Below are 288,358 nucleotides of genomic sequence, written 5' to 3'. Positions count from 1 at the left end.
GAGTTAGCTGGTTCAAGTCTCCATGTTATGTGCTGAAATTGGCTAGGAGTGGGTCATCATGTCTGAAATAAAAGGTCTCCATCTTAAGCTCTGAAATAACACAAAGTATATTATGAGTCACTCTTTTGGTCGCAGTTTGCTGGTACAACACCTGGATTCCCCTAGGTTTCTTCTTTCTTCTAATATCCATTAAGTATTAACTGTTGGAGACATTTAACCTGTTTGGGTTTCTGAAAGACGAATGCAGTGAGCTGCAGGATTTCTGTTTGCTCAGGACTCTAGGATTCTACGATCTGTGAACAGTGGGCATAAGATGACCATTCAGGATAAATGTGAGGTTTTAGACCATTTAAATTCAGAGGTGTAGTGTCCTGGCCAACTTTCTGCTGCCTGGGTTGACATCTGGCATGTTATTTTCCATTTGGCACCTGTTTGGGTGTGCGATCAAATATTCTAGACAGAATAATTTCTCAGAGCAGCAGAAAGGCAGCCTTTGGGTTTTCAGTGCCTTGAAAGGCAACACACACAGGTGCAGGAAGCAAATAAATAATTTAATGTTGTCTTGACCTGTTCTTCAGGAGTACCAGATCATCATGATGTGGCCTCCTAAGGTATCCTTTTGAGGGCAAAGGAGTCAGAAGAAAGTGATCTGCTAGCAACTGCCTGTGCAAAGAAGAGATTCAACGAAAGAAGAGACTCCTCTCATGAAGACCCATGAGCTTCAGGGTCAGAATAAGGATAGGAATTTGGTGCTGCTGACATTTCTACACATATTTTTCTGTGCATTTGCCTTGAAATCTTGGGAACTTCCCTGCTCACAGATAAAACCTCATATACTACATGAAATTCCTTTGTTTTTCTGTGACTTTTTGGTCAGATTCAAGGTGTTTTGAGATACCCAAACTACTGCTTGCTGAAGTCAACTCAATAATTAAAAACGACATCAAGTGATCCCAATTATTTGGCACTATACAGACAAAACAACCTACTGCGTGAATTATAGGCCACTTTGACTACTGCCCGGATGAAATGGGACCAAAGTGAACACTTGCCTTCTTCCAAACTTAGGTAAAAATGGAGAGAGACAGCGGTAACAAACAGGAAAGCATTTCGACCATCCATACACGTGCCTCTGTTTCAACAGTGTTTGCCATATACTACAGGTAGCTACAACTGATGTTTCTCACTGTAAACGTATTTTTCAGATTGCAAAAATATCTTGCTTTTTGGTTGCTTTTATTTGATGGATTCAATGCCATGTACCATAGGCAAAGCCCTGTGCTAGAAGATGAAGAGGTATAGATGATTATAAGGCAGAATCCCAGCTCCCAAAGAACAGATGAGGGAGAAAACAAAATATTTACAGAATATTTGTATGTGTGAAGGACCTTGTTACGGTACTACTGGTTACAGAGGAAGTCCATGGGAATCCAGTGGGGGCAGGAGCTGGAACTGAGAAGGCTGGGCCATTCATGAACAGAGACAGAGCAGGGAGGGAGGTGAGAGGAGCAGGCACTCTCCCTAAGCACACCCCATCAGTTTTGAAGGTATGCTTACACGACCCTTCTGAAAATCATGATAAAAAGATGTTAACCAGACCGGGCATGGTGGCTCACACCTATAATCCCAGTACTTTGGGAGGCCAAGGTCGGTGGATCATTTGAGGCCAGGAGTTCAAGACCACCATGGCCAACATGGCAAAACCCCATCTCTACTTGATTCAAAAATTAGCCGGGAGTGGTGTTGTGTGCCTGTAATCCCAGCTACTCAGGAGGTTGAGGCACAAGAATTGCTTACCTGGGAGGTGGAGGTTACAGCGAGCTGAGATTGTGCCACTGCACTCCAGCCTGGGTGACAGAGCGAGACTCTGTCTTAATCTCAAAAAAAAAAAAAGATGTTAACTGGAAATAAGAAAACAGGAGCATGAAATACAAAAAACAAAAAACAAAAAGGCAAAGAGAGAAAACAGGAGCATGAGACAAGTGGAGAAAGATCTTCAAGAGTGATGCATTTTTATGTTAATTATCCCATCCCAACTGAAGCACAGGATCCACCCCCTTCCCTGTCCTCACCTCACCACAGGCTGGTTCTTCCTAAACATTTCACCTGACCGAGCCTTTCAGGGGAGGGAGGATGGTGCTGAAATATTGAAAGAGATAAGCAAAGGCCACGCAGGGCAATGCCAGCACTGCAGGGAGTACTGAGTAGCTCCTTTTGTCGGAATTTCTGGAGTGCACAGGAAAATAGCAGAAGAGAAGGCTGGAAAGGTAAATAAAGATCTGACTTTAGAAAGCTGGAAATTTCAGCTTACAGGCTTTGGACTCTTCTCAGTAGTCTATGGAAAGTTTTGATCAGGGAATCAAAAGCACAATCAAAATAGTGTTTTAAGAATAGGAACGCCTTGAGTACATTTAAGCATGTATTTACAGATTAGCTACTTGGCAGAAAGCCTTGGGTCAGCAGGAAAGAGACAAATATTCAAAGCTCAAGGGTCAGCAATTAGCACTAAGACCCTTATCGACTGCCTACTCAGCTGGCACAGGTCACTTACTCTTTTGAACAATTACCATCTCATACGCAATGAGGGCTAGGGCCAGATAACTAGATTACAGACTCTCTGGGATGGAGTCCGCAGATAATGAATGGCAAATGCTCACCACACGTTTCCTGTTAGAAATGATGACAAGACTAGACATTTTTTTTTCTGTTTCTTTTTTTTTTTTTTGAGATGGAGTTTCACTCTTGTTGCCCAGGCTGGAATGCAATGGTGCGATCTTGGCTCACCGAAACCTCCGCCTTCCGGGTTCAAGTGATTCTTCTTCCTCAGCCTCCTGAGTAGCAGGGAGTATAGGCATGCACCATCACGCCCGGGTAATTTTGTATTTTTAGTAGAGATGGGGTTTCTCCATATTGATCAGGCTGGTCTCAAACTCCGAACCTCGGGTGATCCACCTGTCTTGGCCTCCCAAAGTGCTAGGATTACAGGCGTGAGCCCCCGTGCCAGGCTTTTTACTTTTTTTGAGTCAGAGTCCTGCTCTGTCACCCAAGCTGGAGTGCAATGGCATGATCTTGGCTCACTTCAATCTCTGCCTCCCGTGTTCAAGCAATTCTCATACCTCAGCCACCCAAGTAACTGGGATTACAGGTGCATGCCACCATACCTCACTAATTTTTTGTATTTTTGGTAGAGACAGGATTTCATCATGTTGTCCAGGCTGGTCTCGAACTCCTGACCTAAAGTGATCCTCCTGCTGCCTCCCAAAGTGCTAGGATTGCAGCGTGAGCCACTGTGCCTGGCCTGAGACTAGAAACTATAAAGGAAACTAAGAGAAACAAATCCAGATTTGTGAATCCTTGGTTTGTACTCAATTTTCAGGGAGTATCTATAGAGCAGGGAGTAGAATTTGAGCATAATTTGCAAATGTTTGTGCAGAATTTGTATTTGAGACAGGAGCAGTATGTGGGGAAAGTTATCATGTCTTTGTTTTAACACCTATTATAGCATGAACATATTTTAAAACCCATAAAAATATATTTTAAAGTCATAAATAACAGCAACAAATAAAGTCTTTTGATAGGTTTGTTTTCTTCATTTGCCAGAGTAATTACAATAATTCCCAAATGACCAATGTGAACAATGAAACCTCTTGTCAGTGGGGCCAAAGTCTGCATCCATTAACAGGAACATTCCTGGCAAAATCTGATCTTTCCTCTAAGTGCTCAAATAGCCTAGGCGTACCAGATACTGTTCTTCCTATCTCTAATATATACAAATAGAGACCTGACAACTATTTCAGAACCTAAAAAAGCCAGCCAAAAGTTAGTCATTAACTAAGCAAGATAAATCTTAATCAACTGAATAAATGCAAAGTATGTAACATTTTAAGTAAAACAAACAGGGTAGAGTTAACCAATTAACCCTTGTAGGAGGAAAAAAATCATTATTTCCTCCTGTGGGTGAGGCAGCAACTGTTTCTTTAAATCTGAGAGAAGAACATTCATTTATATATTTCAGGATTAGATTCCATTCTCAGACTGACATCCATTTCTTAAATGTGTCTTACATTTTCCCTGTTGAGAAGGTGGGTGGATCGGAACTGACTCAGGCTGGACAAATCATAGGTAGAACAGGTCAGTACATGGATAATAATAAATTAATATAGATAATAAACTATAGTGAGAGATGTCTAGTATGCTAAATTTATTCTATATTATCCATGTCTATTTTGTGTTAATTATTGTTTTTCCAAAGGGACCACCAGAAAAATCTGTTGTTTAAGCAAATCTAAGTGTATTAGACCTACAGCAGTCAGGAGAATACTACACTGATAGACTCTTAGAATCAGCTCAAAACAGAGAAATTAGGAAAGGGTGTTAGAGGCTGTTACGGCCCAGATTCTGTGATTTTAAGGCATGTCTTGCAAGGCAAGAAGTGAGATGAGATTGGACAAAATTAAGCTATAATAGGCTTGAAGGGGTGAACACAAGGAGGTGAGGGTCTTTTGTTTTGTTTTGTTTTGAAATAGAGTCTCGCTTTGTCACCTAGGCTAGAGTACAGTGGTGCCATCAGAGCTCACTACAGCCTCGAACTCCTGGGCTCATGCTATCTTTCTGTCTCTGTCCCCTGAGTAGCTAGGATTACAGGCATGGCACCACATCCAGGTAATTTTTTAGTTTTTATTTTTATAGAAATGGAGTCTCACTGTGTTGTCCAGGTTGGTCTTGAACTCCTGGCCTCAAGTAGTCCTCTTATCCTGGCCTCTCAAAGCACTGAGACTACAGATGTCACTGTGCCCCACTGAGATGAGGGTCTTGAAGTGAGCCTTTATGAGCAAGCTGTTAGTTTTGATAAGAAGCTACTTTAATTGGCTCACAGTGTTATCTTCCAAGAGCAAGAATTTAATGGAGAAGGTAGTGAAGTATTGCTCCCAGCACTGTCTAACGCAGGAGCAGGTCTCACGATCAGACTCCATTCCTTCACCTTCTCTTCTAACACTGAATGTCTTTGCAAATTCACATCCCTGAAGTCAGGAGGAGAGGGGGCATGGCTCCTCAGGGGGCATTTGCTGCATTGGTGGGCGTGGGGGTTCTGTAAGCATCTGCCAGCTTAGTGGGAGTGCTAGACCATCCTAGGAAGAAGTGGGCCACCTCCACAAGCTCAAGGGGCCAGGCAGGGTGTAGAGTTCAGATCTTCAGGGGTGATCTGGTAGCCAGGACCTACATAGCCCTATACCATATTTAGGATCCTAGGTTTTCCCCACAAGGACACTGACCTTTGCGTAACAGACCTGCCTTGGCTGAGCACTTAAAACTCTCTGGAGCTCCATGACTCTAATAATCAGGTCCTCAGCCTGTCTCTCAGCTGTGTGTCTCTTCCTCCTCTGCGGGAGATGGAAGCCTCTTCATCAGCTGTCACAGGGCCCTGCATGAGCAGGCATTTGTCTCTCTTTCTTCTGCGTACATCAAAACAGCTTAGTGAGATCCAGCCCACTCTGCGTTTTTCTGTAGGCATTTTCCCACCTGTATTCTTAAAATGCCTGCATCGTGGCACAAGCCACATTATCCCCTCCCAGAACATTTGCCAGGCCACTACTGGTCAAGTCTGGAGCCTTAGGTCAGGGACTCGAAATGACCCAGCTCCCAGCCAGAATGGCAACCTCTCCACCTGCTAGAGTGAGTAGGCCAATTCCACATCTCAGCTTCCTGCCTGCTTTCTCAACCCATTCCTGTCCCCACTGCATTATTCTGGGTCCTTCCAGAAGCAGATGCACAACAGGATTGATTGTGCTGGAAATTCATTAGGGGAAAGACCTGTAAGAGGCAGTGAGGAGGCAGCTGAGGAAACAGGAAGAGCCATCAGGCTGCAAGGCAAGCCTGGCCATGAGTGAAGGAGGAGGAAGGAAGGAGGAAGTTTAGACGGAAGCCCCAGGCTGCACTGCAGTGCTCAGGAGCTCAACAAGGCTGTCGCCCAATCCTTGAGCCAAAGTTGTCCATAAGACTGCCAGGGAAGTCTGCCTTAATGTCCTGCAGCCCTCCATCAGGGAAGCAGGGTCTTGGTGCAAATGCAGCAATGCATCTCAGAGCGCAGCAGCTGGGCTATTGGCTCAGTCACACTCCCTGCAGTTGCAGATCTGAGGAACACCTTCCCATAGCTGCCACACACACATACATACACACACAATACACCACACAACACACCACACATGGATGCACAGATACACACACCAAACCCACACACAGCACACACACACACCACATACACACACCCTTCACAGAGATAGACACACAAATACCAGACACATATTCCACACCATACCACACACACCACACACACAAACATTGCACACACGCCCACAGAACAGAACACACACACAGACATTGCACACCCACCCACCACACACACACAGACACACACACCACATTATGCCATACACACACACACACACACACACATATATCACACCACACATGCAGACATGGACACCAGACATATGCCCCCCGCAGATAGACACACACAGACACTGCATACATATACCCCCCCCACACACAGATTCACAATGGATAGATGAATATATAAGAAAGATTTTTTAAAAATTCTTACTATTATTTAAATATCATTTTTACCCAAGTAAAAAGCATCAAACTTAAACTTTTATGACGATAAACTCTACAATTGCCAAATTGTATTTAAATATAAGTAAATCTACTTTCCGATTTACGTTGGAAATAAAAGGTGCAGGTTAATTTAAAATATTAAGATTTCCTTAGCTTCATGTTCAAAACTTTCCATGACCTTGTCCCAAACCACCTTGTTGGTTTTCTCATGACATTGACCAGCGAAGCCTACCCTGGCTGCACCACCTTACTTGTGGTTATTGGCAATGTTATTCACTTCTGTGACTCTTGCCCTTTGCTTTGCTATTTCTTCTGTGTGGAGTTCCTTTTTCCCTCATTCTCCACAAATCAACATCCCACTCATTATTCAAAATCTGCTTCTGCGATTCTTGAGTTGGGATGAGTTGCTTCTCACTATAACTATTGCTTCTTATAGAACTTCTGTCCCTGAAGGGGCAGAAAGGAAGCATTCACCAGGCACCTGGAATTGTGTTGGCCACTATCTTAGTCTGTTCCTGCAGCTATAACAAAATACCTGAGGCTGGGTCATTCATAAAGAACAGAAACTTATATCTCACAGTTCTGGAGGCTGGAAGTCCAAGGTCAAGGCACCGGCTGATTCAGTGTCTGCTGAGGGCCATTCTCTGCTCCTGGGTGGTAAACCTACCACCACGTTGGGGATTAGATTCCAACACCTGAATATTGGAGGGTCATAGACATTCAAACTACAGCAGCACATTCACGTATCCCATGGAATCCCTGCATCAACCCAGCAAAGCAAGTGCTATTATTCTTATGTTTACTTATTGTATCCATTTTTTAATGCCGCATAACAAATCACTGTAAACTCAGTGGCTTAAAACAACCCACATTTATTATCTGTTTCTGTGGGGCAGGTGTCTGGGCAAAGACTAGTTGGGTCCTCAGCAAAACTGCAATCAGGGTCCTGACCAGGGTTGAGTTCTCATCTGGAGACTCCCATGGGTAGGGATCTGCTTCCAAACTCACCCAGGTGTGGAAAGAATGTATTTCCTTGTGGATGTAGACCTCATGGTAGCTGGCTTCTTCAAACCTTTCAAGGAGACCAAATGTTGTATAACTGCATAATCCTGGGAGTCACACCCCATCACGTTGGTCATATTCTGTTGGTTAGGAGCAAGTCACAAGGGTCATGGGGCCATCTTAAAGTCTATGCCATACATATATGCATATGAGCAGAAACTTCAGACACATGCTCATTTCTTTCAGTATTAGATGTCGTGATGGGATGGAGATGCCGTGATGCAGAGGAACCTTTGACTGTGGTGTTTCTTACTTGCACGTCCTCTCCCAAGGCCCGAGGAGGGGCCCATGGGTGAACCTAAGTTTTGTAGGCCCTGAAGCTTGTGCATATATGCAAAATAACAAATACAAAAGTTGCTAGTGCCCCTCGCAGAGCCTGCAGGTGACAGGCTCTGCAGCTTAGGTTTTTTGGCAAATCTATCACCTGTGGATGTGGCATCGCCATTATTAGAATTTCCCTGGGGTTATCATTGAGTCTATTATAGGATCTGGAAAATAGAAATCATTCAAAATATTGTACATCCCTAAGTCATCAGAGGCACTCTCTCAGTGCCTCTTGTCCCGAAATTTGCTTCCCCTCCTCCCCTCTCCTTTGCCACACTGGCTCTTGGTGCCACCTGGTTCGAAGTGGTGCCACAGCCTCTGTTTCTCCCACTCCCTCAGCCCTTACCTTTCTGTTTTCCTCTCAAACCAGCTAGGCGTTCACAGAACCAACTCCCCAGCTCACATTTTCTTTGTGTTGTACCCATCTGGCAAAAATCCAAGTATCATACATATGTATATCTGTGTGTCCATGTGTATGGGGGTCTGTGTTTCTGTGTGTGTGGGTCTATGTCTGTGTTTCTGTGTATATGTGTGTCTGTGTGTCTGTGTATGTCTGTATGTCTGCATCTGTGGTTTGTCTCTGTGTCTGTGTGTGTGTGTGTGTGTGTGTGTGTGTGTGTGTGTTGTGTATAGCTTCTGCTCCAGGAGGGCTACACACCAGCGCTCAGGTCCTGCCATGTTCACGGGGTGTGATGCTCACCCCTTGCTGTGTCTGTGGCCCCCTCGCCCTCTCACTCTCCAGAGGAGCCATCGCACCGATCCTCTCCTCTCTCTCAGCTGCCCACTCCTCCTCCTCCCTCTCAGCCGATGACTGAGCATCCCACTTCACAGAGAAAATATAAGCTACCAGATGGCTGTGGCTGTCTTTCCCCTACCGTGTCTGTGAGCCTGCTTCCACCCTCCACATCCTCGTCTTGCTTTGGGGAGAATCGGCTAACTCCACACCAGGCTCACTCTCCACCTGTGCTCTGGGCCTCCCTGCCCCCACCCCTGCTGCCTTCTCAGAAACCTCACTGTATGGATTAGCCCTTTCCCCCTTTTAATGATCTATTTTATCTTTTTATCCAACTCCTGCCCCAAAGGACTTTCTCATAGGTTTTTAGATATCTAGAAACCAAACCAACCCGAGTCAAAGGAGAGGAAGGGAAAATGACTCTGAGTTGTCCCTTCACACCCCTCACCCCTGCAGCTCCTCCCTGTCTCTTTCCATCTCTGCACAGCCAAGTTTCTGGAAACACTTGATGATATGTGCTGTCTTCATTTTCTTATTTTACATTCAGTCTTCAAGGCCTCCACTTCCGTGAATGCATTGGTTCAGCTTTGTTGAGGTGTCCTGCCATCACTAAATTCCAGAAAGGCGCATTGTCTCTTTCAGCATTGTCTGACACTGCCAGCCTAACCACTCCCTCCTTGAAACACGGGCCTTCCTTTCCTTCTGAGGAAGATACTGTGGGCTGACTCATTCAGCATTCATTCTGTTTCTGCTTTGCATACCTCCTTGGCAGCGGGGAGAAAGCTAAAAATGACATTTTCCATATTCCCTCTCTACCGTTTCCAGTTGAAGTTTCAATTCCACCCATCAGACGCCTCTCTGGGACTGCCACTCGAAACTGAGATGCCGTGCAGGGAGGCAGGGCTGGAGGCATTGCTTTTTGCTGGTGTGCATTGCAGTGGGGCAGGAAGGTTCTCCAGCCAATAGCAGGGACATAGCTGCCAGATTGATGACTCCCTGATGATGGCAGAGGCAGCAGCTCCTCTGACAGTTTTCCTGGAAGCTCAGCCTAGCCTCTGTGTCCTTGCTTTTCCTAACAATTCTATGAATTGCTAGTGACCTTTAATACGTGTCTTTTATTTAAATTAGCTAGAGTGTATTCTGTTGTCTGAGACAGCATTGATCAAAGCAATGACTGTAACACAGCACTACCCTCCTCTTCTTGAGCCTCATGGCTCCTTCTCCTGTTGGTGGCTTTCTGTCAGACCATGTAATGAAGCAGTCCCCATGGCCCTGTCCTCACCTCCTTCCTTGTCTTCTTCTTGCCTTTTCTCCTTCACTTGGCATTCCTATCCATGTCCATGCTGCAGTTAGCACCCAGATAAAATGATGCAGGGATGCTATGTCCAGCCAAACCACTTTTCTGTAAGATACTAAATTTGTGGCAATTCGTTAGGGCAGCAGTAGAAAACTAATACATTGGTATAAACTAAGTTTCTAAGAAACTAACATATTGGTATAAACTAAGTTTCTAAGAAATCAATGTATTAGTTTTCTATTGCTGCCCTAACGAATTGCCACAAATTTTGTAGCTTAAAACAATATCCATTATTATCTCACAGTTCAAAGGGTGGGTGCAGTGGGGCTTATCTGGGTCCTCTGCCTAGAGTCTCACAAAGCTGAAATCAAGCTGTCAGCAGGGGAGCATTCCATTTGAGGCTCTGCGGGTGAATCTCTATCAAAGCTCATTCAGGTTGTTGGTAGAATTTGGTTCCTTGTGGCTGCAGGACTGAGGTCCCTATTTCCTTGCTGGTTGTCAGCCAGGGATTCTGCACCTCCTTAAGGCCACCTGCGTTCCTTATCACCTTGCCCTTTCCTTCTTCAAACCAATGGTGTATTAAATCTTTCTCATGCTGTGAATCTCTCTGGTTTCTCCTTCTGCCTTTTTTACTGATTGCAGTTGGAGAAAGTTCTCTGCTTTTTTGTGTTTTTGCTTTTTTTTTTTTTGCATTTTAGGTTTTGGGGTACATGTGAAGAACATGCAAGATTGTTGCATAAGTACATACATGGCAGTGTGATTTGCTGCCTTCCTCCCCATCACCTATATCTGGCATTTCTCCCCATGCTCTCTCTCCCCAACTCCCCACCCCCTGCTGTCCCTCCCCTATTTCGCCTTGACAGACCCCAGTGTGTGATGCTCCCCTCCCTGTGTCCATGTGTTCTCACTGTTCAACACCCACGTATGAGTGAGAACATGTGGTGTTTGATTTTCTGTTCTTGTGTCAGTTTGCTGAGAATGATGGTTTCCAGGTTCAGCCATGTCCCTACAAAGAACGTGAACTCATCATTTTTGATGGCTGCATAATATTCCATGGTGTATATGTGCCACATTTTCTTTGACCAGTCTATCATTGATGGGCATCTGGGTTGGTTCCAGGTCTTTGCTATTGTAAACTGTGCTGCAATGAACATTCATGTGCATGTGTCCTTATAGTAGAACGATTTATAATTCTTTGGATATATACCCAGTAGTGGGATTGCTGGGTCAAATGGAATTTCTATTTCTAGGTCCTTGAGGAATTGCCACACTGTCTTCCACAATGGTTGAACTAATTTACACTCCCACCAACAGTGTAAAAGTGTTCCTATTTCTCCACATCCTCTCCAGTATCTGTTGTCTCCAGATTTTTTAATGATCGCCATTCTAATGGGCGTGAGATGGTATCTCAATGTAGTTTTGATTTGCATTTCTCTAATGACCAGTGATGATGAGCATTTTTTCATATGTTTGTTGGCCTCATGCATGTCTTCTTTTGTAAAGTGTCTGTTCATATCCTTCACCCACTTTTGAATGGGCTCGTTTGTTTTTTTCTTGTAAATCTGTTTTAGTTCGTTGTAAATTCTGGATATCAGCCCTTTGTCAGATGGATAGATTGCAAAAATTTTTTCCCATTCTGTTGGTTGCCAATTCACTCTAATGACCATTTCTTTTGCTGTGCAGAAGCTGTGGAGTTTGATTAGGTCCCATTTGTCTATTTTGGCTTTTGTTGCCAATGCTTTTGGTGTTTTGGTTATGAAGTCCTTGCCTATGCCTATGTCCTGAATGGTTTTGCCTAGATGTTCTTCTAGGGTTTTTATGGTGTTAGGTCTTATGTTTAAGTCTTTAATCCATCTGGAGTTCATTTTAGTGTAAGGTGTCAGGAAGGGGTCCAGTTTCTGCTTTCTGCACATGGCTAGCCAGTTTTCCCAACACCATTTATTAAACAGGGTCTCCTTTCCCCATTGCTTGTTTTTGTCAGCTTTGTCAAAGATCAGATGGTTGTAGATGTGTTGTGCTACCTCCGGGGCCTCTGTTCTGTTCCATTGGTCTATATCTCTGTTTTGGTACCAGTACCATGCTGTTTTGATTACTGTAGCCTTATAGTATAGTTTGAAGTCAGGTAGTGTGATGCCTCCCACTTTTTTCTTTTTGCTTAGAATTGACTTGGCTATGCGGGCTCTCTTTTGGTTCCATATGCGTTTAAGGTGTTTTTTTCCAGTTCTGTGAAGAAGGTCATTGGTAGCTTGATAGAGATAGCATTGAATCTGTAAATTACTTTGGGCAGTATGGCCATTTTCACGATATTGATTCTTCCTAACCATGAACATGGAATGTTTCTCTATCTGTTCGTGTCCTCTCTTATTTCGTTGAGCAGTGGTTTGTAGTTCTCCTTCAAGAGGTCCTTTACATTCCTTGTTAGTTGTATTCCTAGGTATTTCATTCTCTTTGTAGCAATTGTGAATGGCAGTTCATTCTTGATGTGGCTCTCTTTAAGTCTGTTATTGGTGTATAGGAATGCTTGTGATTTTTGCACATTGATTTTGTATCCTGAGACTTTGCTGAAGTTGCTTATCAGTTTCAGGAGATTTAGAGCTAAGATGATGGGGTCTTCTAAATACACAATCATGTCATCTGCAAGTAGAGACAATTTGACTTCCTCCTTTCCTATTTGAAAATCCTTTATTTCTTTTTCTTGCCTGATTGCTCTGGCCAAAACTTCCAATACTATACGAAATAGGAGTGGTGAGAGAAGGCATCCTTGTCTAGTGCCAGTTGTCAAAGGGAATGCCAGTGTTTGCCCATTCAGTATGATATTGGCTGTGGGATTGTTGTAAATGGCTTTTATTATTTTGAGATACATTCCATCAATACCTAGTTTATTGAGAGTTTTTAGCATAAAGGGCTGTTGAATTTTGTTGAAGGCCTTCTCTGCATCTATTAAGATAATCATGTGGTTTTTGTCTTTGGTTCTGTTTATGTGGTGGATTACGTTTATAGACCTGCATATGTTGAACTAGCCTTGCATCCCGAGGATGAATCCTACTCGATCATGGTGGATAATCTTTTTGATGTGCTGTTGCACTCAGTTTGCCGGTATTTTATTGAAGATTTTTGCATCTATGTTCATCATGGATATTGGCCTGAAGTTTTCTTTTCTTGCTGAGTCTCTGCTGGGTTTTAGTATCAGGATGATGTTGGTCTCAAAAAATGATTTGGGAAGGATTCCCTCTTTTTGGATTGCTTGGAATAGTTTCAGAAGGAATGGTACCAGCTTCTCTTTGTATGTCTGGTAGAATTCGGCTGTGAACTCATCCAGACCTAGGCTTTTTTTGGGTAGTAGGCTCTCAATTGCTGCCTCAACTTCAGACCTTGTTATTGGTCTGTTCAGGGTTTCGACCTCTTCCTGGTTTAGGCTTGAGAGGATGCAAGTGTCCCAGATTTTATCCATTTCTTCCAGGTTTCCTAGTTTATGTGTATAGAGTTGTTTGTAATAATGTCTGATGATGGTTTGTATTTCTGTGGAATCTGTGGTGATATCCCCTTTATCGTTTTTTATTGCATCTATTTGATTCTCCTCTCATTTCTTTTTTTATTAATCTGGCTAGTGGTCTGTCTATTTTGTTGATCTTTTCGAAAAACCAGCTCCTGGATTTATTGATTATTTTTGAAGGGTTTTCTGTGTCTCTATCGCCTTCAGTTCTGCTCTGGTCTTAGTTATGTCTTGTCTTCTGCTAGCTTTTGAGGTTTTTTTTGGTCTTGCTCCTCTAGCTCTTTCAATTTTGATGATAGGGTGTTGATTTTACATCTCTCCTTGCTTCTCATGTGGGCATTTATTGCTATGTATTTTCCTCTAGAGACTGGTTTAAACGTGTCCCAGAGATTCTGGTATGTTTTGTCTTCATTCTTGTTGGTTTTGAAGAATGTCTTTATTTCTGCCTTGATTTCATTGTTTATCCAGTCAACATTCAAGAGCAAGTTGTTTAGTTTCCATGAAGGTGTGTGGTTCTGAGTTACTTTCTCAATTCTGAGTTCTAATTTGATTGCACTGTGGTCTGAGAGACTGTTTGTTATGATTTCTGTTCTTTTGCATTTGCTGAGGAGTGATTTACTTCCAATTATGTGGTCAATTTTAGAGTAGGTGCGATGTGGTGCTGAGAAGAATGTATATTCTGTGGATTTGGGGTGGAGAGTTCTGTATATGTCTATTAGGTTTGCTTGGTCCAGGTCTGAGTTCAAGTCCTGGATATCCTTGTTAATTTTCTGTCTCGTTGATCTGTCTAATATTAACAATGGGATGTTAAAGTCTCCCACTATTATTGTGTGGGAGTCTAAGTCTCTTTGTAAGTCATTAAGAACTTGCTTTATGTATCTGGGTGCTCCTGTATTGGGTGCGTATATCTTTAGGATCATTAGCTCTTCTTGTTGCATTGATCCTTTTACCGTTATGTAATGTCCTTCTTTGTCTCTTTTGATCTTTGTTGCTTTAAAGTCTATTTTATCAGAGATGAGAATTGCAACTCCTGCTTTTTTTGTTTTTTTGCTCTCCATTTGCTTGGTAAATCTTCCTCCATCCCTTTATTTTGAGCCTTTGTGTATCCTTGCATGTGAGATGGGATTCCTGGATACAGCATACCAATGGGTTTTGGCTTTTTATCCAATTTGCCAGTCTGTTTCTTTTGATTGGGGCATTTAGCCCATTTACATTTAGGGCTAATATTGTTATGTATAAATTTGATCCTGCCATTTTGATGCTAGCTGGCTGTTTTGCCTGTTAGGTGATGCAGTTTCTTCATTGTGTTGATGCTCTTTACCATTTGGTATGTTTTTAGGGTGGCTGGTACTGGTTGTTCCTTTCTATGTTTAGTACCTCTTTCAGGAGCTCTTGTAAAGCAGGTCTGGTGGTGATGAAATCTCTGAGTACTTGCTTGTTCACAAAGGATTTTATTTTTCCTTCACTTATGAAGCTTAGTTTGGCTGGATATGAAATTCTGGATTGAAAATTCTTTTTTTTAAGGATGTTGAATATTGGCCCCCACTCTCTTCTGGCTTGTAGGGTTTCTGCTGAGAGATCTGCTTTGAGTCTAATGGGCTTCCCTTTGTGGGTAACCCGACCTTTCTCTCTGGCTGCCCTTAGCATTTTCTCCTTCATTTCAACCCTGGTGAATCTGACGATTATGTGCCTTGGGGTTGCTCTTCTTGAGGAATATATTTGTGGTGTTCTCTGTATTTCCTGGACTTGAATATTGGCCTGCCTTACTAGATTGGGGAAGTTTTCCTGGACAATATCCTAAAGAGTGTTTTCCTGCTTGGATGCATTCTCTCTGTTACATTCATGTACACCTATCAAACGTAGATTAGGTCTTTTCACATAGTCCCATATTTCTTGGAGACTTTGTTCATTCCTTTTCACTCTTTTTTCTCTAATCTTGTCTTCTCATTTTATTTCATTGAGTTGATCTTTGACCTCTGATATCCTTTCTTCTGTTTGGTCAATTCGGCCATTGAAACTTGTGTATGCTTTGCAAAGTTCTTGTGTTGTGTTTTTCAGCTCCATCAATTCACTTATATTCCTCTCTAAGTTGTTTATTCTAGTTAGCATTTCATCAAATCTTTTTTCAAGTTCTTAGTTTCTTTGCATTGGGTTAGAATATTTTCTTTTAGCTCACAGAAGTTTCTTACTACCCACCTTCTGAAGCCTGATTCTGTCAATTCATCACACTCATTCTCCATCCAGCCTTGTTCTCTTGCTGGTGAGGAGTTGTGATCCCTTGTAGGAGGAGAGGCGTTCTGGTTTCAGGTGTTTTCAACCTTTTTGTGCTGGTTTCTTCCCATCTTCGTGGATTTATCCACCTCTCATCTTTGCAGTTGTTGACTGTATATTGGGTCTCTGAGTGGACGTCCAGATTGTTGATGATGAAGTTATTTCTTTCTGTTTCTTAGTTTTCCTTCAGTCAGTCAGGCCCCTCTGCTGTAGGACTGCTGAAGTCCACTCCAGGCCCTGCCTGCCTGGGGATCACCTGCAGCGACTGCAGAACAGTAAGGGTTGCTGCTAGTTTCGTCTTTTGCTATCTTTGTCCCAGAAGGTACCTGCCAGATGTCAGTCTGAGCTCTCCTTTATGAAGTGACTCTCGATATACAGGGGTCAGGGAGCTGCTTGAGGAGACAGTCTGTCCTTTATAGGAGCTCCAGTGCTGAGTTGTGAGCTCCACTGTTCATTCAGAGCTGCTGGGCAGGTATATTTAAGTCTGCTGCAGCAGAACTCATAAACCTCCCCTTTTTTTCCCCAGGTGCTCTGTCCCAGGGAGTTACGGCTTTATTTATGAGTTTCTGTTGTGCTGCTGCCTTTTTTCAGGGCTGCCCTGCCCAGTGAGGAGGCAGCCTAGACACTGTCCGCCTGCAGAGGCCTTGCTGAGCTGCTGTGGGCTCCGCTCAGCTGCCGTGTGAACTTCCCTGCAGTAATGTTTATACGGGTGTAGTTAAAACTGCCTCGGCAATGGCGGCCCACCTCTATAATGGTGGACCTTCTCTCTAATGATGGGCTGCCTCGGCAATGGCGGACTGCCTCAGCAATGGCAAACTACCTCCGTAGTGGTGGACTGTCTCAGTAATGGTGGATGCCCCTCCCCCACAGAGCTGGACCATCCCAGGTTCAGCTGTGCTTGCTGTAAAACTCTCAGTCCACCTGGAACCAACCCAAATGCCCATTGATGATAGACTGGACAGGAAAAATGTGGCACATATACACCATGGAATATTATGCAGCCATCAAAAACAATGAGTTCATGTCCTTTGTAGGGACATGGATGAACCTGGAAACCATCATTCTCAGCAAACTGACACAAGAACACAAAATCAAACATTGCATGTTCTTACTCATAGACGGGTATTGAACAATGGGAACACATGGACACAGGGAGGGGAGCACTATACACTGGGGTCTGTTGGGGGGGAGTGGGGGGGACAGTGGGGGGGTGCGGAGTTGGGGAGGGATAGTATGGGGAGAAATGCCAGATATAGGTGAAGGGAGGAAGGCAGCAAATCACACTGCCATGTATGCACCTATGCAACAACCTTGCATGTTTTTCACATGTACCCCAAAACCTAAAATGCAATAAAAAAAAAAAAAGAAAAGAAAAAAGAAACTCTCAGTCCAGAGCATTTCCAATCGCTATTTTTTGTGGGGGTGGGACCAGCTGAGCCTGATCACCTAGCTCCCTACCTCATAGCCCCCCGCCTTTTAGGCGCTGGGATCTGTTTGATTTCCTGTGCAGCAACCCACTGCGCAGGCTGAAACAGCCGCGCTGAGATTCGTGGCACTTTTTTGCCTGGGAATCTCCTGGCCTGGCTCCCTGTGTCAGTCCCCTTTTTAATCAGATGAATGGGTGACTCTGTCTCCCAGGAACTCCATTCGCCAGGTAAAACAGTGCCCGGACCTGCGTATTTTGTACGGAGAACCACCACGCTGGGGTGCTGGCAAAACAGCTGCGCCGGCCAAAACCAGCTGTGCTGGCGACCCATGGGGCTCCTCTGCCTGGGAATCTCCTGGTCTGTGGGCAATAAAAATCCATCTGGAAATGCGACATCCACTCACCCTCCGTGTTTCTAATTGGCCATCCCCCCCTTTTTTTTTTGAGACAGAGTCTCACTCTGTCACCCAGGCTAGAGTGCAGTAGTGTAATCTCAGCTCACTGCAAACTTTGCCTCCTGGATTCAAGGGATTCTTGTGCCTCAGACTGCTGAGTAGCTGGGATTACAGGTGCTGCCACCATGGTCAGCTAATTTTTGTATTTTTAGTAGAGATGGGGTTTCATCATGTTGGCCAGGCTAATCTCGAACTCCTGGCCTCAAGTGGTCCTCCCACCTTGGCCTCCCAAAGTGCTGATATTACAGCTGTGAGTCATCATGTCCTGCCTGTTTTTACTTTCTTAATTCCTTTTTTTTTCAATTTTTTTATTGAGATAAAAATTCACATAAAATACATCATTTTAAAGCGTACAATCCCATGGTCTTTTATTATAGTCACAATGATGTGCAACCATCACCATTGTCCAATTTCAAATCATTTCCATCACTGCAAGAGGAAACCATGGAAACTGTAAGCAGTCACTTCTTTTCCCCCTGCCAGTTCCCTGGTAACCACTAATCTGTTTTCCTTCTCTTTGAATTTGCCTATTTTGGACATTTCACATGAATGGAATCATTAGCTATGTGACCTCCAGTGTCTGGCCTCTTTCACGTAGCATAACGTTTTGAAGGTTCATCCCTGTTGCAGCATGAATCAGCACTCCATTCCTTTTTGTAACTGAATAATATTCTGTTGTATGGATGTACCACAGTTCGTTGTTTCATTCATCAGTTAATGGTTGTTTGGGTTGTTTGTTTTTGGCTGCTGTGAATAATGTGGCTATGAGCATTCATGTGCAGATTTTTGTGTGAACATACACTTTCAATTCTTTTGAGTATATATGTCGGAATCAAATTGCTGGGTGCTATGGTAACTTCATGTTCAACTTTTTGAGGAACTGCCAAACTGTTTTTAACAGTAGTTGCATCATTGTATATTCTTCCCAGCAACGTATGAGAGTTCCATTTCTCCACATTCTTGCCAACATTTGTTATTTTCCTTTAAAAAAACTTACAGTCATCCTAGTGGCATTTCACTGTGGTAGTGAAGTGGTATCTCATTGTGGTTTGAATGTGCATTTCTCTAGTGAGTAACAACGTGTTTTCATGTGCTTGCTGACCATTTGTATAGCTTCTTTGGAGAAACGTCTATTCAAGCCTTTCACCCTACTTTTAATTGGGCTTTTGTCTTTCTATTGCTAAGTTGCAAGAGTTCTTCATATATTCAGGATACATAGTTTCCAGTAAGGGCTGTTCAATAATTCAATAACGAGCTATTATTGTAACCATAATAGGTTTGTTGCCTGATGCACACAGCAAGTGAATATGCCAAGACACCAGTTTGCAGCAGAGGAAAAGGTTTAATTATAGAACCATCTACTAAGGAAATGGGAAGGAACCTTAAATACATCTCCATGAAGCATTTGGGACTAGGGTTTTTAAGGGTTTGGAGTGGGCCAAAGTGTGGAGATTGTTGACTGGTTGAAGAGTGCATTGTGAAGTCATGGGGTAGGGAGATGAAGATGCTGTGCTCTCATGCTGACCCATTCCTCATTGGTGTCTTCAAACTGGTTGGTGTCAGCTGTTTCACTGGAATTTGGGATCCAAGAAACATCTTAAGTAATCCTTAAACAAAGACTCTATGATTCTAGTGTCAGCGATCCTGTCTACAGGAGTAATGGGGATGCAAGTCAACTCTTAGGCAGTCTTAGGACCCTAATGTTAGCAGTCCTGTCTATGGGAGCAGTGGGGATGCCAGTGGTCAGTACCTAGTGATGAGTGACTTTCAGCAGCAAGGAAGTGGGCCAGGGTGCAGCCTGATTAATGCTTAGTTACAACTGTGTTTCTGTCTAGAACTTAGTGTGCAATTCTTGTGAACCTGCGAGGGCAGTGTCATTATTTTGCAGTTGCTGCTAGTGTCTGGATAGAGACGAAATTCCTTAAGGGTTCCTATGAGACCCTATGTGGCCTGGTCCCTTCCTCTCCCTCAGACTTCACCTGTTATTGTCCCCCATGCTCTATGTGCCCCCTCTGGGCTCCCCTTGTTCCATACCCTTGTGCACTCCTGGATTTTCCTTCTTTTTCCTCTTTTTCACCTGGTAAACTCTCAACACGCTTCAAATCTTAGTGTAAGTGCCGCTTCCTCAGGGAAATCCTCCCTGGCTTCCCTGACTAGGCCAACTGCTTTAGGCACTCATGCACAGTGTGCAGTGCCTCATCACAGCTGCAATTTTACATTCATTGGTGTAATTATTTAATGTACCAGTGTATCCCTCACTAGGCTGGAAACTCACCAAATACCTTTAGCCTCTAGCACAGTGACTGGAATTTAACTAGATTCACAGTAAATACTTGATGGTCAAATGTAAATTCTTGTGGAATCCAAAAGCATTAGGACAGTGGATCAGTCATAGTCTACCCCTGTCTCATGTGGAAATGAATGAAGACCACCCAAATGAGAATGAGCAAAGGCTGTTTAGTTAGAGCTTGCAAGGGAGTCAGCCACCATCATTTGCATTTTGGCAGAGACTCAAAGGCAGGCAAAGAGGTGGAAAAGCTTTCTAGCAGAAAAAGGAAAGCTTGACCAGGCACAGTGGCTCCCACCTGTAATCCCAACACTTTGGGTGGCTGAGGCAGGTGGATCACTTGAGGCCAGGAGTTTGAGACCAGCATAGCCAACATGGCAAAACCCTGTCCTACTGAAAGTACAAAAATTAGCTAACTGTGGTGGCGTGTGCCTGTAATCCCAGCTACTTGGGAGGCTGAGACACAAGAACTGCTTGAACCAGGGAGGCAGAGGTTGTAGTGAGCAGAGATTGGACCATTGAACTCCAGCCTGGGCGATGTGAAAAAAGGCGGCTTCAGATTGGAAGCTGTCACCATAGGGAAGCCGTAAGTGGTTAAGTAGGAGTGGGTCATCCCATGTGATGGGTTAGGGGTGCATATTTCACTTTCTCTGATTGGTGCTAAGTTGGAAGCAGGGACAAAAAGCAGGGAAGCTGCCAGTTAATTATTAAGTCTTGAACACTTGGGGCCAGTTGTTACAGGGGTGATTGCCCAGTTTGGGTTGTTTGCTAGAGAGAGTGATCTGACTTCCTCAAAGGCTGACTCGTAAAGGTTGGCTTCCTGGGTTGGTCACTGCAGATTGTGGGTCAGAGTTCTATTTTTATATATAGTCTGGTTGTTGTCCATTTTTCTATTCAGTGTCTCACTCATATATACAGGAAAGAGGATACAGCAAGGATGTTAACAGACTTGTCCCAGTTCACACGGCTTGCTAAGTATGAGTCTGAGACCTCTGTCTAGTGATGTACACCTTACCCTGCCACCTACTCCCACTCACCTGAAGGCAATCTGTGCCTAGGATGCAAATGACCAAGTTGTGTCCTGTAATCTCTGAATCAAGGATTGAGAGTCTTTTACAGTACCCTCAAAATCGGCCGGGCACAGTGGCTCATGCCTGTAATCCCACACTTTGAGAGGCCGAGGCAGGCAGATTACTTGAGGCCATGAGTTTGACACCAGACTGACCAATGTGGTAAAACCCCGTCTCTAATAAAAATACAAAAATGAGCTGGGCATGGTGGCATGCGCCTGTAATCCTAGCTACTTGGGAGGCTGAGACAGGAGAATTGCTTGAACCTGGGAGGCAGAGGTTGCAGTGAGCTGAGATCACACCATTGCACTCCAGCCTGGCAACAAGAGCAAGACTCTATCTCAAAAAAAAAAAAAAAAAAAAAATTGCAGATAAACTATAAAATAAGAACCTTGGAGGCTGATAATATGGTTCTACTGTTAGGAAAAACTCCACATGTTCCCTTGACAAGTGAGTTAGCTTTTCCTTTCCCTGGTGTGGTGAGAGAGCACAGACCATGCATTTCAGTGCACTGCTTCCCTTTCTTTAAGCATGTGGGACTCAAACTAGCTGATGCACAGGGGCTCTGGGGCACATAGGCCCCTTTGGAAGGTAATTGTACCAGACATGGGAATAGAAAACTATAATTTTTAGATCTAGGAAGGATCATTTTTAGCTTCAGGGAATTTCTCAAGGAAGCTCTTGTCTGGAATGTAGGCTGACCAAAACATGAGTGTATTGGAAATCTGAGTCCCCGTGATTATCGTCAGAGTACGAGTATCTCCTCGGTAGCCCCTGTGGCGTAGGTTCCCCTAATGTGAACCACATCACTGACTCATCCTCGGGCTGTGTTATGGAGATCAGCAAGGAGCAGCGAAGGTGTCGAGGAAAGAGGCCCTGCAGGACCCTCAAGGGTGTACCCAGGACACAGCCAGGCCTCTGTTAACAGCGTGGCAACGTCAACCTGGTCTGGCTTACGCTAGGGCCCAATGGAGATAAAACACCTCCAGAACTATTAATATTCTTATTTTAAAATAAATATTCTTTTAAATTTTATGTTAAATTATAATTTAAATATAAATATATAAATACACACATATAACATACAAATATAAAATTTTGAAATAAGTATTTTAAATAAAAATACTATCAGGAAGTCTAAATATATTTAAATAAATTACGCTATTGAAAGGAAGTTTTCCAGCATAAAGAAAGAAGTTAGCAATATTGTAGGAGCATTGATGTGTAGTTTTAGCTGGAGTAACAAAGAGAACAAAAGATAAAAGAAACCAAATGCTGCTTTGCATGATAATGGGCCAGACGCTTAGACACATGGGGGTAGACACTGTTTTTCTTAAATCATCTTTTATGGAAAAATTTCAAAAGTGCACATTCTTCAGAATATTTTAGAGCAAATCCCAGAAGTCATGTATTTTCACCTGTAAATATTTCACTGCGTATCTTTTTAACACGTGAATACTTTTAAAACGTAACAAAAATACCATCGTCACACTAAAAATTCAACAATAATGTCTTAATACCATCTAAACCTCAGGCAATGTTTATACGCTACAGATTGTCTCAAAACTGTTTTATCAGGGTTGGTTGGTTTGAATCATGCACCAAACAAGATGCACGTGTTGCATTTAGTTAATGTGTCAGTAGGCCCTTTTGAGTCGAGGAAAACATTTTCTTATATTAGGTTGATACCGAGGACGAAGCTCAAACGCCTTTGAGAGTCAGGCAGTAACTATAAATGAGTGAAGTGAGTTTTAAAAAAATAGTCTAATTACAGGCATGCTTTGCATATTAAACATCTAGGAATACACTTCACTTCTAAACTCCCCATCTCATGTCTTGGTCTATTCTTGATTCTTGTGATTTTTGTTGTTGTTTTGTTTTGTTTTGAGACGAAGTCTTGCTCTGTTGCCCAGGCAGGAGTGCAGTGGTGTGATCTCAGCTCACTGCAACCTCAGCCCTCTGGGTTCAAGCAATTCTCCTGTCTGAGCCTCCAGAGTAGCTGGGACTGCAGGTGCCTACCACCATGCCCGGCTAATTTTTATATTTTTAGTAGAGGTGGCATTTCACCATGTTGGCCTGGCTGTTCTTGAACTCCTGACCTCAAGTGATCTGCCTGCCTCAACTTCCCAAAGAGCTAGGATTACAGGCATGAGCCACCATACCTGGCCTATTTTTGGTTTTGATGAAGATGTGGATGCAAGAATATCTCATCTTCCTGATAATGCTGCTGATAGTTAAGAAGGAGGAAGATGAGAATTGATCACTTACCTTCGCCTTGTGTCAAGGAGAGGACAGGGCGGGTGGACCATCCCTGCTGTGGTGGAGCACAGGCGTCCTCTTTGAAATATCTGTGACCACATTCATGTCTACTACCACAGCCTTCAGAAACGCTGGCCCCACATACCCAGGTCTTCTCAGTCTTCCAGAGAAGCTGAAAATCCAGATATTGAGAACTCCTAAGTATAAACTCTGACAACTGATTAAAATGAAAAGCAATATGGAAATGCCCACTTGCCAACTTTCAGCAATGTCTCTGATCAGTGGTTCCCCGTGCCTGCTCTAGCAAAGTGGATTTTTCCAGCAGAAAACCCTGTAGGGGAGAAAAAGTAGTATCTTTTCCTAACGCGTTGCAAGGCTCATGGCTGAGACTCTTATAATGAAAGACAGAGTAACAAGAGAAAAGCATAACAAATGTTTTAATATAATTTTTACATGACACGAGAGGCTTCAGAAATGAAGACCCAAAGGCCCAGGGAAAACTATTACTATGAACAATTGTGCAGAAGTCTGATTGTAGGACAAGAGGGCAGGGTCTGATGGTAACAAACTGGAGGAAGACCAGCAAAACCTGTTTGTTCTGACTCTTCCTGGCCTCAGAGTACAGAGGAGGATCCCTCTGGAATAAGGGTCTCACAACCTGCTTTCATGGGGAGGTAGGGATGAGAATTCCTTTATGACCTGATTCAGGGAGAAAGAAGGGAGGAAGAGTGGCCTTCCTGCTTCTGTGGAAATTCTGTGGCAACAGGTTAGCTGCTTAAAATTATGATTACATCCCAAGAAGGAAAAAAAATGTTTCTCTTTGAAGACTAAGCTCTGACTTTTTTCTTCTCTTTCCCAAATTTTTATCTAAGGAGCCTGGAGAGTCACTCTATAAACCATGAAGTGTCATTGGAGGGTTTTTTTTTCCCACCCCATATCATGTGGCCTGTTTTCCAACATGAATCTGGCATTAACATCAAACAACAGATAAAGAAGGAAACCAAAGTCTTTTAATCCCCAATGTATTTTCTTTGCCATATCTTAAAGTAGGACCACAAAGTTGACTCTTGCATGGAAAATCTACATTCCCAAAAGAAGCCTTTTTCTTTCCCAGGACTTTTTCCTGATCCAGGAGATAATCAGCTCTGATAAGAAACATTTACAAGCTAGGGTTGCTACTTGGAGACTTCCTCTGTGTAATGGGAACCTTGATCTTCCTAACCTCTTACCTTCATCCAAACATTCCTTGTGTTTTTTTTTTTTTTGAGATGGAGACTTGCTCTGTCACCCAGGCTGGAGTGCAGCAGTATAATCTCAACTCACTGCAACTTCTGCCTCTTGGGTTCAAACTATTCTCCTGCCTCAGCCTCCCGAGTAGCTGGGATTGCAGGCACATGCCACCACATCTGGCTATTTTTTTTGTAGAAAAGGGGTTTCACCATGTTACCCAGGCTGGTCTTGAACTCATGACCTCAAGTGATCCACCTGCTTCGGCCTCCCAAAGTGTTGGGATTACAGGTATGAGCCACTGCACCTGGTTCAGATATTCCTTTCCATTGATTCTAGGTCTTCAGACAATAACTTAACTTTTCAACCAATTGCCAATAGTAAATCTTTGAATCTACCTATGACCTGGAAGCCCCTGCTTCAAGTTGTCCAGCCTTTTCGGACCAAACCAATGTATATCTCACATGTGTTGATTAATGTCGTATGTCTCCTGTAGCCAGGACATTTTGGGCATATGTTTTCAGGATCTTCTGAGGGCTGTGTCACGGGCCATTGGCAACTCATATTTGGCTCAGAATAAATCTCTTCGAAATATTTTACAGAGTTTGGCTCTTTTTGTCAACATCTTTATACACTCACAGCACAGTTCCCCAAAGAAGGTCCACACCCTTGTTTCTTGAGGAGGCTAGTGTGGGGGCCAAGGGAAAAATACTCCTTCACCCTCTATGTTAGTTCGTTCTTACACTGCTGAGATTGGGTAATTTATAAATTATAAGGGGTTCATTAGCTCATGGTTCTGCAGGCTGTATAGGAAGCATAGCGGCTTCTGCTTCTGGGGATGCCTCAGGATACTTACAATCCTGGCAGAAGGCCAAGAGGAAGCAGGTGTCTTATGTGATCAGAGCAGGATGAAGAGAGATTAGGGAGATGACACACACTTTTAAACAACCAGAACTATGATAACTCAATCTCTCAATATCATGAGAATAGCACTAAGCGGATGGTGCTATGCTAACACATTCATGAGAACTCCAACCCCAGGATCCAATCACCTCCCCCCAGGCCCCACTTCTAACATTGGGGATTACAATTCAACATGAGATTTGGTGGGGAAACAGATCCAAACTGTATCACTTTCCGAAGATTCACTGAAAAATCAACCAACAAAAGGCAGATTAATAGGAGAAAAGGCTCAAGAGTCTTACAAAGATCTCAAAGCAATGGCCAAATGGTTAATGCTTTCATAGCATTGTTCACCTAAATGGAAGAAGCTGAGGCAACAATTAATATAAGTAGAGAGTTTATTGGAGTCAGGCTTGAGGATTGCAACCTGGAAGCATAGATTCAAGTTTTCCTGAATGTACTCTCTGATAAGCAGCAGTTACAAGTGGATTTATTTATTTATTTATTTATTTTTGAGACAGAGTCTCTGTTGCCCAGACTGGAGTGCAGTGGCGTGCTCTCAGCTCACTGCAACTTCCGTTGAAAAAACACGCGCTTTGAATGAAGAGACCTTCCAAACAGGCTTTGTGTGAGCAACATGGCTGTTTATTTACCTGGGTGCAGGTGGGCTAAGGCCAAAGCAAAGGGCAGTGGGACAGGAGTTGGTTTTATAGGTTTGGGTAGTTTTTTGGGGGGCGCGGGTGTTGCAGAGTAAGTTCAGTTACCGTGGTGGGGGTTAGGGGCAAGGAGTATATATGACCACAAGTTCAGTTACAATGGCAGGGTTGGGTGAGAGGTATTTACATTATCATAAGAACAGTTAAGATGGCAGGGTTGGGTGAGGGGCTTGTCCGAGGAAGCTCTGCTGGGTGATCAGGGACAATGGCAAATGCAGGCAGTGGGTGGGAGACATCAGCTGGGGCAGGCAGGACTTCAGACTTTCGGGCTCCAGGTTTGCATATGAGACCTGACATTCAGGCTCCAGGCTTGCATATGGGGACCTGACAACCTCCGTCTCCCAAATTCAAATGATTCTCCTGCCTCAGCCTTCTGAATAGCTGGGATTACAGACACGTGCCAGCACACCCGCTAATTTTTGTATTTTTTAGTAGAGATGAAGTTTTACCATGTTGGCCAGGCTGGTCTGGAACTTGTGACCTCAGGTGATCTGCCTGCCTCGGCCAAGTGCTGGGATTACAGACATGAGCCACCATGCCAAGTCACAAGTGGATTTTTACAGGCAAAAAAAGGAGAACAGGGAGTGGGCAGATGCAAAGTTGTTGTCAGGACTTCTCATTGATTTACAGAAGTAATATTGATTAGTGATTAACTGTACATGGTTAAGCTATAGGGTGTGGGTTTTAGTGTCTGGTGCGACGTTATTAGGTTAATTTATAGCTACTTGTGGCAGTAGCAAGCAGTTTCAAGAGATGATTACATAGCACAAGCAGGGAGTAGGGTGTGATTGAGGTCTCATTTTAATGTCTCTCTGGGTCTGATAATTAAAAGGACTTACATTCCTCAGATAAGTTCTTTTCTTTTCTCATCATCTTGAGGTTACAGAAAAAACAGGGGCTTGGATCGTGGCAAAACAGGTTATGGTAGTAAAACAGGTTTATGACAGGGAGAGAAGAGGAGGCCTGGCTAGTAAAGGGGGTCTTGTTTCGTATATAAACGTCACAGGTAGCAGACCCCAGAGAGAATAGATGGTAAATATTTCTCTCAGGTTTTCAAAGATGTCACACTCTCAGTTAATCTGTCCCGGATTTGGATGAGAAAGAAAAAGAAAAACCCCCTCCTTCTGAAGTTTAGGCACAATAACTGACCAGTGTTAATGTTCAAATAGAAACCATAGAACTGACCAAACAGACTCTGTGGCGATAAGATACCAAATCCTAAACAAGACTAAGGCCATGCAAGGCCTGGCTGCATAAATGCAGATTTTCTCTACAGATGCAAACCTCACCCACGAAAAACAGCTTTTCAGCTATACTTGTATTTCTAGCCCTTCTGACTAGCCACATTGAAATATGTCAAGAAAATATATTTTGGGGTGACATAGTTTGGTTTCCTTCACTAGGTGATTGTCCCAAAGCCACACCCCGCTCCAGCCTGCCTCCATGTCCCCATGCTCCCAGGCTGGACCTGCAGACCACACCTCTCTCCAGGAGAACACTTCATCCTCCTTCCCCTGTCTTACTCTCTGAAGTCCTCGCCCTTTGTGAAATGAAATAGTTCAAACTTAGAGCTGTTGGAACTTTAGATTCTTCTGAGCCTTGAGAGGAATGTGGCTATGTGACCTGAGTCACGTGGCATGCAGCTACAATGTCTGTCTTTTCCTTTCCTGTAAATAACAAGACCCCCTGAGATCACTGCTTTCCTCATGGAGTAATAAAGTAATCTTCCTTAGAATGTAGTATAAACTAAAAATAAAATCTTAAGTCCGCCACCAACTGAACAGCACCCTCTTGACAAAGGAGACCCCAGAAAAACCTTAAAAACAGAATTCCTAACCACAATGGGAAGGGAGGTTGGACACTTTTTCTTATACTCCCTCCTTCTGGAGTTTAGGCACAGTAACTGACCAATATTAATGTTAAAATAGAGACCATGCAACTGACAGAACAGACTCTTTGTGGCAATAAGTTGCCAAATCATAAACAAGACTAAGGCCATACAAGGCAAGAGTTAAGTCGTATCTGCAAGCCATGAATCTTGCTACACAGCATTCTTATCTTAAAACATTACTTTCTGTAGACTTCAAGTTTTAGACAGAGCCTTACCTCTTTAACCAATTACAAAATAAAGAATCTCTGAATCAGGCTGGGTGTGGTGCCTCACGCCTGTAATCTCAGCACTTTGGGAGGCCGAGGCAGGCGGATCACCTGAGGTCAGGAGTTCACTACCAGCCTGGCCAACATGGTGAAACCCTGTCTTTTAGGGAAAAAAAAAAAATTATTAAAAAAAAAAAAAAATCTCTGAATCTACGTATAACCTGGAAGCCTCCAGTTCAAGATATCCCACCTTTTCAGGCCATACCAATGTGTACCTTCCATTTCCTGATGTATGTGTTTGCCTGTGATTCCTGCCTCCCTAAAGTGTACAAAACAAAACTGTAATCCAAATTCCTTGGGCGCACTTTCTCAGGACCTCATGAAATTGTGTTTCCCTAGGTCTCAGTCATTCATATAGGCTCAGAATGAAACTCTTTAAAATATTTTACAGAGTTTGATTTTTCTGTTAACAGTAGCAATCTGTCATCAAATTGCTGTAACATTGAGATACCAGTTAAGAAGAAATTACTTAGATAGTGAGGGTACTGGAGTCCTCAGTAAGTTTCCTTTTTAATAAAAAGCAGGCTCCAAATCATTTTCTAACAAAGAGTAGCCTGTAAAATCGAGCTGCAGACATAGATAAGCAAGCTGGAAGCTGGCATGGGTGAATGCTGGCAGAAAAAGCTACCGGGGATTAGGCATGCTCAAAATGGTGGCTCCATCTTCCCCTCTCCCTTTATCAGCCACTTGTATAGTAAGGAGCAGACAAGATGGTGCTGGTCAACTGGAAAGTCTATTTGCATAATAAGATTAAGGTGGAGTGGCCAGCCTTCCCCATGCACTATGTATACATCACAACTAATCGAACCAATCTGTGGGCCCTACATAAATCAGACACCGCCTCCTCAAGCCTGCCTATAAAATCTGGCAAACTCTGCCACCAGCCAGTCTTTTTCCTCTTCGGAAGCACCTCTCTCACTAGAGAGAGAGCTGTTTTCCTTTCTCTTTCTTTTGCCTATTAAACCTCTGCTCCTAAACTCCTATGTGTGTTCGTGTCCTAAATTTTCATGGCACCAGATGACAAACCTGGGGTATTTACCCCAGACAATGCAGCCGCTTCAACATGTGCACTGCTCTCCTATGGAAAACATTTTAATCCTGCTAAAACTTCTCTATCTGTACCTACAAATTCTGATGCTTTGGGTGTTTTACAGATTTCAAAGGCTTATTTCTCAGTTCAAGAGACTGGTGAGATCTATAACCACACCAATTTGTGGTGCTTGTGTCTTTGGTTTCCTTACTTTGTAATAAAGAAATTTCTCTTCTCAACCTTTGCTACTCGAAGTATGTCTATCAACTGGTAGTATTGGCTGGCCTAACCTGGGAGCCTGTTACAAACACCTAGACTCAAACTTCATCCCAGACCTGCAAAATAGAATTTGCAAACAAGATTCCAGGTGATCATATGCACACTGAAGCTTCAGAAAGTCTGCTCTAAACAACCAGATGAGGCTGGACACAGTGGCTCATGCCTATATTCATAGCACTTGGGGAGGGTGAGGCAAGCAGATCACCCAAGGTCAGGAGTTTGAGACCACCCTGGCTAACATGGTGAAATCCTGATGCCACAATAAAACACAAAAATTAGCTGGGTGTGGTGGCAGCTGCCTGTAATCCCAGCTACTTGGGAGGCTGAGGCAGGAGAATTGCTTTAACCAGGGATATGGAGGCTGCAATGAGCCAAGATTGTGTCACTGCACTCCAGCCTGGGTGACAAAATGAGACTCTATCTAAGAAAATATGAATAAAAATAATACCCTGATGTTGAAACTTTTCTTTGAGTTAGTCCTTCATCCTCAAATGACTTTAAACTGACCTCGATGGAGCAAACATTTAATTCGGACAAAGCATAAGTGTTTCACCCTGATATAGTTCACAGAACACCCTTCTGTATTCTGATTCCATGGGAGCTATTTTACAGTTCTGTAAATCACTGTAAATCACCCACCCACTCCACAGTGTAGGTTGCTGGAGGTTCAATTAACTTCTCTTCCTCACTGTGGGAAAACCAGTTTGCCTCAATTTGCATATCAGTTTTAATACAACTGATCCATAAATTTGCTCTTTGGAGTCTCTTCTAAAACAGCTGTAGTATTTGTCTGCTTCCCTCATGAGTAAAATAAAATCTTTATCATGGGTTTATTTTTATATCTGAATGAGAGTCATGATTTTGTCTTTTTTGAAAAATTACCATTTAACAGTGATGACTATCCTTCTTCTATTAGGTTACAGTGTGATACCACTACCTCAACACCACTGATGTTTTGAGCCAGATAATTCTTTGTGGTGAGGGATAATCCTTTGCATTGTCGGATTTTAGCAGCCTCCCTGGCCTCTACCTGCTAGATACTCCTAGCACTGTCTCCCACCAAATGTCTTCAGACATTGTTAAATATCCCCTGAGGGGCAAAATTACCCACCCATTTCCCAGGTTAGAACCACCGTTATAGTTAATAAACAAGACAACACGTGTTACCACTATTGAACTAACAGAGAAAATGCAGTTACAGAAATAGTGCATTATTCTTTTGATATTGAAGGAAATAAAAATATTTTACCCTAAAATGCATTTATTTGACATATTTTGAGCTGGCTGCCAGAGAGCCAGCACACAGAAGTAGCCCTACAAAGCTATCTTTTGTGGGGAAAATTTGTATCTACAGACAATCTGCATAGAGGAAGACAGGCCCTTCCTTGTCAGAACCCAGGAAAGATGAACTAAGAATCTGTCACTTTTAAAGGTCTGAAAGAAACATTTACCATCTGTTCTTTCTGAGGGTTGCTACCTATGAGGTTTCATTTACATAATAAGACTCTCTTTGCTAGCCAGCTCTTATTCCCCTCCCATCCCACAACCAGATGCATCACCATAGCTTTATTTTGACCATGCTCTGAGCTCACATTCTTTCTGCAATCCCAAGATGATATAGAAGCTTCTGCACCCCATTGGGGGGTTGGGTAATCACTCCGTGATGCTCCCCATATACACGCTGATAAATTTTGTATGCCTTTTCTCCAATTAATCTGACTTTTGTGAGTTGATTTTTCAGTGAACGTTCAGAAGAAATTTTCCTTCTGGCCCTACAGTCTTTTCCTAAAAATAGAGGAATGAGCAAATCTGCCAGGAATATCATGTTTCAGACATTATGAAAGGTCATGAGCAGGAGGAAAAACAAATAATACTGAAATCCAAAACACAAGCCAAGTGATGCCACCTTTTGGCAGAAGCCCTTGGCATAAGGGCAGTTTGGGAGATTTCAGCATCCTGAGGTCCTGAGGAACTGGCTGGGGGAGGCCATTGGCTGCCCCATGAAGGTAAATGTTTGCTTTGGGCTTAAATGGAATTAAAGAGACTGAATACCTGAGGTTGGTGCTGTGGATGATATACCTGAGCTTCTCTGTGGATGATATACCTCAGCCATTTCTACCCCAGGAGACCCCCTGACACCCCAGACAATAGGTTGATTTAACATGCATTCATTCATCCATTCACTCATTTGCTCACTCATTCATTAACTGACCCTTGACCAGGGGCCAGGAGCTGTGTGTCTGAGTGAGGGGAAAAAGTGACATCACCTATGGAAACATTATGACAGTGACAGAAGTCTAGCATGTCTGACTCCATCTTGCTGCTAGCCTCACAGGCTATCCTTGCTCATTCATCGGGGTAGGCCAGATAACCATGGGAGAAATTTAGTTTATAGTTTAACTTTTAAGCAGGGTTGATAATAGCCCCTCCCTAAAACTAACTCCCTCCTTGTTCAAGAACTGAAACCATCTTTGTCAAACCATTGAAAGGACATAAGATTAGGATTAGGGAGGGGCCTGAATCTGCTAAAATGTAGACATAGTTTCTTCGTCCCTCCCCACCTCCCTTCCTCTCTCCCCCACCCTTTCTTTCTTTCTTTTTTTTTTTTTTTCAGTCTGCCTCTGTCATCCAGGCTGGAGTGCAGTGGCACTATCTCTGCTCACTGGGTTCAAGTTACTCTCATGCCTCAGCCATCTGAGTAGCTTGGATTACAGGAATGTGCCACCATGCCTGGCTTATGTATTTGAGACAGGATCTCACTCTGTGGCCCAGGCTGGAGTGCAGTGGCATGATCTCAGCTCACTGAAACCTCTACCTCCCAGGTTCAGGTGATCTTCCCACCTCAGCCTCCCAGGTATCTGGGACTAGAGGCATGGGCCACCATGCTTGGTTAATTTTTCTATTTTCAGTAGAGATGGGGTTTTGCCATGTTGTCCAGGCTGGTCTTGAATTCCTGGGCTCAAGCAATCTGCCCATCTTGGCCTCCAAAGTGCTTGGGACTAGAGGGATGAGCCACCACACCTGGTTTGTAGGTATAGTTTCTATAATCCTAATCCCTTACTGCTCAAGAGTCATGTGGTCAGGATCACAAGATTTGTGACTTCCCCAATTGCTCCTATAGATAACATCACTACTGTAGAACCTAAGATTGGTCTTTTGAGATGTTTTTCAGACTGACCTCACTGAGACCCATGACTCTTAACTGGTCCTGTGGCCTCATGCAGAAGTGGACTCAGCACATGAGGGCTGTTTTCCACACCCTTATGAATGCATCCCCAACCAATCAGCAGCACACATTCCCTAGTCCCCTGCCCAACAACTATCCTTGAAGAACTCTACACTTTGAGCCTTCAGGGAGACTCATTTCAGTGATAACCCCAGTTCTTTCATGTAGCCAGCCTCATGTTAATTAAATGATTTCTTTACTGCAATACCACAGTCTCAGTGAATTGGTTTTGTCTGTGTAGCAGGCAGGAAGAACCATCAGGAGATTGCAAAAGGGGTAGAGAGGCAGAGATATGTTCCCTCTAGGGAGGATTCAGTCTACTGATAGTAGAATAGAGAAGTGGTCATTTATTGAGTGCTCTGTGCTCATTGTACATGTCCCTTTAATAATGCTCAGAGTAATTCTAAGAGGTAGGAATGATTGCTGGCTTTCCACATGAGGAAACTCAGGAGTGCTAAGTAACTTGTCCAGAGTCACACAGCTTAGGAAAGAGTAGGGTCTGGAAAGCAACCTGTGCTTGGTCAACTCTGTAGACCACACTGCTCCCCCACCCCACCCTCTGCTAAGTGCAGTAATAGACACACAATCATTCCACCAGAGCACAGAGCATACAGGCTGAGAGGAGAGCTTCTCAAAGGAGATGACATTTGAGCTGGGCCTTGAAGCGTGAGTACTCAATTCATCAAACATTTATGGGGCATCTTCATAGACTCAAGGACCCTGCACTGTGAATTTAAAACTAGACTTTAGGCCAGGCATGGTGGTTCATGCCTGTAATCCTAGCACTTTGGGAGGCAGATCACCTGAGGTCCGGAGTTTGAGGCCAACCCGGCCAACATGGTGAAACCCCGTTCTCTACTAAAAATACAAAAATTAGCCAGGTGTGGTGGCGCCTTCCTGTAATCCCAGCTACTCAGTAGGCTGAGGCAGGAGAGTTGCTTGAACCTGGGAGGTGGAGGTTGCAGTGAGCCAAGATTGTCCCACTGTACTCTAGCCTGTGTGACAAGAGTGAGACTCTGTCTCAAAAAAGAAAAGAAACAAAATATAAAACATAAAACTAGGCTTTAGTTCTTTCAGATTTTTTCCATTTAAGAGTCTATTTCCTATCCTCTTCCATTTTTTTTTTATGTATAAGTTGTATAACTCAAAGTTGTTGTTGGTGGGATGGGATGCTATTGTGAATATATTGCAATAAACACTCATGCACAAGTCTATGTTTAAGTCCCTGCTTTCAGTTCTTTGGGTGTATATCCAAGAGTAGAATTTCTAGGTTATATAGTAATTCTGTGTTTATCTTTTTTTTAGTAACTACCAAACTGCTTTCCACAGCAGCTGCATTGTTTTATATCCCCACCAGTGATGCAGTGATTTGTTCCAATTTCTTTACATCCTGTCCAATATTTATTTTCTATTTTTACAAATAATAGCCAATCTTATGGGTATGAGCTGACATCTCACTGTAGTTTTGATTTGCATTTCCCTAATGACTAGTGATGTTGAACATCTTTTCATGTACTTACTGATGTCTATCCAAGTCCTTTGCCTATTTTTTAATCGGGTCGCTTATTTTTTGTTGTTGAGTTGCAGGAGTTCTTTGTATTTTCTGGATATTAATCCCTTATCAGGCAGATGATTTGCAAATATTTTCCCTCATTCTGTGGGGTTTATTTTTTATTCTTTTGATAGTATCCTTCGATACACAAAAGTTGTAAATTTTGATGTAGTCCAATATATTTTGTATTTATTTATTTACTTTTTTGAGAAGGAGTTTTGCTCTTGTCGCCCAGGCTAGAGTGCAGTAGTGCAATCTCGGCTTGCTGCAACCTCCACCTCCCAGGTTCAAGTGATTCTCCTGCCTCAGCCTCACAAGTAGCTGAGATTATAGATGCCTGTCACCATGCCTGGCTAAATTTTTTTGTATTTTTACTAGAGACAGGGTTTCACCATGTTGGCCAAGCTGGTCTTGAACTCCTGACCTCAAGTGATCTGCCAGCCTTGGCCTCCCAAAGTGCTGGGATTACAGGTGTGAGACACCACCCCCAGCCTAATTATTTTTTATGGACTGTGCTTTTGGTGTCATGCCCATGAAATCATACCAAATTTAATGTCATGAGGTTTTTCGCCAGTGTTTTTTTCTGAATTTCATAGTTTTAGCTTTTACATTTAGGCCTTTAATCCAATTTTAGTTAATTTTTGTTTATGTTGTAAGTTCCAAGTTCATTCTTTTGAGTATGAATATTGTAGAGGAGGAAGAAAATCTTTTCCTCTACCCACCTTAGATTCTCCAGCTGGGGTCCTGCAAATTAGACAGGCCAAATGACAGATTAACAGAGGACCAAACAGAATTTCATTAACACGTGCATTGCACTTGTACACATGGAAGCACCCAGAGGTAAATCACCCAAAAGAGAAGTTAGGTCGTGTGTTCATCTATCTTCTTAGTCTAAACTAAGGACAAGCAGCTGGGGCTTCTGAGTGGGAGAGGCAAGTTATGGAAAGATGACCAGTGAAATTATTGTTGTTTAGTAAGGTATGTTATACAGATTTAAGTTGGTGCCATCTCCATTGAAAAGAGTAAAAGTCCTTTGCTTCCTAGTACAGGTAAGGAGGCCATCTCTGCAAGTGGATTAAAAAAATAAAAGGAAAATGTGCACACTGTTTTTAGGGCTTTTCCTGTGTCTGTGTGTTCTCACTGGCCTTAGCTTGAGACAATCGATATGAAAAAGGCATATTTGTGATGGTGTAGTGCCATACTAAAACCTAGTGCCCTTTAGTGTCTAGCTTTCCCAGCACCATTTGTTGAAAATACTGTCCTTTGCCCATTTAATGATCTTGGCACTCTTGTCAAAAATCAATTGACCATATATGCATGAGTTTATTTCTGGGGTATCTATTCTATTCCATTGGTCTATGTGTCAGTTTTTATACCAGTACCATGCTGTTTTGATTATTGTAGAGTTTTAGTAAGTTTTGAAACTAAGAAGTGTGACTTCTCTAACTTTGTTCTGCTTTTTCAAGATTGTTTTGGCTATTTGGAGTCTCTGAGATTCCATATGAATTTGGGGACGGGTGCCAGTGCTAGTTTTAATAGTAGAATTCCTAAGGTACTTTCTAGCATTCAGAAGTTCAGCTCTCATTTGATGCTTTGAATTCTCTCTACTAAATGATTGAAAGGGCTCAGAAAATGCAACCCCAAACTTCTCTGAACTGAAGAAAATGAGGTGGGTCTCAGAAGCAAGATGGTTACACTGACCTTCCCCAACCTTTCTGTGTGAGAGCTGGACATAAAGGAATTCTCTGAGTTACTTTCCCTGGAAGGAGATCATAAGAACCTCACGTGCAGGTGGGCTGCCATAGGGCAGCCAGGTATAGACCTGGAGGAAAGGACAGAGAGGCCAAGGAGTACCTGAACAGACAGGCCTTGCTGAGTTCCCTCCAGTTTAGTACTATTAGGTCATACCCACTTTTTGTACAATCACATTTCTGTATGACCGCCCAGTCTTCATCAAATCCAAGCATAAAAATACACTTTTACTTGGGTCTTTGGATCTTCCTTTCTGAAGGCTCTGATGTCATATAAGACTCTGTTAAATAAATTTGTTACTTTTTTCTCTTATTAGTCTATATTTTGCTATAACAGTGTTAGCTATGATCCTTGTGATGGGTGAGGAATAGATATTACTTTTTCTCCTTCTCTACATTTTCTTACTAGAAGTAGACTTCATTGCTTTGATTTCTCATCCTTTTGATTAACAAAGAAATTTTATATACACCAAAGATTATAGTATAATCTCCTGATAAAGAGTCATTGTTTTCTTTGTATCTCCAGAGCCTAGAAGGGTTTTGTAGATTTTTTAAAAATCCTATTTTGAAAATATTTTTCTAATTTTTAAATAGAAACCCATATTATAGTAATTAATAGGCTTTAAAAATGATTCCTCTTTGGTTCTGACTCAGTGATACAGTAATTCTCTGCCAGATGTAGGCTGGCCAGAGACCACACCAACAGGAAGGCTGCCTTGAGGTTGTTCCCTCAGATCCCAGCAACAGAGAAGTTTGTGCTTCTTGTGAATAGCTGGTTTGCTTTAGCTTCTGGAAGAAATAACTATCTTGTAGTATGGCATTTTTTCCCCTGTAGCAAGTGTGCAGAACTATATGGCATGCATTTACTTGTGTTGTTTTCAACATAGCTTTTTTTTTTTCCTTTTGAGACAGAGTTTCACTGTTGCCCAGGCTGGAGTGCTGTAGCATGATCTTTGCTCACTACAGCCTCAAATTCATGAGATCAAGTGATCTTCCAACCTTAGCCTCCCCAGTAACTAGGACTACAGGCTTACACCACCATACCCAGCTAAGTTTTTTGTTTGTTTGTTTTAGAGACAAGGTCTTGCTATGTTGCCCAGGCTTGTCTTGAGTTTCTGGCCTCAAATGATGCTCCCACCTTGGCCTCCCAAAGTGTTAGAATTACAGGTGTGAACCACCATTCCCAGCCCTCATTGTAGTTTTATTCTTTTCTTACATATTGTTTTTCTGACATCAACTCCCTCAAATATTTATTTATTGTTAAATATTACATATATATATATATATATATATATGTTTTGGTAAGCTGCCTCAAACCTTTATGGGACATAGGTTGGGGCTCAGAAAATGATACCCTAAAATATGGTGCTTTGTTGTGGTAAACCAAGGTCTTTCTCTGAGCTTCCCCTGCCCACCTGTCTCCTGATCTTTCTTTACCAAAGCACTAGGAAGGGTTTCCTCTAAAGTTCCCTTCAAAGAACTTCTGATTAAGGGAAGTTCCTCCAGAAGAAAGGCAACTATCTTAAAACTCCCTCTCTAGAAATCACATCAAATATCTAGAAACAATTAACAACCACCAGAGAGAAGACTAAAAGTCATAACCACACCCAGACTTTTCATCTATTCTCCTGAGGGCAGTTTTGAGAGATTACCTGGAGACCAGCTGCATAATAAAACAACCTTTGTTCCCATTGCAGTTTTGACCCATACCTTCCTGTAATTTGCCACCACATCCCCCAGACCTCAAAAAAACTTTGTCACAGGCCCATTGTCCATTATTTGGGCTCATTTATTTCCCCTAAAAATCATTCACTACCCCTCCAAGTTGCCTGCACCCCCATTTCTCTCTCTCCTATGAAGAGGTTCCACTTAAGCCTCAGTCACCTCAGCCTTCTTTGAGTCTCATATTTTTTATGATTCTGTGCTTATTCACATTAATAAATTTGTATGCTTTTTCTCCTGTTAATCTGTCTGTTGTCAGTTCATTTTAGCAGCAAATCTTCAGAGGGTGGAAAGGAAGTTTTTCTTTCGCCATTACAACAGTTTATATGAATAGATTTTAAAACGTAGATTTAGGTGTCATCACTGTTGAAACTTGGTCTCACTTGTGCCCTTTAGAACCACACCAAACCTCTTCAATCCTGTGTTGATTTGAAAGCTGGCTGCATGTTAACCCTAAACTTTTCCTGGGTGATTCTTGGTGAGTAAAATAAAAAAAATTTTTTTTGAGATGTAGTCTCAGTCTGTCACCCAGGCTGGAGTACAGTGGCACAATCTTGGCTCACTGCAACCTTACCTCCTGGATTCAAGTGATTCTCCTGCCTCAGTCTCCCAAGTAGCTGGGATTACAGACATGCACCACCATGCCTGCTAATTTTTGCATTTTTAGTAGAGATGGGGTTTCACCTACAATTTTTAATGTATAAACAGGAAGACTGAGTATGGTGACTCCTGCCTGTAATCCTAGCATTTTGGGAGACCAAGGCGGGAGGATGGCTTGAAACCAGAGTTTGAGACAAGCCTAGGCAACATAGCTAGACCTTATCTCAACAAAAAAATTAATTAGCTGGGTGTGGTGACTCATACCTGTAGTCCTAGCTACTAGGGAGGCTAATGGGGGAAGATTGATCGAGACCAGGAGTTCGAGACTGCAGTGAGCTATGATTGTGGCACTGCACTCTAGTCTGAGAAACAGAATGAGACCTTAACTCTTAAAAAATAAAAAAATAAATAGGGAAAGTTGAACTAAAAATAACCTCATGTGGTTCTACTTGTCAGATCTGTTAAGTATTTCTACTCATAAAGGCATAACTATCCTTTTTCTCACTGATACATAATTTAAACTAAATATATTTAAACTAAATATATTTAAACTAAATTAGTCAATGCTACTAGGCCTGCCTTGTAGTGTTTGTTTGAAGAAAATCTAGAGGCATCTGACTCTTACAATGAAAGGCAAAAACAAAGCATTCTTAAGCCAGTCAGTGTTTTAAAAAAGAATGAAACAACCAAACACAACTGTGGTCTTTGGCTAACTTTCTAGAGAGAAGAAAACAAGCCATCTGCCAGTAACAGGAGGCTCTGGGGATGGCTGATCACAGGTCGAATGAAACATTCACAGTAATTAGTGGCAGCACTGAAAAAGAAACTTCAGCGGTGCTTTTCCTGTAGTTATGGTGACAGCCCCCCAACAGCCCACCTCCCCACAAAGGCCCTGGCTTGGTACGTTCTGCAGCCTTCCATCTGGTGCCCTCCTGTTGAATGCAGGGAAACTAAACTGACTGTTCATTTGTCCCCTTGGTGTTGTGTGTGTGTGTTGGGCCGTGGGGAGGAGAAGGGCGTGGACTGGAAGATTCCACAGGGCTGGGTCAAGGCTGTCTCCTGTGCTCAGCCAGAATGACAGGAGAACAGCTGATAGCCCAGGCTGCCAGACAGGTGCTGTCAAGGGGCCGAAAACTCGCTAATGTCAGGAGACAGTACTGGAGTGATGATGAATGAGGCCTGGCCTGTGGCAAACAGGTTCTTAACTTGCCAAAGCGGGGATGTGCTCTCCAGGACCTCAATTTACCTGAATGACCCACACATTTGCCCCCTCTTGTTAAGCAATTTCTGTGGGTCCTTTAGAAGTCAAAATTCTTGTTGCAGTGCTAAAAATCTAAGAATTTGGCCACAAAATCTGGTTTGCTCCTGCTCAAAGATTGAAGAAATACAAATTGGTCTGCTTATTTTCCTTAGTCTTGTTCATTTTGGAGCTCAATGTTTAAAACATTGATTTGAGCATCAGTATCACAGGCTGTTGTCAATGCCCTCTCTCTAGAGTCCTCAGGGGTTGCAAATCGAGGAAACAATTTAGGATGTACCTTCTCCATTAAGGCACCAGGAAGAATGAAGGTGGCAGACAGAAGGGCTTTGGGAAAAAACGTAAGCTGTGCTTAGGAAAAGGGTTTGGTTAGCCATGGCATAAGTCTAAGTTTTTTGATGTTTTATTCCCTTAATAAATCTTCCTTCTATTTTGCTGCCCTGTGGTCTGAAGTATTTGTGCAATACAGAGTTGATATAATTTGTCTGCTGCCCAGTGAGGCGATCTCATATTTCTGGGTGGAGGCTGCTGATAGTAAACACAGGCTTTCTTTTGTTTTTTTCTAGAGAAAAGATCTCACCCTTTACCTAGGTTGGAATGCAGTGGTGCAATTATGGCTTACTGTAGCCTCAAACTAAAGGGCCTAAGTGATCCTCCTACCTCAGCCTCCTACATAGCTGAGATTACAGGTATGCACCATCACACCTGGCTAATGCTTTATTTTATTTTATTTTTGTAGGGATGGGGTCTGGCTATGTTGCCCAGGCTGGTCTCAAACTCCTGGCCTCAAGCAATATTCCCACCTTGGCCTCCAAAACTGCTGGGATTATAGGCATGAGCCACTGCACCTAGCCTCAGGAATACAGGCTTTCCAGCCACACCAGTCCTTATTTATATAAACCAAAGTCTCAGGGTCTGCAAAGTAGATGGTGGGCATTTTTCTTTTTCAGAGACTACCTGGGGGTTGATAATCTGCATATAGGCTGAATACAGTCCTGTGAAATACAATCATTTGGGGTAACAATTTACTGAATCATAGACTGTTAGAGCCGGGAGCTTTCAGGGGTTATCTAGTCACATTTGTCAGAAAAGCAAATGTGTCAGTGAACCGCTGCCTACAGTCAGATCAGGGCTTGGGGTCCTAGCAACTCCCTCCATCCCAAAGTCCTCTATAGCCTAATTTAATTGGAGATGTTTGCACGTGTATAGTGTGTGTGTGGCAGGATGGAGGGTGGGTGTGTCAGGGGGACTAAAAAGAGAATCGATGTGGCAACTCCTGGTCTAGTTGAAAAGATGAAACACAGGAATATGTCCCAGCTGGAGAGTATTCTAAGGCTGATGAGAAGCACATGTGGTGTCATGTGGTCCTCTCCTCAGTGGGTCCCGTGAATGGTGCTAGAGGAGAAAAATAGTGATGACCACAGGTTCTTAGTCAGAACAGACTCCAGTTACAAAAGACAGATTAACAAGATAAAACGCCAATAGTTTATTGACATGTTTGTTTCACATACATGTGGAGTCACTCAGAAATTTAGTAGTTCTCAAAGAGATGGCTTTGGTTACCAGCTTATATAGCATCCTCAACAAAGAACAGCACATTTGTTTAAAAGTGAAAGCAAGTTTATTGGATAAGTAAAGAAACAAACGAATGGCTCCTCAATAGATAGAGCAGCAGTATGAACTGCCTGACTGAATATACTTAGATTATTTTCTATTATATGCTAAACAAGGGGTGGGCAATTCATGGGTTTTCCAGGAAAGGAGTGGAGAGTTCCCAGAACTGAGGGTTCCTCCCCCTTTTTGGCTACATAGAGCAATTTCTGGACATTGCCATGGCATCTGTAAACTGTCATGGTGCTGATAGGAGTATCTTTCAGCATGCTAATACATTATAGTTGGTGTATAATGAGCAGTGAGGACGACCAGAGGTCACTTTTGTCACCATCTCGGTTTTGGTGCAATTTGGCTAGCTTCTTTACTGCATCCTGTTTTATCAGCAGGATCTGTATGACCTGTATCTTGTAATATCAGTCCTGCCTACTTCCTATTTCAACCTGTGACTAAGAATGCTTAACCTCCTGGGAATGCAGTGCAGTGGGTCTTAGCTTTATTTTAACCAGCCCTTACTCAAGATGGAGTCACTCTGGTTTGAACACCCCTAACATATTTCCCCCTCCCTTTTACAAGGTGACCCTCAATCCTAAGGGTTGCAGAGGGATGAAGGTCCATCTTCTGTAACTTCTTCAGGCTGAATGGGGCAATGATATTCCTGCCTAAGTATTGTGGTCTCATATCCAGGGTAGAGAGGAGCTCAGTCAGAAAGTGTTGATATGCTGAGGGCCATTCATAACTCTGAGTTCTGACAAAAGGTGATATCTGGAAGATCAATGTGTTCCATTTAAGAAAACATTGAGTAAGCTTATCTTGCATTTCTACACAAAGAGTACAACAGCAATATAGTCCACAACAGTAAAGCAAAATAAGATTATCCCAAGTGACTAAATAAGAAGGCTTTCCATCAACTGGGTAGTTTTTGGAACCAAGCTGATATGAGGTTGCTAGCTGATCCCAATATACGGCCAGAATTAGAATACTGATCCAGATTTTTGTGTTACCCATTCCTCTTATTTCTTTTGAGCAACAGCTGGAGATCACTGGTTGGTTCACAGAAACAAACAAGGTCAGCCTAAATTTCAGGAAAAAATAAAAAACAATGGACAAGACCAGAATCTAACAACAGGTGCATCATAGTTTTTTGAAACAACTTTTCTGTTTCCAACCCCAGCTTTTATTAAAAATAAATCATGGTAGACTGATTTGTTTGCAAGATTAGTTTTAACTTGACTACACTTGGCCTACTTATTTGCATAAAGTGCATGAAGAATAATTATTCACCACGGAGGCTCTTTTTAAATTAGCTTTGATGAAACTTTGTTCCATAAGGAATCTCAGATTAGACCTCTTAAAGCCTTGAGCCCAGTCATGAGTTTGTGCTTGCAAATAACTGCATAAGGGGTGAATTCCTCTTCTCTTGAGATCCCAAGATCACTTGCAGCTCCTAGGACTGTCAGAAAGTGACATTCTTTGTTCTTTATTTACTGCAGGTCAGGAAGCTTGTACAGAGACTGTGTAGACAAGGAATGAGGCTAGCTTTCCCTAGGGGCTTTTATTGGCTCTATAAGTCAACTTTGATTCCTTAATGCAGTGTGTTTATATTTAAAAGAATACCACTCCAGTCAAAGTCCTCATAAAATAACCAGCTTCTCCAATTGTGTCCTGTTACAAAGAAAACAGATTCTTATTGCACTTATGAAAATAACTATATTGCCATAAGAATACTCACAAATAGTTTTCAAATTTTGAATAAATCAGGTAGAAAAAGATATGCTTCAAATTTTACTCACAAGAGTATACTCCACTCAATTGCCAAAAGCTGTAAAATCCCCCCCCAAAAAGTTTTCTTGACTCTGAAAAACAAAACAGAAAGAATCCGCAATATTTCAAGCAGAAAGACATGAAAAAAGTATTTAAATCTTTTACTAGTTCAGTCTATGCAATTAATTCCTGTTCTGCTTGACATTCATGAACACAGTAGTTTTCCAAGAGAGTCTTGGAAGTTATTTCCTCTCTGTTTTAATGGCACACTTTCCAAAGTCATCAGAGATCTACATTCAAAGGCATCTGTCAGAGTCTTATAGCTGATAATAAACCACCTTTTAAAGAGGATCAAAACAAAACAAAAATTGTCTGTGGATGAAAGACTTAGGATAGCCATACTCAAAGACACAAGTGACAAGGAAATTTGTGTGGCACACAAATAATTAACACAAATAATAATTAAATTGTTAAATATTGTGTGGCACACAAATAATTAACACAAATAATAATTAAATTGTTAAATATTGCGTGGCACACAATAATTAACAAAACTAATATAATTATTTCTGACAATATACACTAAGTCATATCAGAATTATCAGAGTTTCCCATAACTTTGGAACACATACCAGTAACACATCTATACAAATACAGCCCAAAGAAAGCTAAACACCATTTCATACCCAACAATGGTTTCTATATGATTTTAATATACCAAATAAACCAAAATATGTCATCTTTGGACTTTAGGGCTCTTAATATCTAAAAGATCAAATAGGTCGGAAAAAGACATAATTTATAATTTGATTTGGGGAAGTTTGTCAAAAAACAAAGAAAGGTTCAAAACACTTGATCTTGTAAAACAGAATCCCTGGTCATCATAAGTCATTTATTTTGCCAAAATGATAACTCGAAGATTTTAAAAAGGCAAAAGCATTTACTCATTGATAGAAGGAAGACTGAGCTTTCCAAACAATCTGTCTCTTTTCTTTCCACTCTTTTTTCCTGTAGTTTATTCAAAGGGGAAACAAAAATCTTTCATTATTTTTCTCATATTACAAAAAATCCTACTCAACAGAGAAAGCCAAAATTCACCTTTGCTTTAATGTACTATTGATGTCAAACCTAGTTCTTAGTAAAACCTTGTAGAAAAATACAATTTTTTTTTGAAAAAATTACTTTAAAATTTTATTTCAAAAGTTTCTGGGAACAGGTGGTGTTTGGTTGCATGGAAAAATTTTTTAGTGGTGATTTCTGAGATTCTGGTAAACTTGTCACCTGAGAAGTGTGTGTGGTACCCAATGTGTGTAGTCTTTTATTCCCTCCCCCACTCCTACCCTTCCCCCGAGTCCCCAAAGTCTTTTATATGATTCTTATGCCTTTGTGTCCTCATAGCTTAGCTCTCACTTATAAGTAAGAACATATGATGTTTGGTTTTCTATTCCTGAGTTCACTTAGAATAATGGTCTCCAACTCCATCCAGATTACTGAAAATGCCATTATTTCATTTCTTTTTATGGCTGAGGTAGTATTCCATATATATATAAATGTAAATGTAATATATATACACCATATATATAAAAAGTGGTATATGGCTGAGTAGTATTTATATATGTGTGTGTGTGTGTGTGTGTGTGTGTGTGTATATATATATTTTTATATATATATATATATATATATATCTCACATTTTCATTATCCATTTGTTGGTTTATAGACATTTAGGCTGGTTCTTATTTTTTCTATTGTGATTTGTGCTGCTATAACCATGTGTGTGCAAGGGTCTTTTTCATATAATACTTCTTTTATTCTGGGTAGGTACCCAGTTGTGGGGTTGCTGGATCAAATGGTAGTTTTACTTTTAGTTTTTTTTAAGGAATCTCCATACTGTTTTCCATAGTGGTTGTACTAGACTGCATTCCCTCCAGCAGATTTCCTTTTTCATCACATCCAAGCCAACATGTTATTTTTTTATTTTTAAATTATGACCATTCTTGCCAGAGTAAGGTGGTATCTCATTGTAGTTTTGATTTGCATTTCCCTGATAATTAGTGATATTGAGCATTTTTTCTTTTTTCTTTTTTTTTAGACCGAGTCTCATTTTTTTTCCCAGGCTGGAGTGCAGCGGTGCAATATGCACTCACTGCAACCTCTATCTCGTGTTCAAGCAATTCTCCTGCCTCACCCTCTGAATAGCTGGGAATACAGGTGCGCACCACCATGCCCAGGTAATTTTTGTATTATTAGTAGATGTGGGGTTTCACCATGTTGGTCAGTCTGGTCTTGAACTCCTGACCTCAGGTGATCCTTCTGCCTCAGCCCCCAAAGTGCTGGGATTACAACTGTGAGCTACCATGCCTGGCCTCCTATTTTTTCATATGTTTGGTGGCCATTTGTGTATCTTCTTTTGAGAATTGTCTATTCATGTTCTTTGCTCACTTTTTGATGGATTATTTGTTCTTTCTTGTTGATTTGTTTGAGTTCCTTGTAGATTCTGAATATTAGTCCTTTGTCAGATGCATAGTTTGTGAATATTTTCTCCCACTCTATGGGTTATCCATTTACCAATTATTTCTTTTGCCGTAAAGAAGCTTTTTAGTTTAATTAGGTCCCATCTATTTATCTTTGCTTTTGTTGCATTTGCTTTTGAGTTCTTTGTCATGAGCTCTTTGCCTAAGCCAATGTCTAGAAGAGTTTTTCTCATGTTATCTTCTATAATTTTTATGGTTTCAGGTCTTAGATTTAAGTCTTTGGTATGTCTTGCATTGATTTTTGTGTAAAGTGAGAGATGAGAATCCAGCTTCATTCTTCTACATGTGGCTTGCCAATTACTCCAGCACCTTTTGTTGAATAGGGTTCCTTTCCCCACTTTATGTTTTTGTTTGCTTTGTTAAAGATCAGTTGGCTGTAAATATTTGGCTTTATTTCTGGATTCTCTATTCTGTTCCATAGGTCTATGTCCCTATTTTTATACCAGTACCATGCTGTTTTAGTTACTATAGCCTTGTAGTATAAGTCAGGTAATGTGATGCCTCCAGATTTGTTCTTTTTGCTTAGTCTTACTGTGGCTATGTGGGCTCCTTTTTGGTTCTATATGAATTTTAGGTTTGTTTTTTCTAGTTCTGATGATGGTATTTTTATGGCACTTACATTGAATTTGTAGATTACTTTTGTCAGTATGGTCATTTCCACAGTATTGATTCTACCTGTCCCACGAGCATGGGATGTGTTTCCATTTGTTTGTGTCATTTGTGACCTCTTCCAGCAGTGTTTTGTAGTTTTCCTTGTAAACATCTTTCACTTCCTTGATTATGTATATTTCTAAGTATTTTTTTTGCACCTGTAAAAGGGGTTGAGTTCTTGATTTGACTCTCAGCTTGGTCGTTTTAGTGCATAACAGTGTTACTGATTTGTGTACATGTATTTTGTATCATGAGACTTTGCTAAATTCATTTATCAGTTTATATGAGTCTTTAGGGTTTTCTAGGTATACAATCATATCGTCAACAAACAGTGACAGTTTGACTTCCTCTTTACTGTTTTGGATGCCCTTTATTTCTTTCTCTTGTTGGATTTCTCTGCTAGGACTTTCAGTACAATGTTGAATAGCAGGTGTGAAAGTGGGCACCTTTGTCTTGTTCCGGTTCTCACAGGGAATGCTTTCAACTTTTCCCTGTTCAGTATCATATTTGTTGTTGTTTGTCATAGATAGCTTTTATTAACTTGAAGTATATCCCTTCTATGTTAATTTTACTGAAGGTTTTAATCATAAAGGGATACTAGATTTTTGTCAAATGCTTTTTCTCCATCTATTCAGATGATCGTATGATTTTTGTTTTTAATTCTGTTTATGTGATGTATCACATTTGTTGACTTGTATGTGTTAAACCACCCCTGCATGTCTGGTGTGAAACCTACTTGACCATGGTGTATTATCTTTTTGATACAGAGTTTCATTTGGTTAGCTAGTATTTTGTTGAGGATTTTTGCATCTATGTTCACCAAGAGTATTGGCCCGTAGTTTTCTTTTTTAGTTATGTCCTTTCCTGGTTTTGGAATTAGAGTGATACTGAGTTAGGGAGGATTCCCTCTATCTCTATCTTTTGGAATAATTTCAGTAAGATTGGTACCAATCCTTTGAATGCCTGATAGAATTCAGCTGTGAATTCATCTTGTCCTGGACTTTTTTGTTGTTGTTCGCAATTTTTAAATTACTGTTTCAGTCTTGTTATTGGTCTGTTCAGAGTTTCTGTTTCTTTGAGGGTTGTCTATTTCCAGGAATTTATTCATCTCCTCTAGATTTTCTAGTTTGTATATATAAAGGTGTTCACAGCTTTGAATGATCTTTTGTATGTCTGTGGTATTAGTTGTGATATCTCCCATTTTGTTTCTAATTGAGTTTATTTGGATCTTCTCTTTTCTTTTCTTGGTTAATCTCACTAATGGTCTATCAATTTTCTTTATCTTTTCAAAGAACCTGCTTTTGTTTCATTTATCTTTTTGTTTTGTTTGTTTGTTGCAATTTCATTTAGTTTTGCTCTGACCTTTGCTGTTTCTTTTCTTCTGTTGGGTTTGGGTTTGGTTTGTTCTTGTTTCTCCAGTTCCTTGAGGTGTGACATTATCTATCTGTGCTCTTTAAGACTTTTTGATGCAGGCATTTAATGCTATGAACTTTCCTCTTAGCACCACTTCTGCTGTATCCCAGAGGTTTTGATAAGTTGTGTCACTATTATTGTTCACTTCAAAGAATTTTAATATTTCCATCTTGATTTTATTGCTGACCCAAAGATTATTCAGAAGCAGATTATTAAATTTCCATGCATTTGTACAGTTTTGAGGGTTTCTTTGGAGTTAATTCAAGTTTTATTCCACTGGGGTCTGAGAGGGTACTTGATATAATTTCAATTTTCTTAAATTTATTGAGACTTGTTTTGTGGCTTATCATATGGTCTATCTTGGAGAATGCTCTATGTGCTGATGAAAATAATGTATATTCTGTACTTGTTGGGTAGAATCCTCTGTAAATACCTGTTATGCCCATTTGCTCTAGGGTATAGTTTATTTGTTCTCTGTTGGCTTTATGTCTTGACGACCTGTCTAGTGCTGTCAATGAAGTATTGATGTCCCCCACTATTATTGTATTGTCATCTATCTCATTTCTTAGGTCTAGTAATAATTGTTTTATAAATTTGGGAGCTTCAGTGTTAGGTGCATATATATTTAGGACTGTGATATTTTCCTGTGGGACCAATCCTTTTTTTTTTTTTTTTTTTTTTTTTTTTTTTTTTTTTTTTTGAGACAGGGTCTTGCTCTGTTGCCCAGGATGGAGTGCAGTGGTGTGATCTTGGCTAACTGCGACCTCTGCCACCTGGGTTCAAGCAATTCTGCCTCAGCCTACTGAGTAGCTGGGATTACAGGCATGGGCCACCACACCAGGCTAATTTTTGTATTTTTAGTAGAGACAGGGTTTCACCACTTGGTCAGGCTGGTCTCGAACTCCTGACCTCATGATCCACCCTTCTTGGCCTCCCAGAGTGCTGGGATTATAGGCGTGAGCCACTGCACCTGGCCTGACCAATCCTTTTATTATTATATAATGTCCCTCTTTGTCTTTTTAAACTATTATTGCCTTAAAGTCTGTTTTGTCTGATATAAGAATGGCTATTCCTGCTCAATTTTGGCTTTCATTTGCATGAAATCCCTTTTCCACCCCTTTACCTTAAGTTTATGTGTCTCCATATGCATTAGGTGAGTCCCTTAAAGATAGCGAATACTTGGTTGATAGATTTCTATCTGTTCTGCCATGCTGTATCTTTTAAGTGGAGCATTTAGGTCATTTACATTTAATGTTAGTACTGAGATATGAGGTACTGTTTTATTCATCATGCTAGCTGTTGTCTGAATACCTTAGTTTTTTTCCATTGTGGTATTGTTTTATAGGCCCTGAGAGATTTATGCTTTAAGGAGGTTCTATTTTGAGATTTCATTTGGAACTCCTTTTAGCATTTCTTGTAGTGCTGGCTTGGTAGTGGCAAATTCTCTTAGCATTTGTTTGTCTGAAAAATGTTTTGTCTCTCCTTCCATTATGAAGTTTAGTTTTACTGTATACAAAATACTTGGCTGGCAATTGTTTTGTTTGAGGAGGCTTAAGATAGGACCCCAGTCCCATCTAGCTTGTAGGGTTTCTGCTGAGAAATCTGCTGTTAATCTGAATAAGTTTTCCTTTATAGTTTACCTGGCACTTTTGCCTCACAGCTCTTAAGATTGTTTTCTTTGTCTCGACTTTAGATAACCTGATGACTATGTGCCTAGGTGATGATCTTTTTGTGATGAATTTCCCAGTTGTTCTTTGAGCTTCTTGTATTTGAATGTCTGTTTCTCTGGTGAGACCAGGGAAGTTTTCCAGGATTATTTCCTCAAATAAATTTTCCAAACTTTTATATTTCTCTTCTTCCTCAGGATTACCAATTATTCTTAAGTTTGGCTTCTTAAAATAATCTCAAATTTCTTGGAGGATTTGTTTAATTAAAAAAAAAATTTTTTTGGGCTTTGTCTAATCGGGGTTAATTCAAAAGCCTTGTCTTCAAACTCTGCAGTTCTTTCTTTTACTTGTTCCAGTCTATTGTTGACTCTTCCCAGTGCATTTGTATTTCTCTAAGTGTGTCTTTCATTTCCAGAAGTTGTGATTGTTTTTTCTTTACAATATCTATTTCTCTGAAGAATTTTTAATCCATTATACTGTATATTTTAAAATTTCTTTAAGTTGGTTTTCACCTTTTCTGGTCTCTCCTTCAGTAGCTTAATAATCAACCTTCCGAATTCTTTATCTGGCAATTCAGAGACTTCTTGGTTTGGATCCTTTGCCAGGAGCTAGTGTGGTCTTTTGGGGATGTTATAGAACCTTGTTTTATCACATTACCAGAATGTCTTTTCTTCTCATTTGGCTAGACTATTTCAGTGGAAAAATCTGGAACCCAAGGGCTGCTGTTCAGATTCTTTTGTCCCACAGTGTATTCCCTTGATGTGGTGCACTCCACCTTCCCCTAGGGATGGGACTTCCTGAGAGCCAGACTGCAATGATTGTTATTCATCTAGCTACCAGGCTCTGGGCTGCTGCTGAGGAAAGTCTGCAGAGTCCTGTTACGTGATCCATCTTCAGATCTCCCCACCATGGATACCAGCATCTGCTCTGGTGGAGGTGGCAGGGAAATGAAGTAGACTCTGTGAGAGTCCTTTTGTAGATATGTTTGGTGTGCTGGCTTTCTTGAATGTATGCTAGCAGTAAAGTTGTTATGTGGACAGACTCAGGACCCCTGGTTAGCCAGGATATTGCAGGCAGAGTATTAGCTGTTGTTTTCTCTTTCCTTGGAGCAGGTTTATTCTGTCATGAGTTGCTGTAATGACCTGAGTTGGTTGGCCTCCAGGTTAGGAGGTGCTGCTTTCAAGGGAACACCAGCTGCAGTAATAGTAGGGGATATGTGCTTGCCCTGAGTTGACCACAGGAAGTACTCTGGTTTCCCAGGTGATTGGGTGGGACCATAAATCTCCCAAGAGTTTGTCTTTTATGACTGGGCTATGGGGGCAGGTAGAGAAATATCATCAGGTGGGTCAGGGTTAGTGGGGGTCTGAGCTCAGACTCTCCTTGGGCAGGGCTTGCTGTGGCCACTGTGGGAAATAGCGTGGTGGTTCTCTGGCCGATGGGATTATGTTTCCAGGGGGATTATGGCTGTTTCTCTCTACGGAGAACAGGGGAAATCCGGTAGCAATAGGCCTCACCCAGCTCCTACACAGCTGGTGAGGTCAGTCTTGCTCCAGTCATGCCCCACTAACAGCACCAAGTTTATCTTCAGGCAGCCTGCATGCAGGACTCAGACCTTGCCCCAGGCTATAAGCTTTCCTGCGGAGAAAGCAAGCACTGCTTTCAGGCCTCTTTCTTCCCTGTCTGCTCCTACTGTCAGCTGTGGTTCCTGCACTCCTTTCGCAGCAGTTCCCATTCACCTCCTGGGTTCTGCTCAAGACAGTTTGACCCTGTCGAAATTATTACAAAGGTCAGTTGGAAGCTTCTTTCATCCTGCGACCCCTTTCAAATTCTGCTGGCTGCTTTCCCTGAGAGCCTCTGTGAGACATAGTTAGGGATGGCTTCATTGGACTAGAGCTGGAGAATGGGAGGGCCTACAAGGCTCTTTAAATTTTAATCAGTTTGACCATAAGGCAAGATTCCCGTAAACGTTTTATAACCCTTTACAATATTCTGTGAAAGAGCAGAGCAGTGTTTTAAGATAACCCTGTTGTGCTTTTATTTCAATATTCAATTTATGTAAAAACTAAATAATACCGTTTAACTTTGACTGACATAAGAACAGTAAACTTTTAGAGAAGTGACAGGATGAGGAAAAGGACTTTGATTTTCTGGAAGTAGGAGCTTGAGGAGCTTGGGGAAGAAGACAAATAAATGGCAGCCAAAGGTTGGTTAGTAAAGCATTCTTCGTGTATCATCTCCAGGCCCGTAAGAGTCCAAAGTTTTCTTCAGTGGTTAAACTTTGTTTTCTGTAGTAGAAGAGGTGGGTGGCCAGGATACCTTTTATCTTTGCAAATCTATGTCTTGATTTTAGGCAAATAGAGGGAGAGCAGAAAGCTTTCCTGTATCTGCTTCTTCCTAACTGCCTTCAGCTCAGCAACCCTTTATACTTTGCGGCAGCATGTTCTGGTCTTCCCAGTGTGGGGTCAGACTGTCTAGGTCTAAGTCTCCATGGCACCTCTCGCTAGCTCTGTGTCCCTGGGAAAATTACTTGAACTCTCTGTGGATTTTATTTTCTCACTTGTAAATTGAGATTCATAATCCTGTATCGTCTTTGGAGAGTAGTTTTGGGAGATTCGATGAGGTGGCACGGAAAGTCTGGGCACACTGCTTGGCATGGAGTAAATAAGCAGTAGATTAGTTATTCCCATTAATGAAGCAAATTCCCTATCTCTCCTTCCTGCTTGGCTTTTACTCATCATTTCTTAGACCTGAAGCTTCCCCTGCAGGCTCTTGATGGAGAGATGGCATGCCCCTCCCTGCCAAGCAGCTGTTCAGGTTCCAGTGGCAGATGGCCAGCGTCCTCTTGTCATTAGCATCTGACAGCCTTTGTGAACAGCAGTAACCTAGGCCTGCCTTGACCAGTATGGCCCAAAGCATCAAACCCAGGACTCTGTGGCAGCTCCTGTATGATGGACGGGTTCTCCTTGGGAGGGAGAGGACTCCCGGTGGGAGGGAGAGGACTCCCGGTGGCAGGGCCAAGTTGAGCTTCTGAGAGTCTTGCTCTCTATGCTGCTAGCCTTCCTTCTGGAGGCCTCTCAGCCTTGAGCCTGTCTTATCTTTACCTTTCAGAAGAAAGTGATTCGACAAACATATTTGAACACCTACCACATGCCCAGCCCTATGCTCACTGCCAAAGACACAAAACCAAAACAAGAGTCTGTCTTTGAGTTGCTCACAGTCTAGTGAATTCGATGCCTAGATATCAAGACAGGGAAGACAGTCAGTGATGAAAATTTAGTGGAAATATCATAGAAGGAATGGGTCCTCCTGCCACATTTTCAGGGCTGACTCTACTTCCAGCATCGTTCTTAGGACATCTTATGTCACTGAGTCCTTACCACATGGCTTTGGTGTAGGTACTGGTATCCAAAGCCGTGACCTGGGGGTATTAATGGCCTGATCAAGGTCACCCAGCCTAAGCAATTGTAGTGGGAGTTGAAATTTACACAGTACACTTAGATGTGCAAAACCAACACACCTCTATTATCTGTCAGCTCATCTGGATCTGGGTGAGATTCTTGCTGATAGGACAAATTTAAATGTGTCCTTTAAATGTGTCTCTACTTCTTTCAGCCCTTTGCAGTTTAAAAGAGTCAATTTGAAGTGCAACTCCCTACCTAGCCTATTTTCTTCATCTTTCTCCTTTTTCCTAAGATGCATTTGAATCTAAGGAAGAACTTACACTCCCTCCTGACATGTTCTTCTCTGTTGGCTCCAACTGACCCTGGTATTGCAATGATGACCTGTGGTCTCTGCTGTTATGTGGGTGGCCTCACCTTTTTTTTTTTTTTTGAGACAGGGCCTGCTCTGTCACCCAGGTTGGTATGCGCAATCATTGCTGACTGCAATCATTGCTGACCCAGTGGCACAATCATTGCTGACTGCAGCCTTGAATTTCTAGACTCAAGTAATTCTCCTACCTCATCCTCCTAAGAAACCGGGACGATAGGTGTATGCCACATTTGGCTAACTTCTTAATATTTTTTGACAAGGTCTCGATGTGCTGTTCAGGCTGTTCTTGAACTCCTGGACTCAAGCAATCTTCCTGCCTTGGCCTACCAAAGTGCTGGGATTGCAGGTGTGAGTCATCACACCTGGTCCCCACCTGATTCTTTCGGTAGCTGTGCAGGTCCTGGGCACTGATCTATTTGAAGCTGATCTATAACAATTTGGGGTCTTCTTTCTCAGCACAGAGTCTGAGACTTTTACAACTCACCCGTCTGACTCTACCCCACCTCAGCTCTGGGGAGCTCCAGGTCTTCCCAGCTTCAGCCCTGACCTCCATCTGACCCTAGTGATGGGGACTCCTTGCTCCTGGTCAGCTCACCCTTATGCATGAGACCCATGGTGGGCTCCCCAGCTCTCTGTGAGGCTCCCTCAAAAGTCAATAGGACTATCTGGACCCCAAGCTGTCTAGTTCAAGTCAACCTGTAAGGAGAGTTTAAAAAATCCTTTTTCTCTTCAAAAGTCTGAATTGTTTGACTGTTGTCTCATGACAGGCTCAAGAAAGTCAGCCTTGACTTTCTGGTTGAAAGCAGATTAAGGACTTTTCTGTTCTAGGCAGTGTCTGCTCATTCTTTTTACTTGAGTGAAATCCCTAACAGCTGAGCTTCTTCAATGGTATAAAGCAAAGTGGTGAGTGATAAGGGAGAGAAACATCAGGAGACACATCAAAGACACGGCTACCCCATGGCACACAGCAGAAGCTGCTGTGCCGTCTGTGTGCAAGTGCTGTTCTCCATGCCATAGCTCACTCAGTGTGCATGGCTGTTCTGGAAACACAGAGGAGAAATGGGGTAGAGAGCAGGGAGACACCAGGAAAAGGGAACTTCTAATTCTGACTTTTTCTTTTCTTGAGACAGACTCTTGCTCTGTCACCCAAGCTGGAGTGCAGTAGTGATGTCATAACTCACTGTAACCTCAAATTCCTGGCACAAGCAATACTCCTACCTCAGCCTCTCCAGTAGTTGAGACTAAAGGTGTGTGCCACTGTGCCTAGTTAATAAAAAAAAAATTTTTTTTTGGTAGAGATGGGGGTCTCACTAGGCTGCCTGAACTGATCTTAAATTTCTGGCCTCAAGCAATCCTCCCACTTTAGCCTCCCAAAGTGCTGGGATTACAGGTTTGAGCCACCACACCTGGCCCTAGCTTGGTTTTAAAGGTAAGGAGTTAATTAATTATAAGTGGGATAGTGTTGGTAGTAGAAAAGACAGCATGAAAAATGGAAATATGACAGGACAGGACAATTTGTGGAATGGCATCTGTTAGTTCATTTATTCAAGTGTTTTTTCAGCAGACCATCATTGGCAGGCCTGGGGATGGATTAGCCCAGTTATCTTGGCTTTAAACCTAATGAGTTTCCCCCTTTCCCTCCAGGGGGCCACTGAACAACTCTGTGAATGGTGGTACAGTCATTGTTATGAGGACCATAGGAATGGAGAGGGCACGGGGGAAATGATTAGTTCCATTTGGGCAAGCTGAATTTATGATGCTAGTGGACAACAAGACAGACATGCCTAGTACATTTCTGATGAAATTGATCTGGATCTGTGTCTCAGTTGTCTATTTCTGGATAAGAAACCATCTCACAACTCAGTGGTCTAAAGCAAACAATGTTTTATCATCTTTTACGATTCTGACTGAGTTCAGCTGGGTGGTTCTTCTGTTCCATGTGAGGCCAAGGGTTTGCTTGGGCTGAAGAGATCCAAGATGATTTACCCACATGCAGCCTTGAAGGGAATGGCTAGAGCTCAGCTGGGTCTCTCTCTCTCTCTCTCTCTCTCTCTCTCTCTCTCTCTCTCTCTCATGCGCTCTCTCCCTCTGGTCTCAGGACTTCTCTCTTTCTGCGTGGTAACTCTCCATGTGACTTCTCACATGGTAGTTAAAAGCTCCTAAAGGCATGTGATCCAAGAAATGAGAAGCAGATGCTGCCAGACCTCTTAAGGCTGGGCATGTAATTGGCATGGTACGATTTCTACCACATTCTCTTGGTTGATGTGAATCACAGGCCAGCTGACAGTCAGTGTGGGAGAGGACTCTCCAAGACATGAATATCAGAAAGTGTGATTCCCTGGAGGTCATCTTTGTAGGGTAGCTATATGTAGCTAAACTTGAAAATAGTACTCCTCATTCTTTGAATCCACTACCAACTATTTTAGAGCTTGTGTCTGGGATAAGCCTATTTATTAGTAAAGTTGCTTTGATTAGTTTAAGTGTGCCCTGAACAGGCTCCTCATCTCTGTCTAGTCCATAGGCAACTCAGTGAATTCCTGATGTTATATAATCACAAACAGATTTTTAACTTGGAACCAAAGTCAGGGAGTATTTCAGTCTGTCCTTGCACTGCTATAAAGAAATACCTGAAACTGGGTAATTTATCAAGAAAAGAGATTTAGTTGGCTCATGGTTCTGCAGTCTGCACAGGAAGCATGGCTAGAGAGGCCTCAGGAAACTTACAATTATGGCAGAAGGCAAAGGTAAAGTAGGCACGTTTTACATGGCTAGAGGAGGAAGAGAGACAAGGGGGAGGGGCTACACAATTTTAAACAACCAGATCTTGTGAGAACTTACTCTCTATTACAAGAGTAGCAAGGGGGAAATGGGTCTTCATGATCCAATCACCTTCCACCAGGCCCCTCCTCCAACACTGGGGATTACATTTCAACATGAGATTTGGGTGGGGAGACAAATCCAAACTGTGGGTAACCCCCAACATGGCCACCAAGGAAGGAGAGCTGTGCAAACCCCAGGCACAATTAGTGCCTGAAGAATATCTTTATATAGTTTATAGTGTTATTACTCAGCTATTTCCTTTAAATAATCTTTCTATATATTCATATAATAACTTACTGCTTACATATACCTAGCTTATATAATCATCTAGCATACTTAGTTCCATTTAATCTTTCTATATAATCATATAGGTATTGTAGTTGAGCTATACTGACATATTTAGTGCTGATTTATATAATCCTGTTATATAACCATATAGTAGTTTGTAGTAGGGGGAATGACTAGAGCAGTCACAAAGCAGAAGCAGTATGTGGGAAAAACAGCCAAACCAGGAGAAGAACCAACGACCCAGGCAGTGGCATCCCTGCCTGAAAGGGCATATGCTGTATGGCAGGCTTGGAGCGAGAGCCTCTCCTCCTGAAAAAGGAGTTGTAGTAATGTGCATCCAGTTCCTGTGAAAAGTAGGCCTTAGGCCTGAGATCCTACAAATAACAGAAAGAGAAGAACTCCTCTGGTGTGACTGGATCACGGCAGCTGTACACCCTGTCAGCCTTTTCTTGCTTCTGTACTAGCTCAAATCATCCTCCCATAAAACACCTTAGAGAAGAGCACAAGTCTATCAGCTCCCACTGCATTGGTTTACAGTATCTTTCTATAAGAATCCTTTGAAGTCTCCTGCTGGAGATTTCATGACATCTGCTGCACACAGCCCAACTCCTCGATGACCTAACGGGGGTGGACTCCTTTTTTGTACATGACCCTCTACTACTGTGCACGGCCCACCTCTCTGCCCAAGTGACATAATGGGGTGGCCCTGTCTCTTGCTACTCGCGTGATTGTGTATGCCCTATCTTTAAGCCTACAGATGACCTCACTCACGACCCTTCCTCTTGCCTTGTACCTAATAAATACAGATGCTTCTGAATGTTCAGGACCTCACCTGTCTCCACTCATACGTGGCATGGCCCCCTGAGTCCAGCTGCTCTTTTTCAGTTCTTCAGTGTCCTGTCTCTTTACTTCTCGGATCCTGCACCTCAGCACAGCATAAGGGACACCCCACGACCCTGTGGGTCCCATTAGCCCTACACAAACCATATCAGGGAGTGAATATTCTCAATCTGCAAATGTATTCATTATGCTGTGATGAGGAGGGTTGACCAGGGCCATGTCAGGTCCTCAGAACCTTGGAGGGTGGTTGTCCCATTCAGCTCTACATGGCTGATGACTGAATAGTTAATTTTGAAGGGAAAAGAACTCTTTCATGCTCAGTTACTATCTGTCATTGGAATTCTCTCACATACTTCAGTATACTTCAGTTTTGTGCTTCATAGGTTTTTAGGGTCATCTTCAGATATGTATTGAAATATTCAATAGCATAGGCAGAAAGCAGCACAGGCTTCATATTATTAAAGACGTATTATTAATATCATGCTTCTTTGAGAGTTTGTAAAAATAAGAATTTTTCTGCATATTTCCCATGGTAAAGATAAAATGAGATGAGATAAAAATGCTTGGCACACTGCAATTATTACTCAAAAAATGTATAAATAACCATGTACTGTGTAGGAGTTCTTGTCTTCTCTTGCATGTTTTTTTAACTTCAGATTTGGTCCCTGAATCACATTTTCTCGGTACTTGGGAGGACCCATCAGCCAATTTAAGAATTCTCCAATTTCTGTAAATTGGCAATATCTCTACATATAACAAATACCATACAAACAGTCTTTGAATTGCATGAGCACTCAGAATTGATGCTGGCCATTTTTCCACTATACTGTCCCACAATTTTTTCATCTATAACACATGAATCAAATTTTATCTTCAAATAATAGCTGGAATAAATGAGCAAGTGTAAAAGCACTTTGAAAATATATAGCACAAAACAACTGCACCACTAATTATTATTACTATTCCTCAAAATATGTAGTATTTCTTTCACCTTTCTAAGAGGTGTTGGGAAATTTATTCTTAACGCTGAGATTATTAAGGCACAGCTATTAGTCCCCCATCTTGTAGCAATAAAGGATGTATTATTTCAGTTATAGCTGACTTACACAAATGTTCAATTACTTTTATCTTAGCCCTAGTGAACATATATTATTATGCTACATTCTTTACCATTTGTAAAATAGTTGTCAGCAACAAATGCATTATCCTACACATTGAAATTAGTGATGGAAAAATGCTGTTGTGACAGAAAATTGGATTGTGGAAATAGAGAAAGGTCCAGGTGCTTATTTTTATTTTTCAGACAGAGTCTCACTCTTGTTGTCCAGGCTGGCGTGCAATGGCATGATCTCGGCTCACCGCAACCTCCGCCTCCTGGGTCAAGTGATTTTCCTGCCTCAGCCTTCCGAGTAGCTGGGATTACAGGCATCTGCCACCACATCCAGCTAATTTTTTGTATTTTTAGTAGAGATGGGGCTTCTCCATGTTGGTCAGGCTGGTCTCAAACTCCAGACCTCAGGTAATCCACTTGCCTCGGCCTTCCAAAGTGCTGGGATTACAGGCATGAGCCACCGAGCCTGGCCCAGGTGCTTATTTTTAAAATAGGAAGCATTCATCTTATGATAGTATTGGCTTCCAGTAGCTTTATTTCCATTACATAAGTGCCAGGCAGGCAATTATTATCCTGGAAGAGTGTGAGGACTTGTTATTTCATCAGCAGATAAACAGCATTCCCACTAGATGCCATAAATGGTCTGAAGTCCTGGACTCCAATCCAATTCTTCATTTAAACAATTTTTAATTTGTATATTTTTAAATATAAACAATGACCCAAAATTCAGACACTTCAAAAAGGCATATAATAAAATGTCCCCCTTCCCTCCTCTCCTCTAGCCATACAGGGCCCTGCTTTGAAGGCAAATTATGTTAATGGTTGCTTGTGTATATCCTAGATATTTTACGCATATATAGACATAGATCTGTGTATCTGTCTTCCTTATTGCCTCCTTCTATGGACTGAATTCGTATTCCCCAAATTCTTATGCTGAAGCCGTAATCCCCAGTATGTCCCGTATTTGGAGATAGGGCCTTTAAAGAGATAATTAAGGTATGGTGAGGTCATCTGAGTGGGCCATAAGCCAATATGACTAGTGTCCTCATAAGAGGAGGAGATGAAGACACAAACACACAGAGGAAAAACCATGTGAAGATACAAGGAGAAGATGGCCATCTACAAGCCAAGATGAGAGGCTCCAGGAAAAACCAAACTTGCTGACAGCTTGCTCTTGGATTTCTAGCGTTCAGAATTCAGAGGATATTTCTGTTCTTCAAGTCACCCAGTCTGTGATACTTGTTATAGGAGCCCTAGCGGACTAAAAGCTCTCACTATGTTGCCCACGCTAGTCTTGAACTTCTGGGCTCAAGTGATCCTCCTGCCTTGGCCTCCCAAAGTACAGATATTCTTTATTTATTAGAAAAATTAGTCATTTTCAGAGATATGAGTTGCAAACATTTCCCCCAGTTTGTATTGATCTTTTTACATTATTTCTGAGGAGGCTGTGTAGAAAATTTTGAGTTTAATATTATCAACCTTATCAGTCCTTTTAAAAAGACTACTATTTTTAATTTTTTAATTTTTTTTTTTTTTACAAACTGGTAGCATACAATGCCCACTTTTTTTCACTTACTATATTTTTCAAGAAGTACATAAAAGCTTCCCTCTTCATTTATTGTTGCAGATATAAAAATTCTTTTAATTGTGTGGTTGTAGCATAACTATTTGACCATTCTCCTATTTATGGACATTTAGAATATTTCCAATATTTTACTATTAGAAACAATACTGTCATAATTAATTTGTATATAAATAATTATACATGAGCAAATATATCCATAGGATCAATTTCTAAAAAGTAACACCACTGAGTATAAGGGCCTCTGCAGTAATATTTTGAGTTTTAAAAATTTTTCAGACGAAATCTCACTGTGTGGCCCAGGCTGGAGTCCAATGGCATGATCTTGGCTCACTGCAACCTCCACCTTCTTGGTTCAAGAGATTCTCCTGCCTCAGCCCCCAAGTAGCTGGGATTACAGGTGCCTGCCACCACGCCCGGCTAATTTTTTTGTAGTTTTAGTAGAGACTGAAGTTCACTTCAGACATCAGCTGCAAGTCCAGGGTTCCCCAGGCCACCTTCACTTCTGACCAACTGGTTACAAGTTTGGGGTTCCCACAATCCTCTGAAGTTTGATAAATCACTAGAATGACTAATAGAACTCAGGAAAGAGCTCTATTTTAAATAGAGCTCTTTTTTAAATTTTAAAAATTACGATTTTTATTATACAAATCAGAACCAAACAAAAAAAGAGACAGATAGGGAGAGGTCTGGGAGGGTCCTAGATGGGAAGCTTCTGGTGTCTTCTCTCTGCAGAGTTGGGATGCACCATCCTTCATGAATATCAGTGTGTACAATATGCAGAGTACTGTCAATCAGAATACCCACTTGAGCCTCAAGTTCAGAGTTTTTGTTTGTTTTCAATATGTGTGCATGATTGATTGACACATTAGTCATTTTCTGAATTCAGTCTCCAGTCGCCCCTCTCCCCTCCCTGGAGGTCGGGCAGATATCACTTGGGTCAAACTCCAACGCTCTAATCATATGATTGGTCTTTCTGTCATGGCCAGCCCCTGTCTTGAGTCATCTTTTAAAAACTGTCTAGGAGCCTGCTATGAGTCACCTTGTTTGAATAAACCATCAGTGCATATAATGAATAACAAAGATATTCCTATTTTCCAGAAAATTCCAAGAAGTTAGAGATTACCTCCCAGGAACCAGGAAGCAGGGACAAATCCCAGTAAATTCTTTATTACACAAGATACAGATTCTGGATTTGGTATTATACATAAAAAGCTCTTCCTTTCCTAACATTATTACAAAAACAAATTACCTCATGATTTCTTCTAGTCCCTGAATGATTCCATTTTTTTTCCAACATAAAAGTTTGATTACAGATTCAAATATTTTTTTCTTTCTTTTCCTTTTTTTTTTGAGACAGGGTCTTGCTCTGTTGCACAGGTTGGAATGCAGTGGTGTTGTCATGGTTCACTGTAGCATTGACCTCCAGGGTTCAAGCAATCCTCCCATCTCTGCCTCCTGAGTAGCTGGAACTACAGGCATGGGCCACCAAGCCTGGCTAATTTTTAAATATTTTTTTGTAGAGATGGGGTCTCCCTATGTTGCCCAGGCTGCAAATTGACTGTCCCCTAATCATTTGTTGAATAAACTATTTTTCTTCTACTGATTGAAATGCTAACTTTATCCTATACTAAATTTCTGTATGTATATGGATCTATTTCTCAACTGTATAATGTGCTCAGTTGCTCTGTTTTTAAATGTTTCTACCACAATAATTATTATAATTTTATAATTTATTATTTCAAATTAATATTGATAGTAAATTTCTTCTAAAAACCTTTTTTTGGAACTAGATTTTAAATCAAACACCAATTAGAGACAAGACACAAATGTAGCTGTCAGATCAATAGCACCCTATTGATCTGGTTTGTCAGCTGGTTAGCAGCTTAGCATAAGAATTGTTCCAATGAATTGACTTATTTTATTGGCAGAATTGAAAAAAATTTACAAAACTGTGCCCCATTTATCTGGGTTTTATAAGCAGTTATTCAGAATTAAATGGAAATTTTTCACAGCATTGGAAATAGCCTGGCCAACTCCTCGAATTCCACAGGAGCAGTTTACGTGTTTGGTCTTCTCAAGGGTCAGCTGTTGGATGAGTTGGGCATGTGTTTTCCTCAATGACCAACTCCTGTACATCTTGACCTGGAGCCAAGCTACTCACTTTCTCCCAGCAGCATTAACTGGGCCTCACTCTGCTCTTGACCAAGATGAGTTCAAGTCAACCAGATCCAGTGTAGACAGAATCTGGTTCTTTGGTCATCAACCCTGGGAGGAATTATCGTCTTCATACTGGTCTTTTCCTTCAGACTGGGCAAAGAACATTTGTGTAATAGACCACATATTTGTAGCTCTCACTGGTAGAAATGTAGCTTTATAAGCTTATCTGAAAACAGAGCATGAATGTCAGATCCTGGCTCAGCTGCACTGCCTAACTTGGGGAGATTTAAAAGTTACTCATCAAGCTTCATGTGTCAAAATGCCTGCTTTATCCTATATTTCCATCTTATGTATGTATGTATGTATTTATTTCTTGAGACAGAGTTTTACTCTTGTTGTCTAGGCTGGAGTGCAATGATGCGATCTTGGCTCACTGCAACCTCCACCTCATGGGTTCAAGCAATTCTCCTGCCTCAGCCTCCTGAGTAGCTGGGATTACAGGCATGCACCACCATGCCCGGCTAATTTTGTATTTTTAGTAGAGATAGGGTTTAGCCATGTTGGTCAGGCTGGTCTCGAACTCCTAACCTTGGATGATTCACCCACCTCAGCCTCCCAGAGTGCTGGGATTACAGGTGTGAGCCACTGCCTGCTGCCAATCTTACTTAATTTTTATAATGGCTTTAGGAAGCCAAGGTGGAAGAATCACTTGAAGCCAAGACTTTGAGACCAGCCTGGGCAAAATAGTAAGACCTTGTCTCTACAAAAAGAAAAATGAAAAAATTAGTCAGATGTGGTAGCCTGTAGTCCCAGGCTACTCAGGAGGCTGAAGCAGGAGGATAGCTTGAGCTTAGGAGTTCAAGGCTGTGGTGAGCTATGATTGTGCCACGAACTCCAGCCTGGGTGACAGAGCAAGACCTTGTCTCTAAAAAAATTTTTTAAATTTATATTCATTAAGATATAAAGGCCATGAGAGTTACTCTTCAACAGAAAACCATGTTAGTCTCATTTATGTATCCATATATTTATTTTTATTAGACATTCATTCACTGCCAAGCACTTAGTATAAGTCAGGCATCGTGTGTTGGAGACAGAGGGGTAGTAAGACAGATGGGACTTCGGGTTTCCCAAAGCTTGGATCAATTTGGGTAAATTAACGGGCACTAGGAATTTAAAAAAATAACCTCTATTGTATTTTATGGTAAGAACTGAGTTGGCAGGACTCCAGATGTAAGTGAATCAATGAGAAACCATGAATATTTAATGTTTTTATTTCTAACTGTGTTCCAGAAAGGATTTGAGGGGGCTTAAGATTGTTATTGACATGAAAAAAAAAAACACCCAGTAAAGTAGTATATACACAACTAAAAATATCAACTAAGTGCCATTATACATTAAATTAATAATAATGGATACTATGCATTTGAATATCCACTTTCCTGTGGCAGGATGGTTTGTAAAATATGAAGTCTTTTTGCTAGCTCACACATTGATAAGCCAAGTTCTTGGCTTGTATATTCAAAAGGAAAGGCCCAGTTGTGATATAGAAACAAGTGGAAAGGAGAACAGGTGGAGTGGATATTGTAGCACTCATTGGTGTCCCCTCTTCTGGGCAGAGGTACCCATCTCCTGGCAACTGAGAACAGCAGATGTCTCTCAACTGGGTGCTTCATCAGAAACTGCCCTCAGCTACAGGGAACGGATTAGGCATCACCCGCTTCCTCCAGGAAGTGGCTTGTGGCCAATGACTGGGCAATATAGGGATATAAAAGCCCAGCCTTCTTATCTCAGTTTGGGCCAACTCTGAAGGGCCATCCAGCTCCCCTTAGGAAAGGCTGGAGCTGCAGTTTGCAATACACTAGGGGGCAAATTCTCTCTCAGCCCCCAGTTCTGCCTTTCTCACTTCTGGAGGTTAGTTGGGAGGGAGAGAGAGAGAGAGACAGCAGGACTCAAGGCTGAATGAGGAGACCCACCATCAGAAGGTATGGCATGGACAGTTGAAGATGCAGCTGTGTCTCATGGAGATTGTTGTAGGCAGACTTCTGAGATCCCATCACCCCGCCCTGGTTCCAAGTACCTGGTATACGTGCACCTAGAATCTGCTATGATAGCATTTTGCAGATATCATTAAATTACCACATCAGTTGGTGTAAAGATAAGGAGATGATCTGCGGGGAGGGAGAACTAACCCAGTCACATGATCCCTTTAAAAGCAGTTTTCTCCCTCTGGTTACAGATAAGGAAGTCAAATTTGAAGCCCATGGAAGATTTGATGCAGCCTTGCTGGCTTGAAGATGGAGAGGGGTCATATGCAAGGACGTGGGTGACTTCCCGGTTAACGGCCAGCAAGGAAACCAGGACTGCAGTTTCACAACCAAAAAGAATCAAATTCTGCCAATGACAAGAATGAGCCTGGAAGCGGATTTTTCCCCAGAGCCTTCAGAGGACTTTGCCCATGAGCAGCGAAGCCAGCCATGCTGTGCAGAACTTCTGACATACAGAACTCTGTGCTAACAAATGAGTATTGTTTTAGGCTGCTAAGTTTGTGGCAGTTTGTTACACAGCAATCAAAAATTAATGTAGAGGGGCAAAATGAAATAGGAGTTCAGATAAGCTCCTCCCCACCACCACAAGCTGAATTTAAGTGGATTGCATCAGCTCCAGGGAGAAATCGAGGAAGGTGTGTTCTGAATGTGATTAAAATGGAAAACTCACTGGGTTTGATTAAATTTATCTGAGGCTAGATTGAGTTTCCAAACAAGAGACAGGATGGGGTGGGGTTGGGGGGGCTTAAGTTAAAAATTGGTAAAATGAAGTTACATTTTTATGATTTTGAATCTATGTCCTGTGAAATTTATACCCACTGTTATTGGTTGCTAAAAGTGGTTAAGAATGTCCTTGCCCTACAATTTCCATGGCACAACACATATTTATTTTGCTTTGTTGCAGACAGTTCACGTGCATTTTCCCTCATGCCTAGATCTTCATTGGAACATGGATTAAAAGACTCAAAGGGAAACATCTACCAATTGCAACACATGAAACTTATATAGAACCTGATCCAAAAAAACTGTCAGGGAAACAAATTATGAGGTAATGGAAAAATTTGAACCTGGTTGAATATTTTATAATGTTAAAGAATTACACACACACACACACACACACACACACACACACAAACACAGATATGGATATATACATACACAATGAAAGGCTCGTAGGTGAAATAATGTAATGTCTGTGATTTGCTTCCAAATAATCTGAGATGGGGATGGGAGATTAGTGAGTTTATAGATGAATTGAACGTGAGTTGATGATTGTTGAATCTGGGGTGGTGGGTTCCTGCAGGTACATTATATTTGTTCATTATGACAAAAAATGTAATCTTTTTTTATTTGGTATATTTGAAACTTTTCACTAACAAAAAAAGAAGCCGATTTTGGTTTCTTTCTGATTTTGATGCCTGAAGCCACAGCCAGGCCATACCCTGCTAGGCACTAGAGCCCCTCGGCAGGCCCCTCCTCACCAAACAGGTGCTATTCAAGGCACAAAAGGCCCTGCCCTCAGCTCCCTTCATTCCTGTCAAGGTTTCTTTACAAAATTCCCACTGCTTTTCTTTTATATCATCTCTTTTCTATTTCTAAACTCTATTTTATGCTTTTTCTAATTATTCCCAAGAAAGAAGAAATTTGAAATTCACATATGTTGAGACTAAAGATTGCATTGCTGAAAGGGCATACAGAAATAGCCCAAGGAGTAGAATTCTTTTCAAGGAAAGTAGCTGGGAAAGGACTTCTGCCTTATGTTTCTTTAAAGTAAGGTTGTTTAGCATAGGTCTGAGGAAAGCATAGTGGGCTACATTTTGTTTTCCTGTTAATTGCATTTAAACTGAAAAACAAAAGTAAATAAGTATTTTCTAAAATGAAAAGGAAGCTTCTTGAAAGTATACATTTAATTGGTTAGACCCTATTGGACCAGGGCAAAAGAAAATCTTTATAATGAAGTTTATTTCCAGTTGATTAACTGTAAAATAGCTAAGGCTTAACCAGAAGCCTAAAAGTCCTACATAACTGAAATATCTGTGTAAGATAGAGCCATTAGCTAGGAAGAACTTCTTAGTACAGCAAAAAGAGCAAGAACTGTCCCTTATTATAGCATCAAAAAGAATGGAATACTTGGGTATATATTTAACAAAAGAAGTACAAAACTTAAATGCTCTGAAGACTACAAAACACTGTTAAGTTAAAGAAGACCTAAATAAATGGAAAGACATCTCACGTTCAAGAATAAGAACATCTAATATTATTAAGATGGCAACACTCCCCAAAATGATTTATAGAGTCATTCAGTGCAATCTCCATCAAAATTCCAGTTGGGTTCCTTGCAGACAGTGATAAAATCATCCTAAAATTTATATGGAAATGGAAGAGACTCAGAATAGCCAAAATAGTCTTGATAAAGAAGAACAAAGTTGGAATACTCAATTTCCTGATACCAAAACTTAACATAAAGCTATAGTAATCAAGATAGTGTGTTGCTAGCATAAGGAATGATACATAGACCAATGGAGTATAACTGAGAGTCCAGAAATAAACCTTCAAATTTTCAGTCAATTGATTTTCAACAAGGGTGCCTAAATAACTCAATGGGAAAAAGAATAGTCTTTTCAATAAATGGTTCTGGGACAGCTGAATATCCACATGTAAAAGAATTAAATGGATGCCCTACCTCACACCATATACAAAAATTAACTCAAGATGGATCAAAGCCTAATTGTAAAAGCTAAAACTATAGCACTTAACAAGTTTATATTCAAATAGACTTTTTTTGTGTATTCAAATATACAACACATAGAATGGGAAAAAATATTTAGAGACACTATGTCTGATAAAGGATTGATATCCAAACATACAAATTGTTGAATATATAAAGTGTTAAATAAAAAATAGATGTAGAGAGAGGAGATCCAAGATGGCCGATTAGGAGCAGCTCAGGATTGCAGCTCCCAGCGAAAGTGCGGAGGGTGAGTGGACGCCACATTTCCAGATGGATTTTTATTGCCACAGACCAGGAGATTCCCAGGCAGAGGAACCCCAAGGGTTGCCAGCATGGCTGGTTTAGCCAGTGCAGTTATTTTGGCCAGTGTGGCTGTTTGGCTGGCATGACTGTTTTCACGAGCACAGCTGTTTTGCTGGCGCCCCGGCGCGACAGTTCTCCATACAAAATATACAAGTCCAGGTGCTGTTTTAGCTGGTGTTTGGAGATCCTGGGAGACAGAGTCACCCATTCATCTGATTAAAAAGGGGACTGAAACAGGGAGCCAGGCCAGGAGATTCCCAGGCAAAAAAGTGCCATGAATCTCAGTGCAGCTGTTTTAGCCGGCGCAGTGGGTCGCCGCATGGGAAACCACACAGATCCCAGTGCCTTTTCAACAGGTGACTGGAACACCTGGGAGACAGGGTCCACCATTCAACCAAAAAAAAGAAAAAGGGGCTCCAAGGCAGGGAGCCAGGTGATCAGGCTCGGCTGGTTCCACCCCTACAAAAAAACAGGAATCGGAAATGCTCTGGATTGAGAGTTTCACAGCAAGCACAGCTGAACCCGGGACAGTCCAGCTCTGTAGGGGAGGGGCGTCCACCATTACCGAGGCAGTCCACCACTATGGAAGTAGTTTGCCATTGCTGAGACAGCCCACCATGGCCGAGGCAGCCCACCATTGCCGAGGCAGCCCACCATTGCGGAGGCAGCCTGCCATTACAGAGAGAGTCCGCCATTACAGAGGTGGGCCACCATTGCTGAGGCAGTTCTAACTATACCCATATAAACACAACTGCAGGGAAGTTCACATGGCAGCTGGGTAGAGCCCACAGCAGCTCAGCAAAGCCTCTGCAGGCAGACAGTGATTAGGCTGCCTCCTCGCTGGGCAGGGCAGCCCTGAAAAAAGGCAGCAGCACAACAGAAACTCATAAATAAACTCCTAACTCTCTGGGACACAGTAGCTGGAAAAAAAAAAAGGGATTTATGAGTTCTGCTGCAGCAGACTTAAACATACCTGCTCAGCAGCTCTGAATGAACAACAGGGCTCACGGCTCATCACTTGAGCTCCTATAATGGACAGACTGTCTCCTCAAGCAGCTCCATGACCCCCGTATATCCAAAGAGTCACCTCATAAAGGAGAGCTCAGACTGACATCTGGCAGGTATCCTTCTGGGACAAAGATAGCAGAAGAAGAAACTGGCAGCAACCCTTACTGTTCTGCAGCCACTGCAGGTGATCCCCAGGCAAGCAGGGCCTGGAGTGGACCTCAGCAGTCCTACAGCAGAGGGGCCAGACTGTTAGAAGGAAATCTAAGAAACAGAAAGAAATAATTTCAGCATCAACAAACTAGACATCCACTCAGAGACCCATTCTGAAAGTCAACAACTACAAAGATGACAGGTGGATAAATCCACAAAGATGGGAAGAAACCAGTGCAAAAAGGATGAAAACACCCGAAACCAGAACGCCTCTCCTCCTACAACGGATCACAACTGCTCACCAGCAAGGGAACAAGGCTGGATGGAGAATGAGTGTGATGAATTGACAGAATCAGGCTTTAGAAGGTGGGTAATAAGAAATTTCTGTAAGCTAAAAGAACATGTTCTAACACAATAAAAAGAAACTAAGAACATTGAAAAAAGATTTGATGAAATGCTAACGAGAATAAACAACTTAGAGAGAAATATAAGTGAATTGATGGAGCTGAAAAACACAACACGAGAACTTCACGAAGCATACACGTTTCAATGGCCAAATTGACCAAGCAGAAGAAAAGATATCAGAGGTCGAAGATCAACTTGATGAAATAAAATGAGAAGGAAAGATTAGAGAAAAAAGGGTAAAAAAGAATGAACAAAGTCTCCAAGAAATATGGGACTACGTGAAAAGACCTGATCTACATTTGATAGGTGTACCTGAATGTGACGGAGAGAATGAATCCAAGCTGGAAAATACTCTTCAGGGTATTATCCAGGAAAACTTCCCCAACCTAGCAAGGCAGGGCAATATTCAAGTCCAGGAAGTACAGAGAACACCACAAAGATATTCCTCAAGAAGAGCAACCCCAAGGCACATAATCATCAGATTCATCAGTGTTGAAATGAAGGAGAAAATGCTAAGGGCAGCCAAAGAGAAACGTCAGGTTACCCACAAAAGGAAGCCAATCAGACTCACAGCAGATTTCTCAGCAGAAACCCTACAGGCCAGAAGAGAGTGGGGGCCAATATTCAACATCCTTAAAAAAAGAACGTTCGACCCAGAATTTCATATCCAGCCAAACTAAGCTTCATAAGAGAAGGAAAAATAAAATCTTTGTGAACAAGCAAGTACTCAGAGATTTCATCAGCACCAGGCCTGCTTTACAAGAGCTCCTGAAAAAAGGCACTAAACATAGAAAGGAACAACCAGTACCAGCCATTCCAAAAACATACCAAATGGTAAAGAGCATCAACACAATGAAGAAACTGCCTCACCTAATGGACAAAACAGCCAACTAGCATGAAAATGGTAGGATCAAATTCAAACATAAAAATATTAACCCTAAATGTAAATGAGCTAAATGCCCCAATCAAAAGACACAGACTAGCAAATTGGATAAAAAGCCAAAACCCATTGGTGTGCTGTATCCAGGAAACCCATCTCACATGCAATGATACACAAAGGCTCAAAATAAAGGGATAGAGGAAGATTTACCAAGCAAATGGAGAGCAAAGAAAAGCAGGAGTTGCAATTCTTGTCTCTGATAAAATAGACTTCAAACCAACAAAGATCAAAAGAGGCAAAGAAGGGCATTACATAATGGTAAAAGGATTGATGCAACAAGAAGAGCTAATGATCCTAAATATATACACACCCAATACAGGAGCACTCAGATACATAAGGCAAGTTCTTAATGACTTACAAAACAGACTTAGACTCCCACACAATAATAGTGGGAGACTTTAACACCCCATTGTCAATATTAGACAGATCAATGAGACAAAAAATTAACAAGGATATCCAGGACTTGAACTCAGACCTGGACCAAGCAAACCTAATAGACATATACAGAACTCTCCACTCCAAATCCACAGAATATACATTCCTCTCAGCACCATGCCACACCTACTCTAAAATTGACATATAATTGGAAGTAAATCACTCCTCAACAAATGCAAAAGAACGGAAATCATAACAAACCGTCTCTCAGACCACAGTGCAATCAAGATAGAACTCAGAACTCAGAAATTAACTCAGAACCACACAGTTCATGGAAACTGAACAACTGGCTCTTGAATGTTGATTGGATAAACAACGAAATCAAGGCAGAAATAAAGATGTTCTTCAAAACCAACAAGAACGAAGACACAACATACCAGAATCTCTGGGACACATGTAAAGCAGTCTCTAAAGGAAAATATAGAGCAATAAAGGCCCACATGAGAAGCAAGGAGAGATCTAAAATTGGCACCCTATCATCAAAACTGAAAGAGCTAGAGGAGTAAGATTAAAAAAAAAAAAAAAAACTCAAAACCTAGCAGAAGACAAGAAATAACTAAGATCAGAGCAGAACTGAAGGAGATAGAGACACAAAAAACGCTTCAAAAAATCAATAAATCCAGGAGCTAGTTTTCCGAAAAGATCAACAAAATAGACAGACCACTAACCAGAGTATTAAAAAAGAAAAGATAATAATCAAATGGATGCAATAAAAAACGATAAAGGGGATATCACCACAGATTCCACAGAAATACAAACCATCATCAGACATTATTACAAACAATTCTATGCACAGAAACTGGTAAACCTGGAAGAAATGGATAAATTCCTGGACACTTGTATCCTCCCAAGCCTAAACCAGGAAGAAGTCGAAACCCTGAATAGACTAATAACGAGGTCTGAAGTTGAGGCAGCAATTAAGAGCCTACCACCCAAAAAAAGCCCAGGTCCAGTTGGGTTCACAGCCAAATTCTACCAGACATACAAAGAGGAGCTGGTACCATTCCTTCTGAAACTATTCCAAATAATCCAAAAAGAGGGAATCCTTCCCAAATCGTTTTATGAGACCAACATCATCCTGATACCAAAAACCTGGCAGAGACTCAGCAAGAAAAGAAAACTTCAGGCCAATATCCATGATGAACTTAGATGCAAAAATCTTCAATAAAATACTGGCAAACTGATTGCAACAGCACATCAAAAAGCTTATCCACCATGATCAAGTAGGATTCATCCCGGGGATGAAAGGCTGGTTCAACATATACAAGTCTATAAATGTAATTCACCACATGAAGAGAACCAAAGACAAAAACCACATGATTATCTCAACTGATGCAGAGAAGGCCTTTGACAAAGTTCAACAGCCCTTTATGCTAAAAACCCTCAATAAACTAGGTATTGACGGAACGTATCTCAAAATACTAAAAGCTATTTATGACAAACCAAAAGCCAATATCATACTGAATGGGCAAAAACTGGAAGCATTCCCTTTGTAATCTGGCACTAGACAAGGATGCCCTGTCTCACCACTCCTACTCAATATAGTTTTGGAAGTTCTAGCTGGAGCAATCAGGCAAGAAAAAGAAATAAAGCATATTCAAATAGGAAAGGAGGAAGTCAAAATGTCTCTATTTGCAGACGACATGATTGTATATCTACAAGACCCCATTGTCTCAGCCCAAAATCTCCTGAAACTGATAAGCAACTTCAGCAAAGTCTCAGGATACAAAATCAATGTGCAAAAATCACAAGCATTCTTATACACCAATAACAGACTTAAAGAGAGCCAAATCAAGAACTGCCATTTACAATTGCTACAAAGAAAATAAAATAACTGGGAATACAACTAACAAGGAACGTAAAGGACCTCTTCAAGGAGAACTACAAACCACTACTCAACAAAATAAGAGAGGACACAAACAGATGGAGAAACATTCCATGTTCATGGTTAGGAAGAATCAATATCGTGAAAATGGTCTTACTGCCCAAAGAAATTGACAGATTCAATGCTATCCCCATCAAGCTACCAATGACCTTCTTCACAGAACTGGAAAAAACCACCTTAAACTTCATATGGAACCGAAAGAGAGCCCGCATAGCCAAGTCAATTCTAAGCAAAAAGAACAAAGCGGGAGGCATCACACTACCGGATATCAAACTATACTACAAGGCTACAGTAATCAAAACAGCATGGTACTGGTACCAAAACAGAGATACAGACCAATGGAACAGAACAGAGGTCTTGAAGGCAACACAACACATCTACAACCATCCAATCTTTGACAAACCTGACAAAAACAAGCAATGGGGAAAGGAGTCCCTGTTTAATAAATGGTGTTGGGAAAACTGGCTAGCCATATGCAGAAAGCAGAAACTCGACCCCTTCTTGTCACCTTACACTAAAATTAACTCCAGATGGATTAAAGACTTAAACATAAGACCTAACACCATAAAAACCATAGACGAAAATCTAGGCAAAACCATTCAGGACATAGGTGTAGGCAAGGACTTCATGACCAAAACACCAAAAGCATTGGCAACAAAAGCCAAAATAGACAAATGGGACCTAATCAAACTCCACAGCTTCTGCACAGCAAAAGAAACGTCATTAGAGTGAATAGGCAACCAACAGAATGGGAAAAAATTTTTGCAGTCTTCCCATCTGACAAAGGGCTGACATCCAGAATCTACAAAGAACTAAAACAGATTTACAAGAAAAGAACAAACAAGCCCATTCAAAAATGGGTGAACGATATGAATAGACACTTTACAAAAGAAGACATACATGAGGCCAACAAACATATGAAAAACTGCTCATCATCACTGGTCATTAGAGAAATGCAAATCAAAACTACATTGAGATACCATCTCACGCCATTTAGAATGGCGATCATTAAAAAATCTGGAGACAACAGATGCTGGAGAGGATGTGGAGAAATAGGAACATTTTTACACTGTGGGTGGGAGTGTAAATAGTTCAATCATTGTGGAAGACAGTGTGGCGATTCCTCAAGGACCTAGAAATAGAAATTCCATTTGACCCAGCAATCCCGTTACTGGGTATATCTCGAAAGGATTATAAATCGTTCTACTATAAGGACACAAATGTTCATTGCAGCACTGTTTACAATAGCAAAGACCTGGAACCAACCCAAATGCCCATCGATGATAGACTGGACAGGGAAAATGTGGCACATATACACCATGGAGTATTATGCAGCCATCAAAAACGATGAGTTCGTGTCCTTTGTAGGGACATGGCTGAACCTGGAAACCATCATTCTCAGCAAGCTGACACAAGAACAGAAAATCAAACACCGCATGTTCTCACTCATAGGTGAGTGTTGAACAATGAAAACACATGGACACAAGGAGGGGAGCATCACACACCGGGGTCTGTTGGGGGGAAATAGGGAAGGGACAGCAGGGTGGGGGAGTTGGGGAGAGATAGCATGGGGAGAAATGCCAGATATAGGTGATGGGGAGGAAGGCAGCAAATCACACTGCCATGTATATACTTATGCAACAATCTTGCATGTTCTTCACATGTACCCCAAAACCTAAAATGCAATAAAAACAAAAAGAAGTATATTGTAAAACTTCACATATTCATAAAATTTCTAAATGCCTTTATGTTAATGCTTTCTAGTTTGAATTAGTTATGATTCAAGAACATGCTTAGTATGAGTTATATTGTCTTAAAGTGATTAAAGTGATCATTTTAAAGTGAAAACAGAAATAGACGTAACTCTTCATGATCTTGGATTAGGCAATAGTTTCTTAGATATGGCACCTAAAGCACAAGTAGCCAAAGAAAATATAGACAGATTGGACTTTATAACAATTTAAAACTTTTGTGGTTCAAAGTAGACCATCAAGAAAGTTTAAAAAAGGGGCTGGGCACAGTGGTTCATGCCTGTAGTTCCCCCCTACTCAGGAGGCTGAGGGAGGAGGATTACTTGAGCCCAGGAGTTTGAGGCTGCAGTGAGCTATGGTTGTGCCACTTCACTCCAGCCTGGGCAACAGAGCAAGGCCCTGTCTCAAAAAAAAAAAAAACAAAAAAAGAAAAAGACAATCCATAGAATAGGAGAAAATATTTGCAAATACTTGTCTGATAAAGGATAGATATCTAGAATATGCAAATAACTGTTAATACTCAATAATAAAAAGACGGCCAGGCGTAGTGGCTCAAGCCTGTAATCCCAGCACTTTGGGAGGCTGAGGCAGGTAGATCACGAGGTCGAGAGATCGAGACCATCCTGGTCAACATGGTGAAACCCCGTCTCTTCTAAAAATACAAAAAATTAGCTGGGCATAGTGGCACGTGCCTGTAATCCCAGCTACTCCGGAGGCTGAGGCAGGAGAATTGCCTGAACCCAGGAGGTGGAGGTTGCGGTGAGCCGAGATCGCACCATTGCACTCCAGCCTGGGTAACAAGAGCGAAACTCCGTCTCAAAAATAATAATAATAATAATAATAATAAAAAGGCATGCAACCCAATTAAAAAATGGGCAATGTGTCTGAATAGACATTCTTCAAAGAAAATATGCAAATAATCAATAGCAAATAAAAATATGTTCAACATCATTAGCCATCAGAGAAATGCAAATCAAAAGCACAATGAGATACCATATCACACACACGAGGACAGCTATAAGCACAAAGACATATAATAGAAAGTGTTGGCTAGGATAAAGAGAACTGGAATCTTCATATATCGTTAGTCGGAATGTAAAATGGTGTAGCTGCTATGGAAAACAGATTGGCAGTTTCTCAAATGGTTAAATATAGAATTACCATATGGTCTAGCTATTCTACTCCTAGGAAAATACCCAAGAGAAATGAAGACATATGTCTACATAAAAACTTGTAGATGAATGTTCACAGCAGCATTATTCATAGCCTGGGGGCTAGATGACTACTTCTAAGATGGCTCACTTGCAGGGCTGGCATATTGGTGCTGGCTGTCGGCCGGGAGCCCAGCTGGGGCTGTGGGCCTGAGGACCTGGGTCTCCTCTCCATGGACCTCTCCATGAACTGTTGAGCTTCCTCACAGCAGGATGACTGGGCTCTGAGAAGGAGGAGCATCCCAGGAGACAGCAAGTGGAAGCTGCTGGTTTCTTAAGATTTGGGTCCAGAAACTGGTATAACTTCTCTTGCACTTTACTGGGTAAAGCAGTCACAGAGCCGAGATTCAAGGATAGGGGACAATGGACCCTAGCTCTCGATGGAAGGAGTGTTAAAATTTTCATGACATGTTTTATAACTGTCACACCACATGGTGATTTTCAGAGCTGGGACTGAATCTAGGTATGTCTGACTTTAGAGTTCAGAATCTTAAGAGTTCCGCTTTGCCTTTCAAGCGGTGGTTTGTGGGGGTGGAGGGGGAGTGGGAGACCCTGGGATGGAATAGTGGACAAGTTATTCCAAATAGAATTAGTTGGTATTGAAAGGGGTGTTTGTTACAGCTATGCTACCCTGCTCATAAACCGGATCATTTTGAAAAAAGTGCTTGCAGTATTTATAGCAAATTTCAATGATGTCACTCTAATGCTGAGTTTCTGGAGGTGGGAAGGCTGCTTACATCAGAGATAAGGCTATTAAAGAACAAACAGGAGATGAGCTTGTTTCCCTTTTAGCAACAGATCTGTGACTAGGAGTCACCATTAGCAGAAAGAGCTCCATCTTTGCTTTGGTTTAGGCAGAGAAGAGCATTCTCTTTATTGTGGACGTGCCTTAACTCAACACCAAGTTACTCAGCAGGGCTTTAATCCTTGAGCTACAGTCGAGCCACTCAAAGCCCCATTATTCCACCTGACAGAAGGACATGTGTCAGCATGATTCAAACGTGGTAGCATGTCAAAACGGGGAGTCAGGGCTTCTTTCAGTGGTTGGTGTTAAGATGCAAACAGAATCCGGCCTCTTTTTGTATTCTATTCAGTCAGTTTTCCCAAAAGTTGCTGCCCATAGGATGGGGAAATTCTGGCCATCGCCCAGATTTGGTTTAGAGATCTTGGATTTTGATACCCTAGAGATGAAGATGTACATAAGCCACAGCTGCTAAAAGATGGGTCTAAGCAAATACAATGTGGCAAATAGGATCTTGTTGCCTGGATAATAAGAGATGTTCTCGACTAAACCTGTACAGAGGGACTGGAGCCTCACTGTGACCAAGTGAGTAGGTCCAGGGATGCATTATCTTCCAGTGGTACCCATTAATAAAGGAGAACACAGCCATCTTTGCTAACCATAAAGCTTATTTTCTAGAATAAGACATCCTTACTGGGATTTTCAAGAGCCATGATCCTGGAACCACACTGAGATGACCCCCTCTCAATGTAGCATGGCACAGGCTGTATCTATCCAAATGCTTCCTCCAGGTCCTCATCCTTGGACTGGTCCAGCTTAAAGTGCTCTGTGAAGGTAATTCGCAGAGTGGCTGCAGTCTTTGGGAGAAGGATAACTATCTAAAGACCGTTTTACAGGAATAGCCAAGAAAACTATTTTACGGGATGACTGGCAAGGGGCCGTGTCCCTAGGACTAGGAAGGATGAGGAATCTGGCATAGGAAAGAACTGAGTTCAGTCCCGTGGCAGGTTTTTCCTACTACCGTGACCTGTTCTGAGTGACCAGAGAACTACCAAGGTATATTCCCAGAATCTTTGCCTGGCAGAGCTGATGGTGCAGTTTGCTGTAGACTCGCACAGGCTGGAACTCTTCCACCTCTAATGGGCCAGACTCCATTAGCACCATTGATCTCTGGCCAGGATGCAGACTGAACCCCTCCCCAGCTGATTTATTAGAAAGGTACTGAGACAACAGCATCGACTGACTGGCTCCTGGGCGTGGTCCAGACTGCGGCTGGAATCCTTTCAACACCAGCCTTTCATCAGGAGCAGAGACCTCAGAATTGAAGAAGAAAAAAGCAGAAATGTCAAGGCTGACAGTTTGTTATCGGTTGGTGGTCTGAGGCAGCATAGATAGAAAAAGCAGCCTGGAGGTTTAGGAGGACAAAGCTGGTAAAACGAGGACCATCAGAAGAGCAAAGGTTTAGGTGAGCAGTTCATCTGGAAAAGTCAGCGTCAGGAGTAAAAGCTTAAAGGCATTTGGTGGCCTCTACTCCTTGCAGATGGGGACTTGCCTGTCATTTTCAGATCCAGCCTTGCAGAGTTCCTGCATCAGCCCTCACTGAGCAGACAGCATTTCAGTGGTAATCTCAGTTCCTGACCCAGGGGATTTAGAATTAAGTCAGTGATTTGGGACACAGAGTCCTGGCCACAGTGGGCGGGCTCCCTCTTCTCTATCAGGTATGATTCTCCTTTGCTGTAGTCCTGGCTCCTGCCCTGATGGCCGGAGCCCCCAAAGAGGCCTTGTACATGACTTTGTGTGTTCCTTCTAATCTTCTGTCTGATTATGCTACCCAAGGCCTCTGAATCCTACCCTATGGGGGCTTGTAACCTGCTGCCTCCCATCAGCCTCCCATCTCCAGGCATTCATAGATCCCTGGGGGCCCTGTGGTGGTAAGACGTGTGTGCTGATTGTTGCCCCTCTGCCTGGCTGGCAGCTGGATTGCAGCCTATGAGACCCTGAGCTGAGGACTCAGCCCCCTGTGACCAGGCCTCTCTACCCCAGATCACTGACTTAATTCTAAATCCCCAAGTCAGAGGCTGAGATTGTTGCTGAAATACTGTCTGCTCAGCAAGGACTGACGTGGAAACTCTGCAGGGCTGGATCTGAGGGTGATGGGCAAGCCCCACCTTCCAGAGAATCCCAACTCATGGACACTGTGAGATAATAAACATAGGTTGTTGTAAGCTGGTAAATATTTAATAATTTGTTACCCAGCAATAGAAAAAGAACCACCATGTTGGAGCTTTCTGCTGCCTCCTCTGGCCAGGCTGTCTTGTTTGTGTGTGGCCTGGTCCCCCAAGTGTCGCATTCTATCCTTCCAGGGCAGAATGCCCTCCTGGCAGCTGCTCTAGAGTCTGGCTGGTAGGACTTGCACACCTCAGTGGGTGAGCTCTGCTTCAGATGGAGGACCTTGCTTCCTAGGCTGCGTCCCCCTCTGTTTGGGCTGAGATGAGTCCCAGAGCATGATAATGCCCTCAGAGGAATGTGGCAATTCATACCCTAGTGGTTTCAGGAACACAGTAGGAGGTCATGCTTGGATCTCAGCCTCCTGCTGGTATTGTTATCTCTTGCCACCCAAGTTCTAAACGGATTGAGAAAAGACAAAGGAGTTTGCAGACAGAGACCAACTTAACACATTTCCTACTGATGAGGATGGTGTGTGAAGAGGAGGATTAGATCTACAGGCACAGGCATGAGGCGGGGTGGTGGGGATGGGCTTCCTGCAAATGGGCTGCTCCCAAGCAGATGGAGACAGCAAGGGGCTGGGTGCATAAGGGTCTCCTTCATGACAGAGGCCACTCCACCTCTGCTGAGCAGAAGTGAGGAAGACCAGAGGCCAGAATGGCCTGTTTGTTAAACTTGTTCCGCGTGGAAGAAAATACCAGGAGCAAAGAGGCATCTCCCCTGACATCCACTATGGGTAAAGGAGAGAAGCCTCAGAGACGCAAACTCCTCCCTAGCTAACCCTGCAAAGTGGGCACAGACCATCCCACCTGCAGCGCAGCTCACAGGCTGGGCATCTTCAAGTCCAGTGAGAGTGGAGGCAGAGCCAAAACGAAGCAGTGAAACACACCAGTGCATACACTTACTGAGCACATAGTTCTTAAAGTAATTGAGCTGTTGGTCAGAGATTTCCTGGGGAGGGGAAGGTCTATTAGTTACACAGTACCATTTCTTTAAGAAAAATATTGTGGTAACACATATGTTATTTTATATGCCATAAAATTTCTATTTAGCCATTTTTAAATGTACAGTTAGGTGACAATAAATACATTCACATTCTTGTGCAAACATCACCACTATTCATCAGCACATGTGGTAAAAATTGCACATTGTTAATATTAGCCTCAGAACCCTTAAATCACCCCAAAATTACACTGAGTGATGCCTCTCAGTAAGTCAATCACCACTAGTCTCCCCACCTGCGTTGCAACTGCTTTTACCCCCTTGAGTTGAGCATCGGATACAGTGATTGACTTGCGTTTAGAAGCCATTTTATATGAAAAATTTGAACATGTACAAAAAAATCACCTTCAGGATGGCAAGATGCTCACCAGGTGGGCTGCCCCAGATGCTGACACTGTCCTCAGGGACAGCAGAGCCTTAGCAACACTCCCTGCTTGTGCCAAGGCACAGGCCCACTGAGTGCAGGAGGCGGGTGGCAGATGCTGTGACATGGTGTTTTCTCACTCTCTGCAGATCAGAAAGGGTTTAATTTGCATATTCACTCTTAAAGGGTATATAATATGGCTCCACTCTCAGCCACAGGCAGCCGGTGGCAGCTGGTATTCCTGCTGGTTCCAGAGTCTCTCCTGGTCCACCTCTGCCTTGCTCCTCTTTGGCCATTGACTGGGAGCACCTCGGCTTTCTGACCTCAGTGTGGCTTTTGGCCTTGACTCCACTCCTGGATTAACAGCTCCCAGTGATTTGGCTTCTGGGTTGTTGGAGCTCCTTAGCCCTTACGTTGTGGTTTTTTGTGGCTTTTGGGTTAACTTTTCAGCTTGGACTGCTGGACTTTGGAGTTCAAGTTCAAAATGAAGTGCCTTGTCCTCACCGCAGAGTCTGCCAGGCCACCTCTTAGCTGGGGCCCTCTTTATTGAGGGCCAGGTCAGACACTGGAAAGCTCTCATTCCTCTGGAATCTGCTTACTCGTTTGTCCTGGATATTGCTTTGAATTTTAGGTCTGCAGCTGGGCTGCTCTTTCTCTGGAATATCCTGGTTCCCCCAAAGTAAGGAGGGAAGTTTTCCATATCACTTCTGAAACATCTTCTGGGATCTAGGCTGCTGTGTGTACTCCGATGGGGTGTTGGAGCAGTGCACGAGGTTCATTTGCTGAACATCTCTGTGTGCCGTCACTATGTTCCATGCTTTCCCTGCCTGATGGAGGACGGCTCATCATCACAACCCCAGGAGGGTGGAGTTAACATCTCCCCACTGTGGTCAATGGAAGCATATCCAGACAGCTCAAGCAGCTTGCCCAGGGGCTCACAGCTGGCGATCAAATCTTGTTCTGCCTCATTCTAAAATTCATACCTTAACACTCCACCACAGAGTGCCCAGCAAAATCCTATAAGTGGGTAAATCTTATCTTAGTTGCTTTCAGAATCTTTCATCCCTCTATACTCCATCCACGAAGCCACAGTTCAATATGGTACCACATGTTGTCCTGGGCTCTTGGGCAGAACCCTAAATAACAGTTTATTCCTTAATTTCCCCCTCGTTCTCAAATAATTTGCCCTGAGGCCATCTCAGCAGACTTGGCACTGGGCTGGGTAATTTACAGGGCAAAATGACAGCAATGTTAGTAGGAGTCAGTTATTTCATACTGTTCCCTTTTGTTAAAATGTTTGCACTTTAACAAAACTCTAGCTCAGAGGACCAGTGGTAGGAATTTGAAATGTGTCGTAACCCTGGAATGGCAAATATTTTTGGATAGGTGTTGCGGCCTGAACTGTGTTCCCCCAAAATTTACACGTTGAGGTCCTAATTCTCAGTACCTCAAAATGTGACTGTATTTGTATTTAAAGAGGTAATTAAGTTAAAACAATTAGAGCACCAATCCAATATGACTGGTGTTCTATAAAAGAATATTAGGACACAAACTGGCACAGAAGGAAGGTGACGTGAAGACATGGGGGAAAAGTGGCCATCGCCAAGCTGTCTCTGAAAACAGCTGTCTCCAACAATGGCCATCTCCATGCTTAGAGAGGCATCAGAAGAAACCAACCCTGCCGACACCTTGATCTTGGACTTCCCAGATTCCAGGACTGAGAAAAAATAAGTTTCTGTTGTTTAAACCAAGTCTGCAGTCCTTTGTTATGACAGCCCTAGCAAACTAATATAATAGGCCTTGTCAATATACCGCAAATCTCAAGTCATGCAGCAGAGGCCAATGCATATGGGTGGGAACCGCAAGCTCGAGCCGCCGCCCTTTGGCAGGGAGGGGAAAAGCATCAGCTCCTTCCTGGCTTCCTGTCACTAAGTGCTATAAGGAGCCCAGAGGAGCTTTGTGGTCAGCACAGCTAAGCACTTTGATGGGATATATGAGATCAGAGACATTGTAATCACCTTCCAGGAGCCAGACAGAAAGGCAGGGTGATGGAGGGGTGGGAACAGCTTGGAGCCAGGCATATGTAAATCCAGGATCTGCCATTTGTGCTACGCAACCACAGGCAGGTGAGCACCCTCTCTGGGCTGTGGCTTCCTGAGACAGGAATAACAATGCCGACCCCACAGGGCTGCAAGAGTTAAGTGGGTGTTCCACATTATTAGGAACACATGTCCTTTAGGAGCAGTCAGGAAACGACATCCCAAAAATGCAAAATGGGCTGGGTGTGTTGACTCATGCCTGTAGTCCTAGCACTTTGGAAGGCTGAGGCAGGAGGATCACTTGAAGCCAGGAGTTCAAAACTAGCCCCAGCAACACAGCAAGACCCTGTCTCTACAGAAAAAATTTTAAAATTAGCCAGGCATGATGATGTGTACATGTAATCTTAGCGACTTGGGAGGCTGAGGTGAGAGGATCTCTTGAGCCCAGGAGTTTAAGGCTCCAGTGAGCCATGATTATGCCACTGTACTCCGGCCTGGGCAACAGAGACTCTGTCTAAAAAAAAGAAAAAACAAGTGCAAAATGGCAGAGTGACCCTATGGCTGTCTTTCCTTATTCTTCCCAGATTAAAATAATTCACTGTAGGTGGCACCTGGCTTCTTCCATCACATCTCAGCTGTATGTCCCAATGTCAGGAGATGCAGGCCTGGCTCTCCTTTTCTGGAGCAGCAATTTAGGACTCCTCTAGTCTGGGCCTCATGCTGACCCTATCAATCACACATAGGTCCGGAGAGGTGACTCTGACCTAGACAACAGCACAGTTAATAAAAGAGATGAGAATAAGCCCTTTGTGGCTACTGTGATGGGGAGGAAGCCATGCTTGTTATTTTTAGCCCAACATGCACTAAGACCCAGACCAAGCACGAGTCTGTTAGCCAGGAATGGCCTACTGCCCTTGTCACCTCTGCTGGGCCATGTGGCCTGGCAGGTGGGAGCAAGCTGACTTCAGGTGAGGTCCAGTGAGAATTCCCAGGTCGCAGCCTGCAAGAGACTCCAGGACCAGCAGCCTCACTCTCCACTGGGGCTCCAGTTGCATTTGCCTCTTGGCAAAAAATTGACATGAGCCATAGCAGGACATGGACTTGGAGACCACTGGATGGGTGACTGGCTGAGCCTCAAAGGGTGACCCACTCTCATCCTCAAAGAAGAACAGCTGATTGACAAAATAAACAAACAAAAATGAAACAATGGAGGGAGAGCACATCTTTCCCAACAGATAGAGCCAACCTGAGGGATCACAGAACCTTGAAGCTCAGCAGCAGCGTCTTAGGGAGCTGGTGGGGAAGACAGTCAGGAGACAGCTCTTTGCTGGCAGTAGTGGGGAGACACATGGGCACTGTGGAGGAGGCAGAAATGCTGGCAGAAGAAGGAGCAACAGGGCTTCGAGGAGTTTCAGTAATTTGGTGAACAATTAGACATCAGGCAGGAAGCAAGCACAGAAAGTCCAAAATGCCCTTGAATTCAGGAAAGTCCCCAGGCCAGTCTGATTGCATTAAACCAGGGCTTCCATCACTGCCATCAGTGAATTATTTAAGCAGCTATTTCCAATGTGTGGCAGCATGGACATTATGTTGAGTGGAAGAAGCCAGATAAAATAGTATGTTTTCTATAATTCCACTTATGTAAAATTCAAGGAGAGACAAAATCAGTTTATGCTGGTAGAAATCTGAACAGCTAGTTTCTAGCTAGGGAGGGGAGCTGTTGCAAGGGGTTGGCTGGAACGGGAAAAAGAGTGTTCTTGGGGTGATGGAAATGTTTTCTATCATGATTGGGTGGTGGTTACTTGGGTACAAAACTCCATTAATAGTACAGTTGAAATCTATGCATTTTATTGATTTAAATTGTAGTCCAATAAAATTAACTGATATACACACACACAAACACACACTTACTTCCAAGCACCTGCTATGTATAATGCATTGTGATAAATGTCTGTTAGTTACAAGCAAATCCAAATAGAATCTGCCCAAAGAAAGTTTACAAAGAATAATAGCAGAGACAAGCTAAAAGACATGGTCCCCAAGTTGTAATTCAAGATAAATAGTGATAGCATCCCCAAGACAAATAGGTATAAAGTGACATCAGTAGTCAGAGGAAGGAAGGTGACCTCTGGCTGGACTCATTAGGCTTCACAGAGGAGGCAGCACTCCATCTTGCCCTTGAAAGTGGTGGGCAAGAACATTCTAGGTAGAAGAAAGAGCAAAATAAAGGCAGAGTGACAGTATAGCTGGGACGCAGCAATAGTTCAACCTGCTTGAGATGCAGATCATGAGAAGATGGCAATGACAAAAAAGGTTACAAAGCAAGTAGGATCAGTTTGTACAGGACCTTGAATGTCAGGCAAAAGAGTGGAAATAGCCTGGCCAACATGGCAAAACCTCGTCTCTACTAAAAAATACAAAAATTAGCCAGGTGTGGTGGCACATGCCTGTAATCCCAGCTACTCCAGAGGCTGAGGCATGACAATCGCTTGAACCCAGGAGTCAGAGGCTGCAGTGAGCCCAGACTGTGCCACCATACTCTAGCCTGGGCAACAGAACGAGACCCTATCTGAAAAAAAAGAGTGGATATGAGCAGAGGTATGATATTGTGCTGTAATGTACAGGTTAGACTTGGGTGGGGAGAGTCTGGAGGGTGGGCCTAGTCTTCACAGCCATATAGTGCTTTACCTTCCAAAGAGTGAGTGATCCATAGACCAGGAGCACTGGCATTACCTGGGAGCTTGTTAGAAAGGCAGAGTATCTAACAAATAAGACCTAGTGCATCAGAATCTGCATTTTAACAAGATATATTTATAATTGTTAGGCAAATCTAAGTTTTAAAAGCACTTAGAAGTTAAAAGCACTGGTCTGGCAGTGGGATAATGGATTTGTCTTCTGTACCAGCAGGGGGATCTGAGTCACTCCTTCACTACCCCAAATCCTGAGCCCAACAGGGAATATAGGTAGATAATGGATCCTCATGTTGCTATTTGACATAACTAGAAGGACAGTTCACTCCTGGAGGCCCACTGAAGAGCATGTGAGATCTCAGGGTGAGGAAGGGGTAAACAAGCTAAAGCAGAAATGCTGTCACTCCTCCATTTCATGTTGGCATCTCATCATGAAGGCCTCTGTGGATTAGTGATGCTCATCATCATTAGCGATAATGTGGATCAATGTTCTTGGGCTATGGTGAGTGGAAACCAAGATTATTTCATCTGAATAATTTATCATCCCCTAGCATTAGAGATGGAAGATGTGGCCAGGTACTATTGAGTTCTTTCATAGTTTATAGATCCTTTCGATCCTTTCTCGGCTGCCATTTTAGTTAGGTCTCCATATGCTTTGCCAGACTTGGTCAAGATAATTCCAGTTAAAACAAAACAAAACAAAAAAGCTACTTTTGTCTGAACCATTTGTGAATTCTCCTGTTTTGAGTCTCCACTTAGCCAACATTTTGACTTGTCAATGATGATGAAGCAAGAGACAAGGAAATCATGGGCCCATCCCACTCAAAGGCTGACTCCCTTCTAGCTGCTTCCTCGTGGTTCTGCTTCACTGATGATCTTACATCACCTTCCAGAGGGTGACAGAGGACTGGCAGAAAGGATGTAAAAGTGGGCCATTCCAAATATACTAACAACTTAGTGAAGACATAGGGATCTATAACTTCTTTCCTATTCAAACTCACCGGGAATGTTCTGGAGATAAGTCATAGTTCTCCTTTAACTACAAATCAGGCATCAGGTCTCAGGGAATGCCTGACAGCTCCAAAATAAGTCGTGAATCTAAATAGCAACAACTGAAAATGCTGAGTTCAGACTCCCAGACTATTCTGGTAAGTATTAGCAGGAATGCTTTAATTGCTAGCACCTGGGAAAAACGGGAACTGAAGTTCTGCCTTCATGCCCAGTCAAGAGACCTCATCTGGGCATGAAGATCAGTTCTGCTTTCTCTTGTTCCTCCTTGTACCAGCGGAATGACTTGTGAGTTATTTGATCTATTTGAGTCTTAGTTCCTCATTTGCATAATGTGTGCAAAAACAACACTACATCATAGGGATTTTATGAGAATCACTGAGTGTTCTGAAGCAGTTCAGCCACATTAACACCAGAACCTACTAATGAATTCCAGTTCTGTAAAAGAATCTAAGTAGCCCAAAGGCCCTCAATTAAATAGCATAAGGAATCCCATTTCTCTTGTACAAAAGAAGCAAATAGGCTTCAATCTCACTGAAAGAATAGTTTGGGAGCATCTTTTTTTAAAAATTGTACTTGGAGTTCTGGGGTACATGTGCAGAACATGCAGGTTTGTTACATAGGTATACATGTGCCATGGTCGTTGGCTGCATCCATCACCCCATCATCTACATTAGGTATTTCTCCTAATTCTATCCCTCCCCTAGCCCCCGACCCCCTGACAGTCCCTGGCTTGTGATGTTCACCTCCCTGTGTCCATGTGTTCTCATTGTTCAACTCCCACTTATGAGTGAGAACACGTGGTGTTTGGTTTTCTGTTCTTGCGTTAGTTTGCTGAGAATGATGGTTTCCAGTTTCATCCATGTCCCTGCAAAAAACATGAACTCATCCTCTTTTATGGCTGCATAGTATTCATGGTGTATATGTGCCACATTTTCTTTATCCAATCTATCATTGACGGGAATTTGAGTTGGTTCCAAGTCTTTGCTATTGTGAACAGTGCTGCAGTAAACATACATGTGCATGTGTCTTTATAACAGAATGATTTATAATTTTTTGTGTATATACCCAGTCATGGGTTTGCTGGGTCAAATGGTATTTCTAGTTCTAGATCCTTGAGGAATCACCATCTTCCACAATGGTTAAACTAATTTACACTTCCACCAACAGTGTAAAAGCGTTCCTATTTCTCCATATCCCTCCAGCATCTGTTGTCTCCCTTTTTTTTTTTTTTTTTTTTTTTTTTGAGATGGAGTCTTGCTCTGTCACCAGGCTGGAGTGCAGTGGCACAATCTCAGCTCACTGCAACCTCCGCCTCCTGGGTTCAAGCAATTCTCCTGCCTCACCCTCCTGAGTAACTGAGACCACAGGCGCATGCCACCACGCCCGGCTAATTTTTGTATTTTTAGTAAAGACGGGGTTTCACCATGTTGGCGAGGATGGTCTCGATCTCTTGACCTCATGATCTGCCCACCTCAGCCTCCCAAAGTACTGGGATTACAGGCATGAGCCACCACGGCAGGCCATCTCCTAACTTTTAAACGATCGCCATTCTAACTGGTGTGAGATGGTATCTCAATGTGGTTTTAATTTGCATTTCTGTAATGACCAGCTATGATGAGCTTTTTTTCATATGTTTGTTGGCTGCATAAATGTTTCCTTTTGAGAAGTGTCTGTTCATATCCTTTGCCCATTTTTTGATGGAGTGGGGTTTTTTTTCTTGTAAATTTGTTTAAGTTCTTTGTAGATTCTGGATATTAGCCCTTTGCCAGATGGTTAGACTGCAAAAATTTTCTCCCATTCTTTAGGTTGCCTGTTCACTCTGATGATAGTTTCTTTTGCTGTGCAGAAGCTCTTTAGTTCAATTAGATCCCATTTGTCTATTTTGGCTTTTGTTGCCTTTGCTTTTGGTATTTTAATCATGAAGTCTTTGCCCATGCCTATGTCCTGAGTGGTATTGCCTAGGTTTTCTTCTAGGGTTTTTATGGTTCTAGGTCTTACAGTTAAATCTTTAATCCATCTTGAGTTAATCTTTGCATAAGGTGCAAGGAAGGGATCCCATTTCAGCTCTCTGCATATAGCTAGTCAATTTTTCCAACACCATTTATTAAATAGGGAATCCTTCCTCTATTGCTTGTTTTTGTCAGGTTTGTCAAAGATCAGATGGTTGTAGGTGTGTGACATTATTTCTGAGGCCTCTGTTCTGTTCCATTGCTCTATATATTTGTTTTGGTACCAGTACCATGCTGTTTTGATTACTGTAGCCTTGTAGTATAGTTTGAAGTCAGGTAGTGTGATGCCTCCAGCTTTGTTGTTTTGTGTTTTGTGTTTTGTTTTTCATTTGTTTGTTTGCTTGTTTAGAATTGTCTTGGCTATGTGGGCTCTTTTTTGGTTCTATATGAAATTGAAGGGTTTTTTTCCAATTCTGTGAAGAAAGTTAAAGGTAGCTTGATGGGGATAGCACTGAATCTATAAACTATGTTGGGCCTTTTGGCCATTTTCACAATATTGATTCTTCCTATCTACGAGCATGGAATGTTTTTCCATTTGTTTGTGTCCTCTCTTATTTCTTTAGCAGCAATTTGTAGTTCTCCTAGAAGATGTCCTTCACATCCCTTGTAAGTTGTATTCCTAGGTATTTAATTCTCTTTGTAGCAATTGTGAATGGGAGTTCACTCATGATTTGACTCTCTGTTTGTCTGTTATTGGTGTATAGAAATGCTTGTGATTTTTGCACATTGATTTTGCATCCTGAGACTTTGCTGAACATGTTTATCAGCTTAAGGAGATTTTGGGCTGAGACGATGGAGTTTTCTAAATATACAATCATGTCATCTACAAATAGAGACATTTTGACTTCCTCTTTACTTATTTGAAAACCCTTTATTTCTTTCTCTTGCCTTAGTCCAGAACTTCCAATACTATGTTGAATAGGAGTGGGGAGAGAGGGCATCCTTGTCTTGTGCTGGTTTTCAAAGGAAATGCTTCCAGCTTTTGCCCATTGAGTATGATATTGCCTGTGAGTTTGTCATAAATAGCTCTTATTATTTTGAGATATGTTCCATCAATACCTAGTCTATTGAGAGTTTTTAGCATGAAAGGTTGTTGAATTTTGTTGAAGGCCTTCTCTGCATCTATTGAGATAATCATGTGGTTTTTGTCTTTGGTTCTATTTATGTGATGAATTATGTTTATTGATTTGTGTGTGTTGAACCAGCCTCGCAGTTCAGGGTTGAAGCCAACTTGATTGTGATGGGTAAGCTTCTTGATGTCTAATTGGATCTGGTTTGCCAGTATTTTATTGAGGATTTTGCATCAATGTTCATCAGGAATATTGGCCTGGAATTTTCTTTTTCAGTTGTGTCTCTGCCAGAGTTTTGGTATCAGGATGATATTGGCCTCATAAAATGAATTAGGGAGCATTCCCTCTTTTTCTATTGTTTGGAATAGTTTCAGAAGGAATGGTACCAGCTCCGCTTTATACTTCTGATAGAATTCGGCTGTGAAACTGTCTGGTCCTGGACTTTTTTTAGTTGATAGGCTATTAATTGCTGCCTCAATTTCAGACCTTGTTATTGGTCTACTCAGGGATTCGACTTCTTACTGGTTTAGTATTGAGAGGGTGTAAGTGTCCAGGAATTTATCCATTTCTTCTAGATTTTCAGGTTTATTTGCATAGAAGTGTTTATAGTATTGTCTGATGGTAGTTTGCATTTCTATGGGATCAATGGTCATATCACCTTTATCATTTTTTATTGCATCTATTTGATTCTTCTCTTTTTTCTTCTTTATTAGTCTGGCTAATGATCTATCTACTTTGTTGATCTTTTCAAAACACCAGCTCCTGGATTCATTGATTTTTTTGAAGGGTTTTTTGTGTCTCTATCTCCTTCATTTCTGCTCTTAGTTATTTCTTGTCTTCCGCTAGCTTTTGAATTTGTTTGTTCTTGCTTCTCTAGTTCCTTTCATTGTGATGTTAGGGTGTCGATTTTAGATCTTTCCTGCTTTCTCTGTTGAACATTTAGTGCTATACATTTCCCTATAACACACTGCTTTAAATGTGTCCCAGAGATTTTGGTATGTTCTGTCTTTGTTCTCATTGGTTTCAAAGAACATCTTCACTTCTGCTTTCATTTCTTTATTTACCCAATAGTCATTCAGGAGCAGGTTGTTTAGTTTCCATGGAGTTGTGCTGTTTTGAGTGAGTTTCTTAATCCTGAGTTCTAATTTGATTGCACTGTGGTCTGAGAGACTATTTGCCATAATTTCTGTTATTTTGCATTGGCTGAGGAGTATTTTACTTCCAATTATGTGGTCAATTTTAGAATAAGTGATGTGGTGCTGAGAAGAATGTATATTCTGTTGATTTGGAGTGGAGAGTTCTGTAGATGTCTGTTAGGTCCACTTGGTCCAGAGCTGACTTCAAGTCCTGGATATCCTTGTTAATTTTCTGTTTCATTGATCTGTCTAATATTGACAGTGAAGTGTTAAAATCTCCCACTATTATTGTGTGGAAGTGTAAATGTCTTTGTAGGTCTCTAAGAACTTGTTTTATGAATCCAGATGCTCCTGCATTGGGTGTATAAATATTTAGGATAGTTAGCTCTTCTTGTTGCATTAATCCCTTTGCCATTATGTAATGCCCTTCTGAGCCTATGGATGTCTTTGCATGTGAGATGTGTCTCCTGCATAGAGCACACTGATGGGTCTTGACTCTATCCAATTTGCCAGTCTATGTCTTTTAATTGGGACATTTTGCCCATTTACATTTAACGTTAATATTGTTATGTGTGAATTTGATCTTGCCATTATGGTGCTAGCTGGTTATTTTGCCCATTGATTGATGCAGTTTATTCCTTGTGTTGATGCACTCAAAATAATTTTCTATTTCTGGTTTCTTTAATATTGGTCTTTACAATTTGGTGTGTTTTTGCAGTGACTGGTACTGGTTGTTCCTTTCCATGTTTAGTGCTTCCTTCAGGAGCTCTTGTAGGGCAGACCTAGTGATGACAAAATCTCTCAGCATTTACTTGTCTGCAAATGATTTTATTTCTCCTTTTCTCATGAGCTTAGTTTGGCTGGATGTGAAATTCTGGGTTGAAAATTCTTCTCTTTAAGAATGTTGAGGTGGGAAGGTGGGTCTTTAAAAAAAAAAAAAAAGAATGTTGAATATTGGCCCCCACTCTCTTCTGGCTTGCAGGTTTTCTGCTGGGAGATCTGCTATTAGTTGATGGGCTTCCCTTTGTGGGTAACCTGGCCTTTCTCTCTAGTTGCCCTTCGCATTTTTTTCCTTCATTCCAAGTTTGATGATTATGTCTTGGGGTTGCGCTTCCCAAGGTGTATCTTTGTGATGTTCTCTGTATTTCCTGAATTTGAATGTTGGCCTGCCTTGCTAGGTTGGGGAAATTGTCCTGGATAATATCCTGGAGAGTGGTTTCATTCTCCCCTTCACTTTCAGGTACACCGATCAAACGTAGATTTGGTCTTTTCACGTAATCCCATATTTCTTGGAGGCTTTGTTCATTTCTTTTCACTCTTTTTTCTCTAATCTCGTCTTCTTGTTTTATGTCATTGAGTTGATCTTCAATCTCTGATTTTCTTTCTTCCAATTGATCAATTCAGCTATTGAAAGTTATGTATGCTTCACGAAAATCTTGTGCTGTATTTTTCAGTTCCATCAGGTCATTTATGTTCTTCTCTAAACTGGTTATTCTAGTTAGCATTTCATCTAACCTTTTTTCAAGGTGCTTAGCTTCCTTACATTGGGTTAGAACATGGGAACCATCTTTTTTAAAGAAACCAGAAATAGAAAATTATTTTGAGTGCATCTTTATGGGAGGCATTCTTTTCCATTACCTGGCATACCATATAGAACTGTCTTCAGAGCACTTAAGAAAACAAATCTAGAGGTGGCACAGGCAGACTTGTCTTCTCTGGAATGCTCAGAACCTGGACTATGCCTGCCGTGACCCCTGACCTCTCATAAAGCAACTCTCTCCCACAGATTAGGCATCTTTCAAGAAGAGGTTTTTGTGGTTTTCATTTGTGCTATTGCTGTCAGGTTAGAATCTTTGCTTTTTCTCCAGCAAAGAGAGAGAAAAGTGATTATAATACTCTTTTACTATCCTATATTTGGTAAGTTGCTAGCCTGAACAACCCCTAAAGATCTTCCAAAAGTCAAGATTCTGAGACTGTTCAGAACCGTTACAGACTTCTTGGCATACATTAGAATGTGCGAAGAATACCTCCAGTGTCAGCAACAAAAAAAACAAACAAAAAATCCACACAAAAACAACAACAAAAAACCTTTCCAGGCATAAGTCATTCAAAAGAAGTTGCATTCTTTTGGAGGGTTTCAAAAGTATAGTTTCAGAGAAATGAGATTGATCTAGAAAGATAATTTTCCCTCTCACGTAGTCACATTCCTGCTTGAGAATGTATAACGCTCCATCTGATTTCCTATTTCTGTATGTATTTATTCATTTACCAGTAAATATCTGTGGCATGCCAGGTGCTGTGCCTGTGGGATGATAGCAGGAACATGAGAGGGATATGGTCCCTGCCCCATAGAATGTATACTGCAGAGCCTCAATTCTGACGGCCCTCTCTTAAACTCTGGAGTTCATTCTTTGCCCAATCTGAAGAAATTTAAAATACAGTCCCATACGATTATAATGGAGCTGAAAAATTCCTATAGCTTAGCGACATTGTAGCTGTTGTAAAGTCATATTGAGTGTAGCTGAAGTGTACAGTGTTTGTGAAGTCTACAGTAGTATACAGTAATGTCCTAGGCCTTCACATTCACTCCTCACTCACTCACTGACTCACGCAGAGCAACTTCCAGTCCTGCAAACTTCATTCATGGCAAATGCTTTATACAGGAGTATCATTTTTTTAAAACTTTTTATCAAATCCTACTGTACCTTTTCTATGTTTAGAAATGTTTAGATACATAAAATATTTACCATTGTGTTTCAATTGCCTACAATAATCAATACAGTAACTTGCTGTACAGGTTTGTATCCTAGGAGCAGTAGTCTATAGCATATAATCTAGGTGTGTAGTAGGCTACGCCATCTAGGTTTGTGTAAATGAACTCTATGATGTTCACATCATGATGAAATTGCCTAAGAATGCAGTTCTTGGAATGTGTCCCCATTGTTAAGCAGCACATGACTGGACTCTAATATCCCAATGACTCCTCAAATCAGCCCTGTTCTAATCTTAAAAACTGTTTGTTCAAGTAAGTAGCTCCAGCCTTCCCTCTGAAGTGTAGCAAAGGAGGAACAGCATGATGGATAAGCTGCCTGGGATCTGATAAGCCAGGGCTCTAATTTGGCTCACCTACTTTCTGGCTGTGGGATGGGGCTTAGGATGAATTACCTAAGTTCTCTTAGCTTTAATGTCTTATCTGTAAATGGGTATGTTGGAAGGCTTAAGCAAGCTGAGTTGAGAAGGGCCCTGTGCAGGGCCGAGTACAGTGAGTATCCAATAAATAAATGATGGCCATTATTACTATGATTCCCCTGTGTTTGTTTAACTGCTCCTGTCCTATAACCCAGGTACTTGAGTCTCTGTCTTAGTACTTTGGCTTATCTGAGACTAGTATCTTGCCTACTCATTTAACAACATTTTTCTCATCACTTTATAGTATGAAATTTTCAGGCATAAAGCAAAGTTGAAGGAATTTTAAGGTGAACATCCATATACCAACCACCTAGACTTTACTATTAACATTTTACTATCTTTGTCTTATCACATATATGTCTATTTATCCATCCCTCTATTCATCCATCAATCTATTTAAATTTTTTGTGCCTTTGTTTCTTTTGAGGTAAATTTTGCAATCAATGCAATGCTCAAATATTTAAGGTTATGATTTGTTAAGTTTTGGTAATTGCCTAAATCTGTATAACCCAAACCCCTACCAAGGCATAGAATGGTACTGTAATCCCAGAAAGTCCCTTATGCCAGCTAATTCCCACCATTCCTTCCTCCCTAGAAGCACCATCAATCTGATTTTTTTCTATTATTTTTTGCTTTTGTTTTTGATGGATAGCTCTCTCTTTTTTTGTATATTCATTTTGCTTATTCTAGATTTCAAATAAACATAATTATACTGTATGTATAATAGTACTCTTTTTTATCTAGTTTCTTTCACTTAGCATGATTTTAAGAGTCACTGATGTTGTTTTGTGTATTAGTAATTTGTTCCTTGTTATTACTGAGCAGTATCACATTATATAACTATACTGCAGTTTGTATATCTGCTTTCCTATTGATAGATACCTGGGAGTTTCCAGTTTTGGATATTATAAATCTAAGCTTTCTTTGTTGACATATATTTCATCTCAGTTGGAGAAATGCCTAGCATAGATCAGCTGGGCCATAGGGTAGATGTATGTTTAGTCTTACAAGAAATTGCTAGATACCACTATACCTCCACCAACAATATGAGTTCCAGTCACTCCACTTCCTCACCAACATTTGTTGTTGTCAGTGTTTATAATTTCAGACGTGCTCGTGGTTATGCAGCAGTATGTCTTTTGGTTTTAATTATTTGCCTCTCCCTGATGACTAATGGCATTGAACAATTTTTTACGTTCTTATTGGCCATATGTATACCTTCCTTGTGAAGTATCTGATCGTATTCCTTAACCACTTTTTTTTCTTTTCCTTTCTTTCTTTCTTTCTTTTTTTTTTTTTTTTTTTTTTGTAAATCCCCAATAATGGCTATAAGCATTTAGTTGTCTTTTAATTATTGAATTATAGTAGTTTTTTATTCATCCTAGATACTAGGTTTTAGTGACGTGAATGTTTTATCCAAGTCAGCAGCTTGCCCATTTGTTTTCTTAAGTCACTTGATGAGCAAAAAATTTTCATTTTTATGAAATCTATCAATTTTTTTCTTTCATTGTTGTTATTTGCTGTTTCCTAAGAAATGTCTTCCTGCTTTTGAGTTTCAGAGATATACTTTCCCTTAAAAGCTTTATTATATTTATGTTAACTGCTGTGTTCAGGTTTATGTGCCTATCACGTAACATTTTCTGTTAGATGGGAGGTAGATGCTGAGGTCTATTTTTTAGCATGTGAAAATCTAGTTGTGTCTTACCATTTATTGAAAAGGCATTCTTTTCTTTCTTGTACTGCTTTGGCACCTTTGTAGAAAATCAAATGAACATCTGCTTTTGGCCACGATGATGTAACCAGTACCAGATTGACCACTGCGACTTAAAACACTAAAAACCTTAAGGAAAATCTATGAACCGATGGCTTCCACACTGGGTAATAGGCAGCATGAGAAAGTCATCCCCGTGACAGGAGAGGCAAGTGAGGTGACCCGAGAAGGCCCCAACTGACTGTCTGGAGAGTCTCTGAGCTACAGCGCTGGGAGGGGGACCCATGCAGAGCCTGGTTGTGTCACAGCTGAGGAGTCTGCATGGAGGCCTCAGAGGCAGTGGCTGGACGCAGGGAGAGCGGTCCAGGGCCTGGAAATGATCCGAAAGTGATCGCTCACAGCCGCTGGGGTGGGGCGGAGTCCTTCTGGGCAGGTTCCCGGTGCTTAGTGTGGGGCCCACGCTGTCCTGGGCTTTCTCAGTGTCCCTGCCCCACCTTGGCCTTCATGGGTTGACTCTGCATCCGCGTTCCTTGTTACTTTTTGTTAGGCTTGTGGTGGGGGACGGGGCTCCTCAGCTCTTCCCGTCCTGCCTCCCTTTCTCCTCAGGAGCCCCAAGGAGGCGCTGAAAAGAGCTCGCTTGTAAGTACAGATGCCCGGTCCTTGTGTTTGGGGCTAACATTGTCGTGCTTAGGCCACACTTAAGAAATTTGTTACCATTTTAGCTGTTTCCTTCCAACCTGCTTTTACGGGCAGCCATGTCCTCCTCCATCTCTGACAAAGGTGTAACAACCGTGTGTCCCCGCTGCGGCCGGAGGCGCTGGTAGCTCTTTGGAATCATGTTCACTTCATTGTCTCGTAGCCTCAGCTCCTCAGATGGGTTCAAGAAGAGTTACGATGTTTTAGAATGTCAGGTTTTTTCTTGTGAGGATGGAAGCCACGTCCTCCTAAGCGAAGCGGAACTCGGCCTCATTCATTTTAACAAACCTTTGCTGAGTGCCTTGCTTGTCAGGCTCTGTGCACGCAGACAAGATGAAACATGACCTTCGCTGTCTGCTCACAGAGAATCTACTGAATCAGACGAGGAGCAGTCACCACAGGATGTGGTCATTGCCTTCGTTTATGACAATTGGGCACCCGAGGCTGTCTGGGGCAGCAAAGAGGTTTTATCTGGAAAGTGAAGCTCGTGTGGATGTCTTGCAGAAGAATAGAGGTTTCTCGGTGGGCAAAGGAGGTAAGGACATCCTAGGCAGAGAAAACATCACACCTATAGTCACAGTGGGATGAAAGAGCAAAGGTGTCCTCATGAGGGCCTGGCCCTGAACCCCAGGTTTGCTGCGGGAGCTCCCTGACAGTCACCAGCCATTTAGATTTTATACCAGACAACTCCCCATCACAAACACAAGTCTATGCAAGTGTGCCTTTCAGGGAAACTGTTGTCCTTGTCATAGCTTTATTATGCCCTCCCATGATACAGGATCCCCGAGTCTTTCTCATCCATCCTCCCAGACCATGTGCTCCTCAAGGGTGGTGATGGTTTTACACATCTCTGCATTCCCAGCACCCAGCCCAGTGTCTGGCTTGGTAGGAGCTCAGGAAGTGTTGGATGAACTGAATGCCCCAAACAGGGTGTTTGGACCACTCTCTGGCTGCTGCTCCTCAGATCTGAATGCACTCCCTAAAAGTGGGGTATCTAGGAATTCAACATACAGATTGCATGGTCATTTTGTTCGTTTTAAATTGAAGCAGGTGGCGGAGGAGTAGGGACCATCTTATTCCAGGCTCTCATTACCTCTTGGAATTTGCAAGTCTGGTCTTTTCTAAATGTTAACTTTTAGTGAGCTGAATTATTCATTCATTCTTCTACCCCAGTGACATTTTGATTGCTGCATTCACTATTTAAATTTTGAATGATCTCAGATTCTATTTGAGCCTGTCTCAGACACACTAATAACTGCCACAGGAGAATAGAGAATCTCTTGCTCTGCAACAATGGTTTCAACTGTAATTTTACAAAGCAAGGAACTTCCGCTTAAACCAAGGAAACAACGGAGGAATCTGTTTTCAAATGTGACATTCTTTCCCATGGGAAGTGCTTTCAAATGTGTTTTGGTTCTGCGTTTTGCTTTTGCCTGCCTTCCTGTCTCTCACCAGGAGAACAATGTAATATTTTACTAGAACATAGCTCTGTCTTGGGTACATGAGATAAAATGATGACTTGAAATTAAAAAACAGTAAAATGTTCTATTAAGTAATTATTTGTGGGAAAGTTAAGATTATCAGACGAAAATATAAAGAATAGTTTATTTACACATAGTTTAGTACTTATTCAGATGTTTAAAATAAGTAAAACATGCACTTGTAGTTATGTTTATACTTTTGGTTGCAGAGCTGAGGGAGAAATGAAATCTGGAGCATTCAGGCAGGAAGACTCAGGAACAGCTCAGAGAAGTCAGTGAAGCTGGTTCTTGACCGATGCGGGAGAGCTGACAGGGGAGAGCTGTCCAGCAGAAGAAACCGCAAGTGCTATGGGGTGCAGGAGTAGCTAGTTTCTCAAATTTAATCTACCCAATTGTAACTAAATACCTATTTTCTTTATATCTCCTTTTTATATACTCTTAACTTTTCCCTTTGGTTATTTTATTTTATTTTTTTTTGAGACCGAGTTTCGCTCTTGTTGCCCAGGCTGGAGTGCAGTGGTGCACTGTTGGCTCACTGCAACCTCCACTTCCTGGGTTCAAGCTATTCTCCTGCCTCAGCCTCCCAAGTAGCTGGGATTACAAGCATGCGCCACCCTGCCTGGCTCATTTTGTATTTTTAATAGAGACGGGGTTTCTCCATGTTGGTCAGGCTGGTCTCGAACTCCTGACCTCAACTAATCCACCTGCCTTGGCCTCCCAAAGTGCTGGGATTATAGGTGTGAGCCACCACACCTGGCTTCCCTTTGTTTTTAAATGAAACCACCCCACCACCTCAACCATGAACTGTTTCCAGATTATGGGTCCGTGTTATTATTTCCTTCCCTGTTTAAACTCTCAGCCTCATTTCTGTTTGACTCCCATTCCTTTTGTGATTTGGCTTCACATTCTTTCTCATAACCCTCCTAAAAACATCTTTCCCCTCTTGCTGCCATCAGGCTCCCTCGGTCCTCTCCCTGTCTGCTGGGGTGCGGTGAGCATGCAGTTGGAAGGCTCCTTCTGAAGATGGAAGGTGGCAGGGTCTGAAAATGGAGCAGACAGCAAATAAATGCACAAACCTCTGTTTATATTTTTATCAGTAATACACATTTAACAAGTTTTTGTTGAATACCTACTATTGAGACAGACATAGGAACAAAAAATTAATATCTTGTCCAATTATGTGGGCTGATAAGTTATACTAAAACATATTAAGGATTAGACATAAAGTGTTCTGGAACCTCAGAGGACTTCCCTTTCAGGAGGTCATGGAAAGCTTCACAACAGTGATTATTAGGGCAGATCTAAGTTTAGAGGGGTCTGAAGCTTTTGAAGGTTGTCAGAGTCAAAATGGAGTCACCCTGACAAATGGGGACAGTAAAGGTCACAAAGGGAGAGTTCTCAGGCATGTGTGCCTCATAACAAGAACAGTCACAAAAGACTGCAAAAACTATAGCCTTGCACAAAAGCCACAATAATACTTCTGCAGATAAAAGCTCCTTGGAGCCAGCTTTTGGAGGAAGGAAGAGAGAAGGCAGGCAAGATGTGGCCTGTGGCTCAGCATCCCTGCTGCTGGTGAGGGCAGCAGTCAGACACATAGGATCCTCAGTCCCTCCAAGCTGCTTAGATGGTTGCCTTTTAAGTGCACAGTTCATATGGAAGCCAAGAGGCTGGCTCTTCATCTTCACAGGAGGGAGAAATAAGTTGTGCTGTCCCTTACTCCCCAAATCAGTGATTCTTTTGAGTATTTAATAATGAGAACAGGAAGAGAATTCCTTCTCTCTGGCTGTTTTGGAAACAGATGCTGCACTCTAACTCTTAAGTCCATTCTCAGTCTCCTATAGTAACACAGCACACATATAACTTCCTTATTTTTTCTTGTTTTATATATCTTTTTCCCTAGACTATTTTCAATCTTCAAAGAACAGGTAGCACATTTCAAATATGCTGCCTTTTAAACCGGGCAGTTTATCAAAATACTGCAGCACAACAGAAAGAATATTTGTCATTTTCCTAATGCCTGCGTCAGAGAGCTTTTGAGGGATAGAACATATTTGGTTATCTTCTGGGGTCAGGTGAGGGTTGTGACTCTTTTGTGCAACTTCTTTATTCATATTTGCTCGGTGTCTCCAGGACTGTGGGAAATAAAAGGTGAAATAGCAGAGAAGGTTCCTGATTCTTTAAGTTGAAATAATTATAGAATAAAGTTAAGTCAGTGGTTCATGTGGCTGCAAGGTCTACCATATAGCTACAATGTCATCAGTGGCCTCCGAATCTTCCTCTTCACCCTAACTCTTCAGTTAACCTATGTGGCTTCATCTTCTGTGTTGACAATGATTCATCCCATAAATAAGCCTCACTGTCCCTTGAATTTTAATATCTCAATGACCTTCACTTCAACTGCCTTTCAACCACTTATTCTTGGGGTCATATTCTTCATTATGTCTTCACCTGGAAGGGCTCCATCTCTGAGATCTTAAACTTGAGTGTTTTACACAGGCCATTTGCAGAGACTGCTAGAAAGCCTTCATTTGTCATTGAAGGGCACAAAGTTGTTCAGAATAAAGCCTATATTTTCCAGCCTCCCTATTAGGTGGGTGTGGTGATCTGACTAAATTCTAGCTCAATGGGATGTGAGCAGAAGGGGTGTATGCAACATCTGAGAACTGTCTCCATAGGAAAGGGGCAGCAATCTATTCTTTACTTCTTCCTTCTTGTGAGGTAGAATAAGGATGTGATGACTGGGGCTTGAGCAGCCATTTTGGATCATGAGTTGGAAGCTATCATGTTGAGGGTGACAGAGCTACAATGTAGAAGGAGCCTGGGTTCTCTTATGATCATAGCATGCCGTAACAGCCCTGTGTTGCCTACGTTTCTATGAGAGAGAAATAAGCCTCAATCTTGTTTAAGGCACACTTCTTTTGAGTTTTCTGTCCTGATAGCCATGCTCAATCCTAATGTCTACAGTCACAATCTCCTGTTGAACTGACTTTTCTCCATTTTGTTTGTATTTCAATCTCCTTGAGACATCAGTCCTGCTTCTTCCAGATTCTATGTTGGTATAATTTTTTTCTTTATCCATACTTTCTTTCCACCCTCTATAGCCCATGCAATATACATCATGAAGTGATTTAGAGTTACGTGGTGACCTCTCATTCCATGGGGTACACAGAAGTTGTTTCTGTCTTTCTGTCTATGCAATGGAGGATCCTTTTGCAGATCATATTTCGAAGGGAAGCCCAGTTTCTCTCATCATGGCAGTTACAGCCCAGGACACCAATTTTGCCAAGACCTCTGACTCTGCAGATGGAGGAGAGACACCAAGTGGAGCACTCAGGTTTAAGAGATCAGGCTGCAGCTTTGGAGACAGCACCTCATAGAGCTCACTAAAGGGACTTATGCCCATTCAGAGAGGCCAGTGCACTAAGAGGGTTCTCTTGGTGGTTGTGTCAGCAGAAGGCTCGGATGAATCAGACCTGGCAGCCCAGGCAGGAAGGCACTGCAGAGCAGGAGATGAGCCTACATACTTCCCCTGGCCACAGTAGTTAGCAGGCATCACCACCTCCTTAATGAGAAGGAAGCTGCAAGCCACAATCAGAGTTCATGATTCACTCATTGACTCTAACGTGGATGCTACATTGCAATACTTCTTCAATCATTTGTCACTCCCATAAAGTTCTGAAGTAAAGAAACTAGCTAGATATTTTTCATATAGAAAACATGAATGAGATGAGCCCTATCTGAGTCAAGAGTCTCATCCCTAAGTAGACGAAACTCTCAAGTAACATTTATGGAGTTCCCTTTTGTTTGAGTTTGCTACCCCACGGTAGAATTAGGCCCACCCCCTCCCTCACCATATTACCCTGTGTTACAGTAAAGTGGATTTATGCCTTTTTCCTCCACTGGACTCTGAGGAGTCCCTTGAACCACTTTTCTACATTTTCATTTCTGTATCTCTGGCTCTGAGACAGAGATGTGGTGGAAAGTTAATCTTTGTTGATTGACTGAGTGAAAGAATCCTGACTACAGTGTGGATCTGTAATCAGACTTTAAACTGCACATATAGTTACATAATAATAGAGTACACTGGGAACTGCACACACACAAGGTGGATGCATGGTGTGATGCAAGCTTCCTGTGGGTAATTTGGCAGCAGTGCACGATCAGAAGTTGGAAGAAAGGTAGGATTGTTGTTGGATTTGGGTTCCATGTGGAATCATATCATGACTGATAGGATGGCACGAAAGGCCTGCATGAGCTGTACTCCTGACTCACTCTCTTGCACTTCATATGGGTAAGAAATAGCAAATGGTATGAAATAGCATTATTGCTTGTCCCAGGAGATCTTGGTGTACAGTCCATGAGCAGGAGCTGCCTTAGAGGGAGGAGGAGGAAGGTTTCCTCTACCTGCTTCTTGGAGGGTGGCCACCTGGCCCAGAGCTGTGACTCCCTCAGAGTTGGGGCTGGTCTGCTTGGGAAGGAAGTGTGGCTTTGGGGGTGGCAGGATCCCTGGGGGGCATCTTAGGTAGGTATAACTGTAGCACCCAGGTGGATGCTTACCAAGCAGCTCTTCCCTGTGGGAGCCATGAGTCTATTAAGAGACAGGGCTTTCCAGAAAATATCTTCTTCATAAGCCATGCTGCTGTTATTTTATTACTCATACAAGCTTCCTCACTATAGCCTTCTTTCTTTCTCTGCAGAAACATCTCTTATTCTGAGCTGGGAGGATGCACTGGGAATCTCTTAATAACCAGTGCCCTGGAATGAAAGAAAGAATCACGTGAATGGAGGATGGATAGATGGACGGATGTGAGGTTGGGGGTGGACAGAAAGATGACCGAACAAACAAGAAGAAATAGTGATAATAAGAGTGAAACTGGGAATTGAGGCAGAGACATTGAACATCTCTTTATCATCTGGCTTGGCTGGCAGGATGGGCACTAGAGTTACCAGAGTCCAACAGTAGTTTCAAATACAGTTGGGATTTTATGCACACCCGACTCCAAGCCCTGCTCATTTATTATCCACTCATTGTAAACTCTTCATAATAGCTTTACCTGCACAGTTAATGGACGAATGGATATTGGAGGGTAGTGATAAGGACATGAGTGAAATATGCGCATATTGTATTTCCTGGAAGATTTTGAGAAATGGGCTCATTCACACAGATCACCTATGTTTAACAAAATGTCACCTTACAGATGCACACTGCGTGGTAAACACCAGAATGTTAAGGTTCTTGGCCCTGGGCCACTATAGACACTGGCCATGCCTCTGTCCTTACGTCACCCACAGCATCTGGTACAAGGGCTTAGACTTAAACTAGCTTTGTTTGCAACCGTACATGTGCCAGCTTTTCAAATGGCATCACAAAAAAATTCCTGTTAAGAGTCAGTGCTTTAACAAACGCATGGGCAGTTTTTCTGTGTGTGACAGGTCTGGTGACAAAGCTGTTAGCTCCATGAAGCTAGGAAATTGATCTCCTCTGGTTCCTGCAGTATGTCCAGACCCTTGCAGAGCACCAAGCACAAGGCAGAGCTCAAATATTTGCCAAAAGTTTGCAGAAAAGGGGCCACTGTGCAGGGGCTGGGATAGGATTTGTCTCTCCAGGACTAAGGGAGATGTCTGTTTATAAGGTCTCTGGGTATGAACCCTTGACATACCACCCATGGTGCTTAATCATTCTTACTTGAAGATGATGACAGGGTTTGAATGTCTCATCTCCTCTGTGATGTCACTGCTGAGCTACCAGTAGAGTGGCCACAACTTTTCCCAAGCCTCTCGGTTCCCTCCCTGTCTTGTCTAACATGCTCTTCTGAATGTATTTGCTCAGATATGCATCTCCTTCTCTTGAGTGCAGGAACTAGGTTTTCTTTGACTTTGAGCCCAGAGTGTAGAAGAGTGGCCAGTAGGGGTGGATACTCAGGAAATATTTGCTGAGTAAATACGCAGACATGAAATCTCTCTACCACCTTTCACCGATGGCCCCCAGTGGGTATGCATAGGGAAGAATAGTGGTAATGATGTATTTCTGGAGATATTCAGAAGTGCTGCTGGAAGATTTCCGTATGGAGTCAGGGCAGAGAGGCTGAGCCTCGTGGAAGGAGCATGAGCTGGCTTGGCTGCAAGCGTGGGTTTTACATCTGATGGTCCAGGATCTGAACTGCTGGTTCCACTCTTACTCCCTATAAATGACCTCACCTCTCTGAGTCTTCATTTTCCCATCTATAAGATGCTTGGGATTGTTATATTAAATGAGATAATACTGGTACATGGTCAAGTGCTTACTAAATGATTGTTATCATGTTTATTCTTGATTAAAAGACTTGGATATACTTGGTCCAGCCAATAATTCTGGGGACTAGGTAGAGGTGGTTTTCTGGAGATAGAGGGGAGAGGTGAGGTTTCTAACACCTCCTTTTCCTGCCACCCCTTTCCCTTGAGTCTGGAATAGCTCAAGACCTGTTTTGATATCTTCTAGAAGCCCCTCAAAGGGAATCTGAGGGGAACGGGGCCCTGTGAGAGCCTCCCAAAAAGAGCAGTCAGTAGCTTCAGGGGCACCTTAGTGACAGGGAGAAGGCCTGAGTGAGGGAGAGTTGTAGACAGGGTTGAGAAGGTGACTGAGTGGGAAAAGGTGCTTCATTCAGGTCCCCAAGTCCTGAACAGTCAAGGAATGATGTATCTAAAAGCACTCTGTGAAACCATCAATTAGCATATGCGCTGCATTATTAACATTACAATGTGCTTATTATCATGCATGTGTTTATGCTAGTCAATGAGTCAGGTTATATGGCTTAGGCTATGTTCCTTACATTATATAATTTTTTACTTTTCTGTTTTAATTTTTCTTTCTTTCTTTAATTATTTTTTAGAGACAGGGTCTCTCTGTCACCCAGGCTGGAGTGCAGTGGCGTGATCATAGCTCACTGCAGCCTCAAACTCCTTGGCTCAAATGATCCTCCTGCCTCAGCCTCCTGGGACTACAGGCGCACGACACCACACCTGGCTAATTTTTAAAATGTTCTTTGTAGAGACAGGTTCTTGCTATGTTGCGAGGCTGATCTCCAGATCGGGCTCAAGCAATCTTCCTGCCTCAGCCTCCTGAAGTGCTGGGATTTTAGGTGTGAACCATTATGCCCAACCTATTTTTTATTTTTTAAATTGACAAGTAAAAATTACATATTATGTTGTATAGCATGATGAGTTTTTTGTTTTGTTTTGTTTTGTTTTGTTTTGTTTTTTTGAGACAGGATCTGGCTCTGCCACCCAGGCTGGAGTGCAATGGTGCCGCCTCAGTTCACTGTAACCTCTGCCTCCCAGGCTCAAGGGATCCTCCCACCTCAGCCTCCCAAGTAACTGGGACTACAGGTGTACACCACCATGGCTAGCTAATTTTTTTTTTTTTTTGGAGACAGGGGTTTCATCATGTTGCCCAGGTTGGTCTTGAACTCCTACGCTCAGGTGATCTGCTCGTGTCAGCCTCCCAAAGTGCTAGGTTTACAAGTGTGAGCCTCTGCATCTGGCTGTGATATTTTGATAGATGCGTATATTGTGGAATGACTAAAGCTGATTAACATATTCTTTACCTCACACACATATCTTTTTTGGTGTGGTGAGAACATTTAAAATCTATTCTCTTAGCAATTTTCAATTGTACTTTCATTGTTCTTAACCACAGTCACCATGTTGTATAGTAGATCTCCTGAACATATTCCTCCTAATTCCTCCTGAAGTTATACTTTGATCAGCATCTCCCCAACCTACCACCACCTCTGCAGCCCCTGGTAACCACTATTCTACTCTCTGCTTCTATGAGTTGTTTTTTGGATTTCACACACAAGTGAGATCATGTAGTATTTGTCTTTATGTGCCTGGCTTATTTCACTTAAAATAACGCACCAGGTTCAACCATGTCTCAAATGACAGGATGTCGTTTTTTTACATATTCCTTAAATCTTTACCTACTCCTCCGAAATTAGAAGTGAGAGATTGGATCCAATGAGACTTTATTGAGGGTCTCCTAAACTTATGCAGAACACTGTGTGGTCACAAGGAAGAGACCGCTCCTGTTTCCACGGGACCATAATTTGTTAATTCATGGTCCCAGCAAGGCCGGTAAGTCTCTCAGCTTTCCTCTCACTGCATGTGGCAGAGTGGAATTAGCCTATGGAAGCCGGAAGCAGAAACCAGCCCTTCCTGAGAAGTGCACAGCAGCCTCTGGGCTGCACCACCTGCCCGGACACATCAAAGGTGCACTTCTGCCCCAGGAAAGGAGATCTTGTCATCTTAAATGCAGAGGCAGAGGTAGGGGTTCTGCCCTCTGACGCACATGCCCCACTCACTGCATTTTATCTGCCACCTGGAGCACTGATTTAAAGCTCATTTTATGCTTTGTTGAAATGCCAGAGTAATGTGTGAACTGCTTGTGGCTACTGATGCTCATAAGAGTGACGTCTGCACGGCATTGCTAGGCAACAAGGCGGGCTCCTGCACCTCACTGGGCCACTCACGTCACTGCCCTGCCTATAGTCCCCCGGGCACTGATGCTGTGCTTAGGTGTTATCCGCAGCCCTCGCCTTAACTGCGATGGATGCACTTTGCTGCCTGTCTGATCTCACAGACAGCAAGTTAATCATTGGATTGAACCTTGAAACTATCGATTTTGAGGCTGCTTTATGGGGCATTTGTGCCTTGAGTAGTGTCCCAAATTTCATTTATAAACATGGGCTTGGTTCTGGTTCCTCCTCTAAGTGAGGCAGGGTAAATTTAGACAAGATCTGTCATGGCTCTGAGAATTCAATTCAATTTAGATTTGACTTTTAGGGACACAGTGTTCTCAGGGGGATGATGCTTCTGCTTTGTTATTTGGAGCATTTGCAGCCAGTGTGGTCTAGGAGTGACCTTGTTCACATTCAAGGTGGAGCCAGCAAGGCAAGAAGTGACTGGTAGGTCCCTTCTGTGGTCAGGAGTATGGTGGCTTTTCACATGCAGAAATCCTTTCTGCATTCTTGGGGGCATCAAATTTGCCAGCACAGGCAGTTAGTCCTGCAACCCTGTAGCCCCTCGCCTCTGCAGGGGACATTTTGCCTTAGCACGGTTGTGGCTGTTCTAGAGTTCCTATGTAGGAGCCGCTTAGGGGTTCCATTTTAATTGAATGGGGACTGGGAAATTTCTGGAAATGATGTGTCACTTTACATAGCAGGGAAAAGTCAATTGTTCGTGTCCAGGTATAGGAGTAAGAGGATGATGGAGATGTGAGAAGATGGGCTGAACGCTTGTCTTCTTTTCCCCAAGGTTTCATCCCTCATATGGGGCGGGGTCTTGGTGGGGGTACCTGGGATGGTGCACTGATGACATCTTAGTGATGAACACACATTTTAAGTAAATAAAGTAAATCTGTGGTCCTAAGGTTGTTGGGTACCCCATCTAGTACTGTGGTTAAACAGTTTTTTTCACACATTCGGTCAAAGTATTATACTTCAGAGTGTAGAAGTGCTTTAGGCAAATTCCCTGTCTTCTCCATAAGCCATTCAGCAAATATAATAATGTGTCAGTAGTGTCTGAGTTCATCCTTCTGTGTCAAGAGTTATGCGAGGATTTAACAGGCTATGATCCCTTTAGAAATGGTACCACATTAATAAAAGAAACAGTCATCAGTAGTTATTGCTTTTCTAGACTACATTGAGGAAAGGATTCTGGTCAAATAGGTCATTTGAGGCTATTTTGCAACCTTGAAAAGAGATGAAATGAAGTCAGTGAAATTCAAAATGCGATTTATTCTGTTGAGCTCCAGGGCAGAAGCAGGTGAGCTGAGATGGGTCCAGGTCCACCATGGCAGCCTACATGTGTTCCTTAGTGAGGCCAGTTTAACAATGTGGTGCCTGGTTCTGTTTGCTTTCCCAGAGGGGTGGTTAATGGAGTAGCTTCTGCGGCAGCTGCAAGTACCTGCTCAGTATAGTGATGGTGTGAACGCCTGCTTTGCCAGTTATTACTGTGTAATCTTGAGACGCAAACTACCTTTCTGATCCTCAGTTCCTGTAGCTATAAAAGTAGGGCAGTTACCTTGATTGGTGGGATGACTGGAAGAATTCCATGAGACAATAGTAACTGGCACTTGTTGAGTAGTTCTCGTGTGACAGGCCCTGCACTGACTCACAGCCTCATTAGTCCCTCACAGCCACCCTGGAAAGGTGCTGTCATTCTCCCACTTGACAACATGAGAAAACTGAGCTCCAGAGAGGGCAAGGAACATGCCCAAGATCACACAGTATGGTAGGTAGAATACACACCCATGTCTGTCTGACCAGACCTCAAACTCTTAAAACTGTTTTCCACCATGGCTCCCAAATGTTGCTGCAAAGTGGAATTACCTGGGGAACTTAAAAAAGTTCTGATGCCCAGATCTCACCCCAGACCAGTTACATCAAGAGGTCTGGGTGGGACCAGGCACTGATTTTTTTTTTTTTTTTTTTAACACAAGGTGTTGCTCTGTCACCTAGGCTGGTAGTGTGATCATTGCTCACTGCTGGGCTCAAGTGATCCTCCTGCCTCAGCCTCTGCAGCTGCTGGGACTACATCTATGCCTCACCACACCTGGCTAATTGTTTTATTTTTTGTAGAGGTGGGGATCTCACTATATTGTCCAGGCTGGTCTCAAACTCCTGGCCTCAAGAGATCCTCCCAAAGTGTTGGGATTATAGCCATAAAACACGGTGCCTGGCCAGGCATCAGGGGTTTTTGAAGCTCCCCTGGTGATTCCAGTGTGCATTATAGGTTTGGGAACCACTAGCTTAAGAAATTCTCCTCTACTGTTGACTCTTGATCCTGGTTGCTCATTAGAGTCACCAGGGGAAACATTTAAAATATTACCAAAAGCCACATCCAAGAGATTCTGATTTGTTTGGTCTGAGGTGGAGCCTTAAGTCACTCTGGGCGATTCTAAGATGCAACCAGGTAGAGACTGCTGTTCCACATTATAAGGAAAGCACCCAGCTCTAGTAACAGCTAGAGAATGTGGACAGTTAATGAAAGTATGTATAAAATGAAGGTTTGGTAAGGATATTCTTAAGGTCCCTTCCAACTTGCATCTGTAATTCCCTAGGAAAATTACTATTCACCTTTGTCTCAGTGTGCTGGTTCAAGGGAGGAATGCAACCTGAGCTTCTCCAACAAGTATTTGGAGGAAAAAGGAATAAGGGGAGGAGCAGCATCCTGGAAATATTTAGCCTGGTCTCTTGTGCTTCATACATGTAGTTAGTTCATGAGTGAGCGCAATTGTACTTTCATCTGCCCTGTTAGCCAAAATAACTGAAAGTTTCCTTTATACGAAGTCAGAGAATTGAATAAGGGGAAAAAAACTTTGCAGAGCTTTAAATTTTTTTTCAAGTTTCTTTTTTTTTTTTAATTATGCTTTAAGTTATGGGATACATGTGCAGGACATACAGGTTTGTTAACATAGGTATACATGTACCATGGTGGTTTGCTGCACCCATCAACCCATCATCTACATGATATATTTCTCCTAATGCTATTCCTCCTCTAGTCCCCTACCTCTGACAGGCCCCAGTGTGTTATGTTCCCCTCCCTGTGTCCATGTGTTCTCATTGTTCAACTCTCACTTATGAGTGAGAACATGCAGTGTTTGGTTTTCTGTTCCTGTGTTAGTTTGCTGATAATGATGGTTTCCAGCTTCATCCATATCCCTGCAAAAGACACAAATTCAGCCTTTTTATGGCTGCATAGTATTCTGTGGTATATATGTGCTACATTTTCTTTATCCAGTCTATCATTGATGGGCATTTGGGTTGATTCCAAGTCTTTGCTATTGTGAACAGTGCTGTAATAAACATATGTGTGTATGGATCTTTATAGTAGAATGATTGGGTATTATGCCCAGTCATGGGATTGCTGGGTCAAATGATATTTCTGGTTCTAGATCCTTGAGGAATCGACACACTGTCTTCCACAATGGTTGAACTAATTTACACTCCCACTAACAGCGTAAAAGCACTCCCATGTCTCCACATCCTCTGTAGCATCTGTTGTTTCCTGATTTTTTAAAGATCACCATTCTAACTGGCGTGAGATGGTGTCTCATTGTGGTTTTGATTTGTATTTCTCTAATGACCAGTGATAATGAGCTTTTTTTCATATGTTTGTTGGCTACATAAATGTCTTCTTTCGATAAGTGTCTGCTCATATCCTTCACCCACTTTTAGATGGGATTGTTTGTTTTTTTCTTGTAAATTTGTTTAAGTTATTTGTAGATTCTGGATATCAGCCCTTTGTCAGATGGATAGATTGCAAAAATTTTCTCCCATCCTGTAGGTTGCCTGTTCATTCTGATAATAGTTTATTTTGCTGTGCAAAAGCTCTTTAGTTTAATTAGATCCCATTTGTCAATTTTGGCTTTTGTTGCCATCGCTTTTGATGTTTTAGTCATGAAGTCTTTGCCCGTGCCTGTGTCCTGAATGGTGTTGCCTAGGTTTTCTTCTAGCGTTTTTATGGTTTTAGGTCTTATGTTTAAGTCTTTAATCCATCTTGAGTGAATTTTTGTATAATGTGTAAGGAAGGGATCCAGTTTCAGTTTTCTACATATGGCTAGCCAGTTTTCCAAACACCATTTATTAAATAGGGAATCCTTTCATCATTGCTCGTTTTTGTCAGGTTTGTCAAAGAACAGATGGTTGTAAATGTGTGAGGTTATTTCTGAGAACTTTGTTTTGTTCCATTGGTCTATATATCTGTTTTGGTACCAGTACCATGTTGTTTTGGTTAGTGTAGGCTTGTAGTATAGTTTGAAATCAGATAGTGTGATGCCTCCAGCTTTGTTCTTTTTGCTTATGATTGTCTTGGCTATATGGGCTCTTTTTTGGTTCTACATGAAATTTGCTTCCATGTGAAGAAAGTCAATGGTAGCTTGATGGGGATAGCATTGAATCTATAAACTACTTTGGGCAATATGGCCATTTTCACAACATTGATTCTTCCTATCCATAAACAAGGAATGTTTTTCCATTTGTTTCCTCTCTTATTTCCTTGAGCAGTGATTTGTAGTTCTCCTTGAAAAGATCCTTCACATCCCTTGTAAGTTGTATTCCTAGGGTATTTTTATTACCTTTGTGGCAATTGTGAATGGGAGTTCACTCATGATTTGGCTCTCTGTTTGTGTATTATTGGTGTATAGGAATGCTGGTGATTTTTGCACATTGATTTTGTATCCTGAGACTTTGCTGAACATGTTTGTCAGCTTAAGGAGATTTTGGGCTGAGACAATGGGGTTTTCTAAATATACAATCATGCCATATGCAAACAGAGACAGTGTGACTTCCTCTCTTCCTATTTGAATACTCTTTATTTCTTTCTTTTGCCAGATTGTCCTGGCCAGAACTTCCAGTACTATGTTGAATAGGAGTGGTGAGAGAGGGCCTCCTTGTCTTGTGCCTGCTTTCAAAGGGAATGCTTCCAGCTTTTTCTCATTCAGTATGATATTGGCTTTGGGTTTGTCATAAATTGCTCTTATTCTTTTGAGATATGTTCCATCAATACCTAGTTTATTGAGAGTGTTTAGAATGAAGGGTGTTGAATTTTGTCAAAGGCCTTTTCTGCATCTATTGAGATAATCATGTGGTTTTTGTCATTGGTTCTGTTTATGTAATGGATTATGTTTATTTATTTGTGTATGTTGAACCAGCCTTGCATCCCAGGGATGAAGCCGACTTGATTGTGGTGGATGAGTTTTTTGATGTGCTGGTGGATTCAGTTTGTCTGTATTTTATTGAGGATTTTCACATTGATGTTCATCAGGGATACTGGCCTGACATTTTTTTTTTGTTATGTCTTCGCCAGGTTTTGGTATTAGGATGATGCTGGCCTCATAAAATGAGTTAGGGAGGAGTCCCTCTTTTCCTATTGCTTGGAATAGTTTCAGAAGTAATGGTACCAGCTCCTCTTTGTACCTCTGGTAGAATTTGGCTGTGAATTCATCTGGTCCTGGAGTTTTTTTGGTTGATAGACTATTAATTACTGCCTCAATTTCAGAACTTGTTATTGGTCTATTCAGGGATTTGACTTCATCCTGGTTTAGTCTTCAGAGGGTGTATGCATCCAGGAATTTATCCATTTCTTCTAGATTTTCTCTTTTATTGTTGATAGTATTCTCTGATGGTAGTTTGTATTTCTGTGGGATCGGTGGTGATATACCCTTTATCTTTTTTTATTGTGTCTATTTAATTGTTCTCTCTTTTCTTCTTTTTTAGTCTGGATAGCAGTCTATCTATTTTGTTAATCTTTTCAAAAAACCAGCTCCTGGATTCACTGATTTCTTGAAGGGTTTTTCACATCTCTATCTCCTTCAGTTCTGCCCTGATCTTAGTTATTTCTTGTCGTCTTCAAGCTTTTGAATTTGTTTGCTCTTGCTTCTCTAGTTCTTTTAATTGTGATGTCAGGGTGTCAATTTTAGATCTTTCCTGCTTTCTCATGTGGGCATTTCATGCTATAAATTTCCCTCTACCCACTGCTTTACATATGTTCCAGAGTTTCTGGTACGTTGTGTCTTTGTTCTCATCGGTTTCAAAGAACTTAGTTATTTCTGCCTTACTTTTGTTATTTACCCAGTAGTCATTCAGGAGCAGGCTGTTCAATTTCTATGTAGTTGTGTGGTTTTGAGTGAGTTTCTTTTTTTTCTTTCTTTCTTTTTTTTTTGTTTTTTTTCTTTGAGTGAGTTTCTTAATCCTGAGTTCTAATTTGATTGCACTGTGGTCTGAGAGACTGCTTGTTGATGATTTCCATTCTTTTGCATTTGCTGAGGAGTGTCTTATTTCCACTTATGTGGTCAATTTTAGAATAAGTGTGATGTGGTGCTGAGAAGAAGGTACATTCTGTTGTTTTGGGGTGGAGAGTTCTGTAGATGTCTATTAGATCCATTTGGTCCAGAGCTGAGTTCAAGTCCTGAATATACTTGTTAATTTTCTGTCTTGTAGATCTGTGTAATATTTACAGTGAGGTGTTAAAGTCTCCCAGTATTATTGTGTGGGAGTCTGTCTGTTTGTAGGTCTCTAAGAACTTGATTTATGAATCGGGGTGCTCCTGTATTGGGTGCATATATATTTAGGAGAGTTAACTCTTCTTGTTGCATTGATCCCTTTACCATTATGCAATGTCCTCCTTTGTCTTTTTTTTTTTTTTAATTTTTTTTGTTTAAGGTCTGTTTTATCAGAGGCATGGATTGCAACCCCTGCTTTTTATTTTCTCCCTTTCCATTTGCTTGGTAAATTTCCTCAATCCCTTTATTTTGAGTGTATGTGTGTCTTTGCATGTGAGATGGGTCTCCTGAATACAGCACACTGATGGGTGTTGACTCTTCATCCAATTTGCCAGTCTGTGTCTTTTAATTGGGGAATTTAGCCTGTTTACATTTAAGGTTAAGTGTGAATTTGATCCTGTCATTATGATGCCAGCTGGTTATTTTACCCATTAATTGATGCAGTTTCTTTATAGTGTCAATGGTCTTTACAATTTGGTATATTTTTGCAGTGGCTGGTACTGGTTTTTCCTTTTCATATTTAGTGCTTCCTTCAAGAGCTCTTGTAAAGCAGTCCTGATGATGACAAAATCTCTCAGTATTTGTCTGTGTGTAAAGGATTTTATTTCTCTTTCACTTATGAAGCTTAGTTTGGCTGGATATGAAATTCTGGGTTGAAAATTATTTTCTTTAAGAATGTTGAATACTGATTCCTGCTCTCTTCTGGCTTGTAAGGTTTCTGTGGAAAGATCCGCTGTTAGTCTGATGGGCTTCTCTTTAAAGGCTGGGTAACCCAGCCTTTATCTCTGGCTGCCCTTAAAATTTTTTCCTTCATTTCAACCTTGGTCAATCTGATGATTATGTGTCTTGGGATTACTCTTTTTTGAGGAGTAACTTTGTGGTGTTCTCTATATTTCCTGAATTTGAGTGCTGGCCTGTCTTGCTAGGCTGGGGAAGTTCTCCTGGATAATATCCTGAAGAGTGCTTTCCAACTTGGTTCCATTCTCCCTGTCACTTTCAGGTACACCAATGAAATGTAGATTTGGTTTTTTCACATAGTCTCATATTTCTTGGAGGCTTTGTTCATTCCTTTTCATTCTTTTTACTCTAATCTTGTCTTCATGCTTTGTTTCATTCAGTTGATCTTCAATCTCTGATACGTTTTCTTCTGCTTGATCTATTCGGCTATTGATACTTATGTATGCTTCATGAAGTTCTCATCCTGTGTTTTTCAGCTCCATCAGGTATGTTCTCTAAAGTGGTTATTCTAGTTAGCAATTCCTCTAACCTTTTTTAAGGTTCTTAGCTTCCTTGCATTGGGTTAGAACATGCTCCTTTAGCTCAGAGGAGTTTGTTATTACCCACCTTCTGAAGTCTGCTTTTGTTAATTTGTCAAATTCGTTATCTGTCCAGTTTTGTTCCCTTGCTCGTAAGGAGTTGTGATCCTTTGGAGGATAACAGGCATCCTGATTTCTGGAATTTTCAGCCATTTTACACTGGATTTTCCTCATCATCATGGATTTATCTATCTTTGATCTTTGATGTTGGTGATCTTCGGATGGGGTTTCTGTGTGGATGTGTGGATATCTTTTTTGTTGATGTTGATGCTATTCCTTTCTATTTGTTAGTTTCCCTTCTAACAGTCAGGGCCCTCTGCTGCAGGTCTGCTGGAGTTTAGTGGAGGTCCACCCCAGATCCTGTTTGCCTGGGTATCACCAGTGGAGGCTACAGAACAGCAAAGATTGCTGCCTGTTCCTTCCTCTGGAAACTTTGTTCCAGAGGGGCACCCACTGGATACCAGCCAGAGCTCTCCTATGTGAGGTGTCTATTGACCCCTGCTGGGAGTTGTCTCCTAGTCAGGTGGCACAGGGATCAGGGACCCACTTGAGGAGGCAGTCTGTCCCGTAGCAGAGCTCGAGCCTTGTGCTGGAGGATCCACTGCTGTCTTCCATGCTGGCAGGCAAGAACCTTTAAGTCTACTGAAGCTGTGGCCACAGCTCCCACCTTCCCCCAGGGGGTTTGTCCCAGGGAGATGGGAGTTTGATCTATAAGCCCCTGACTGGGGCTGCTGCCTTTCTTTCAGAGATGCCCTGCCCAGAGAGGGGGAACCTAGAGAGGCAGTCTGGTTACAGCATCTTTGCAGAGCTGAGGTGGGCTCCTTAGCTAGTTGAGGGAGTTCCCTGACCTCTTGCACTTCCCAGGTGAGGGGACCCCCCATCCTGCTTTGGCTTGCCCTCCAGGTGCTGTCCTCATTGTTTAATTAGTCGCAATGAGATGAGCTGGGTACCTTAGTTTGAAATGCAAAAATCATGCACCTTCTGCATTGATCTCACTGGGAGCTTCAGGCTGGAGCTGTTCCTATTTGGCTATCTTGCCCAGTTGGAACTTCCTGGTAGCATGGTTTATACTGTGAGGGGAATACTGCTTATTCAAACCTCAGTAATGGTGGATGCCCCTCCCCGCAACCAGCTCGAACATCCCAGGTTGACTTCAGACTGCTGTACTGGCAGTGAGAATTTCAAGCCAGTGGATCTTAGCTTGCTAGGCTCCATGGGGGTGGGATCTGCTGAGTTAGACCACTTGGCTCCCTGGCTTCAGCCCCCTTTCCAGGGGAGTGAATGGTTCTGTCTGGCTGACATTCCAGGTGCCACTGGGGTATATGTATATTAAAAAAAAAACTCCTGGTCTACGGGTTGTGAAGACCTTGGGAAAAGTGTAGTATCTGGGCCGGCATGCACTGCTCCTCACGGCAGAGTTCCTCAAGCTTCCCTTGGCTGGGTGACGGAGTTCCCTGACCTCCTGCACTTCCCAGGTGAGGGGACACCCCATCCTGCTTTGGCTTGCCCTCCAGGTGCTGCACCCACCGTCTAACCAGTAGCAATGAGATGAGCTGGGTACCTTAGTTGGAAATGCAGAAATCACCCACCTTCTGCATTGATCTCGCTGGGAGCTTCAGGCTGGAGCTGTTCCTGTTTGGCCATCTTGCCAGCCACTCCTGAGCTTTAAATTCTTTTACTTCTGTTAATATGAAGTGGCATTTTTATATGCTGTGGAAATTCTATCTTCTGTTTGGATTTCTTTCCCTAATGTTACTTATATATGTATTTCCATTTTTTTAGCAGTTATTCAGTTAGATTGGCCAAGTTACGCTGCATTCACGAACAATTCCCAAATCTCAGTGGCATAACGCAGTAAGAGCTCATTTTTCACTCATGCTTCATATCTAAAGTGGGTCCATGTTTCCCAGTCACTGAGGGACCCACTCATGTAATGCTTTCACAATTGCTGAAGCTGAAAAAGGAAGATGGTAAGTGGGCATTGGCTCTTAAAACCTCCTGCAGGAAGTGACACATGTGGCTGTTCACATTTTATTGGCCAAAGAACTGTACCTCACTTCAAAGGGCAGTGGAAAAGTATGATTTCTTTATGGCTTCAGAGGAAATAAATAATAGAATATTTTGAACAGCTGTAATGACTAACACAACAGAATTTATATATATCTCATTTTTGTTAGCACTACCCTGAGAACTTTGGCACCTTTCTAGAGTGTAACTCACAAATAAACAGCCACAAACCCACAAGACAGTATGAATGTCACTACCAATGTCAGTAGGGCACACTGGAGGAAGTTGACATGAATTGATGGGGTGTAGGGAGGGAGAGTTTTTTATGGAAACAAGATGAAAGGTGACTCTTCCTACAAAATGCCATAGACGATGGTATGCCTGGAAAGGAGTAAACTGGTGTTGTGCTAGGGCATGCACTGCACGCTGCCAGCCATTACTAAGGGATTAATTACTATGTTAGGATGGATGGCAGGGTTCTGGGTATCAGGAGGGCTGAGCTCCTTTACCCCACTTCGGTTTTGTAGTTATCTTAAAAAACCCCGAAGGAGTATTACATGCATAACCTACACTTTGAAATTTTTTGTCTCACTCTTTCTGTCCCCTCTCCGTTTCTACTTGCAGAAATCTTATGTGTTCTACAAAGGACTCTTACCAAACAGGTCAGTGTGAGGTCTTCCTAGACCATCCTCCCAGACAGCATGAGTCCATTTATGTGCTCACTGTACACTTACATATACTATTATAGCACTTATCATATTGTGTTGTAATTTGCCATTTATACAATTATTTTATTTAACAAAATGTAGTACCAGGTACTATTCTAAGTGCTTAACCAGTATTTTCTTGTTTAGTCCTCATAACCTGACTAACCATAACAGTGGTTACTGTTATTACTTCCATTTTGCATATGAGACAGCTCAGGCTCAGAAAGAGTAGGTACTTTCCCCAAGGCCATTTGTTGAGAAAGGACTGGAGCAGGATTGAAGCCCAGGTAATTGGACTTCCTTGACTAGGTCAGCAGCCCCTGGGGAGCAGGTAGGTCACAGTTAGCTTTGTTTTCTCACCAGCTAGTTCAGTACCGGGCCAATAGGAGTGTTTATTAGGTGAACAGGCAGAGTAGTGAAACCTGTTGATGGACCATAACTTGATTAGCCCATTTCCAAATTTTACGGCATGATTTGTACTGCTACAAATATACTTTATAAATTAGTTTGATTTCATTGGGGTTAGTTGGGGTAAATTCGCTTAAATGAAATGACTCAAGAAATATAAGCAATTTTATAGATAATTGCTTACATCACTCTCCCAAAATTTGGAATTTATCATTCTGACAGCTACTTTTAGGTGCACTGATTTTATCATTGTATTCTCAGTGCCTTGTTTTTATTTTAATGAATTTAAAATGACTTTTATAAGGGACCACATGGGCTGGGATTGGCCTATAGACCTGGGGCCACTGATGATCGATGAATTCATTCTAGGATTACTATGGGAATTATGAACTTTTATTTGGATTCCCGGAGTCCTGTTGAAGTTTGTTAGCTTACTGGGAAGTTATAGTGGGTGGGTTTTTTCAATATAATAGACAGAACTGGGGCCTTTCAAGCTAATAGACAGAACTGGGCCTAGGAAAAATAAGCAGTCAGCATTCTTTGTGTTCCTGTTCTATTCTCTCAGATTAGATTGTTCAGTAGCACTGAAGACTGTGTCTACCCAGCCCTACCCTACCAGCCCCACACTGAGACCTCAGTTGTCCCCCAACGAAAACAAATTTAAAAAGAAGGAACTCATTTTTACTAAATTATAAATGACTGATAATAGTTTGGAAGCACCAACCCAAAAGTTGGAGAAGGGATTGCCCCTTAAAAAGAAACAAGGCAGAAAGGCCTGTGAACCTTGCTGCGTAATCCTGAGTCCTGAAGAGAATGGAGTTTAGAAGGTTCTTCTTGGCCCAAGGCATTTGCAGGAAGGCTGGCCTGGACTGAGAGGCAGCAGCAGAATAACTAAGGGCTTCTTCAGTTTCTAGCTGAACAGCTGGGGTAGATTCTGGAGTTTGGCAGTGGGGCCTGCTAGAGCGTGGTTCCCGCCGTGCAGCATGGGGCCGGCCTGGTGGTGGTGAGGCCGATAACAGCAGCCGAAAGCCGTTCAAGCCATCACTGGTGCTTCCCTGGGTCAACACCACAGCCTTGCTTCTGGAAGCCTTCCAATCTCATCCACTTCTAATCTTTAACACAGTAATCCAAAAATGCAAATCACATTATGTAACTGCTTGCTTTTTATCTTCCAGTGGCTTTTTATCCCCCTGGCCTAGAACAAAATCTAAACCCTTTACTGCGGATTACTAGGACTCTTTTAAGCCCCATGACCCTTCCTCCTGCCACTCTCTGGTGACCTTGCCCATGTTGCTGTGACCACGCCCATGTTGCTGTGACCACGGTGGCCTTTGTCCACTTCCTGGAATACACCAAGTTCACGGTCCCCTCCCATCTCGACCTTGCACCAGCTCTTCCTTTACCTGGCAGACAGATTCTTGTTCATAAGCCTCAGAGCAAATGGAACTCCCTAGGGAAGACTCTCAGTTGTCCTTTATCCCGCTTAGCCCTGCTTGCTATTTGTTTCCCATAACTAAGCTCCACAAGGCAGGTAGCTTGTCCTTTCTGTTTATCTCTGGTGTTTGCAATTCTTAGAATGGTATCTTGCACACAATAGGTAAACAACACACCTTAATCCTTATAATAACTCTGGGAGGTATTATTGTTGCTGCTTTTCAAATAAGTCTTGGCCGTGCGTGGTGGCTGACGCTTGTAATCCCAGCACTTTGGGAAGCCGAGGTGGGTAGATCACATGAGGTCAGGAGTTCAAAACCAGCCTGGCCAACATGGTGAAATCCTGTCTCTACTAAAACTACAAAAGTTAGCTGGGCGTGGTGTCATGTGCCTGTAATCCCAGCTACTCAGGAGGCTAAGGTAGGAGGATCACCACTTAAACCCAGAGGCAGAGGTTGCAGTGAGCTGAGATCGCATCATTGCACTCCAGCCTGAGTGACAAGAGTGAAACTCCATCTTAAATGAAACAAAACGAAAACAAGTATGTCTTAAAGAGATAGCCTGAGGTTGCATTACTTCAAGAGTGTGAACCAGGATTCAAATCCAGATTTGTCACTCTCAGTGCCACTTGATTTTAGTGACCCAGAGTGTACTAAAGACCCATTGTCATCAAATTCACTCAAGTGACCAGTTTGTTTATGATTCAGAGCCTAATTTCCTGCTATACTGGATTCTGATACACACTGCATTCAAAGAACGATGCTGAAAGGACTAAATGCAATCAAAGAAAAGCATGAGAATTATAAAATATCTACTGGTGGTCTCTTGAAACAACTAAGATGAAAGATTTAAGATTAAAGACATCAAAGTGCCTTAATCATGTAAACTGATTTTTGAGTGTCCTAATGATTCACAGTGAATTACCACCTTTGCAGGGATGCTTAAGGATGTTTGAGGTAAACAGCTAGGTACAGTGAGTCACACCTGTAATCCCAATACTTTGGGAGGGCAAGGTAGGAGACCAGCCTGGGCAACATAGCGAAACACCCTCCCCAGTGAAACAATCCTCCTCCCCTACCACCCCTGCCCACACAATACATTTTTTCTTAAGTTAGCTTGTTGTGGCAGTGTGTCACTTGAGCCTGAGAGATGTGATGGCACCACTGGACTCCAGCCTGGGTGACAGAGTGAGACTATCTCTAAAAATAAACTAATAAAATAAGGTAATAAAAGGTTTTATTTTAAAAAGACACATATCATCACCAATGCATGGATAAATAAAATGTGGTGTATCTACACAGTAGAGTATTATTCAGCCTTATAGAATGAATGATACATTTATAACATGGATGTGACAGTGGCAGGAGGCAGGCAAATGCCCAGGCAGGTGGGGCAGGTCCCCAGCGAAACCCCACCTCTAAGCCAGACAGTTAAAGCCTGAAAGCCAAGCTAAAAGTCAAATCCATGGACTGGATTGAGAACGTGTCTTGTCATTTGGCACGATTTCCTTTGATTGGTCCCCTGTTTCACCTCTTTTACATATACCTACCCTTTCCTAATTGGTTTTCTACACTGTCATGCCCCCCTTTGAGTAGTATCTTTGCTTTGACTTTTTTTCCATACTCACAGTTGGTATACACTCCCTATTCTGAGCCCTTGAAAGTCTTGGGCCCAGTCACACTGAGAGAGAATCCACCTAACCATGGAGGTTGGGGACCACTCCCATGTCCCCTCTCTGCTGAGAGCTGTTCCATCACTCAATAAAAGTCTACTCTGCCCTCCTCACTCTTCAAATCATCAGCATATCTTTATTCTTCTTGGATGTGGGACAAGAGTTTGGGAACTGCCAAACATGAGTATAATAAGCCTTAACACAGGAGGGCTGAGTGGGCATGGCACCTCCAGCGACTGGCCCAGGGCTGAACGAGGCCCAGACAGCAGGGGAACATTGCTGGCCGTGGAGGTCCCTGGTTGGCAAAGTGGCTGAGAAAAATCCTGCATCTGATGAACCTTGATAACTTTACGCTAACCGAAAGAAGCCAGACACAAAAGGCCACATGGTACATCATTCCACTTATGTGAACTATCCTAAACAGGCAAATCCATGGAGACATCAGATGAGTGGGTGCCAGGGGCTGGGGGCAGTGACTACTTAATGCATATGGGGTTTCCTTGCAGGTGATGACAATGTTCTGTAAGTAGACAGTGGTAGTGATTGTATAACATTGTGAATGTACTAAATGCCACTGAATTGTACATTTTGAAATGGCAAGAATGATAAATGCTATGGGTATTTTACCACAATTTAAAAAAATAAAATCAGTGAACTGGAAAATAGAAAATGGTGGTTGTACTTCTTAGTTGCTTTTTAAACAAAATAAATAAGCATAACTATCACACGTAATAAAGTGCAGAGATCTAATGTGCAACATAAGGACTATAGTTAATAATATTTTATTTGGAATTTTTGCTAAAAGAGTAAATTTTAGGTGCTCTTGCCATAACTGTGTGAGACATTAATATGTTAATTGCCTTGACTATAGTAGTCCTTTTACTTTGTATATGCATATCAGAACATCATGTACACCTCAAACATATACAATAAAAAATAAATTAATTTTTAAAAATAAGGAGTTTGTAAACCTTACGTTCATTGAACAGGAACAAAAAGGGTGAAACAAATGTATTACATAAGAATTACAGGCCATTCTACAGGAAAAAAAGGGTGAAGCAAATGTGTTTAAGAAATAGAATTATGATGTACACAGATATAAAAAATAGATGCATAACACTGAAAACACTAACATGTTACCTCCTGGTAAGAAGAGAGGGTGAAATGTGGCCACTATTGCCCAGTTTGGCTGCAGTTGGACAAGAAATTTCTCTGGGCTGCTGGTGCTGGCTGTTACCCAGCAGGCAGGGCACACCTGGCGTGTGAGGTCTATGGCTATGTTTGAGGAATCTTCTGCTGCTTTCTTTAGGGCATAAAAGCAACTGGCACATTCATGGCCGCTCATGGAGCCATTCCCTTCAGGCAGCTGCTCTCCTTTCACAGCCGTGTGTGACCCACATAGTAGCCTTGGCATTCATCTGGACAGTGGTGTGGAAAATGATTTCATCCTACTGTCTTGCCTGGCCTTTAACAATTGGAACGCTTCCCTAGACCCAAGAATACATATGCCCAACTTTTAGAAAATAAGATGCTAGGGGAAGTTCCTAGCCAGCTTTCAAGGCATTGGTGCTGCCAGATGTGGCTTTTTCGCTGAAAGTTCTGCTCCTGGCCTGGTTCCTGCATCACTGCCCAATGTGACCTGTGTCTATTTCTGCCCCTCACACCTCATCTCCTCCCATCTCCCACTTGCTTCTCCTCCTGTACACTGAAATGCTTCCTGTACTGCCAGGTCCAACTCAAGCCCTACTGTATGTAGAATTTCTACCACACCATTTTTGCATTTCATTGTTTTTGTGCTTGGGAATTTTATCTCTTCCAACAAGATGGCAAGTTTTATGGGGGCCAGAGCTTTTTCCTTGCAATTTTGGGGTGTCCCACAGTGGTAATCCGTCTTTACTGCCTTCCTGATGCCGTCTATTCTAACTGCACCCTGATTTTCCTTTGCTGGGTCTTCCTGTCACCATGAATGCCTCAAGGCCAGACATGAGGCTTAATTTCTGCCAATGAGAATCATCGGTCCTGGGCTTTCACTGGAGCTCCTGGTAAGAGACCCTCTTTCTCTAGGAGTTGTTAAACTAATAGAAGCTGCTGGGGACCATTGTTGCCAATTTTTGTGATGCTTGTTTGAGAATAAAGCTACACAGAGGAGACAGAGTTGGGACACTGAGAAAAGTCTTGATGGCATGGTTTGAGGCTCAGTCTTGAGAGCCACAACTTCCCTTCTTGTTGCTGGCTGGTAGCTTCCAACTGAAGGAATACCAATGCGCCTCTTGGCATTTGCCGTCTGCACAGAATAGCCACAAAATATTTACTGACTGCTGATGATTTGTTTGCAGGTATAGCTAGAGTGGTTAAGTGAAATATTTATATTTTGCATTTGAAAGTTTTTATTGTGGTAAAATCTATAGGCCATTCATCATTTTAGCCATTTTTAAATGTACAACTCAGAGTCATCAAGTATATTCACTGTGCACCATCTCCACTGCTCATTTCCAGGACTTTTTCATCATCCCAAACAGAAATTCTGTACCCATTACACACCAATTCCCCATTCCCCCTTCAACCCTTGACAACCGCCGTTTTACTTTCTTTGAATCTGACTACTCTTGATAGATAAACAAGATACAAAGAATCAAACAATAACTGCCACTTTGTGACTGGCTTATTTCACTTAGAATAATGTCCTCAAGGTTCATCCATGCTATAGTATGTCAGAATTTACTTTTTTAAAGGCTGAGTAGTATCCCTCTATATGTATGTACCACATTTTGACGATCCATTCATCTGTCAATGGAAAACTGAGGTGTTTCCATCTTTTGGTTATTATGAATAATGCTGCTGTGAACATGGGTGTGCAAACACCAGTTTGAGTCCCTACTTTTGGTTCTTTTGGGTGTATATCCAGGAGTGGAATCCTTGGATCTTACAGTAATTTTATGTTTAACTTTTTAAAGCAGCAATATTGTGGGCCATTTTACTTTCCCACCAGCAGTGCTCAAGTGTCAATTTCTCCACATCCTTGCCAACACTTGTTGGTTTTTATTTTTTGAAAATATTTCAGTTTAAAGATGAAGCTGTGGTAATGCTAGGATAGCCTATTACAATAGCTCACCCAGATAAGAAGAAAATTGTTGGATTAATGAAACATTAAATGAAATATTAACACCAGAAACTTCAGCCTGAAATCATTCTTTTTGGGCTCTTCAGTAGCACCACTTCTTTGTAGGCTTCTCCGCCACCAAACACTGGCAGGTGGGCTGCATCTCAGGATCAGAGATGGAAAGGCCTCTTCTGGAGTCATTGGCCACTCCCTCTCTCCTAATGAGCAGAGCTGGGAGAGAAGCCACGCATACTCTGACTTTAGGTAACCAGTTTCCTCACAACCCTGCCCAAAGAACAGTTTTGGCTTTTCAACAGTAAAGCTGCCTCTCTACCCTAGGACTCTCTTACAGAGAACAGTAAAACTGCAACATGATCTTGTCCCCAAAGAGCGCATTCCCAGCAAGATATGTCAGCAGCTGTTGCCTCTTTACATGATCGCCTCTCCTTCATTCCCCTAGCTATGGAAAACTTCATCTGAGTCCTTAGGAAAAGATGGAGGGTGTGTGACAGATGAGAGGCTGAGACATGCTGCCATCTCAGAAAGGCTTTATTTCTACATCATGGTCTCATACAGACTCAGAGGCACCATCATGTGTTTCCATTTGGTATCCTTGTGACTTTTTGTAGTGTCTTCCCTTAAACAAGAAAATTTTGAGTAAACGCTGTACATTGCCAGTTAATCTTTTCACAATAATTTAAAAATGTTGTTGCTGTTGTATCATCGATGCAAGAAGACCAACAATAAAAGTACAGTACAAGGAATTTCACGACATATTACAGTGGAAGAGACTGAGTCACATTTAGGTGGCGGCGAGGACACAGTAGCGGTATATACATGCACCCGAAGACGTGCAAGCCAAGTAAGATAATATATGGATGATACAGTGAATTTTCTAAGCCCACTGAGGACTTCGTACCCTTTCAAAAATGTCCTGTATCTCCTCCAGTATACAGAATATCTGTCTTGTCTACTGGCTTCATGGCATTTTCACTACAAAAAGTTCACTGAATCAGACAGTCTGAAGCATTAAAAAATTATTAAAAAACAGTAACACTGACAAAATAAAATTAATTTAATCCACTCTAATTCAACACGGAAATAAACCAAACCAAAATCTAACAGTGCAAAGTTAACAGAGAGGCAGTCAGGTATTGACAGCAAGGGTGTTCAGAATCTCTTTAAATGTACATATTTTAAAACTTTTATTTTTTAAATCTATTTATACCTTATTTACCTTTTTGTTTAATATACTGTGTGTAAAAAAGATGGAGACAAAAATAGTTTTCTGAGCTATGAAAAAAATTAAGTTATTACAGGCACATTTACTGTTTCATTCTGGAAACATCTCAGTTTCACAGGTTGAACATTCAGCAGCTGTGTGTTTTTAAAAACATTCTTTGACCTTGAGAAAACTAGATCTCTCCTTTTGGGCAGAGTTTCGTTCATGGTGATGGTGTGGTTATGCAAATTACAGTGAATTATACTGTGATAATCCATGCAAGCTTGCATCACGGTGTGGCTTCTCCTCGGGTGGCTCCTCACCACCGTGTTCCTCTGAGGACGTCAGGTCTCCGGGTGACTGAGGCTGTGAGGCAGTGGGGGAATGTGGGGCCCAACGGGACGGAGGGCGACGGTTTGCTGGTCTCTCCGGCCTGGAGAAGCAGGGCTCTAGGGATGGAGCTAGTGCAGAACAAGGTAGTTCCTTCAGAGCCGAGAAAAGGAGACAGGGTTACTCAGACCGGCAATGTCACCAGTGGATGATTCCCCCAAATATACTTCTCAACAGACTCAAGTGAGATAGAGTATGCACTACGATCAACTTGTGAATATTAACTACTTTCTATGCTCATGCAGAATAACTTAAAATGATAAAGAATTCAACACAAATGATCAGCGACATGAATGGGAAGGGACCAATTATGATAAAACACAGCAACACTGTGAGATGAGTCAGCTTGCAAAGGTCCTGTAGAATTGGCCTGGGGTATCCAGAAGACAGGCAGAGTGACTGTGGCAGCGGTCTCCACAGGCCACTTCATCGTATTCCCATCTGGTAGATCTCTTCATCTGGCCCTTTCTAATGATCTATTTAGCTACAGCGGACAAGCGAACTGGTCCTACAGGGCCTGGATCTACTTCCCAGTAGATCCCACAAAGCGACCTGTGATTTCATTCAGCTGTGTTAGCAACGGCAGTCATCATAAAACGAACTCTGCTACTGTTTATTTGAAATTGACTGGCAGTAGATTAAACAAACTCCCACAACACGGCAAAAATGCTGTAGGCAGAAATTTTAATTTGGGTCTAGTTTTCTTTAATGACTCTTCAATTGCAGCAGCATTTTAAAAAAGAATCAGAACGTACTTGTGGTTTTGTGTTATAGGCATCTTAATGTTCTGAGAACAGGTGATGCAAGACACTCAACCAGGAGCAAATCACCTAGAATCCTTATTCTCAAGCTACTTTGTTTTCAAGAACGTTGAGCTCCTTGTCCTTACTCTACATGTTACAAAACCAGGGCACCCAAACTTGGAATTTGCTGACACATCAAAATGTAAAAAGCTGTGGCATGAGGAAATTGAGTTGCCCAGCATGGAGCCCACTGGCTGGAATGACACTCAGACACTGGAAGCAGAGGTGAACTGAATGGAAGGCACAGGAAGGATGACAGAGAAAGAAGACCCTCACAGAAAGGAAGTGAGTTGGAGGATTTTAAGAGATGTGACAAGCAACCGAAAAGACCAGGATGAGACCAGCCAGAGGTGCAGGGGAGCGGCAGTGGGAGGAAGGACAGACGGCTGCATGGAATGGGCAGTGCCACTCGGGAGAAGATGGAACATGGCAGAGACAGCACGGCCTGAGGACAGCGTGGGAGCCTGGCTCCCAGAAGAGTGATAAGGCGAGCGGTTTCCCTGCCTCCCTGTGGGGTCAGCAGAAAAGGAACAGTGGCCCTGGAGACTATGCTTCATGCTCCCTGCTGCTTTTATGGCTGGCACTTCATATGGCCATAGGGAGAAGCTTCTGTTCCCCAAGTATTATGCTAACAGTACCACGACAACCAGAAATACCTCTCCCGCTAAAACTCCACCAGTGCCACCAAGATGCAGACTAACCCAGGGTGCTCATGTCCTCATGTCACCGTAGCCCACAGTGCTTGGCTGGGACACAAGGTTTGGGAAATCTGTGTCTGTTTTGTGTCTGTGCTCCCTTTGTTGTTAAGAGTAGTGTGTGTGTTGTGTATTGTGTATCTGATCTGTGTGTTGTGTGTCGGTGAAGCTGCTGCCATAGGTTTATCTGACACCACTGTATCTTGTTTCCACCTGGCTGGTGCTGAAGAGCAGGCTTTTTATGAGACCTGCTGAAAGTACCCCCTCTTTGCCAGCCTCTGCTTGTGAAGGAAAAAACATTGTGACTCTGCATTCAAGGGAATGAACCTTTTCCTTAGTAACACACCAGCAGGTTCAAGCAAACGATGTTGTGCTTTCCCAAGAGGCATCCCAGGACATGGCGCCATGTCCTGGGATGCTGCCCCTGAAGCGCATTTCTGGAAAATGGCCTTCCCCTGTGTTCCTTGCCATTTGTTCACAAGGATACATCTGTTGTCTTTGACAACAGATACTTCTGTACTTAATGTTTTGAGTTAAGGCTAGTGGATGAGGTGAGTGGGTGACTATATTCTTGATCAAAAACAAAGTATATATTTTCTCAAGTGCTTTGACTCAGGCTATGAAAGCAATTCTGAGAGATTCTCAAGATATTTGGAGTGGGGATGACTTTGTTGTTTATTCATTCAACAAATATTTATTGAGCACTTACTCTGTCACCTATGGTGCTCACTTGGGGACAAGATATATTTGGGTTCATTCCTTGTGGCACGGTTGTTGAAAAATGAAAAAAGAAAGCCTCATCACATTATGGCCACACCTCATTTCAGCACATGCCAGTGCACATACGTGACCAAAATGCTGGTGAGCAGTCCTGGGCAGTTGGACCCATAGACCCCCTCGGGCAAGACCCCTGGGCCTAGGATGTCCCCTCCTAGCCAATATCTACTCAATTCCCTGAAAGCTTATTGGCTGCAAATGTACAAAAGCAGAGAAATCTCAGCAGAATCTCTATAACCTAAAACCTTTCTTTGCACTGAGTGGTCAACCCTCTAGCAGGGCAGATGAGTCTCTGGCCTTGTCAGTCTGTTCCTGGGTTTAGGCGAACCTCCTGGCACCCGGGGTGAGCGAGGGTGCCGCCACCGGGCAGCCCTCCCTCAGGTGATGAGTGTCAGGTGCCAACCGCGAGTTACACAACACTATCTCTCCAGAAAGCTGGGAAACAAGGAAGAAAGCACTTACAGCGTGAGGCAGGCAGGGCTAGTGTCCCCAGGGGGCAGTTAGTAAGACAGTTTGGTTCTGGACAGAACAGACACAGAAAGAAAAGAAAAGCAAGAAGGTTGGAAAGTGTTTTTTTTTAAACAGGAGAACAATAAAGATTTAAAGTCAGCAAGCCCAGAGGTAAAGGACCGTCCCTCTCCCTCAGGGACAGCCACCAGGAGAAACTTCCGGGCTCTCAGATCTAGCACATTCACTCCAAGGGAGGTGAGGGAAAGCGGCCGGGCGCTGGGCACACAGGCCTGCCCTCTGCCATCTACCCAGAGAGAAGAAGGAAACTCCATGGAGGAGCCACAGACCTCCCTCTAGTTTCTGTGCTTCCCCGAGTCATCCTTTAGCATTTAACATTTCAAACAGCATTTTGGAAAACAGAGATATGGAAATTGCATGACTGTTATCTAAAACAGAGGCCATCATAAGGCTGCGTTTGTTATGGTCACAACAGCCAAGCTACTGCCGCTTATTCTAAAAATTTCCCCTCGCATTTTCCACTTAGGGGAGGGAGGAATAACATTCCATTTTCAGGTTGTTCTTTCTCTTCACAATACAACTCCTCACGGCTTCTCTCTGCACTGTTGAACTAGTGCCATGGTGTGGAGAGAAACAGAGGCCTGAGTGGCTTATGGGATGAGAGTGCAGTCAGAAAGGGAGATTTCCTGTCACCCGCGTCACTCCTGGGCCTGGATGCCTGAGTGAACATCAGGGAAAGATTCCACAACAGGGCACCGGCTGGGCTTGGAATCAGAAGTAGTCCTGGGGATTGGGAATGCATACCTAGAACTACCACATAATTTATGGAGCAATGGGAAGGGGTTGCAATGGTCCTAATATATCAATTCAGGAATGCCACTGGAATCTAGAACAAGCAAAATTCCAACAGAAAAGGAAAAAAGAGCCCATGGCATTTAGATGCTGCCGATGAGTGCTCCATGCATGCTCTGAGTCCCTGAAACTGTGCTCCTTTTCACACCATCTCTTTTAGTGGCAAACGCACCAAGTGAGGAGAAAATCTAAATGAATACGGAAGACAAAAGCGGGTGGGCGCCACTTTGTACTGATAAAACCATTTTTATGCCTAATGCTGGGATTCTATCATGAACCTATTTTTGCTTGCAGTATTCACTATTAGTAATTCAAAGCATTTTTTGGTTCCTAAAAAATAATTTCTATTTGGTGTTTAATATAAATAGACCCTACAGAAATAGCCGGTTAATGCTTTGAGACATATCCTATCCCCAATTTCAACTGAAATTCAGAGCCGTAGGGGGCCCTAAGAAGTCAGGGCATTCACATTATAAATAGACCCTTCTGCAGGCGCGGTGGCTCAAGCCTGTAATCCCAGCACTTTGGGAGGCCGAGGCGGGTGGATCACGAGGTCAAGAGATCGAGACCATCCTGGTCAACGTGGTGAAACCCCGTCTCTACTAATACAAAAAATTAGCTGGGCATGGTGGTGCGTGCCTGTAATCCCAGCTACTCCGGAGGCTGAGGCAGGAGAATTGCCTGAACCCAGGAGGCGGAGGTTGCAGTGAACCGAGATCGTGCCATTGCACTCCAGCCTGGGTAACAAGAGCGAAACTCCATCTCAAAAAAAAAAAAAAAAAAAAAAAAAATAGACCCTTCCACAGCAGGAGTACTTACCTGAGGACCCCAGAAGGATGGGGTAACAGTAGCCCAAAGAAGACACCATTTGTCACCTGAGAACATTCAACCAGTATTTTGTTCTTCTCAGAGCATGCAAACAACTTTATCACAAAGACTCAGATCTTGGAACATGTAGGTCATATAGTGTCAATATTTGTATTAGGTGTGAACCATATGGCATTGCCATTTCTATAGGTCACTGGCAGTTCCACAGGTTTGACCTGTTCAGATTTCAAGCCTGCATTTTGAGTTAGGTGGGCCAGACTGGGAAGCTAGCCATCATTTACCCTCCTGTGGGAAACGTGGGCCAGGTTAAACAGGCAATACACCTTCCTACTCTCCCTGCCCATGAAGCCAGGGCTGCTAGGGTCCTGGTGAGAAAGTAGCGGGCAGCCCAGGAGCATGCTGCTGTCCTCCTCCTCTGACCCCTGCCATCTGCAGGAGCAGCCTGGCTGGGAGAGTGCTCATGCTGTCAGGTGTCCCCAGTGTGGAGCTTGTTCATCCAGACTCCTGGCAAGTTGGGATCACTTGCAGGACAGACGCCTCCTCTCTGTGCTGCACAAACCACAAAGTAGCATCACCACAGCCGTCGTCACCAGCATTATCATCAGGCTTTCATTTTGGTAATTTTTGAAGTGGAAATGGGAAGTGTTTTGTAAAGTGGTGTACAAAATCACATGTGGATATGTATCAGAACCCAATTCACAGTAGATTGATGTGTGAGTAATATCAAGGGCGATAACGATAATCAGATTGTTTTAGGGCAGGATTTTGATTTTGCCCATTTGTTTCACCTGGTTTTACTGCTGGGGAGCTCATGGCCACAAAGAGGGTAAGTGATCTGTGAGCTGCCAGATGGCTGTTTTGTAAGGAAGCCAGCCCAGGAATTGAGATTTTGTGGGCCCTGATGAGATGTGCTTGTGCCCACGTGGTCTAGATTTTCTCCAGCTGTCACATATAAAGGTCTGCAGTATGCAGAAAGCCCTGACACAACTCTCACATAGTTTGCCCACATGCACAAATTCATACAGAAAGGCTAGCTATTACCCCAAATGAAAAGCCCTGATAAATAAGGATCAATCACTTAGACCAGTGACAGAACCCGAATCAAACCATGTACTACATGATTTCCTGAGGACAGTAAAATAAAATATTCTTTAAAAAGTTGCTCAGGGTTTTTTCTGCCTATTCTACTCCCCCATAAACCCAACACCTCCCCAGCTCCCAACCACCAATCATGGACGATTCCTGAGATCAAATGACAGAGCACAGTCCCAGGTCCCAAATGCCCAACAGCTAAAGGGAAGAGCTGGTGGGGGAGGGTGTAGGGCACTCGGCATTCATTACCTCCATGGTCACTAGCTCGGCTGTGTCCCCCAGCGAGTGGCTATCGCTGTGGAGACCTGGGGGCCCGTGGGCAGCCTGCCTCCTCTCCTCCTTTAAGGCATGCTCCAGCAGCTTCTTGTTGAGGATCCGGGCCACGTTCTCAGTGAGTGTGTAGCCAGGGGGAGCAGATAAGTCCTGCCTCACCGGCGTGCACTCTCCCCCTTCCTCCCTGCACATCTCTGAGCCTACCCCAATGGGGCTAGGCGACCTTCCTCGGGAATCGGTGCCTGTTTCCTGGCCTGGGCCCAGCTCTGGTCGGGGTTCTGCTGAGCGAGACCGACTGCCGGCCCGCAGCCCCTTCTGGAAGGGGTCCTGCACCACGGGGCTGTGGTCAATGATGTTGAAGAGGCTGGAAAGGCCGTCATTGATGGTGGTGTGCACGGGGCTCTCCCTGGTGGTGGTGGAGCGGGCCCAGGCTGACTCACTGTACCCTTTCTGGGTCATCCCTGGTGACGTCCTGTTATTTGGCTGGTCAGCTTTGGGGAGGGGCTTCCTCTGCAGCTTGGGAGAACCGTACTTGGGGGAGCAGCATGTGCGTTCAAACTTAGCCTGCACCTTCTCGATGGCAGGGGCCACCTGTCTGCTCCTAAGGCTTCGGGAAGGAGACGACACGGGTGTAGCACCGCCCCCAGCTTTTGGTGTGAGACACTTGTGGGGGCTGCTGGTGACACCACGCAGGGCTTCTGTCTGCAGGCCCACACTGATAGTCTGAACAGTCTGGGTCCCCATCGTCCGGGACCCATTGGTCTGGCAGGCCATGTCCTTGACTTGCAGCTCGCCAGGGCCAGAGCAGATCGAATTCCTGACAGAGAAGGCCACCTCTTTCATATCATCACTCAAGTTCTTGGACATCTCCAGGCTGTGCAGTGGGGAGGCAAACCCCAGGGAGGTGCAGAGGGGGGTATCAAGGGGGCGCCGTGTCCCCTCCACGTAGTCCCGGGAGTGCCTGGGGGAGGTACAAGGCCACCTGCTGAGCATGGGTTCTGGAGGGCCCCCCTTGGCATCTCCCAGGCTCCCTCTGGCTCTGCTTGTGGGAAAGGGACCCTCGCCCCCCGCTGCCGTGATGCTGTCAACCCTGCGCACGGCAGGCGGGCTGTGTAACACGCGCACCCCCGAGTGCTCAGTGAGGACATGGCTCCGCAGCGGCTGCTTCTGGCAGTGCTCTGGGCTGGTCATGGTGTCCGTGGTCATGGTGACACTTGTGGTCAGGTACCAGGAGGAGTCAGGGAAAGGCTCTGTGCTGTCCTCATGCCCTGCCCGCCCCACCTCGGTCCTCTCGGCCCAGAGGTCCGGCCCCCCACCATTGTGGCCCCTGGTGGGTGAGTAGTCCCAGCTCTTGTTGTTGAACTCCTCGATGTACTTGAGGTCGTCTGGAGACAGTGGCGGGGTGACGTCTTCCTTGCTGCTGGTGGATGGCAGGCCTTTCTCAGGCAGGAAGGGGGAGATGTCCATTAGGCGCTGGAACTCAGACATGGAGGACACAGACACCGCCCTTGGAAAAGCAGAAAAGAGGGTGTCAGCATTGGTCAGGGAGCCTCTGACAAGCCACAGCACCCATGTCCTGCCCTGCGTGAGATGTGCCAGTGAAGGTGCCCACTTCCACCCATACCAGAACACTTTCAGCTGCTCATGTGCTGCACTCTCGGCTTACCTTGTGGGCATTTATTGGACTCTGTGTGGTTCTGGTATTGTTCCTGAAGCCTTGCATTGGTCAGAATTTAATACAACCAACTCTGGCTGGGAGCGGTGGCTCATGCCTGTAATCCCAACACTTTGGGAGGCTGAGACAGGAGAATCACTTGAGGCCTCAGTGAGAATTCTTAGGAGACTCACTCGGACCACAGCTGAAGGATGAAGACAGGTGAGCCACGGCGATAGCCAGGTTTTGGTAAGCTACCACCTGATGGACATAAATTTGGGGTGGATTCTTCCATGTGTTAGCACTTTCAATTTGCTGTGAGTTCACTGAATGCGTCTCACATGCCAGGCAGGTGCTGCAGAGGTGCCAGGAATGCTTCTAAGCTAAGGTGCTCAGGCACGACCACCACCAGGGCAAAAAAGTGGTGGTCAGGAATGGGGCTGGGGGCTGGCTGTGCCTGCTGGCTCAGGCAACAGAACCTCTTTGGCCTGGAATCCCTCTAGCTAGGGTGGGATGGGAAGGTGAGGTGTCCAGAGACTCACTGTCCAGATTCTTATAGGACATATTGATATTCCTTTCACCCTGCAAAGCACAGGCTTAAACCTAGGGTTCTAGACTAGGGCAGGCCCTGTGGAAGGAGTCCCAGATTGATGCATGGACCACTCCTCCATAGGACCCATTAATGATGATGAGGCCAGGACTGGGGTCTGCTCTGAGCATGTCCCTGTACCGTGTGCACTGGCACGCAGAACCACCAAAGTTTGGGCAGCTTTGCTGACAGCTGGCTTCACCTTGGGGACAAGGCACCTGCCGTGTGGTCAGCACCATGGGGTAAAAGCAGGCTAAAAGTGACATTGTTAGGCATTCCGTCTTGTTATTTTGTTGTTCTTGTTGGCAATAATCTACAAACTGTCCAGTGGTGCTTTGAATAACCACAAGCTGGCTATATGCAGTGCCGGAAAGGAAGGGCAATGGTAGGTATGGATTGATTTGTCCCAAGGTCATGAGCTTTTCAGCAAGTATGAATTTCCTCTTCTTGCTTCTGGTCAGTTCAAAGAGTTGCTGAATTAATAATGAGTTTCAGAACACTGTTCACTGAGGACCTTAAGTGCCAAACACATGCCACACCCCTGGTCCTTTCCACATTTCTGTGGACATAGCTCATCTAATCCCACTTTCGCCCACAGCAGAAATGTCTCAGAGTTAAATCAGTGGCACCTACATGGGTGAAAACTCAGTGCCTCTGGGGCATAGATAGATATGGTGGAAGAGAGATGATAAAGACAGAGAAAGCAGAGGCATGAACCTCAGGCAGCGGCCAAAGCAAACAAAACCATGAAGAGAAAACCCAGGACACATCTGGAGCGTGTGTAGGCGCCTGCAGGTACATCAAAGAGAGTTTGGTGGAAACACAGTGAGCAGTCAGAAGCCAGAGGAAAAGGGGACGGCAGGGAGGGCACATTCAGTTTTCACTTTGGACATTTTGATATTTACTTCTTTTCTTCTTTTTTTTTTGAGATGGAGTCTCATTCTCTCACCCAGGCTGGAGTGCAGTGGTGCGATCTCGGCTTACTGCAACCTCCACTGCCTGGGTTCAAGAGATTCTCCTGCCTCAGCTGACATTTACATTTTACAACAAGCCTGGGTTGCTTCTGAAAGCGTAAAGGTTGTTTGAGGTGAAGCAGAGTTACTCCAAAGCCTAACCTGAAACACTGATGTGACTGCTGCTGTGAATGGGGAAGGTGGGAGGGTGTAATGACTAAACTCTGTTTACTGTTTGTTTTGTGCCATGTGCTGCTTTCATTATGTGTATTAACATACATAAGCTGCAAAAAAAAAAAAAAAAAGATAATCAAAATACCTCCTGTATACAGATGAGGAGGAAACTGAGGCATAAAGCAGTTGAGTAACCTACCCAAGGTCACATGGCTACAAAGAGGCAGAAGCTATTTTAAACCCAGGCAATTTGGGCTGGGTGTGGTGGCTCATTCCTGTAATCCCAGCACTTTGGGAGGCTGAGGCAGGTGGATCACCTGAGGTCAGGAATTCGAGACCAGCCTGACCAACATGGCTAAACCCTGTCTCTACTAAAATACAAAAATTAGGTGGGGGTAGTGGGGTGTGCATATTATCCCAGCTACTCGGGAGTCTGAGGCAGGAGAATTGCTTGAACCCAGGGGGCAGAGGTTGCAGTGAGCTGAGATTGCACCACTGCACTTCAGCCTGGGAGACAGAGTGAGACTCCATCTCATAAATAAATAAATAAATAAATAAATCCAGGCAGTTTGGCTCTAGAGCCTGAGCTCTCAAGTACTGTCCTGTACCACCCAAGAAAGACCAGAGAAGACAGCGTGAAGGACAGAAATATCACGGGCATGGCTAGGTGCTGCAGAGATCTGGCAGAGGGCAAATGAGAAGGGGACAGTCATTCAGAGACTCGAAGTTCAGAGGAAAATCAAGGATGAGGAGATCTGGAAATGCTGAATTGTTTGAGAAGAAATTTCATGTCGCAGTAATGGTATGCATTCATTTAGAGAATGAAGAAAAAGTAAAACTGGAGGAAATTAAACTGGGAAGGAAAAAACTAGTATATAACATCCACATCATCTACTCTATGTCTTCTTCAAGGACTACTGCCAGAAAATATTTTAATAAATTCTCTTAGTGGAGCTTTTAAATACACAATGGATAAAACATCTCACAGCATACAAGAGAGAGTTTTTCCAGTCTTTAAATGAGAAAGGTGAGGTTTCCATGGACCTTTCAAAAACCAGTAAACACAAGCATTCCTTTGTATACCTAGCACAACTACAACCGGAAAGTCCTTGCCATAAAACTAATACACACATAACACAGCACGACTAGTTTCTTTGTTTTTGATAATCAAAAATACCATGTTTATCAAATGAATAATGAAGCAGCCACTTATTCAGAAAATGGCTTAATTTTAAGTATTTTGAAGAGAGTGGTAAAATAGACTGCATTGACAAAACAGAATTTTTAGACCAAGACATTTTTATTTCAGTAATCTATTATTTTCATCAATCTTACCTTTGCAGATTTCCCTTGTGATTTTCTTCTTCCTATAAAGAAGAAATAACTTCGTCTGAATCGGTTAATTTTGGTTGCCTAGAAGCCCTGAATGTACTTAAGTGATTTGTTTGCTCTGCTCCCCGAGGAAAACACCATTTAGAATGTGCACTGAGGCCAAGCTCTGGTTAGGAGTGCTACTGCCCTGAGGCCTTTGAAGTACAATAATCAAAGTGGAGTCCACAGCGTGATGAGGGGTTGCAGCTTCTGCAGTCCAGGGAGGAGCCCACATGAGAACAACTGACTATAAACTCTGTCATAGAAGAAGTGGCTCTTCTGTGCTTCCTAAAAGGACCTCACAGACTACATGAATTTCAAAGCTGGCTCTTGTAACAACCTAAGTGTGAGAGTGAGTGAGAGAGAGAGAGAGAGAGAGTGTGTGTGTGTGTGTGTGTGTATGTATGTATGTGTGTGTGTTATGTTAGAGAGGAAGATGGAAGGTGACAGAGTAAAGTTAGGAGACTGACGTCCCTTGGTCCAAATCTTGCTGTAGAAGTTGGCATGACATCGTTAGGCTTGGGCACTTGGTTGGTTTTAAACATTCCCATTTAGAATCAGAGGCAAAGCTACACAGCGCCTTCCCCTTAAGAAGAATGATAGCTGTGTTTGTAGAATGACATAAACACAAGGTTGTCTACTGAGAAAACACTCTTGTGCTGACGTGGTTTTGAAGCAGCAAGCCTTTGACTGACAGTTGTGGAAACATATTTTTCAGGACAGTAAATAGCAAGGGGTACACTTCCCCCCGTGAGCACACGCCTTGTCTCTGCCATGCAGGTTCCAGTGGGCTGGAACCCAGCCACAGGCTCCCGACCCTACCCTGCATTACCTCTGCTATGTAATTAGACTGTACAAGATTGCCAATAGATCAGACGGGGTGGGACTGTGGTGATATCCTATCAACCTGATACATTGCTGAGGATAAGGCATTTGACCTTACTGACATGAGTAAAATATAATTTCCCCATATTTCAACAACACTATTTGATATGAACTCTTCTAAGTCTTAAGTGTTTAGGAGACCAAATGATAGGTGTAGCAGCTTGAATTACTTCATAAGTAATGATTCCTAGAATCAACTTTTAAAACAAGGTTTTAAAAATATTAAAACCAGAAAAACATAACTAATGCTGTGCCACGGAAATGTCTACAGCTTAGCTCACCCATTTGCTGGTCTAATTTATGTAAGGTTTCTAAGTATTAGACTTTTTTTCCCTTTGCCCAGAATTTTTTTGGTTATTAGTTTTCTACAATCAGAGACTGTGCTATTTCAAGAAAAGTTGAGGCTGGGTGCAGTAGCTCAGATCTGTAATCCCAGCACTTTGGGAAGCCAAGGCAGACAGATCACTTGAGTCCAGGAGTTCAAGACCAGCTTGGACAACATAGGGAGACCCTGTCTCTACTTAAAAAAACAGACAAACAAACAAATAGCCAGGCATGGTAGTGCATGCCTGTGGGCCCAGCTACTCAGGAGGTTGACAGGGAAGGATCAATTGAGCCTGGGAGGTCAAGACTGCAGTGAGCCATGATCGGCCACTACATTCTACCCTAGGCAAGAGAGAGAGACCCCCGTTTTCCCATCCAAAAAAAGGAAAAGAAAAGTTGAGCATATATACTTCCTAGAGTTATTTACTTGCTCTTGTGTGTTCTATTGGACATACTTACTTGTGAGACCTTCCTTTTAAATAGGACTCTAGTCCAGTATTTCTAAACCCGAAACAAAGGGGCAAAGTTAAACTGACAGCAGAGCATGCTAATTTAGGGTCAAACAAAACCCTTAGTGTTATGAAGATTTCATTTTTACTGAGTTCGGAGATTGCTGTATGCAAAAGTGCTGCAGCCTGCCAGGAAAGGAATCTGACATGCCTCTTAGGTTTCCTGACAGCTCCCTCATTCTGCAGTAATTAACTAGAGTGGACAAAACCTGGCTGACCTCAGGGAGGTGGTTCCTGAACTCCCTCTCAGGCCTGTGGGCTGGTGGCTCCTCTGGTTCATCATCCAGGGACAAGGCATCCAGGTAGAGGTTCTCACTGGCCGAGCACCTGTCGGACTCCTTCAGCTTGGACAGTGGCCGGTCTTCAAATGGAACCGAGTCGGCGTCTGTGCAAGGCCACATGGACACAGGACGGGGCATGCGGAGGCTTCCCTGGTGGGGAAAGGGGCGAACGTTGCCGTCTTTTTGATCACAGAGGAAACTGCCAGCTCTCCGGGGACTGTTCTCTTTCTGCAACTTGAGAGTTTTAAAAACGAAAATGATTAGCCTCGCTTTTCTGATGGTCTCCCTAAAACCATTGTTTCTCCGCAATTTGGAATTACACATAGGTCAGTTTGAAAAGCTCTCTGAGAAGCAAATGTTCTTAAAGTTCTGACCTTAATTTCAAAATGTAACACAACATTACAGATGCTTTACAAAACCCACAATTTTATCTGGACTAGAAAATCTGCATTAACCACACACAAGTATGGCGAACTTTTCTGACACCAATATATGTGTTATCGTACATAACTTTGAATGTTGTGCTCATGGGAAATTCTACATTTATTACTAGTTTTTAATCTAATACCATTAAAGAACATGTTTAAAACTCTCTTTGGAACTACCTTCAGAACTCAAGACACACTCAGTGGAATATCATCAGTGACAGCAAACTTCTGAGAGTGAACCTGATTTTCCTAACTAGCTCCAGGGCATGTGGAACAGGTCCTATAAATAACTCAAGTGAGCAAACTTGAGTTTGTAACCGTTTGGTGTTACAAACTCAAATGGCTTAACCATTTGGTGTCAAATGTAACTTATACTTTGAGAGGATAAAAACAGCTATAAAGGCAGTATGACTGAATGAAAACAAAAGCCACATTACTTTACAGTCATACTTTTTTGCCTGACTTGGTTGAACTCAAGAAGCAGTAGCAGGCAAGCACTCCAGGAGTGAGAAGACCTGAGTTGGAACTATTAACATGTGGCTTGCTAGTTCGGAGGCAGGTGTAAGTTCCCGACTCCCCTGAGCTCGGTTTCCTTATCTGTAAGATAGGTTGTGCACGTGGGCTCACAGGAGTCGTGCTGTCTGGTGGGGGCCCAGCCCATGTAATGGCATTAGGCCTTTCTGGGCCCTTTTGCAGCACTAGATGAAGATCTTATGGAGGTGGCTCAGGAAGGGAGCCCATATGAAATCACAAGGAACTGCTGAGGCAGGCAGGCAAATGGCTTGCAGGGTGCACGGCCTCCCTCCCCAGAGGAGCCCTCACCAGCTTCCACTTCACTCTCCTGAGCCCTCCTCATTGCTTCCCTTTCTAAAACAGGCACAGAAAGCACAACTGAGACCCAAAGCTATTTTTACCTATGAATCTTTAGTGGGGCCTTTATTGGATGACAAACTCACACTACTGGATTGACTGCTATTCTGAATAAGTAAATATCTGAATGATGAAAGTGACATTTGGATTCGACCTGAAGGAGTAGCCAAATAAAGATTTAAAGTCCTCAGGCGCTGAGACGGTGCCAGAAATTCTAAAACTGCCTTGAATGCAGATCAATTCTTTTTTTTTTTTTCAAAGAATCACAACAAACTGCATCTCTGTGTCCGGATTTGAGCATTCATCCACAAGTTGGATGTAAATATGGTTTCTGTAAAGTCAGGAAGAAAGCCATATGAGATAGTAGAGACAAAAGGATGTTTGCTCATTGTTAGTAATTTCTAAGGTGGCAGAACAGAGGTTTATCTTTATCTTTGAGAAAGATGGAGACTGAAGCAGTCAAGGCTTACATATTAGCATCTGAGGCAGTTCACAGGCAAATCAGGGAACCAGCAAAACCCAAAAACTCCACATTTTAGCTCTGCCCCTCTGCTCTCTTCTCCTCCTCTCTGATGATGACACAATTCTTTGCAGTTTTCTTAAAGATGCTAACTGCTTTCTTAAAAAAAAAAAAAAAAAAAAAGAGGAAGGCTTTTTATATGTTCATTTAATGCATGTCGGCACAATTTAGTTTCAACACATGATCATCCCTAAGCTATTTTGGGCAAGAAATTAAAATGCAAGAATCCCATTTGAAGCTGCAAATGTGCACTGAGGTGTGAGTGAGGGGGGAAAAGAATGACTAAAGAGGAGAGCTATGAACAAGCACCTTCTAACTTAGTCAAGTGGGATTTCAAAAATAAACCCAGGCAGCCAGGAGCAACTTGTACTCAAGCTGCTAAGTGTTAGGTTTCCTAAAAATGAACTGCAGTGGTGGTGGCTGGAGATATCTGCTGCTAAGATGCCTCTGGGGTGTTGTAATAGAACAGGTCCTTAAAAGGGTAGGGTTTCCTATAGGAGTCATTTCAGCCAGCATCAGCACCTACTTGCAATTCTGCAGTAGAACAACTTTTAATGCAAGTAGAAAATTTTAAATATTTTTATTTTAATATAGGAAACAATAAACCCTCAAGATGCCACCTTACCCAGACTGGTAGAAAGAAAAAAGGTCACTCTGTAAACAGGTTTTAAAAGAATGGCAGCTGATTTAAGAAAGTTACTGGAAGGAGAATGAATGGATGACACTTTTTAGCTTGGTAAGTACAGAAAATCTAACAGCAAGGCCTACATCATCTGCATATTAACTGGGAACGCAACAATTCTAAGGAGAAATGTAGTGTGACTTCATAAAAGTCTCCTGCCCCCATCCTGCAATCAAACTGGGATTGAGACAAGAGACACTGATAAGTTAGATAAAATGTATGATATGACCTTAGCCACATTCCCACATCACATAACATGCCTCATGTGGTGCAGAAATTATGTAGGAATTTAATGACACCAGACAAGTATGAAGCATGTGTTCTGAAAGTGGAAAATGGATTTAGTGTTACTTCTTTCACCATCTGTATTAGGTTATCAGAGTCAAGGTTATATTATATGGCTACTAAGTAGTCAAATGTTGAGAGTATACATTGTGAAGAATGTTCAGTTACATTTCTCATTTATCTATGGAATATGTAGCTAGAAGTTAAATGAACGAGCAACCCAATAACTGATAAATGAACAAAATCTATATACACCCATACACACTTGAACCCATTTCCTCTTTTCAGGAAGTTTAGATAATGTCTATAATTGCTTTACCTCATTTTCAGGATGGGGCACTGAGATTTAAAAAATCTTCTTTAAAAATGTTGACTATTTTGGGGAAAAGGCCATATTTGTTTTTGAAAGCCACAGTTGCATGTCTGAAGCATCAGTTCACTTGTAACCAATCCTTTCCTAAAAACAGCAGTGAAATCATTGTACAAAATCTGTGGGATCCATCACACAGATTTCAGGAACAGTTGCATGCCCGAAACTCACGTGTTTCAGATCCATGATACTCAAAGATGTCCATCTAGAGGACTGGGTTCTGAGGCTGTCAGCTTGGCAGAACTGTTTCAATACTGGTAACTTGGAATTGGAGGTCAGCTCCTGACCACTACTACCTTTCCAAAATATAGTCTCAAAATGAGGCCATGGCTCATCTTTAAGTCTTTGACTTTTCAAATGTTATCACCACGTTTTACTAATTTTTCCTTTATTAGAAATTCTTCATTCCCAAAAGTAAAAATTAAAAATGTAAAAGATTTGCTTAATTTATATCCAAGGTATGACTTTCCAAACAAATGAAGCCTGTGAAAAGTCCAACAAGCCGCCATGGCTAACAGGCAAAAGGTACCCTAAAGGGGCCATGGCAGGGTTCATGATGGCCTCACTGGGGTACAGGAGGGACGTAAAAAGTGAGTGGCCCTAGAGCGCACACCAAGCATGAAGCTCCCTGGCAACAAGTTGCTGTAGTTACTTGACACTGGTCAACTAAAGTTGGATATAACAAATTAGTGGCCATTTTTAAAGAATATATGCCACTTCTATCCCTAAAATTTCCACCTAGCAATAGAGCACAGACACACAGGAGATTTCATACAGGAGACTCTTCACAAGTGCTGCATGCCCAAGCCAAAAAGGAAATGGCCACATTCCTCCTGATAGGATTTGGGCAATACTGAAATGGAGCCGTATCAAAGATTAGTAATGCGACTCGTTTGTGTGAGTGGTCAAACCTAGAAAGAGTTTCAGCTTTTCTATCTGCAGTGTACTTTCCTCTTTTTATTTTTTGGAGACGGGGTCTCACTCTGCTGTGATCATAGCTCACCTACAGTGTATTTTATTCTTCTCAGTGGTTTCCAAGCCAAAGGCTCTTGGTGTCTTTTACCATTTAGTTCATTCTGCCTCCCTCCCTATGCAACATATGCATATACTCACCTTTGTCATTATACCTGCATAACACAGGCACCATCTCTGTGGGTAATAGAGTACATTTCTCAAATGGCTCTAGGGGTACTTAAAATAGAGAAATGAGGTTATTTTTCCTGAGCTCAATTTCTTACTGATTAATACATTTCCTTGAGACCTCATAAATTTATAAATGTGACTGGCTGAAATAAACAAAATGTATACTATGTAAAAATCCAGCCAGGGAAGAATTCCAAATCTTCATCAATTTAATTTGTGTATCACGCAGGAACTACTGCAACTATGCAAACCATTCTAAGTTTGATGCAATGCAGACAATGGTTATGTTGGGAGAAAAATGACTATCCTTACTCCTCCCCAAATTCATCTGAGTTTCTGAATTGTTTGTTTAGCTAAAGATGATGAGCTACCAGCTACTTCTCTTGACTACGGTCCATCTAATCACAGCTCAGCAGTATCCACAGCAGGCACACTCACCAGCAAACAGCCTGACTTCCAACTGAATTCAGCAATTTCTTTTCTAATAACAATTCCATTCAAGTTGAAGCAGTCACTGTGACCACATCTTTAGTGGCAAACTTAAAAGTTATAGTTCGCTTTCAGCAGAAATCACTGAATAAGACCTGAAATAACCTCTTTCTAGTTTTGTCTTTAAATTCCTTCAAAAAGTTATCTCCAACCTCCCACAACCCCCAGCCACCCTGCTCAGCCACCACCACACGTACACATAGGAAAGTTACCTATAAACTGTGTCATGGAGAGATATGAAACTAGGTCTCCAGCACAAGCAATTCTAGTATTTCTCTCTCTTCCTTTGGAAGCCCATGCATCCTGATGCTGCAAGGACCAGAAAGCAGCCTAGTGTTTTGGCTTTCTGACTCCACTGAGTACTCTACACTCTGTGCCTATTCTCCAGGGCCTGGGGTGCCTCCTTACCTCCTCTATCCTCCACAAGAGTTCCTTTTTCTGCCGCTCCCACTCTTGCCGATCTCTGTCCAGGCGGTCGAGAAGTTCCACCTTTTCCCGGTTCCAGTTCTTCTCGCTGTGATGGATCTGCCAGCGCAGGTCCATGACCAGGCTGTGACTGTCAGCCAGGAGCTTCTGGTGCACCTCTCTCTCCTTCTTCAAGGCCCCCTTGCTCTCAGTGGAGGAGCCTAGTTCTCCCAACTTGTTCTCAGTCTTCTCTTCCAGCTGCCAAGGAGAAAAGACAGGAATTTCTGCTGTGACAAGTCTCGCATTCAAGGATGAAGTCTCAGCACATTTACATGTGATCCCTGGAAACATGTTTAAACCAAGATTTGACCAATCCCGAGTATAAATAAATTTTATTTTTAAAGTCCTAGTGAATAGCATTTGACACAGATAGCCACACAGAACGTTAAGCAGTGAGTAAACTGAGCTTCCCATGGCCAGTTTCCCTGCTCCACTTTCCTAGTCTAAGTCACCACCATCTCTTGCCTGTACTTCTGTGTTAACTCCTTGAGGGCAGGTACCATGTCCATCCCTGTATCCTTAGCTGCTATATGGAACCTAGGGATGGGACAGTGACGGAAGCCAATAGTTTTCGACAAGTATTTGTCAAATACCCAGGAGGTTAAGTATCAAAACCAAACAAGATTCTACATCGTATATATTCGAACTTACGAAAACCAATGAGAAAACCTTAAAGACAAAAAAAAATGACACGTCATCGAGGCACAAAGACAAGTATTCAAGGAGATTTCTCATCAGAAACTTTGCAAGTCAGAAGATGACAGAGTGGCATCTAAAGTGCTGCAACAAAAAAGATCTCAACCTAGATAGAATTCTGTACCTAGAAATAGTATCTTTCAAAAATGGAGGAAAACACTTCTCAAAAAATGAAAACTGAAAAAAAAACAACCAAAACATTGCCAACAGACCTGCACTTCAGGAAATGAAAAAGGAAGTTCTTTAGGCAGAAGGAATATACCAACAGGCACATTGATCTCTACAGAAATGAACACTGGAAATGACATATATGTAAAGATAAAACTTATTATTTGTTTTAATTGCTTTTTAATATTTGATTATCTAAAGCAAAAATTGTTACAATGTGTTGTGTGTTTATGGAATATGTAGAAGTAAACTATGACAGCAATAGCACAGAGAATGGCAAGGAACTGAGAATATACTGTTGCAATTTCCTCAGGCAGCATGAGAAGTAGTCTCATACGATTTCAAGGTGGACTCTGATTAATTAAATACGTATATTATAAGCCCTAGGGCAAACACTACAACTGCACAACAGCCTTGCTTTTATCCTCATAAGCAATCTTTTATATTTTATTAAGTGCACAATTTTAACAAACTGTATACTTTTTAAAGAAAGGCCTTTCACATAGATTGCCTCATTTGGTCTTTATTGCAATCCTGTAAGTATAGGTATCCTCATTCCCAGTTTATTTGTGAAGAAATGGCAGCTCAGTGCTTTAAGGACTTGCATAAGGGACATGGTAAGTCAGTAACCATTATTCATATGTAGAGTTCAATTCCCTTTCTTAAAATGAGTTACTTAAAGACCCACTAAAATAATTAATAGTTGATTATCCATGTCTAAACAGATTCTTTTAACTTTTATGAGACCATATTAAAAAAAAAAATTAATGACTTAAATCAACCCATATTATTATATTTAGAAAGATGTCTATATCAGTGCTATACTTTAGATGTTTGTCTCCCAAACTTCAAGTTGAAATGGGATCCTCAATGTAGGTGGGGCCCAGTGGGAGGTGTCTGGGTCATGGGGGTGGACTCTTCATGAATAGATTCATGCCTTGGGCCGGGGAGTGAGTAAGTCTCCCTCTATTATTTCCTTAAGAGCTGGTTGTTTTTCCTTAAGAGCCTGGCACCTCCGCCCACCTGCACTTCCTTTCTTGCCATGTGATCTGCACACATCATCAACTCCCCTTTGCCTTTTGCTGTGAGTGGAAGCAGCCTGGCCGTCTCCAGCAGCAGATGCTGGCACCATGCTTCTTGTGCAGCTTGCAGAACTGTGAGCCAAAAAACCTTATTTTTAAATAAATTACCCAGCCTCAGGTATTCCTTTATAGCAACAGTGACGGACTAAGACGATCAGGTTGCTGAGTGGTGTGCTCAGTTGAACTGAAAGTTCTTGCCCACAAGGGACTCAGTGGGTGAGAGCTAATACTGAATCTCACCTCTGTAATAAAGGCAAACCCTTCATGAAGTGGGGAGAACATACTGTTTTGTCCCTGAATCTCAGTGGAACTCAGGCCTTCTTGGAGAGGAAGCAGAGGTGACTAGGGAAGGGAAAGCCCTGAGGAAGCAGATGGCAGCCACGGATGCAGGTCAGGGGCGACGCTTCTTGATCAATTATTTATAAAATGTAAATCTGGGGAAAATAGAACTTTTTTTAAGTAGAAAGAATGCAGAAACAAAAGAGGGGAGAAACCTCCAGTGTTAACCAGAAGACTACCAGAAAAGCACCAGGCACCACAAAATCCCATTTCAAAACAGCTGCCAGAAGTCCACATAACCCAGAGTGAAAGGCCGCTGAGCCCCATACAGGAACATCTGTCCACCTGTAGATGCTTCCAGCCACCAATACATCCTCTCTTGAGAATCTCCTCATGCAGCGTACCCCCTCCTGGGCCCCACATCACCTCCGCTAACCTGCTTTGTCAAGGCACATTCCTTCTGCTCACAAACTCCTCAGTGTCCACACTTCTCAGGCCTCTTGTGGTCAGGGTTACCCCCTCCCCTCAATGCTTAGAGCCCAATCCCCCCACCTACATAGGGACCTCGTGTCATCAATGGCCCTCCACTGTCAGGTCTCGCTGGACCAGACTCCCCATGACCCTGCGGCTCCTGTTACTGCACTGTCTGTGCTCCTTCTTTTCCCTTCACTGCCAAACTCACTTCTTTCCCTCAGCACAGCGCACAGTGCTTCTGCCCCACATCCCGACGGCAACAGTTCTTGTCAAGTGTTCCAGTGACCTCCTCACTGCCAAGTTCAACAAAACTTTTTATCCCTCATCTGTCCTGTCCTCTTCAAAGCATCTGACACTGTTGAACTCCACATGGAACGCCATGGTGTCTTTCCCTTTGGCTTCTGGGACAGCATTTGCTCTGGATTTTCACAAATTTCTCTGGCTGCTCCTTTCCAATCTCTTCTCCCCCTACAAACTTTTTGAAAATGAATATTTCGGTTCCTTCTATGAGCTCCTCTCATTCCATGCACAGTCCTGGAGCATCCTCCATGGCCCTGCCTCCCACCTCCTCATTCATGCTCAGGTATATATGCCTTCTGCCCAGCCCTTTTTAAGTCCCAGTGCCTGTAATGACGCACACCTCAAATCCAACCTGTTCCCTTTCCATCCCAACTGGTTCTCTCTACGTTCTTGTCTTGGTGATGGCCCATCGCCCAGGCACCCACACTGGAAACCTGAGAGCCGTGCGAGGTGCTTGTTGTTCCAATGTCTCATGAACCAGCCGCCAGGACCGGCCGCTCACTGCTTGCTCTGTTTTTTTTCAGGTGTGTGCCCTCCACTCCTTCTCTACTGCGGCTGCTTTATTTCAGAGTTACCCCTCTCACCTCCAGTCTCTGCAACCCAGGGTTCCTCAACCCAGGTGGCAGCCTGGTGAAGCCAAAAGTCCCCTCCTCAATGTTAATTCTGGGATATCTACAACAATTGTCATGGGAAATGGAAAGATGTGTGATTACTTTTTATTCTTTCATTCCTTTTTATTCTTTCATTTCCTTTCAAAAGATCTGTGATTTCTGTTGGGCTTCAGAAATTCAGTTATGTTTGTAACTGAAAGACATGCCAAATTTTAGTGGAAAGTTAGTGGCCATAAAGATGCATCTCTTTCCTATTCTGGTTCGGCAATTCCCTGATTTCAGTCTACAGACCATTAACCCCAGGTTAATCCATTCAATTCTAATGGTTGCTAATCCATTCCCTATCTTCAAGGCAGAATAATCTTTTGAAAAAGGGAATCTAAACTTTCACAATAAAATCAGGATTAAAGTATTAATTCCTTAAATACTTTTCTTTCCTCTCATACCTAAGCTTCTTAAATGAGCCATGCTCTTTCTTCATGACACTCTCTTTTTGCCTGAAAGTTCCTTTCTCTCCTTTTCCAGATACCAGTTCTTATCCATCCTTTGAGATTTTTCTCAACAGGACTTTCACAGCCTTCCCTGAATTCTCAAGCCAAGGTATGTGCCTTGCATTCTTCTGTCCCGAGAGTCCTATGTGCAAGCCTAGTGGGGCACTTTCCATGCTGTTATAAATAACAGCACTTGTCTGGTTCCCCCCACTGCACTGAGAAACCCTTCAAGGAACATCTGATTTGTTGCTGGATCTTCAACATTTAGAACAAGGTCTGACTTAGGAGTCTGCTGAAAGAATCATGGACTTGGGAAGTGTCATCAACGTGGGCTCCAATGAAAGAAGGTATTAACTTGTAGCAGAATTAAACTGTTTTGTATTTAAGTATAAGAGGGTAAATATGGGATTATTACAAATAGATTAGCATCATCTCATATTCATTGCTTCGTGGGCTGCAAATGTTTAAGAAACTTCCTAAATGATTTGGGCAGAGATAAACTCTTTACCTATTGCCACCTGGCTTTTGGGTTTGAAGTTCTAGCTTTATTTTTTGGTATTTAGGGACTCTCCCTGAAAGTTTATTTGTAGCAAACCTGTGGGTGGATACTATGTTCCTGTAAAACAAAGATGAAATATTTTGAAACTGGCTTGCATCAAAGATTAGACCTCCCTTCTTTAGCTACAGTTTGGGCTTTGAAAACATTTAGCTCCCCCCATAAACATATTTTTTAAATAGGTTTAAAGGCAGCTCATCAGAGAATATCCTTAGTCATTTCTCCTCCACTGCTGATGCTGCAGGTTGGGGACTAAGATAAACAGAACATTTAGGTCAAATCCCCTGCGGGCAGCAGGCAGGAGTCACAACCAGGCCAGCTGCTCCCTCACTTGATGCCCAAGCTTGGAAGGCTGTGCCTATGCCCCTGCCCCGCCCAGGGCTGTCAGCCCAACACCACTTCCTTCTTGGGCCAGGTGGAAGTGAAGGGGGACTTGTGGGTACCAGGAGAGATGGATTTTTTTTTTTTTTTTTGACACATCAAGCCCTTTTCATCTTTTATCAAGACCATGTGACAGGGGTCTCCTTTCCAGGCAATTTTTTTCCTTTCATGACCAGACCAGTTCCTATAAAATTTTACTTACTTTATGGTTTGCCTCAAAATAGAGCCTAGGAAATAGATTACCAAGGATACACAGATCTTCCCTCCCTCCTCATGATCAAGGGGTTGGAAGAAACCTTGAGAGACACTCGAAGCAGCAGATGCTATGTAGGAAGTCACATGACTTTCAATGGTTTCCAAGGAAGAAACCCTTAGGAAAGGATGTTTCTTGTCATGTCTGATCTTAACTCCTATGGCTGTGGTGTAAGACCTCAGAGAGGGCCTCCCTCTGTGGTGTGTGGTGGAGGCAGGGAACCTGGGCTCTCTTCCTGCCCTAGCGCTAAATGGCTCTGTGATCTGAGATGAGCTGTTTCTTCTGGGCCTCAGTTTCCTTTGGTATAAATAAGGAGACTAAAATTGATTAGAATTCTTGGGCATGCAGTGGAAGGTCTCCAAGTTCTTTTTGATATTTTGAAAAATCTCACTGAAAGGATGCATTTACCTTTTTCAGAGACAACTAAACCACAGTCTCCTTTTGCTTTGCTCTTGTCTAGAGTTATGTCAGCTCAGTGTGATGACTGTTTCAGCCTGGCCATCCTCTGATAGAGCTAAATACAAGCTTGTTTAATGCAGAATGGGAGAATACATGCTGCTCTGAAACTGCTGCGTGGTGGAGGCCGTACTGCATACTTGGGAGGGAACATCAGGGAAAATGGGGCCTCTGCACTTCAAGAAGAGACACAAGCGCCACTCCTCTCATTTTTCCTGTACAAGGAGCCCATGGTTCTGAATCTCTCTGTGCCCCCCACCCTCCACATATCCTGGACAGTAGAGACACATGGTCAGGATTGAGAAAGACCCAGCAGGGTGGTACCTGTTCCAGGCGGCACTTGAGCACGGCCCACTCCACATCCCAGGCTGCCTTGTCGTTGGCATATTGCTGCTGCAGCCGCAGTCGGGCACGCTCATCCTCCCGCAGCTCCGTGCGGAAGTCCTCCAGCAAGGCCTTGAAGGCACTGAACAGCTGCTGGTTTTCCACCACCTGTGGGAACACTGAGTCAGGCTCCACAACCTCCTTTAAGTGTAGTTTTTAGGTCAGGAGAGGAGAGGATCTGGCCATTAAGGTAGTGTGGGGGCTGTTTCCCAGGTGCTGTTGGCAGTGGGTACAGGGTGGGTGGGGAGTCTGCAGTTAGTTGGGGAGCCAGGGGTCCCTGTTGCTGGCCATCGGTCTCCTGGGCCTGAGACTGAGGGCCTGTTTGATCAGGACAAAGGTGGAAGGAAGGCTGTCCTGGCGACCTGGCAGCTATGTTCAGAGGCTGGAACCTGGGCTGGCGCTGTGGGAACCTGCTGCAGAGGTGCTCTGGGCCCCAGGGAGACTGCAGGAGGCCACAGGGAACCCTGAGGCCAGGGCTGCTAGTCACTGTGTGACTGTAGATGTCTAGAACACAGAGTTGGGCTGACAGGACTGTCATGAGGGTGTAGATATGACAAGACCTCTACACACACCTACATATATGCTGTCACTCTAGTGCCAGCTGTTGTACTAGAGGAGAATTAATAAAGGCCAATGACTCCTATGCACATAGGGTGATCAGACTCTGACTTGCAGTTACTAAAAGGTCATAGATATGACACACATGGCCATTGTGGGTAGGTAGATTTAATTATTAAATATTTTGATGTTTAATAATTAAAGCCAAAGGTGAAATGTGTAACCTGTTCATGAAGGCTTTATTGTGGTCCCTTGAGGTGGAACTACCAGTCCCCACTTTTCTGCCCCTCAGAAAGGGACAAGCCAGACCCACCCTCACATTTCCAGTATTTGGTACAATCTTTGGCTCATGTCAAGCATCCAAATGTGTCTGGTAAACAAAGAGTGGATTTTTATTACTAATATGCTTATGCCTAACTTAAAATAGTTTCTATGTTCTAAAACCTGCCCAGACCTTTGAAGTCAAATTTTAAAGCCATGATTTATATCTTAGTACATTTGAGCAAGGGCATTATATCAGAAAGGTTTGGCCAAATGAATGAAATATGCTGAATCAATTATGGTACCTTGATAATAAAAGTGCTGTGAACCCGTCTCTTCCAATCAGTACTGAAAGTACATCACAAGCTCTCAGGGTGGTCTCAGGGCATTCTTTTTTGGTGTATTTATGAAGCAGGAGTTATAAAAGATCTCTAAGTCCCACTGGATGTAGATAAGCTCTACCATGGAAAAACAGAGCCTCACCCTCTCAGAATTCCTCATCTCCCAAACTTGATAAACCTCTCCTGCCTGGGTCAGCAAGTATACTGGGGGCCCCTCCTTCAGGTTCTGCACACACACTGGCCTTCACTCTGCAGTCATACTTTTAAAACCATTTACTTGATCCACTAAACATACACAAAAATGATTCAACATATATGGGAAGGATTTAAGATACTTTGGATGTATGTTTGTATTCAAATAAAATTGTGCAGCCACAAAAAAGAAAGAAATCATGGCTTTTGCAGCAATATGGATGCAGCTGGAGGCCATTATCCTAAGCAAATTAACGCAGGAACATAAAACCAAATACTGCATGTTCTCAGTTATATGTGGGAACCAAACATTGGGTATACTTGGACACAGAGGTGGGAACAACAGACACTGGGGATTCCAAAAGGGGATGGGGAAGAGGCGCAAAGGTTGAAAAACTACCTATTGGGTACTATGTTCACTACTTAGGTGACAGGAATCATTAGAAGCCCACACCTCAGCATCATGCAATATACCCATATAATAAACTTGCACATGTACCCCCTGAACCTAAAATAATACATATATATATATATATATATACACACACACATATTTTTAAAATAAATTTATGTTAAGAAAGAGAAATTCTTTAATATGAGCAGATTTATTATGGAGATATCCATAGTTGTCTCCAGCATTTAATCAAGAAGTTATAATATTAACACAGTGGAGTTTTTTTTGTTCGAGACAAGGTCTTGTTCTGTCACTCAGGCTAGAATGCAGTGGCATGATCACGGCTCACTGCAGCCTCAACCTCCTAGGCTTAAGCAGTCCTTCCACCTCAGCCTCTCAAGTAGCTGGGACGATAGGCGTGTGCCGCCATGTCCAGCAAATTTTTGTATTTTTTGTAGAGACAAGGTTTCATCATGTTGCCCAGGCTGGTCTCAAACTCTGGCCTCAAGTGATCCACCTGCCTCAGCCTCAGAAAATGTTGGGATTATAGGCATGAGCCACTGTGCCCAGCTACAATGGAGTAGAAAGGCCTGTTTGTTTGTATTTATTGCTCTTTGATTTTTCTCACAGGGTACAATTTTCACTTTTGGGACAAAAGGCATTAAAAGTACAATTCAGTTAACATTTTGAAGAACTCAGCAGATAGGGAACCATCTATGAGTCTTACACATTCTTACCAACCATCTGAATAGAAATAAATTACTACTATACTCAAAGAGATGCTCGCCAAATATGTGAAGCTGTAACAAACACAGAACAGTTTTTAAAACTCCACATCAAAAGTACCTAAAAATTAGCTGGGCATTGTGGCTTTTGCCTGTAGTCCCAACTATTCAGGAGGCTGAAATGAGAGGATTGCTTGAGCCCAGCAGTTCAAGGTTACAGTGAGCTATGATCACAGTACTGCACTCTAGTCTAGGTGACAGAGCAAAATCTTGTTTCAAAAAAAAAAAAAAAAAAAACTAAAAATGATATAAGTGCAGTTGAGTGATAAGTGGTGTCACAACAATCTTTTCAGAAATACATGTCTTCATATAAAATTTGTTTGCTGATTAATCACATATATTTTATGGGAGATTTGAGAGTTTCATCTTTGGGTTTTAAATTAAAAATCACTGCTTTTTGAGTCAAGAGTATTTCAAGCAGAAAATAATGGTAACAATTTTGATCCAGTCTTTGGAGTAGTCATTTGATTTTCACTGAAGAGAAAGCAGAAAACCATATAATACATTCCTATATGTAATCAATAGTTTTCTATGAATGTCAAGTTACATTTGGTATCAGCCTATGCTGTTCTTAGCCCATACACCACACAACATTAGAATCAGAATCTTACAGTCCTCTTGCAAATTGGAAACTTGGTTTCTCTGGAAGCAAGTACTTTTGGCTTTAACAGATATTGAATTCAATAAAATTTAAGCCTTAATGATTTATGCACATTTGTGTCAGAGTAATCAAAGTAGTGCTCTAGTAAACCAGGATAATATAAATCATCATGGAATGGGTCCAGAATTGCTTTGGGGTGAGGGCAGCCAAAGGGAGCAAGAGAGCCCAGCTCAATGCTATTGGTACCTGTCATCATCATTTCCCAAGAGCAGCATGTGGCACAGCAGGAACCCAGGCCAGCTCCTGCCATTAGTGCACAACAGCAAAAGTGGATGCCCGTGTCAACATTTCTGAAGACTCAGAATGAGCCAGATGGGCATTATTTTCCTAATGACTTTCACACACATGCAAAAAAACAGTGACAATAATTACTAATAGTGTAGGTTTTCCTATGGCCAGCGGTATACTAAATTATTCACCGACATGACCTTGTTTATATGTCACGTCAATCTTGAGTACATATGCTATGTTCCCCATTTTACAGAGGAGGAACTATGGCTTGGAGTGGCTGAAAGCCAAGGTCCCACTGTCAAGGAAGTGAGCTCATGGACTGCCGTCCAGGTCATCCCATTCCAAGGCCAACAAACCAAGCCAGGAATATTCGAATTCTGACATTATACCCTGCCAAGGCTTCTTCTTTTTCTTCTTCAGCTTTACCTTGCAGAAGCCATCTAATCCCCATGAAGCTAATTCCATTTCCCATATCAAGGGAAATAATTGTCGTGAGTCATCCTGAGAGAATACCTAAAAGTTAACTTCTCTTATTTTTTTCCCCTGGTGGTACAACTTGCTGGGCTACCTTTTGGGTAAAAAGATGACCCAAATTAAGTCAAGAATCACATTAAGACTCTGGTCCATTTAGACATCTTTATGATGCAAGTCTTCTTGGACATGGGGCTTTCTGAATCTTTTGTGCTGGGGCCTAGCCATGCAAACTTTTAGCTTGTACATTTGTTGAATGAAGGTCAGTTTCAACTAAAAAATATGGCTTTTCAGAGATCAGCTGGCTGATTTTCTAGCAAAGCTGCAGGATAAAAAGCCTCCAATGATTTCCCTCTCCTCCGCCTAGGGGCATTACAGCCTCGCCTAGCTCAGCTCTCTTGAGTGAGACTTACAATGTGCTATAATATGTCAAACTTGTTAACAGGTTCAGAATTGGTCTTCGGTCCATCAGACTGCTATCCAACTCTATTATCTATCCAAGTCTAATATGCAAGTATTATTTTCTACTAATAAGTATTATTAGTAGAAAGTGAAATGGAAGTTTGTAGATAAGGTAAATGTATCAAGGTCTTTGTGACGCAATGCCAGGTATTTTTCAAAATTGTTCTTGCCTAAGATTTCTAAGATTTCATCAGGTGAAATCACAGCTCCACAAAAGAGCTAAACCACTACCAACTACTTTGCTTGCATCAGAGCCACTAATTTTGGAGACAGGCTTAATCGAAAGCTGGAACAGACATATTGACCTGCTGCTATGGGTTAACCCACAAAACACCAGTCACAAAATAGAGGCAATGGTATCCAATCCTGTTTGTTTAGGCTTCTTGACAGAGGCAAGGGAATTCCAGACCTTAACAAGGCAAACGTAGTTCTTATTCGAGACCTCACTCAGCAATCAACAGGCAACTCCTCCACCAGCAGGCGTGCCCCAAATTCTTTACTGCGAGCTTAGCCAGAATTGATACATTCACACAACCAGCAACGCTTTTATAAACAAGCCATTTGTCGTTCTTGTCAATGTAACCTTCATTGTTACATCCAGATAGGTTCTTTTCTAAAAACCATTATCTCCTACAGATAAAAGAGAATGGGCCACTGGAGACAGACCCTGAAAATATAATCTATTAATATGATAAGAATTAGAGTCATTTACACACAGAAGTCCTCTGCCCTCTGGCCAAGAGTCTGCCTGCTGATCCTGTCCAGGAGGGCTCTGGGCTGTGGTCTCCATAATTGTCACTGAGCGCTTCTGAAGAATGAATGTGGGTCCAGTAAAGAATAAATAAGGCACATGTTTCATGAGCTGTACACACAGTTATCAGCCCAAAGGCTTAGGAAACCACGGCAAATCTGATGAAAATCAGGAGGCCATTAGGGAAGACACTTATCTGTGAGGTTCCAAGCTTAGTTATGCACTTTGGAAGGCCTGTGCGGCTGTGGTTAACTCTGGGAGGTAGGACGGGGCAGGGAGAGTCCTTTTTCCAAGCACCCATCTGTACATGTGAATTTTTACTTCACGTAGGGGCTGCTTTCAGAGTGACAGAACAACTGCCACCACAGAGCAAAGATAAAACACTTCATGAACCTAAGCTCTGGTCTGGTTCCTTTTACAGAAAGAGTAGCACGCCTCCTAAGGGAGGCCTCCCAGTTGCAGGATAAATTGAAGAATAAACCACAGTATGACATACAAAATTGAAATGTAAACGCCACCTAGGCTCAAGAGAACTTTCTTATTAAAAAAAAAAAAAGGCAGTTCACAGTTCTGATGTGAGGCCTCCTCTGGCAAGGGTGTTCTTTCTGGAAGTTTCTGTATGTTGGGCAAAGCAAAGGTGGGCAGCCTGCATGGCCAGAAAGGAAGACTGCCAGGGTCTGGGAGAGCCACGGCCCCAGAGGCCCAGGAAGCCAAGGGCTCTGTCTGCAGGAGAAAGGCTGACTCCCCTGAAGGCCCTAATGCAGCACATGAGCCAGACAAGGAGCAGAGGTCCAGGGAAGTGGAGTCTCCTCAGTCCTGAGGCTGGACTGAGTGAGTCTCTTCAGTGACTATAGCAGGTGAAGACTTAAATATGAAATATAATTCCTTCAGTTCTTCCCATGAATTTTATATTAGGTTCTACACACTTTTATTTTTTTTACACAGTTGTTTTATTAAATGATAAAGAGAATTAGGTCACATCCCTGAATGAAAAAGTAACTTCTTTTTAAGTTAATCCAAGTAGGGAAAATGAGCTGTTGGCGCCCCAGGATCATCATTCCCGCACCATTAATCACCTTGTGTGAAGAAGCTGGATTCCAGGAATTACTAATCAGTATGAAATGCATAAACAGCCTAGGAATGCTGGCCTCAAATGCTTAACACAGTGGCGAGAGTCCCGGAGCTCAAGGAGAACTATACGATTCGCTCTTGGGCGTGCACGGTCTCTGCTCTTCCGGACGGCTGGGGAAACTGAAAGCACTCACTGTGGCTCTAGAGCAACCAGGTCATGACCATGAGTTCATGTAGCTGAAGACTGGGAAACAGGGAACATCTGCGGAGCCAAATGTTTGCCAACCTGATGATTTGTTATGAGCCATCCCAAGGTTGATGAGTATATGCATTTTTTTAAAAATCCTCTGTGGACATGATAAATGTTGCCATCTACTTGAGTTCAGTTGTGAGAATGTTCCATATGTCACAAAGCAAAGACGGAGGCCTGAGGAATATTGTAACTGAGAACCTGTCCTTCGGAAAGTGGTTTGGCCAGGTTTCCCATGCTACTAATCACCTTGCAAGGTGTTCAGTGTTTCTGGAACAGTCTGGCTCTGTGCCACTCTGTGAGACACGTGCCCTTGCTCTTGCATCCCAGCTGCCTGGCTAATACTCATGCCAGTCAGAGAGAGGCAAATCCTCTAACTGGGAATGTTCCCCCCAGAGAACCAGCTGTCGTTACAGTAGAGCTCATCTATCTTCCGTCCTGGGACAGATAGAGTGTTGTGCACACGGTGTTCCTTTCACTACTGTGGACACCAGCCCACTCGGCACACCTGAGTCTGAGTGTCTGGACCCCACCCTGCCACCCAACCACACACTTCTACCACACGCAGGCCACAGTGGAAGCTCACAAGTCCATCTCTACTTTCGTGGGTAATCACTAAAAACTAGTATTGGAAGAAGCAGGCGGCAAAGGGAAATGACATTAAAATATGCTGAATGTGAGGTTCCAGCTGAGTGACTTCACATTATTTTCCACCCTGAGAGTAATGACTGTTGTTTAGAAAACCAGATGTGTGAGGTTTTCTCCTTGTCCAGAGCATCTGCATTCATGCGTGGGAAACACGTTTTTTTAGATGCAGCAGGTTTGTGGTGAGGTGGCAACAGTGGCCATCAGTGGGATTTATGGGATTGAATGATAACATTTCTTTAAAAATAAAAGTAAAATTAGTAAATTTTAAAGCATTATTTGCAAAGTAGTATTTTCATTTCTAACTAGATTATTGCTGGAAAACTCATTCCATGACCTAAATTCTCCCCATGGACACTGGCAGAATGGCGTACTTTCTAATGGCTATGAGTAAAAGTTCCTTTGAAAGTATCATCTTCTTCTTGAGTCATGTTATTCAGGGAGAATGAAGGGTGGACCAGTGTACATAGCCAACAGCTGTTTAGGTGTGAAAATCTGATTGTATAGAGAGGGAGTAGGGGGAGCCCAAATTCCCCTCAGTCTGCACTCAGAAGCTTGCCGCCTGTCTTCAACTGGATCCGAGCCAGCACTCTGGTGACAGCCCGTTCCCATGAGATGCAGCGGCTCCAGGCCCTGGGAGCCTGGGCCAGGGAGGAGCAGCAGCTGCAACGTCAGGCACGGAGGGAGTGCCCCAGAGTGTCTAGGGCTGAGAGGTAGGAGCCACACCCAGATGACTGCTGTGCCCCGTGTCCCCCGGCCCTGCACCCTCAGCCCAGAACGCAGGCCTCCTAGGCCAGGGGTGTCCAGCTTCACTCTAGGAGCCCCCTGAGAAGGGTTATTATTATTAATAAATAATCAAGTCGGGTTGGAGGTGACTCAGAAGCCTGGGGGCGAGAGAGCATTAACACATGGTCCTGCTCAGGAGCTCCTTACTCCAAATCCTCCATCACTGCCATTTGGTATAAAAATGCAAGCAGTTTGGATGTTATCAGTAGTATCTTTTGCTTTATTAAGTAGATTCTATTTCTGTGGTCTATGGCAACAATAACAGCTACTTAATAACACTGAAGTCTCACCTCTATACATTAAATTTTTCAAAGTGTCATCAAATACTTTTATTTGGGAGTACACTATGTTTCAAGTGGGCCAAAGATAACTTGAAATATTTCGTCCATGTTGGGGGATTTTTTCTTAAACTTGTCCTTTTCTCCTTATATATTATGCTGCCAAATGAATGATGTTGCCAGTGACAGAGCCTCTGAGGTATATTCACTGGCCCCAACAGGGACACACACCATTGATCTGCCCTTACTACGGTCCTTATTTATATGGGTAACTCAAACGAAAGAGTAGGCTGATATTAAAATGAAAGGCTTGATGAGGTGATTTCTAGCAAAAACCCAGCATCACAAATGACAACAAATGGCTGCAGTCAGGCAGAGGAATTTGCTGCTACCTGAAGGCCAACGTTTGAAACAAAATGACACAAATGTGGCTTAGGAGTTTCCTCTCTCTGGTGTGGGCAGGGCGACAGGCTTGGATCGAGGCACCCACCTGCTTGTGGGGCTGTCCCCTGTCTGCAGTCTGCAATCGCAAGCTGTGGTCTCCAATCTGCAGCCGAGAGTGTTGGGGGTGCTCCCCCACCGGAAAGCCACAGCCTCGGTCACCATCATCATGGTCTGGGCCATCCACTTGGTGACCCGCCTGGACTCCAAGCTCCCCGAGCCTGGGGAGGGTCTCCGGATGCTCACCCTGAAACAGGCAGGAAGTGATGATCACAGCTGCAGCCAAATCCTTTTGCTGTACAGTCCGATTTTCATTGTTTGAAGATAATGATCCCCTTTATGGATTATCAAGGCCTATATTTCTCAGTCACTACCCCTAAAATGCTCATTTTGGCCATTTCACTCATTGGTACTTGCTGGATTTAAATAGCACAGGGTAGGTGCTCAACTTACTAGATGTTAAAGAGAAATTTTAATTCTACTACTTATAAATTAGTATTGCTTATAGCTATGGTTTTTAAGTTAAAGGAGGAGGAACTCCAGAGTACTGATTAACAGGCAACTTTACAATGATTTCTAGGTTTTGCTTAATAATGATTTTCTATGTCATGGATAGTTGGAAGCTGTCGGAATCAGTTTTTGAAGACTTTCTTCACCCTGAAGAAAGAGATCACTGTATTTTCCCATTCTGAGGATGAGAACTTAAATTTACATACACTGTTTGCTAGAGTGAAAAGCAGACAAAAGGTCTTTGGGAGCTAAAAAGAAACCAACAATTCACAATGCCTCGAAGCAGCTGGCCAAGGAGCCAGGGTCGTGGATGTTCAGAATACACAGAATACACAGAACACCAGTGGCTCCAGCCCCAAGCGTGCCAGGAAGCAAGCCCCGGAAGGAGCCTGCAGCACAAACGGTCACTCTGACTTAATCAATACAAAAGCAATCAGAAGGCAAAGATCTCTGTTCTGCTGCTATTATAAACCTGGGAGGTATAACAGGAAGAACATACACAAATTTTAGAGGTGGCAAAGTGACTCATCTGAAGCTTAGAAAAGATCCTTTTAAAACTGTGTGGGCAGGACAGGCTTTCACATCTAGGAACAAAACTCAAATAAAAGAAGAGTAAACGTTTTAGAAACCAGTGTTTACAAACCAGCTTGAATGAGATGGTGCAGGACCTCAGGGTGATAACCTCAATGAATTTATAAATGAGCAGCAAAGGAGATGGGAGTGAAACTTTGCTACAGCATGGAGTTACGGACCAGAACACTCTTAAAACTAGGTAAGAGCATAGCACAGAATTCATGGTTTCATATATAACTGAACAAGCTGCTACATTTCCATTTCTTGGACCAAAATTGACAAAATAATTTAAAATAATAATGACTTCACCACAATGCAAAATATTAATGTGGCAAAACTGCACTTGTATTCCATGAACATGTACAAATGAAAAAAGGGAGAGTAGACATTGAGTAGGCAACCAAAGCACCTGCCTCTGCCCGTCCCTCACTTATGAACATCATGCAGGTTTCGTAGGGAAGTCTGTGGTTTTCCTCATTTAGTTCCTGCACTATTCTAAGTAAGTTTATGCCTAGCATACCTGCTCTTGCTACTGTAATGTTACTTCTGTTATATTTGCTTGTATATAGGAAAGTTATTGGTGTTTCAGTCACCTATGTTCAATGTTCTCTTATCTATGTGTCTGTATGAATTGCTCTAAACCTTTTTTTGTAGCAATATGAGATATTAATCAAATACTGAAAAATAAAATAATAGAACATGACTGTGTGTAGGGTGGGTGAGGAGACAGCAGTGTCTGGGGGTCAACAACAAAACAGATGCAAATAAAAGGAACTCTAAAGTAGAGTTACCTCAGTGAACTCCTCTCCTTCCTCCTCCATCTGCTTCCCTTGCCGCCAGTGTTTCAGCAGCCACCTCAGTTTGACGTAGAAGAGGAAGATGTTCTGCTTCAAGGACCGGAGCTCCTGCTGCATCAGATTCTTCTCATCACTCCAGGTTCGCTCATGGAGGGTGTTTTGCAAAGCCAGGCTATGCATTTCCAGTTCTTTCCATCTCAAGGCATAGAGGTGCTCCTCCTCCATCTTGAATGGAACAAAAGAGACAGTATGACAAGTGGCTAATCCAAATCGCCACCCAAACCAAACCAAGAGTCCCTGCAAACTTCCACTCAGTCTCTGTCCTGCTGCATACAAGATGTGAAACACAGGAGCCCCAGAAGTTTACTTTAAGGGCTTCAGACATTTCCTGTTTACAAAACCCCATGAGTCTTATGATTCAGAAACAAGTGCTATTTCAAAGTAAGGTATTATGATCATTTTTCATTATTAAGTCTCTCATGGTGTTTTTAGATGTCTCTAAACTCCTTCAGGAAAACTGTGTCTTGGAAGTGTGGCTTACCACTGACTTGAATCCCACGTAAGCAGATTCCATGTCCCCTCTGTACGTGGGCTGAGCACTCAAAGGCACATTACAATTGTAAAGAAGAAAAGAAGTGGAAATCCTTCCCCTCTACTTCCTGAGCCCCCTGACTCCCAACAGCCCCTAAGAGAAGAGAGCCCCAGCTGGTGGAGAGCACAGCAGGCTGGGCGGAAGGAATTCTTCCAAGTACTCAGGCCTCAACTGCATACAATGCTGAGGAAACAGCAAAGTGAGTCTGACAACCTATTTCCATGCTTAAAGACTTGATGTTCCTATTAGATGTGTATATCTCTTAGGAAAAGAAATATCTTGCATCTCCACATTAAGTTCCTGTTTTTTAAACACCCCCCCCATAAACACTCTTCCAAGCAACAAATAATTATCATATGTCAATACTAAAAAGCAAAAGAGTGAATAAAATATCACTTTGCACATAAGGACACAAGAATAATATATCTATAAATAATATTTATAGTAGCTGAAGTGACATTATGGGATCAAAGCTTTGTATTCCATAGACCAATAAAGGGTTGGAATGCCAGCCTGAAGGTTATCAACTGTCTTCTCTTAATACTCCCTCTTATGCCAAAAACTAAGGCAGGGATATGTTTTTCTCCTTAAAGTACTAAATTAATTCTCAGAGGCCATGGGAATAGAACCACAGCTGCCCAAGGCCAATGAGCTAAAGGCCAGTGAAGAGTCAGAAGCAGCTCTGGAAAGGTCCACAGGTCTACACAGCAAATTCTGTGGCCGCTCTCCCAATACCTGACCTTTACTGTACTTTTGACTGAAATAACAGAAAACAGGCAATTTTATTCACCATCTCAGCAGCCCTCAGCTTTCCACCACTAGTTCTTCCCTGTGGACACAAGGGAGGCCTAGTGCACCAGACATTCAGTATCTGCAATTTCCTATTGTTCAGTCAAGGTGGTCTTTTTTTTATGGTGGGTGGGGAAGTGTATTTAACATTTCACACTGAAGATGTAACAGTCATGGGATCTTTTGCACCATCTGGTTTGAGTTAGGTACATGACAATAAAAGAGGCAGTTAATCTATAACAAAGACTAGTAATTAAAAAGAAGGGAGGTCTGGTCTCTGGTCTCTTAGTCCTTTACCAAACAAGAACAATGAGGAAGAGTGTTCATCTATAATCTAAGAAACAAAACATGTTCCATGACTCAGTCTCCAGGACTTAACCTCACCCTTGATATAATCAATTTAGAGGGTCCTGTAATTTTCTTCTTTTTTTCTTCATTGGGCAAGCTTCACTGGCCTCAGGGGCAATGTTAAGGTAATGTGAGCCGCTTTCCTGCCTGGCTGTGGAGAGGCAGGGACCTGCACCACGGGAGGCAGCATCTGCAGCACTGCGCCCAGGCCCTCCTGGAGAACCTCCTTTCTCTCCTTCACTTCTGCCCTTTCCAACTCCTTCTGTTCCATGGCTCCATGTACTTCCCAAGTCTCAGAGCTCAATCATCTGCCCTCTGGGTACCTTAAGGGGGCACTTTCCCCTCCTAGAGGGCATCTCCTACCATCCAAAGCCTCTTCTGCAATCCTCCCTCATCATCAACTCACATACTAGAAACACGCAGGCCCCGGACATTGTGCTAGCAGCATATTCAGCAATAAACTCACTTTTCAAACTATTTTTGGTACAATGCAAAAAGTTCTTTTTAATTACTTAATAATTTATCTTTCAAGGAATATGAAATTATTTTCCTCTGACAATGAGATGTGCAACTTGACCTATAAAGGAAACATTTAAAACGAGTCATGCATCTAATGGTAGAAGTTGGCAGAAAGTATTTAGATCTTGGCATTTAGCCCTGACTTTCCTAAGCTGCAAGGTGCAGAGAAGGCGCTCATTCCCTTAATCAGTTTGTGACCCATTTAAATCACATGGCCTCAGTCAACATAGGGGCTTATGTGTAGCACACATTCCTCGCCAAAATGAGTTATTAGATACACTAAGACCTTATTTGCACAGGATATGCATTTTAAAACACCAAGGTGCTCTATTCAAGATCAACTGCTTTACTTTGTTTGGTTTTAAAGACACAGCCATCTTTCAAGAACAAATACAACGGGGAAGAGCAGCTGCAGCAATTCTGAACCTAGATATCTTTTTACAACTTAATTAGATTTGGGGTGGCAGGGATTGGGCTGTTCTCAGGGATGCCCAGGGCAATGAGTGGCCACCTCTGCAAATCCCTTCTACTTGGAACTCTGGGGAAGGATTTGGCAGATAAAATTAGCCAGTACTAAGTTATTCTAGAATAACAGAGGTTAATCAGGCCACAGCTCAAGTTGTGGCAGTTTTTTTTGAAGACAATGGTTTAGAGTGAGTTGCTGATTTTCCTATCAGAAAATTCACCCAACATCAGCAGAGGTGACAGACATACTTTTCTGTCCAGTAGCATTTAGGCCCTTACTTGATGTCAGGCTGGTAATGCTGCAGGAAAGTTTGGATTAGGCATGAGGAAGACCTTGCTGAGACCACAGTGTAGATGATGAAAAGCATGTGCCAGAACAGAAAGGTAGAGTTATGTTTAGGGGTGTCTGAGAAGGGGTCAGCTAGATTGGGTGACCTCTCCGTAGTGCCCAAGAGTCTAGCAGCCTGTATGCAACAGACAGCCTTCTTTGAAAATGCATCGTGGCATTTCTCCTTTGGAACTGTACAGTTAATGAAGCGGTTGTGCTGAAATCCATGTTAAATATTTACCTTATGGATCTTGTTTGTAAATGTCTCTGTCTCCTCTTGATGCAGTCTGGCCACCTGCATGAGCTGACCCTGTAGCTCCTCTATGGATACACTCTGCTCAGGTAAAACAGGGGGGCCCCTGAGCTGATTGGTGGGATAAAGGAAGGGGTTTAGTGGAAATCAGAACTCTGCCTGAATTGACGACGCAGGACAGACATCTGCACAAGCCGGAGACACACAAGGCGAGACAGCACATGTGGGCGCTGCAGCAGTGGAGTGACTGTGGCAACCCCTCTGGGACTTCCCTCTGGGCTCCACAGCTCCCATATTACCTGGGGAGGGACAGTTCCACCTGCCCTGCATCTCTTACCCAGGAGGGGAGCGGGCAGCTTCACCCACCACCATAACCACAAACCAGGCTGACAGAAGGAAGCGAAGGTATGCCAGAGGTGTCCTTGCTCCAACAGTGGCTTCTGGATGCCGACAGTCAGAGCTGACTACGACCAAGGCAGGCATGACCACCTATCACGTCAGCCTCTTGGATTCCCTCTCCGAGTCATCAGGTCTTTCTGAGTTGCATAATTAATTTTTTCATATGCTTTCTAATGAGTTTTTCCTGCTCAACCGAGGGTGCCTTTCTTTTATAGAGGCGGTCTGACCCCCGATGTTCAGGGCAATGGGGTGGGGCTTTATCAATTAGCAGAGCTGCATGGCTTCAGGCCTCCCAATGGCACATGCTCCCTAAGGGGAATCGCACAAAGATGTACTTACTACTCGTTAAGTTCAAGACAGGTGGTGGAATCCGTATCATGATTTTTATTGGTAAAGTCTACCTTTTATATTCTAATGCCAAGATAGAGGAGTCAGTGTCATTACTTTTGAAATAAAATGTGCTTTTTAGAGATAGAAACATTGTTACGCTAAAAATCTCAGGCATCAACAAAATTTAAGCATGACATTTTCCACACTGGTTTATGCTACTTGAAGACAGGTGTTTTATAAAACTGCGAATCAGAGTGGATTGTTGCAATGAAATACACGCACTTTCACTGGTTCATTCTGAATCCCTTTAACTCATCTACTGCTTCTCCTTTTGGATACTGTTTGCTCCTCCCAATCTGATGGTACCTGGGTTGTCAAGAGTGAAAACCAAGAACAGAAAATGCAAAAAACAGAAGAGCAGAGCACTTCCTTCAGCACTGGGGATATGAGAGAGGGGTATGAAAGAAAGAAGAACAGAGACAGAAAATCAGACACTGGGGATTCACCAAGTTCGGCATAAAATTTTGAAAGCTAGAGATTTAAACATCCTGTTTTCAAAAAACTCAAGAACTTCTGAGAGCATTAAATGTTTCTTTGCTTTGCTAGTTGTTCAAGATTATTATAGTCTTTTATATATATTAAGCAATGTTTGGGGTTCTCTTTGAAAAGATGCATTTCCCTACATGTTGAATTGGCTTCAATGACTGATTTTTCATTCCTAAAAGTTCTGTTATTTTAAAAAATGTGCGGTCTTTTATGATGATGACATACTCTTCTCCTGTTTGCTTGCCTTTAATAACTGTGAACACACTCATCTGATAATTCTATTATCTGCAGTCTTAGGGCTGAATCCTGCTATTTGCCATGTCTGCCAACTCAAGTCCCTGCTGGACATTCTTGGCTTGTGTGAAGTTCTGCACTGAGACTTCATCTCCCAGGGGCAATTATCTATAGATCTAGTATGGATCTGGGTGGAGAATGTGCCTCCAGATTGGTTTCGTGTTTGCTGGAGCTAGCAATATAACATAAATCCTTTTCTTTGAGATTCCTGGACCAAACTGGTCACATCAATTCAAAGCCTGACCCTAGGTGAGGCCAGTTCTAGCCCTCCTACTCCTGACCCAGAGCATATGCTGGGGAAACCAGTGTCCCCACTGCCTCCTGCTCCCTGCTCCCTTCCCTGGGGCCAGCAGGCAGATGCTTCTTTGCTTCCTTTCTTTCCCGGCAGGTGTCGGTCCCAGGCCCCATCTCCTGTTCCCTTGGAGCTTCTGAAACCTAAGGCTCCCACTTAACCAGTTCCAGCAACCATCTCCCTAATCCACCCACCTAAGGACCACAGAGACCACTTTGGCTCTCTATTCTTTTTTTATTTTGTTTTGTTTTGAGACAGGGTCTCGCTCTGTCACCCAGGCTTGAGTGCAGTGGTGCAATCTAGGCTCACTGCAACCTCTGTCTTCCGGGCTCTAGTGATTCTCCTGCCTCAGCCTCCTGAGCAGCTGGGATTACAGGTGCCTGCCACGACACCCAGCTAATTTTTGTGTTTTTAGTAGAGACAGGGTTTCAGCATGTTGGTCAGATTGGTCTCGAACTCTTGACCTCAAGTGATCCGCTCACCTCAGCCTCCCAAAATGCTGAGATTACAGGCATGAGCCACCACGCTCAGCCTTCTGGTTCTCAATTCTAAAATCAATTCCAACTCTTGAAGACTTCCCTAAACTTCCTGGGAATTCAGCGATGTATTTAAGAGATACTTTGTGTTTTATGCAGTGTTTTACTCAATATTTATTGAGCACCTCCAGTGCTAGGCACCATCTAAAGCATGAGGGATAGAGAGGTAAACACAGCGGCCACACCTGCCCTCCTGTATCTCAAGTGTTCTGCACAGGACCGTTTCCAGGTCACCGAGGCTGCTCTCCTGCCAGTTTTACTTTCCAGCTACACATCACTCTACAAACTTAAAATGTAAAAAATCCTCATTTAATGCATTTGCTACTAGCCAAAAGCTTTATAGTATTAAGTGTAAAAACAGACATCCTAATCCAGCTTATTGTTTAAGAAAAGCAAAGCTCTATTAGTTTAGTTTCTATAGGTTACATGAACTATTTAGTTTGGTTTTAATTTTAATAAATAATACATATGTTAAGAAGCCATTTTTATGTGAAACAATATACGAAACTCATACTTCAGTGTCATTGGATTTAAAACATGCTCTTCTGTTTGAACCACACCTTTGAAGGGTCACAGGAAAGGAGGTCCTGTGAGTTTGTTTACTGGGGAAGTCGGATCCACCTACGGTGGCTCCAATGTCGTCTCTGTAGATTGCTGCCTGGCCAATAGCAGACACGATTAGATCCTCCTGATGTATTAGAAGCTTCATTTTCCTTTATTGTCCATTTTTGCTAACGCAATATTAATACTCCCACGGACAATGCTCCTAGCCGGGATGCCAATGTCACTCCAATGTTACAAAAAACAATATACAAACATGCTATGGCAAAAGTTTTTGCCTAGAATTACTCTACTGTCACACAGCTGCATACAATCACATACATTTGGAGAAAAGTTTCACATAACACATAAATGTCTTCTAAAAAAATTTCCCTTGGCCACCCAATCCCCAAAAGTTTGGTTCTAAAAACCATTCTTTGTTCACTTACCTAGGATTCTGATTATACATTGAATTCATCTTCGTCTCCCTATTAAAGCAGCTTATCTAGACCAACACCATCCTCACTTGTCTCTGAGGCTGCTGAGACACTAGTCTTAGCATTGCAACCATCCTCCCATGTCAGTGTTCTGAAACTCCCACCCATGTCTTCCCCAACAGAGCTGCATCGCACAGGGATTAACAAAGGCTAACTTCCCCAACTCCAGAGAAAGTGGCTTATAAATTACTTCCCATACTTAAGAAGATAACTTCACAATCTCAAACACAAACAGAAAAGGAAGGCTTTTCATGACAGTCACTAGCATGCCTAGCAATGCTACTCCTCTATTAGGATAATTCCACTGCCATGACCATGACTTCATTTTCTGGAGGGTTCTATTTTGTTCTGGCCAGTTTTACAACCACTCACTTCAAAAGCAGTACATGAGGCCAACACATGTGTGCAAATACTTGGCATAAAACCCCACGTAACTTCCTTGTGGCTGGCATTTCACAGCTGAGGCACGTGGGATTGCGACTGCTTTGTGTGCTTTCTTGATTAAAGGATAAAAGCAGGCACTAAGGAGAAGACCTCTTTGAGATTTCTGACTCAGAAACTCAATCCTCTAGGCACAGGCCTGGTCTCCTTTATATCTGAAATCTGACCAGTGTCCATGCATGGCTATTTCTCATTCAGAACTATTTTTAAGGTGCCTCGCACATTCCAAACCATTCTACACATCTCTCTCTCTTAACAAATGCGAATGTCTCACATTTGAAGGGAACCCCAGGGAGCGAAGTCAGGGAAGAGTCCAGTGCATAGTGTGAGCATCTTGCTAACATCCACTGAGAAGAGCAGACAGCAGGAACACTTATCCTGAAGTCTGTTACTTTTTAGCAATTCATTTTTGGGTGGCTGCACTGATGCGTCAGTGGGTGTCCGTGGGTTCTGACTTCAGTTTGCTCTGGCTGTGGCCTCTTGGAGGGGCCACCCCTTTCCCAGGTTAGTGAATGGCGGCGTCTGAGCAGCAGGGCTCCTCCACTGCCCAGATTTGCAATCTGTGAAAATGCATCATGTGTAAGAATGCACTTTTTCTCCTCTTTATTGCTATAACTGCTGCTGCTGGTACAACTACGAGTAGTAGCTGTAGTTTCTGTCTGGCTAAAATACCTCAGTCTTTGAAAATAATAATTTATCTTCTTTCCCCTTTCCCCAAATATAAAAATCCGTAAGGCAAAAGACACAGAGGCATTTTGTAAGTGCAGCTTCAGAAACAGATCCTCTTTAAAAACTTCTGCTTAATGCCATTGATACTAGGTGTGCTATTGGGCTCCCTCCCACACCCTTGAGGAACTACAGGCAGAGAGCTAAGGGGGAATCTACACAGGTACAGTCGTGGTTGGCCTGAGGGCAAAATTGGTAGTGGTTTAAAGGGAAATGTAAAAGGGAGCAAAGAAAGCTGCTGGCAAGACCTCCAGCTCCAGCCTGGCCTCAGTCTGCATGAAGGTGCCCATGTTTGTCTTTCTCCCAGTTACTCCGTGGGGTCTGATGAGTCTCAACATAGCAGCTTCTCTGGCCCGGCTGTTGGGCTGACTTATGGGAGTTTTGTGTACTGTTTCCATTAGTCTCATGGGAAAGCAACTGTTGGCAGTGAATTCAGGGATGTTCTCATTAAAAAGCTTTTAAGAGTTTCTGCTCCCCAGAATTGTCCATTGTACAATTCTTTAACACAATGTCATATTCAAAGACCAAACTAACAAGGCTGTCAGAGTGACATTCACACCAGGGACAGGGCAGCCTCTCCCGACCCAGGTTCTGTGAGCGATCCATATCCAGCTCCTCTAATAAAAGGAAACACTGTGGAGGAATCAAAGTGGCTCCAGAACATGCCTTATTTAAAAAAAAAAAAAAAAAAGGATATGTTTGCAATATAATTGAGTTTTCTCTTCTATGTGAAATGTCTTTGTGAATAAAAACATCAGAACAAGGGATGTTTAAAACTCCTGATTCACATTGCTTCCCCTTCTAGGAAATGACGCTCCCCAGACTTGGCCTTTCACTATGGAGATTTTTAGCTTTCTTATTAAAATATACAAAATTAAAGGAAGCTAGAAAGATGTTTTAAAAAGGTGCCATTCCATGACAAGACAGTGGCTCTACAGCGGCTGTTCAATTAGTCGTTAGAGTGACTCTTTAGAAACTCACCCAGGGGTCAGTGCAGAGCTCTCCTGCTGCTATAGATCAGACCCCTCCAGGGATGTGCTGGGGAGGGAGAGGCTGCAGCTGGCTGGAGGCTGTTCTAGACCCAGTTCTGCCACTAACAGGAGGAGGGTTTACTGGGGAGCCGCTTCACTTCTCAGGCCTCATTTTTGTCATCTGCAGAATGAGAGACTTCATCTGAAGATTTGCTGTTCCCTTCTGAGCTGCATTGTTCGGAGATCCTGTGCCACCACATGGCACCAGCTCACTCTGCTAATCTACTTCTTGTGAAGCTTTATTGTCCCTCAGCATTTGGTTTTCTTCAACTAGGTATGTTTCTCTCTCCCAAATCACTACAAGTTTCTGAAGCTATGTGATGCATTTATGATGGTGACAACTTATCACTGCTCCAGGTTACACAATATGGACCTAGAAGAATCCAGGAGGAGAACTCTCTGATACAGGCTGTAACTGCACACAGCTATGTGCGACACCCCTTGAAAGATGAACATTTGGGAAGGGAGATGCATTTCCTGTAAAACCGGCCATCAAAGGTAAGGGGGACGCCCTGTGCTGTGGTTCCAGAGCTGTGGTTCCGGAAACAGCCCATGGCAAAGAAGAAAGAGCTACAGTGGGAAGGGAAAACCAGGACCCTGACTAGGGAAGCTGTGACACACTTTCTCCCTTGGCAATCCCCAATGGCAGAACATAGCACTCTCTCTTTATTATTAATCATACTTTAGGCCAGGTGCAGTGGCTCACGCCTGTAATCCCAGTACTTTGGGAGGCCGAGACAGGCGGATCATGAGGTCAGGAGATCGAGACCATCCTGACGATGATGAAACCCCGTCTCTACTAAAATACAAAAAATTAGCCAGGTATGGTGGCACGCGCCTGTAGTCCCAGCTACTCAGGAGTCTGAGGGGGGGAATCACTTGAATCCAGGAGATGGAGGTTGCAGTGAGCCAAGATCGTGCCACTGCACTCCAGCCTGGCAAAAGAACAAGACTCCGTCTCAAAAAAAAAAAAAAAATCATACTTTACACGGACATGGCATTTGGGCTTTTAAAGGTGCTTCCTCTTTTAACAGTTCCTTTGCTCTGAATCACCCCTGTGTAATCTCATCGGGTAGGAAGGGCAATGCTGTCATGCCCATTTTACAGACGAGAAAACAGAGGCTGAGAGACTTGCCTGAGAAATTGAGCTGGGAATGAACACAGCCAGGCTAGGGCCCAGGGTCTCTGATGCCCAGGCCAGGGTCAATTCCAGTGTGGCAGGACATGCCTGCTAGCAACAGCTTGTGGGGCCGTGTTAGCTGAAAGCTGGGAAATGTGTCTTTCTGAGGTTTCCATCCTAGAGGTAGGTCACTCAGCCACTGGAAATGTGTGTAACTGTGGTTTGCTACTGCTCACACAACAGCGTTCTCAGAGGAAGGCCCTGAGTGCAGTCTGGGCTAACAAAGGCGCTTCCTGTGATCATTCCATGGAGTCCTAAATCACTCAATCTGTGGGGAAACTGGCAGTTCCCCAATATCTGCCTGTCCTGCTCTACTTTGGTACAAAACTTAGGGACATCTCACTTGTGATTTAGGAATGAGAATACGCTGAATGACGTTCTGTAATACATGTGTAACTCTACGTCCAAACACAGTGTTAAGAAAACGTTAAAAACATTACAAATGCTTATTCTGGGCCCTCTAACTAGGAGGGCTCTGGGGCACCCTGCTACTCCCTGAATGCCCATGGCAGCTCCACACAGCTCACGGAGGTTCTGCTTGTTTCCTGGGAGGTTGGCACCAATGCGAGCGTGGCCGTTTGGCATGTGGAGTGTCTCCTTGTCACACCTTTGTCTGGCCCACATTTACTTTCCTCTGGGGCAGGGACCCGGATGCCACCTTCTCAGGCAGGGCTGACCTCTGCCCAGGTGACATAAGGAGGGTGGGCCTGCACAGGATGTTTCTGAAAACTTGTTTTGTTTTCATTTAAGCTTTTTAGAGGCAGTTTTCATGCTGCTGTGTATCCAATCGCAAGGGTAGAGGTGTGACACACATCCTCAGGGAAGGGGAGAAGCCCAAATGGGAGATACTGGGACTCATGTGAGTTAGGCGACAGCCCTCCAGCAACTGTCTGACAACGCAGCAGGCAGCCTGACCAGGTCATAGCAGCGCCGGCCCTGCCCCACCCTCCTGCCTCTGCTCACTTCATCTCCTAATCAAATCCAGCTGGCTTTTCTGCTGAGTGAGCTTCTGTCTCCCCTCAGTGTTGCGGTCCTCACCTCTCCTTCACCCCTGCCCTTCGGGAGCTGCTCCCATGCCCTGGAGCTAAGTGGTAACATCCCTAGGTGGACTAAGAAATTAAGAATCGTCATGAGTGTCTTAGAGAAGCTACTGTCCTTTTCTAGTGAAGAATATGTTGCTCCAGTCCCGCCAACAATCTGCCTTGACCAGTAGGGGCAGCGCCAGGGCTCACTCCTCGGGAACCCCGTTTATCTCCCAGGTGGGGTGGCCTGCGTCTAAGAGCTTCCACTCTTCCAGAATGCTCACAATGGTTCCTCACAATGGTTCCAATCATGCATGTTCCTCTGGTGGCTGGAGCCTTGTGTACATGGGGTTACTGTGGTGACAGAGACTGATAAGGGTGCCCACAGGTCAGGAGAGAGACTCCCTGATTCTCCCAACCAGCCAGCAGTGTTACTTGAGACCATGGGACAGTCAGAGAGACACAGGCAACAAAGAACTGAAAAGGGGAGCCCTAAGAGGAGTTTCCTCCATTGCAGGAAAGCCCATGCTGGGTTTTCATCCCTTCTTTCTCTGCGGTTGGACAAGAAGCCACTATACTCTCACCAAGGAGCCTACCTCCAGGTGCCCCAGGTCTGCAAGAACAGGAGGTGGACAGTGCCTGCAGTGAGCTGTCCTTCTGTTTGATAAGCACAGCAGTTCCCCGCATGCACCTGCACACACCTGCCTGTCCCAGTGCCACGCAATGGGTTTGCTGCCAAGTGAGTTCCGCCCATTTCCACCTCCTCCTGCCATGTTCCCTCAGGGCCTTGTCTGGGGCAGAAACCATTACACAGCCAGCCACACAGGAAAAGGAAGGGGACGGTGGTGGGTACTGCTTGCTTGTGCTGACCTCCAGGCTGAAGCAGCTCTGGCGTCCTGGCCCGTGGCTCCCAGCATCCCCGTCTGCGCAGCGGTGCAGCTCCCGCGCGGCTCGGAGGCGCAGGCTCTCCCGTTCGTCCCCTCGGGCCGGCCCGAGCTGCCACTCCAGCTGCTCTCTCAGTCTGGACTGTTAGGTGCACGGGAGGGATTTGTTGTTTTTTAAAATTTTGAACAAAAAAAAAAAAAAAAAGGACAAGGAGGTGGGGGCAGGGAGGGGGATGAAGAAAACAACAATGGATAAGGGAGACAACTGAGAAAATGACCAAAGAATGGCGTGAACAGAAACACCAGCTTAAAGACAGTGGCGTAAGAAAGTGAAGAGAACAGACCCGAGATGAGGATGAGCAAAAGGGCGGGTGGACACATCTGAAAAGCAAAAAGAGAAAGTAGGGGTGCAAAACACTGGTTACGGGGCGCATGCGATGGCGATGCGTGAATCCAGAACTCAACTGCAAGCACGCTACCCGCGAAGGAAATGGAAAACGAGGCTCTTCCTTCCTTACTTGTGGGTCGAGCAGCCAAAGCCACAGTCCAGGGCGGCAGCTGGGTCATGCACCCAAGGCGAGGCTAGGACAGCAGTCCTCGGAGGCCCTCCACGCCCTCCCCCGCGGCGTCAGGGCGGCGGGAGCCAGCAGAGCTTTTCCACCAAAACCATCCTTCTCAGCACCGCGCTCCTCACCCGCTTTGGCTGATCCTCCAGCGGGAGTGGGGGCCTGGGCTGCCTAGGGCTTGGACTGCACTGTGTCCCTTGAAACACACCCAGGAAGGGACGTGCTCGTTAGCGAGTCTGCTAATTATCCTGACTGACATGCGTTTGTCTTAGCCTCCTCACGGCTTCTTCAGCGGGTGGCTGGTTGTTTGAGACACCAAGAGAGGAGCAAGGCCGGCCTGCGTCGAGCCCTATTGCTTCCAATGGGCTTAGCCTCATGTCTGGGAGGGCCTCTAAACCACGAGTCGCGGTGCAGTTAAAAATAAGACAGGAAAAAGGAAAAAGAAACAAGGCAATACAAGAGAACTTAAAAAAAAAAAAAAAAAACGGAGCCCAACCAAGAGAGAGGATCCGGTTGCCCCGGAGGCTTTAGTACAATGCAGGTTTGAAATCATAACCAAGCAGCCGTGAGCAGCGTGAGCCCGAGTGCAGCAATGCCAGCGAGAAGGAGGAAGAGCAAGGTGGAGCAGGGAGGCGAAGCCACGAGCCCCCTTACCTGCAAGTCGGGGCCCAGCTCCTTCCCCAGGTTCCCGATGGGGGAGTCCCGGGACACAGAAGTCACAGTGGAGAGGAAGCTGGAGGACTCTGTGAGGTGGGGCAAGGGGGACAGGCCATCCCCAATGCGGTTCACCTGCTCCAGGAAGGCCTGCAGCTCCTTCCTGAAAGCCTTCATCTTGGCATTGATGGTCCCCAGCAGGTGGGGCTCCTGCTGGTCCCCCTCGCCCTGATCTTCTTCACCCTGGAGGCCAGGCCCTGCTGAGGGCGCACCACCCTGAAGCCCGGCATCGTGGAGGAAACTGTCGGTGTCTGTGATGAGGCGCTCCATGGTCCGCTCCAGCCGCTGGGCCTCGTGCTTCAGGGTCACTAGGCACTCGGAGTCCTCCTGGGCCTTCAGGAGCTCCGTGGGGCACGGCTCACTGGCCTCCGATGGCTTCCCGCTCTCAAAGCCTGATGTCTTCTCGAACATTTCCTCCGAGTCACTCTCCCCGCCAACAGGTCCTTCCCGCTTGGGCTGGGGCAGGCGGCCCTCCTCCCCATCACTCTCCTTCTTGCCTGCATCACTCTCAGCGTCACTGTCTCGGGGACTGGGGACGTGCACCCCCAGGTGGGAGGCCAAGTCGCAGCGCTGGATGTTGGACAGCAGCGCGTGGTTCTCGTGCTGTAGTTTGAGCACCTTGCCACTGAGCTCGCTGATCTGCAGCCTGGCCGACTTCAGCTCCTCCTGCAGGGGGGCCCCACCCCCAGCACTAGGACTCACACCCTCCCCAAGCCAGCCCGGCTCCCGGGGAGGCTCAAACTTGAACTTGCTGAGCTCGTGGGTCAGCTGCCGGTTGTGGTCTTCAATCTCGGAGATGGACCTCCGGAGCAGCTCCGCTTCCTCTTCCACAAACTGCAGGTGGCGGCGGAGCTCCGTGGAGGACTCCAGGCAGTCGCCGAACGGTGAGGTAGGAATGCTGGGTGCATGGTCTCGGCCCGGGCCCTCCCGCTCCTGCTGGCTCCGCATGTCCTCCATCTCCGCCTTGAGGCCACGGTTCTCAACCTCCAGCTCGACTATTTTCCGGCCCAAGATGTTGGCTTCCTCCTCCACCATCTTCAGCCGCAGCTTCAGCTCAGCCTCCCTCGTGCTGGGGGGCCCGCCCGCTTCCCCCGTGGGCAGGGGGCTGTCCACATCCCCATAGAGGGACTTGTACTTCTGGAGCTCCTGCTCCAGCTCGTCCTTCTCCCTTCCTAGCTTGGCCATCTTTTTGCGCATCAGGAAGGCTTCCTCTTTGGCAAACTGCAGCTGGCACTTCAAATCGGCACTGTCATCCTGCCAGAAGAAAACAGCCCGGGAGAAGGGTTATTTGAAAATACCAAATGTTCGTGTTTTTCATGATTCCCCTCACACCTCGCCCCCAACACACACACAAACACCAAACACCGATCTTCCCGCCGGTGCCATTGAGTTACACAGAGAAAGAGCCAAGACAAAGCAGAAGTGGGTCTGGGGAGCTTTGTGGAAGGGACCTGGGAAAGGCCTACAGTTTGTTTTTTCCACAGAAACAAAAGAAACCAAAAAAATTAGTTTGGAAAAAAAAAGTTCATGTCACAACCATGATACAAATTATGAGCAAATAAGGGAAAACGAAATGAAACCCAAAACCCAGTGGGAATGTGCAACCCCTCCTTGCTCTGTGGATCCCACCTGGTTATTTACCAACACCAGTAAGAGACAGCAGGACCCCTCACCAAGGCCTGGTGCAGGCACACAGAGTTCAGAGCCTCTTCCGTCCTGCTGCACTCACTGCCTCCAATGTGCGGACCTCCCTCATTCACAGTGGCCTGCAATCCACGAGGTCTGACCAGGATGGGGAAGTCAGGCCACCCCAAATAACAGCTCAGCTTTCCCCTGGTTTCCTAAGGTCCCTAGACAGGGCAATTCGCTTCTCTCCATCCCAGTCTCCCCAGCCCTAATGTCCCACAAGAATGATATGACCAAAAAAAAAAAAATGAGGTATGAGCCTGAGGATGCTTGGAAGTCCAGGCACGTGCTGAGTCAATACTGAGCTCTGAAGGCTGGTACACACTGGGTACCGCAGATCCAGACACCTGGGCTCCTTGCAGCCTTTTGCCATGCAAGTGGAACTTCAGAGGCCTTTGCTTATGTTCCTTTCCCTTTGGTTGCTGTAATGCAGTAGGAAATTAAACTTGGAGACCCAAGGCAAGGAGATAAGTGCTGGATAGAGTCAAGTGTATCAAAACCTGAGAAGTGTCCTCATCAGGCTTCAAGAGGGTTCTGGAAGGTCCTCAAAGCTGACTCTGCTGCTCACGGCCTGCACTGCTTGGCTGAGGTCAAAACGGCAGTTTTCAGATCCACTGGAAAGTCAACTCTGCTTTGCAGGGCTGGTCTCATTTTGAAGCCAGATAAACCCCCATTTTGGTTTTGCAAAAACGTTTTACTATTCACATGCAGCGGTTGGGAAAAATGACCGATTTCATGAATCACTCCTCATTGATCAGCCATCAGAAGTTCCAGAAGGCTTCAGCAAAGGTTTCCCCCATCACACAGAGAAACTGTCAACAACAGCTCTGCGGGAGTCAATTCCCACAGCCCCAGTGGAGGAAAAGGCATCAAACTGCTCTCCAGGCCTGTTGACCCTTCTCTGGAACAAGTCAGCCCCTGGGGGAGAATTAACCCTTTCAGATCGTCACATGTGCTCACAATGCAGCTTTTACACCCAGAGCATGGCTCATTCTCTGCCGCAGTCTGGTCACACACTCACCATCTGGCAGAAAGAGAAATGCCTCCCTCGGCACCTCCCAGCTTTCCTCCTTCCACTCTGCCTGGTCCCTCCTCGCTCACCACAAACCCCATGGAAAGGAGAAAAACGGTATGATGAGGAAGGCTCAGACCAATACCTATGACCAAGTGTGCAGCCACTGCCAGAGGGAAAGCTTGCCCTGGCGCTATCTGTGCATCCTCACAAGGATGACCGCGCCCACAGTCATCTCTTAGCTGAGGACAAAACCAGGCCTGCTGGACTTGGGGTCAAACATGCTGCCCGGAGTCCTAGCTTTGCCCCCACTACTGTCCAAGGGACCTGGGCTAATCACAGAGCCCCACTGAACCTGTCTCTTTGTATCTAAAGCAGGAATCGTCGCTTAACCACAAGGTCGTTGTGAAGGTCAAATGAAATAATGGTCTGTATATGATAAATCATAAACCTAAATAGTATATTTATCACACAAACAGGTTTGTATATGATAAGTCACCATGCTCTAACTCCCTGAAATTAATTTTCTTATTTGTCTGAAACACAATTAATATTGAGTAAAGGAGCCAATAAATGGTTTTTTTTCCTTCTTTGCACATTAGGAGAATAATATATAAATGTCACATGGTCTTTGAGTTCTGAGAACTTATCACATGAAGGATTTGGTTGGGTTTTGGTTAGGTAGCTATAAAAAGCATTCCTGTGACTAACTCTAAGTAAGGCTGCCTGCCCTTCTCACAAATATGGAGGCAAATGGGCTATTATCACCACTGGGGTAATGACATATTTTTTGAAAGAACCTACACAGAATACATGGGCTGTGTAGAATACACAGAATACAACGGTGCAATCTTGGCTCACTATGACCGCTGCCTCCCAGGTTCAGGCAATTCTCCTGCTCCCTGCCTCTGCCTCCTGAGTAGCTGGAACTACAGGAGCATGCCACTGCACCCAGCTAGTTTTTGTATTTTTAGAAGAGACGATGTTTCGCCATGTTTGAGGTCAGGCTGGTCTCGAACTCCTGACCTCAGGTGATCCACCACCTCAGCCTTCCAAAGTGCTGGCATTACAGGTGTGAGCCACTGTGACTGGCCTTGTTCATTCATTCTTTCAAGAAATATTAAGTAACTACTATGTCCCAGAAGTTGGCATGTTACTTTTAAACAACCTCAGCTTCTTAGAACTTTCAAAAGTAGAGCAAACAAAAGCACCTTTTCAATTTTTGATAAACATAGATTTGTAAGAATTCAAATATACGGACAGATCTTTGTTGTTCCCATGAAGGAATGGAGTTTAAGCTAAAGTACCTATCATTGGAGATGGATCGTAAATACTTAAAAGCTTGGGACCAGAAAACAGGGGAGTGCCTTCAGCCCCATTGTTTACTTGACAGCCAGTGTCTGTCCATTGTCAAAAATCATCTAAATGATCCCATCTCCACCTTTGAAGCAGAGAAATCCATGGTAGCAGAAATCATGGAGGGCAGCATTGTCCAGCTGCAGGGAAACTCAGTCCCACTTTCCACCCTCCTTGAGCCTGGGACTTGAGACTGGGCTAGACAAGGGGCGGGCAGGGCTGCCTGCTGTGACCCGCATCAGTGGAAACTTGCAGCTGGCAAGGTCTTGATGTGGTAGAGCCAGGACAGGAGGGGCAGAGTTGTCTACATGGTACGGGAAGCTTTTGGCTCAAACAGGCATCTGGGCCAGGGACTCAGGCAATCCCACTCTGCCTTGTCCCTCCTCGCTCACCACAAACCCCATGGAAGAGGAAAAATGATATGATAAGGAAAGTTCAGGGAAATACCTGCGACCAACTCCTGGGAGTCTCTCTGACAAGCTGAACTGAAAAACTGGGGAGGGAGGTAAGATCTCTGAGAAGGATCCTGAAACATGCTGGAGATTATACATGCTTATCTGCACCCCCTCATGCAGGTAGAAGGTCCCCATAGAGCCTTCAAATCACCTTCATTTCTGGAAACCTTCAAACTCACACCATTCCCCTCCCTCCACTGTCCACTACAAATCTATCATAGAATTCTCCTCCATCTCCTTGAACCTAAACCGAGTCAGTAAAAGCAGCAAGATCCTATGATATACTCTAACGAGTGTCAATTTGTAGATTACCTGAGGATTGATAACATGTCCAAAATGTCTTCTTGGTCCTTAAAGAAAAAAGCTATCCAAGCACCAGGAAGTCTAACATATGATTAAATCATGCTGTCATATCTACTTAACCACCATGCATGCACTATGAGGCCTGCCACCAAGGCTAAAGCAGCTTTTGAAAGAATGACCGTCCTGGAAGCCATGGGAGAGTGTGTATTAAATGAAGGGATCAGACATCCTCTGTGAGGTCGAGGCAGCTGGAGTAGGACTCACTGCACCTGCTGGGTGTTGTGTGCAGGAGAGGAGTGGCCTGAGGGAAGCCGAGCTCAGCCTGTTCTGAGTGGGGGAAGCCACTCCTTCTTATAAGATGGGGAATCACAGCTTCAGCTCAGGCAGCAGGAGGCTAGATGCCCATCTTATCTTGTAATCGTAGACTTCTTAAAACTCTGCCAAGACTCTAGTGAAGGGGGCAAAACCGAGTCTAAACTGAAGGATATCATTTCTGCTTTCAAGAGATCATTGGATAGCCCCAGGAATGTGGTATGAAAGCAGGTCAAGTCCAACCTTCCATATGACACACAATTCCTGATGTGGGCAGAGGACAGGCATGGCCAGGAGGGGGAGACACCCAGGGGCCCACCACCATCACCACCAGGGAGAAAGGCCTTGTCAAGCAACAGAAATATATCACTCTCTGTATATATTCTTTGGCTTGCAAGTCGGCCGTCCAGCCAGCACCCCAAGTGGGTGACTGCCCGCGTGCCTACCTTGCGCCGGGGCGCCAGCTTCCTTTGGGTTTTGGTTGCGGGCCTGCAGTTCCCAGGGCGCTCCATTCCACCATTCTGCTGAACAGAAACTGCTTCCTCAATAATCCCGCAGGCCAGGCGGGTGGTTCAATGCATCCCAGGTACCCGGGTTTCTGACACTTGCCTACGGAGCAGCAGCTCCTGTTCTTGGCCCATTTTACCCACAGGGTGAATGCAACTCCATGCTGTTCATTTCACAATGGGGCAGAATTTCCCCTATTAAGGAAAAGATCTTCCCTGGGCAAGAGCCAGTCAACTGAAAACACTCTCAGCCCAGGAGAGTATAAGCACCCAGCAGCAGGATGGCAGACTTTAATCACCCTGTTATTAACAGATTCCAAAGTGAGACTGGGAGGCTGGGGAGGGTGGAAGAGAACAGTTGGGCTTTAGTGTTTCTGCTGCTACAGGGGCCTGCCCCTCCTTGAATGACGCCCTGGGGATCAGTGAGTTTGGAGAATGGAGAAACCCGAGGGGATCCTTATGAGGGGAGTTCACAGGGATTGGGCTGCACCAGGTCGGTGGAGGTCGCTTAGCTCTTAAAGTTACCCCAACTCATTGTGTCTCTCTAATTACTACTTGCTCTCAGAGTGCAGTGAGCTGATATCCCAATAACACCTTTGTTCTCTCTACCACCTAATGCTAGCAGCAATTTTTAGAAAATAATCCCATTAAACAGCTTTACAGAAAAGCTAGGAAAGTTTTGAAGAATACATACTGTGCATCTTAGAAAGGGCTGAGAATGGTTTACCTTCAATTAGAACCATTTAAGATATTGTTTGGCTTGCACGTTAAAAAACAAAAGCAACAACAACAACATTCAAAAGAATGGCTTATGAAATGACTCAACACCACAGTGGAGGTTTTATTTCACTGTGTAGATGACTTTGAAGGTCAAACACTTTTTACCATTTATGAGTACTGCCAGGCCCCTGAACTACACTTAGTTCTGTTTCACACAAAGCCAGTTCTTTTTCCTGAAGAAATCACCAGCTTGTCAGCGTGAGGGAGAAACAAAAGGAAGGAGCTGGGGGTTTAGAAAGAAAATGTCCACCCTGTGGAAGTTAGGAGACCACATATTTGGGCAGGTAATGTTTCTCTGAATTTTTTAAAGGCAAAGCTAACACTTATTGAAAAAATTAAAAATTTAAAAAGTGACTTTACTTACAGGAGATATAGCATTAGAATGAAAATCTCTGCTTACCTGGTTAAAGGTTTTCTTCTCTTTGTACATTTCCCGACTGCTTCTTCTTTTTAGGGAACTCTGAAATAGAACCAAGTGACGTTCTGTGACCAAGGGCTCACATGTGACGGCCAGCACCAGCGAACATCGTCCCCGCACGTAGGGACGCACACGTTGGACAGAGGCTGTTTCCCACCAGAATCAAGAAACAACTTAGAATAAATGAGATATTTGCTAAGAGTAGAATAAAATAAATAAATAAATAAATAAAATAAAATAAAATAAAAAACAACTTAGAGTCAACCTATAAATGTAGTTGGAGAAGTTTGATGAAGTCTTTGAATCTTAAGATTCTTAAAATCCTAACTATTGTATTTGGGGTATTCCTTAAGTATCTAGTTAAATGAAAAAGGAGGCTGGCTGGAACAATTTTAACAATGCAGAGAAGGCAAAAAGAAGAGGAAAAAGGCAGGAAGTTGGGGAAACAGGTAACTTGACTTTCTGGAGCTGGTTCACCTTCCAAATTATGTTTTGTTTGGGCTAACATGAGAATTAATTGGTGTTTCCTGGCCAGGTGCAGTGGCTGATGCCTATAATCCCAATGCTTTGGGATGCCAAGGCGGAAGGATCACTTGGGGCCAGGAGTTCAAGACCATCCTGGACAACATAGTAGTAAGACTTTGTCTCCACAAAAAATAATTTTTAAAAACTTAGCTGGGTGTGGAGTTGTGTGCCTGTAGTCCCAGCTACTAGGGCAACTAAGGTGGGAGAATTGTTTGAGCCCAGGAGTGCAAGGCTGCAATGAGCTATGATCAGGCCTGTGAGTCCTGTACTTTAGCCTGGGCAACAGAGCAAGACCCTGCCTCAGAAAAAAAAAAATTAACTGGTGTTTCCTGAGTGGCCAGATAAAAAGTGATGTGAAGGAAGACAAGGGCGGCCCTTGTTTATAGAGAAAACCTAACTAGGTTGTGAAATTCTCAAAAAACCCACTCCAATTCATGGCTAATCCTCCATCTTAAAGATCTTACAAAGTTCATAACTTATTTCGATGTGAAATGAAGGCCTTGGCTGTGTCCTTTCATGCCTGGGAGCCCTGCCTAGTTTTACATTATAGACTCCAGGCAAGAAAGTGCAAATATATCCAAAAACACAAACAGGAGTAGGAGTAAAGGGGCCCAGGGGTGTCTACAACAAACTGGGAGCCAGGCCAGTTCCTGCAAAGGGAAAGTGTGAAGGCAGAAAGAAATGAGAAGTGAGAAGCGTCCTAGAGGAATATGAAGGGATTTGTAGCCTCTTAATCTGCAAAGATTAAGTTAATCCTGAGTAAAGCTGGAAGGAAGCAGGTGGGGAAGCAGACCTCTGCTGGCTCCAGACCTATCAAGGCAAACCTGCAAAACGGAAGAGACTGTCCCTGACACCTACCTCCTTCCCCTCTGCAGCTCCACCTCGGTTATCAGGGACCTCATGAGAGAGGGCAGCCCTCTCTCTCGGCTTTATTCCTGGGTGCCCACCCTGTATCAGAAGGCTTTGCAAAGGAGGCTCTATGCAAGTCACTTACATTGCAGTTAGAACTTAAGTTCGTTAACTCAGTACTGTTCACATTTTAAGTGTCTCACTCTCAGAATGTCAGGCCTTGCCATTTATTGGAGGAATCCTGGTTAAGAAACAGTTAAAATTCTAGCTGCCCCTTAGCCTCTAGGAGCCTAGAGACCTGGAAAAAGTAAAATAGATAATTGAGAGAAGACCCTCAGGGCAGAGGGGTGAAGAGGGTCACAGAATCATCATGGGGTGGGGGTAGCAGGCTCCCTGGCTAACAAAGGTGGAAGGAATCCCAGCTGCAGGAGGCTTTATTTCATCTTTTCAGTAAAGCAGGTCACACTACAAAGAGAACCAGTCTCCTTCAACAGGTAAAGGTTAGCCTTTCTTAAAAACAGCTTAAGTTTCTCCACCCTTAATAAGGAAGTTTCCCAAGATTTTTACCATCATGCTTCAGTTAAGAAGTTTGTTTTGTTTGTTTTGTTTTCAGATGGAATTTCGCTCTGTCGCCCAGGCTGGAGTGTAGTGGTGATCTCAGCTCACTGCAACCTCCACCTCCCAGGTTCAAGCGATTCTCCTGCCTCAGTCTCCCAAGTATCTAGGATTACAGGTGCATACCACCACGCCTAGCTAATTTTTTTTTTTTTTTTTTTTAAGTAGAGACGAGGTTTCATCACATTGGCCAGGCTGGTCTCAAACTCCTGACCTCAGGTGATCCACCTGCCTTGGCCTCCCAAAGTGCTGGGATTACAGACGTGAGCCACTGTGTCCCACCAGATGTTTCTTTTATTTGAATAAGCTGAGTGAGATAAATCCTGATGTTTCAAAAAAGAAGGGAGAGAGCCTGCTCCCAAGCTTTAACCTAAGGGACTTAATTCCAGGGTTGTAATAGCGATCAGGGCCCTCAGTGAGTGCAGAGCTGAGTGTACCTGGTTTTCATCACATTCTCCCAAGGTATGCACTAAAGAAAACTAAACACAAGTAAAATGAAAGTTTGAACTAGAGACAAAATCTATGCAGAATCCTGGGTTGCTGCATTTGAGGCTGGTGGCTGGAGCACATGCTGGGTAGGAGCCCTTGGATGGACTCCTCCAGACACCTCCACCCCATGTGTCCCTTCCCCTTGCTGATGGGCTGTCAACTATAGCCCTGAGTCCTGACATCCTTCTAGCAAGTCACAGAACAGGCAGGGAATCATGGGACACTCCTCTTCCATTCAGACTCCATTCACAATGGCAATTACATAGCAAGGGTTAAAGTTTTAAAGTTAACCAGAGGCCCAGCGCAGTGGCTCATGCCTGCAATCCTAGCACTTCGGGAGGCCGAGGCCAAGGCGGGTAGATCACTTGAGGTCAGGAGTTCAGGACTGGCCTGGCCAACATGCTGAAACCCTGTCTCTACTAAAAATATAAAAATTAGCTGGGCGTTGTGGCTTACACCTATAATCCCAGCTACTCGGGAGACTAAGGCAGGAGAATCGCTTGAACCTGGGAGGTGGAGTTTGTAGTGAGCTGAAATCATGCCACTGCACTCTAGCCTGGGCAACAGAGTGAGACTCCCCCTCACAAAATAAATTTAAAATAAAGAAATAAAGAAGTTAACCAGAAATTTGCAGAACCTGTATGAAGGAAATCACAAAACACTGAGGATCAACATAAAATATAATGCTGCCTAATGGGAAGACCTTATGTTATAAAGATGCCATGTTTCTTCCAAATCATTTTGTAAGTATGATGTCATTGTAACCAAATCCCTTAAAAATATATATATATACACACACACATATATTTGAAAAGAGTGTGTATATGTGTATTTACACATACTTTTTATGTGTTTATGAGCTAATTCAACAACTCATCAAGAACAGAAGTTGGCAAACCATGGCCCTCAGAACAAATCAACCCATGGCCTGTTTTGTAAACAAAGTTTAATTAGATACAGCCTCATTTATCACTGTCTGTGGCTGCTCTGCACTGCCAGAGCAGAGTTGAGCACTAGTGACAAACTGTTAGGGCTTGCAAAGCCTCAAACTAGTTTGCTGACCCCGATTTAGAAAAATAAATTGGTGAAAATTGCCAAGAACACTTTGAAAAGGAAAAATAATGACAGTATTTGTGCTATTAGCCATAAAAATACAATATAATGGTTTGTGCTGGTATAAGAATTAGACAGATTAATGGAACTAAACAGAGGGCTCAGAAATAGATTTTAACAATTTACACAGGTCATACTTTGAACTAGTGAGGAAAGGATGAACTATTTGGTTTGTGTTGGTGAAACAACTATACACATTGTGAGATCAAAAAAAGTAAGATGTATACTATATCAAGATAAATCTTAGATTAATTAAGATTTTAGATGTAAAAAAATCATAATGGAACTAGAAAAAAAGATGAATTGATATTTGTTCTTGAGGCATGGCCTTTATAAACAGAGAAACAAAAGCAGAAACATCCAGAGAAAAGACTGATTTGGTAATATTCTTAACTTTTAAAAAAATATTAAAAGGCAAATGACAAACTAGAAGATTTTTCTAACACATGACAAAGAGTAGTTTCTTGCAAGCAACAGAAAATACACCTTAATAAAACAAATGGCCAATACACATAATTACTGATGATTAAAACAAGATTTTTTTTTTTATTTAGAGATTTATAGACTCAAAAAAGTAGGGTACTCAGTGTTAGCATGAACCCAGGGAGACAGGCACTTCTGTGCAGATGAAGGGGTGTGAGAAACCCGCAGCATCTCAAGGGGGCAACTGGGCCTCACAAAGGCATAGGTCAAGAGGCATAATTCCACCTCTGGGAACGTACCCTAAGGACAAGAGACATGCACCAAGGTTTATGGATGAGAATGCTTATCACAGCACCTTCTATCATGGTGAGTAAGTACTATGGAGGTATTATGATTGTTTTTTCCTTTTATTGTATATATTTAAGATATACAACATGATGTTTTGATATACTCATCTCAGAATACACATAGTGAAGTGATTGCTATAGTTACGTAAATCAACATAACCATTATCTCACACTGTTACCTTTCTTTTTTCTTACTATTTTTTTGTGGTTAGCATCCCTAAAAAGCTATGCTCTTGACAAATCACTAGTACACAATACAGTAGGATTCATTATAGTCTCCATGTTGTATACTAGATTTCTAGAGAGTCATGCTTTTGAAGACTATTTAAGGATACAGGAAATGCTCACAACACACTATAAAGAAAATGCAGATTACAGACAGCATGTATTTGGTGATCTCAAAATGCTTAACATATAAATAAATGTAATACATATGTTAGGAAAGTGGCCTGAAGCAGTATACCCCAAAGTGATAATGGTCATCATCTTCAGATGACAGAATTATGAGTGATCTTTCATTTTCTTTTTTGTGGCTTTTCATAAATGATCTACAGTAAGTACTATTTCCTTTAAGATGAAAAAAGAAAAGTCAAGAAAATAAAACTTGTATTTTAAAGATGTTAGAGAAAAGAGACTATCACAGATCTCCTATGTGGGACTACAATGGCAATTCAGTGGAAGTTATTCACCAGTTTCTTGGGTCTCTTCCCATAAGATGATATAGTTTTCATTAGCTTGGTCCTTCGAGTATAACCTATGCATATGTGGTTGGTTAAAAAGACCAGGAAGCCCCCTGAAGGTTGGAGAAACTGGCCAGGTACCCCACTGCACTACGCATCTCCAGGCATACGGTCCCCTGGCCAAGTGCCAAGCAGTCATGAGGAACAATCACTGTGCTTCCAGCATGGAGCCATGCAGGCTCCTTAATAGCCACCTGCCAGGGTCTTGTCCAGTGTAAAGTGCTGGATGCCACCAGACCCTGGGTGAAGTGACCACAGGAGTAGGACAATGTGTGTGCATATTAGTCATGCCCAGTCTATTCCTGTGGATGCCTCGGAGATCCAGTGGAGCATCTCTTCCAAGGAATACTGAAGGAAACAGGTAAATGCAGACTATCAAATAAAGTGAACCCCCCAATGGGGGCTTGGCTTGGTGATTAATTCTACTCTCTCCTTTTTTTTAAGATGGGGTTTCACCATGATGGCCAGGCTGGTCTTGAACTTCTGACCTCAGGTGATCCACCCACCTCGGCCTCCCAAAGTGCTAGGATTACAGGCGTGAGCCACAGCGCCCGGCCTACTCTCTCCTTTTAGCCTGGTCAATTGCCAGCAAATCAATTGCATATTCCTACTAAAAAGAAAAAAAATTAAGTTTGTGAATCCAAATTGAATCCACCTAAGGCGGATGCTTTGCTGAGTACTGAAAATGATTAAATAAAATATGAAGTTAGGCAATTATTTTGAGTTTATGTCAATTCTTAATGCTTCCTATTTTAAGTTGGCCAACTTCTTCCAAATAACTGAAAAACTGACAAGCTCTCAACTGCTAAAGTATGTCAGAGACAGACTTTGAAAGTCCAAATTTTTTAAAAATTTAGATTGGTAATAAAGGAGACAAATAAAAATTAGGATGCTGTAAATTAGAAGTCAGCATGAGAACGAGGATATAGATGTAAACTGAAATTTTTCAGAATTCTTACAGATTATTATTTACAAAGTTTGTAGGTTTTTGGGACTAGTTTATAGCATACATAGGTATAAAACCAGATTAAGGAAATGAAGGTGCAGAGGTCTTCTTCTCCTTTTTAGAAGTAAGTTATTAAGATTCTTTTATTCATATTAGATCAGTCATGGTAGCTCATGCCTGTAATCCCAGCACTCTGGGAGGCTGAGGTAGGAGGATCATTTGAGGCCAGGTCAAGAGTAGCCTGAGCAATACTGCGAGACCCCATCTCTATTGCATAAAATAATTTTTTTAAAAAAGATCATTTTACACATATTAAAGTTGTCATTTAAATGCTACAAGAGGTGAAGGATGTGAATTATTAGCCTCTCATTCAGCCAGAAGCACTACGTCCTGCTGGAAGATGCCTCCTCCCCTTTCCTCCTCTTTACTCATCCCTTTGTTTTATTTAGTTTTATTCTAAATATTAAGCCATAAAAGGTATTATTTATTTATTTATGTTTTCACCCATCCCTCTAATAGTTCCCAGGGAGCCTGGTTCCTTTCATACCCTGGAGCTTCTTGCTTCACCTTGCACTGGAATCACACAGTGGGACCCAATAAACACAAATCCCCTTCTCAGATCCAGTGGAAAACCATCCTTAGCCATAACACAAAGGAAACCCTTTCTCCTTGGCCCTGTTAAGAGCACAGTGATGATAATGATATTAACAACTACCATATGCATTGGGCACTCACTCGTGTCAGGCACAATGCTAAACTCTGTCTTTACACATCTGTTAGGACTAAATGTTTGTTTCTCACCAAATTCATATGTGGAAGCCCTGATTCTCAGTGTGCTGGTATCAGGAAGTGAGGCCTTTGGGAGATAATTAGGCTCTGATGAGGCCATCAAGGTGGAACCCACTCAATGAGATTAGGTTGAGGAATAGGCATCAGAACTTCCTCTTACTGCCACCGGAGGATTCATGGAGAAGCAGTTTTCTGCAAGCCAGAAAGAAGGTTCTCACCAGAACCCAACCCGACCTAGGACTCTGTGGCCTCCAGAGCTGTGAGAAATAAATGTGTGTTCTTTAAGCCCCTAGCTTGTGATATTTTGTTACAGCAGCCCAAGCTAAGACAATATCTAATCTAATTCAATCCTGACAAGAGCCCAGGGAGGCATATGTTATTACCACTGAGTAACAGACAAGAAAACTAAAACACAGTCAGAAGTTGGGTAATGTTTCAAGGTCCCTTAAACTTGGAGATGGGCCACCAACCTGGGCCCAACCCTAAGCCTACTTTCAAGGTCACAGCCCTCAGACCCTCAGTGCTACCTTCCAGGGCTCTCAAAGCCCAATCTCCCAAATTTGGGCTGTTTTCTCAAGCTTTGTGAGCCCCAAATTGCCAATTTTTCTCATCCAAAAAATCTTTGCCTTTCTTTGGCAAAAGAGCACAAAGGACTATTATAGGAATGGTTACAAGTTGCTACATTCACAGGTATCTCATGGCTATGAAATAATATTTGTTGGCACTGATGATTTCTCAAAGGATCTGAGGCTGCAGACAGCAGAAGTCCTTCTTTGGAAAAGAAAGACAGGAAGCTATTATTAGAGGACAAATGTTGTTAAGTAAATGAGGGAAAGAAGAGGAAAACTACATGGAGACACTTTGGCTAAAGAAGAGTAGAGCCACGAGCCAGAGCATGGTTTGGGATTCCCAGCAGCCAAGTCAAAGAGTTTGGAAAGGCCAAAGGAAACAGCCTGGCCAGAAAGTGGAAGGTCAGGGTCACCAGGCCACCTGGGATGGACAGAGACGCCCTGCACACCACCCAGCAAACACCACTTTCTCCTGGAAAAAGAACACTGCACATGCAAACTTGGGAATATATATATTTGCTTTGCAATATGAGCTGGTTGGTTCATTTTAACCTTTGAGATATGTACCTTGAAGCCTAGTTTTTGGAAAATGGCTGGCTAAAACATACTATCAGACAGTACTCTGAACCAAACACTGCAAAATAAACTAAACCAAAGATAATAAAGTAAAACTGTAAATTATAATTAAGGTGTAAAGAAAAATGAAAACTAATGACCATCACAAAACCATAACAATGACTGCAGCAAAAACAAAGTATCCTTCCCCCAAATTGCAAGAATCCCAACTCTGTGCACATCCATGCAGACACTTAGCAATACCACAAAGCACAGTAGGAAATATGGAATCAGAATCCTACGTTTGAGAAGCCCCTATGGATAGGCCCTTGGGCATTCATAAAAGTTGAAAGTCTGTAGAAACATATGACATTTCCTGTCAGACTGAATATAAGGCTGTGTCTTTTAGAAAATAATCTGTTCCGGCCGGGCGCGGTGGCTCAAGCCTGTAATCCCAGCACTTTGGGAGGCCGAGGCGGGTGGATCACGAGGTCAAGAGATCGAGACCATCCTGGTCAACATGGTGAAACCCCGTCTCTACTAATACAAAAAATAAGCTGGGCATGGTGGCGCGTGCCTGTAGTCCCAGCTACTCAGGAGGCTGAGGCAGGGGAATTGCCTGAACCCAGGAGGCGGAGGTTGCGGTGAGCCGAGATCGCGCCATTGCACTCCAGCCTGGGTAACGAGCGAAACTCCGTCTCAAAAAAAAAAAAAAAGAAAATAATCTGTTCCCAGCCGGGCGCCCTCTCTCACGCCTGTGAGAGGCTGAGGCAGGTAAATCACCTGAGGTCAGGAGTTTGAGACCCCCCCAGGCTATCATGGCGAAACCCCATCTCTACTAAAAATACAAAAATTAGCTGGGCCCACGTGGTGGTGCATGCCTGTAATCCCAGCTACTCAGGAGGCTGAGGGAAGAGAATTGCTTGAACCTGGGAGGCAGAGGTTGCAGTGAGCCAGGATCGCACTACTGCACTCCAGCTTGGGTGACAAAGCAAGACTCCATCTCAAAATAATAATAATAATAATAATAATAATTTGTTCCCACCTCTACCATTGGTCTAATGGAAGGAAATCTACCAGTCCATCAAGATATGCAAATTATTTCGTAGTTTGATGAATTAATGCAAGAGAGTTAGAACTACTTTGAAAACAAAACAAAGCTGAAAAATCATACAAATAAATGATATATTAAAATGTTGCCCTCTTTTGAGAGAAAATTCATCCTCAGTTTTTCAGATGCATGTAATGTAAAAAAATATTTAACACGTAGAAAGTTCTGAGTTACTCCTGATGCTATTTTACACTAATCTGCCAATGTACCCTACAGACCCTCTGATTTAAGTATCGTTCTAATTATAGAGTACAGCATTACAGTAGTAAAACTTTGTATATACAGTTGTCAATACTCAGCAAATGTGAACTTAAGATCTGTGCATTTCTGTCTATGTGAGTTAACTCAAAAAAGATATAAACAAAAATTTAGTTAACAACATGTATTTTGGAGACAGTGAATAGGCATCTACAATTTATTTTCAAATGCACCAAAAAATAAGATGGGCGAATGAATAAAAAGATAGGTAGATGGACATGTGATAAACTGAGTATAGCGCAGTGTTAACATACAGTGTGAATGGTGGGGATAACAGATGTATTCACTATAAAATTCTTTAAGGTTTGCTATCTGTTTGAAAATTTTCATAATAAAATGTTGGGAAGAAAGATATCAGGTACATAAATTTTCATTTGCACTAAAAACAGTTAATATAATATTGTGTAGCCATTAAAAATGTTTACTAAAAAATTTTAATGACGAAAAATTTTTCATAAAACATCCACCTTTTAAATGTAGGATTCAAAATACATACTTAATATCATCTCAACAAGATTAAATATTTTTGTCTTGGAAATGTTTTCAAGCAAATACACTAAAATGCTAACAGGTCTTATCAACAGGGAATAGAATTATTGATGACTTTATGTTTTTGTTTGTAGATTTTTTTCATTCCCCCAAATAGTCAAGATTAATATTATTTTTTCAAATCAGAAAGGTTCTCACTTTTTAAGGACAATGGAATTGACTGAGTGTAATGCAAACATCCACACCCCCGTTAAACCTCTGCTCTGCCTCACCTGGAAACGATGGACAAGACTGATGGACCCTGGGCACTCAAGCCAGACAGAAATGAACAGGAGATTAAACTGCAGGATTAACCCCCAGGCAGGATTAGCTCTGTGCCACTGGGTATCATCAAACACATCTTTGTACAGAGGACAAAGTAGGGCTTAATGTACATTTGAGGACAGCAAATGAGACTCTGAAGCCCTAATTGCCTTCCCAGGCTGAAAGCCTCCTATCCAAGAGACTCTCCCACTAGGCGAGGCCTAATAACACCCTGTCTGACTTACTGACCCATATCTGCCTAGGATCCTTGTTATGTGGAGCCACTGCTTGGTTCCATAAATCATCAACTAAATTACACTGAAATATCAAAAGCATCACTGGCTAGCATTACTACACAAAAGCTATTGATGCCCCTTGGGCAAATCATCAGCAGTTCTTATCTCCAAGCACTGGCAGTCTGGATCCCCAGCTCTAAGCCCCAGGGCACATACTTTAACTGATTTAAGAGGAGAGGTAACTTTTTGCTCCATGATCTTATGATTCTTAAGGAGCAAAAACTCTTCCTCCCTCCTCCATCGGCCTCTGCTACTGTCCTGGGAACTACAGATGATTCAATTAGGCAAGAGCTGTAACCTCTGCAGGGAGAGGCACAGGATGCCACCTGCTCCTACACCAGGACAAACCCCTGGAGGCTAGAGAGCTGCTCTCATGCTGCGGAAAAGGCTGGTTAGCCCTGGTCTTTGAGGTGGGTCAGCCAGTGAGGGCTGGGAATGAACATGCTTCCCCTAAAAGGTAAGCTGGGAACAGAAGAAAATCATCAAAAAACAATAGCCAGCCCTGGGACTAAGGACAGGGACAGAGCAGAACAGAGGGAGGGGTGCCCCAGCTGCACCTGCCCTCCCTCAGCTCTGTCCTGCCCAGGCCCTCTCCCAGGGCGGTGGCTGGGCCAGGGCTACAGCTGTGAGCTGGCATTTGACAGAAAAAATAAAATCAGTGTTGTTTCATGTGATGAAAACCAAAGAAGCCAGTCTGATTATCTCTGGTGCTGTCTGGAATGAACACACAGGCTAAGAAGGTTAACACCCCCAACTGTGAATATCTCTGCTAGTATATTATATTTATGAGACAGAACACTGCAGATAGTGTTGAAAAGCAGGATCAGTTGCCAGAGCCAGTGTTTTCACTGCAGCCTTTCAACAGCTAAAGCCATCGTCCACAAGTCCCCACTGGGGTGCCTCAGGCCCCAGCCCCTGATGCAGTGGCCAGGGCACAGAGCCTGCAGAGTCCCTGCAGCAGCCACCGGAGACAGAGCTGCTCCTTTCTCCCAAAAAGCTCATGCCTCACCTAGGTGATAGCTCAGTCGATCAGCTCACAGAACAGGCACTACATGGGGGATAATGGAGGAGGCCTCAACAGGCATCATTCCTTGGCACGCCCCTGCTGAAATGCAGGCCTGGAGTGCTCATTTACCACGCCTTTCTTGTGTGCAGAGTCCGCTTTGTGCTTTTATAAACACATCAATCTCATGTTTTGTCTTCTAAATGACACCAATCTATGACCAGCTTCTCACATTAAGTGCTGATCTGAGAAAATCCAGATGTTGTTGGATCTTTAACTGCAAGCTATAAAAATCTGGAAGACCTCCTGTGGGTACATAAGGACGAGTGTGTGCATTATTCAGACTTGTGGCAGCATTGTGTTGGGATGGCTCCTCCTAGAGCTGTCTATCTAGATCCATTTGTACAATCAAGCTGGACTCTAATGGTTTCTGAGTGGAGAGAAGGAGAGAGGCCCGATCAGGACGCTCTTCTGTGTGGAGGGCCTGCCCGCTTCCTTCTCTAATGTGGCTGCTCCCTGCTGGGACAGGCCTCACGTCTCCCAGGAGCCCGCACAACTACCTCTGCTCTATCACTGTTCCAAGGATGAAAGTACATGTCCCAGGTCCTTCTAAGGCTTAGGTTCTCTGATTTTATTATTCAACAGAATCACTCCCATCCAAAAGAGAAAAGAGAAGCTTCCTTGGAGAAAGTATGGGAAGAGTGGCTTGACTGAGAAGCTACAGTACCCTCCTGTTTGCATTTCCATCCCTCGTGTGGTTGAGTCCACTTCTTCCCGAGGACAGACGGTGCGATCCACTAACCCAGGAGAAAACGGAGGCGTGCGAAGGTTAAGTGACTTGCCCAAGGACTTGTGGGGGGAGGAGGCTCTCGCTCTAGGGTGCTCTGCTTGACCACATCACAGCTAACTCTGATGCACACACAACCAGGTCAGCAACAAGGCAGAGTCTTGGCATGGAGGTGCTTTTGCTTTTTCAATCAGTCATCTGTTCAGCCAGTCATATTCTGCCCCTTGGGTTCACTAGGGTAGAGCATGGGTATGTATCTGGCATAGTTGCCCCAACTATCCATCCTTCTTCCACCTCCACCCCACTCACAGGCTGCATCAACCTTCCTAGGGAGCACATGCTTGCCGCCATGACATCCATCCGGAGGTGCAAATGTGCTTCAAAAAGCTAACTGGTGTTCAGAGAAGGAGCCCCTTGGAGATCAAGCAGCAAATGGCCTGCAGGTAGGCAAAGGCCAGGGGAAGAATGTTCCTTTATCCCCCTGGGTATCAACTAACTTGTTCTTGCCACACAGTTCAAGCTTTGAGGCAGCCTCAAGGTGCCCTAGCACATACCCTCATAGGCCACTATTTTGTTTTGACTCTTCTGGGCATTTATTTCTTCTGTTTTTATGACGGGAAGTAATTGCACCTGTCAGTGCCTCTCAGCACTGAATGTGTAATTTCAACCAGTTTTTAAAAGCCTCCACGATACGCCTTTAGAAAAACTGAAAATTCAAATTATAGTTTGTTTTGCATTGGATAATTAACTTTATTAAAAAGTTGACCCAACATCCTCACCAAGTCTCAACTGTCAGGCAACCATGTGAAAGTGCCCAGGCCACGTGGGTAAAAGGGAAAGGTGAATTAAGGACATGAATGCTCACATCCAAATCCAGGCACATAGATCCAGCCTGAGGTCTAGAATTTCCTTATTTAAAAGTTGGGGGCCGAGCACGGTGGCTTATGCCTGTAACCCCAGCACTTTGAGAGGCCAAGGGGGGCAGATCACCTGAGATCAGGAGTTCAAGACCAGCCTGGCCAACATGGTGAAACCCTGTCTCTACTAAATATTAAAAAGAAGTAGCTGGGTATAGTGACAGGCACCTGTAATCCCAGCTACTTCGGAGGCTGAGGCAGGAGAATCACTTGAACCCAGGAGGCAGAGGTTGCAGTGAGCTGAGATCACACCACTGCACTCCAGCCTGGGCAACAAGAATGAAACTCTGTCTCAAAACAAACAAACAAAAAAAGTGGGAATAATAGTAATACCTTCCTTATATATATAGTGTTCTTTTAAGGATCAAATGAAGTAATATGCTTAATAAGTGATAACCATAAAGAGCAATATCACCCTGCCAATTAGGATTCTTTTCTTGTTTAATATTTTCAAGTGCTAACCATCCCCCCTCCCCTTTTTTCAAAGTGGAGAAAAAGAGCCACTATTAATCATTTTGGCTTTCTTCTCTCTCTAGGAGAAAAACCAATGTTTAGAAAAAAACCTTTTTTCGCTCTGCATGGAAAATGTGTTTGAAGTATGAACTTTCTCAACTGCGTGATTTCTATATATCCTATATATAGAACAGAATTAATTTAGAACCCTAACTTCACATCACAAGTATATAAAATCTGTAATAAAAATCCTTATCTGTTAATTCATAGGAAAAATTTTAACAACAAAATTCAAAAATAGGGCATTATTTCTATCATTTCAGGGAGATAAGTGGGTCATATTTTCCACAATGCAATTAACTATGCCAAGAGCCAATGGCAAAAGTGATTTCACACACAATTTATAGGATGTCAAACTACCAGGAGAAAAACCAATGATGTGTGCTCTCTCCCCTGCTATTAGGGCCTAATTATCAAAGGACAGACACTCCTCTTTGGAACTGACAAGACTTTTCATCAACATATTAAAATCAAAGGAGCAATAAGGCTGAGAGAGACCAGCTGAACCAAAGGATATGTGGAAGCATGAAGCAAAGGAAAGGGAAATAAAAGGAAAAGAAGTTAGGAAACCTCTTCCATACAAGAGCTTTGGTTTTAGATGGAAATTAAGACGCTTACAGAGTATGACACAAGCTGAGCTGGACATTCTCTGCTTTGGTGGTGGTGTGAGCCAGATGCACAAGCACATGACATCTCGTTTGGAAGTGAACTGGTATCCAACTGGAAAGAATGAGGAGAGACTTAGATTCTGTCCCATAAGGGCTTTATGGCAGGCTGGACCCTAGGGTCTGGGTGGGCCCATCGGGGGAGCCCCAGCCAGCCAGACTCGTTCCTGCCCCAGGATGGCCACTTCCACGGCTGTCCCTTTCTTGGACATCGTTTTCCTCCTCCTTGATTTCTAAGCCCCGGTTAACTCCAGGTTTCAGTTCTGTTTTCTTGCACACAACTGAAGCCAGACAGAACAACTCAGCACATCTTGTCACAGGCCCCCTTCCTCGAGACAGGCATCGGACGTGTTATCAGTGAGGACATATTGAGCAGGACTGGTTGTGAGCTATCATTCTAGGGGGACAAGAATTTCTTTGTGTAGCTGGCAGGTCATTTAAGCCTGTAGACTTTATAGAAAACTTTATGGAAACTACCAAACAATAATAAAGAATAAATTAATAAAGAGGAGAAAGAATACACAGAAACTGAAAAGTAACCCAGCCCAGAAGCAGCCACTGTGACAACAGATGGGTGCAGACGCTGCTTCCCAAGCCTGAGCGGGGCACCACACTCGCCCCTTCCCTCTGTACTCTCATGCTCATCTCCTCTTTCCTGCCCTATCCCACAGAGCCTCAGACCGCCTGCTCTTCCTGCCTCTCAATGAGAGGGGCTCCCCACATATTCCTTCCTGCACACCCCATGCTCAGCGTGCTGATGTCTTCTTGTGCTTTCTTCCTTGTAGCTGTCAGTGTGATGGCTCCTGTCACCATCCCTGGGGGTCTGGCAACGGCTCTGGCCTCAAGGGTGGAAGTCACGAAGTCATCATCGATTTCTGTCCTTCCTCAATCCATGTAGGAAACTGCCCTCTGTGGGACAGCATATTTTCTATCCATTCTTCTCTTCTCCATGGCCAAGTAAGACTCCATCACCTCGACTGTTCATTTGAGAGCCTCCTTAGTGAGGATGTCCCCCCAGGGTTCCTCTCCTCAATCAATCCTGAACACTGAATGTTTGGTCTGGGTGCAGTCATGGCAGCTACCCTAGTTTAAATGTGCCAGCACACACAGCGTGGCTGCTTCATGGCTGATGCACAGGTTCCGCATTGTGCACATTCACAGGCAGGGGTGCAGCTTTACCGTGGAGACTGCACAGCACCATGCCAGGCGCCTGCCCTCATGACAGCAAGGGGATGCCGTTCAATGAGGTGTCCTTGAGCCTTCTCTTGGAAAAGTTCAGCCTACAAAAAGACACCTTTTAAGATGCTAATTATCAGGGACTCAAACTGATACCTGAATACCAATACCCACGGCAGCACGATTCAATCGCCAAAAGGTGGAAACAACCCATGCATTCATCAGCACATGGATGGATAAACAAAACATGACTGATATGTACCAAAGAATTCTATTCAGACACAGAAAGGAATGAAATTCTGATACATGAATAAACCTTGAAAACATTATGCTAAGTGACATAAGCCAGACAAAATATGAACAAATACTATACAGCTCCATTTATATGATGATATGGTTTGGCTGTGTCCCTACTCAAATCTCATCTTGAATTCCCACGTGTTGTGTAGAAAGGATCTAGTGGGAGGTAACTGAATCATGGGGGCAGGTCTTTCCCATGATGTTCTTGTGATAGTGAGTAAGTCTCATGAGATCTGATGGTTTTAAAAAGAGGAGTTTCCCTGCACAAGCTCTCTTCTCTTGTCTGCCACCATGTGAGATGTCCCTTTCACCTTCCGCCATGATTGTGAGGTCTCCCCATCCATGTGGAACTATAAGTCCAGTAAGCCTGTTTCTTTTGTAAACTGCCCAGTCTTGTGTATGTCTTTATCAGCAGCGTGAAAATGGACTAATACATATGAGATACCCAGAATAGACAAATTCATAGAGGCAGAAAGAAGAACAGAGATTACCAGGATGAAGGGCAGGGAGGGTCGTGAGGGATTACTGTTTAATAGGTATGAGCTTCTGCTTGAGATGATGAAGAAGCTCTTGAAATAGATAATGGTGATGGTTGCCCAATGTTGTGAATGTACTTAGTGCCACAAAATTGATGCTTAAAAAAGGTTAAAATGGTAATTTTAATGTTATGTATATTTATCACAAAAAATACTAATTACACCAAAAATCATCCATTTGCAGTCATAAGCACCCCAAACAAAGCTCTACGTGTGACTCAACCTGGCTTACATTTTGGGCATCACTGGGCAATCTGTGATTTATTGCACTTTCCATGTGATCAGCCCTATACATTCTCTTTTCTTTCCTTTTATGGCCAAGAAGCTAAGACATACCAAGCACTGACTTTAATCTGTAAAATACACATCCAGATGGACCCAGACTGTTTATAAATTTTGTGAGGGCAGCCTTTAAACAGTGACCAAAGCTTCAGCAAGTTTTTTCTCGAAAGACCTTACTTTTTTAAAAATGATGGTGCATATTTAAAATTATATTACATCTCTAAAGGCAGTTTCTTCTCTACGGACATTTCAAGGTAGTATATTTTAATCAACTATTATATGCATAATTTCTTCATAAGAAGTCATCATTTCTTACTCCTTAATTTATTTGTGGAAAAATATTTCTAAATCTACCAGAAAATACTAATGGGAGAAATTCTGATTTTTTAATAGAGTTATAAAATCTTAAAACTTGTTGGAAATAATGTAGGAGTGCCTTCTACAACGCCTACATTTGCTTTATGTAAATGCACACATACACACATGCAGACACACAGACACACACACACACACACACACACACACGGTTTCTTATGGAAACATGGGAAGAAAAAAGAATGAAAGGAGTAAAAAAAGTTGGAAAGAATGGAGGTAAGGAAAAAAGGAATGAAAAAAGAAAAACACTGCAAACATTACTTTCTATTCCTGATATAGCTCTAGCTGACCCTCTGTATTGACTGAGAACTCAAAATCCTAACATTTGCTTCCTAGCAGGTCAGTAGGAGAGGACCCTGCTGAAATGACAACACATCCCCCAAGGCACTGTCCTAGAGAACATCATCAGGGGAGTTAGCAAATACTGTGCTTGCATCTGCATCTAACAACTTGTTCCATGACAGCCAACACTTTATATTTGAGATCCCAAATCCTAACACCATCAATATGAGGTGAGGTCTCTTCTTCTCATTTACTGTGTGAGGGAACAGGCTCAGAGGATGTAACCTGCCCACCACCACGGCCAGGATTTGAACCCATTCTCCTTCCCCACAGCCTGAGATCCTCCATAGCCCAGAACTGCCTCTCGGAGGAGGGACTTACAAGGAGGCAGGTTGGAATCACCAAAGGGCTGTCCATCTCCTGCTGACCGCTCTCGCGGATGGACATGAGGTGAGCCCATGTTCCAGAAGAGGATACAACAAGGAAGATGCTGTGGCTTTGGGATTTTGGTGACTCCCAAAAAGGGCAAACAGGGGTCTAAGCGCTTTTCATACAGCTGGAGTGGCTTCTGACCTACTTTACAGCACAGCCCTGATGTGCTGTGGTGGAGCAGACCCACCCTCAGGACACCAAGGCTCCATGAGCAATAGGCCCTGGGGCCCCTTGGAGAAACCTGGAATCCCAAACCATTCCACCCTCCCTCGGCCAGGACGTGTACCTCTCACTGATGGGTGCTACCTCTACCCTCTTCAATCTCTGGGACACCCCACAGACTGGGATCTGGCATCTTCTAGATTATTGGTAGAAAGAGAAAATCTATTATAATAACAGGTTGACATTTGAGTGCACCACACTCTTTTCTGGAAATTTATGCCAATTACATGCTTCTCTAAAAACCCTGGGCTTGGAAGGGCAACTCCCTTGTAATTAGGGTCTCATTATGTCCTTCTGCTCTTTGAAATGTTTTCTTTCCATGCAATTGTTTTTGGGTTGTTTGTGACAAATGAGAACATTTCCAACTCTCCTGCTAGAAGGGTCTCAGAGTGCCCTTAGAAAAAAGCAGTCTCAAAATGAACTAAGCACAGAGGGAAAGGTTTAAGCTTATATATTCCTACCTATACAGAAGAAATCACAGTCAACTCTTTACCCTCAAAGAGTCAATGTTCCAGCAGTCTTTGAAATCAACAGGTTCGGGCGCAGTGGCTCAAGCCTATAATCCCAGCACTTTGGGAGGCCGAGGCGGGTGAATCACAAGGTCAAGAGATCGAGACCATCCTGGTCAACAAGGTGAAACCCTGTCTCTACTAAAAATACAAAAATTAGCTGGGCATGGTGGTGCACGCCTGTAATCCCAGCTACTCGGGAGGCTGAGGCAGGAGAATTGCTTGAACCCAGGAGGCAGAGGTTACGGTGAGCCGAGATCATGCCATTGCACTCCAGTCTGGATAACGACAGCGAAACTCCGCCTCAAAAAAAAAAAAAAAATCAACAGGATTCTTTCCAAATTCCTCCTGAACTCAGGTCAGATATCAGCTAGTGACCAAGAACAAACAAAGTATTGAGCCCCAGGAAAGATGCTGGGGCTTAACGTTTTTCTGCTTTGAGAAGAGCAAGCATTTACTTTTACACATAAGTCATACAGATAATCTCTGCAGAGGGCATGCTTGGTGGCCTGTCAAGACATTACCAATAAGTTTACAAGCATTCGGCATCATCCATGCATGTGATCTGCTACTCAAGTCTTTCCACACAAATACTTTGCTCACAGGCAGTTTTCTTCAAAGTGTGATGGCAAATGCAGAATTACAAACAGCAACAACATCCCCGTCTTCCTCCACCATGCTCTCCAAACACCCTGCTGTCCTCTTGTCCTTCCCTTCTATTGTCACTATCCTGGACTGAGACTTCGGAGGAGGTGTTTCAAATGGATTTCACTAGCTCCAATAAATGGAGGGGGAAAGGAAGGACTTTTTTAGAGAAATCTGCAAGATAGGTATATTTGGTCCTCTCATCTCTATTTTGAAAATCTTGTCATCTGGTTTCCCTGGGTATCAGCAGAATTTGCAACAATACTGTTCTGTTTCCTTGTACCACCCATTACTGTGTGATCACAAACTCATGATAACCAATAATTCACAATTACTGAGGTCCTCGGGCCCTTGGGAGATGAGAAAGTGCCCGAACATGGGATAAGCACAAACAATTCTTAGGAAAACTTTAGCAGCACAAAGGAACACAGTCATATAGCTTATGCAAGACCAGACTATTTTAGATTTATCAAGTTCTAGAGCCTAACCAGAATCCTAAAGCAGAAGCACCATGCTTATCACAGGTGAGATTAATCAACCTGAAAAAATGTATCCCTTGTCTTTACCCCAAATCCTAAGGATGAAGGACACCCCAGGTGAAGGACAATGCTGAAATTCATAGAAGAAGAAAATGTCATGTGAAATTATCTCCACCTAGAAAACAAGAAATGAGCCATGACTAGATGAGTGGAAAGTTCTCCTGGTGGTATGTCTGGCATAACTCCTGAGGGATTAGAAGAGTGAGTGCAGCCGGGTGTGGTGGCTCACGCCTGTAATACCAGCACTTTGGAAGGCCAAGGCAAATGGATCCCCTGAGGTCGGGAGTTCAAGACCAGCCTGACCAACATGGAGAAACCCCATCTCCACTAAAAATACAAAAGTAGCAGAGTGTGGTGGCGCATGCCTGTAATCCCAGCTACTGGGAGGCTGAGGCAGGAGAACTGCTTGAACCTGGGAGGTGGAGGTTATGGTGAGCCAAGATTGTGCCACTGCGCTACAGCCTGGCCAACAAGAGACAAACTCTGTCTCAAAAAAAAAAGAGTGGGTGCTACCCATCAACTTTGAGTCATTACCAAAAACACTTCACAAAGGAGCAGCTTGTGCTCTTTCCTTTTATCTTTCTTGGATTAAAAAGCTGACAAGTCAGTCTTTAAAACCTTTTCCAGCAAAACTCAAGGTTCCAACCAAAGGAAGGTTAGCATTTAACACTCACAGTAAAAACCTACTGCTTTCAAAGAACTGTGAAACATTATCAGATCACCTTTATTAGATGACAATATTCCTGAAAAAAATCTCAAAAATGCAAATGACTTCTTTTCCTATACGTATATCTCCAAACATACCCTGGAATTTGCCATAGATGTGCTTCTACAAGGGTACACGGCCCCTGCACACATGCCCCCTTCCTGTTCTAGATCCCTGCCGGGGTCTTGCATTGCTGGCTGATCGTCAGTGACAGCAGATGCTCGCACGTCACCTTTCCACAGGTCTCCCTGCTCCCCAGCCTCTTCTGTTTTTGTTTTTAACATGTACTTTCTATAAAAACGTTATAGAAACTTTCTTAAATGAAGAACCCTTTTGGAGGTGAATCACCTGTTACAAAGTTTGGGGGGGTCTCCTTGGTTGCCAGGACACACATCTTTTAGTTCTTACAGTGACTGCTCCTGATCTGGCAACCTCAGGAAAAGTTTCTCACATTTCCAGGGAAATGCAGCTTTCTCCTATAGAAGCTAAAACTTACTGTTTCCTATGATCCATGTTAGAGGAAGTAAAAAAGAGGGAAAAAAAAGCAGCAAAAACTTAAAACAATAATTAAATAAGGCCAGGCACAGTGGCTCACACCTGTAATCCCAGAACTTTGGGAGGCCGAGGTGGGCAGATCATGAGGTCAGGAGATTGAGACCATCCTGGCCAACATGATGAAACCCCATCTCTACTAAAAATACAATAACAAAAAAAAAAAATTAGCTGGGCATGGTGGCACATGCCTATAGTCCCAGCTGCTCGGGAGACTGAGGCAGGAGAATCACTTGAACCTGGGAGGTGGAGGCTGCAGTGAGCTGAGATCGCACCACTGCACTGCAGCCTGGCAACAGGTGAGACTTTGTCTCAAAAAAAAAAAAAAAAAAGAATTAAATAAACAGAGTCAAGTATTATAGATAGCTGTAAAGTTCTAGACTCCTGGAAATCCTGAACCCAGTATGAAAACACCACAGTGGCCCATGGCATTCAGCAATGGGAGAGCCAGTATTTCTCACTCCCAAGTACTCTTTCAGAAAAGGTGCAGGCTGTCTCCTGCCTTCTTACATGAAATTGATAGAATGCAGGTCAACATTTTCCTTGTGTCTGGGGCTCCCCTTACCAGCCTTTGAGAATCCTACTTTGTAGCTCTCAGGCTGATGATTCCATGATGCTAATCCTGCTCCCCTCACTCATTACTAGGGTCTCAGCAGTGCCCTTTGCTCTGCAAGTGTCAAATCTACAAGGGGCTGGGGCCTTAGAAAATCACAGCCACTAGAAGATGATAGAAATCCAGCTAACTTCACAGGGAAGGAAGGGCTCTAAGAAGAGACTTTGACCACTAAATACATTGCTTGGGATTCGCTGCAACTTCTTTGGGAACTCAGAGGCTTTCTGAAGCACCCTGCAGTTTGGCCACATCCCAGATGCTCAGAACTGATGATGCCTGTATTCTCGACATTACTGTGTAAAGAGACAAAAACACTCTCATATTTCTTCTCTGTCATCCTTGCCTGTAAAGGCTCTAAATTTTTCTTTTCTCCAGTAAGTTTGCCTCTCTCCTTCAATCTTCCTGAAACTCCATCCAAGTGAGAATTTCGATCTCTTGCCTTTGATATATATACACTTCTTTATCATGGCTAGCTAAGGCTGAAATCTTACACTGTTCTGTAGTGGAAATGTGACCAAGAAGTCACTGCACGGTCTGACAACCTCCAGAAAGGCCCTGACCCTATAAAAGAGACCCCACTATGAATGTGCTAAAGCTTGTGCATGGTAATTCTTTATTTTTTAAAAATTTTTAAAGAAGGTCTTGCTCTGTCTCCCAGGCTGGAGTGCAGTGGTGTGATCTCGGCTCACTGTAGCCTCAAATTCCTGGGCTCAAGAAATCCTCCCATCTCAGCCTCCCGAGTAGCTGGGATTACAGGTGTGCAGTACCACAACTGGCTAATTTTTTTAATTTATAGAGACAAGGTCTTGCTATGGTGACCAGGCTGGTTTTGAACTCCTGGGCTCAAGTGATCTTCCTGCCTTGGCAGGGATAACAGGCGTGAGCCACCGTGCCTGGCTAATAATTCTTACTCTGAATACAGACCTAACAAAATAGATGAAATGAATCACATCGGTGTCATGCTTTATAACTTACTGTATAAACGCCATAACCACATCCTCCTCCATGCCCCACAGACATTTTGTTGACTTGATTGGACTGTATTTTTCTGAAAGAGGATGATGGTCTGTCTTTTAAAGGTGGCTTAGACTCTAAAAATAGTCATGATCTGCCACAAAATAGGTCAGGTTCTCCTGGGGGCCCTCTGAGAGATGTCCTGGAACTCAGAAGCCGCACTGGGCTCAGGAAGGTTTTCTGGGACAGATCTGGTCCCAGGGAGAGTGAGGAGAAGGGTGTGAGATGTCCTTGAAGAGCTCCTGGCAGAAATGACAGCTGGATCAACTCATCACTGTTTCATAAAGAGTAACGTTCACACACGCTGCAAGGTTGGGGCCAAAGAACGACCTTGCCACTGCCCAATCCCTTGTTAAACTCAAGCCTGTTGAGAGAGTCAAGGACTAAACATGGGTGCTTTGTGCTGATGTATTCATATTCATCTCAAACCAATCCCGGTTAAAACAATAATAGTAACAAACCACAGCCCAAATAGCATCTGCGACCTCAGCAGCAGAAGGCCTGGATCCTGCACCTTGTCCTGTCATGTGTGTGAACTTGGGCAAGTCCTTTGGTGGCCCTGAGCCACAGTTGTCCTTTGCATTGAGAAGTTACGACTTAACTCAGAGTGGCAGCAAGAGTAGCCATGGCACAGGGGCATTTGGTGCAACAGGCAGTGTTACTCAAATGCGCTGTGTTGCTAATGCAGCGATTTTCACAAAAAAGTGACCAAAGGACTCCAAAGTAATGTCAGTGATTCAAGATATCCCCTGCAGGAGCAAACACCATGCTGCTCACATCAGAGGCTCTCTGATGCCACTAGGTAAAAAGGACCAGGGACTCAGGGCAGAGCTGGAGACTCTCAGGTGTACTCCACCTGCAAGCGATTTTCTTCCCATCAAAAAGCTGGAAGAGCTAAATCCTCTTTCCACTAATACTCACTTCACACATCAGAGTGACAGGAACCGAGAAACGGAGAACAAGAGAGAATATAAAACAGAATGAAGGAGAAAAAGGCAACATTAGGTAGCAGACCTTTTGCAGAACTACACGTATCTATACTAAATCTATACTAAAGGAACCAGGGTGGCTATGGCTGCAAAAATACAAATTTAAAACTGCAATCTATCATAAGAGTCTATCACAATCTTACAAAATGACATGGTTCCTTTTTCTCTCTGACATTACTGGTATTTCATTACCAGGCACTTGATGGATTTACTTTGCTTGTTTCCTGTAATGCTGTCTCATCATTCTAACATGTTATAAAGCCAAGGGCAAGGACTGAACCATTTACTTTTTCCATATTCCCAAAAGCTCCTGATAGAGTATTAAACACATGGGGTTATTTTATAGATGCTTCCTTAAAAATAAAGGAGAGTCTGCGCATGGTGGCTTACACCTATAATCCCAGCACTTTGGGAGGCTGAGGTGGGCGGATTACTTGAGGCCAAGAGTTTAAGACTACCCTGGGCAACACGATGAAACCCTGTCTCTACTAAAATTACAAAAATTAGCCGGGCGTGGTGGTGCATGCCTGTAATCCCAGTTACTCGGGAGATTGAAACCAGAACTGCTTGAATCCAGGAGATGAAGGCTGTAGTGAGCCAAGACTGTATCCCTGCACTTTAGCCTGGATGACAGAGCAAGACTGTGTTTCAAAATAAATAAATAAATTAATTAATTAATTAAAAATAAAGGAGAGAGAAAGAAAGTAGGGGAAAATTTTTTCAAGCAGTTGCTTGTCATTTAAGTCTGTATGAAAAACAATAAAATTTTCAGTTTGAAATAAAAATTAACCCATATTCTAAATCTGAAGTATATCAACAAATGGTATGAAATGGTCCCATATTGTCACAAATTGTAACCGTCCTTTCAGATTTTTGCCTACAATATCATTACTTTTATATACTTATGTCATTAGGAGACAGTCTTCGTGGGCCTCTTACACTCCTACACAGTTTGTTGGGTGTGTTGTGAATGCAAGGCTCGAACCATACACTATCTGGACCATTTCTCAGGACTGTGTTTGCAGTGAGAAACCCTGACGGCTGAGGCGACATCTCACTCTGCAACAAAGCATCATTTTATAATGACTATAACATGGTGGGTTCTCCAGGCTCAGTGTTCCTCAGCTGTGACACTAGTGCACTATGTGCATAGCATCTATCTGGTTGCACTGGATATGGTCATGCTCACTGGACCTGGGGACAAGGAAAACTGACTGTGCTGATGCTGCCTGCTGCGCCCTGAGTAATTAAGTCCTTTGTCTCTGACCCAGGAGTCTCGTGTCTTCTGCCAGCATCCATGGAATAGTAGCAGGCCAGCTTGTTAGCTTGTCGATAGGGTAAAACCAAATCCCAGATCTGTCAATACCTTTATTTCAAACAGTAAGTGTCTCCCATTTCTTAAAAAAATTAACTTTATAGTTGATTCAAAGGTAAACAACTGGATTAGAAGGCCATTCCTCTAACAATGGAATGTAGTAGCATTGGCTGTTTTCAACAATGATTTTAGCATTTTACGAAAATGCTCTCATCCATGATGGGCTTTCCTGGGTCCAGATATGAGTGTGCATGAAGACTTCTCACAGACCCAGCTGGCAACCCTGCTGCCTGACCAGGAGTTTGTGCTTATTTGTTCTAGTCTCATCTCTTTCTGTGGGCTCCTATGGCTCTGCTTGAGGCCACTGATCTTATAGCCCAGGGGTCTATAGTAAAAACCATCCTCTGGCTTTGGCCCAGTTCCATCCTTTCTATTTACACAGGAACAGGTCAGAATGGCCATGTTTGATACAGCGATTCTCCACGTTTTTGACTATTTGCCCACCGTATTTTCTGAGATTGCTCATGACCAGCTCTTTGTGGCACTGTACTCAGGCCTCATTATGGCTCACTGTGTACTGTCCAAAGCCCAGAGCCACCTTGTGTCATTCCTCTTGGAGGTAGGGGATATGTCATTTGTAGAATAGCCTATGTACCCAGCAACAGAGTACCTGAACCCCAGGAGCAACTGGTAACATCTGATAAGTGGCTGAATTGAGTATTCATCACTTCTAGACTTTCTTTATGACAATATTTTCAGTATCATTCTATTGGGTTTAACAATTGGGATGGTAACAGTAAGATTTTTAAATAGTTACAATTACCGCCCCGCCAAGAATCTTGGAAATACTCTGTGTGTCTATGGCATAAAAACTCAGCCCTCTAAGACAGCAGACGTTTGCACTCTTTAACTTGCTAAGCCACGTGCATTCCTCCGAGACAAGTGCCAGGCCAGGGCTTCTTAAAACTTTCCTTCAAATCAAACATGACAAAAAGAAGCACGGTTGTTAAAGAAAGTCATAAAACTTTTAAAAAATCTATTTAAAAGTTACGTTAATAACTATCAGTTCCTATGCAACTAGTATGTGAAGTTTAAATAGTAAAAGAGAAAACTTTAACACATTTTTCAAAACCACTGCTCAGGACTTCTGATAGGCAGATGACTTTCTATAAACAGTCACAATATTTACACATCTTACTCAAAACTTTTTAATGCTCTCACTTAAAACATTGGGTTATATTCAGTTTTATCTCATACTCAGCAAGTCAATGCTGACCTGGTCCTCTTCTCCCCAAATCGGCCCTCTCTGTTTCTGTCATCAGGATGTCCTAGAGTCAAAGCTCTGGGGTCCTTTCCATCCCACTCCTTCTTTACCTTTCAGCCTTACAGATTTATCAACAATCTCCTTTCAAATATTCTTCTGAAGCCTTCTTTTGACAGAACACACACCAGCTATGACCAAACATTGCCGAAATTCTGAATAAACATTCAAGTGAAAGTGCAGTCAGCAGCAGCTTGGCCTTACAAATCTCTCTTCCGTGTCACCGCTGCCCTAACCTAAGTCTTTAACACCTCATGCCAGGTCAATGAAACAACTTTCACAAGCGAATCCCACTGCCTCCATCTGCCCCAACTCAGAGCATTTCTAATCTCATTTTTTTGCTAGTCTTCATAACAGCAAAAAATATATATTTTTAATTGTGATATCCCCCTTTTCTGCAACAGCAGCCAACCTCTCTTAAACTGTACCCCCCACATCTGCCTCACACCTACCCTGTCCTGCACTGGACCCCTGTGACTCAGACCGATGAGAAAGTTCACCTCAGATTTCCTTGACTGTTGAAGGGAATGGAGCTAAAACTCTCAAAAACAAAAAGCAATTATTTTTAGAGTATTGATGACATGAGTGTCAAAAATAGCAACCCAGGGAGAAACCAAGGTGCAAAATGTCAGTTATCTTGTCCCAAAACAACACCACTCTATTCTGGAAGGATTTAGGTGGCCCACTTTGCAGCAGTAACAGTAGCAGCAACATCACTTAAATCTCAGAAGCATAGATCAAGCATCACGTTTCACTCCTGGGTGGTCACTGAAAGAGGCATGTTTAATGTGTATGCATGCAAAACTTAAAACAGACAACTGAGGGCCTGGTGAAAAATCCTTCTGGAGCCTTCTTTTGACAGAACACACACAAGCTACGTCCAAACATGTCGAAAATTCTGCATAAACATCCAAGTGAAAATGCAAAGTCATCAGCAGCCCGAGCCTTACAGATCTTTTTTGCACAAATATTTTGTTCTCAACAGAATCCAGACACAGACAGTCCATGTGCGGACAAGATGTGCGCATGAGTCATGCACACGTGCAGTCAGATGCCCACACCCACTGGTACTTCTGGGGGCCCGCTGCCCAGAGCACTGTTCGCCCCATCCTCCTCCTCCTTGGAGCACGAGAGAGCCTGGCCACAGTGCACACTGTGTATCCGTCTACCCGACCCAGTACTCAGGCAAGCTTGCCAGTAACTTTATCAATGCCTCCAAAGAAGGCAACCGCAGGCCTCACTCCCAGCCATGGCAAAGGGGACTAGCTTGGGACTCCCGGAAATAAATTCAGTTTTACCAGCAAGTCATTTCCCTGTAATGAAGATAAAGCCCTCTTATAAGCCAAGACTCCCTTAAATCAGACACATAATCTGATTATAACTGCAATGCATTCAAAAAGCACATTCATAATCTTGTTACAGCTTTTCCCATGCCTAGAAAAATGTTCTCAAGCCCGTTGCAGGGCAGTCCTCTGGATATAGGCATTTGGGGTCCACGTTTGTAACCCCAAGGAAGAACTGGTAGCATTCAATACCTCCTCCCGGCCCTCCATCTGATTAGAAGATCGAAACTTCCTTCCTTCCTTTGTACCTCCAGCCAGCCAGGGGACAAGCACAGGCTGCACTGGCCTGAGCTGCCCAGCCTTTTCTGCACGGTGCCCAGGGCACAGAGAGCAGCAGGTGGGTCCCCGCCCTAGAGGAGGGGCACCCTCCAGGACTGGGCTCTCTCCAGGCCTATTTGGCTTAGGCAGTCACACCAGGGAAACACATAAAATGACACTGCCGGCTAGGTACAGTGGCTCATGTTTATAATCCCAGCATTTTGGGAGGCTAAGGTGGGCAGATCACTTGAGGTCAGGAGTTCAAGACCAGCCTGGCCAATGTGGTGAAACTCTGTCTCTACTAAAAATACAAAACTTAGCCAGTGTGGTGGCATAAGCCTGTAATCCCAGCTACTCAGCAGGAGGCTGAGGTGGGAGAATCACTTGAATGCAGGAGGCGAAGGTTGCACTGAGTCGAGATCATGCCACTGTACTCCAGCCTGAATGATGGAATGAGACTCTGTCTCAAAATAATAATTATAAAAATAAACAAATAAAATAAAATGTCATTGCCATCCAGCTAACTTTAATATTCCCTATGGGTTAACTGAAACAAACTGAAAATATACTTTTATGTTAGTCTTAGTAGTAAAGTTACTCTTAGAGCAAAGCTTTGTTTTACTGAAATATGTTAACAAACTTATAGCTAGGTCCTGATAACTCGATTTTACAGTTGCAGACACTGAAGTTCAAGCCATTAAGCAACCCGCCCAAAGTCCCACAGTTGCCAAGGAAAGAACAGGCTCCCACGGCTGCATGATGCCAGGCTCATGCCCTAAGCCCTATTCACTGGGGTCCAGTGCCAGGGCCAGTGGGAGGCGCTGTGCTTACAGGTATTTGCAGGTGGTCAAATCCCATCCCTGTGCTCTGGTTACTCTCTCAGGCCCACCACTGGGTCTGCCTGAGCTCAGGCTCTGCTTTTGTCTCACTTAGACCATGGCCACAGCCTCTTTACTGGCTCTGTCTTCTCACTTCACTCTTTCTCTGTTAATCTTCCAAAGATACAACTGCCCATGTCATTCTCCCTTGAAAAACCTCCTGTGTCACAGGCTGCCTTCAGAGTGCATCAAACACCCTGAGTCAGGACCCAAGATGCATGCGGTCTGTCTGCAGCCAGCCTGGCTTCTCCATACACCTTGTCCCCTGCTATGGTGACAGCACAGCTTGCAGCCCCAGGCTGGCCAACTCTTAACCTGTCCCCACTGTCCTCCCCACCCCAATGCAGTGTCATTACTGGTAAGGCCTGAGGCAGCCACAGCTCCATTCAGGGTTGCCACAGCACACCTGTCATTCTCCAATTGCTCTCCCATGCCTTTATGAAATGAGCTTGCAGATGCTGCATTTTAAAAAAGGATGTTTCCAGGAATGGAAAATGCTGCTGGCTGACTGAAAGCTCCACCTTTTAATGCTGCCAAACAAATAAAATATCTCATAAGGTCATCTGAGGCAAGCCCAGGGTCTCCATTTATAACAGAACTAAAAGTAGAGATGATGTGTGCCATTTTGACGACAGCATCATGTGCTAGCAGAGTGAACAGAGGACACCCCATCTGTCCTTGTGCACAAGAAACTGCTTCGAAGGAATACAATCTCTTAGATGACCCCCAAGAAAGAGCTGTGTCTACTTGACCATAAGATACAAAGGTCCCCAGTCAGTCTCATTTTACAAACCACATGGCTTCCTTCATTCAAGTCTTGTCTCAATCCAGTGACTCCATCCCAAAAGACAGAACTGGCTGATACCCTGAACTCACGTTAATAGTAATATTAATACAAAAATATAGATGTGTGTGTGTGTGTCTGTGTGTGTATATATATATATATACACACACACGCGCGCATGTAGATTCTTCAGAATTTATATTCATATATAAACTGAATTTATTTCATGGAGTCACAAATATATATATTCAGAATCCTATATATGTGTGTATATATATGTAAGTGTATGTGTGTGTGTATGTGTGTGTGTGTGTATGTATGTATATTTTTTGGAGACAGGGCCTTGCTTTGTCACCCACCCAGGCTAGAATGCAGTGGCACAATTATTACTCACTGCAGCCTTGATCTCCTGGGCTCAAATGATCCTTCTATCTCTGCCTCCCAAGTAGCTGGGACCACAGGTACATGCCACTATACCTGGCTAATTTTTAAATTTTCGTAGAGATGGAGTCTCACTATGTTGTCCAGGCTGGTCTCCACCTCTTGGGGGCTCAAGGGATCCTTCTACCTTGGCACCTACTAATATATTAATACATTTAGTGTTGTGGGGTCTCTTCAGGAAGACCCACATGGCAGCTTTGTGTAAAACTAACTGCAGGGGAAGGACGAGGGCAGGGGTCCGGCTTGGGGTCTGGGCACCTCGGTTCAGTGGAGGCAGAGAGACTGAAAAGCAACAGGGCAGAACCAGAAAACTGTGTGAGGGAGAGTGCTGACCGAGGTGCACTGCCCCAGGAGAGGCAGCCACGGGCAGTTCTGAGGGGCATGGTCTGGGGACGGAAGACCAGGGGCACCAACATGATCTGGAGGGAGGACACAAAGCTGGGGTGTGTGGGTGACATCCAGGCAGCTCTCCTCACAACCCGCCAGCAGAACTTCAGCATAGGGCACACAAGGAGGACATAGTGAGGACAGGAGCCTGTGCAGGGCTGCTGAGGCTATCCATCTGGAGCCACTCAGGAAAAACACAATACAGATAATTACTGACAAAAAATAGAAAACGTGAGCCCCCGATCCTGCACTTGCACGGCAGGGCAGTGTCAGATTCCTGCAAGACTTCCTTAGGGCTTACTCAGCTTCTGTGCTTTCCTCTGTGTTGTGGGCTGAACTGTTTCACCAAAAAGATATGTTCCAGTGCTACCCCCGGTGCTGCGGAATATGGCCTTATTTGGAAATACAGTCTTTGCACGTTAAGAGGAGGGCCTACTGGACTGCATGGGCTGGATCAAATATGACTGATGTCCTTATAAGCTGAGGATGAGAGACACACACAGAGAAGGCAGCTGACGCTCAGACACACAGAGGGAAGCTGCTGTGTGATGACAAAGACGGAGGCAGAGATTTGGGTGGCACAGCCACAACCAGGAAGCAAAGCACAAGGCATGGAACAGACTCTCCCCTCGGCCTTCTGAGACAGCGTGCCCTGCAGGTACCTTGATCTTGGACTGCAGCCCCCACTATTGTGAAAGAATAAGCTTCAGGTTCTGAAGCCACCCAGTGGGTGGCCCCTTGGTTGCAGCAGTCCCAGGAAAGCGACGGAACCAGTGTCTGTGTGGACTGGTGGTGTCCAGACCATGAGAGGCACAGTGTGGGCTCTTGACCTGTCTCTCCAAAAGGCTGACCATTTCTGATTTCCACCTAGAAGAGCCAGGCCAACCCAGGACACCGGAAGGGTGAGGATTGCTGTGATACCCAGGACGCAGGTGATGATGCTCAGTGTGGGTGGAGAGACGGAACTGGCAGTCCAGGTTCTCCAGCTAAATCTTAAAACGGGCTCCCCTGTCCCATTCTGCTTTTGTCTCCTTTCTCTGAGAACAGAACTGCCCCCACTCCCACCCCCCACCCCCGCCACCCTTTTTGCATTTATACTGAACTCTGCATGTTAAGTCACATAAGGACAGGGTTTTGCCATGGGAAGCCTGGAGAAGTCATTCCAATTAAAAAAGGATCCCATTGTAGGTACATGCAGTCCTCAGGTGTGTATTCACGACTCTTTGATACAATGAGATAATTATCTGTTTAACAATCCCACATCAATAACACATACCCATCACTGCCCTGCCCGGCTCTGGCACACTGTGGAGAATCCCCTCCAACCCCAACGTGGGCAGGAGATGGGGAGCAGTGCAGAAGCCCGTCAGCAGGGTCTGCAGACCCCACAGCACAGCTTGAGAGAAGGCTTCCATGCAAGAAGGAAAACCACCAATTTATCCTCAATCTTATTTTTACTCCACATAGGACAAGAAAGTGCCCACTTTAACATATCCAGGGTTTTCTGGATTCAAATCCATGGGATTCCCCCTCACCACACTTCAAAGAATAACAATGCTGATAAGAGTGACAGCCCTTGTTTAAGTAGCCTCATCACTTCAGATATTTCACCTCAAGTCCTTACAACCAACCAAAAAATAACCAGCGTTGGCAAGGATGTGGAAAAACTGGAAGCCTTGTGCATTGCCAATGGCAGTGTAAAACGGTGCAGCCATGTGGAAAACAGTAGGGCAGTTCCTTAAAAAATTCCAAGTGGGGCCGGGCGCGGTGGCTCACACCTGTAATCCCAGCACTTTGGAAGGCCGAGGCAGGTGGATTGCCTGAGGTCAGGAGTTCGAGACCAGTCTGGCCAACATGGTGAAACCCTGTCTCTACTAAAAATACAAAAAAAAATTAGCTGGGTGTGGTGGCGTGCGCCTATAATCCCAGCTACTTGGGTGGCTGGGCCAGGGGAATTGCTTGAACCAAGGAAGTGGAGGTTGCAGTGAGCCAAGGTTGCACCACTGCACCCCAGCCTGGGCAACACAGTGAGACTGTCTCAAAAAAGAAAATTCAAACTTGAGGTATCATCTGATCTAGCAATCCCACTTCCAAGTACACAAACAAAAGAACTGAGAGCAAGACTTGAACAGACATGTGTGCGTTCATGTTCATAGCAGCGTCATTCACAACAGACAAAGGTGAGGGCAACGTAAGTGTTTACTGATGGATAAACAGATCAATTCGATGTAGAGTACTGTGGAATATTATTTAGCCTTAAAACGGATGGAAATTCTGACACATGCTGCAACAAGGATCGAGCATGGATTCAGGACTTTATGCTAAGTGAAATAAGCCAAACACACAAAAAGACAAATACTGTATAATTCCAATCCGATGAGGTAACATAGAACAGCAATTTCGTGGAGGTAGAAAATAGAATGATGGTTGCCAGGGGCTGGGAGGAGGGAAGAATGGAGAATTGTTGTTTAATGGGTACAGAGTTTTACTTTTGCAAGATGAAAGAAGTTCTGGAGATGGATGGTGGTTGCACAACAATGTGAATGTACTTAATGCCACTGTATTGCACACTTAAAGATGGTTAAAGTGATAAATTTTATGTTATATATATTTTTCCACAATTAAAAATAAAAAGTTAAAAATTAAACATGTGCATGCCCTACGGCCCTGCACACCTACTCCCGGGAACACACGTCAGAGAACTTATGGCCATGGGCACCGGGAAACAGTGATGCATGTTCACGGACACATGTCCTGCAATAACAAAAACCTGGAAGCTCCCGAATAACCCACAACACAAGAGAAGAGACTAAAAATGTGTGGTATATCCAGACAATGGAATGATAAAGAACAGTAAAAACGATGAACTCCAGCTGCAGGCATCAGCATCTAAGAATTTCACAAGCATACTGCCGAGTGACAAAAGTATGCTGCAGATGGATGGTTACAGTGTTACTCTGTCTTTTGACTTATTTAAAACTAAGGAACACTAAACAACATACATCCAAGGGATACACCCCCATTGTTGGCAAACTGTAAAGGAGAGCAAGAAAAAATTAACACCATGAATAGGGGACAACATACCTGGATCTTGCGACCAATTGATAATGCTATTTCCTAAGATGGGTATTTTTTTTAACTATTCTTTAAATTATATAGGTTTGCATAAAATATACATTCTTTTTATATATGATTATTTTTTAATCATGAAATATTTAGGTCATAAACTTTATTTAAAACTTAGCCTCTCAAAGCCTCTCCAATTCCCAAAGCCTCTAAAAATCAGGAGGCAGCAGGTGAACTCACTGCTCTGTTCCTCCGTTGGCAGCTGTAACGTCTTTGCAGATCATGGGATTTGTGGAGACCACAGAAGGCCACAGCTGGACAGCTCTGGGGGGCTGGCTGCCCTGCTCACCCAGACACTCCCTACATAGGCCTCTAGTTGTCGTCAGAGCCAGGGAACTTCTGGGGGGCTGGGGGGGTGGGGCAGGACAGAAGACTCTTGTAGAACTCTTGTAGAGAAGTTTGGTATAGCCCACATCCTTGCAACAAGTAGAAGGGACGGACAAAAACCACCAGGTGAATGCCCCCATCTGGAATAAAGAGGGCTGTGGTGGTTACTCAAAAAAAAACCTAAGAGATGCTACTCGAAAAACCTAACTGATGCTACTCAAAAAAACCATACCGTGCTTTAAATAGGACAGTTACAAATCAGGTTCATACACTCTAAAAAAAGTATCCAGACGTGTGAAAAGAATTAAAAACAGAAAGAAGATAAAAATAGAAAGAAATATGGGACTTAGTCACAAGAAGAAGCAGGAAGCAGAGCGAGAAATGAAAAGCAGGTGAAGTTTTTACTTAGAATTTCCCCAAAAATTTGATGTGTTTGAACTGAGTAACTTACAATAAAATTAATGCTCCAAGAGGATGAAGAAAATACAGTGTCCATTAAAGAAGGAAATCAGAAGCTACAAAAATTTAAAAGGTTGGGTAACACTGATGACACTTAGATCTTTCAAAGAGGAAGTTCAGGAAAAGGTATTATTACTCATGTCACTGGAGGAAAATGTGAGCGAGCAGAATGGCAGAACAGGAATGCCAGACAGGAAACCAGAGACCTGGCAGCTAATTGCATGCACCCAGCAAGCGGTGGAAAGGGCATGGATGGGCCTGGGCGGCTGCCAGTCACAGCTGTGAGACTCAGCTCTCTGTCACTTTCTAGTTATGGGACCTAGGGCAGGTTTGCTAGCTACTCCAAGCCTCCGTTTTCTTATCTTAAAGACATATAAAAATGGAATATAAAAATGCCCATTTCAAAAGGCTGTCATAAAGATTAGATGAAGATTTGAAAACATCCAGCATCGTTATGTACAATAAATGTTATGCCCTGGTCCTCAGTCTCCCAACTATGCAAACATAAGACAGAATAAATGAACTCCAACCTCACCAGCTCTAAAATTTTGCTTTCCTACTATAGTAGCCAGAATAATGCCCCTCAAATGTCCATGTCCTTGATCCATGGAATATGTGACTATATCATGCTACATGGCAAAGGGAGTGGAGGTTGCTAATCAGCCGACATTGAAATAGAGAGATTATCCTGGATTATGTAGGTGGACTCAATGTCATCATAGGGTTTTTAAATATGAAAGAGGGAGTCAGGAGAGAGCACCAGACAAATGGCAGGAAGAGCTCTCAGCCCACCACTGCTGGCTTTGCAGATGAAGAAAGAGGGCCTGAGCCAAGAAATGTGGATGCCTCTGGAAGCTGGAATGAGCAAGAAAATGGATTCTTCCCTAGAGCCTCCAGAAGACACACAGTCTTGCAGAAAATTTCATTTTAGTGCAGTGAGGCCCATTTCAGACATCTGAACGACAGTACTATGAGACAATAAATTTGTGTCATATTAAGCCACTGCATTTGTGGTAATTTGTTACAGAATCAATAGTAAACTAGTATACTTATCTGTATAGGACAAGACCTGTACTGTGCTGGGAAAGACAATCATGCAAGTAAAAGGAAAAGTAAAGAAAAAAGAAAACATAAAATGCCAATAATGTAATATGTAATTATATTTATCAATTCATTTATGCATGTCATATATTTGCATGTGGATATGTCATTTAAAAATTGTTTAGCCTTACTAGCCTGCTAGAACAATGTTCTGTACTAAAGAACAGGAAACTATCGATGAATCACGATTAGACTACTTTCACTAGCTTCTCCACCCTGGGCTTCTCCATCTATGGCTCCACCAAAAGCAATTTAAAGTAACTTACTCAATTTTTCCTAAAGTAACTCATTCAGATGTTCTAAATAGTTTTAATAAGGTGATACAGTTTTAACTGTGATAAGTAAAAAAGTAATAACTTCTACTGCCAATCTCAAAGTGAAAGTCAAAGGCATACAGTTCCATGAAAGTCCATGGTATTTTTGTTGTCATATTATTGGTGTCACACTTCTTCCCTAAAGGTGAGCTTTGTTAGGGGAAAACTGCATAAACTATGCACTCCTTCCATTTGTTATATGCTCTACATTTTCTATTGGAAAATAAGAAATTTGGAAGTACTAAATATCATGTTGTGAGTATTTGAGATTTGCTTTAAAAAGTCAACATGAAGGAAAGGAAGGTGATACAGTTTAGCTATGTCCCCACCCAAACCTCACCTTGAATGGTAATAATCCCCACATGTCAAGGGCAGGACCAGGTAGAGATAATTGAATCATGAGGGTGATTTCCCCCATACTGTTCTTGTGATAGTGAGTTCTCAGGAGATCTGATGGTTTTATAAGGGGCTTCCCCCTTTGCTCAGCTCTCACTTCTTCCTGCCACTGTGTGAAGAACATGTTTGCTTCCACTTTGGCCATGACTATAAGTTTCCTGAGGCCTCCCCAGCCATGTGGAACTGTGAGTCAATTAAACCTCTCTCCTTTATAAAATTACCCAGTCTCGGGTATGTCTTTATTAGCAACGTGAGAATGCACTACTATAGAGGGAGAAAGGGAGAGCAGGAGACAGAACAGATAAAAGCAGTCCGTGGAAAGGTTGGAGACAGGTATCTCACCTATCCTTATGTTATCCTCTGTGTACGTTTGAAACTCTCCATAATAAACAAAAATTTTTAACCAGGTATGCATCCCACCTACCTACACACTCCCACCAAACTGGGATTTTTTGGTCCTATCTAGAATTGGCTTCTGCCTGTCTGAAGATCATTAGGCTTGGCTCCATAGCACAGTGCTTTGTTTTTTGCCCTGCATTAGAGCTCCTGAGGACACCAGGGCAGGTCTGAATAGAATCAAGGAAAGCAGTTTTCCTGGACACACAGGCAACTGTTTTCCAGCAGCTTCCCCTCAGACTCACTCCTCCTTGCGAAAAACAAGCTCTTCTGCCAGAGGATGCCCACCCTGCAGCTGAGCCACGCAAAGCCAAGCAAATACAGACCCTGGCTCCCAGCTGCCTCAAGCCAGCTTGTTTCAAGAGCCATTTAACTCTCCATTAAGTTGATTTGATGAGTTCCTGGATGGCCACCAAGTGCACTGAGAAATAAACTCCCAAAGAGCAAGAATATCATCATTTACCCTACCCATTCAGTGATAGGCGAGTCTGTGCTGCTTGGCACAAAAGTAAATCATTTTTGTTTTCTTATTTTCTCTCCTGTCTTTCCTGGTTTGTGTGTGCATGAATTGGTGCCCAGTTGCAGTTTTCTATTTAGCTGTTATATCCCTTTCATGTTTCCCATCCCATAATTTTTTATTTAGTTGCAGTTTGCTATTGCCATTCAGGTAATTTTTGCCCTGGAAAAGTGGCCAGTTCCTTCTATTAAGAAATCCAATTGAAACTCATCCTTTAAAAATTCTCAAGTGTTAACAATAGAATAAAAGGTACTTGCTATTATAAGCAATTTATTTGCAGTTAGAAAAGCAGAAGCTGAACAAAGAACATTGACGAATGACTGAAATGAGAGTGTTCTCATTAATTCCACATGGACAGCAGGGAAAAGGACAGCCAGACATAATTATTCCTGAGTAATTAACACCACGGTAATTAAGGAGGGTCCTGCAGTCCAGACCTCTAACTTCATGCAGGCAACCCTTAAACTCCTTCCACTCATCCCATTTCAAAGTGTTTCTCATCCCCAAGTACTGCATGCATGAAGCTGTGCAGTAAGAACATTCAACTGAGACTCAAAAAAATGCTGGCCATGTCCCTTAACCATCCTGGGCTCTGGTACTGTCCTACGTAAAAGGAGATGATTTAGGGTTGCTTTGCGGGAAGAACGTGGAGTCTGTGGTGAGAAGTAAGAGGCAAACGATATGGTTTGGTGTTCACTTTTCAAATCAACAAATGTTAAGGGCAACTAGGACATACCAGGTGCTGCCTTAGGCTATGGCTGTGGATTCAATAAGAAAGACCACACAGCCTGTGCCCTAAGGAAGCCTAGAGTCCCGCAGCTTCATAACAGGGGTAATCTAAAATTGAGTTCTTTCGGCTGGGTGCAGTGGCTCATGCCTGTAATCTCAGAACTTTGGAAGGACGAGGCGGGCAGATCACCTGAAGTCAGGAGTTAGAGATCACTCTGGCTAATGTGGTGAAACCCCATCTCTACTAAAAATACAAAAATTAGCCAGGAGTGGTGATGGGCACGTGTAATCCCAGCTACTTGGGGGCTGAGGCAGGAGAATCGCTTAAACCTGGAAGCAAAGGTTGCAATAAGCCAAGATCACGCCATTACATTCCAGCCTGGGTGACAGAGAAAGACTCCATCTCAAAAAATAAATTAATTAATTAACTAAAATAAAATAAAATTGAGTTACTTCATTTCCTTGGGCCTCAGGTTATCTGTCCCATGGGGGTGATAAAATAATCAGCCTGCCTCACAGGGCTATAATATGCAAATAAAACCAATGTTTGGCCATTGTCTTGTTTCTCAAGGATTTCAGAATGCTTCAGAGGGTTCCTGCTTCCCTAAACACAGATGAGTAAGAAAGCTCTAAAGACTGGATTTTGATTAATAAAAAAAACCCTGCTTTAAAAACAACTTAAAGATTGGTGAGTAAAAGAGCAATATATGACTATTTCTTGACTAACCAATTACTATGTCTGCCTCCAAATTCACTCAGCAGGATGGCCTGGAGGAGACATTAATACCTTTTACGAGGACAAAGCAATTGTTTTAATTACAGCCAGAAAAGAAATTTTACTTTCATTTCCTCTTTACAACTTCCTTAACACAGATATTTGTGGCAGCCCTCTTGGTATCAGCACTTAAACCCACACACAAACCTCCTCTCTGATACAGCAGAAGGCTGTATCATCAGTCAGTGCTGTTTCACAGTGTTCTCCCTGAACTTGTCAGTTCCTCAATTATTCTGACCTCTCTGAATATGAAAGATGTTGTTGATCTCTGAAAGATGCATTCTTATTATTAACATGGAAAAAAAATCCTAGGCAGTGTAGGGTCTCTCATAAACACTACAGATATGCACAGGAACTCTTGGGAGGAAGCATATTCATAGTATAGCAGACAACCTTTCTATATTGCTTCTCTTCCACCGCGCATGTACACCCACCCCAAATATGCTTGGAGGATATGCTTTCTGTTGCAACAGCCCCCTGCCTGCTCCTGACTAGTATCCTCACCCCTGAGCACCCCATATTTCAGGGTGGTTTTTAATTTTAAATTTAAAATTTTTTAGAGACAGCTGCTTTTTTGGACACTTGCTTCAACACTATCTGCTGCTCAAGGTTTTAATTTGTGGTTTCTTACTCTGTTGAGCCTAGTTTTCAGATATCATAGATGCTGCATTGTGAAAGTTAGCCAAGAAGGACTCTGTGAGCCTCCCTATCCACTCTCAAAGCAGCACATCCTTATCAATGCACCAAGTAGGTCTAACCTGACTTTAAAAGGCAGTTATTGGGCAAAACTGTGTTGTGGGGAAGAAAAGAAGGAGGAACTCAAAAGAAGTGTCCCTATTTTATGTTCTGAAAACAAAAGAAATGCCACACCTTTGTTCTCTGTTAATCATATGAGGTCAACTGGACCTCCAAATCTCTCCCACAGTCATTTTTAAATTATTGGTGTTTACTGGCCAACATGTCTCAAAATATGAAAGAGCACCACCTCAAAAATCATGCTATAAACCCACAGGGCTTCACATTAAAAGCATCTATAAAAATGATTTTACAGGCCGGGCACAGTAGCTCACGCCTATAATCCCAGCACTTTGGGAGGCTGAGGTGGGCAGATCACAAGGTCAGGAGTTCAAGACCAGCCTGACCAACATGGTAAAACCCAGTCTCCATTAAAAAATACAAAAAAATTTAGCTGGGTGTGGTGGTACGTGCCTGTACTTCCCACTACTCAGGAGGCTGAAGGCAGGAGAATCACTTTAACCCGGGAGGTGGAGGTTGTGGTGAGCGGAGATCTCGCCACTGCACTCCAGCCTGTGCGACAAAGTGAGACTCCGTCTCAAAGAAAAAAAAAAAAAAGAAAAAGATTTTACAAAAGAAAACAGAAACCACCTCCTTACTCATGATTTCCCCACTATATGTAAACTGGGAATTATTACATGTAAACACATGTGTAATACCCATAAATCCAAAGAATATTAGTATATAGAGTAACTTAACAAGAATAACAATATTGCCTTCTAGCAAATAATTAATGCATACAATTATTTTTAAAAACTGCACCAATAACCTCAGAGCCCAGGTGGGAATGGGCCCCTAAGCTTTGTGGTGAGAAGAGGCCCCCCTACTGCATAGCTATCCAAGAGAAAGGAAAGGCTTTCTGGTTTGGAAATGCAAGACCAAGTAAAACTTTTTTGGAAGGAAATGATATTAGCTATGAAAATATTGACTCAACTATTGCTTCTTAAATACTATTGAAGGATAAATAAGAAAAATGAAAAAATATGTTGATTCTTTGAGACCAACACACTCCAGTAAGACCGACGTGATGGCTGCCTACACCAAACTCACTTTTTCTCATCATGCTGACATGACCGCAAAAGCAACAGACAGGAAAGTCAGTCCACTGGTCAACTGGAGTCATGGGTCAGATGGGCCATGACCTTGGTTTAGTAGCAGATTCTGTCCTGCAGTTGGTTATGGAGCCCTGCGTGACCTCAGTTCTTGAGCAGTTCTGAAACTAGTCAAGGGCTACTTCCCCCAACCCTAACCCCAGTGTGTATGTCATGGGAGTTGAACCCAGTGCCCAATCCTTAGCCTACATCTTTTATAAAGCATTCCCTCAGTCATCGTCTCAGCCCTGAGGAAACTGAGGGAGATCCCAGAGGCCTGGCTGCCCTTGCATTGCTCACCTGCTCGGCATCTTGGATGGTTTCTGCTCATTTCACTTGCTGTCAATCAGGTTCTGAGAAGAGTTTCAAGAACATGCACCCTGATGGCCAACCCAGACCCCACAGCCATGACATGCCCAGTGTTAGTTAAAGATTCTAGAAGCTGTTGGAACCAGCTGTGAATTTTAAGCAGAGGTAGAAAGTGAGATTACTACAGGAAGCTTCTTAATGCTTTCTCTAGACCCATCCTTGAAACTCTTTAAACTTCCCTGTCTCTGTTTAAGCTATTTATAAATGTCAAAACAGAGCCTAGTGAAGAACTCAAGAAAACTTCTGATCATAAACATCAGCGACTCTCTTAGTTTAGTTTGGTTTGTTGCTCTGGAGATGTAAGTGAAGGGTGGTGCCAGCATCCTGCGTGTGAATGTCCTGTCTAGAACTTTACTGCCCAGTAGAAGGGAATACGCAGAGTAACAGGCAATATCCAGTGCAGCTCATAGGAATACTCCAAAAAGTTGTCTTCTGGAGTCGGACATAGCAGCAAATAGCTCCAGGAATGTCTTTAAATTCCCTCATGTCTCCTAAGGTTTCTACTCACTAGGAAGTATTTGGGACATCAGACATAATAGGGCTTATAGAAGGGAACTTTAAAAATACATGGATATAGATGGCCCCTAAGGTATAATGGTTCCACATATGACTTTCAACGTTACTGACAGAAACCTGACTTCAAATACCTGTACAATCATTGTTTTTCACTTTCAGTACAGTATTGCAATAAATTACATGAGACATTCAACACTGTATTATAAAACAGGCTTTGTGTTAGAAGATTCTGCCCAACTGTAGTCTGAGTATGTTTAAGGTAGGCGAGGCTAAGCTATGACATTCAGTAGGCTAAGTGCATTAAATGCATTTTTGACTTAGGATAGTTTCAATTTACAATGGGCTTATCGGGATGTAACCCCATGATAAGTCAAGGAGCATCTACGTATACCATAATTCACTGATTTTAGGGTGCATGGTGTCACATTTTAACATCTCTGAAATCAGGTTGCATGTGATGATCTATGGCATGTCATGATATAATTGGCAGCATGTTTTACTTTCTCCTAATGGTGTATCTTTCAGTCACTGGCAGAGCAGGTGAAATATGATTTGTCTGTGGAAGCAGCTATATCCCGGCTGCTTATGTGACCACAGGATTAAAAAATAAGGAAGAGGACTTAATTATTTGTCTTCTTTATTTTGTACACATGCAGCCTTAATATATGATAGTAGGCAAATTTATACATTTCACACAAATACTGCTGAATTTCCCCATAATTCTTTTCAGAGAAGGAAAAGGTATTTTGGTTAAAAATACATATATAAAATATTTGCTCTGTCCCCTACAGTCAATGGCTCCTACTGGTGCAAGGTCCTGTCTGCCATTCACAAGTTGTATGACCTGGAGCACGCCACTTACTCTCCCTGAGCTTTGATTTTCTCAAGGGGAGGTGTGCCCTGACACTGGGTTGCTTTGAGGGTAATAAAAGGTGAGGCCCTTAGAGTGTGGGGAAACACACAGCCCATGGCTCTGAGCGCACCTTCGCTCATTCAGCTCACAGGCTCTATCTCATGCTTTCATTCAACTCCCACCCCTACCTCCATGCCCACCCCCCAACTGCAGAAATTTCCAGAAGTAATGCACAGAGTAAGCCTGCCAAGGCTGGCAAACTTCCCTGCACCTCCTCCTTTACAGAAAATGTGTTCTGCCACCCTTAGAGCAGCAGTATCAAACAAAACCCAGCCTTTGAAGGGGATGGCTTGAAAAAAGCAGCCAGGAAGGACAGGTCAGACACCAGCCACATTCCAGCAAGGGGTCCTGTCCTGTTAGATTCCATCTGCCAGTGACCCAGAGGACAGAGCCACACAGATTCAGTGCAGTCTTTCCCAACAGTCAGAACAGTGTGGTCTTTAGCTGAGCTAAAGGGGAAAAGGACAGAGGAGAAAAGAAACTGAAGGTGGCAGAGAAGTAAAGTGGAACAAATGAGTGGCAGGTTCAAATCCACCGTAGACAAAGGCCACCTTCACACATATGCTAGATCTGACCTCGGATTTGCTTTAGGGAAACTATAATTAATGAACAGGAAACCATATAGTTATTGTCCTTTGCAACTTCTGTAGTCCTGGAAATATAAAACTCATGACTGTGAACTTACCAACTCACTAGAGTAATTATATAGCATAGCTAAATTGTCTGGGGCCTCAGCTTTGATGGAAAGAGGTCATGTGTCCAACGAAGCCTCATGTTCACAAAATGCCAGTTTGGGAAACTCTTATTTTTACCCTTCATTAATGTGACCAACTCCCAGCCCCTCTCCTGGTGGGAAATTGTTAGTTTCAGTGAAGGAGATGTTGTAGGCACACTGCTGCTGACCTGAAACCACCGGGGAAGTTCTAAAAACCACAGATGCCTGGGTCACCACCCCTAGGGTCTGATGTAAGAGCCAGATTGTAGCTTGGGCAGCAGGATTCTTAAAAGCTCCCCAGGGATGCTACTGTGCAGCCAGGGCCTGGCGTCACCAGCTAAAGGGCTTGATCCTGGGCATGCACTCTACAATCTTTCACCGCCTCAATAAAAGCAATGGCACAAGAAACCACTTGTCAAAGCCTGCTCCTGGCACTGCCGTCCTCTAATCTTCCCACAGAGAAGGGCCCAAACATCTATAGAGTCGTTTAAAAGGGTGTTTTCCAAGAGGTTGAGAGCAAAGGTAAACATGGGTGTCACCTTCTACCCATCTCATCACTGAGCTAGAAAACACAGGGCATCCCACCCTTCAGAAATACACAATGAGCCAAGCTGGAGACTTCACGGGGATGGCTCCAGAGAAGGGTGTGACCCGAGATATTAAGAAGGGAGAGGAGAGAGTTTTCCTAAGGTGCTAGAACAAACCTTGTGTAGCCAACCCACAATCTTGTCAAACAAATCCTTCAAGACAGTTGAAATAATCCTTCAGCACCAAGTACTCATCTGGGTCAAACGACGACCCTTCCCTCCAAAGCTTTGGGAGAGTTGGAGGGGAAAAGAGTTTTTGATTGTCACAAATTGGAGGGGTGGGGGTGTGCTACTAACATCTAGTGGGCAGAGGCTAGGACCGCCGTTAAGCATCCTGAGTGCACAGGACAGTCCCCACAACGAAGCAGGACCCAGCCTAAAATGGCAGCAGAGAAACCTTGCTCCGAGCAGACTACTCAAAGGTGATTTCTCTAGCAACTCCCACCTGTGATGTTTCCACAAGGGTTAGATGACAACTGGGCCTTATTACTTGGGTAATCCCATGAGTAATCTTGTTTACAAATAAGTCCAAAATGATGTTATAGTTCTTTCTCAAGGGAAGATAAAAATGACATCCCAACCCAAACCAAGATTCCTACACAGGAGAACCCTTGGAAACAAACAAAAAACTGAGTGTTACTTCAAAATTGAAAAGTAAAAATGGCCTGGCCAACCCCCGACGCTGACTCAGCCAGCTGGCCAGCCCACTCCCACCTGTGAGGATGCCCCTGCAGCCTCCTAGGTGCCAGCGCTTGAGGCTCTTTATCATTACCAGGATGCTAACGGCTGAACACAGTGGCTCATGCCTGTAATCCCAGCACTTTAAGAGGCCAAGGCAGGTAGATCACTTGAAGTCAGGAGTTTGAGACCAGTCTGACCAACATGATGAAACCCTATCTCTACTAAAAATACAAAAATTAGCCAGGCATGGTGGCAGATGTCTGTAATCCTGGCTAGTGGGAAGGCCAAAGCAGAAGAATTGCTTGAACCCAGGAGGCAGAGGTTGCAATGAGGCAAGATCGTGCCACTTCACTCCAGTCTGGGCAACAGAGCGAGACTCCGTCTAAAAAAAAACAAAAAAAAAACAAAAAAAAAAAAGAAAAAACCCAGGAGATGGGGACCATCCTGGCTAACATGGTAAAACGCTGTCTCTACTAAAAGTACAAAAAATTACCCAGGCATGGTGGCACACACCTCGGGAGGCTGAGGCAGGAGAACTGCTTGAACCCAGGAGGTGGAGGTTGCACTGAGCTGAGATCGTGCCACTGCACTCCAGCCTGGGCAAAAGAGGAAACACAGATAAACTTCTGTGTTGTTGCAGAAACTTCTATCATCTTTAAATTTCAATGTTTCCTATAATTTACAAAAACAATATATGGAGGATTTTTCAGCAATGATTTTCTCTCATTTATGAAAAAAAGCTTTACTAATCCCCATGAAAAAACACAGAGGATCAAACACTCCAGGCCTCATCTCACCTCTGCTCCCCTAGGTAGCCTGACAGTCCCGAGGGCTGCCCCATGCCCTGGCTCCCAGACACTTCATTCTCAGCTCTTGCCTTCTTCCCTACTGCCAGGAGAGATGAGCCACATATGATGGAAAAACAACTGGCAAAGGTCTACCCCAAATGCTTAGCACTAAACAGTACTCAGACAGACGTCTGATAAATGAACACGGCTTTGCCTGGGTGACCAGATCACATCTGCACCCAAAGATGAACAGTGTCTATGTTCAAATGCCAACTGCCTGACAAATGCCCTCCCCATTTCCTGCTTCCCTCCTCCCAGAACACTGCTGCAGGTCACCCAAAAGCACATCTACAATGCAAGGAACAAACAGCCACCTAACTGCCCCCACCTCAACATTCTTTCAGGGGAGAATAACCACCCTGTACAAACAGCCACAAGAAGCAGCATCCTACCAGCACCTGTGGTCCGTCCTCTCCCTGGGGCTTATCCTCAGGTCAGAATTCAAGCACTGCCTGATTAGCTGCCCAACAGGGAGACATTCAGTTGGGTTGTATAACCATGTATGGGTAACTTGGGTCTTTTCGATGCTGAATGATTTTTTATTACTAGGGGGAGAAACAACACAACTGCTTATTTGGCTCATAATCATATCACTCAATGTACGATGGCTCACTTGAGTCTGAGAAACAGCAACAAAGAGCACTCAGGCCGAAGAGATTACTATGGAGTATCTTCTAAGCATTTCTATTTTTCTGACTCTTGATTCTGCACTTGAAGATAAAAGTTACCTAAATTAAGCCAAATACAGTAGCTCATGCCTGTAATCCCAAAACTCTGGGAAGCTGAGGTGGGAGGATTGCTTGAGCTCAGGAGTTTGAGACCAGTCTAGGCAACATGATGAGACTCCATCTCTACTAAAAAAAAAAAAAAAAAAAAAAAAAAAAAAAAAAAAATCAAAAAAATTAGCTAGGTATGATGGCATATGCCTGTAGCCTCAGCTACTCAGGAGGCTGAGGATGGAAGATTACTTGAGCCCAAGAGGTCGAGGCTGCAGTGAGCCATGATCCCTGGGCAGCAGAGCAAGACCTTGTCTCAAAAAAAAGAAAAAAATGAAGATTAAAGAAATAAAGTTACCTAAATTACACTGCATCAATAACATGACTTGTAACATATAAATTCAACAGACCCCCAAGAGAATCAAATATAAATTCTGAGGCAGGATGTGGTGGCTCACGCCTGTAATCCCAGCACATTGAGAGGGTGAGGCAGGTAGATCACTTGAGATCAGGAGTTCAAGACCAGCGTGAGCAATGAAACCCCATCTCTACTAAAAACACAAAAATTAGCCAGGCATGGTGATGGCTGCCTATGATTCCAGCTACTCAGGAGGCTGAGGCAGGAGAATCACTTGAACCTGGGAGGTGGAGGTTACAGTGAGCTGAGATCACACCACCATACTCCAGCCTGGATGACAGAGTGGGACTCTGCCTCAAAAAAAAAAAAAAAAAAAAAAATTTTTTTTTTGAGAAGAGCAGTAGTTTCTATTTATTTCCACAGCACAGACAATGCTACAAATTTGATGTGGTTCACTGCCCAGTAAAAGTCTAAATTATTCAGAAATATGTGCTGTCTATATTTTAATTATTTTTAAGAAAAGCAACTTAAGCACAGTGTCCATTTCACCAAAAGTCAGAGGTTCCATTCTAACATCTAGATAAAATGTTGAAGTGCCCTGCATATTACCAGAGATGCCCGTCTTCCAAGAGAGGCTGTCTTAGAGAAGAGGAGAAATAGACGGATCTTAAACCTCTGGGGAAGTCTGCAAAGCAACAGGTTGCTCACATAGCATTGCTGCATCCGATGTGGCCATCCCAAGAGGCCCCATAATCTGCCTAAAAGGGTCCCCCAGAGCCTGCAGTGAGTGCTATGGGTGAGACTGCACAGGAAACAAAATGAAGGCAGCCGTTCAGCACACAGGGGACAAGCCAGGGTCACCCGAGCCCAGCGAGGAGCCTGACTGATGAACAGAAGCAGCTTTGCTTATCACTAACCAAACAGGGCAATTTCATGACTCATGGTCATTTTCAAAAAACTTGACCTACAGTGGAATTACTAGCTTTTATTAACTATCCTGAGGTAATGATATAAAGAATCAGAAATTTCTCAGCAAGAGATTTTTTAAATGATGTTTTGGCTCTTTCTCAAGGGAAAATCAAGATGATAAAACCTTCACCTGTGCAATAAATATTTATCCAGTTCTTCATAAGTGCAGAGCTGTGTTGAGAGAAACAGACATACCAAAAGGCAAAGAGGTGAGTGGACCAAAATGCCACTGAGGGATCAAATGAGACTCGAAACTGCTGGCTGGCCTGGACTCCATACCAAGAAAGCACTTTCAGGACATATATAGCTAAGTGATCAAGGCTGTGTGGCACTGACAGAGAGCAACAGAATAGAGCAGAGAACCCAGAAATAGACCCAAACACATGTGCCCAGCTGATTTTTTGACAATGATACAAAAATAATTCAATGGAGGAAAGGTGGTCTTTTCAACAAACGGTGCCTGAGTAAATGGATGTCCACAGGCCAAACAAATGAAACGACCTAAGTTTCATACCATATACAAAAATTGATTCAAAATGGATCACAGACATAAATGTACAATGTAAAATAATAAAACTTTCAGAAAATACATAGGAAAAAACATTCAGGATGTAGGGTGTATTCAATTTTAAGAGCACAGAGCTCTTCTTTTTCCTTGAGAAGACCATGTAAGAGGATGAGAAGACAAGCTACAGAGTGAGAGAAAATATTTGCAAACCATGTATCTGACAGAGGATTTGTATCTAAGATACATTAAGCTCAGCGGCTCACACCTATAATCCCATCATTTTGAGAGGCCAAAGTGAGAGTATCACTTGAGTCCAGGAGTTTGAGACGAGCCTGAGCAACATTGCAAGACCCCATCTCTACAAAAGATTTTCTGCAGTCAGCCAGGCGTAGTGACGTGTCAACTGTAGTCCTAGTTATTCAGAAGGCTGAGGCAGAGGATCCCTTGAGCCCAGGAGTTCAAGGTGGCAGTATGCCAGGATTATACCACTGTACTACAACCTGGGTGACAGAGGGAGACCCTGTCTCTAAAAAAATTTAACTAATTAATTTAATTTGATGTACAAAGAACTCTCAAAACTCAACAATGAAAAAAAAAAAAAAACCCAGCCAGGCCTTATGCCTGTAATACCAGCACTTTGGGAAGCTAAGGCAGGAGCATCCCTTGAGCTCAGGAGTTTGAGACCAGACTGAGCAAAATGGCAAAACCCCATCTCTCCAAAAAATACAGAAATTAGCTGGGCATGTTGGCACCAGCCTGTAGTCCCAGACACTCAGTGCCGGGGGTAGGAGTGGAAGGGCCTGAGGTGAGAGGCTTGCTTGAGCTCAAGGAGGTCCAGGCTGCAGTGAGTTGTGATCACACCAATGCACTGTAGCCTGGGGGACAGCAAGACCTTGTCTCAAGAAACGGTACAATAAACAAGCAATCTGGCTGAGCATGGTGGGTCACGCCTGTAATCCTAGCACTTTGGGAGGCTGTAGCAGGCAGATCACTTGAGGTCAGGAGTCCGAGACCAGCCTGGTCAACACAGCGAAACTCTGTCTCTACTAAAAATACAAAAATTAGCTGAGTGTGGTGGCATGTGCCTGTAATCCCAGCTACTCAAGAGGCTGAGGTAGGAGAATCGTTTGAACCCAGGAGATAGAGGTTGCAGTGAGCCGAGCCGAGATCGCGCCACTGCACTCACTCCAGCCTGAGAGACAGAATGAGGAGACTCCATCTTAAAAAAAACAAAAAGAAAACAAAATCCAAGCAATCCAATTCAAAACTGGGCAAAAGACACTTAGAGACATTGTACCTAAAACGTACAATGAGCAAAGTGCACCATGAAAAGAGGTCTAATATCATTCACCATCAGAGAAATGCAAATTAAAAACACAATGAGGTATCACCTCTCAGAATAGCTAAAATTAAAAAGGGACATCAACTGCTGGTCAGGATGAAGAAGAACTGGAGTGCTCATATATTACTGGTGGCAATATTAAGTGGTACAACCGCTCCAGCAGACAGTTTGGTACCTTGTTTTACATTTATCCCAGAGAAATAAGAACTTATGTTCCCACAAAAACCTGCACATGAAAGTTCACAGCAACTTTATTTAACAGTCTGTGAGATAAGAAAAACAAACTGCTTTTCTTTCTCTCTACTCACATTCAACACAGAATACTTCCATGACCAAAGGTGTGGGGTTTTGTCACACTGAGCAATTCTCCCACACTGACGTTGGCTGGGTGGCCTACAATGCAATGCAGTCTGACACTCTACTCTGAGAGCATCAGATCCAAGGGCAGGAACTCAGTCCCACAAGCCTGCCTCCTACTTCAGACACGGATCGCAAGGGGTGGGTCCCTAGGTCATGCACAACTGCTTTCTAACCTGGCTAGACAGAACTGCCACAACCCCCTCCTAGGATTCGATCATGTGCTAGAATGGCTCATAGAACTCAAGAAAACACTTTACTTATATTTACCCATTTATTAAAAAAGGATTCAACTCAGAAACAACCAGAGATGCATAGGGCAAGGTATGGAGAAGGCTTGGGGCTTCTACACCCTCTCAGGGGTGGGCCACCCTCCTGGGACCACCAGTGTTCAGCAGCCTGAGACCCTGTCCTTGGAGTTTTATGGAGGCTTCACTTTCCTCCCAAGATGAAGCAAGTGAGTGGGTGATGAAATTTCCCACCTTCTAATCACAAGGTTGGTTCCCCTGGCAACCAGCCCGGAAGACCAGTCCTCATTAGCATACAAAAAGACATTGATCACTTCCAAGATTCCAAGGGTTTTAGGAGAGGTGTGCTGGGGTGGGGGGTGAGGGAGGAGGGGGTAGGAGGGAGGGAAACCAAACATATATTATATTTATTATTCCACACAGTCCAAAATGAAAATAATCCAGATATCCCTGAGTGAGTGCATGGTTAAATAAACTGAGGTCCATCCTAGCACGAACAGTACTCAGCAATAAAAAAGAACAAACTACGGATACAGACAACAACCTGGGTGAACCTCCAAAAAACAAAGTTACAACAAATTTAAAGATCTTGGTTGGCTTTATTTGTAATTCTAGAATCAGCAACACTTCATTCCATAAGATAGAGTATGTGTCCCATGAGCTGTACAGAAGAGCTTCGCTTTATAGACAGAGAAGGACTGAATAAAGCAGACAGAACAAAGAACCAAAAGCAGATTTGGTCATTTCAAAGTTACTTTTCCTTGTAAGGCAGGAGGAGAAAAATGACAAGAGAGAAAATAATGAATTAGTTAACGCCAGGTTACCTTTTTTTTTTTTTTTTTTTTTTTGGTAAGGATTAAAGCAGAGGGAATATCATTATCACACCCATTGAAACTGGCCTGTTTGGGAAACTGGCTGCTATCTCTCCCTCTTCTTATTTAAAATGTCAGATAACTCAGTTTCCGACTGGAGAGGAAGAACTTTAGCAGGAGTGACTCCATTTCAATTATTAGTCTGGTCTGTTGGGATCTAGTGCGGAAGCTTGGTCCAAAACAAAGGCCTCTTATAATTTTAATTTAGCACCAGAGAATCATGCTAAGTAAAAAAAAAAAAAAATGCCCATGCCCAAAGGTTACATACTATATGGTTCCATTTATATAACATTTTTGAAGGACAAAATAATCGAAATGAGGAACAGGATGGTAGCTGCCATAAGCAAGGGGCAGAAAGGAACCTTGCAGTGATGGGCATGCTTTGTATGTCAACATCCTGGTCCTGATAATAGACTAGAGTTTTGCAAGATGGTACCATTAGGGAAAAGTAGGTAAAGAGTATGGGGATGTCTCTGCACTATTTCTTACAGTTGCATGTGAATCTACAAGTTATCTGAAAACAAAAGGTTTAATTAAAAATAAAAAATAGCGCCATGACTCATGTCTGTAATCCCAGCACTTTGGGAGGCTCAGGCAGGAGAATTCCTTGAGGCCAGGAGTTCGAGACCAGCCTGGGCAACAGAGAGAACCTATCTCTACAAAAAATTAAAAAATTAGCTGTGCATTGTGGCACACAGCTGTAGTCCCAGTTGCTCAGGAGGCTGAGGCAGGAGGATTGCTCGAGCCCAGGAGATTGAGGCTACAGCGGGCTAAGATCACACCACTATACTAACAACGAGACTCTGTCTCTCTTTAAAAAAAAAAAAAAAAAGATTCTTCTGGAAATGCCACCAAATAAAGCTTGTTTGGAAGCTTTCCAAACAAACATTTTCATATGATTAAACTATTACACAGTTACTATGGAAAACTTGAAAGATAAAACTGTCAAGGGAGAAAGTTCCCATAATTCTAACAATCCAGAGATGCATCTGATTTTTCATATGAAGTGGAAACATACCATATTGTTCTGTGTGGTAGAAATAAGATGATCCAAGTATGATTTCACAGTCACACAGTTTATTGCCATACAAGAGTTATATTTTCTTTTTGGTTCACAATAAAGAGGGGGAGAATAAGGAGAACAAATCTTACAGGGAATATTCAACAGCCGAGGTACATCAGCCACACAGTGAGTGGGTCACAAAATTATTCCGGTCTCAGCGCTCAAGGAGGTCAGAAGCAGGTTCTGTGGAAAGTGAGGTCTCGGGAGAGACTGGTTTCATTTTCAGGTCCCTGAGGCTGGAGGGTGGCGCTGGCTGGCAGGAAAGGCTTCAGAGACAGGCTCCGAGGCTGACAGAGTCTGGCCCCGTCACAGCACAGACTCTTGGTCTTTAGAGAAGTGGTTGATCCTGCAGGCTATGCCCTCGAAGTGTCTGTCAAACTCATAGGTTTATACATGTTTGAAGACCAGTGGCTAAGGTCCGTAGCTCACATATGGGGATCTCATGAAATGTGACATCATTTTATTGATGGGCAGGGAGAGTTCCCTCCCAAGTATTTGTCACATCAAAACACATCACTAATGTAGAAAACCATGTATGTGTCTTCTACAATCGTTTCAAAGCTCCATAACATACATACTTCTTAGGTACTATTTTTCATTTTCTTTTTTTTTCTTTTGAGATAGGGTCTTGCTCTGCCACCTAGGCTGGAGTGCAGTGGTACAATCACAGCTCACTGCAGCCTTGAACTCCTGAGCTCAAATGATCTTCCTGCCTCAGTCTCCCAAGTAGCTGTGACCACAGGCATATACCACTATGCCCAGCTAACTTTTGTGTTTTCTGTAGAGACAGGATCTCACTGTTTTGCCCAGGCTAGTCTTGAACTCCAAGCCTCAAGTGATCCTCTTGCCTCAGCCTCCCAAAGTCTGGGATTACAAGTATGAGTTACTATGCCTGGCCCCTAGAAAAATCTGAAAGAATGGGCAGGATTTGGTGGGCAAGGTGGCTCACACCTGTAATCCCAGCACTCTGGGAGTCTGAGTTAGAAGGATCACTTAAGGCCAGGATTTTGAGGCTGCAATGAGCTATGATCGCACCCCTGCACTCCAGCCTGCTTGACAGAGCAAGACTCTATCTTTAAAAAAAAAGAAAAAGAAAAACTTTTTTAAACGAAAAAAAAAAATGAATGGGCAGGATATCAATAGGTAGAGGTGGAAATCCAGGAAGAATCTTGGGAAAAGACCAACACAGTCCATGGCACTGGATGGGAAGAAGGATGGGTGTTTGGGAAAGAGGTGGGGGCAGGCAGGGAGGATCTGATCACTCTGCGAAGGTAAATCCTACCACCCTCCTCCTCCTCTTTCCTCCTATAATTTTCTCAGGAGAGACGAAAGAAGCAGCTTAATAAGTCATTCTAAAAGTAGAAATTCATTTCTTAGAGAAGCATTACGATGTCAAAGAAAGCTACAGGTGCCCTTCCTGACAACCCATCAGAGTCGGGCACCCTGGCTGCTCTCTGCTCTCTGGTCCCCACGTATCAGATACTGTGGCTCCCTGAAGGCCACTGCATCCAAGCTGGCTCTAGGTGCTCACCTTGCCTTCTGACCCTGGTAACCAGCTTCTTTCTGGGTCTACAAACCAAGGAGGAGGTGGCTCCAGAGGGAAGGTCTGGAGGAAGGTGCGAAAGGAAGAGAGCTACAGGGAGTGGAGGACCTGGGGAGAGTCCAGCTGTGCCTCCCATGCTTCCTTGGCTGGGGGCCACTCCCAACCCCCAGACCGTGACTTCCTCATAGGTGTCATGAGAGGGGTGCCAGCTCACCTCAAGGACCCTCTGGCACCAAGGCCCTGTCAACCTGGGTCCTGGGTGCATGACTGGCCTTGTGCGTAGAAGCCCGATGACAGATCTTCTCCCACCCACACACAAGAGGGGGCTCTACGCACTCTTCCCTTCTCCTTCCTCCTCCTCTCCACTTTCCTTTTTCCCAATGTAACAACAGTCACTCAAAGTGTTAGTGAAGTACTCCTTTCACAACAGAACTTAATAGCATAACGTAAGACACTGAAGCCATGGCTCACTGGGAGGGAGCAAAGGAACCCATCCTGTGCCCTGCAGGGGGCCACGGCAAGGCTCAGGCCACAAAGCTGGAGGAGAGCCCTGGCGTGCACTGGGAAGAGGGCTGCAGGAATTTCATCAGCTTAGCGCAAGGCCTTACTACAATTTTGTCTTGATTTTGACAAGAACTGGCTGCAATGCATCATGGTTGGGAGCAGGGTATGAATCAGCTCTTAGTGTTATTTATGGTTGTTTAACTGAACAAGTACCCCTCCTTCCCAGCCACCAAAACAGTTCCACATACAGCTTACATAGTTGAAAATATGGACGCTCAAACTTTCTGCAGTTGGTGCCCTGTTCCTAGTCCTCCATGGCCTCTGAACTCTGGATTTCCCAGCCTGGTTTTAGTTTCCTTGCTTGACTCAGCCCTAATCATCCCACCCCTGCCCTCCTAGTCTAGAAAAAAGGCACAGAAGGCTCACACTGGCAGCAACAAAGAAAGTAGTTTCCCTCCTGACCCCAGACAGTGCAGGCACATGTGCTTGCATTAACACACACACACAGTGATACACACACAGATACACACACATAGATACACACCCCCACTCATGAGGTACACAGATACACCCCCAACACAGATATACCCTCCCCCACACACAGAGATACACCCCTGCACACAGAGATATACACACACAGAGATACACCCCCTAACACAGAGATATACACACACAGAGATATACACATACAGATACATCCTCCCACACAGATATATACACACAGATACACACACACAGATATACACACAGAGATACACATGCACACACAGAGAGATATACACACAAATACAATCACACACACAGAGAGCTATATGCACACACAGATACAGTCCCATATACAGATATACACAGAAATACACACACGCACACAGATTCACACACACAGATACACCTCCATACTCCCACACAGATATATACACAGACACACCCCCACACAGATATATGCACATGGAGCACACACACACACAGATATACACACAAACACAGATATACACACAAATACACAACCCCTCACAGAGACATATACACACATACAGACATACATCCCCCACACAGAGATACACACACACATACACACAGATACCCCCCACAGATATACATATACACAGAGACAGAGATATACACACAGATACACACACAGGCACCCATACCCACACAGATACACCCATACCCACACATACACAGAGATACACATCCCACACACAGATATACACACACACACACACATCCCACATATACAGATCCACAGAGACAGAGGTACACACAGATACAACCCCACACAGAGATCTACACACAGATACACCCCACACACACAGATATACATGCACACCGACACACCCCACACACAGATATACACAGATACAGAGATAGATACACACAGATACACCCCCACACACAGAGATATACATACAGAAACCCTCCCACAGAGATACACACAGATACACCCATAGATACACACCCATACACAGATATACACCCACCAGAGATACATACACACAAGGATACACACACAGAGATACACACACACAGATAGATACACACAGAGATACATACCCACACAGATAGACACACATATATGGATACACACACAGATACACACCCACACAGAGATACACACACAGGTACACACACAGAGATGGAAACACACATACACAGAGATACAGAGATACACACAAAGATACATACATACACAAATACACCCCCCACACACAGAGATATACACACATCCAGAGATATACACACACGAGTACACACACACATAGAGATGGCTATACATAAACACAGATATCCACACACAGATACACCCCCCCACACCCACAGAGGTATACCCACACAGAGATATACACACACCCATACACAGATACACATACACACACAGATAGATACACACATAGATACACAGATACGTACCACACCAATACACACACAGATGCACTCACAGAAAGATACACACCCACACAGAGATACACAGCAGAGATACATACACACGATACACACACACAGAGGTACACCCACAGAGATAACACGCAGATACCACACACAGAGATACACACAACACAGAGATACGCACACACAGATAACACTCACACAGAGATAGATACCTACACAGAGATACACACCACATAGAGATACACACACACAGATACACATCCACACAGAGATACAGAGATACCACACACAGAGATACACACCACACAGATATGCACACACACACGGATGCACACACACACAGAGATATACACAGAGATAGATACACACCTACACAGAGATGCACATTCACACAGAGATACACACACACGGATACACACACACAAGGATACACACTCACAGATACATAACACACAGATACACAAACACATATACAGACACACACAGATACACACACACAATCACCACACATATACACATACAGAAATATACACACACACAGATACCCACACCAGTGTTTGGGGAAAGGCTTAACCAGACATCTCCAATTCCTAATCCTCCCACTCACGACCCTCATTGACCTAGCAGGCCATGTAACTGTGATATCATTTAGGGCACCAGATTTCTTTCCCCTTCTCGTTCTCTGGCTAGAGTCATCCATACCTTCTAAAATCATGACTAGCCAACGACACCAAGAGTTGTTCCATTTCTTTGGAGGTGTCCTAGGCTGGCACACAGACACCTGCATGTACACCACATGACCTGCTGGCCCTACAGTCCACTGTCAGCTCGGGCAGGAGTGGGGCCCTGACCCCAAGGCAGCTACCCACAACCATCAGTGTCCTGGGGGGGTCCCCTGGCACAAGAATGCTGCCCAAATATGCTTATATCAGCTCACCCAAGCAAAACCTTGCCTATAAGGGAGACGCTACCATCTGGAAACAAAGATAACATTATTTTATTGCACTGTAGCATAATGGCAATAAATCATTTATTATATTTGCATACCCTGTTTCCATATTCTATGGCTGTCTGCCACTTTGAAGGTAGTGACACACAGAGGAAAGTCCTTGCCCACCGATTGAGAAAAATGTACAATGACACCCAGAGACACAGCAGCAGAAGCCATGATGCAGGAGCCTGAGTAAAAGAAGAAGTGAGGTCGATGAGGGCTGGGGAGCCGCAGGGCAGAGGGAGGCAGGATGGATGGCCCAGAGCTGCCACTGGGCACTTCTGCTGAACCCTGAAGGGTCACATCCAGTTTTGGCAACACAGCACTCTGAGCTATCATGAAACTCTTTCCCACATACAGCTAGAGATGCTGAATAAAATACAACAAACACAAACTTATTCACAGCTGAACTTGAAAAAAAAAAAAGAAAGAAAGAAAGAAAAAGAAAAGGAAAATGCCCAGTGTCGGAGAGGGGTGAGGGATTGAAATGAGAGTAGTAAGCACTAGAGTGTATGTTAGGGGTGAGGGCAGAGAGCGGCTGAAGTTACCAGACCCAGAAACAGGTCCTCACAGTCAGGGGCATGAGGAGAGGCTTTGATCCATGTACCCAGACACCCACTGAGCAGCCACACCCAGTAAGGGGAGAGGCAGCTCTGTCTCGGGTGCCTTTGAGGTAGAAACCCTCTCCTTTCCCACGTAAAAGCGCCTGAGGCTGCTGCCACGGGCCGGATGGATGGCCAGAATGGAATGTGAGCAAGAGTTGTACCGGACCAATCTTAAAGTAACGTCTCTGGAAAAGGCCCACATGAAAACCTCACTAGAAGGACGTTTCAACAGATCTCAGGGGACCCCCCACTCACAGGCATGCAGAAGAAAATCCCCTGTAAGAGAGGAGCCTGCATATCTGACAAACAGGATTAGGAATGCCAGGAACTTGAGAGAACAGAAAGACAGACAAACACTGTAACTGACATTGTAACTGTAAAATGTTTAGAGACTTAAAAGAAAAAAATATGAATGATAAGGAAAGAAGAACATTTTATATAAAGGAACAAGCAAATTTTAAAAATTCAGTGGGCCATGGTAGCTCACACCTATAATCCCAATACTTTGGGAGCCCAAGGTGGGTGGATTTCTTGAGCCCAGGAGTTCGAGACCAGCCTGGCAACACAGTGAGACGCCCATCTCTACAAAAAATTCAAAACTTAGTTGGGTGTGGTGGTACATGCCTGTAGTCCCAGCTATTGGGGATGCTGAGGCAGGAGGATCACTTCAGCCCAGGAAGTAAAGGCCCGGGTGAAAGAGTAAGAACATAGTCCCCCACCCAAAAAAAAAATTTTTTAATTCTAAAAATGAACAGTAAACTCACTGAAATGGAAGATAATAACCATCATCTTTACAGAAGAAGAGAACTAGTAACTTGGAGAAGAAATGCAAAAATTACCCAGAATGCAGCATAGAGAGAAAAAAAAATTTTCTGAAAAACAGGTAAGTAACAGAAAGGATGGAATAAGAATGGGCAACATAAGGAGGCGCACGGTGGCTCACGCCTGTAACCCCAGCACTTTGGGAGGCAGAGGCGGGCGGATCATGAGGTCAGGAGTTCAAGACCACCCTGACCAATATAGTAAAACCCCATCTCTACTAAAAATACAAAAATTAGCTGGACATGGTGGCACGTGCCTGTAGTCCCAGCTACTTGGGAGGCTGAGGCAGGAGAATGGCTTGAACCCGGGAGGCAGAGGTTGCAGTGAACTGAGATCACGCCACTGCACTCCAGCATGGGTGACAGACCGAGACTCTGCCTCAAAAAAAAAAAAAAAAGAATGGGCAACCTAAGAAGGCCCCATGTAAGACTAGCAGGAGTTCTAGAAAGAATACAAGTGATGAAAAGGAAATATGATTCAGAGAAAATCTCACTAACAAACACTATTCAGAGTGAGAGTTCTCCAGATTTCATGACAGACTTAATCAGACTGATGGTGAATGTTGAACAAAATAAGAATAAATCTAGATAAAGCAGACTGATACTATAGAATACCAAACACAAAAAGAAAACCATAAAAGTTATCAGAAAATAAAGACAGATTAGCTACAAAAATAAAAATGATGCTGACAGCAGACCGCTCTATAGCAAAATGAGCCAAAAGATAATAAAATACTATCTTCCAAGTGTTGGAATTCCATGTCCAACTAAATAGATTTCAAGACAATATGAAATAAAAGCATTTCAGACAATACTACTCACTGAAAAAAAACTGCTGAAGGATTAATGAAAACATCAGCAAAAAGGAAACTGAACTCAGAGGAGTAACACTCAAGAAGCAATGATAAGTAAACAAACTGCCATTTAAATTAGCTGTAAATTAATCCAAACAAGCATTAACTATTAAATAAGTTTTTAAAAGGTCATTTTAAAAAGATGAAACTAAATTGATACTAAAGTATATGAAAGATAAGATTTGATTAAAGTTGAAGCTTTCTAAGATGGTTATATTATTCAGGAGGAGACTAGAACTAATTTGTTTTAAACTTCAATTCAAATATGCATGATAAACACGTGAGTAATCATTAAAATAGCAGAAATAGAATGTATGACTTCCCAACTAAGGCAGAGAATCAAAAACTCAAAGAGAAGTCAATATTGAAAAAAAGAAAGAGAGAGAGAGAGAGGAAGGGAAAGAGAGAGAGAAAAAGACAGAAAGAAAGAGAGAGCGAGCGAGAAAGAAAAGGGGGGTGAGAGAAAGACAGAAAAAGAAACAGAAGAAACAGAAAGAGAGAAAGAAAGAAAAGAAAAGAAAGAAGGGGAAGGAAGGAAGCAGGGAAAGAAGGAAGGCAGGCATGCAGGGAAAATAACATAAAATGCAATGATAGAAATAAACTCAACCCATCAGTAGCCACAATACATATAAATGGATTAAATATGTCGGTTTAAATAAGAGAGTCTCAGATCACATTTTTTAAAAATGTAACTACATTCTGTTCATAAGAAATACACTGAAAACATAATAACAGAAAAATAGAAAATAAAGAAATCATAAAAAAGCTATCCCAGGCTATGCAAAGGACATGAACAGACATTTCTCAATTGAAGATATATAAGTGGCCAACAAACATGAAGAAATGCTCCACATCACTAATCATCAGAGAAATGCAAATTAAAACCACAATGAGGTATCATCAGACACCAGTCAGAATGGCTGTTATTAAAACATCAAAAAACAGCAGATGTTGGCATGGATATGGAGAAAATGGAACACTTAAACACTGTTGGTGGTAATGTAAATTAGTACAACTCTATGGAAAACAGTATGGGGAATTCTCAAAGTAGTAAAAATAGAACTACCATTCAACCCAGCAATCTCATTAATGGGCATCTACCCAAAAGAAATCATTATATAAAACAGACACCTGCACTCATATGCTTACTGAAGCAATATTCACAATAGAAAATCATGGAATCAACCTAAGCGTCCATCAATAGGTGATTAGATAAAGACAGTGTGGCATATATACACCATGGAATACTATGCAGCAATAAAAAAGAATGAAATCCTGTCTTGCAGCAAGATAGATGGAGCTGGAGGCCATTATCTTAAGTAAAATAACTCACAGAAAATCAAATACTGCATGTTCTCACTTACTAGTGAGAGCTAAACAATGGGTAAACATAGACACAAAGATGTAAATAATAGACACTGGGGACTCCTTAAGCAGGCAGATTGGGTGGGACAGTGGTGAGGGTTTGTACTGGGTACAATGTTCACCATTTGGGTGATGGGTGTACTAAAAGCTCAAACCTCACTATTATACAAGATACTCATGTAGCAAATCTACACACATACCCTCCAAGTCTAAAATTTAAAAGAATTTTAAAAAGAATTACCAAATCCTGGGGTTCAGACAACTACCATCTCCCTCATGGATTTACTGGAGAAGCCTCCTAACTTGCCTCCTCCAATCTCCCCTTAATATGGACTGAACATTTGTGCCTGCTGCCAAATTCATAGGTGGAAGCTCTGACCCTCAGTGTGATGTTCTATGGAGGTGGGGCCTTGACCCCATGATGGGGCTGATACGTTTATGAAGAGGAAGATATTCCAGAATGTGTGCTTGTTGCTCTCTCTCTTTCTCTCTCTCACTCTTATTCTCACTCTCACTCTCTCTGCCACGTGAAAACACAGCAAGAAGGCAGCTATCTGTAAGCAAGCCAAGAGGGCTCTCACCAAGAACCAAATTGACTAGCACTTTGATTTTCGACTTCCCAGCCTCCAGAACTGTCAGAAATAAATGTGTGTTGTTTAAGCAAAAAAAAAAAAAAAAAAACAGAAATAAAAGCTATCCCAAGTCAATACTACCCAAAAGAAATTTGGTATAGATGATGAAAGCAGATGATTAAAAAAAAAAAACTTTACAACAAAAAGCGATACATCAGAATAAAGAGGTCATGGCCAGCTGATAAAGGGAATAACTCATCATGAAGAAGAGTCCTAAATCTGTTTTCACTTAAAAATATGGCATCAAAATAAATAAGGCAAAGTTTGACAAATTACAAGAATAAAATTAAAATGCATGATTATAATGGGATAAAAAAAACTACAAAGGTAATCCCAGCACTTTGGGAGGCCGAGGCGGGTGGATCACGAGGTCAAGAGATCGAGACCATCCTGGTCAACATGGTGAAACCCCGTCTCTACTAATACAAAAAATTAGCTGGGCACGGTGGCGCGTGCCTGTAATCCCAGCTACTCAGGAGGCTGAGGCAGGAGAATTGCCTGAACCCAGGAGGCGGAGATTGCGGTGAGCCGAGATCGCGCCATTGCGCTCCAGCCTGGGTATCAAGAGTGAAACTCCGTCTCAAAAAAAAAAACTACAAAGGATATAGAAAATTTGAATACAGTGAGCAAATGAGTCAATACATTTTTCCAAATTGCAACAATATACTAATGAACAATAAATTAATCTTATAACCACCATTAAAAAAATTTTTAGTTGAATAAATGGAAAATATCAGAGTGCACCCCGAATAACAAAGGTAAGCATTACTTTGCTAAGCCTTTGTTTACAGTTGTATATTGAGGGATGATGCCCTTTTTTGCTGTGGGTTACAGCTGAAGTTTGAAGTCTTCAATCTAATAGATTTAAATCAAAGTCTGTACCCCAAAACTGGAGTATGCACATTCCTCTCAAGCACACAGGAAACATTACAAAATCTGATGATTGACTATGCACAAAAGAAGTCTCAACCAAACCCAGAGAATCCATGTCATTTTCTGAATATGATGAAAGGCAGCCGCAAGAAGTCATCCCTTAGTTGGTTCCCTGGGACTCTCTTCAATAACCTGAGCTCACTGGAATGATCTAGAGCATGTCTCTTGTCCCCTCTAAGTGTTGGCTAACCTGGCTAGTTGATATTTGTGTCTAGCATGTAATAGAACTCAAAAAATTGAGGGTAGAATGAAATATTGTTCAGTGAAAGAATTAGGGCAATCTTTAAGAAGTGGAAAGTAAGCCAAGGTTAACCATTTTCTACATTTTGAGAGATTCCGCTATAGGTAGAGTTGAATACTAGAAGAAATATATTTGAAAAAACAAGGGTGAAAATTGTTTGAGCTTTATACAAGCGGAGGGCATGTGGGTGCCTGGGGGCACAGACTCCAAGAGTGAACAGGCACAGGATGCCAGCAAGGAGGCTGGCTAGTCAGAAGGGACAATTCTAGGCAGATCAGCCCTTTTCTTATCAATAGAGAAAGTAACTTTTCAAAGACATACCTCTAGTAGTTCAAAAAGAATCAGAGGGCACAGTCCAGTCATCCTTCTGAACTGCTCTTCCATTTCAGACCAGGGTTTACAGCCCTGGAGTGGGAAACCCAAAAGGGAGCCAGGGATGGGTCAGTGGGTAACGGTCCACTGTGTCATGCCAAAGAGTTAGACAAGCCAAGGCAAGTTTGTCTGTTTAGGCAGAATGACATTGTCAGAATTTGGGCAGGGAGAGGAGAGAAGAGAAAAGGGAAGGACTAGAAATTCTGTACACATTCAACATGTATGGTCAGCCCACACTGTCAGCTCTCAAATACTTGTCTGAGGTGGGGGACTAGTAAAAGTATGGATACACTGGAGAAAGAAAATTTTTTAAATTGAGGTTAAAATTCATGTAACAGAAAACCATTTTCAAGTACACAACTCAGTGGCATTTAGTACCTTCACATGTTGTGCAACCACCATCTTTATCTCATTCTAAAATATTTTCATCACCCCAAAAGGAAACTGCCTACCCATTAAGCAGTCGGTCCTCCTTCTCCCCTCTCCCCTGCCCCAGGAAACCATGAATCTGTTTTCCATTTATATGAATTCATCTACTCTGGATATTTCTTATCAATGCAAACAAACAGCATGTCTGGCTTCTGTTACTTAGCAGATTTTCAAGGTTCGTCCATGTTCTATCATAGGGTGTCAGTGAGAAAGAAATGTCTAAAGCCTGCACAAGCTGAACCTACAGCACTGAGCAAGCAGTTGAAGAGGAGAGAAGAGGATTAAGGGTAACGCCATCATTGGGCTTGGGGACTCAAAGGACTCGGGGACCGTTACTCAAATAGGAGACAGAGAAGGTGTAGGGTGGGGCGAGGGGCGATGAGTTTTTTCTGGACACAGAGTCTAAAGTGCTAGGAAAAACTCATGTTGGAGATGACCACCAGGCAGCTGAAAACAGTCTAGAACTTCAGAGAGAAGGGAGTGGTGGCTCCAGAGGGGCAAAGGCGAGGAGATGCTCTGTTTCACAGACCCCTGAGGCCAAGGAGATACACACACATCTGCAACAACTGCTGCTGCTCAGACACACACAACCACGAACTGTCCTTGCCTTTTTCAGGAAGTCGCACATCCATTTACAAAACTCCAGAGGTGAACGACAAAAAGCAAGGCTCAGGATAGAAAAAATATTATCCTCACCCCAGGGCTAGAATGTTTGTTCTGGCTTTTGCAAAAAGAACCCATTCACAAAGAAAGCAGCTGGCATTTTCCAATAAATATTTCCTCCATCACCTTTGAACCTTGTGTCACTAGATGCCGTCATTCTCTGCTTCCAGTTTAATCTACTAGCCTCTAACCCTCTTGGGACTCCTGTCAGTTTTACGACTCATTTAGAAGTTTGGTGTAAATATGTGGTCCCACCAGTCTAACTGCAACTCTGGAAGTAAAATACTTATTTCATCCCAACTGAGTAATTCTTTTCAGTAATTCTAATCCACAAAGGGAGGGCTGATACCTCTCCGTTTTCTCCTCACATCCACCCTGAGCCAGCATCAGGCTCTCTGAAGATCCTTGTCTCACCCTGGCCCTGCTTTTGAATGTCAAGAGCAGCAATGATGGTTTCTTCCTCCAAAGAGATGCCAAGTCCTACACAAATCCATTTAAATGTATGGAAAAGAATCTTCACCTACTTAAAATTACTTATGTGTTACACATTTTATATGTTTACATATTTATACACAAATGTATACACATATAAAATTTTATAAAATACACTTCTACAGTTGACTCTTGAATAATATATGTTTGAACTGTGAAAGGCCACTTATACTCAAATCTTCTACCTCTGCCACCCCTGAGACAGCAAGACCAAACCCTCCTCTGCCTCCTCCATCTACTTAGCATGAAGACTATGAGCATAAAGACCTTTACAGTGATCCACTTCCACTTAATGAACAGTAATATATTTTCTCTTATGATTTTAACAACATTTTCTCTAGCTTTATTGTAAGAATACAGTACATAATACATGCAACATACAAAATATGTGTTTTATGTTATCAGTAAGGCTTCCAGTCAACAGTAGGTTATTAGTAGGTAAGTTTTGGGGGAGTCAAAAGCTATACACATTATTTTCTCTTTTTTTTTCCTTTAAGAAACAGAGTCTTGCCGTGTTGCCCAACTACCTCAAAGTCCTGGGCATAAGTAATACTCCTGCCTCAGCCTCTCTAGTATCTGGGACTACAAGACATGCACAGATTTTCAACTGCACAGGAGGTGACTCCCCCCCACCCACCAATTCCCGCATTGTTCCAGAGTCAATGGTAAACTATTTTCTATACCCTGTAACTGTTAAGGTCAGGCTCAAAGTGAGAAAGGAAACCATTCCAGCAAACTTAGAACAAAGGAACGGGAAGGGAGTAAAGTACCAGCAACTATACGTCTCAGAGGCAGAGATCCTCAAGTAGAGGACAAATTCCTCAAGTCCTGGGGGCAGATACAAGTGTAAGCTAAGGGGCGAGGGTTACCTGTGATGAAAGCGAGCTCCCAGAAGCTAACCTCTTCCTCTGGAAAGCTGCCCCATCTCCCAGGTATGCTCTGATCACACAGCTCTATGCTCTGCCCACTTCATTCATTCCTCTACTCAGCATGTGCCAGGTGCTGTTCTAGGCATGGGGGGCCCCACAGTGAACCAGACAGACAAATCCCCTGTCTCTGCCCCACAAAGCTCATGATCCGAAGGGGCACCAGTAAAGGAGGGGAGGGATGAAAGACAGAGAAAGAAAACAGATGAGCGGTGACAATAGACAAATGTCAGATGGAAAGGTGAACAGGGATGGCCGGGGTGGAGATGGGGACAACTTTCATGAGTGTTGACGGGAGAGGTTGAGTGAATCTCAGCAAGGACCCAAAAGAGATAAGGGTATGAGCCACAGGTACATAAGTGCCTGGAGAAAGAACATTCAGACAAGGGCATGAATGGGAAGAGCAGGGAGCCCAAGGCAGCTGTGAGCAGAGGGGCAGGGGCAGAAGCAGAGAGGGGCACGCCTGCTACTTTGCTGTGATTTGTCTGTTTTCCTATCTGTGTGCCTGATTGAACTGGAGGCGCCTTGAGAGTAGGGCCTGCACTGCACATGCACAACTCCACCCAGAGCCCACATAGGGCCAGAACCAGGTACGGATGGGAGCAGCCATGGATAGGGAAGAACTGTGTGAATCAGGAAACTTTTCCAAAGGAAAAATAAGCCACCAAGCAAGGCTGTTGGCAGGTGCAGGTAACATGCCAGAATTCACTGTGAGCTTAAAGCCTTCATCAAAGGCTTTTAATTTCAACACATGCAGGACATTTCCAAGAAAACACTCAGCTTCAATCTTATAATGGAAGTCAATAACAAAACAGGAGTTGCACTGCTGTATGCAAATGAAAAGAATATATATTCATTTTCCAGATTAGTTTGCTAGAAAAATCATTCCCTAAAATTTAAAAATGTCTATATTCAACTCATTTTAGCTACATAGGTGGCATGCATACATTGTCTATTTACACAGCTATAATAGACAACCATAACATACTTTCCAGCTCACTGGAGAAGACTCTGGAGAAAAAGCTACGACTTAATTCTGTATTCTAGCAATAATAGGCCCCACTTGGACACACCAAAAGAATTAATGGTCAGCTTATCTGAGTGGTAGTAATTACAAAAACTAGCTTTAGACCAAGGCTCAATAAGCCTTTTCTGTAAAAGGCCAAATAGAAAATATTTTAGGCTTTGCAAGCAACACACAGTATTGAATCCATAGTCTTCTTTGCTTTTGGGGCTTTCTTTCATCTGAGTTTTGTTTGTTTGCTTGTTTGTTTGCCATGCTAGGGAAAAAATGTAAAAACAATCTAGTTTCTGAGCCATACAGGCCATGGTTTGCCAACCCCAGCTTTCGACCACAATGAGAAGGCGACACTTGCAGTTCCAAGCTCCTCCTTATTAAACCCAAGAGGGCAGGACTCCCCCCACCCAGTTCTGGATTACCTCTTTCAGTCTCTCGAGCTCATTCTGGAGGGCCTGCTTGGATATCTCCACTTCAATCATCTGCTGTCGGAGAGTTTCATTTTCATCTTCAGCTTTAGCGCGCTTTTCCTCCACTGTCTCAAGTTCATGGTGCAATCTGACAGACACATCTTTGGCTACCTGCATTGACCCACAGAGATCATTATCAGGATATAAGGCTTTTTGTGTGCTAAGGGTACTATCAGACAATGTCAGAGGCAAAATCATTAAGTAATATGATATACAACATAGCAAAGACCTTGGTAATACATAACCAACCTATTTTTAAAGGAGGAGGAGATTCATTAAAAAATGAAATCAACATCCAGGCTAAAAGGCTACTCTGGCTGGTCTGATGATGGTGCATTATCAGAACGTTCTAACATTAGTGTCACTAAAGTTGATATACAACACAACCCCTACTGCTAAATGTAAATGGCTTTAAAATAAATATATATTTTTAAAAGTCCACTTTTGATAACCCTCCTCCCTCACAGATGATCACCAAGAATGCCAATTCTGCCCAGGCTCACATGCTTTAAGCGAGAAACTTAAATAATAATGAGCAAATGAACATTTCTGTTCCCTAAAGTAATACTGAACCCACCTGCTAACAAAACAAGTAAGTTGCCTGTAATCCCAGAATGTTAGGAGGAAAAGACGGAAGGATCACTTGAGGTCAGGAGTTTGAGACCAGCCTGGGAAACACAGTGAGACCCTGTCTCTAAAAAAATAATAAAAATAAAAAATAATTTAGGCATGGTAGTGCATGCCTATAGTCGCAGCTATTTGGGAGACAGAGAAGGGAGGGTCACTGTAGCCCAGGAATTCGAGGTAACAGTGAGCTATGATGGCACCTCTCTGCACTCCAGCCTAGGTGACAGAGCAAGATCCTAAAATAATAATAATAATAATAAAATAATTCTGTATGCATAAGATGTTCAATGTAGTCAAGTTTTAAATTGTCTACTGTGGGTCTGGTGTGGTAAACCATTTAAATGAGCAAAGCAGTTAACATGTTTACTTTCTAAAAGCAAATGAGGAAAGAGACCTTTGTAAGAGAAATATAAATCACCCTTTATCACACTGAATGACATTTTGCTAGTGGTTTATAACTTTGGTAGAATTACAAAGATCCTTTTCCTATTATCACACTGAAAGGCTAGATGAGATTTCACAAGTACGCCGGTAATAAGGAGAACAGTATGCATAATTCATCTCTAGATAAATGATTTGATAATCAGGTCATGAGGGCCCTGCTGCCCATGGAGAAAAAATGGCATAAAGTCTAGGATTTCTTCACATCATTCCCACTTCTCCCAGTGGTTCTCAAAGACACCTTAGACAATTTGTGATGATTTCTCCTAGCGTTAGATCCTCACTACACAAGCCTCACTTGGGTTATGGGAATGTTAGGATTTCTGCATCCTAGAAACCTAAATAACAATAAAAAGTGTTAAGTGATATGGTCAACTTTTAAGAGTGGCCTTTGACTACATTGATAATCAATAGATTTTTTTTTAATATTTCAGATCTTTCAGAGTTTCTGCAGAATTTCTATCCAATTGTCAGACCCATTGGCAGGTATTAATTCTTTGTTATTGCAGATCCATTATTATCATTTTTCTAAAGTTCATATTATGATATATTTAAACCTTGGGCTGTCAAAGTCATACAACTGCACATACTCTATAAGCCATAAAGCAAATCATGACTGTTTACGCTGCAATCTGTAGAGACAGACACAAGCAGGCGAAGAACACCAGGACAACGTGCACGTGGCCAGCCGGCCCATTGGCCCACAGCAGCCTCCAGGGGTGCATGCATCACCCCTCTCACCTTCAAGTCCTGCTCCAGGCTTCGAATAAGTTCACCATCCACCTGACCCGTCTCGGCCACTTTCAGGCTTTTCTGCTCAGCTTTCCGGAGACGATACTGCAGGATTCGACAGTTTTTATTAGCACGGTCCAATTCTCGCCGAAGTTCCTGCAGCTGGTAAACATCTTCCTCTAAATAACTGTCTCTCATCTCTTCCATCTCAGCACGGAGTTCATCTAATTCATCCTATGCAAACCAGACAGAGCAGATTTATGAGCCAAGTACATCAAAAAAGGACGGCATGTCTCTCCTTCACTCCCGCTCCTCAATACTAAATATTGAATCCCTTACACTTCCTCAACAGCTTGGGGCCACACCTGTGTGACAGGCAGCAGAACCTCTGGAAATCTGCACATGAGATAATATAATTGAGTATCTGTTCAAATCTTATGTAACAAGAAACTAAAAAACTGGATTATCCCAGTATCTCCTTACATAATCAAATAAAATCAACCCGGCAGATAATTGAACCTTTTGATTCAAACCAAACATTGACCTAAACCTTTATCTCTAAGGTATAATCTAGGCACTAAGATGGATCATATGGATACTGCCTTCAAAGAACATAAACTTCAGTAGGATAACAACTGCTAATTGCCCTGGAACTATAACATACCTGCAAATGTCCCTAAAATTCTGTTCCACAAGACACATCTCAGCATTGACTAAGCAATTCCATCCACAAATGAGACATTTTCCATTATTTTAAATAAACATTGGGTCTGTTTTTTCCCATTCACCTATCCTGTATTTCCCACACCTCCACTCTCTGCTGTCCACAGGAATGCACCCTGAACAGGAGAACCCAAGGAGTCATTCCTGGCTCCCATCCCCTTCCATTCTGCAGCCAAGCCCTAGCCAGAGCTGTGCCCCATCCAGGCCGGTCCCCCTGGTCCAGCCCTCCATCCCTGGGGGAGGGGAGCCGCACACAGATGTAAGTGGAGACACACAGGCTCCTGCTGCCCAGCTGGCCCTCTAATCCTCCTACAGTTTGTCCCCCTACCCAGCAGAATGATCCTTGTAATGTGCAAATCAGATCACCTCACTCCCTACTCAAACCCTCCAGAGGCTTCCTTCTTTCCAGGCCTTCCAGGGCCTCCTGGCCACACTCCTGGCTGGAGAAGCAGCTCCTTTGCTTTTCCAGGCCTCAAGACCTCACCTGCTATTCGCACTTCTGAAAACACTCCTGGTTCCAGATCTCTGCAGAGCTCGTTCCATCATATAATCTAAGGTCATGCAAAGCCTCCCCTGGCCACCCTCATCAGCCCCCAAGTCTCTAGTCTCTTGCTGGCTCTATTTTCTTCCTACCTTTTAGTGCCATCTAATAGTATTTGTATTTTTTCCTACTAATTGTCTGTCACCCACACTAACAAGGTAAGCTTCAGAGGAGAGCAAGCTTATCTGTCTTGCTTCTCTCTGCATCCAGAGCAGCACGGAGCACACAGTAGGCTGTCAATAAATATCGCTAAATGAATACACAGGAGCACCAGTGACCACTTACAAACACCAAGTCAGAAAGGTGACTAACATCAGACACAACTGCAAGCTCACTTTGTCCTAGTCTTGCAGCCTAATGATGAAAACTTCTTCCCAAACCCGCAGATGTAGCGGCAGGTATGAGATATCCAATCTACTGAAGTGTTATACAAGATTTTAAGGAGGAACAATATGGAAGGAGGAAGATGAAGAAAACATTCTAGGGATTTTCTTGACTAGTTTCATGACTGATAGTTTCAGATGCCTCCAGAATAGTAGGCACTCAGTTATTCCCATTTACTTTACTCAATTAATATTAAGGTTCAAGGAAAAAAATCCCTCTTATGCTTAGATACCCTAAATATCCATTCTCATCCTGCTATTCAGTTCATTCCTGAATTCTTACCACATATGCGAATCCTGTATTTGTTCTTAAAACCAGGGACTGACTAACAGTAAAAAACAAGCTGCCCAACATCAGAGTCTCAGACAAAAAAAAAAAATGAACAGAAAAAAATCTCCTGAAGATCTGTTTACCCTAGGTAAGATTAAGTACAAGAAACACAACAATTAAATTGGGAATCCTTATGGGAAAATAAGGATTGGCACAAAATGGGGTGACGATGATTTTCGGTCAACCTTAGCTGTACACAATGGTCTACTGGAAAGGACACTGATATGGCAATTCATTCCCCAATCCAGCTTGTAGGTTCTCTCCACTCTGCCTATACTATCCCATCAAGAGAATGAGCTACTGACTTGACCAGGACTCAGCTGGAGCCTGTTTCAATAGGCTACCAAGGAAAACAGATGTTAAAGAAGAAAGCTTCACCAACTTTCCAATAGTCAAATGCACAAAATATTTTTCTTCTTGGCTTCTAAGTGTTCTTACAGAATTGTGTTCTATACCAATTCTAAGTGTTCTTATAAAATTCTAAGTGTTCTATACCAATCGTGAAAACATTATTAAAAATATAAGATGTCCTAATATGTCTTAAGAAAGATCTGAACATTGAAAATGTTGTGAACTCTAAGTTTCACTTCTTTTTTCCTCCATGGAAATCTCTCCTGGTAAATCCTGGTCCTTGTGGGAAGATCTGCTGGAACTGGAAGTTACTGGACTGAGCATAAGAGCTGGTCAACTGAACATACATGAACAGAATGGGCGGTTTGGGTTCCTCAGGGGGCCAGAGAACACAGCTCTGTCAGGTCAGTGCTTGCCAACCTTCTGCAAACCTTCCACAAAGAGGAGGTTGTCACCGGTGCCTCAACACTGAGGCTTTGATGACACGCTATGGAAGCTGTCCCCGTACCCTACCCACTCCTAGAGGAGGTTAACTGCAGACTGAAAGCTTTAAAATGAGCCTTGTGGTTGTCACTCTTTAGATAGTGGGAAGTAGGTTCTGAATCTTCAAAACTCAAGGTCAAGTTTGACTCACACCCCATCCATGAATCCAATGGATCAGACTTAGAGAAAGAACCTAATCTCAATGCTTGTTTCTGAGTAAAAAGGTAATTGTTTCACTGAGTCATTAATAAAAATCAGTTCAATACAACCAATAATCACCAAATGTACAACACTAAGTCAATATACGTATATGTATATCCGTACATACAAATATACAGTGACTTTGGCCATTCTGTTCATGAAAAGAATTGTGATTGATTTTCCTTCTAGAAAGCATGCTGAGGTCATTAATGCCTGGGATTATCTGTAACTCAGACAGAAGTTTTTGAAATGCAATATAGGCCTAAAATGCAAGATACAGCCTCCAGGTACAAAATGTCTCTAGCTTTCAGACTTTGTAACAGGAGAGCCCACAGCCACCCTAATGTTAAATGCTGCATTGTCATAGAGACGTGTAAACAACCATTACAGGCTACAAAAACTGTTCAAGGGCTAGATGCACCCACACCTCCACATCGCTGAGCAGGCCAGATGTAAATAGCAATATTTTTTGGCATAAATAATAACCAACATTAATCGTACTGAAAAGAAATTAGGGAGAGATCCTATGATACAGTTTGTCTGTGTCCCCACCCAAATCTCATCTTGAATTGCAGCTCCCATAATCCTCACGTGTCATGGAAGGGACCCAGTAGGAGGTAACTGAATCATGGGGGCGGCTTTTTCCTGTGCTGTTCTCGTGAGAGTGAATAAGTCTCAAAAGAGATCTGATAGTTTTATAAAGGGCAGTTCCCCTGCACACATTCTTACCTGCCCCCATGGAAGACATGTCTCTGCTCCTCCTTCGCCTTCCACCGTGATTATAAGGCCTCCCCAGCCAGGTGGAACTGTTGAGTCCATTAAACCCTTTTTTTCTTTATAAATTACAAAGTCTATTGTATTTCTTCATAGAAGTATAAAAATGGACTAATGTAGCATAACTGCATGTATTTAAATCACTACTCTTATAACTCATATTTTATCTAAATTTACAGAACAGATATCCTTAATTAAGCACCTCACCCTCATTACTAACCCTACACTAACCCTGTCAGGAACATATTACACAATTTATAGATAAAAAACCCAAACCAAGGATAGTTACGTGTGTCCAAAGCTTCACATCTAGTAAACTGAAGCCAAACTGCAAACCCAGGCCTGTCTGCTTTCAAACATACACTCTTCCAGGTAAATACTATAAGCTACAACCTGGACAAATGAAACAATAACAGACCTTCAATTGTACTTTTAAAAACCCACCATCAGCGTAAACCAATAAAAGTAGCCTAACATTCACAGCTCCACAAATGACAACACACAAGCATATCCATTAGAGCAACTGGTTCTTAGGAAAACACTGCAATGTGCAGCAAAGACATTCACGCCCCTCCTCCCCCGCTTTTCTTTAAAGAGACAGGGTCTCACCCTGTGATCCAACCTGGAGCACAGTGGTGCAACCACGGCTCACTACCACCTTGAGCTCCTGGGCTCAAGCGATCTTCCCGCCTCAGCCTCCTGAGTAGCTGGGACTACAAGCACATGTGACCATGCCTGGCTAATACTACCATTTTAAAATGAGGAAACTGAGATTCTAAAAGTATAAATGGCTTTCCATCATTGGTCTGTTGCAGAGATAGGTCCAGGGCCAGTGTTTCAACTCTTCCCAAGAGAGAGCCTAGAAAAAAGTAATTTTCAGGTTCAGTGAAAAGAAGTTTAAGAAAAGCAAATTATAAACCATGTAAGCTGGCAGCAGCCATTTAAAAAGCAAAAACTATGATTACTGGAATTAAGGTCATGATGGATAGTGATTTTCAAACTAACATTACATTAATTTTCTGGCGGCATGCTCCAATTTAGAAAACTGTAATGCAGAACCTTAACAACATCTGCCAACTAAAAATTTAAGAAAACCAAATCGAGCAGAGCATGTGATGTTTCTGACAGGTGTAATTCAGAGATAGTAAATAAAATTGGAAAATTGTATTGTCTTTTCATACACAGAAATTAATAAGAAAAAACTGTCCTTAATCAACAGTTTTTTACCAAATTAACATCAAGTCTGGAGGATACTTAAGTGTTAGATCATTATCTCATTGAAAAGCTAACCCAGTTTTAACTAAATATCTTTTTAAGTTTTGTATATAAAATGAAATCGTGAAGTATTGTGAAGCTGCCCAGTCGACTATTCCCCGTTGCCTATGGTTGACAAATCAAGCCTTATCATATATCTCAAATCAGAGGAATAATGAGGTACCATGTGTACACTAGAGTAAACCAAGATTAAAATTACACGTTTTGACGAAAACCTCTACAGGATAGTTTTAGAGGTTTGAATATATAATAAAAACCAAATCCACAGCTTCTTAGAATAAATGATAAAAACTCTTGATCATATTAATAATTACATGAAAATCTTAATCTCTTTTAAATACCCAAAATCAGTAATTATCTCTATTTTAGTACTTCCTCTTTAAATAGACTCCATTTGGATGGTAGAAGCATGCATCTGGCTATTGCTGCAATAATTCTATCTTCTGAGCAGACAAAAACTCCTGTCTTTTGTAACATACAAATAATCCACCTCATCTCCCTCCAGACAAGGGAAATGTTCTCTAAGAGTCCCAGCTGTAGCTAAGGAGGTGCAGGGCCACTCCCCCTGTCTACCAGGTGATGGTCCAGCCAGCAGCTGGTGGCCACGGCCCTTGTCTACATTAGCTTGCCACTGAAAATGATCATAGCTGCTCTTTCACTGGCTGAATACAGAGTGGGTATGGACAGTGAATGTAAAGAAAGAATGGGGAATACTGTCCATGTAAACCCTTCCGAAAGAGGCAGGAAAAGGAGGCGGGGAGCAAGGAGGTGCTGAGACACCTCAGCTGCAGAGCACCACTTGCACTCCTCTCCAAGTGCCGCCCTCCAGGCCACATTGAGCGCCTTGCATCTGGGCAGCCCAGCAGCCAAATGTCACAAACCAGGTCAGCGCTTGAAACTCAAAAGGCTACCACAAATGAGAAGTAGGATGGCAAGCTTGGATCAGCAGTGAGACACTGCAAACTATAAAACCAAAGCTCAACCTCTCCCTTAGGAAATCATTCCTCTCCAAGAAGCCAATTTTATCTGCCCTTGTAGCTAGCACCAACCTGTTTTAACAAAAAACAATTCTTATGAAAAGCAGAGCAAAAAGAAACAGCTCTTCCCACCCCAATCCTCACCCACCCTGCAGGAGGTCAGCATGGCAAGAGGACACTATTTGGGGGTGGGGGAGGTGTGGGTTATGACCACTAAAAGCATTTTCAAAATAGGCTAGTAAATGCCAAGTGATTAAATCTGCCTGAAAAGCCTGTGGAAACAGAGAACATAATTAATATGTTGACAATGAGCACTCTGGCTTGTCTGATTGTCTCAGAGCACTCAAGCAAAACGCAGTCCTGGACACCTGGCAGGGAAGGAACACACCAGCACTTTATCGTAGTCCTCAACATTAAGAAAATGCCTAGGTTTTAAGTGAGAAAGAAGCCAAGGCCTTTGGATAACTCAACTGAAGTGCTCAGCTGAATGTCTGAATACTTCCAAATGTATTTGAGTTTATCAGAGGTCAAAGGACAACAACAGTGCTTTTCTGTCTGTGTTTTCAAGCAAAAGCCAGCTACCTGGATTGAGGTGGTTTTTTTTTTTTTTTTTTGCATTTTTCACCTAGTCACTCAGGCACCGTTTGATGAAGGTGGAGAAGGAACAGGAAGCAGAGTAAAGGACGACCAAATTTGCTCCGTTACAGCACAACAGAAGGTGCCCGCTTTTCTGTTGATATTTGCTATTTTAAAAAATACAGGCCAGGCCTGGCACAGTGGCTCATGCCTGTAATCTCAACACTTTGGGAGGCCGAGGTGGGCAAATCACCCGAGGTCAGGAGTTCAAGACCAGCCTGGCCAACATAGTGAAACCCAGTCTCTACTAAAAATACGAAAATTTGCTGGACATGGTGGCAGGCACTTGTAATACCAGCTACTCGGGAGGCTGAGACAGGAGAATTTCTTGAACCTGGGAGGCGGAGGTTGCAGTGAGCCAAGACTGCACCACTGTACTCCAGTCTGGGCGACACAGCAAGACTCCATCTCAAAAAAAATAAATAAAATAAAAATAAAATAAAATAAAATGAAAAATACAGCAGGCTGGCTAAAAGCCAAGATAATTCCACTTAAATGTCCTGATCCATAAGACATTCTCCTAAGGTTTTGCTGGACTTACTTTTCTGCTGAATTAGGCTTTGGTCATTCTAGTTCAGAAACTGTGACAGTCTTGTGCAACAATGGTGACGGCATTTACTTGGAATCCTCCAGAATACAGCAATGTAAAATTTGTGGGCCGAGCTTCTTGTTAGATGCATTGAAATAGATGGATGCTGAATCTAATCCTGAGAGTTAGTTCTGTGCAGCGCTCCCTAACAAAGCAGAGGGTCAGAGATGTACTTGTATCTACCCTTTTTAAAAAGTACCCCTACAGGACACAGAGGCTCAAACCTGTAATCCTAGTACTTTGGAGGGCAAGAAGGGAGGATCACTTGAAGCCAGGAGTTCAAGATAAGCCTGGACAACATAGCCAGACCCTGTCTCTATAAAAAATTTAAAAATTAGCCCAGTTTGGTGTCGTGTACCTGTAGTCCCAGCTACTCAGCAGGATGAGGCAGGAGGATCACTTGAGCCCACAGGTTCAAGGTTGCATTGAGCTATGATCATGCCACTGCACTCCAGCCTGGGCCACAAAGCAAGACCCTGTCTCTTAAAAAAACAAAAGAAAGAAAATAAACAGAAAAAAGTACCCCTGAAAACAACAAAAAAGAGAAGTTTTGATTTATAAAGGGTACACGCTAACCACCACTACAAAAGCATAACTACTGCCCCTGCCCCATAGGGTCCCTGAAGCGCTGGGCCCAATTTTACACAAGTGGGCAGGCTCCATGGCCTGTGGAAAAGTCCACTAGGATCCTTACATTTCTTTCCTGAATTGAACTATTGTCATTTAAGCTTCTGAGTGACCATGTGAGTACCTCACATGCATACATGCAATCATCGGGTTTGCTAGCCTCTTTCAGACCACTGCACCCTCTTCTTTCCCCTGCTGTTGGAGAAAGCGTGGGGAGGTGGGCTCAGACAGAGTAAATGGATGCAAGTGACACCTTTCTCCACAGTAAATGGCAATTGAACAGTCCCCACAAATGAAACACTGGCAGTGGGATTTATGTGGCCATTCATACGGAGGCTAGTAGAGAGACGGGCATGATGGTCCTCTCACCTGAAAAGAAAACAGAGGGCCCCTAGGAAAGCTGACCACAGGAAACACTTTGAGCTACGAAGCCAACTCAAAAGCAGTGTGCTCAGAGGAAAGCAGCCTCCCTGGAAATAGGGCTGCATCCCAGCGCAGAAGAAGGCGCAGAGGCTCTGGGGAAGCGTAGGTACCACCACTTACTGTATGACCTCGGACAAGTCATTTCTGTTTTAGGTTCTCAGCATCTCTGTCTGTGAAACAGTACTTATGACCATGATACCACCACCACCACCCTATGTTGTTGTGAAGATCCACTGAAATATCAAATACACTGCATCAGACTCCAGGCTCAAACATGTTTCATTCATTGAGAATCTAACAACATGAAAAAATAAAGCAAATAACCAGTTGCACCAAGAATGAACTTTGAAATGATGGACTGCCTACCTTAAGATCAAAAATATAATGAGAAGCTCCTTTAAAGAAACTCAATTTTCCCTTGCATAGCAGTCATTTAGATAAACACCCTTCAATCAGAAACCCTGTAAGTCAGGGGTTATGCTGGGGGGAGGGGATACAAAAACAAGATTATCTTGTCAGATAATAACAGAAAGCTTACATTTGTTGAAGATTTACAAAAGTGCTGCTTTCATGATGGAGTCACTCACAACATAGCTGCCTTTGAACTTCACTCTGTTGTCTATTACCTAAGAGTAAGTGACGAAAGCAATAGCAACCATACTATCTGAAACATCTTGCCATAAGTCCGTCTTTTACCAGCTCTCTTTCTGCGCCTCACTGCTACTTCTTGCACAAAGTAAAATAACTACAGGGCTCAGCTGGCTGGAGCAGCTCCATAAGAAATTTAGGTTTGGGGGTCACCCAGCAATTAATGTCCTCTGATTTCCCTGTCAACTGCATACTTCACCACCACTTACCTTAAAACCCAATCTTCAGTCTCACTAGCTAAAAACTGGGCCCGTAGTGGTTAGGCTTATCATTTGCTGAGAAAACAACTCAAATAACACAACCCACTGAAGAAGCAGGGCCACTCCACTGGGTTTGGAGGCTGCTCATTAAGACTTTAACAAATAAACAGATTTGTGCCACCAGAGTAGTTTACTAACCTGAGGATTACAATAAATAAAACAACTGCCATCAATACAACTCTCCTTATTTTCTCTCAAGTCAGCTGGATCGTTCTAACCCCGGGAACCCCGTATGCAGCGCCATTCCCATGCCAAGGAGAAAAGATGGAGCTGGATTAAGCATCCAGTGCTAAGGAGACTAAGAGGCCACTGCCCGCAGGCCCTGCGGGAAAATACTCAGAATGCAGCAGGCGCAGCGATTCCTTAGAAAGTGCTGGCGTGGCCTCTCCTGACACAGAAAGCCGGCTCCTGGGTGCTTACAAAGGACTGGCCCGCACAACACCGCTACTCCTCAACCCGGCCACACTCCAGGAACCTCTCCTGAACTTCATCTTGATCACTGAAAACGACGCGGCCCCTCTACCCAGGCTGTCGGAGCCCAGGAGACCCTAAGGGCCCCCAGCTCTTTCTGTAATTGCAGGAGAGGGGGTGGGCGGCTCCGCAGCAGGGCCTGCCCCCCCGTGGCACCGTCCTGAATCGCCACACCGGCACGTGCCAGGCCAGAGGTCCCTGGCGAAGGATCACCTGTTCCCACAGGTGAGGTTGGCACGTCTCAGCGGGGATGGGGGCGTCGGCTGATGTCCCCAAAACGACTACAGCCTCCTCTGCCCCAACAGGTCAACAAAAGTAAAAGAATCAGCGAAGAGACGCAAGACTTCGGGACGCGACAAAAGCGAAGTGGGTTGCGAACTGGAGGGGACCCGCAGGTCTTGCTGCTCCTTCCAGAAGTTTGGGCTTAAGTTCCCAATGCCTGACAAAGTGAGGGCAGGACCGTGGAAGGCAGGAGGGAAAAGGCTCTGGATAGGCCCGGGAAGGCGGGGTTGGTGAGTCCCCACCGCAGCCAGGCCCTCCCAGGGCGCCCTGGAACACCTGCAGCCGAGGCGCGGCTCACCTTGAGATAGTCATTTTCCGAGCGCAGCTCCTCCATCTCCCGCAGTAGCTCCTCTTCCTCCGCCGCCGGCACGAGTCGAGGCTGCTCGCCCAGGCCGGGCTCCCTAGGGGTCCCGGGGACGGGTCGCTCCAGCTGCGCGCGCCCCCTGGCATCCTCCGCCGCGCTGGGCCCCGCGAACCCCCCGGAAACCCCGCCCGGGATGCTCCGGCCCCCGGGACAGGGGCCGGCGGCAAGAGGCGCGGTGAGGAGCGAGGGGGGCTCGGGGCTGCCCGGCGGCACTCCCCGGGCTACCGGGCTCGGCGTCGGCGCTCCTCGCGGGGGTTCTCGGTCGCTGGAGCCCGTGCCGGATTCGGCATCGCTGCTAGCGGCAGGCAGCAGGCGCTGCTCGTCCGACAGGGGTTCGGAGGGGCAGTCGGAGAGGTCGGAGCTGCTGTCGGTGTGGCTGATGCGAGAGCCGCGGGCCGGGGAGCCGGCCACCGAGGTCACCGCGAGGGTCACGGCAGGGATCCGGGCGGCCGGGGTTAGAGGACCGATGGTGCGGGCGGGGGGCGCCCGGGAGCCGCGCTTGGCTTTGCGGCCCTTGGTAGCGGCGGGCGGCGGCTCGGCTCCGGGAGGCTTCCCAGCCCGGGACAGCGGTTCCGCGGGCGCCACGCGCGCCGCCTTCCTGCTTCCCAAGGCAGCCTTGGCACCGCCCGCCGCTCTGGCCCCAGCTCCCGGCGGGGGCTTGTCCTTCGCGCCCGGGACGCCGCCGCTGCGCCGGGAGAGGCGGCCGGGCGCCGCCAGGGACCCCGGCGAGGGAGGCGCCTTGCCCGCGAGATTGGGAGAACGCAGGGCGGCGGGCGCCGCGGCTCGGCCGGAGGAGGGGACCGCCGGGCCGGGCGCAGCGGGCCGGGCGTGCAGGTCCTTGAGGAAGGGTCTGGCGGGCGAGGGCGCGCGGTGCAGCCGCCGCCTCTCAGCCAGCGGGTGCAGGTGGTGGTGGCGGTGGTGCTGGCCCGGCGACTGCGGCTTCGCGTCCGGGGCGCCTCCGCCCGCGGGGCCGTTCAGCGTCTCCATGGCCGGGTCCGCGGGCAGCAGCTCGGGCGGCAGATGCTCCGGGAGGCGGCGGCGGCTGCGTGCAGCCTCCCCGCGCGCTCGCTCATCACTGTCCTAGCCCCGCCCGGGCTGCGCCCCGCGTTCCCGCCGTCACCCCACCACCCCCCCGCACCCCGGCCCGGAGGATTCCCGTGGGGCTCGCTGCCGCCGCCGCCGCCGCTCGCCCCTAGCTGAGGTCACCGCGGATCGAGTTCTCCCGGCTCAGCAGCGCAGTGGCTCCCGGACGCTCGCATCCCCGGACCCCGCGCTCTGGGCTCGCGGTCACCAGTGCCGCGGCGGTGCTGGCGGCGCGCACCCGGCTCCCGCGTCCCGCACCCCGCCCACAGCCGGCCCGCTCCGGCCCGCGCCCGCCTCCGCTGCTCCCGCCTGAGAGAAGCCGCACGCGCGCGCCCCGCCGCCCAGCGCCCTCGCCCGCCGCCGGTGCGCATGCCCCGCCTCTCGCCAGCCGGCGCCGTGCGGGGGAGGGGCGAGGGCAGGGGTGGGGCCTGCGCTTCCCAGGGGGCGGGCACCGAGCAGGGGCGGGGCGGGGCGGGCACCGGGCAGGGGCGGGGCGGGGCGGGGCGGGGCGGGGCGGGCACCGGGCAGGGGCGGGGCGGGGCGGGCACCGGGCAGGGGCGGGGCGGGGCGGGGCGGGCCCTTGGGGGCAGGCGTAGGCTGGGTCCACGCGCCCTCCCGGGGACCCTCCTTTCTTTTTGAGGCCCTAGAGACGCGGCCAGGAGCTAGGGAGGAGGGGAAGAGGCAGAGGTGAAGTGGTAAGGGGCGGCGGCGCCCACTTGGGAAAGGCTTGTGCCGCGGCCGACAACGCCCCCCTCAGGCCCCTACATCCTCCGCCCGCCTCCCGGAGCCCGGTCCCCTCCCCCGCTGTCCTCTCCAAGCTGTGCCCCTGGTCCCCGCGCTCCTTAAGGATCGCTGGTACCCGACGCAGCTCTCGCGTCAGAACGAGCACGGCAGGCGCTCCACAGCTGGCACCCCCTTGGCCTCGGGAGCTCAGAGGAGGAGGAGCTGCTGCCGAAACAGGAGGAGCCCTCGCCAAGCTGAGGGTCAGAAAGAGAACTCACATTGATAGTTCCGGCTGTGAGCCAGGCCTGCTGGCCACTTAATGGGCGTTGTTTTATTTAAGCCTCACCACAATCCCAGATTGGAATTGCTGTCTTCGGTAAGGACGAGGGCACCGGCGCGGGGAGGTAAAGTCGCTTGCCTGCGATGCCTCACCCAGTCCCTGGCTGAGTGGGTTTAAACCCAGGTTCACAGGATTCTGAGGCCTGCAGGCTTTCCTCTCAAAGAACCTGGAGCCCCGGCACCGGTTCTACCACTTGAGTCTCCCATGCGCAAAGCACTAGACCTTTCTGAGCCCCAGTTCCCTCGCCTGCATCATTAAAACGTACTGCCACCTGAGTGTGTGTGAACATTGAGCAAATACCAGAACACACCGTGCAAACTGTAAAGTACAGTTCACATCCCATTGGGTGCAGTTTATGTCCCAGGCGTTGGATGTTGGCCAGTGCCCATATAAGCGCCAGCCTGTCCTCTAGCCCTGGCATTGCAGGAGGCAGAGGGGCAGGTAATAATTACAAGTCGCGAGGGCAGGAGCGTAACCCCGTCGGGGAGGTTTGCATTGTCCTGTAAGGACAGGTTGGTCTCGCCGCTGAGGGCCCAGGACACAGTAGAGCCTGAAGAGAGCAGGGCCCCTAGGTGGGGAGGCAGGTAGGGTAGGGATTAGAGGAGAGACTGGAGGGTGCGTGGCACCAAATATCCTGCCAAGGCCATTGGACATTATCCTAGAGGCGGGAGCCACTGGGAGATTCTGAGCAAAATGATCTGATGTGCTCAGAAAGACCCCGGGCACAGCAGCCTGGAGGAGAGGGAGGTGGGCCACTGTAGCTGCGAGTGTCGGTGGCAGTATGCGCCGTGAGGGGGCCGTGGGAGCAGGGACAGAGAAGAGGGGGCCGACTCGCAAAAATAAAAGGAAAAAAAAATCGACTCCAAAGTCTGTGATCTTAACCACAGATTTACCCTACTTAGCCATCTCCTTCAAAAAATCCAGGATGAACTCTTTTTTTTGTAATCCTGTAAGGAGAGACCTGCCCCTGGAAGTCGTCCTGCCTCGCCCTGGCCTGAGCTCAGGGGGCCTGAGACCTCGCCTGACCGTACAGTCGAAAGACTTGAGAGGTGTCGGCCACCGCGCGCGCCGGACTGGCAGTCCCCAGAGGGCGCTCTAGCTCTCCCCTTCCCGCTGTCGGGCCAGAGCACAAATTGACCTCTGCCTAGAACCTCCAGAGACCCAGAAGTCTCCCATCCTCACATTTCTGAAGAGTTATGACCAGGACTCTCAGCACAAGCTTGCCAGCTTCTCATACCGTATACACTCAAGGGAAGTGCCGCCCCAAAAATGTTTCAACACGTTAGTCTTCCAAAGACAGTAGCTTGATGACCATAGGATTTGCAGCCAGCTTCTCTTGCTTTCATGTAATAAGTCAGATAAAATTCGTCCTCCTTATTATTATTAACCTGGTAAATAGGACTACAAGCCCTTCATAAGGAAGTGTTCAATCAATGCTTTCCTTTTTCTTTTTTCTTCCTTTTTTTTTTTAAGAGATGGGATCTTGCTATGTTGCGCAGACTGAACTTGAACTTCCTGGGCTTAAGCCATCATCCCACCTCAGCTTCCCAAGTAGCCGGGACTACAGGCATGCAACACCCAGCCCAGCCAATAATGCTTTCTTTGTTTTCCAGTATTCGGTGAGTTACAGGTATAAAGAGATATCTGCTTGCATAATAGGTGTTTTTAAAATCACTCAAAAAAAAAAAAAAAAAAAAGAAAGAAAGAAAAAATGGCCAAGGCAGGCAGATAGCTTGAGCTCAGGAGTTTGAAATCAGCCTGGGCAACATGGCAAAACACTGACTTTACAAAATAACAATAAAATAAGCTGGGCGTGATGGTGCACACCTGTAGTCCCAGCTATTTGTGAGGCTGAGGTGGGAGGATCCCTGGAGCCCAGGAGGGGAGGTTGCAGTGAGCCATGATCACACCACTGCACTCCAGCCTCGGTGACCCGAGTGAAACCTGTCTCAAAAAAATAGGAAGGAAGGAGGGAAGGAAAGAAGGAAGGAAGGAAGGAAGGAAAAAAGGGAGGGAGGGAGGGAGCAAAGGAAGGAAATACATGATTTTAAATTCTATTTCTGTTAAATCAAATTAATCTAAAGGTAATAGGGGATTTACTATTTAAGGGAACTGTAAAGTGCTGATTCTGTGAAAAAATAAAACCTAGCATGGGCTTGCCTGTTTTCATGTTTGCCCTGAGATCCAGCCTTGCCCTTCCGCTACTCTGCTGTGAGTGGAAGGGAGGGTGTCCAGGCTGCTGGGTTTGCTGATTGGGTTTGGCCAGTGGAGGTGCTGTCAGGAGATGGGAGTGGACCCAGAAGGGAGAAACCAGGTTATTTCTTTCTCTCCCTGCCGCAGGTGGCTTCTCTGGAAGTGTCTGGGTCTCCATGAGGAGTGGACTTTTGAGGTTCCAAGCATCACTGGATGGCCCGCTCCTCCTGGTACCTTTTCGTCCTCCACCGCCTGTGTCAAGGGTGATAGTGGCTTCCTGTGCTTGCAGACCTCCGGGTTGCTTCACTGTGGCTGATTCCCTGCACTGCAACCCTGGGTTGTAAATGCTGGCACAAAGCCCAGGGCCCCATCATCTCATTCCTCTGCATAGGCCCAAGTACTGTTCTAGGGAGCCACTTACAGCAGTGGTGTGATGAGTAATGTTTGTGTGACTGTGTTCACATCCTCTTTGCCAAGAGTGGTGTGGTATGATGATAAGACCTGAGGCTTTGACACCAGGTAAATCTAGGTTCAAATCCTGCCCAAGTCATTTGCTGTCTGTGTGGCCTTGAGTAAGCTATTATTATCAATGTCATCATCATCATCATTTAACACCCGTGAAATAATCTTCAAAACTCTTAAAATATGAGCAAACTAGATTTCTCACTCAGATTCCAAACTCTCACTGAGAGAGTTAGAAATCTATTCTGTGTATATACAGTTATATAAAGAGAAATGAATTCTTTCTTTACTTGGTTTGACTCATAGATGAAAAATAATGTCACTTACTTGGGACTCTACTTCACTCTGTACTCCCAGGCAGAATTATATGCAGAATTTCTACACCTTCAATACATTGTCCAAACCCAAGTGTATAGGTATCTTCCAGTTTTTACCCTTATTTTAACAGAAAGGCACATTTAAAATTGTGGGAGGGAACCCCTTAAGAGCCGAGGAAGGGTCTGAAGCCTCAGCATGTTCTCATATAAACATAGAATTAGAAAAGAATTAGAGATATAGTTACATAGTTATCCTATATATAATCCTAAAATAATCACATAGCTATTCATATGTAATCATAAATATATACATATATAATCATACAATCTTTAATCTTACTAACAAGTCTCAGGTCAAGAAGTATGGGACTGAAGTGGCATTGGAAAAGAGGTGACCCTAAGGCAAGATGCTCTAAGCCCTCTGTCATGACCGCATAAGGGCTGCTGAAGGGCGCCTCAGCTGTGCGACAGTGTCAGTGCTGCGAAAGTGCCCGCTGTTTAGCCAGCTAGGGATGGAGACATCCAAGATGGCCAAGACATCTCCTTCCTCAGGGGAGTGAGGAGAAAACTCTGCTCTCCCAAGCTCTTGTGGTAGGCCTGACGGCTGTCAGAGAAGCCCACAAACATCCAGGGACTTAACTGTCCCTATGTGGTGCTGTGCGTCGGCAGTCACGTTCCATGTCTACTTTCAAGTTCTGCTTCTGCACCTGGTTCCTCTTTTTCTTAGAAGATAAGAATTAGTAATAATAACATAAATCTTAGTGACCTTGTTATTTCTTGACAAGTATGAAAAAAGTGCTGACGCCTTAGGTTTTCTCCTCGCCTCGGCTTCTTCAAAGTCTTGGGCCCCTATCTCCAAGACACGTGATTTACCTGACCCTATCACTGACCACCATGACCTCATCCTACCTGCCCTGCCCCCTGCTTTGTACTCAATAAAAGTCAGAGCATCCAGGCACTCGGGGCCACTGCTGGTCTCCGAGGTTTGGTACCAGTGGACCCCTGGGCCCAAACTCTGTTTTCTCTTTCTCTGTGTCTTGTGTCTTTTATTTCCACAGTTTCTCGTCTCCACATCAGCAGAGAGGGACTCACGGGACCCTGTAGGGCTGGACCCTACATAAAATATGAACTCATTCCTGGTTGAAGTCATGAGAACTCATCCCCTTTGAAAAGAGTGGAAAGAAGAAGAAATTTTTCAGAGTGGGTGGTTTTTTGGGCACTGCAGGAAAGTTACCTTTAAAAAGGGACAACCTGATGCCTGATACCCCCACCTCCCTACCACCTGCCAAGGTTGAAGCTGGAGTCTGCATCCAGCACTGGGGTCTGTGGGGACCTCCCAGCTCCCTTTGCAGGGGTTATTGCCAAAATGCCACATGGGACCTGAAACAGGCCTCACAGCCACATTGGCAGCTGGGCATGGTGTTGGTGGTGACGATGAAAATAACTTAAGAGGTTCTTGAACCTTGAGGACATTAAAATCTCCTGGTGAGACTGTTAAATGCAGATTCTATGGCTACATCCCCAAGAATCTGATTTAAAAGATGTTTGCCCAGAAGTTTGTTTTCTTTTTGGCGATGGAGTCTTGCTGTATTGCCCAGGCTGGAGTGTAGTGGCGCAATCTGGCTCATTGCAACCTCCGCCTCCTGGGTTCAAAGATTCTCCTGCCTCAACCTCCTGAGTAAGTGGGATTACAGGTGCCCACCACCACACCTGGGTAATTTTTTGTATTTTTAGTAGAGACGGGGTTTCACCACGTTAGGCAGACTGGTCTCAAACTCCTGACCCGAAATGATCTGCCCGCTTCAGACTCCCAAAGTGCTGGGATTACAGGTGTTAAGTTATTTCACCAGGCCGGAAGGCTATATTTTTAACAAATACTTTTGATGCAAGTAATTATCTTACTTCCCATTGAAAAACACTACGTTAGTGTTTCTTTTTTCTCTCTTCTTTTTTTTTTAAGACAAGATTTTCTTGGTCACCCAGACTGGAGTGGAGTGTGCAATCATAGCTCACTGCAGATTCCAGCTCCTGGGCTCCAGTGATCCTCCTACCTCGGCTTCCCAAGCAGCTGGGACCACAGGCACATGTGTTAGTGTTTCTCACACAGGTCCAAGTGTCATATGGCTTGTCATTTGTGTTCTTCCTATTTCTGTTCAAAACTCCTTCCAATGATGTGTAGAATAACCCACCTCTATGCATGTGAGATGCTGGGTGATGAAGATTTGCTCACTTAAACCTGAACTAGGGAGTCCCACCTAAGGTGTGTCTTAGAGTCTGCTGAGAGAACAGGGGAGTCTCCCTGTGACATGGGAATCAGAGGAAGCAGAGAGGGGAAGGTGTAAGGAGGCCCTTTCCTTCCTGACCAGTGGTTCCCCATGGGGGTGAAAGCACCTGCAGGGAGCATTGTGGACATGTATTGGGGTGTTTTCTGTTGTCACAACAACTGGATTGGAGGGCATTACTGGCATTTAAGTGAGGAAGAGGGATAGTCAGAGTGGCTGGATGTCTTGCATTGCAACGTGCCCAGAGAAGAGTCGTCCCAGGTGGGGTGCGGTGGCTCACACCTATAATCCCAGTACTTTAAGAGGCTGATGTGGGTGGATCACTTGAGTCCAGGAGTTTGAGAGCAGCCTGGCCAACATGATGAAACCTTGTCTCTACTAAAAATACAAAGATTAATCGGGTGTGGTGGCATGTTCCTATAATCCCAGCTACTCAGGAGGCTAAGGTGGGAGAATTGCTTGAACCCAGGGGGCAGAGGTTGCAGTGAGCTGAGATCTCACCACTGCACTCCAGCCTGGGAAACAAACTGAGACTCCATTTCAGAAAACAAAAAACAAAAACAAAAACAAAAGTCATCCCTTCTACTGCGAGACTTCCAAGTGTCCTGTGAAACATTAATGTGGGTAAAAAAAATATTTATCATTATGTAAGCCTAGACATGCATGTTTTACACATAAACACAATACTTTTACATATAAAGCAGTATTTTTTAAAAAATTAAAAAATTTGGCCAGGTGCGGTGGCTCACGCCTATAATCCCAGCACTTTGGGAGGCCGAGGCGGGTGGATCAAGAGGTCAAGAGATCGAGATCGTCCTGGTCAACGTGGTGAAACCCCATCTCTACTAAAAAAAAAAAAAATACAAAATTATCTGGGCGTGGTGGCAAGCGCCTGTAGTCCCAGCTACTCGGGAGGCTGAGGCAGGAGAATTGCTTGAACCCAGGAGACAGAGATTGCAGTGAGCCGAGATCGCGCCACTGCACTCCAGCCTGAGTAACAAGAGCGAAACTCCATCTCAAAAAATAAAAAAAAATAAAAAATTTTTAATTGACAAATCATAATTACATTAACAGAGTGCCTCATGTTGTTTTGATATATGTATACTAAAGCAGTATGTTTTTAGGGTTGTTTTAACATCAACTGGATTTTTTTTAGGAATGAAACCACAGTAGAAATCAAGACTGGGCTGGGAGCGGTGGCTCACGCCTGTAATCCCAGCACTTTGGGAGGCCGAGGCAGGCGGATCATTTGGGGTCAGGAGTTTGAGCCCCTGCTCAACATGGTGAAACCCCATCTCTACTAAAAATACAAAAAATTAGCCGGGCGTGGTGGCGCGTGCCCGTAATTCCAGCTACTCCGGAGGCTGAGGCAGGAAAATCGCTTGAACCCAGGAGGTGGAAGTTGTAGTGAGCCAAGATCACATCACTGCACTACAGCCTGGGTGACACAGTTAGACTCTGTCTCAAAATAAAAATAAAAATAAAAGCTATATTTTATTTGGAGATTTTCAATGCATTTTTTTATCTTTGATCATTTCATTGAGGCAGTGCCACTCAAGGGATTGGAATCATGAACAGAGCACACCTGTATTTGTCTGTGTTTAAGCAGTTGCTTCTATGTAGAGCATCTGACTACTTCATTATATATTTTGTAGTGTACTTATACCTAAGCTCTATATATTGAAATAGATATTATTTTGTTATAAGTTGCTTTCTTATTTCTTTTTTGCATTACCATTAGAAACGTAGATCAGTTTTTCAAAATATAGGGTTATGGGAGTGACAACCACAAGTAGTGATTCTCATTTCAAGAAATTAAGGGCATTTGTAAGCAAAGTGGGGTTCCAGGACTGGCAGGGTTGAGAAAGAGACAGCTCCTGCACAGAGCCGCGATGTCCTGGAGGGTGCCCCCTCGTGGTGGCTGTTGGGATGGCACCCTTCCCCACAGGGATAAAATAGAATCCATTATAGAATGGTCAGTCCCACCGTGATGGGAGTGTGTATAGTTTAAAACAGCCTCCAGCTGGTTCTAAGAATCTTCTTTCATCAAGGGAGGTAGAATTCCCTTATACAACCTTTTGGCATGGTTGCTACATATTTGCAACCTTTTAGCATGTTGCCTTGAAATTGAATATTTGAACTCGTTTTCTTTTAAAACATAACTGCTAAATTTTTAAAAATTATCCTGGGATTCTAAGCTTGCTCAGAACAGGGAAAATACGTTGTTATGTAAGGGAAACTAATCAAAGTTCTCTACCTTTCCTGGTCAGCAGCATGTGTTTCCAAAAAATTTAAGAGAAATTAACGGGTTAATTGAGAGCATTCTACATCTCACCATGTTTGCTCTTATCATAATTCACCATTGCTGATTTCTCTACCTACAGAGTTGCTGAACCCGGCTTGATTGCCTCATAGAAATGAAACCTGAGGAACTTACATTTGTTTTGTCTGAGTTTCTTTCTCAGGAAACCAACCATCAGGACTCCCAAATAGTATCAGGGAACTGAAACTTTTCAGATCATGGCATCCAGTCATGAGATGCACCTGCTGCCTGTTGACCAACACCCTTTCCTTACCCCTTCCTAACTCCCTGCTATGTAAGCCCCTAACTTTAGTTGGTTAGGGAGACAGGTTTGAGACTCGTCTCCTGTATCCCAGCTGACGTCACCTGCATTAAAGCCTTTCTTCCCCAGCAAAACTCATCATCTCAGTAATTGGCTTTCTGTACAGTGACAACCAGACCTGGCCCAAACCCCTGGCATCTGGCAGCATTATTACCCATCAAAACAGAAATAGAGATTTGAAATAGGGGATGCCAGTTCCCATTTCTTCCTGCTGTCTGGAAGGAAGTCTGACTTTCCAGCCCAACTCTAATGCTCATCTTTACACACAAAATAAGGGTATGTTTACATAGAAAGCAAAAATAGAACCATGGGTTTATAGAAGGTTCCATAGCAGCAAATAACAGTGCTTATGAAATAAACATTTTAAGTATCATTCCTGTGTAAAATTATTGTCAGGCATACTTTACCAGTGAAGAGATAGAACAATGTGGGTTTTATGCCTGGACACAATGATTTGTTTAGTGACCTTGCATAAAATAGGCTGTCTTCCTGGGCCTTAGAGGCCTTGTCTATAAAATTAAGGAGTTGGCCAGGTGCAGTGGCTCACACCTGTAATCCCAGCACTTTGGGAGGCTGAGGTGGGCTGATCACGAGGTCACAAGTTCAAGACCAGCCTGGCTAACATGGTGAAACCCTGTCTCTACTAAAAATATAAAAAATAAAATAAAGGAGTTGAATTTAAATAAGATTTAATATATTCCCAGCTTTATAAATCTGAGCGTTAAGGTTGACTTAAAAGTGCTATTTTTATTACTTTTTACATTACCTTTTTTTTTTTTTTAATTTTGAAATGGAGTTTTGCTCTTGTTGCCCAGGCTGGAGCACAATGGCGCGATCTGGGCTCACTGCAACCTCTGCCTCCCAGGTTCAAGTTATTCTCCTGCCTCGCCTCCTGAGTAGCTGTGATTATACGCATGCACCACCAAGCCCAGCTAATTTTTTATATTTTTAGTACAGACGGGGTTTCGCTATGTTGGCCAGGCTGGTCTCGATCTCCTGACCTCGTGATCAGCCCACCTCAGCCTCACAAAGTGCTGGGATTACAGGTGTGAGCCACTGCACCCTGCCCTTTTTACATTACTTTTAATGGTGAAAACCACAATTGCTTTTGCACCAACCTAATAATTATCCATATGGGGTTATTCACAATAAATTGTAGGTCACTTGTGTTCCATCATTTTTGTAACATCATAAAGAAATATCTGAGGCTGGGTAATTTATAAAGACAACAGGGTTAATTGGCTTATGGTTCTGTAGGCTGTGTCAGCCTGGCTCCAGCATCTGCTTCTGGTGAGGGCCTCAGGGAGCTTCCAATCATGGTTTAAGGTGACAGAGAGCAGGCATCACATGGTGAGCATGGGAGCAAGGGTTGGGGGAAGTGCCACACACTTCTAAACAACCAGATCTCATGTGAACTCAGAGTGAGAACTCACTCATCACCAAGGGGATGGTGCTAAGCCACTCATGAAGAATTCACCCCCATGATCCAAACACCTCCCACCAGGCCCACTTCCAACATTGGAGGTCACAGTTCAATGTGAGATTCGGAAAGGACAAAACGTCCAAACTGTATCATCACCTCTGTTCATTCTCAGATGAAATATACTCAAATAGCCTATACTCAAATACATATACTAAAATAGCATAATTAAGGAGGTTAATGTGATGGAATTAATATAACAAATGCTGATAAGTCAAAAAAACAAACTCGGTTGTCTCCCACTCTACCTTCACAACATGCTTCTGATGCCAGACGTGTGGGGATTTTTCTCCAGCAAGCAAGCAATGAATTCTGCAGTGGACACCACCTGGGTGTCCTCTAGTTCAATTCAGTTCTGACACTATCTACCTAGAGATAGTCGCAGATTACACAGGTTGAGGCCCCAGCCCCACAAGGCCACCCACCCTACTTCTAATGTTCATCAAAAGCCCCAGGTTGAGAACTGTGCTTCCAGTCTGGCTATAAATCAGGATTCCCACAAACCCTCCTTGGCTTTGATTGATTTGCTAGAGCAGCTCACAGAACCCAGGGAAACATGTTTACTGGTTTGTTATAAAGGGTATTACAAAGGACACAGAAGAAAAGATGAGTAGGGTGAAGTATGGGGAGAGCAACATGGAGCTTCCACAGGCATACCAACCTCCAGGAACCTCCACAGGTTCAGCTATCCAGCTGCTCCCCTAACCCAGTCCTTTTGGGTTTTTATGGAGGCTTCACTATCTAGGCATGAGTGATTAAACCATTGGCCATTGCCGATCAACTTAACCTTCAGCCCCTCTCCCCTCCCCAGAGATTGGGAGGTGGGGTTGAAAGTCCCAACTCTCTAATCCTGCCTTGGTTTCTCCAGTGACCAGCCCCCATCCTGAAGCTACAGAAAGGCATTTATCGCTTTGAAGAGTCCAAGGATTTTAGGAGTTACCTACCAGGAGATGGAGAGGAAGAACAAATACATATTTTGCAACATCACAGTTAGTTCTACATATTCCTGACTACCTTATTGGGATAGAATGTTGAGAGTTAACTGTGGTTTTGTGTTTTTCAATACTGTGGATTTGGGTAGGTAAATTTTGTATTTCCTCCTTTAAATATTGCCCACAGAGCAGTTAGAACACACACGACATTGATCAATTGTCTGTCATCTCACACGTGTGCACCCCAAAACAATTACATTAGTAACATCAAAGATCACCATGACAGGTAATAATCACGACAAATTGTGACGTGTTTTGAGAATTACCACAATGGGACACAATGACAGAAAACAAGCACATGCTGTTGGAAACATAGTGCCGACAGACGCACCCGGTGCCGGGTTGCCACAAAGTCTCAATTTGTAAAAAAACACATCTGCAAAGTGCAATAAAGCAAAGCACAATAAAATGAGTGTGCCTGTAAATAAAGAAATATATATATAATAACATATACAATATAATATGTATATATATAATGAATTTCATAGGATCTAAGAATCTGAGAGCAGAAAGAGGACTTAGAGGCCAGGTGTGGTGGCCCATGCCTGTAATCCCAGTGCTTTGGGAGGCTGAGGTAGGAGAATTGCTTGAGCCCAGGAGTTCAAGGCCAGCCTGGGCAACATGGTGAGACCCCACCTTTCAAAAAAAAAAAATTTAGCAGGGCATGGTGGTGTGTGCCAGTAGTCCCGGCTACCAAGGAGGCTGATGTGGGAGGATTGCTTGAGCCTGGGAGTTTGAGGCTGCAGTGAGCCGTGATTGCACCACTGCACTCCTGCCTGGATGACAGAGCAAGACCCCATCTAAAGAAAAAGAAAGAGGCCTTAGAAAGCATTTGCTGTCCCCGCCATCATCCTACCTATCTTTAGGAAGTCCCACAACTGGTATCTTCTGGTTATTGTTCTTGTTCTGAAGCTCTCCTACCTTCTGTAATTAGAGTGATCATATAGTTTATTGTCCGGGTCATAGAACATTTGAGAGTGAAAGGAGATACTCAGTAATTACAGGAGACAACTGGTACAGGCTGGGCAGCTTAGTCTGCATGGTTGGTTCATGACTAATGCACATTCCCACAGGTAAGAACATCACCAAACTGAATCCAACTGGGTTAGAAGATGAAGAATCCTCACAGCCTGTTCATCCACTCACTCATGTATACACTTATTCATTTGATGATTCTTTATTGAACATCTTCAAAAATGCATGGCCATGTATAGATGTTGGAAACAGCAGGGATGAAAAAAAAACATGGTACCTGCCTTGATGGGACACGTAATCTCATACAAAAAAAATGTCACGAGAAAGAGAAAAACTGTAGCTGACATCTGGAGCTGGCCCCCATGATCATCCAGGCATCTGTCTTCCCAGGACCTCACCTGACCCTCCAAGTGAGGCCCTGTGTTCTCCTGCTCCATATAAACCATTTCACAGAGCTTTAGCATTGCACAAGGGCACTCTAAGACCGTGATAGAACAAGACAAAAACAAGACCATAAATCTTTCTGTTGTGCAATGCCACTTATAAATGCAAAAAACATGAGCTTTTAGCTCACATGTTGGATCACAGATATTACACAATTTTTATTTTGAATCTCATGTACTTATATGTACTTAAAGTTCTTACTAAAACGATAGAAACACTGTTCCAAACTAACTCAACAACTTTTGTTTTGCTTCTTGATATTCATGTATTTTACAAACAACAGCTTACTAAAGAGTAAGGAAGAATTAGAAGGAAAAGGAACAACGAGTTGGCTAGTAGAGGGAAACAGCATGAGTAAGAAAAGCTGTGTGATAGGGTTTCTTGGCCAACTGTGCAACTTTGAGCACTACTGCCTCCTTTTGGCGTTCAAAAGCCAGTTCTGGTCAGTTTCTGGTCCAAAGGAAAGCACGACCTCTCAGAGCTCCAGTGCCTCTGCTTACTCCATCATGGACACGATGCCCTTACCTTGTATTTGCATTGCGCCTTGCTAAATTCCGTATGTCTTGGCCCACTGGAATGCTGTGCTCAGGGGTCACATGAATGCAGTGTGCAAATCAGATGGCAAGAGCAGCAGCCATGCATCTTGCTTGTGTCTGCTCTGTTCATCCATACACTCCATTGTCCCACTGGACTTCTCTTAAGAAATACAGATTCAGAGATCAATGAACTAAGAATGTCAAGGTTAATGCAACAGCAGAGCATTAAACTAAGGATGAAACTCTTCTAAGCACAGATCCTGTGAGATCGTGCAGGTCGTATTCCCCAGGAAGTTAGCCCAGCAGTACAGATGTGCATGGTAAGAGACATAAAGGAAAGCAGTGTGGAGTCCACACTGCAGCCTTCTCCCTAGAGAGAGAGCACAGCGCCAAGAACTCAGGCTCTGGGGCAGACCCCAGCATTGCCAGCTATGTGTCCTTGGATAAGTGACTTACTCTCTCCATGCCTCAGTCTTCTTGTTTGTGAAAGGGAGATTATAACAGTTCCTAACTCATAAGTTATGGTGAGGATTAAAATTTAATATATAAGCATTTAGAGTCACATCACCTGGCATCTAGCACCACCTGAATAAGGATGAGCTGTTACTAGTGGAGATGAATGTGCAGGCCATCCTTGCTTCACAACACCATCGCCTCTGCGTCGTGCGCAGCCAACATCCTGACAATAATTTAGCTTCCTGTATAAATCTGCTTACAGGCAAACAATGTGCTTGATAGTTCCATTTCTCACTGGAAAATAAATAGGTTTTCTGCTTTGCAAATTTCAAAAACAAGAACAAAAACCTACAAGGGAAGTAATTAGGTGTGGCAAGGCTCTATGGCGAAGGTAGCAAATGAGCCTTGTCAAATGCGGTAATGGGTCCTAAGGTGGGGGTGGCAGATATTATTTTTCTCTCAGTGCTGTGGATGAAGAAACCAAGACACAAGGAAAATAAGCCACCCACCCCACACCATGACACCGTTAAGTGCCAGGGCAGGCTTTGAACTCTGCACGCACTCCTGCCCCACCAGGTGCTGCCTCCTCTCATACACTCTCTACTCCCCCGAGGGGACCAGGCCACTGTCAGAGCTGGGGTCTTTCCCAGGAGTGACACTGGCCAACTTTGCAGGATGCACAGAGGAGGGAGATGCCAGAGAAGTGTCTGGAAGGAAAGAACTAAGGGTCCTCAGATGGCAGACAGACACGCTGAGATGTCTTGCTTCCTCACGGAAAGTTCCCACAAGATGTCTGCCCTGGGGATCTCAGAGCCAGGAGCAGCTCTGGAATTTCCATTTGCAAGCGAGATGATGGTGGAAAGAAGGTTTTATGGCCATCAGGAATCGGCGCCTTTGGGAGTGTCTGGAGCCCACAGGAAGAATGAGTTCCGCTCAGACTAGTTCTATACAAGTTAAAAATGGAAAAGATGTGGAAGAAATTTTTAATTAAAACATTGAGGCCGGGCACTGTGACTCATGCCTGTAATCCCAGCACTTTGGGAGGCCAGGTGGGAGATCATGAAGTTAAGAGATCGAGACCATCCTGGCCAACAAGGTGAAACCTCATCTCTACTAAAAACACAAAAAATAACTGGGCATGGTGGTGTGAGCCTGTAGTCCCAGTTATTTGGGAGGCTAAGACAGGAAAATCGCTTGAACCTGGGAGCCAGAGGTTTCAGTGAACTGAAATCATGCTACTGCACTCCAGCCTGGCAACAGAGCAAGACTCCATCTCAAAAACAAAACAAAACAAAACAAAAACATCAAATAGGGCCGTGAGTGTGAAGCAGCACAACCCTTGTACGCTGATCCAGGGAGAGGCTGGCATTGAGTTCCTGATTAACTCCTGAGTTGATTTTTTGATTCCTCCAGAAGTTTAAGTTGGGTCCCGGGAGAGTGTTCTGAGAAGAGAAGAGTGTTTGCCCTCTCCCTGAGGGGCAAACGGTTCAATTCTTTGAGACTTTGGGAAAACAAGACCCATTATGGCTAAAAGAAACCTGCTTGTGACATTTCAGCTTCCATTCAACAACATGACTTTGTGTGTCCCAGTGTCCGCTTGTGCTACGTGAGGAAACACGCAGTGCCAAGCGTCAGCAGCCTAAGTACGTGGTGCAGTGCAGTGAACAGGCATGGCCTTGAGCCACACCTCCAAAACCTATTGCAATCTCAGGTGCCGATTTGAGCACAGATAGTGTGATTGGATCAAATGCTGATTTAACAAGATGTTTTAGGAAGGCCCTTGACAATAGTAATAGCATCGCAGCTGCAAAAGTGACATCATCAGGATTCATGATGTTTTTGATGGGTGTGTGTGTGTGTGTGTGTGTGTGTGTGTGTGTGTGAAATTGACTTAGCTTATTAGGTCATAAATGAAAACCTTTTCAGCTCCTTGTCTCCCATCACAGTTTTTCCACATTTCTGAGTGGGGAAAGACTTGCCACAATCCCCTTATTCCTGTTTGTCTGTCTTGGAGGCCAGAGGGGTCTTCCAGGAGCTATATTCTGATCGAGGCCCTGATCCAAGAAGGGAGAAGAGGGAAGGCCAGAAGCATGAGCCTGAAATTCTAATAGGAAGTAGCTTCTAGAAGGCAGAGGAACAAGCCGATGCTTAGAGACGAGAAGCCTCCTTGTCAGCACTGCTTTTCTGCTCCTTTAAATTGATACTGGGCTCTGAAGATTCATCTCTGATCTCCCTCTCCTTCTCCTTCCCCTTCTCAAGACTTCTGAGCCATCTGTCCAGAGACTCCGCCTTTGTTGAGCATCTACTGCGTACTAGGTGCAGCCAGCACCCACCCCTGTCATTGGCCCCTTCCTTAGTCCCTCAGATATACCCTGCATACCCACCCAAGCTCTCCTAAGACCTCAGTGATGACCAACTTCCAATTTGCTGTCCTTGCATGTGTGGCTGCTAGTCAACCCCCCTTGCCACCCAAACACCTGCACCAGCCCTGGTTAAAGCTCATTCATCCAGCAAATACACAGCGTGGAAGGAAGAAGCCCCAACCAGGGCCTGTGGCGTAGGAATCAGCACGTTCTCACGTTTATCCTGCATGAACCACCAGAGTGTGTGCAGATTTCAGGGTAAGTCTTAGAGCAGCACTTCCAATTGCTGAGAAATTTCTTGAATAAAGGAGAAATATATGTATTTATTTATTTTTGCTGTGCAAAAGTATCGATATTTCCCTCAAAATATTCAACCTGAATGTTTGCTTTTTAAATTTTTACATTGAAGGACAGAATATAGCACATCAGTTGCTGTTAGATACGCTACAAACCTCAAATGAGGTGGGAAATAGAGAAAAGACACACCCATGTTTTGGATCCTGATTTCACAATGTTCATACAACTTTTGTTGCTGTCAGATGGCTTGTGAATGGAATGAAATATAAACATCTTGATAATAGTAAATTTGGTTGGGAATTAACTAAAAGCCTAACTTGAATGTACAAAATGCCCAATTTTTTTCCAATTTGAGAAATGCAGCCTTTTATGTGCAGTAATAATAGGAACTAAGCAGCAGATGTTCGTTGCTGATTTAAGAATTGAGACCCTGCCGCCACAGTCGACAGAAGATGCTGGGGCCAGAACAGTGCCGTCACAGCCAGGGTACTTGGGGCCCTTTTCATTGGGTACTGCATTTACTTGACCACAAGAGACAGAGTGACTCTAACTTCAAGAACAGGCTGTGAGAACAAAGAAAGAAACAGAAGCTTGCTAAGGAGAGAGCTGAACTTTGCAAGTGACCTGACCTTAAAGATGCTGAAGCTGTTCAGAAATCTTTGAATAAATACAGCTCAGAGAAGAGTTACTAACTCAAGGTGAGTATGAGAAGAGCGTGGAGCATGTGGTGACAGGGAGTGCTGGGTGTGGACATTTACTCTAAGTGTCCACTAGTCCAGATGCTCCTGAGTAAGCTCCCAACAATTATCAGAAAATTGTAGGAGCTCAGAGCTTGGCTAAAGATGTAGAATGAGAAACAAATGCCAACATAACAAAATCTCAATTAAAAACATTAGTGAGATAGGCCAGACACGGTGGCTCACACCTGTAATCCCAGCACTTTGGGAGGCTAAGGCAAGTAGATCACCTGAGGTTAGGAGTTCAAGACCAGCCTGGCCACCATGGTAAAACCCCATCTGTACTAAAAATACAAAAATTAGCTGAGTGTGGTGGCGCATGCCTGTAATCCCAGCTACTTGGGAGGCCGAGGCAGGAGAATCACTTGAACCCAGGAGGCAGAGGTTGCAGTGAGCTGAGATTGTGTCACCGAACTTCAGCCTGGGTGACAGAACAAGACTCCATCTCAAGAAAAAGAAATTATTGAAATACTCAACTCAGAAGTTGAGCAACTCTGGGGAAAAAGGGCAAATATGGTTGTTCTGGACTGTCCTGCACTGAAATCTATCAAAGGCAATGTTTAATTAGTGTAGATCCATTTGTCTGTTTTATTTCTTTTTCCCAGTGAAAAGTGTATTTTGATAGAGAGCTTTTCATTTTATAAGCACATTATGAGTTACTCAAAATATCATGGATTTCATTTCTTCCCCAAAATATGCAATTGAAATGCACAGATAACATAATATACTTATGTTAAAAATACCCGGTGCTCAGTTTTGAAAATAGGCAAAAAAGTGTAGGAGAAAGCTGAAGAATGCACATTTTTAGAGCTAGTACATTTTGCTATGAATCAGAAAATTGGATGGAAACTTGAATGTGTTTGTAAAAACTGAGCATTAAAATCTTTGAGTGATAAAAAAAAATTGAGACAATCTTAGCTCTGTTCCTGGTAAGCAAAGAATGACCTTCAAATGTTCTTTTCTGGAACCAGACCGACCTCAGCCAATATCTCAACAAACCTTATTTGATTCCTTCACTCATTAGCAGAGTAAGTCTAGGCAAGTGGCAGCTCTGTGTGTCTTCCCTTACAGCATGGCAATAACAGTAATAAAATACTGACCAGAGAATTGTTGAGAGGATTAAAGGAGATATATTGCATGTAGTATTCTTTGCGCATTGGAAACACATAGCAAATTCCCATTCATTAGCTGTGAGACCTTTGGGCAAGTCATTTAACTCCACTGCGTTTCCATTCTCTCCAATTCTAGATTCTCTTTCCAAACAGCCTTCAAAGATTATAGACCATCGTAATTAGCATATCAAGTACCAGCCTAATTCATGCCAGCTCCTGCTGTCCCTGCAATTATGAGGTTTATATGCAAATGTCAAGTCCCTGAATGAAGCCGCCTCGCTCAACTAAGAAAACAGTATCTCTGGTCTTGTTGACACTCCACATTTCCTTAGCAAACCCCTGTGCACTGAGAACACAAAGGTACACTTCTCAGCAGCCCCGAAGGAACCTAGAAGGTTGACAAAAAGCAGTTTAAATTTTCAATGTTTTTCTTTTTTTTTTTTTTTTTTAAATAGTCTTGCTCTGTTGCCAGGCGCCAGGCTGGAGTGCAGTGGCACAATCTTGGCTCACCGCAACATCCACCTCCTGGGTTCAAGCAATTCTCCTGCCTCAGCCTCTCCAGTAGCTGGGACCACAGGCCTGCGTCACCTCGCCCAGCTAATTTTTTTGTATTTTTTAGTAGAGACGGGGTTTCACCATGTTGGCCAGGATGGTCTTGATCTCTTGACCTTGTGATCCGCCCGCCTCGGCCTCCCAAAGTGCTGGGATTACAGGCGTGAGCCACCGCGCCCAGCCCAATGTTTTTCTTTGTATTCCTTGATAGGAACAGAAATGACCTTACACTTGAGTAGTAGTATCTCACCTTTCTGTAAGATGTGCATGTTCTTTGGGAGTAAGGCAGTGGAAACCAATTCTTCTGTTTGAATGGACCGTTGCAACTAGCCACTGTCACCTTTTAAAGCCTTTTATTTTGTTTTATTTATTTATTTTTTTAGATGGAGTTTTCTTCTTTTTACCCAGGCTGGAGTGTAATACTGTGATATTGGCTCACTGCAGCCTCCAATCTCTGCCTCCTGGGTTCAAGTGATTCTTCTGCCTCAGCCTCCCAAGTAGCTGGGATTACAGGTGCATGCCACTATACCCAGCTAATTTTGTGTTTTTATTGGAGATGGAGTTTCAGTATGTTGGCCTGGTTGGTCTCGAACTCCTGACCTCAGGTCATCCACCCACCTCGGCCTCCCAAAGTGCTGGGATTACAGGAGTGAGCTGCTGTGTCAGCCCATTTAAAGCTTTTTGAAATTGAAAGGGAATATTAACTGTCCTGAACTCACCATTAAGATGTGTGTATGCATGTGTGCACATATGTGTGTGTTTGCGTGCAAGGCCAACGGGAGAATCTACAGTCAGTAAGGGCTGACTGCCTGGGTCTTACGATCTGCTAGTCAACTCCCCTTGCCACCCAAACACCTGCACCAGCCCTCGTTAAATCTCATTCATCCAGCAAATACGTTTTGCCAAACACAGAGAACACAAAGATGACTAATCATTGCTGTGGTCCTCAAAGAGTCTCATTAAGGAGCCAGTCTAGAAGCAAGGATAACAGTATCCTGCTGTGTCAGGGGAGGTGGAGCTGCCCTGGGGCACAGAGGAAAGAGAAAGCAGTTTTCCCCTGTGGAAGGCGGGAGGGGCTGGTGAGGAATGATCTAGTAAAGAGGTGACCATTATTTTCTTCTCCAAATGTGTGTTCCTCCAATTATGAGGACTTCTTCCTGCTTCTCATCCTAAAGAAAGATGCTAGCTCTTGCCATCTGTCAAGTTTTCAGGTCTCCTGTCTGGGGACAGGACATTGTCCCCAAGCTAAATCTGTCAGTGGGAGACCGGCTTGGCTAACAACTGCATGCAAATCCGAGTCCTGCTGACTTGCTCGGGCACGTTCCTGTGAGGAGTGCTCATGTTCACCTCCTCATTAACCTCCTTCTGGACGGAGAACCAGGCCAGCCAACAGCGTAGGGTTATCACAGGGCCCGTGGAGCCGCAGTTGGGCCTGTTCCCTGAACAAAGCTCCACAGTCCACAGTGGAAACAGCAGGGGGCTTTTCACTGGGTCAGTCTAAGCCCCTCTCAAGGGGATCATTTATTTATTGAAGGGAGGCCACTTTGAGCCAAGAAGAATGTGGAAAACTGGCGTGTGGATATGTCCCTACAGGGTTAACAGAAATTGTGTGCTGTGTTCTGGACAGAAAGATAGTTAAACTCAGCACCAGGCAGGCTGCACTCTGGCCCACTGCCTTGCTGCTGAGCGTCAGGTAGCCTTGGACCCTGACGACTGGCCTCCCTATTGTTTCTGGATTTCTGACATTAGGGTCAGAAGACTGTGTAAGAATTAATTTGCCTCCCCATTGTTCTTATAGACAGGATCACTGACATTAGAAGCGTAAGGCCTTTGTTTAACAATTGCTTAGGATGTTTTTCAGACCCTGAATTCCAGCACCCAGTTTGAAGACCCCACAGAGGAAGGGATCAGCCTGAGGACACAGCTTCTTCCTCTCCCCGTCCTGAGACTTCACCCTGCACTCTCTCACCAATGAACTCCACGTCTCGGCCCACTCAAAACTCTTAAAAACTCTGGCCCCAAACTCCTTGGGGAGATGGATTTGAGGTTCCTTCCCATCGCATTGTTCAGTGACCCGATAATTCCGTCTCTTTCTCTGCTGCAACCTGGTAGTCTCAGCGGATTGAGGTGCTGTGTGTGTCAGGCAAGGAGCTTACACCCTTCACTCCCATACAACCCAACCCAAGCTCAGTCTTTAGAGGAATCCAACAAGCACTATATGAGTTCAGTGTCCTCAGGTCAGAGGTTCTTAAATGTCATGTGTGTCAGCATCACCTGGATCTCACATTGCTGGATCCCACCCACATAATTTCCTATTCAGTAGATGAAGTGAGACCTGAGAATTTGCATTTCTATTGAGTTCCCAGGTAAGGCCACTGCTGAGGAGAACATTGAGACATCTGCTGCCTCAGAGCTTGCCTCATTGTCCTTGCCTGAGCAACTTTCAGACAGCTGGTTTGTGAGATTAGTACAATCTTGTATTCACATGAAAAGGCCCCTGTTAGAATAATCTGATTTTCAGCTGGGCATGGTGGATCCTGTAATCCCAACACTTTGGGAGGCCAAGACAAGTGGATCACCTGAGGTCAGGAGTTCAAGCCCAGCCTGACCAACATGGTAAAACCCCATCTCTACTAAAAATACAAAAACTAGCTAGGAGTGGTGGTGCGTGCCTGTAATCCTAGCTACTCAGGAGGCTGAGGCAGGAGAATCACTTGAACCCAGGAGGTGGAGGTTGCAGTGAGCCAAGATGGTGCCATTGTACTGCAGCCTGAGTGACAGAGTGAGATTACATCTTAAAAAAAAAAATAGAAGAAGAATACAATTTCCTCTTGGCAGGGACATTTTACGGGAAAAGAAAAAAGGTTATCAGATGATCATCAAGGGGCCAGATACAACCCGAAAAGGATGTTTGATTAAAGATCACCTTTGTCTTGCTCGACTGGATGAGTGAGTAACAGGTTTCCCAGAACATGTCTTAGTCCCATTAAAGTTTAATATTAAATTGCCTTAATTTTGCAAAATCAAGAATGTTGATTTCTTGTGATAAAGTCTCGCATGGTAGAAGAAAAATGAAAAAAAAAAAAAATTAAAGTTAAAAAAAAAGTCAATTCCTTCCCAAAAGTTTGGGGATTACATCACACAGAAATTAGGTTCTGTCCCTAGATTAGATTTGGGATATACACTTTTCACTTTTTACACCAAGAACACAAGCCCACTTGAGTCAACATCAAGTAAAAGATGGTTTTACTAAGGATGTACTTCCTCAGGCCTCTGAGAAACGAAACAGCGTGCAGCCACATCACGCTGGAAAATCAAAGACCTCTGTCTTCTCTGCACAGTGGAGTTCCTTGTGTCTGCTTCTCTCTGCAAACAATGTAGCCTGGCCCACTCGTGGCTTCTCCTGCCTCCTGTAATTTCTCTGCACATGGCTTTGGTCTACTGCAATAATAACTCAAGCTATGACCATATATAACATTGCAGCTCTGTGCCTGCGGCACATCAGCTCCTATTCTCAGGACCTGTGTTCCAAAGCTCCTGAGAGAGAAAACCCAACTGACCCAGCCTGGGCCAGGTGTCTGCCCCCAGCCCAACCGGTGGAGGAAGGGGAGGGAGTGGATGGGAAGAATGAGAGCTGTGTCCTTCAGCCTTTGTCTTAGGTAGGACCATGCGTAAGACACCAGGCATGTTGTAAGACACCAGGCATGTTGTAAGACAGGCAGTGGACACTTGATGAAGATTAGTCTCTAATCCCAGCTACTCGGGAGGCTGAGGCAGGAGAATCACTTGAACCTAGGAGGAGGAGGTTGCGGTGAGCCAAGATCTCACCACTGCACTCCAGTGTGGGCAACAGAGCGAAACTGTCTCAAAACAAACAAACAAAAAAAGATTAGTTTCTTCTTCACATCATTCTTCTTCCAGACATCCATCAGGAGTTTAGGAAATCAAGTCGCGGGTTCTGGTCCACCGTGTCTAGCAGGACAACAGAGTCTGCCAAGGATGCTCTCCTGAACTGAGAGGCTGCATAGCCAGCACAGTCTCTGCCCCACAGAGCAGGTGGGGTCTCAGGGCCGCGAGCCCAGGACACCAGGGAGTAGAGAAACACTTCTCCTTCTTCACACTCCTCAGAAGTGTGATTATTTGGTCAAAGATTTTCTTTTTTACAGAAAAAGTAACAGAAAAATTACAGGTGCGTAAAATTGCACCTTGATCTCAAGGTTCTAAACCACGCTGTTAACTGTAATCCAAACGCTTGAATATGTGGATTTAGTCACTTCAGGTAGATTTCTTTCCTTTCCTCCTCTCCCCTCTTCTTTCTCTCCCTCTTTACTTCTGGTTTTGTTTTGTGAGTCTCACTTCATCACCCATGCTGTAGTGCAGTGGTGCATTCTTGGCTTACTGCAACCTCTGCCTCCCAGGTTCAAATGATTATCATGCCTCAGCCCCCTTAAAATTAGAGATGTCCACCACCATGCCCAGCTAATTTTTGTATTTTTAGTAGAGATGGGGTTTCGCCATGTTGCTCAGGCTGGTTTTGAACTCCTGACCTCAAGTGATCTGCCTGCCTTGGTCTCCCAAAGTGCTGGGATTACAGGAGTGAGCCACTGTGCCTGGCCTATTCATTTTTAAATTTGAATTTTATCAACACTTCCAGGACCTTTTGTCAACAGAAGTTGCATTTTTGTTGGCTGCATTTTTGACTCAACACAATGTTATGCTGAAAAACAAGATAGGAACTTGGTGCCACAATAAAAGGTCACCTTCTGCGTAGCCCCTCATTTTGAGTCTGGAATAAGAGAGTGTCAACCAGGATTTCAGAGCATCTGCAAGTTCAGGTGCACCCTTGACTTCACTGTGGCGGGGGCCAGTCTCTGTGGGAAGAAGCTACTGGTTTTACTTTCGTTTAAAGCATTTGCATTTCTACCTAGAGTAAAATAAGTCATACATTGGCTTAGCATTTGTTATTTCCCAAAGCTCAAAAAGAAAATACAGCCAGGCACAATGGCTCACATCTCTAATCTCAGCATTTTGGAAGGCTGAGGCAGGAGGATTGTTTGAACCCAGAAGTTGAAGACCAACTGGGGCAACAGAGAGAGATCCCTGTCTTTACCAAAAAATTAAAAATTAGCTGAGTGTGGAAGCAAGTGCTTGTAGTCTCAGCTACGTGGGGGGCTAAGGTGGGAGGATCACTTGAGCCCTGGAGGTTGAGCCCACAGTGAGCTATGATCGTACCACTGCACTCTAGCCTGGGTGACAGAGTGAGACCCCATCTCAAAAACAAACAAACAAACAAAAAACAAAAGCAAGTCTTCCGAGTCTGGCTCTGTTGCCCAGGCTGGAGTGCAGTGGTGCAATCTCAGCTCACTGCAACCTCCACCTCCCAGGCTCAAGCGATTCTCCTGACTTAGCCTCCCACATAGCTGAGATTACAGGCACCCACCACCACGCCCAACTAATTTTTGTATTTTTGGTAGAAACGGGGTTTCACCATGTTGGCCAGGCTGGTCTCTAACTCCCCACCTCAGGTTTCACCATGTTGGCCAGACTGGTCTCTAACTCCCCACCTGCCTCGGTAATCCACCTGACCTCGGTTAATCTACCCGCCTTGGCCTCCCAGAGTGTTGGGATTACAGGCGTGAGCCACCTTGCCTGGCCCTTCCTCAGTTTTTCTAGCTGTGCGTACACTACTACTATTTGCTATAGATCAGGTCGGTCACTGATTAATTAGGCACTGGAAGAAGGAACAGATTGAAACATCTCCTTTGGGAATTCTGACTACTGTTTTTAATCATTTTCATGTCAGGAGGAAAGAAAATCCTGAAGATACATTTCACTGTGTTTATACTTCTTTGGTAGTTTCCTACATTTTCACCAGTGATTCTCAAAATAATTTAGACAAGGAGACTGCAAAGAGAAAAGTCCTAACTAAAAAGTTGTACTTTCTCTTTCAGATTAACTATAGTTTTTCAAATTGTTTGACCAAATTATAGACAATAATATTTTATCACTAGTTAGAGTTAAATGTGTATTTCCTGTAACCTCCTCTCCTTATTTATCAATTCTCACATATTTTGGGAAGAAAATAGTTTATCCAGCATCATTCTCTATTATATTTTGTTTTTCTGCTTTGAACTGTCATCTGAAGCTATTCAGAGTCCTCTGAACTTAAAAATAATTTTCATGTTAGAAATATGGGACAATGGTTCTCAGAATTTTGTGTACATCAGAATCACCAAGAGAATGTGTCTAAACATAGATTGCAGAAGGCCATTGCCAGAGTTTCTGCTTCAGCAGATCCAGGAGGAACTTGCATTTCTAACAATATCTCAGATGCTGGTCCAGGAATAGTACTTGAGAACCACTGGTTTAGATAGAGAGAAGGTAGCAGCTAAATTGGCCTTTGCTCCCCAACTCCTGCCTTACTACCTACCCCGTTCCTGAGTCCTTTTCCCCCTTCTAAGATTTGGCTCTGTGGGTCTCTGGAAAAGGTGAGCAGAAGCCTCAAGTCAGATATCTTTTTTTTTTTTTTTTTTTTTTGAGATGGAGTCTCGCTCTGTTGCCCAGGCTAGAGTGCAGTGGTGTGATCTCAGCTCACCACAACTTCCACCTCCGAGGTTCAAGCAATTCTCCTGCCTCAGCCTCCTAAGTAGCTGGGATTACAGGCACGCACCACCAAGCCCAGCTAATTTTTGTATTTTTAGTAGAGATGGGGTTTCACGTTGATCGTTGATCAGACTGGTCTTGACTCTTGACTTCAAGTGATCCACCTGCCTCAGCCTCCCAAAGTGCTGGGATAACAGGCGTGAGGCACAGGTGAGATATCTTAAAACAGAACATGGCAGGATGTGATGGCTCTCACCTGTAATCACAACACTTTTTGAAGTCAGGGTGGGAGGATCACTTGAGCTCAGGAGTTCAAGATCAGTCTGTGCAAAGACATAGCAAGATCTCATTGCTACAAAAAATAAAAAAAAAATAGCCAGGCATGGTGGCATGTGCCTATGGTCCCAGCTACTCAGGAGGCTGTGGTAGGAGGATTGCTTGAGACCTGGGGTTGGAGACTACAGTGAACCCTAACTGTGCCACTGCACTCCAGCCTGGGCAATAGAGTGATACCCTGTCTCTAGGGAAGAAAAAGAGAGAGAAAGAAACAAATCTTATTGGTAAACTCACCTTTCAATGATTTACAAACACTCTCATTCAATTACAGAAAAATCATAAAAAAATTTTGTTCATCATAAAGTGCCCCTTAGGTCAGTTTAATCTTTCAAAATCCTCACTGCAAGTTTTCTGGCCTCAGTGCGATTTTCTTTTCACTACACCTTGCTGTCTCTCATTTATTTATAAAAACAAGTTAAGTCTTACTTTAAGGAGTTCTGTCATCTAAGCATTGGGAAATTCCTAAAGAGAAAGTAAAGCATTCGCTGCCAAGCCCCAAGGACTGTGGCACTTAAGGCACATAACTCCAGGTGAAAACTTCAAGGAGGGATGAAAACTGGAGGTTTGGCCTCCAGAATTGAGATACTTTTTGTAAATTACTGCTTAAATTTTATAAAAAGAAAATGGCAGTTGTGAAAATGAAGGACTAAAGAATTTCATAAGTTAATTTTTTTTCTAACTAAATGAAATTTAGTCAACCATCAATTTAAGGAAATATTTCACACCCTATTTTATATTAGCTGGAGACCTGGTAAGACATTTTTCATTTAAAAGGGAAAAAAAGTATTCTGCTTAACCTTATTAAAGTTGAGAATTTGGCTGGGCATAGTGGCTCATGCCTGTAATCCCAGCACTTTGGAAGGCTGAGGCAGGCAGATCACAAGATCAGGAGTTCAAGACCAGTCTGGCCAACATGGTGAAACCCTGTCTCTACTAAAAATCCAAAATAAAATAAAATAAATAAATAAAGTTGAGAACTTTATCACGAACACCTTCTGGATGAAAATATAACCACCCAAAGATGAAACGGTTAATTAACCAGTGAAAATATGCAGCATTACAAATTTCCTTAGCTCAGAAATGAAAGAGCAGTGTGAGTGGGGTTATCGTTTCTACTATGGATTTACAAATGCATACAAGAAAAGTCAGTTGAGGAATACACCAGTAAAAATGCCTTTATTTAGTTTGAGTATATGAAAAAAAGACAAAAATTCATAATTTATTTTATTTTATATTGATTTATTTAGAGACGGAATCTTGCTCTGTTGCCCAGGCTAGAGTGTAGTGGTGCAGTCTGAGCTCACTGCAACCTCCACCTCCCAGGTTCAAGTGATTCTCCTGCCTCAGCCTCCCGACAAGCTGGGATTACAGGCACGTGCCCCCATGCCCAGCTAATTTTTGTATTTTTAGTAGAGACAGGGTTTCATTATGTTGACCAGGCTGGTCTCGAAATCCTGATCTGCCCACCTTAGCATCTCAAAGTGCTGGGATTACAGGCATGAGCCACCATGCCCAGCTCATGATTTATTTTGAAATTAAAAAGAGAAAGCAAAAATTCTCCCTGGAGACTTGCTTGCACTCCAGGGTGACAATGACAGTGTCTCTCTAGAGAGGAGCATGACTAGGCTGCCTCAGTCCCTTCTGCGACTGGGGGTCTCCTAGGCTCAGGTGTCCTCAGCTGTGCACAGATCCCCTGTCTGTGCAGCCTCCCGACACCTGCCTCCACAGAGCCTCTGTGTGATTGGGAGGGTAAGAGGAACCAATTCAGAGTAAGTTGTCTGCATCCATACAGATCATGGTTTTCTTATCAGCCAAATCTATGAAACGGTAGCAAGTCAGTCTGGCAGCTCCCACTGCTGCAGTTTAGGACCTGCTCGACTGCTCGTCACTCTTTTGTGAAACCCCTTTTCACTTATTTTTGCCAATTTTCTACTTTTTATATCTGTGGCAATTCCTTATATATTGTGCATATTAAGTCCTTCATCATTTAAATGTAATGCAGTATGCATGTGTTTGCAGATAATAAGCAGAACATTTTTAAAGTGTGTAGTGTTTTGAAATAAAAGTATATAAGCTGTAAGTGTACAACTGGATGAATTACCACCAAGTGCACACACCCAAGTACTCACCAAGCAAGAGAACATCACCAGCACCCCAGAAGCCTCCTCGTGCCTCTACTAGAGTGGCCACTCTCCTGACTTCCAGTGGCATAGGTTAGGTTTGCCTGTCTTAAACTTTATAGAAATGAAATAGTTCAGAGTTTTTTTCTTTTGTGTCTTGTTTCTTTTGCTCAATATTATGTTATGAATTTCATACACACATTTTGTTTTATATAGTTCTATTTCATTCTACTGTATAGAGTTCCATTGCAACTGCTATAATTTATCCATTCCACTGTTCGTGGTTGTTTCAATTGTTTACATTTGGGGGCTAATAATGCTGCCCCAGTAAATATACATAACTATTACTTGTCAATTTAAAAATGCTGCTATAGGGCTGGGCGTAGTAGCCCATGTCTATAATCCCAGCACTTTGGGAGGCCAAGGCAGGTGGATCACCTTAAATCAAAAGTTCAAGACCAGCCTGACCAACATGGGGAAACTCCATCTCTACTAAAAATACAAAACTTAGCTGGGCACAGTAGTATGCACCTGTACTCCCAGCTACGCAGGAGGCTGAGGCAGGAGAATCACTTGAACCCGGGAGGTGGAGGTTGCAGTGAGCCAAGATCATGCCATTGCATTCCGGCCTAGGTGACAGAGCAAAATTCCATCTCAAAAAAAAAAAAAAATGCTGATGTACATGTGCATGCAGTTCTGTTGGCTATAATTTTAGTAGATAACACAAAAGAAGTTTTCCAAAATGATGGCTGTACCACAATCTACTCCCACCAAACTGTTATGATAGTTACTGTCCTCCAACATAGGGAATTATTTTTCTAGATAAGTTTTAAAACCAGCCTCAGTTCCAATAAATACACACAAAATTTACGTACATTTAGAATTTGCACTGAATATACTGATGATCTCTCTCTCTCTCTCTCTCTCTGCCTTTTTCAGTAATATTAACACAGTATTTGTTTTCTAAAACATTTAAATTCCTACCAAGTTTTGGAAGAAGAGATGTTCTTGAAATTTTCTGTTCTCATAGAACAGTTGTTTTTAATTATTAGGTTCATGGACCCTTTTAAGAATAAAACATATAGACTTTCTCCTCTGTACAATGCACATATGCACAAATGCCCATAGAATTCTACCTGAGTGACCACGGAGACTCAGAAGTTCATGCGTCCAGGGAACCCCAGATTAAAGATTCTTTCATGAGGCACGGGCCTGAGTAGATTCCCCTGGAGGGATTTTCCTGGGCTGTTTCTTGCTTTTTTATTCCCCCCCTCCACCCCTTTATTTTCAATGGAGGAAAGTCCCAACTTCTGACTTTGAAAGAGGCTCATTTCAAGAAGCAGAGGGTCAGCGCCTGCATGGTGTTCCTGGATGATGGAGGGTGTCTGAGCTGAGCTCATTCCCTGCCGGCATCTCACTGGCCCTCCCCGTTTGCCCAGGAGCCTCTGCTCTGCTTGCATAGCTGGTGTTGCCTGTGATGTTAACTCACACGTATCACTCTCTAGCTACCCAGCCTCCAGCCACTAGCTCAGTCTCTCCCTTCTCCACACTTCCAACAGGAAACTGTCAAGCCACAATTTCCACATTTCCGGTGGAAGTCCTGAGGCAGCGGGAGTGTCAGGTGGCGCAGAGTCCTGTGCATCCTGTGCCCTGGCTGCCCGTTAGAATCACCCAGAATACAAATGCCCAGCCCCCACCCTGTCAGATTAAATCCATGTCTTTGGACAGGGGCCAGATGTTGGCGTATTTTAAGTTTTCTCGGGTAACTCCTCTGATGCTCAGGGAATGTTGTATAGGCCAAGGGCTACAGACAGTCAAACAATGTAAAAAATGTTTTCTCCAAATGTGTAGGACAGCCATCTTTATGTGAAAGGGTATAAGGGGATAGAACACATTTCTGCAAAACTTAGAAAAGATTGCTCTCCAGTGCCCTGTTAAGCTCAGAGTACTTGGAGCAAGTAGGCCCTCTCCACATTCCATCCAAACTCCCTTCTAGCCAGCAGTGAGAGAGAAAAATGAGGTCCTCATCCTTGCACTGGCTGATTTTATTTCTTCTCTTTAAAAAACTAAATCTGTAGTGTTGGCTGGGCATGGCAACTCACACCTGTAATCCCAGCACTTTGGGAGGTCAAGGTGGGCAGATCACCTGAGGTTAGAAGTTCGAGACCAGCCTGGCCAACATGGTGAAACCCCACCTCTACTAAAAATACAAAAATTAGCCAGGCGTGGTGGCATGAACCTGTAATCCCAGATACGTGGAGGCTGAAGCAGGAAAATCACTTGAACCTGGGAGGTGGAGGTTGCAGTGAGCCAAGATTTTGCCACTGCACTCCAGCCTGGGTGACAGAGCAAGACTTCTTCTTAAAAAAAAAAAATCCTTAGTGTTTGGGTTTTTTTTGTCATTAAGATAATGCATACTCAACAAAGAGCAACTTTTAGAATATACATTACTCCATATAATTTTAAGTAACAAAATAAACTAAAAATCTGCCAAAGAAATACGATTGTTAAGCAGTCACCTTCAGTTTTTCTCTATTCATTTGACTCGATTTTTTCCCAAATGTAATTATCACATTATGTTAAGTTTTCTGCTTTTTCCCTTAAGTTCTAACATAAGTGATTTCACTTGCTATTATATAGCTTGAAAATATAGTTTTAAATTGTGCTTAAATTTTAAATGCATATGCCCATGATACCATCGCAAGGTAATGGGCACACCCATCCCCTCAAAATTTCTTGTGTCCTCTTGCTTTTTTTCTTTTCTCCTTTATTCACTTCTTCTTTCTTCCTTCCTATTTCTTTTGGTGAGAATACTTAGCATGAGACCTACCTCTCTCAATAAGCTTTTGAGTACACAACACCATGTTGTTAACTATAGTAACTAGGTTTTTACTTTCTCATTTCCTGTCTTTTCTTCCATTTTCTTAGCATAAGATTGCACTACACCACTTGCTTCTGTCTCTAACCAGTGTGAACTTTTGGGCAACTTATTAACCCTCTCTGTGCCTCAGTGCCTGAGTTCTTCCATTGTAAAATGGGGATAATAGTATCTATCTCTTTTCCATTTATGTGTGTATTTGATTTGACAAGCAATTATACAGCATTCAGGATCACCAGACACTTTTGTAGACACAATGAATATCAGTGCATTTAATCGCAAAAGGGCTGTGAAGACTGTGAAACTTGTCAGAATCACTATGGAGTCACTGTGTTAA

At 43.6% G+C, this 288,358-nt stretch overlaps 1 protein-coding gene, 2 long non-coding RNA genes and 1 pseudogene across 6 annotated transcripts; 3 read left to right on the top strand and 1 right to left on the bottom strand.

Annotated features, from left to right (window-relative positions):
* Positions 1-122,369: 122,369 nt before the first annotated feature.
* Positions 122,370-257,193, bottom strand: MTCL1 (microtubule crosslinking factor 1). 4 transcript variants are annotated; one of them, XM_064379426.1, is made up of 16 exons: positions 256,051-257,193; positions 245,787-246,011; positions 243,930-244,088; positions 177,922-177,981; positions 171,052-172,365; positions 169,818-169,973; positions 161,102-161,224; positions 157,814-158,044; positions 155,989-156,186; positions 147,302-147,469; positions 141,174-141,428; positions 135,916-136,212; positions 133,944-133,975; positions 129,215-130,745; positions 126,188-126,244; positions 122,370-123,543 (listed from the first exon to the last, which is right to left on the bottom strand). In XM_064379426.1, exons 1-15 carry the CDS (start codon positions 257,101-257,103, stop codon positions 126,206-126,208), a joined length of 5,841 nt encoding a protein of 1,946 aa, XP_064235496.1. In that variant the 5' UTR covers positions 257,104-257,193; the 3' UTR covers positions 122,370-123,543; positions 126,188-126,205. The 4 variants fall into 4 exon arrangements, with proteins under 4 accessions (XP_064235496.1, XP_064235494.1, XP_021528102.2 ...); XM_064379424.1 differs by lacking the exon at positions 126,188-126,244; XM_021672427.2 differs by lacking the exon at positions 161,102-161,224.
* Positions 255,147-266,511, top strand: LOC105713224 (uncharacterized). The gene is made up of 2 exons (XR_001106512.2): positions 255,147-255,695; positions 266,247-266,511. It is a non-coding gene; the product is annotated as an uncharacterized LOC105713224 (long non-coding RNA).
* On the top strand, positions 258,180-262,261 carry LOC105713223 (uncharacterized). The gene is made up of 3 exons (XR_001106511.2): positions 258,180-258,298; positions 259,736-259,881; positions 260,603-262,261. It is a non-coding gene; the product is annotated as an uncharacterized LOC105713223 (long non-coding RNA).
* Positions 266,512-273,613: 7,102 nt separating the features above from the next.
* LOC105713183 (mitochondrial import receptor subunit TOM20 homolog) lies at positions 273,614-274,536 on the top strand (annotated as a pseudogene).
* The last annotated feature ends 13,822 nt before the right edge of the window (positions 274,537-288,358 follow it).

This window comes from Aotus nancymaae, unplaced genomic scaffold (assembly GCF_030222135.1).
Source record: "Aotus nancymaae isolate 86718 unplaced genomic scaffold, 86718_ANA_hifiasm-v0.15.2.pri h1tg000020l, whole genome shotgun sequence".
NCBI lineage: Eukaryota > Metazoa > Chordata > Mammalia > Primates > Aotidae > Aotus > Aotus nancymaae.
This window is presented reverse-complemented; position numbering and strand designations above follow the sequence as displayed.

Bases quoted from the DNA above. Each gene is read 5' to 3' on its own strand.
- MTCL1 (XM_064379424.1), bottom strand. From the start codon at position 257,103: ATGGAGACGCTGAACGGCCCCGCGGGCGGAGGCGCCCCGGACGCGAAG. The intron at 172,366-177,921 runs GTAAGCAGAGAT...TTCTTCTGGCAG, and splicing joins AGAAGAAAACCTTTAACCAG to GATGACAGTGCCGATTTGAA. The intron at 130,746-133,943 runs GTAAGATTGATG...TGCTTTTCCAAG, and splicing joins CACAAGGGAAATCTGCAAAG to GGCGGTGTCTGTGTCCTCCA.